Below are 288,358 nucleotides of genomic sequence, written 5' to 3'. Positions count from 1 at the left end.
ATTCAATTGGATTTTCAATATTGAAAATTAGTTTAAAAAAATTATATTTTAATTATGGGTGCCAATCAGACTACTTGTTTGTTGGGGCTTAAAAGTTTATTTATTGGAATAATTATTTACTTCAATAAGTCAGCCTGATTTGATGAAATGTCACTCAAGTTAAAAAAAAAATATTTTTACTAAATTTCAACATTTTCTGGTGAACTGATTTTTGAGATATGATACAAAAACTATTTAGAATATCCCACATCTCTAAATCTGAGTGACTTCAAATTTTGGAACTTTAAATAACTTAAATACTTTCATTGTATAAAGACTCAATTTTCTATGGTCACTATACAAAAAGTAAAAAATTAAAAATGGCAAAAACCACCACTCCTACTTGTTTTTTAATTTTGTCCAAAATATGGGGTTATTGATGCCCCACATATAGGAATTTTTTAAGCCATTTCCAAAGTATTTATATTCAGTTAGACAAAGATTTTATAAAAATTTAAACCTTACTTCATCTTCCAGAAATTTCTTAAAATTTTTTGTTTTTTTGACAAAGGTGATCTTGAAATATCAATATTTGCAAAACCTTGATATCTAAAATTTTGGCCAATTGACTTTCCCTTTATAACTACACTTCTGCAGCAGCAATAGAGTTTTGGCTGGGAAATTAAAACCATTTTATTTTGTGGTATAAAACTGTATAATATTCATTTAAAATGTTAATCATTAGATGTAAGAGGTAGAAAGATAACAATTTACTCAATCTACTCCTCTAAAGATCTCTCTTTTATTACTAATACTCTTAATTGCTATACAGTGCAGTCCAACATTTTGTCAGAGCAATATTTTTAAAAAAATGTTCAAGCAAAAATTGTTATTATTAAAATAGGATTTTACAGCTGTTGCAGCCATTACCTTCCTGAAAATCTCAAAACCTTTCTGTTTTAAGTCATTTCATCTTCAAACCATGCACCTCCAGCGTACAAAAGATAAATGCTTAGTGGCAATTGACAAACCTACACTGCATTCATCACAGTTAATATCTTTATAGTACACATTATTCTCACAGAAAGAAACTCTAGCTTGTGCATACCTCAGTCGCTTTATAAGTTTTCTGTAGCTATTAAGAGATTTAGATTGTGATGGAAATAGGAGGCTTGGCTTAATCCAATAGGCATCTCATCACTCAGGCTCTTTTTGCAACCACTGAATGCTACAGAACATCTAGTCATACACAAACTACCACACTAAGGTTCATTCAGGAGCTTGGTGTACTGGTGAATGTACATAATTTTTAATAGTACAAATGAAATCTAAAAGCTTGTCAATACTATAGTTTGCTTTGATACTATAAAAGCTTTGATACTACTTTTATATAAAAGCTTTGATATTATACACTACTCAGTCACACAAATAAGGTGCTAGTTTATAATTATGAAACCAGTTAGGATTGAAACCGTAGAATCTATACTTGTTGATCAAAGGATCATATTATCCTGACATTCAAACCGATCAGAAACCAAGTGAATGGATCCAGAGTAAGATAGTGCAATAACAAGATTGAATCACCACCAAAAAAATTAAACAAGAAAAAATCTTATAAATTTTATATTATTATATTTAGGCAAAAATAAAGTAAAACTAACAGATCTACACTCAACATTAAATCCAGAAACCAATTCAGACTCGCCCTCAGAAAAATCAAAAGAAGAACGATTAGTTTCGTATAAACACAAGAAAGAAAAATTAAAAATAAAGGAAAAGAAAAAATCAAATATCTAACTGAAAAAAATAAAAATCAACCAAATTAAAAGATTCACAATACAAAATAAAACAAAAATTAATAAGGAAAAAACAATCTCATAAGGAATTCTACATGTACAACCTAATAAAGAATAAATAGAATTAAATGACCAACCAGCAATTATATTAAAATAAACCTCAAACCCAGAAAAAAAACCTAAATAAACCCAACATAATTTAAACTAAAGGGAAACAACAACCAAAATAATAAAGAAATAACTAATCCCAAAACAGAAACTATAAAATAAATTAAATAATTACCAAAAGAAAGAAAATAAAATTCCTTTCTAAACAACTTTAAAGGTTGTTTAACCTTTAACTAAATCTCAAAACCACATGCGTGACATCCACTCTTATCAGTGATGATAGTTAAACTAGTCTGTTTAACTGGAAATTTATATTGTATATGCTGAACTGAAACATATCACAAGGTATGTAATAACACTACATACCCTGACAAATATTGTAATTATATTAATACATACATTAATATAGCTGTGTAATTCAAAATTTAAGCTGAAAAAGGAATAAGATATCTTTACAAAAAAGATCATTTGTCCAAAGAGAATAACATTTACCATCTCTTCTATCTCATGTGCTTTTCATTATAGATATAAATAAGACCTAAAACTACGAATATAAGATACAAATTAATGTGGATGAATCTGAGAATTATGAGTACTCATTAATTTGTCCCAGTAAAGATATAAAACAAGGTGTATTTGCAAACACAATTTTTATTTTAAAAAAAGAATCATAAATGTAAACATAAATAATAATCTTAACAACCTATATACTAGGCCTAGCTAATGTACGGATCTGTGATGTCACAAGCTGACTGTATATTTTCATCCAAATAAACAATTGTAGCATTGCTTTGCCAGTACTTAGCCACTGCCTGCAAATATTCAATTCTCTTTCATTTGATATCAGATTTCTCAGTCAAAAATTTTCTTTTATTTTCAGTTATATGCTGTTTAAAACCTAACTCTTTCAAAATAACATCTAAAGTTGATTCATTGCCTTTAAAATCAATAGATGACTTAAGTTCTTGACTTATTTTCTTTAAAGTAAAGTAAATCCATTCTTCTTTGAATGAAATTCATTAACTGTTCTTTTAACTACACCTAAATCAAAACCGTCCAGTCCCACTTACAGATTTCGAATGTCATTTATACTTTTTCAGCATGCTGAAAGAACACAATTGGGACGTTGATTGAAGAATCGTGTATTTTTTTCTCTTCTGAGTTTTTGAGCCTGTGTTTTTGATATCCCACAAGCAACAGCAGTTTTTTCTTCGCATTTTTGAATGCCAATTATAAGTTTGTAGTTAGTTAATTTACCTACTTTTAGAGCTTCTTTTTTCATAAAATCATAAACATAATTGATAATTTCATGTGCTTGACTCCTAAGTTTTTTTTTTCTTAACTAGGTAGACTTAAATTCTGCAATAACAAACCACACTAACACACGAATAAAAATTTAAAAAAATATTTTATATTATAAAAAATTTGCGAAAAACAATTAGAAATTATAAAATAATATGACCGCACAAAAATACTACCCAAATACCTTCCACTAAGTTATGTGAATGAATTATACAGAGCAATCAATCAAGAAAGAAAATATTTCAAGTGACGATTCTAGAAACTAAAAACAAGAAAAAATCAGTTAACATAGGTTCACAGATGCTTTGGTTTTCAGTTATGGCTGCTGAAAAATTTCACCTTTATTTTTACTTATATTGTGATTACAAAAATTTTTGGAAGCTAATTATGTTAAAAAACTAATGTGTTTTTATGTTACTTGGTCTGAAAATTATCTAAAAAATAGTCTAGACACTGTATCTCAAATAATCTTCAAGTAAAATCGAGTAAAGCTCAAAACATTTAAGTGAAAAAACATAATTTTTTACTTTTGGCTAAAATAGCTTGGCTGAATTAAGAATTAAAACGAACAAATATTTGTAACAAATTTAATTTAAAAAAAAATTGTATAAATAAAGTCAATAAAAAATTAACACTAGATTAAAAATTTTGACCAGTTCTACGCAAGAACGATTTTTCATTTTCGATACTTTATTTAGTATAATTTTTTTGCACAAGAAATTGAACATAAATTAAATGCGTATTAGCCCGTCGACCAATAAATTGCAAACTTTTGGGTTATTGTTAATATCACCCGATATATCCATTATATTACCATTTATATTTATTTATTTTATAAATATAATTTAACCAAACTTAACATATGCTCGCTAACTTTGACTAATTAACAGAGTAATGTTTTAAATATTTAAATGATAAATTCAGTAATTATTGCGAAATAATCAAAACATTACTGTTAATTAGCCGACGTTAGCGAGCGAAGCGAGCGTAGGTTAAATTTGGTTATATCATAATTTATAATTATAAGCAATAATGTTTATATTTTTAATATGTAAAATATGTTAATGATCCCGTAACTATGAAAATACTTCAAAGCTACGGGATCTTATGATTATGGTCGACGGGTTAATCCGTAAGTATCGGGAAAACTAAAAGAGGTATATTTTATATTTTAAAACTAAAAGAGGTATATTTTATTTTTATAAAAAATATTTTCTGTTTATAAGAAAATTAAATGATTATAACGGTAATTTTATGAAATAATTAAATATAACGAGTAGACCCTACACAAAAGCAGCAAGTTTGAACTCATTCACCACCATGAATCACTGCATAAGCGCGTATGAAAAATACACCAACGTAAAGTCAACATAACCTCAAATTGAGGTACGTTGTCTGTTGTCGACCTTAAATTAAAGAACAACTCGAACAATCTTTATCAAATTTTCACATGCACAACTTCAGATACATTTCTACAGCATATCCAAATTTCAGTGAAATTTATCGACTAGTTTTGAAGATTTTCAAGCCACAATTTTTCATACATGAATGGTATTTTCGTAATCCTCATACGGCATTACTTTTGGCTATTTCAACCAAAAGTAAAAGAAGATTCATTTTCACCCCCCAATCCAACCATGTGACCATGAAAAGACCTTGAAAAAGGCTTCAAATTGAGGTTATGTTGTCTATTGTCGATGAACTACGACCGTTCAGCGATTAGTGATTCTGGGGGGGAGGAAGATAGAGCGTCTTCTTACGCCCTATCCTCCCTATGAGTGAGTTTAAACTTGATGCTTGTGTGTAGAGCTACTGGTTGTTTTTAATTATTTCATCAAATTACGATTAAAATAATTTAATTTTCTTATAAACAGAAATTGTATTTTACTACAAAAAAAAAATTATACCTCTTTTAGTTTTCTCATTTGGTTAATGTTTGATTTCTTGTGCAAAACATTATACGAAATAATAACGAAAAGTAGGCCTTACGCAGAACTGGTCAAATTTTTTAAACTAATCTTAGTTTTTCAATGACTTAATACAGATTTTCTTTGAATTAAATTTTGTAAAAAAATTTATTACAAAGTTGTTTAGTTCTCCTAAACAGGTGGCAATCCAGATCGGATGAATCTGACAAGGGAAGATGGGCATACAAACTAATTAAACGTGTCGCGCCGAGGATTAGAGGATGTCTCGCCGAGGATTTAGAGAGGTAGACCATTTACTTACTCAGTTCCTGTCGGGTCATGGCTGCTTCAGGTCGTATCTGTACACCAGGAAGCGCAGCGAGAACGACTTGTGCCCATATTGTGATGCTCTTGATTACATCGAGTATATGAACTTCGTGTAGGATAGGGGACGAATCAAAGAGAACAATGTATAGCGGTAACGGGTCCGCTAGACTCGAACAACATAATCGATGTCGTGCTTCGTGAAGCGAAGAGGGGAATGCGGTCTTCGAGATGAAGAGGAGCATCATTGCTGGGAAGGGGACTGGGGAATAGAATGAGAGTTAGCCTGTAGTGGTGCGGGGCGTCCAACTGCATCAGTTAGATTAGATTAGGTTAACAAACAACCGGATTGGTCTACTGGTTAAAGACGTCATCGCAAATCAGCTGATCTCGAAGTCCAGAGTTCTAAGGTTCAAATCCTAGTAAAGGCAACTTCCTTTACTTTTATACGGATACGTTAGTTTTATAAGGATTTGAATACTTGTTCATGGACATCGGTGTTCTTTGGTGGTTGGGTTTCAATTAACCACACATCTCAGGGAATGTCGACCTAAGACTGTACAAGACTACACTTCATTTACCATTTATACATATCATCCTCATTCATACTCTGAAGTAATACCTTACGGTGGTTCTAGACGCTAAAAAGAAAAAGAAATTAGGTTAAACTAGGCTGAGTGAGGTCCGGACGCGGATGCAGTGTCCCGTCAGTGCCTGGGCTCCGCTGTGTTCCTTGCCGACCCCTTTCTGACATTTGATCCTGCGAATCCCACCGTAGACTGTGTTGTGCGTATGGCGGTCCGGTCTTCGCGTGTTGTTGTGGGCGAGAGGTTTTAGTCTGTGAGAGTCCGACATTACCATCTGTACGGACGGATGATGTCTTACAAATTCCCCTCCTCCGATGTAAAAAAAATCTCCGGACCGACTCAACCAATCTTCATCAAGTTTTCACTTGCTCAACTTCAAATACACTACTTCAGTATATTTAAACTTCAACGAAACTCATCTAATAGTTCTGAAAATTTTTGAGATATGACTGAAATTGTTTAAGTTGATCGCAAAAATTATTCGTGAAAAGGGATAGAATATTCAGACTGTATAATTTCCAATTTTCACCTTAAAAATAACCGGGTAATGGCGGTACCCGATTTAACATTTTATTAATTTTTTATTTTCAAAAAACATTAAACAAATTTTATATTAAAAAACGAAATTTAGTTATATAATACGTTTTCTCATAAGGAGTTACATAACAAGTAAAGGTTTACAACCTTACACGGTGTAAACTCTAGGAATACTCTATAAAAAATGATTTATAACACTTTTTATTAAATTTGTTATCTAAAATCCATTTTAAAAATCTTTTCAATATGTTGTTCATAACTTATTTAATCGAGTCGGTAAAAATAATGAAGTCATTAATATTTAAAAACTCAATGGTGTATAAGAAAAAAAATCGATCAAGCGCGAAGCCGGAAAAGTTATGCGATCTTTTCCCAGATCTTTACTAAAATAAAATTGAAAATCAAAATAACATGGTTTAATTGCGTATAAGACCTTTTTTTCTAGAAAGTGATTCGTAAGATAATAAATCTTCAAAAGTCGATTTTTCTTTTGTAACGAATAGTGCAAAAATAAAGGTGTTCAAAAAGTGACGCAATCTTATGGGAAAATGAATAAGTTACAAGAGTTGTTGAAAGCAGCCTCCAATATGTGATTCAAATAATTGAATACGATGTTTCATACTCTTAAGCACATATTGTAATATTTTTTGAGGAATTACAGTGACGCATCGCTCAATTTCGCTCTGTAATTCGGGAACGGTGTGAGGATGAGTTTTGTAAGCGGCATCCTTAAGGTATCCCCACAAGATGAAGTCAAGAGGGGGTAAATCATGAAAACACTGATCCAAGAAAGTCATAGTGCTGTCAGCTGTATGAGCCATAGCATCGGCCTGCTAAACTCACGCGTACTCTAGCCGGTCTGCAAGTATAGTGTTACAAATTGATACATCTCTACGTACCGCTCACTGTTCGCTGTACCGTGAAAGAATGTCATGAAGATTCGCCTACGAGAAATTGCACACCAAACACCCACTTTTTGTCCGTGCAGAGGAAACTCGTGCGGCTGATGTAGATTTTCGGTATACCAAATGCGTGAATTCTGTGCATTCACGTATCCATCGGTGTGCCTCGTCAGACCGAAACCGATCATCGAGTTCTTCCCCATCTGGCGTTATAGATGACACGAACCGCTAACAGAAAGCTACACGTTTTCCAGTGTTAGCAGGTAACAACTCGTGAAAGAAACGAATTCTGTACGGATGCATCTTTAAACACTTGCGCGATGCCGTGCGGGCACTACCAACGGAGAGACCAGACCGGCTAGATAGGCGTTTCACAGACTTCTTGGGAATATCAAATTGCCAGTCTGCACATCGATCAGCTCGTGTTAGCGATTTCGATCCACCACTTTTGGCTGTACGACAACTTGTCGTACAGCTGCTTGATGAAGGACTTGTTTGGTGCATCCACACCATAATTATCTGTGAAAGCATTTTGGTCCAGGTATAACTGGTACATCTAATGTATTGGGAGACAATGAATATTTTCTGCTCCATTGTGTAACCCTTCTGTTCTTCTTTTTCCTGTTTAGCCTCTGGTAACTACCGTTTAGATAATTCTTCAGAGGATGAATGAGGATGATATATGTATGAGTGTAAATGAAGTGTTAGTCTTGTACATTCTCAGTTCGACCATTCCTGACATGTGTGGTTAATTGAAACCCAACCACCAAAGAACACCGATATCCACGATCTAGTATTCAAATCCATTGTGTAACCCGGTTTTCCTCAATTAAACTTGCAACAAAAGAAAGAAACATTCACCATTAATTAGGTTGCGTCACTTTTTGAACACTGCGTATAAGACAGCCGCAAATATTTTTTCCATTCTTACGAATATTTATTAAAAAATTTGATGTGGACACCACTTGACTTCCTTGTACGTCTATTAAATTACATATACACATTTTTAAAAGTACATAAAATTGTATTCCACTAATAACTTTTGATATTTACTCATTTCTTTTTTATTGTTATTATTGAATATTATTTATCGTACAATCAGAGGTTAATAATTATTAATAAATCAATATATTTAAATTAAAAAAAGGAGATGAAGTCTGATTCGAACCGATGTGCAACCCCCTTGTAAGATCTGAAGAAAATATTTCATTAATTAAAATTTAATTTATATATAACTCGGGAACCAATGAAAATAAGTACCACTTAAGATATATCGTTGAAAAGCTTTTACTGAGGGCTTACTACTGCAGTTAAGAAAAGGTTCAAAATCCAAATTATTTTGAATTTTGGGCTTTTCTGGACAATTTTGGCCCGGTCGATTGCAATAAAAAGAGGAGGTGCACAACTAACCGTTATAACGTCCTAAATTCAAAACTTCAACATCCTACAGATAATTTTTTTTTGGTTATGCTACATATATATGTACAGACGTCACACCGAAACTAGTCAAAATGAATTGCGAAATGGTAAAAATTGATATTTCCGTTGAAATCTGAAAACCGAAATTTTTCACTATCACAATACTTCGTTTACTTCGTACAAGGAAGTAAAAAAAGAATACTACCTGTAAAAAAAATATGCTACGTACTCTTATTGTAGCATAAACAACAGATACGGAAAATATCTTGTTAAATGTTTATTAAAATAGCTTTATAAAAAAATCTCAAGGATAATAGAGTAACAATCATTGTTTATAAATTGACGATAGATTTAAAAAAATCTAACAAGAAACAAATAAAAAGTTAAACTGATTTCGAAATTTATAGAATTTTATTTCAACTATTTAACAGCTATTAAAAAAATTTCAAGGTATAAATACAGGCAGTGTGATCAAGTATCTATATGAACAACGTCACTAGAAAATTAAATTAAACATTCATAATGAAAAAGGATTTATAAATATATATGTATATATATATATATATATATGAACACATACACACACAAACACATGACAAACACGGTAACAACTTTAAATCATAATTAATGCAGAATGCAGACCGATTTAATCAGCATCTAAACAAAAGCAACCACTAAAAAGTTAGTTATTTCAAAAATTAATAATAAATTAACATAAAACACGATAAACGATCAACATTTTTTTAAATTTAAAACTTGTTTATTATATAAATTTACCAAACAGCCTCATAATAATATTCTGTAGCCTACGTTAACATAAAAATTACGTTAGTCGACGGGTTGCAGATTTACATCCTGCTCGGATTAGAAATAACCATTTATAATAAAGTAAAATAGATTTATAACAATAATAATGAAACATAAGTGTAAGGAATTAATCTTTTTACAAATCAAAATATATTCGAAAACTAGGAAAATGCTTGAAAACTATTCAAAAATCTAAAACGGATAACGCTATTTTCATTTTTAAACGATCATACAAGACATCGAGGTATCTGCACACACACACGCGCGCGCGCACACACACACACACACACAAGGAACAAATCGTTTATAAACTACCGCAACCCTTAAGTAACCTTCGACCGTTAAAAATAAAAATAAAAAGCAAAATCTAGTAAATACTCCGGTGTGGCGGTTAATACTACTGTATGAACCACGCCACAAGAACCTGTAGGAACAACTCAAAAATCTTAAATGAGATTTGAAATTTTTAAATGGAAATGACACGTCATTATAAAGGGCGTTAAAAAAGGAAAACTTTTTTGATGTAAAACTTGCAAGTACTGGCCTTCTAATGTTTTTCACAGTTAGTTTACAGTACCTCCCTAAAAACTGCTGAACAGTGAAACCCTAACAATAATTAACTGAAATTTTTTCAAAGTAAAAAAATCAAATTACGAATCTGATTTTTTAAATTTAATTTCGTTAATTTAATTAACGAATTTGATTAATTAATTTAATTAACAAACTACGAATGCATGATTACCGGTCGGTTGGCGTGCGCAACTGATTGGTACATATCGGTATCAAACGGGTATATGCATTATGTAGATCGCGTCAAGAATGGGTAGATGTGCTACTCCGTGGGATTAAAAAAAATAGGACTGCTCCAGCATTTGCCTAGATGAAAACCGTTATAAAACCCCGATCAGAACGGCGTAAAAAAAAATATACAATTAATTAAAAAAGAATTAGATGTGACTGAAGTCCAAAGTAAACGATTTAAAATACAAACACGTGAAATAATGTTAAGGTAAAATATATTTAAATACTAAATATAAAATTAACTACAAAATATTTCACGATTCAAAAGGAGTTAATTAAAATGACATTGATAAACATGATTTTTGTTTCCTAACATGCGATACATGATTCTAATCTATTTTTTGATGAATTTATTGCAAATGATGAACATATGTTATAATGATTTTAAGCTGGAGATTTTTTAAATTTTATTTATTATTTTTTTTGCTTGATGATTTGAAAGTTATAGCTACTTTGTTAGGCATGCAGATAGGCTGTACTAAGTACATGTGTTTTCTTTGCGAATGGGAACAGCCAAGCTAGGGATAAACATTACGTTACCAAAGAGTGGAAGAAACGAGACAACTTAACTCCAAATGGAAAAAATATTATTCATGAGCCCTAAGTTGAAGCCAAAAAAAATATTTTTACCACCTCACCATATCAAGCTAGGACTATTGAAAACTTTTGTAAAAGCAACGAAGAAGGATAGTCCCGGATTTTGTACATCAGGCAGAAATTTCCGAATGTAAGTGAAGGAAAAATTAAAGAAGGAATATTTGCTGGTCCTCAAATAATAGAGTTGATCAAAGATGATGTATTTAACTCAATGTTAAATAATGTAAAAAGTGCTGTTTGGGCTTCATTTAAAGACGTTTGCAAGGATTTTCCCGGCAAATGAAAAATCCAACAATTACCACGATATTGTTAATCAACTTCTTACATCATACAGAAGTATGGAATGTAATATGTGTTTAAAAATAAATTTCGTCCACTCACATCTGGATTTTTTCCCAGACAACCTCGGAGACGTAAGTGACCGTTTCCACAAAGACATTTCGGTGATGGAAAGCCGCTATAAAGGGAAATTGAATACTAACATGCTAGCCAATTACTGTTGGACATTAATTCGGGATGTGCCTGAGGCTATTTATAAAAGAAAAGCATCAGCAAAATCATTCTAACAGAAGTGTGGCCATGCAAAATTATAAATTTTATAGATTTGAACTATATTTTCCCTTAATTTTTTTTGAAGCGTAATTTATTTAAAACTAAGGGTGATAGAAAAATTGTATTTACAGATCTGTAATGTACGCAAAAAGCAATTCAAGAAATGGTATCACACTTAGAGAAACATTAAAATTTTTTTTGTCTATTAGTGTTACTTAAACACATATTTAATAAACACTGAACGGGATGCAGAACTTTTTAGGTTTTTCTTATATTTGTATTATTTAAAATTCATCACAGGTAATTTAGTTTTTAGAAAAGAAAATCGTTTAATTGTATTTTAAATAAATTGGTGGAAGGACTTTTTTAAAAAGTTCGGTAATTTACTAAGTACGGCAAACGAGGCGAATAAAGTCCTTTCTCGTAAGTCAAATGCAAAAAAAAAACCTACAATAAAATTGTAAACCGTACGGTAAGAGTCTCGCAGATAAAATGATACTGATATCAAAGAAGGTGATTTCATTTATTAAACAAACTTATGTAATTAGCAGGAATAGTAAGTATAAAGTCTACCACAATTTTGCTTAAATTTAACAATTATAAATTTGCTGTCATAAATTTATCATCTGTTAGCGTTGATATTGCAAGATGACTTTTTTCTTTTTTTTAACCATACAAGGCCAACCGGTAACCGCCTAGAAGACGTTGCGTCGGTTGACCTTATATGACGCGGCGATGTCTAGCCACCACCCCTCTGCATTTCCACTCATTGGACCTTCCCAACAGGGTCCCTCCTGGTTCATTGAAGCAACACGACCTCCGCTTCTGGATGCCGTGATGCCTCTCTCCAAGAGGGCTACCCTCCCCGTCCATACTCATAGTCGGGGTCCGAGTATGCCCATGCATACCTCCCCCCCGACCCTCGCGCGCCTACCCTTCAAACCTTGAGGGTTCTTAATCCTTTATCAGAGCGTCCCGACCCAGTCACTCTTGCGTGTGACCGGGCCAAGACGTCCTCAGCAAAAGGTCCTCTCTGGCCCTTCACGGTTCCGCACGTGGACCCTACTGGCTACATTATTTTTTTAGCCATCTCCAGTTATTATTTTTATTTTGTTTTTTTCTTATATATATATATATATATATATATATATATATATCACAAAATAAAAGGACCAGCATCAGCCTCGCCTATGAGGCATACAGCAGCCCCCCTAAACACCTCTTACGAGAAGTGATTATAGGGTTGCACCTTTAGATGACAAATATAAGGAAAGCAACATATGTGGTAAGAAAACGCAATTATAATAAGGAGAAACATATAAAAAGACAATAAATAAACAAAAAGGAGAGCAAAAAAAAAACATAATATAAGACAGTATAAAATAATAAAAATCGGTAACATACATGAAACAAACCAAGCCAGCGTGAAGTGAAAATAACTTATATCCTAAATTTGGCACGTTCTGAATCCATCCTGGGTTGTGGACGGCACCAATTGCTTCAAGAAGGGCAGTCAGTCCGAGCATGATGACTTATAGTAATTCAAAATTTTTTCTTCAATTATTGTTTTGAAAGTAATTTTCACCTTATCTTTCAGTATGACTCGTATTGTCTTTAAATATTCAACATTATTTAAAGTTTTTAACGTTTCAACGTGAAGAAAATTCGGTTTTTTCATTGAATGTTTGTTTTAACGCAATATTTTTACTAAAGGATATAAATAGAATCAAGTAAATGTGTTTTGCATTACTTCCATATTCTGATCTTTTTTTTAGCAACAGAGATGTATTGATAATTTATTTACCTAGTTTTACTTCGTTAATTACGTATTTTTTATATATAAAAATACAATATAGCGTAGTTTCTTTGACATACTGAATGTGTTATGATAAAAAAAGATGATACGTAATAAATATCACATTTATAGAAATAATACAATTCTTATTATTATTCGTTGCTTAATAAATGAAATCGGGCCAGTAAGAGTTTTGTAACAATTTTTTTATCTTTTGCTTGTTATATGGAACGCTTAAACATTTTTTATTGTTTTTTATTGCATATCTATTGTCTATATATTTAACATGTATGTTTTTATAAAGAAAATTCTAAATTAATAACAGATTTTGATAACTGAAATGTAGAAATATAGACTCTCTGTTTTTGATATTAGTATCATTTTGTTATTTATCATCTTCTTTTTCCTGTTTATCCTCCGGGATTTACCGTTCAGGTATTACTTCAGAGGATGATATGTATGAGTGAAAATAAAGTGTAATCTTGTACAGTATCAGTTCGACCATTCCTGAGATGTGTGGTAATTGAAACCCAATCACCAAAGAACACCGATATCCACGATCTAGCATTCAAATCCTTATAAAAGTAACCGTCTATACTAGGACTTGAACACTGGAAATCTCGACTTCCAAATCAGCTGATTTGGGAAGACGCGTTCACCACTAGAACAACCCGGTGGATTATCATTTTGTTATCTGTGAGACTCTTACTTTACGGATTACAATTTCATTGTATTTTTTTTGGATATCACTGCGTTTTGTTAGATTATTCTTTTACTTTTTTATGAATTACTGATTGTTATGGATTTATTATTAAACTTTATTGTCTTTTTAGAACAAAAAAATATACATTTTTTTTAATTTCTCGGCCAATTCTTTTTTTTTTTTTTTGTCGTATCATTCACTTCAAACCATATTTTTCCTTTTTTAATGAAACTAGTATAATGGCCTTTACAAATCAAAGATCCGTGACGTAATATTGGACTGCAAATGTAATTCTTGATTTTTATCGTATCCGTGGACACAATTTTTATATTGTATTAACTTTTTTTTATTTCTCCATCAATTAGTTCAAATAGTTCTAATTGTAGAATAAAAATTTTACCAATCGAATTTATTTCTGTTTTATATAACAAATCTTTGTTGCCAAATTTGCAACACTTTCCTACCGTTCATGTTTTTTTTTGTTTTATTAGCAGCTATACTCTCTTGTAAATTAATACTTTTATTTTTTGTTAATGAAGTGATGGGAATTAAAAAAATTGTTTCTTCAGTACCTTTATTTACATAAGAATATTTACTATCAAAATAATATAATTTATTTTAAATTTTATTATTTCAAGTACATTATCAAGTTTTTGTTCGCTCCCTAATACTATCAAGTACTGCTACCTAGCGGCGCGATTATTAAATCCACCTTTTTGAAGAAAAAGTGACATTCGAGTCCCACGGCTCATCAAATGGAAGGAAAAAACGTTGTCTAACAAAATTCGAGGTATTTTTTGAAAGTATTCTTTATTACAAATTTAACTGAACTGAAATATAATGTTTTAATGCATATTTTTTTATTTTTTACCCCATTTTCATTTCAATTTTAGGTTAGGACATGTTTAAAATGTAAAAATAGTTCGTTGACTTCCCCGTGCCGTCCAGTTCTGCGGACTCTTACCGGCGAAGTTCGAACGAACTTCTTTATATTCTATTGAATTACGGAACTCAAAACAGTCCTTTCTTCCGGTTTTCTAGAGATATTATGTTTTAAGTATAAATAATCGTTCTTTTTATTAAAGATTACACATTTATAAATATAAACACAAAGGACTTAACACTTATTAAATGTATTAAAATAACGATCTATACAACTGGTTTATTCGGGTGCCAAAAAACGCTCTGACTGTCCATTTTTGCACTCGTCCATTTTTGAAAACTCGTTTTAACTTTTAGAGTGAGCCCCAAGAAAATAAAAAAACAATGAAAATCACGTTTATAAAAATTAATTTCTTAGACTTTTATTGTTATTTCAATCTAATTATACATAATTATTAATTTAAAATTTACGAAACGATGATAATAATACTGCCATTGTATTACGACACAACAGGTCTGCCAAAGTAGTCGGTGAATCTTTCATACTGTATACCCTGAAATCATAAATTTCACTTACAACTTAAAATGTGTTGAGATCGCTTGCGGTTCATGTGTAAATAAGTAAATAGTGTTAGGGGGCACGTTGTTTGTAGAATTTTGTATTGTTGTGTTGCAGGATAAAATTGGAAGTCGATGGGCAACTATAAATAGTAACAAAAAAGGAACGTACAGATATACTAAGATTATACCAAAGCACACCTGGCTGGTCTAGTGGTTAACTCATCATCGCAAATCAGCTGATTTCCAAGTCGAGATTTCTAAGTTCAAATCCTAGTAAAGGCAGTTACTGTTATACGGATTTTAATACAAGATCGTAGATACCGGTGTTCTTTGGTGGTTGGGTTTCAATTAACCACACATCTCAGGAACGGTCGACCTGAGACTGTACAAGACTACACTTCATTTACATTCATACACGTCATCCTCATTCATCCTCTGAAGTAATACCTTATGGTGGTTCCGCAGGCTAAACAGAAAAAAGAAAAAAAAAGGGTTATACCAAAAATAATGTACAGTTCACCAGGATTCAAAGAAAATTTAACTTTTTATTCCAACGCTATACGGTGCTGTGATCTACAGTGCCATCACCACACACTTTTCGTAACGATCGACAAATTATTGGCACAGTATCGCCTCTTAAAGTTTAGATTTTGATATATGTGCGTTGCCCGAATTCTGCTATTTGAACGGAATTCATTTCTGCCTCGTCTTCGATCTGCACCGATTTCATTAAGCACTTAATAAACCCCCGAACAACTTTTACGATTTGTTTGTGACATTTCAGGCTACACACTGCCGGCGAGTCGTTTCACGACTTCATTTTTGCGCGAATGAGCACATTGTACTTTACTATAGGATGTAACAGGTATGTTGAACGCCAGAGATTGGTACTGACAAGTAAACAGATGGGAGTTTTAGAAATCAAATGAACGGGAAAAGGCGTTTTATTTTTTATTTGTTTTAATTAAAAGAACTGATGCAAATATAACAAATATTTACTTTATTTTTCTCATGGTAACCGAATTTTACGGTGGAGAAATCGCGAAATTAATCTCTCTCTATCATATATATATATATATATATATATATAAGCGCGCTCCCGCGCACACACACACACACACACACACACACACAATGTGTGTGTGGACGCGTGCATTTAAGCTATAATTTAGCAGATGCTCTTACTTGAAAATGATGTATCTTTCGGGATGGGATGATCACACCTCAACTACCCAGAAGACTCCAAAGGGAACAACTCAAATTTGTAACTGAAATGGTAAGGGTTTTGACAGGTTATTTTATATGCTAATGAAAAACAAACCTTTTGACGTAAAAAACATCAGGCTACAATAATCTTAACAAAAAAAAAAACAGCCGTTTAATACTTTTACAGCTAGTTTAAAAAGTGGCTTGAAGTACAGTCCAAGTAGTGGTCTCATCGAAAAATAGATCGTTTTGAGGTAGGAGCATTTAGTAGATTTCATTTTTTATTGTTCAAATGTTGAGCAGTTATTTAAGAGTTACTACAGACCGCTTTCAAAACTACCTCTGAAAAAGATTAAATGACCGCTACCTTGGTTAGATACTCCGATGTTTATTAAGTCAGAACTTTTATTTTTCAATGACCTTTAAACGTTATCTCGCTATTTCTTCTTTTCCATTTAAAATTTTCTCGTTTCCCCCCTGAGGGATTAGGGATACAATGGCCTTATACTGAAAAAAATGAACGTCTGAAAGTAGGAATGCTTGCTAAATTTCAGTTTTCAAGGTTTAAATTGAAGAGTTGCTTAAGATTTCCCGTAATTTTATTAAAACCTACAAATCTTCGAATGAGAAATATACATTTTTTAAATATTTGGGCGGTTTATAAATTTAAATAGTGAAATATGGATATAGAAGAGAGAAAAAAAGGAAAAAACACAGCACTTGTGAAATTGAGAGTTTTCAGGGTCCAACGAATAACATTTCAAATTATGAGGGTGATAATATACGGGATGAAAAGGTATAAGATATGATTTGTGGCAGTAAAATGTAGATAAAATAGGTTAATGAGCCATATATATTGAGACATTCAGGTATAATTAATTTAATCAATTAAACAAACAACACAGGAACGGTCGACCTGAGATTGTACAAGACTACATCTTATTTACATTCATACATATCATCCTCTGAAGTAATACCTTACGGTGGTTCCGGCGGCTAAACAGAAAAAAAAAGTTTTAATTAATTTAGCGATAATGGAATCCGAATAAAAAAATAACTATGCTGAGGTCGATAAAAGTATTCTGATATTAATTATGTTAAGGTTAAAAAAATTAGCATTTAACAGAAAAAAATGGAGAATAGCATCAAACCAGTCAAACGATTGATCATAGAAAATGAAAAAAAAAAGTGTATTCGAAGCTAGTATTATATTTTTCTACAACTAAGTAAATAAAAAGTTACTCGTATGTCAGTGCTGTTAATGTGAATGAAACTTGATTTAGAACAAGAGATAAATCTTAATAAACTGTTCTTTGTACTTGAACATATTTTTTATATAACTTTACGCGCGAAAATAAGTACGATAAGATATTTTTACGATAGTACGCTGCGAGTCACGACGGGGAGTTAATAATTAAATAAAAAAATTGTTTATGTATCTTTTGTTGTTTTTTTTTTTGCGTTCAAGGATACAACCTAGTGAATTTAAAACTTTATTTCGTTTCTTTCTCTGCAAGCTCTTCTTTCTATTTTACTCCCTATTGTTTGTATTATTAATTAATTTTTTATAGAAAAAGAAATCTATATGCATTCATAAACACGAAATGAAACTTTTAATTAAAAAATAAATAAAAATACAATACCTTTATCGATCGGTAAAGTAAAAAAAATTATACAAAATTAAAGAATTCGTTCCACAATTCAAAATTTGAAGATGTTTACTAAAAAAAATCACTTAAAATAGTTATAAACAGCGTAAGTTGGAATGTTATCATAGTATTTTGTTTTGCGGTCAAATAGTATCCTGGTTACTTGCATATTTCATCACGATGTTACAGAAACACACAGATAAATACATCCTAATGATTTTTTCTTAATTAAAATATCTGTATCTTATTCAGTTAGCTTTTTTTTTCTGTTTAGCCTCCGGAACCAGTTACTTCGGAAGATAACTTACTAACCACTTATTTTAGAATTAATGACTACTTATTTAAGTAATTACCAATTACTTCAGATGATGAATGAGGATGATATGTATGAGTGTAAATGAAGTGTAAGCTTGTACAGTCTCAGATCGGCCATTTCCGAGATGTGTGGTTAATTGAAACCCAACCACCAAAGAACACCGGTATCCATGATCTAGTATTCAAATAAAAAAGTAACCTTTACTAGGATTTCCTAGTGTCTTTAGATTACTTAGACTAGTGCCTAGATTTACTAGTGCCTTTACTAGGATTTGAACCTTAGAACTCTCGACTTCGACATCAGCTGATTTGCGAAGACGCATTCACCGCTAGACCAAGCCAGTTTATTCAGTTAGCTTATACGCGTAGAAGCGTTCAAGTTACAGACAGCGGATACGAGTGTTCAGGCGACCGATTCACAAGCCTTTCCTGTAAATCCTGATGCGCATAAAAAAATTACGCGACGAAATTAGTAACCACGCGCTATTATATATTTTATATTGTTATATATTTTTTAAATTTAAATAAATTAAGACACTTTATTTATAGAGTTTTTTAAGAGTTATGAAATCGTCAATTGTCCACAAACAGTAAAAGTTCACCAATGTCTTTTAAATTAAATTTTTATAATAATAAACGAATAATAAATTCAATTCAGTTTTCGTCATCTGATTGCGAGAAATCCGTAGTACTGTCAGTATTAAGAGACACAACGGGAGGCTCAATTTTGTTTTTATTATATTATCCGATTCTTAATAAGTTGGTTTAATAGTAACCGTTACTTGATTTATACAGTTTTTTTGATCCTGTTGGCCCGTTCTATCGATGGCTTTTAAACATATATTTTTAACATCAGTAATTTCTGATACTACGTAACTTCTTATTTGTCTCCAAATTAACTCAATCCGTTGAGTTCACAAAGATACGAAAGTAGTCGAAGCACGGTTTTGCCACTAGATCTTGCTAACTCATCAATTTTATACACATCCCAACCCCGTAGAAGAAAGACACCTTGTGACGTTACCGGTCGCCAAACCACCCCTCTTTTCCAAGCCCATATCAAATAAAACGAGAAACCAATAATTTATTCCAAAAAAAAGAAAAAAATTAAATGAATAATATAAATGGTAAGATTAAACATAAGGAATGAATAAAATTAAAATAATTAATACTGATTAACAAAATGTTTTATCGTGATAAACCGATAATCAAATAAGTAAAAGTTGAAAAAAAGAAGAAGCGTAAATTTATATTTAATTAAAAATTTGCGTAATGTATTTTTACCGATAAATTTCAGATTTAATGACGGTAAAAAATCGATTTTTATCTTATTTTAATATTTGATAATTTTTTTCTTAAACTTATTATACGATTTAATTTTTAAACTACTTTTGCGATTACCCTATTAACATAACTGGAATTTACAATGTATAAATAAATTTAAAAAATGTGTTGCGGACACCATATAACTTCCTTATACACCTATAAAATTAATTATACACATTTTTTTCTGCACTTCATTTAAACTTATTTCATTTGAAAGTGAGATACGATCCTCCAATTCTTTAATAAAGCGGACAGTTACGCAATTGCTAAAATATTAGTTATTAACATCATATATTTATACAATCATTTATTCAACAATCTTCCCTGAAATATTAGGATAGAGTAAAAGTCCTTTATTATTACTCTTTAAATAAATGTATGTCTTATATCTACCTAATAATATGTTTTTTTAAAATTATTATGATGTAACCACCAACAAAATGAAAACAAAAACGAATAATCACATGTTTCACAAAATTTGATGTGGACACCAAATGACTTACTTGTACGCCTATTAAATTACATAAAAACATTTTTTTTTTTTAATGAAATATATTTAAAATTTTACTTCATTAATAATTTCTCATATTTGTTTTTCTTTTATTGTTATTATTGAATTATTATTTATCGTAATTTTTTTTACAATCAGAGATTAATAATTATTAATAAATCAATATATTTAAATTTAAAAAAAAAAATTAAAAAAAAAGAGATGAAATCTGATTCAAACCGATGTGCCTTCCCCTAATAAGATCCAAATATTTCATTAATTAAAATTCATTTGGCTATAACTCTGGAACCAATGAAAATAAGTACCCCTTATGATATATCGTTGAAAATCTCTCAATGAAAGCTTATTACTGGAGTTAAGAAAAAGTACAAAATCCAAATTTTTTATTTTTATTTTGTGCTTTTTTGGAGACTTTTGGTCCAGTCGATTGCAGTCAAAAGGTGAGGTACACAACTAGATGTTACAACAATCCTAAATCCAAAATTTCAACATCCAACGGTTAATCGTTCTTGAGTTATTATACATACGTACATACGTCACGCTGAATCTAGTCAAAATGGATTCAAGAATGGTCAAAATGGATATTTCCGTTGAAATCTGAAAACCGAAATTTTTTGCGATCAAAATACTTCCTTTATTTCGTACAAGGAAGTAAAAAAACTTCTTAAAAATGTTCGTTTAATTAATTAAAAATACAAACTTTTGAAAAGACAAACGGAATCAGATTTTTATAATAAATATTTTTTTTTAATAATTTCCAATCATATTCGGTAGCCTTTAGCACTATTTTTAGCGATTAGTGCTGCTTTTCTCACACAAGAAATCAGCTAGTGGTTATTTTTATTTATTTTTAAATTAAGAAGACAACATTTATCGAGATCGAAAATTATATAAGATTTGATTCGTGCTCATTCGGCGTATTACTTTATATGTATTTATGCATTTTATAATATTTGATTGTAGCAAAATGCGGTCCTTTTTTTGTACAGGTTATCGTTGATGACAACTTATGTGTGATGTCTATCGGACGATCAAAAAATTCTGTCTCCATATTGCCGCCTAGGACTTAGTGTACTCATTTTATATATATATTTTTTTGAACTGCGTCCCGTTTGGTCGATGTAGAACATCGTGTTTTTACGGTGATAATGTTCTACCTATAATAAATTTTATGTGATGGTCTTTCTTAGGGATAAATCCCGGTCAGGCATGGAATTTTCACACGCTACTTGTCATTCATCTCATCCTCTGAAGCAATACCTAACGGTGTTCCTGGAGGTTAAAAAAAAACGAAAAAAACTGATTTTTAACCAAACGTTTAATAGTTTTTTTTAATTTAAAAATATAATAGAAGCAAAACTAAATTACCGAGTCTGAACCAATTTCTACTTAAAATTGGTTAAAAATATATAGAATATAAAAAAAGTTGAAATGTAAATTTTTGATTTACATTTCTAAAAATTCGATAGAAAGGAAATAATTCCTTCTAAATTAAATTAAATAGCTCTATAGGTAATTAATTTAGCTTTAATATAGGCTAAATCAATTCAAGGAAGAGGTTTTAAAATCTAATTTTACAGCAGCTTTATTTTACTTGAAAGTTGCCTACGAAATAAATATTATAAAATAATTCATACTGAATGTTCGATATGTCACTAAGGAAAAACAGAATTTTTTAAAAACTAAATGAAGATATTTACTTAAAAATTTTTTGTTCACATAAAAATCCTCCTACCTCCTGTCATCGCGATTTACGTTACCGGTCGGCCCCCTTGAATTCAAGTCCAACTTGATTCATAGATACGGCCCTGATCTCACAAAGCTGAACTTCTTCCCCGCGCAGGGTGACACTATGAAAACAGCCACTTTTTTGTTAATATTTGTAAAATATTAACAAAATAATTTAATAAATTAAAGAATAATTTAAAATTCCATTTTTTTAATGAAAAATATCGCACACATTATGACATTAAACAATTATTTATTGATTTTTTTTTATTAAATCGTTAAGGTGTTTTCCATCAAACAAACAACACTAGTCTTTTTTGGAAATTTTGCGAAACACGACGAACATCAACAAAATTGTTAGCTATTTTCTCTTCAATTTGCATTCTAAATTCAGCAATGATTGCGATACAGTAGGCTCTTCAGATGTTCCCATAAAAAAATATCACAAGTTATCAGGGGACCTTGAAGGCCATGCGATAACACCTTGTCTTGAAATTATTCAATCTCCATAAAGCTGGATCGATTGACGGCCTCCGTATCGACATAGCTTCGTCCTGTTGTAACCAAGTATTTCAACTTAAAGGAAACTACACATTCTGCGTCCTAAAACATTTTCCATCATAATTTAACTTACGACAAACGGACATCTTCACATCCAACCTAACATGATTCCCTCAAACTACTGACCGAAACTGCAGAAGCGCGAACCCTGCGCCTAGTCCAGATTTGACAGCACCGTTTGTGACTGTGAATGCCTCAGAAAACGAACGAGTTTAAAGTTAAATCAGTGCTACACCCATACCAATCAAAATTATATCTTACGCAACATAGAAATTCAGACCTACACCCAAATAAGTCGACCAATTTAGGTCACCTAACAAGGGAAACGTAACTCACTCCGTTCCGCGTAGGAGCCGGGGATAAACCCCGCACCCCCACCAGATCCGTCAGAGAGACAACGGCAGTCAAGTGAATGGCGTCATCCTCAATCACCAACCAGACCAACAAAGGTCAAGCCATAGCCATTTGGTCCCAAACTGATGGCCACAGTCTTTTGGGATCGGTTTGGCAAACTGCTGATTGATTTGATGCCACATGGAACGATTATAAATACAGAAGCCTACTGCGAAACTCTACGTGAGTTACGGCGCGCCATTAAAAATCGGCGACGTGGGCGACTGACCGACGACGTCATCCTGTTGCACGAAAATGCACGTCCACATGTTGTGGGTCCGACACGTGATTTACTGAGAACATTTGGATAGGAATTTTACGATCACCACCATATAGTCCCGACTTGTTCTTATGATCTCCGTCTGATTACCATTTGTTTGGGAAATTGAAAGAAGTTTTGAGTGGTAAGCAATTCCCGGATGACAATGAACTTAAAAATTCTGTTAATCAGTAGCTAAATTGACTGGCGGTAGAAGAATAAGACGAGGGTAAATTGAAGCTGGTGTTTCGCTACGATAAATGTCTTAATTCATGTGGCGATTATATAGACAAGTAGTATAAGGTATGTAGTTTAAGAGAAATAAAAAATATTTATAAAATTTTGAGACTAAATATTTTTACAATGAAACGATTTTTATCTCTCGTATTTAATAAATTATAAAATATTATTAAAAATGAAAATTCACCTTACCAACAAATTAAGAATGTCTCAAGAAGATCTGTCGGTTTATTTCAAAATTAAAACAAAGTCACAGGTTAAAATAGTTACACTGTCATGACTGCATACATTCCAACAGCATACTGAAAGAATATAAAGCTACTCTGGTGGACTGAAATGTAATTAAAAGAAAAAACATGTTATCAGAAATTATATTTTATTTGATTAAATTATTATGTCAATATATTTATATTTAGTACGTGTTTCAACAATTTATTATGTTTAAACAAATGTTATTCATTAATTAAATTTTTATTATTACTGCAAATGTAATATTTTTCTAAATTGGATGTATTATAATAATTGAAAGAAATGTCTAAGATTTTCATAAAAGTATTAGGATTGTATGTATAACCATTATATAATATATGTTTACCAAAGTTTGAATTTTCTGATTTAGTGTCTTTTTATACTATCCATGCGTTCTTTTGCACGTATAGGGAATTTACGATTGGTCATACCGGCATATATATCGCAATCCTCACAACCTGGATAGTATATCCCTTGTTTATCAAACTTATCATCATTATTAGGTGATATTTTATTATAATTATTATTAATATATTTAATTAATTTATTATTTGTAATATACGCGGGTGGTTACGTTAATTTCTTTTATACATTTTTTGACTAGAGGGAGTCCATTCATTTTTAAGTATATTTTATTCTATTTATCCGGCAATAATTTTATATTTTAGACATATTAATTTTATCATATATTCAATTATATAATCTATTTGTAGTATTAAAGTTATAACCATTAGTAATAACAATGTTTTTAATTATTTCTATTTCTTTGTTTAAAGAAAAGGGTCTCGTAGGTTATACAACTACCACTATAACTATCCAATAAAATATCTGTCCATGTTCGGTTATGAGATAACCAGATAAATATATATAAGACTCACCAAACTTAACCTACGCGTTTGGTTACATTATATTTATACTTTTCGATTTATTTATTATATAAATTTATAATATATATTATACTAGCTCTACCCGCCTCGCTTCGCTGTGGCACATTGTGGTTGCATGGATGAGAAATGAGAAACAAAACAAAGCATACATTTCATAGAAGTTTAATTTTGCAATACTTGTGGATATACAATATTTTTTGTTTTTTCCACTGTCTGCGTAGATATAAAGGCTATCTGGTTTGCCGACTCGGGAACACGCACGTACAGTTGTCCATGTGAGAAGCAATCCGCATCTAAATCTAAACCACACAATTCTAAAGATTGACCTTGAGCTTTATCGATTGTAAATGCCAATCGAATTGGGAATTGCAATCTTTTAAATTGAAATGGTGTATCGGTCGGGATCATGGGTATTCGAGGAATGAGGACATCTTCACCTTTGAAAGGCCCTGTTAAAATCGTTGCTTCGACTACGTTATTCATCAATTTCTTAACTACAAGTCGTGTGCCGTTGCTGAGTTTTGGCTGATTAATATTCCGCAACAGGATAATTGGCACATCTTTTTTTCAATTTTAATGTGTGGTGGCGTTCCTGGCAGATCAAGTGAGTTTAAAAATTCCGTTGGATAATTAACTACTTCATCTGCTTCCACAACGGTGTCTATCGACTTATATGTAATTTTCTCACTTTGAATGCTGGATTGAATAACATTATTAAGTTGATAGACATCTTTATTCTTTGCGGCAAGGATAGCTCGTTCACCGAGCCAATCGCAATTTCTATGATTAATTTGAATATCAGGAAATACTTTTTCGATCAGTTCTTCTTTAAATGTTACTAAATTACAAAAATTATCAGGAATTGATATTCGTCTAGACGTCTCATCGACTGGCAACTGTGAGAATACCTCAGCTGATGGATCATTCTGCAACTGGACACGCATATTCGTAGTCAACTGCAACGTACGTACATGTCGCCACAGTGTTGAATATGTCAGGCAAGCATTTATTTCGTCTGCTGGTGTCGATCGAGAAATTACAGGCAATGTTTGCCTAAAATCTCCTGCGAGTAATATCAAAGCATTCCCGAATGGTTGAACGTTTCCACGCAAATCTCGTAACGATCGATCAAGAGCTTTAAGCGATTTTTTTGTGCCATCGTACATTCATCCCAAACAATGAGTTTACATTTTTGTAATACTTTTCCCATACAGGATGCTTTGGAAATATTGCACATGGGAGTCTCGATGATTTGCATGTTTAGTGGCAACTTCAGAGCTGAATGCGCAGTCCTTCCCCCTGGTAACAATGTCGCAGCTATTCCAGACGAAGCAAGAGCTAAGGCTATGTCATTTTTGGTCGAACCGTTGCTAGAATCAATCTAATGAGGAATGTTTTCCCAGTTCCTCCTGGCGCATCCAAGAAGAAGGTCCCCCCAACTCCGTCATTTATCATTTGCATTATGCGATCATAAATGCCTTTCTGTTTACGCGTTAATTTGGGAATGTTAGATTGGACATATGACTGAAGATCACCAATGTTGTAACTCTGTTCACGGCGTAAATCCACATCAAATGAAGCAATCGCAGCTCAGGTGGGTGCTGGCATTCCCAATTGACTAAGAACTTTATTTGCATTAGTCTTCAAGCACTTGTCTTCAATATTTATCAATGCTTCGTTGTAAATGCCTTCTGTAAATTCAGACAAAAGTGAATATTTAACCTAACAAAGGTTTTTTGGTCATTATGTAGGGATATTATTTTCTGTGTATTTGGTTATTTCGACTTTTTTTTGTTTGCATAGCCTTAAGTCTATCTGGGCTATAAGAAAGTTGGGTGTTTTAATTTATTTACTGTAAGTCATCCTTCTTGGTGGCTTTTCTTTTTGTTTTGGTTTTTTTTTTATTAATAAATACAGATGATTTAGCTGTTAAATATAATTCAAATAAATTTGTTACTTAATCAGTTGTGATTTTGTTTACATTGGCAACGGCCATACGGGCTCTTTGTGATTGGTCGTTGCGTTTGATAGCGGCCATCTTGCATTGATCTGATTGGTTTTCCTTTGTTTACATTTCCAAATTAAAAATAGATAGATAGATTTATTAAAAATAGATGAAAACAATCTTTGTTGCGGGTTATATATCGTGCTAAAATTTGAGCTCAATCGGTGCAGAACATTTTGAGTTTTTGTAGCGTACACAAACGAACTTAACATTTTTATATATATAGCTATCATGTTGGGTTAGGATTCTTTTAACATAAGTATCTTCTAAAAATTGTAAGTATATTTGTGCCATAATTGCCGATAATGGTCGCTAAACCGAATCGTTGTTTATAACACTGGTTATTAAAAGTAAAATAAATACATTCACAACATAATTTAATCGTGTCAATTAATTCGTTTATATAATGTACGTTTAAATTTTTATATATAAATATAACATTAAATCAGATAAAATATATAACGAAATAAACTATGTAATCGACACAGAAGATAACATGTATAAGATTCATGATAATGACAAGAGATAATATAATGAATAATATAACCAATTTGATAAATAATACTAATTATAATATTATGAAAAACAAATCCACATATAATGATACAATAAACAATCTGAATTCAAAAGAAAAACAAAAAATTATTAAAATCAAATTAATCAAAAATACAACACACATATTCAAAGCTGATAAAACAGGTACTCCTGTCATTATGTATTTAGACGTATATGTAAATAGAAAAAATTAATTTATAAATGAGAATACAAAACCAAAAATCCTATATATATAATTAAAAGTTTAATCAATAAATCTGAATATGTTAAACCGGATGGTAATACAAAAAGTAAATTAAAAAAAAAAAGAAAAAAAAATTGAAACATATGCACCATACATGAAAGCTTTACCAAAAATACATAAAATTAATAAACCAATAACACCATTTAATTGATTTTACCCATTCACCAAAATACTTTTTAAGCAAATTTTTAGCTAATATATTAAAAAATTAAATAAAAATTAAACAATACATACACTTTAAAATATGTTGATAATATTATATAAGTCTTACATAATACCAACATAAATAATAATACAAAATATATATCTTTAGATATTTCTAATACGTATTCTAACAGAGACATAAATAAAAGCTTAACAATCAATAAAAAAAATTGAAAAACAATAAAATTTTAAATATACATTATATAAACGAATTAATTGACATGATTAAATTATGTTGTGAATGTAGTTTTTTTTTACGTTTAATAACCATTGTTATAAACAACCATTCGGTTCAGCGATGGGTGAACCATTATCGGCAATTATGGCACAAATATACTGACAAGTTTTAGAAAATAATTATATTAAAAAAATCCTAACCCAACATGATATTATGTTATACAAACGTTACTTTGAAGATACCGTAATCATATATAATGAAAATATTCAAAATGAATCACATACAATATTAAATAAATTTAATAAAATTGATAAATACATAAAATCTACCATAAAAATATAAAATGATAATTGTTTAATTTTTTAGATATAGAAATATATAACAATAAAATAAATAATGAAATAATATTAGAAATATATCGTAAACCTTCTTCAAGTGATACAATAATTAATTACATACAATTCATTTCATCTTTGGACCCAAAATATAGCTGTTTATATGCGCTTTTATATAGTCATGCATTACCTCAAACATGATAAAGTTTCTTTAAACAAATAGAAATAATTAAAACATTGCTATTAGTAATGGTTATAACTTTAATACTACATATAGATTATATAATAGAATAAATAATAAAATTGATATGACTAACATATAAAATTATAACCGGATAAAAAGAAAAAAATATACATAAAATTGAATAAACTCCGTCTAGTCAAAAATTTGAAAAACATATAAAAAAATTAACATAACCACTAGCGTAAACTACAAATAATAAATTAATTAAATATATTAATAATAATTATAATAAAATATCACCTAATAATGATGCTAAGTTTGAAAATCAAGGGGTGATATACAGTTTGGCTTGTGAGGATTGCGGTTTGATATATGTCGGTATGACCAATCGTAAATTCTCTATTCGTGCAAAAGAACACATGGCCAGTATTAAAAACAATAAACCAGAAAATTCAAACTTTGCTAAACATATATTAGATAATGGTTAAACATACAATCTAAAACTTCTTTAAAAATCTTAGACGTTTCTTACAATTATTATAATACATCCAATTTAGAAAAATATCACATTTACAGTAATAATAAAAATTTAATTAATGAACAAAATTTTTTTAAAGATGATAAATTGTATAAGCATGCCATAAATATAAATATATTGACATAATAATTTAATCAAATAAAATATTTCTGATAACATGGTTTTCCTTTTAATTACATATCAATCCACCAGAGTAGTTTTATATACTTTCAGTATACTGTTGGAATGCATGCAGTCATGACAGTGTAACAATTTTTTTAATTTTTGAACTTATTATTATAGTATTTTTAACTCCTGACGATGGTTGTGAAATAAACCGAAACATCTTCAGACACTCTTAATTTGTTGGTAAGGTGGATTTTCATTTTTTAATAATTGTTTATAATTCTTGTTAACTTATAGAGATGTAAGTTCAACCAGTGCGGTATTCTTTTTAGGTTCCGACGGTTTAGCTGTAGAGACGATATCGGACTGAACGACGAAGGCTTTTGATAATAACCGGCTCGCTATTTTCTCGTGTATGAGAAGTTCGTATATCTCCGAATGATTAATTTTTAAGAGCCGATGCGATTTCATCACAATTAAAATCCCACGTTTTAACTGCATGAAAAAATGGGTTACCTCATCATGGGGTCCTAATGGATAACGACGCCGAAATTACTTTTGTGAAACGATCAAATTCTCAACGTTCTTATAAAAATATTTAACTATAAGAACATGTTCAACCCCATTTCGATGCAAATAATTACAAACGGTAAAGAGGTTCTAAATGAGTTCATATCTGTACCACAGAGCTGCGAACATTAGGCGCAAAATTTCACGTTTCCCTGTGCCATTCTATACGTACATGAGCCATTTCTAGGTAAGTGAATGTAAGTAACATGGAAGCATCCTTTTTATTTCGAATCGAAATTAATCGCTTTCCAATTTCTAAGAATTGTTCAAATTCCATTAGCTGTTTCAAAATATAAAACGTTTTACACAACTTATCCATTTCTATGTCCAAGTCGTATAATAAGGTAGTAATTACTGCAATTTTAGAAATACTATTTGCAATTACACTGCCACAAAAAAATTTTTTTTTGACTGTTTCTTTCACTTTATGAGTCAAATCTTACTAATTTTGGTGTGAGAAAAATGAATATGACAAAGAAAAATTTTATTAGCTCTAGTTTCTGTGATATGCAATAGGTGGAGGTATTTTATTTTAACGAATTAAAAGAAAACGATACATTTTAATTACATATACCAACAATATACAAAGTCCATTTGACATTTTTTTAATAACAGTTACATTCTAAGAGTTCTTAATTGGTGGAAGAATACCTGGCAGTTGGTTACAAGCCATTAACGTCACAGCAAACAAGAAGATTGTTTTTTTCCTAAAAAAAAGAAAGCAGATCCCTATGACGATATCTGTACTGTGAGACCCTGACATCACGTTGGACAAGATTCCATTGCTGTAGCCTTCACCCTAAAAGTTCTGCCTTCTCCTTCGACAAATCAAGTTCTCGAATGAGATCACTCAATTCCCATTGACTCAGTCTAAGCGGTTTGTCATCCTTTTCGTCAAAATCAGAGTCATGGAATGTGGAAGGCTTCTTAGGTTCTTCTTCTTCCACACTGTCTTCATTTTCTACTTCAAGCTCATAATTTCGAGGTGGAGTAGGAACTGGTAAACTTTGTGAACGTGGAATAGGTCGAATAGCCCATGGAAGATTAGGGTATGAACTGTTCTTCTTTTCTTCATTGACAATCCTGCCTTTATAGGTGGAGTCAAGCAGTAATAGCAGTAATCTGTATAGTTTGCAGGCACCCGCCAAACCATAGGCACAACAAAAGCCATAGATCGTTTTTTATTTTTCAGCCGTTTTCGTAGTATAACTGAACAAGAGTTGCAACATATATGTGGACGGCTCATGACTTATCCTGGTACCGTACCTTCATACCAAAATAATGCTGATAGGCAGTCTTCACAAGAGACATGAGATTGCGTTTCTGTGATGAAAATTTTATTTCCCAACAAACGTAACAAAATTTATTCACTGAATTTATACATTTTAGTGGCATTTTGATTTAAAAAATTTTTCACCTCAAAAGCACTCGAAAAACAGAAATTCTGCACTAATTATAACACAAACAATATGAAACTCACAGTTATAGCAACAGTAATAATGTTTATAACCTACAAACAACTGGAGGACGTTGTTTTGTCATTTAACAGGTGTGAAAATTCTAGAAATAAATTATCCCTAAACGAAAAATGTAGATCGGGTAAAAAATAACATGTATCTCCAAAAAAAGAGCTAATAGGTCACTTTTATGGTGATTTTTTTAATTTAGCAGATGGAAATACATAAAAATAAGCTATTTTTGAGCCCGAAACATTTTCATTAATGGGCAGTGTTATTGCTTCGTGAAGTTACAAAGGACATGTATACAAAGTGTATCACGAAGTTCTCCTAGGACTTTCTTAACCTATTCTACTCGTGATAATAATGGAAAAACTTCATATAAACAAACATATGTCCTAAAATTCTTCGTTTGCGAGTTAAGGCTAGTGAAAAATTTCGCTCGGATTTCAGAAATGAGGTCGTACTGAAATTATTAGGACGTTAATCAAGGGATAGGATTAGAGATTTTTTATGGTTTTTGACTTAAAAAATCGAATAAAATAGGCCCCAGAACAGTATCTGCAGTAGCTTTTGAGAAAACCAATAAACTCATTGGTTTTCTGAATCAGTGTCCAAAACTGATTACCTCTTGTATAATTTTTTTTTTGAATGATGAAAATTGATATAACGAAACTTAAATTAGAAATTTAACTCTAGAAATTGATTGATAGTAATTGGAGTGGTGACAGGAGAACTGCCAAGCAAAACAATCAATACTTATTTTATGATTTTTATCGTATTCATGAGCTCTTAGTTGAACCCAAAAAAATATTTTTACCCCCTCTCCATATCAAGCTAGGACTAATGAAATTCTATAAAAGCAATGAAGAAGAATAGTCCTGGATTTTTGTACATCAGGCAGAAATTTCCGAATGTAAGTGAAGGAAAAATTAAAGAAGGAATATTTGTTGGTTCTCAAAAAAGAGAGTTGGTCAAAGATTATGTATTTAACTCGATGTTAAGTAATGTATAAAGTGTAGCATGGACTTCATTTAAAGACTTTGCAAAACCTTTCTCGGCAAACAAAAATCCGACAATTACCACAATATTGTTAATCAACTTTTTACTTCACACAGAGCTACGGAATGTAATAGCAATGTATATAGCATGTATTTGAAAATCCATTTCCTCCATTCACATCTGGTTTTTTTCCGGGACAATCTCGGAGACGTAAATGACGAACACGGTGAATGTTTCCAAGAAGACATTTCGGTGACAGAAAGCCGCTATAAAGGGATATGGAATACTAACATGCTAGCCGATTACTGTTGGACATTAATTAGGGATGTGCCTGAGGCTATTTATAAATGAAAAGCATCAGCGAAATCATTCTAATACAGGTATGGCAATATAAGATTATACATTTTACAGATTTTACCTATATTTTCCGTTCATTTTTTTTGAAGCGTAATTTATTTAAAACTAAGGGTGATAGAAAATTTGTATTTACAGATCTGTAATGTACGCAAAAAAGCAATTCAAGAAATAGTATCCCACTTAGAGAAACATAAAAATCTTTTTTAGTCTATCAGTGTAATATATTTCCACTTCTAATAATTTTTTTTTATTTTATTTTTTTATTATATTAAAAAAAGAAAAGAAGTGGAAATATACTGAGTGAGCAACATAAAACTGAACCCGTAATGAAACCGCTACCCAACACTATTTATGAAATACTCTCACACAACTAGCGCGACTAATGGATGTATATGCTACTAGTGACTGTCGCCGTTTGTCAGGTGGATACTTGTCAGTGCAGTATACGTTCTATTACAGTGCAATATTGTGAATGCAGTTGTGTTTGTGTTAAATGCCTTATTCAATCCAGGAGAGGAAAGCTAAGCGTATATTTGTTCTGGATCGTTTGACGAATCACTTCAAGTATTCGTAGAAAAATTTCCGAATGCCGGTATCCCAGCGAAGAGTAGCATACACGGTTTAGTTAAATAAAATGGCGTAATGGTGTTTTTTCAAATGGAAAAATAGGACAACCTTCCGTTAGGACTCCACAGCCCATTGCCGATACTGAAAGGAGAATTACTGCCAGTCCAAAAAAATCACTACGCAAGTTATCCCAAAAATCTGGTATTAAATACACATCTTGTCGTAAAATGTTTCATGAATTAAAATTGAAACCATATCCCTTTACAACTGAAGGAGACAGACAAACCGAATTGACTTGATTATTGCAAATGACTTCTCGAAAACATTGTTAGTAGGCAGATAGAGTTGTCTATTTGCAATTTTTTCCATTGGATCTACTTAAACTGTCTAGTTTATGCATCTAATCCCCACAATACTGAACTGAAGATGAAAATTCTACGAGAAATCAACGCAATTGACAAAAAAATTCTGCGTCAGACGACTCTCGATATGATCAGTCGAGCACAGAAGTACATCGATGCCCAGGGTGGTCATTTTAAACATCTTTTGTAACAATAACGTGAATAAATGTAACATTTAAATTACGTTTTATGTTTTTCTTATTTAATTTATCCGTATCATTCATAAAATTTCATTCCAACATAACCTACCGATTCTGCAGCGGCTAAGTTATGGGTTCGGTTTTATGTCGCTCACCCTGTACTGTATATATAAACAACATTTCTCTGTACAAAACTAGAGAACACAATATAAGTATACCGATAATTTTGTTAATAACACTAAATCAAAATTAAAAAAAAAAAAATCTGAATTTTCTACATTCCATTTAATGTGTACATAAATATATACTCAAACCGGTGTTCTTTGGTGGTTAGATTTCAATTCACCACGTATTTCAAAAACAGTCGACCTGAGACCGTACAAGACTTAACACTTCATTTATATTCATACACACCATCCTCATTCATCCTCTGAAATAATAAATTACGGTGGTTCCGTAGGCTAAATAGTAAACAGAATAAAATAATTTTCATTTACATCTTCTGAATTAGAAATTATTATATATATATATTTTTTTTTAATATCTTCATGAATCTTCCTCGTAAAATTATTTCATATTAAATCTGCTTATATTTTTAAAGATTAATACAGATGTTATGATTAACATCTGAATTAATCTTCGTAATATATATATATATATATATATATATATATATAATCCTGTTTAGCCTCCGGAAATTACCGTTCAAGTATTACTTCAGAGGATGAATGAGGATGATATGTATGTGTGTAAATGAAGTGTAGTCTTGTACAGTCTCAGTTCAACCATTCCTGAGATGTGTGGTTAATTGAAACCCAACCATCAAAAAACGCCGGTATCCACGATCTAGTATTGAAATCCGTATAAAAGTAATTGCCTTTACTAGGACTTAAACGCTGGAACTCTCGACTTCCAAATCAGTTGATTTTGGAAGACGCGTTCACCAGTAGACCAACCCGGTAGGTTTTATATATATATATATATGCACCAATCGGAAAATTCATTTATTTAAATTCAGCTACACTTCGATCTACCACAAATTGGCCGACTGCTGGCCAAGTTTATATCGACATCAAATCGGCAGAATCTCATAATAATGATTAAAAACAAATATTTTGGAAAATAAGGTGTTAATTAGATACGGAATCAAAAAAACATTTTTTGAATAATTTAGTGGTCGACTCTATTTATAACTCGGTAACACTTAAAAATACGTTTTCATATAAGTAGTGCGACAGTGTTTAAATAAAGAACCTCGCGGGAGAATTAGTTATAATTAACCCACGCAATTAGTTTTATTAATGCACCGTCATTTTAAACAAATTACAGAGTCCGCTAATACGACGTCACAATAGCGGCATTGGTTAAACTACCACGAGTTAAAAAGCTTCAAGATGTAACTCAAACCGTAATAAGTCGTTTTTTATCCGTTAATTATATACTCATTTATTTTTTCTGCATCTTTATCATCATTTAAAACGATTAACAGCTTTAGAAAGTCAAGATAGCTCCGTCGTCCCTTAGAGTACCTAGAATTAAAATCTATTTGAAATTAGGTATTTTTTCCGTTAATGTAGGGTACGTTAGGTTTTTGTATCACTTTGTCACATTATGATTTTGACAGATGTAAAGCATTTGAGACACACGGTACTAGTCAGATTTGCTTTCTCTAAGAGTAATGATGTTCATTATACATTTAGTTTTTTTTATTAAACGAGTGTGAATGAGAATTCACACGAATTCATGACGTCCATGAATTCTGTGAATTCATGGACTGAATAACAGCTGCGTTTTAGTGAACTCAGCAGACTGATATTATTACTGTACATTCGGTTCGGTAAAGAGGATTGCAGAAAATACTTCTTTTCTGTACGTATTCAATTATATATATATCTACACACATATATAAGATGAGTCCTTGAGAAGAAGTGGTTACTGTAAAGAGTAAGGTAGAGAAGACATATTGTCTTGGTTCAACCCGGCGTATCTTGGACCAAAGAAATTTATATAATTAATTTTTTTATGGTAAAAAAAAATTCTTGTGGGGTTTTTACAATATATATAAATTTAATCATAATAGGAAATTTAATCATAATCATAATAGGAACGCGTTTCAACGTCAGCATCATTAATTATCAATGTAGAATTTTTATATCTTTAAAACCTATTTCAAAAAATTAAAAATATACTAAAGTATAATAAACGGATTATTCTTATCGCCCCAGTATAGCACGAGGCTCGGCTGATAAAGTTCGCATATATATGCGTAGCATGGAAATGAAAAGAAATATTGGAATGAAATAAAAAATTAATAAAAGTACAATACCTTAGCTACAAAATGTAGTATTTATTTATCAATATAATCCTCGTTTACACTGATACATTTTCCCAACGTGTGATAAGTTTTTGCATTCCGTCACTGAAATATTCTGGCGGTCTTTCTCGGATCCAAGTGGGAACATCTTACTTCACCTCATCATCGGTGGTGTAATGATTACCTTTGAGATCCCTCTTGAGTTGAGGAAAAAAGTGAAAATCGCATAGAACCAAATACGGCGAGTATGGCAGATGCGGAATTAGCTCAAACTTCAGCTTGCGGAGAGCCATCAGAGAGTTTGCGCGGTACCCATCGTGCACAGATTTTACGATAACCCGATTGCTCGATAATATGACCTACTCGTTCTTTAGATATGCATAACTGAATAACGATGCGTTGCTGGGTGATTCGCCGGTCACTTTGAAGCAAATCGTCCACCTCCTTTCCATGCTTCACGTCAGTCACAAAAACTGGTCGTCCACTCTGAGGTGCTCCTCAATTGTCGCTTTACCACCCTCACATTCGCGAAATTTCAACGCTTACCTATTCACAGTACACCTGTCAACAGTTTCACTACTGTAAACCGCTTTTAAACGATGAAAAATATTCGTAGGATTCACTTTTACTGCTGTTAAAAATTGGATCACTGCGCCCTGTTTTAACCGTTTTGACATATTGGCCGTACTCGACTCCATTTTAACTGGTACTGAAAACAAACCGATAAACGGATTTCAACGCATTATCGCAAGTTTATAGAGGGGGATTTTAGTTATCATATGCTGCCACGCCCAACTCGATAGTACCTTTTGTCTCCGTGTAGCACGCTAGTGTGTAAAATTTATCAGCCCAGCCTGGTACAATATAAACGAGTCTCGTCAGGAACGGGTAGATAAACAAAGGAACTGCATCAACGTTTGTCTGGATGAACCTATGGAAACCGTGATAAAATCTTTATCAGAACTGTATAAACAAAAATACATACTTAATTATAAAACGAAAGATCTATGCGATTAACCTTCGTAAAAAATTTTTCAAAATATCATATAATATTTAAAGCAAACACGAGACTAATAAAAAACGTAACTACAAATACGTCATGATTCAGAAGGCATTAATGAAAATTACTTTATTTGAGAACACGCTGAGCAGAGATGCAGAAAATCTAGATTTTTTAAAAGTTGTGTTCCAATAAATTTTAATCTTTAAAAAGAATTTTTTTAAATTTTAAGTAAAGGGAAAATCGATTAATTTATTAAGAAATGGCAACGGAAGAGTATCAAGGTTCTTTCTTTGTAAGACCAATTATAATGCGTAACACGAAATTCAATTCTGTTTTTGTCCAGTTTAATACAAGCGTAAATTATAATTTTTAAGAACAATTAATTTTACTCTTTTTACCCGATATTGCAAATTCATTAATATAAACGCAAAGATAATTTTTTTTTTTAATTTTCTAAATATCGGTCTACACGATTCGTAATTATGGGGACCAAGTAACGGACCGACTGCCTTCATTTATCTTTTAAAAACTCGTTCTGACTTTCTGAGAGCTTCATGAGATGAGATTAGGCGTGTTTTTTTTAAATACAAGACGTTTTGAATTTGCCGCCATGAGGCGGTGATAATTGATGGTGCTAGTATAGCGTGTTTATTTATATCAACGATCATCTGTTTGCAACAATAAGTTAACGTTATTCGATACAGATCATTCATCTCATTCTCTAAAGCAATACCCAACGTTCGCCCCAGAGGTTAAAAATAAAAAAAGCCGCTGTGTAAAGCTCTCTCTCTCACTCACTCTCTCTCTCTCTCTTCTCCTGTTTTTAGCCCCCGGGAATTACCGTTACCTTGAATTACCGTAGTCTTGTACAGTGTCAGTTCGACCATTCCTGAAATGTGTGGTTAATTGAAGCCCAACCACCAAAGAACACCGGTATCCACGATCTAGTATTCAAATCCATATCAAATAACTTTACAAGGGTTTGAACGCTGGAACTCTCGACTTCCAAACCAGCTGATTTGGGAAGACGCGTTTACCATTAAACCAACCCGGTGAGTTCGCTGTATATAGCCTGGTTGAAACGAGCGCTACAATAAATAATCTCGAGAGTCGTGAAGTGCGATCAGTAATTCGTTATCTATCGGTGAAAAAAAAAATCTGCTGCTGATATTCCTAGAGAAATCGTAGATGTTTACGGACCCGGTGTTACATGCGAAGGTAAAGTTAACCGACGGTGTCGTTTGTTTCGTGGAAGAAGAAAGAACGTTCACGACGAAGAACGTAGCGTCATCGCAGATGAATCTACTGAAAATGTGAACGCAAAAATCCGTGAAAACAGAAGCTTACTGTTTTTCAATTATCGATCGAATTTTCCTTTGTTTCGCGATCGGAAATTTACAAAATTTTCTGAAAAACTGGGTTATAGAAAGTGGTGTTCCAGACGGATACCAAAAACGTTAACATAACCGCACCAATAAAAACGTCTTGCGACAGCTCAAACGTTTTTGAGTAGCTACGAAAATGAAGATGATGATTTATGGAAACGCGTTTTGACCGGTGATGAACCGCGGATATCTTATTCAAATGTAAAGACAAAGCAGTAATCGATGCGATATCGGCATTCATCTTTCCCAAAGCCCAAAACGTTTAAGCGAGAAAGTTAAGTGAAAAAGCTTACAGGTAAAGTTTTTTGGGACGCCGAAGGGATGTTGCCGATTGAATTTCTCGAACGCGGAAGAACTGTTAATGCTGCTACGTACTGTGAAAGGGTTACAAAATTTAGACGTTCGATTCAAACGGAAAGGCGTGGAAAACTTACCTACGGGATTTTGTTTCTCCATGATAGCAGACGACCTCGAACGGCAAACAAAACCGCTGAACAATTGCGACGATTTCGTCGGGACATCCGCCTTGCAGTCCGGATCTTGCACCGAGTAATTATTACCTTTTTCTCCATTTAAAGCAACGACTTGCATCGCACAAGTTTGAAGACGATAAGGAATCGCAAAACAAAAATTATCTGTTTAAATCACAGGCGGGAGAATTCTTCAGTAACGGAATAATGAAGCTGATAAACCACATCAAAAATGTATGGCAGTGAATACCGAATGTGTAGAAAAATAAAATATATATATATGTTAGTTTATTTTGTTATAATAATTTTTTTCTATTTTGCTTATTTCAATTTCTATATCAAATCAGCCCTTCGTTAAAAAACATATCTTGTACTTGAGACCTGAATATAGATTTAATCATAACAATGCGGTGTAAGTTAAGCGTTTCATTAAGATGTTTCAATCTAAAACAGGATTAATTTTAAAGGAGACCGATTTGATCATCCCAACAGAATTTATATTCTAATAAAAACACCCAGAAATTTCACAACAGTGGCAACAGTAAATACTACTACAGATACAGATACAGTAATACTACTGTATACTACAGTAATCTGTGATACTACAGATACAGTAATACTATTGTATCATTAACGAGAATTCTATTCGAGCGATTAGCAATGTTACGTATAACTGAGAAGCATAATCCAACGGTTTTATCTATTTTTAAAGTTAGATAGTTATAATCAAAAGGATTTTTTTACTTCCTTAAACGAAGTAAAGAAAGTATTGTAATCGCGAAAAATTTCGGTTTTCAGATTTCAACAGAAATATCTATTTTGATTAGTTCCAGTGTGACGTCTGTACGTACGTATCTCGCATAACTAAAAAAAGGATTAGCCGTAGGAAGCTGAAATTTTGGATTAGGACTGTTATAACATCTAGTTGTGCACCTCCCATTTTGACTGCAATCGACTGAACCAAAAGTGTTCAAAAAAGCCCAAAATCCAAAATAATTTGATTTTGGACTTTTTCTTAACTACAATAAATAATAAGCTCTCCTTGAGAGCTTTTCAACGATATATCATAAGTGATACTTACTTTCATTGGTTCCAGAGTTATAGTTTCCCCTCCTGAAGTAATGCTTTATTAGCGGTCCAGGAGGTGGGGTCGCCAGGGGTGAAGGTTTAATCGGTAGTGCGCAGGAATACATACGCATTTTCTGTAATAGCTTGCGGAACCTGTTAGCGAGTCTGACACTGCTTCGGCGACCGTAAATGGGGTTCCTTCACCTCAAAAAAAAAAAAAGGTTATAGCCAAATAAAAGTTTAATTAACGAAATATTTGGATCTTACAAGGGGAAGGCACATCGGTTCAAATCAGACTTAATCTTCCATTTTATTTAACTTTTTTTTTAATTTACACTTATTGATTTATTCAATTAACCCGTAATTTAAAAAAAAAATTACAATAAATAAATAAAAAATGCGAAAAATCAGAAGGTATTAGCGAAATAAAAGAAGCGAAATAAAATTTTTAGTAGTTTTAAAAATGCGTACATGTAATTTATTAGGCATTATTACATAAGTGTATAGTTATAGATTTGGTGAAACATCTAATTTATTTAATATTAATTGAAAATTATAATTTAGAATCATATTACTTTCGAATTTTCTTTTTAATTTTATTTAATTATGATGGAATTTCTGTTTAATTTTATCTACATAAAAGTTAACTACAGGCCCTCACAAGAAAGATGTATACACTGAGGCATAGATGCCAGATCTTAATAAATTGCAAAAAATTCTAATCTTTTAGTTCATTACTCCTGTGATATTGTTGGACAATATTCTCCCTAAATCGGAGTTATTAATCATTTCGTTGATTTGTTTTTTGTTGCCAATCATTTAAGCACTCTTTGGTTTCATATAAATTCTTCTGAACTTAATTTGTATATACGTTCTCTAGTTCAAATTTTCTCTCCCTTTATATTCATCATCCTCTCTTAATCTTTTTATTCTTTCCTTAGTCTTAACGTTTTCTTCCTCTTTATATTAATCTTCTTATCGTTTTTTTCAGATATATTTCTTCATGTTATCTTTCTCTTTTCTGAATGATTGTTTTTGTGTTTTTTTTTTCATTTTTGATTATTCACCAAATATTCCAATAATAAAAACTAAATATTTTACATCGTAAGGTCGAAATTAACATTGTAGTATTATGCAGGAGTTAAACGGAAAAGTTCAATTATTATTTACTTTTATTTATACGACACACCAAAAATCTGAAAATTTTGTTAATCAGCAACTCATAAAGATGTGAATAATACTGATCTAATAATACGATTAATAAACGGGCTTCTACTCTACCCTATTATTTTATGTAAGATTGTTGAATTAATCTTTATATATAAAAATGTTAAGTTCGTTTGTGTACACTTCAAAAACTCAACATGTTCGGCACCGATTGAGCTCAAATTTTAGCACGATATATAACCCGCATCAAAGATTGTTTTTATCTATTTTTCGCATCAGTCAAATACCCACGACCGCGAGAAAACTTTTTTTTAACGGTCAGCTGTGTACCAGTGACCGCAGTATCTGCCGGAAGCGAGGGGAACACTCGCCATACTAGCTAACGACAACCGCAGTCACATGTGAAACAATACCTGTTCCCAATTACATTGTTTATTAACAAAAAAAAAAAAAAAAAACTTATCCACTTGCATCTGATTCAGATTATTATACAATCTGAATTAAATATTCACTTTAATCGAGGTACTTTTGTGAGATTGAGCTGCGCCTTTCACCAAATCGTAAGTAGTTATGTTTTATATGAGAGATGGTCAGAAAAAATATTAATTTATTATAATTATTATTTAACTATTTCATTTAACTAATATTTTACTTATTTATTTAAATTCATGTATTTAGTTAATATTATTAATTTTTAGCCACTTTTCAATACTGTCTGTCCTGTGTCTCATTGTTGTCGAGCTGCAGCTACGAGAACCATGAGAGATAAGTGAAAAAAGTATAAATAATTTTTTTTGGCCTTTTTAAAATGAAAATTTTTCGTTATTAAACTTTTTGTCCTTTCTGTCATGGTTTTCAACCTAAAGCTGTGAGAGCCAGTGAAACCCGAAATAATGCCACGCAGAAAATCGAATTTGGGCCGTCGCTGTACCCTGCCATTTATAATTGTATAAATATTTGATGTTAATAAAAACTAATATTTCAGCAAATGTGTAACTGTCCACTTTATTAAAGAATTGGAGGATCGTACCTCACTTTCAATGAAATAAGTTTAAATGAAGTGCAACAAAAAATGTGTTTATGTAATTTAATAGGCATTTAATAGGAAGTCATGTATATGGTGTCCACATCAGCCTTTTATTTAACTGCTAACAGAAATATAAACACTTAAATTTTAAACTGATAAACCCCGTTTTAACAGTCGGCACAAATTTAAAATATTGTACTAACGTTTTATAAAGCGTAGTTTAAAACTGGTCGAAAATTTTGGTTCCGTTGAATTTAAAAAAATCCTCTCACCGTTTATACTAAGATAAAGGATGAAAACGTTTAAGTCTCCATAAAGGATCTTATTAAGCAAAACCTCTTAAAAAAAATTGAAATTTGTACGTTAAGTGTGAAAACTTAACAAAAATGTCAATGACATCATTAATTGAAACGACGTAATCGTTTCATTTAAAATAAAGTAATCGGTGATAAGTAGCGAAAATGACATTTTGCATCGCATATAATCCTTGAACCCAATTGAAGAACGTTTAAAATTTATTCTTCTCGTGATACAATAATATATATCGTATTAGCCGGCTAGTTAAAAGCGTGTGATATATATATATATATATAAGATAAACAATTCAATTTTTTCCGAGTATAAAATTAAATTGTTACGACGCAATAGTACTAAATTATTATTAATATTGAAGCTCAGATGACATGCTACATTAAGTTCAATTGCATTACTTTTTTTTCAACTAAAATAAATTTTAAAATATTAATTCCCTACCAACAAATATCAAAACAAGAAATAAATCGTTAACTGGAAAGTATTTTATGACTATCTACACAATATATTAAATGACTGTGTTACCCTATCGATGACCTTCACGACTAAAATTTATCCTTAATATATGCACATTGCTTTGATTTGAAATATTATTAAAAGATTAACGACAAATTATCATAATTACCAGACGGTTATCTGAAACAGGTCCTTCACACCACGTCCCTCTCTATTTTCTTCTAAGAGATCAAATTTACTTTTAAATCGTCCTTAATTTTTACTCTTTTCCCATCTCTGTCTTATAGCACTGTTTTAATCGATTCTTTTCCTCTCGCTATACTTTGTAACTGATTAACTTTCCTAATAGGTTACTTTATGAGTCATTCATATTAAATTTCTATTCTCATTCACATTTCTTATTATTTCTACATTTTTCACTTTACCTGTCCTATTTATCCAATCTTTTCCGCATCCACATTTCAAAATAACTTTAGAGTCTCCCTCCCCTTTTTTCTTACCGACTATATTTCATATTAAGTACACTCCAAACATAAAACTTCAGCTCTCTATCTTGCTAAATAATAATAACCGTTCTCTGTTAAACAAAAGATTCCTTAATCATTATTAATCCAATTTTTATTTCATTTTCACTTTTACCAGGGTTATTCAGAAAGTTCCCGGTCTGACACAGAGATGGCACAAGTATGATCGAACGACTATAATATTTTCAAGTATCCTTTAGATGGCGTACTGTGAAGTTCAGACGCTTGCGTTTAGTTGTTTGTTTTTGGTGATCGAGTAAAGCAAACAAGCCAAAATATTTACGTAAAAAATGGATAAAATTGAAGTTCAAACTGTTATAAAGTACTTTCTGTTACAAGATTTAACCCCGAAAGACGTACGAAAAGATTTATCCTATTTTAAATGATTCTTCTCCTCATTTTCGACGTAAAAACGTGATCGTAAAACTATGATGAACGGGACGGCTGAAAACTGCTACGACTAACGAAATCATCATAAAAATCCAGAATGCCGTAATAAATGATCGTCGATCGAAGGTAGTTTGCTTACATAGCAAACACCTCGAAAACCGAGTTCGCTATATTTTACACGATGTTTCGGGTAAAAAAAGCCTTTTGCCCAACGGGTGCCGCGTTTGTTAACTGTCTACCGAAATCGATTTTCGTTTAACACTTTTCAAGGGTCTTTAGACTTATTTAAACGCGTTTTCGTTGAGTTTCTTTGACGTTCATAACAGTAGATGAAACGCGGATTCACCGTTGCATACAGGTGAAAACGGTGGATGAGAGCAGATTAACAGCTGTAATTTTCACATGCTCATAACCGACGAAGGAAAGTTACTCTGCTCAACGGTTTACCTTTTTAGAATTGTATTTAAATTGACTTTTACAACCGTGAAAATTTTAATTTATTAGAATTATATTTATATATATGTAGTATGATTTCAATTCAACCGGTGATCTCAATGCACCGGTTCTAAATTTCGAACAGTTGCCCATCTCCCGCCTGCAGAGGAGGCTTTATAGCCTCGCGATGTAAGCATGGCAGTAAGAATGGCACGACTAAGAGAAGGTACTTGTATAGATTTATACAGGATCGGTTACAGGATGGTTTGCCTCTCCTTCGTTTTTAAGGGCTATGGAAGCCCGAGTGCTCTCCAACCATGTAAATATAAACGAACATTTGTTTCGGTTCCGCCTGGCAGCTAATGAGCTGTGCATCTGCGGGGAGGTCCAATCGAACGAACACATGATGTTAGATTTCCCAGCTCTTAGGGGGGAGGGGGGAGGCAGAAGAACTCAGACCACGCTGGAACTTAGAGGTCAAGGGGAAAATTGGCCACTCACAAGCGGCGAGTCAATGTGGCGAGAGCCGCATTGTCAGACCGTGTGGGTGTTCTTTGATGCGGTTGCTTTGTTCAACCGACATCAGTAGTTTACGTAAGGGAAAAGATTCCTACCGCGCTGCTGTAGGAAGGTAACCGAGAGATATGGCTGGCTGCCAGCCAGATTAAGGCTCCAAGCGTTTTAATGGTGGACAGGTACTTTCTGGCATTCAGCGGCCTAGGCGTGGCAGCGAATTGCTGTCTTTGACAAGATAAATTAATTATTGATAGTCATATATGTTTTAGTAGTCGATAGGGTGCACCTACCCATTTTAGTCATATATGACAAGTGGGCGGTGGGACACGCACGCGAGTGGTGTATGGTATCTTGTTTAGTCCGCTCACACTTTTAGGTTAGCTCTAAGAGCTAGTTAAGACACTGATCGCTAAAATGTTTCGTGGCTCAGTAGCCGTTTGTGGCACAGACATTCGGTCTTATGCTTTAGGATGACCGGATGGGGTAGTGGCGGGAGAAATGCCAAGCAAACCAATGCAGTATGATTAATGGATTTTCATTAAAAAATAATTAACATACATCATTGGATAAATAAAACATCATAAAATAAAACAATCCTTGTTTGATTCTAACATCGATTGACTTCCAAATTTTACCTTTTTTTTTAAAAAAAAAACCATACAACTAGTAATTATAAAAAATAAAGTAATTTAATTAAACTAAAAACGTTTAAAAAGTAAACATATCCTTATTCGAAGTATCAGTAGAGGAAACTGACAAACTAAAATACCTTAGATGTCACAAGGTTGCTGGAATTTGATTAACATACTTGATTTATTAAAAAGGTGTCGTAAATACTCTAGCGGCTACCTCGATAAATGACTTCAACTTTAATAACGTTTTTCCTAGACAAAATTAACTTCCCGATAGTAGTTTTAAAAGAATTCAACGCCTATAAAATCATAAAAATAGTTTCTTTTATATGCAATTATATAAAAATATTCCGTTAAAATTCTATATTTATAAATATAAGAATAATTTAACTTATTAAAAGAAAATCGGATGCGATAATACTAATTTATCGTGCGTTTAATTTATGAACGTGCAATCTTTACTAAAACGTACGTACGGTCACTAATTCTTAAAACATAAATAATCATCTCTATAGAACCGGACAATAGAGCTGTTTTTGCGTAAACTCAACAGAATATAATACTTTGGCTTGTGTAAAAAGAACCTTATGCTTAAGTTGCAATTTTTAAGAGATTACACCGAACGGTTTAAAAAAACTACCCACAAATTTATTTAAAAATCAATTAAACGATTTTATAACAATATTACTCCGTGATAAGTTTTTAAATAATATTAATTAAAAGAAACCTCATATTTTCTGCATCCCATTAAGCGTACAAATATGAGCTCAATTAACTTTTTTAAGGACGATTTAATTTGTAATTATTTTTGATATAGAGGTGCGTGAGAAAAGTAATGAGATTGGTAACACTGTGAGCGATCTGGCAACGCTGTGTCTACCGGGCTGTGCTAGACCGGTTTGTTCATCCCTTCCACATGCTCAGTACGAGTTTCAACTCCGTTCAGCCAACACATTATTTTTGACAGCGCAATCAGTGAAGTAGTGTTATTGTTGTGTGTTACAAAAATGAAGCATCGCAATTAAGAGCGACGTTGTGCAATCAAGTTTTGGGTGAAACTTAGGGAATCCGCGATTGTGACCTTTGAAAAGTTGAAACAGGCCTATGGGGAACATTGCTTATCAAGAGCACAAGTTTTCCGCTGGCATAAATCATTTTTGGAAGGCCGAGAACACGTTGAAGATCAACCTCGTTCAGGGAGACGAAAACGTTGAGCGTGTGAGGGTTCTTGTGAGATCAGACCGTCGTTTAACAATAAGAATGATGAGTGAACAGTTAAATTTAAACACATTCACCGTACATCAAATTTTGACAGACGATTTGTACATGCGAAAGGTTTGTGCGAAATTGGTGCCGAAAAACCTCACAACGTAACAGAAGGACAATCGAAGAAACGTGTGCGTTGATCTTCTTGAGAGGATTGACAGTGACCAAGAATTCTTCAATGGTGTGATCACAGGTGATGAATCCTGGATATTTGAGTACGATCCTGAAAAAAAGCGGCAAGGCGAAGAGTGAGTGGCACACTCCGTCATCTCGACCGAAAAAATGTTGAATGAGCAAATCAAAGCTCAAAACCATGTTGATTTGCTTTTTTGACAGTAGGGGTATCGTCCATAAAGAATTTGTTCCTCCTGGACAAACTGTCAACCAAGTGTTTTACAAAGGTGTCCTTGAAAGGCTCAGGAAAAGAGTGATTCGCGTGAGACCAGACATGGCAGACAAGTGGATGCTTAATAATGACAATTCCCTGTGTCACACGGCCATTTCCATCAGGGAATGTTTGACCTCAAAACGCATTCCTACGGTTCCTCAACCCCTCTATTCACCTGATTTGAGTCCTTGTGACTTTATCCTTTTCCCGAAATTGAAACATGTCTTAAAAGGTCGTCATTTTGGAACTCTGGAGAACATACAAAAGACTGTGACCGACCAGTTAAAAGTCCTACCAGTTCAAGCCTTCCAGCGCTGCTACCAGGAGTGGGAAAAACGATTCCGCCGGTGTATAGCTGCCCAAGGGAACTACTTTGAAGGGGATAATATTTTTGTTTGAAAAAAATAAAAACTTTGGTAAGTAAAAAGTCAGTCTCATTACTTTTCTCACACAACTCGTATAGTATCTTCACGTGCTTTATCTTAGCATTATTTCCTGTATTTAAATTTTAAATTATTAACAAGGAGTTTAAATAATAAGTAATTTTTTTATAATTAATTCTGTATTCTGTAAAGCTGATACGATCAAGATTTGATTATAGTTTTCATCCAGGAAAAGACCTCAGCAGGTCCCGTTTTTTTTTTGTTTTTTTTTAATCCCACGAATTAGCATATCTACCCATTCCTGACGCGATAATGTTTTGTTATATACCGATCGGAATAAAATATTTATTTATTAGTTACGGGTGCCAAGCGACCGGCAATCGTAAACTCGTAGTTAGTTAACTCGGTATATAAATATTTACATGTTTTTTTTCTTCAAAGATAACTGCGTATGATATAGCCACTGTTTTATAACATGCGATTGAATACAAAAAAATTACTCTTCTCCAAACCCGTCCATCACTTAATGACAAAAATGAAATGATCGATTCGTGCTGTTTGGCAAATCGACTCGCCGACTACAATAACGTAACGGTTTATCATATGACTAACGGTCTCTTATCATATAACGTAACGATCTCTTATATGGCAATATTATCTGACATTCGTCAGATAATATTGTCATTAACGCTTATAAAACGTCCATTGTACGTTCGGGTTTATTGAAGATATATTTCATCTTTTTTCTTCGAATGAAATCATGTACAGCTATTGCAAAAAACCCAGCGATGAATCGCATAACTTCATCGATCATTTGACCGGCTATACCGGTCAAGTTATGCGATTGAAATTTCCAGCCGTCCCAGAAATTTTTTTCATTTGGATTTAAAATACATAATTACACTAAAAGTACGATCCTACTGTAGGGAATAATACGATCATTAAAAGTAATTAAAAGGCTAAAAATCTGAAGAAAATCGTTTTAACCGTTTTTAATCTTCATCGTTGTTTGAATCTTTTTCTTTTTCAGAAGGGACGTGATGCCTTTGTCGATCAAAACGGCAAAATATTATATGCAGCGTTGTTTGAAGCCCCTTCAAAACCAGATCGTTTGGAATAAGGTCCTACGCAGATAAGATCTATTCACATATTAAAGTGATATTAAGCTTTTTCAATTTTCATCTTGAAAGGCGTTTTACGGATTGTAATCAACATCCGCTCCGAATAAATTTAATTACACTTTCAAAGCTAATTTAAAAAGTTTTTTTAATTCTACATAGAGTACTATTTACCTTTGAAGTTTCATTCTTTTATTGTATGGTAACGCGTTTCGGAACCGTTCCATCGTCGATTTGTACTGAGTACAAATCCGAAACGCGTCAAATGTAATAAAATAATGAAATTAAGAAAGGTAAGCAGTACTCAACAAATAAACTATAGTGATCTTAGCAGAAATGATAATAGGAACTATTTATTTTAATAACAATAATTTTAACGTTATTTAGAATAAGCTTTGAAAGACCGATTATTTCAATTATCGAGGGGATGAAGTAAAGATGTGGTTCCACACCGGGAGTGCAAACTTCCTTTGTTTTACGTTCTCGAACCTTTTCCTACATAACATAATCTTTGACATGTTTTACATTTTAAAAGAATAACGGGACGACACTCCCACACACATTTTACCCGGATCTAATAATAAAACTTTATCCATCAAAGTTTTAAGGTTTTCTTAACACCAAACGATTACACTGGCGAGTGATTTCTTACCTTTTGGAAGGATTTTTTTTGTTCGTGAACATAATAATCGGCAAAATTTTTTTGCCACCTTTAACTACTGCCGGATATCACTGTTTCTCATAACCGGAAGTTCTTAATCAAATATTTTTATCTTTGACTCCGTCAACTGTTAAACCAGATGACATATCGAAGAAAATCGGTGCTTGATTGTCATTTCGTGTTGGCGCCGTTAAAAATTATTTTTTTTCTTGTTAACTGAATCGCGTGTTTCTGAAAGGCCAATAATCTTTTCTCACAGGCATCCGGAAAACGATTTACGTTTTCTTATATACAGTCCGTGCCGATACTTAAAACGATTTTTCCGGATTCTTAAACGCGGTATATAATATTCACGGAACGATTCACGACTACTAATTTTCTCAGTTTCTCGAATATCTTTTAATTTTTTGAAGTTTTACAGAATTAACTCGCTAAAGGTGTATATCGAACACGCGTCTGATATTTACTAAAAAAAAAATAAATAACACTTTGTTCCGCCGAGACTACAAATGCAGGAATAAAAATATGAATCGTCGTCAAAGTTATCTCACCGGTTGGCAGAGCGAACAGGATAATACAGAATAACGAATGACACATAATTTTGTCGCGGATTTAAAACCCAAACAAATCGCCTAGGCGTCAAGACGGTTTGTTTAATCAAATCCATTGTTTTTTTCCATCAAGAATTATTTATTCTTCTAGGACGTCCTTTAATTTCTAAATTTTAAATTGTCCTTTAATTTATTCTAGGGATATTTTCCCTAGTCATTTAAAACCTCTTCAAAAAAGATAGGTAAAATCTACGGGAGACACTTAATCAGTAAACGAATTACACAAATAAAAAAATGGGCTCAGATGTTTTTAAAATAAAATTTGTTAACAAAGCAATTACGTCATAATATTATTTTATTGTAATATTTTATTTTCTGTCTTGTAATCGAACACGACTGCTATTTGAAATAAATAATAATACCGTTCACAGCGCGATGGACGCTTAAAATTTTTAAATCGAACCTGGTACATAGGAGAATAATAAATACAAGTTAAATGAACATGTTGGAATATCAAATTTTTATCGCCGGCAATTATTCTTTTATAATTGTCTAAATTTTCCATTTCCGAAAAACTCCTTAAAATACGTTATATTTCTATTCTCACGCCGATAAAATAAAGCGATAACAGAGCAAAAGAATTGTTTTATACATTTAAAGGGGGAAAAAATTGATTATTAAAACGATATAATTACATTTTTTCTTCGGTTTATTTTTTTAGCGACACAATAACCCGGCAAAGTCACCCGTTAAGTTATCTTATCCTACTAAAGGGCTTTTGTATGTGTGTCCGTCCCCCTAACCTTAGGTCCGAAATTTAAACCGATCAGTAACGGAAAAACCCGATTCGTTAGTACATGTCTCGTGGTGGTAGGTGTATAATTCTTATATTATTATATATCGATATATATGCGAAATATATATTAATAATATACGTTTTTATTTATGTGACTGCTTTTCTTCATAAAATAATGAACTGTAACCAAAATGTAGGCACCGGAATGTACCGATCACTAGCGGAAAATTCCGATTCGTTAGTATCAATTTGTAGTTTAAATTTCTAATTTAACTTCCGTTATATCAATTTTCATTATTAAAAAAACAATTTTTTACACAAGAGGTAATCAATTTTGGACACCTAATAATCCCATTCCGAGATGCCGCCCGCCAGGGCAACCCGCCCGGAGGGCGTGCCGTAGGCACCCCTTTGCAGCTAGTATTGTACTAGGTGTACTATGCTAACCCACCCGGCCGGCCCAATGGTTAACTCATCGTAAATCAGTTGATTTCGAAGTCGACAGTTCTAAGGTTCAACTCCTAGTAAAGGCAGTTACTTTTAAACGGATTTGAATAAAACCCACCAAGGTTGGGCTCCAATTAACCATACATCTCAGGAACTGTAAAAGACTTATACTTCATTTACATTCATACATACACCTTCCGAAGTAATACCTTACGGTGGTTCCGGAGGCTAAATAGAAAAAGAAAGGAAAGTGTAAAATGCTGTGTACACGTAAATAAAAATGAATATTTACACTAATTATCATAGCTCCATTACCTTCTTCCTTTTTACTGGACTAATGATAGAATATTTTAAATTTCAATAGGTTAAATTAGGTAAAGATTAAAACACGAATCTTAGATAAGAGAGAAGGAAATAAGAACAAATAAACGGTTCGTTTGATCGTTTGAATAGATAAAATGATTTTTATTACTATTTTAAAAAAATATAAAAGTAATTCTTTACGCTTGTCGATCGTTTAGTTTTATTTATAATTTGCAACAATTATACACCGGTGAAAAGTAAAATTATAGGGTAATTTTTATACAGTAAAGAAAAATTTTTAATTAAATGAATTCAAAGTGTTAATAATATTATAAAAATGCGATATCAAAATATCTAGGTAGTGGTAGGGCGGTATTATAATGTAAAAAAATAAAAACAAACTGCGACCGTAACATTATTATTATCGCAAAAGAAACTCTTAAGAGTCTATCGATGTACACAATAATAAAAAAGATGCGTTTATAATGAACAATGGATAAACATCTGGATCTAAAAATAAAAATATATTTATTTAAAATATATTTCATAATAAAAACATACATAAATATATTCTATAAATATACAAGCCAATTGACCGAAGAACTTTAAAATTTTAAGCGTTAAGAAACGCGTTACGAGTTAGATTTGCCCTCGTTGTAAGATGTTATCCTTGAGTCAAAGGGCTAAAAGAAACGTTGTGATTTAGTCTAATAAAATTAATTTTGCAAGAAAAAACACACAGAATCCAGAGAAAAAAAAACCAGAAAATAATAATAAAAAAAATTGTCAGAACTAGTCGCGATTTTAATATAATATAAATTTTGAATAAATAATATACGAAGTAAATATTCACCGATAAATTAAGAAAAAAATTTATTTTACCAACAAAATAGAAACACGAATAAGTTAGAACTTTTCAAGAGTAATTGGTGGGGACTACCGGCCGCCAGTGATTAATGGAATCCGGGAAATCCTCTACTAAAGAGTGCGGGGATATGCTGATACAGCGATACACCTTCTATAGGTTCAATTTTTGATGATTATCTTATTCTTTAGATTATTATTAAGAAAACTACGTTTCCATTAAAACAACAAATGACCCGAATTCTTATATTTAGACAGATGTTTTATAATTTTAACGAGTACAATTCTTATTAATTTGAATTTAAAATAACCATGACTTTTGCGACGATCTAATAAATTAATCTAGAAGGGCAAGAAATAATAATTATTTCTGTCACTGCAATTTATTGTTTGAATTTGTCTCTTTAACAACAAAGAATGCGTATTATGTCGACTTATTTACATCAAACTGCTGCATCTATATCAGTCGGACTGTGTCTCTTTACCGATAAGATAAAATACGTTATACGATCGTATTTTAATCATCTGTTTCATAGTAACCGTAAAATTGGCTTATTTTATTCCTCGAAACTTATGATTTACGTTAACTTATGATATTTATTTTAATTATTGAAAATTTTCTTAAGAAAATAGGATGAAAGTAACATTTTTATCAGTGAGAATTATTATTACTATTGTCGACTTGACAATCCAAGACATCCACGTCTAAGGATGTTTAAAAGATAGCCACGGACTATTCAGGGTGCAGGAAATAGACCGTGAACAATTCAATCGTTGTATATGGAATATGAACCTGCCGAAGTATTTTTGTCTGTACACCGGAGGGAAATTTGGAAAAAAATGCGAATCGATTTACTAATTACAGTAATCTTGCGGTTAGAGAGGATTCAAAAGTGCGGTGTAATCTCGTAGATGAAATATTGTATCGAGAACATTACTGATATATCTAGTCGTTCTTCAGAATTCTTCAGGTCTACTGTTATCCAGAATATCCGATCGGATAGACGGATTTTCAATGATCGTCGGGAACTAATGGATTCGCGTTCCGTTTTTATCGTTACAGATACCAAAGAGAGAATCCGTTGACGCCCGTATTCGATACGGGCGCTAAAAAACCTGTCGTTCCTGATTTGCGGTAACGAAATTCAGTTGTGAAATTAGGCCGGAATATTAACGTGTAACCGGTCTAAACGGTTATAAGTAGATAGTACATCATATGCCGTAAAGATTTCCAAGAAGCACGACAACTCCCATTACAGCCAAAGCGATAGATACAGTCGGGAAGATCGTGTTAAGGGTTATATAAATATACATCTTTTTGAGCTTCTTTTTAACCGAACTCGACTTTACGTAAGTATAAAATGAGCCAAAATATTCAAAAATTATACTTTAACCGAGTATTAAATAACTTTTTTTTTTCATATTTCTCTTCCAATTTCAGGGTTCTTTAACCAACGGTTTACAAGTTCCCAAAATTTTTTTTTCAATTATGGTTATATATACATGTATAAAATTAATATGATGAATAATAAACCGAATAACGAAAAGTCTATATTATTAAATAAATAGTCCACTCGTAAATAAATCAGTAATTTAACAACTGATTTTCGAAGTCAAAGGTTCTGACATTCGAATCTTTTTTTTCCTGTTTAGCCTCCGGACGTTCAGTTATTACTTCAGAGAATGAATGAGGATGATATATATATATATATGAGTGTAAATGAAGTTTATGTAGTCTTGTACCGTTTCAATTCGACCATTCCTGAGATGTGTGGTTAATTGAAACCCAACCACCAAAGAACACCGATATCCACGACCTAGTATTCAAATCTGTATAAAACTAACTGCTTTTATTAGGACTTGAACACTGTAACTCTCGACTTCCAAATCAGCTGATTTGGGAAGACGCGTTTACCACTAGACCAACCCGGTGGGTTGACGTTCGAATCTTAGTAAAAGTTAATAGCTTTTATTCGGATTTAAATATCAGGCAGTGGATACGGTTGTACTTTGGCGGTCGGGATTAAATTAACCACACGTCTCAGGAATTGTTGGCCTGAATTTGTATAAGAGTACACCTCATTTATATGTCATACGTATCATCCTAACCTCATTGGGTCGTGGGGGGAGGGGTTGCTTATTGTTCACTACTAGAACAGATTGCAACTACACATTACAAAAATAAAATGAAGATTACTGCTCCGAAAACAAAAGTACCGTAACAACAACCTAACACATACGACCGCTACTGAGGTTTGTTTCTCGAAATACACTTTCATGTGAAAGTTGTAGCCCGTACTGACGCGAAATACTTAATTTTATTTCATTTTTAAAGCGGAATTGCCGAGTTGTACCTTCTAAGAAAATATAAAAAATAAAGTTGAATCTAGTTGCACTGACTATATTATATTATTCCCAATAGCTCCCTTTTTTTTATTTATTTTTCCTGTTTAGCCTCCGATAATTACCGTTCAGATAATACTTCAGAAGATGATATGTATGAGTGTAAATGAGGAGTAGTCTCGTACAGTTTCAGTTCGACCATTCCTGAGATACGTGGTTAATTGAAACCCAACCACCAAAGAACACCGGTATCCACGATCTAGTATAAAAAAGGTACTAACATTCTGTTAATCTCCGAGGCGAAGTGGTAGCGTATAGGCCTTCCATCCGGAGGTGCCGGATTGTCAGACAAATGTCACTTAATAGGATCAGGGAAATGTCAGGCGTGACATTTTTATACGCTAAAAAATTTCCATTTCGTATTCTCATGTCATAAGCTTTGAGCTTACCTGGTGAATTAACCGTAAGAAAAATAATTTAAAAAAACTTTTTTTGTCTTCCGTCTACCGTTATTGAAATAATTGAAGGAAAAATGTTTCACTTATATTATAAAAATGACTGATGTAACACTTAAGATTTAAAACCATCCTAGTTAATATTTAATGCGGTTTTACAGTGATCATATTTCCGTTAATAATTATTATTTTCATATCTTAACACATTAAATAAACGTATTTTTCTTTTATGTATATATATATATGCAAGACAAAAGTACAACACAATTTTCCACCAATAGTACAGAATGCCTCTTACCATATGCTTATTATTACTATTTTTTTTTTAAATTTAATATCGCTTTCGAGGGTTTCCCTCATCATCAGTTAATAAAAACATTTTTTTAAGAATTACACATCAAATTCAAAACATGAAATTGTCAACATAATATAAAAATATGTAGTCAAAAATAAAATATTCCATACACACACACACACACATTTTTATTTTATTGTTGAGTTTTATTTAAATTCACAACTACCATTGCTTAAGTGCGTCTATAAAATAGGATACCGATCGTATACACTGAAATCCATTTTTACTTCCTAATAACGTTTGTGTTCTTGACTGTAATCTTTAAGTTACTGAATTATTAAAAGTACTAATAATACTTTTAGGAAGTATATGTAAAAAGTTAAAAAGTATAGAAAAGTTTATCTTTTTCTATATTTTGTGATTCTATATCTTTGATTTTTCATATATTTTTTCTGATTTCTCAGACATACAAATATATCTTTATATTCAGAGTGAAATAATTGTGTGGATATTATATACCCACACAATTATAAGATAAATTAAGATTATCAAATAATAATTACGATTATTATTTTATAATCTTATACAAGATAGATTCCATTTCTTAAAGATATATTTTGAATTCAGTTTTGTTGGCATGTACTACTTAGTATCAGTTTTAGTTCATTTTTTGTCAATTCATAATGTGAAAAATATCTGGATGTAATTATTAAAATAGTTGCGAAATTTTAAGCGAAACGATTTCAAGAATTTGTTGTCCTCACCGACAATTCTTATGATGACGTTCATAAATATCGTGAAATTTCCGTTTTCACTTTTGTAATTACCTACCGAATAATATAATCAGCGAATAAGTCATGTTTTAAACTATAAAAATTATTCCATTAAATATGTTACTTTCCTTGTTAAAAAGTAACTAGAAAAAAATGACTAACTATTTAATAATTATAATGAAAACTTAATTTAAAAAAAAAGAAATCTATGTTCTAATAATTTCTATTTTTAACCGACTTCAAAAAAGGAGGAGGTTATCAATTCGACTATATTTTGTTTTTGTTTTTTGTATGTTATAATATCTAGACGTTAGTAAACTGATTTTGGTAAAAAATGTTTTTTAATCGAAACAGTATACTTTCGCAGTGTCCATAAAATTAACCACACCCAATGATAATCTTGGGAAAAATACCAAAAAAAAAAAAAAAAAAAAAAAAAAAAAAAAAAAAAAAAAAAAATTGAACGGCTTGACACCCTTAGACGCTGACCATTTGCACCAGTAGGGTGTTGCTCTCTTGTTCCTTGTCTGACTAGGATATTAATAACAGTCTATATTATCGTTGTTTAGTCTCTCCTGAAATATCAATGGCATTTCTTTTTCTATTTTTCTTCCGTAAAAGAATCATTCTTTTTTTTGGTTACATTCCTTTAAACTCCAAATAAATATTAAACCTACATTTAATATTTATATAAAATGGTGAAAAAGCGTATTATCCCTAATTGGAAAATTATATTATAATTATTTATATTTATATTATCTATATATATAAAAATGAATGTTTGTCTGTCTGTATGTCTCTTATGTCTTCCTAAATCGTACATCCGATAACGATGAAACTTTGGGGAATGGTTGGACGCACGCCAGGGAAGGTTTGTGAACTAGTTTGGACCCGTTAGGTGGCGCTGGCGTCGAAATACTTCGAAAAATTGTATTTATGGTCCGATTTACCTCATATTCAGAATACGTGTTACTTACATGGAAAGAATTATATCTGCAAAAAATGAACCCGTTAGATGGCGCTGCGGTTGAAATATTTAGAAAAATTATATTTACGGACCGATTTGGTTCATATTCAGAATATGAATATTAGTTACGTGAAAAGAAATATTTTTGCAAAAACTATACCCGCTAGGTGGGGCCGATGTCGAGATATTTACGAAACAAACAAACAAATATACAAACAGACTTTATTATTCTATATATATAAAAGGCATGTTCGTATGTGTGTCCGCTAAAGACCAACAAACTAATGGACCGATTTACGCGCGGGCAAAAGGGAAAAAGGAGAAAATGGAAAACGGGGAAAAGGTGGAAAGAGAAAAGGGAAAAAGGAAAAAGGAAACTGGGAGAGGGCTGAGAGAGAAGGGAGAAAGGGAGGAGTTGGAAAGGGAAAAGGGGAAGGAGAATAAGTGAAAGGTAAAATTTGTGAAGTTCAGTTTTTTAATTTTTTTATCAAATTTTCAATTGTGTTCATTTAAACTCTCTCTCTCTCTCTCTCTCTCTATATATATATATATATATATATATATATATATATATATAGAGCAATAGCGAAGCATTGCCGGGTCTGCTAGTGCAAAATAAATTTGAATTTTGCAATATTAAATAAACAGTCATACACCAAGCTCCCAAAAGATATAACCCTGAATGATGCGAGTAAAATATTATAATTTTGTAAAAAATATTATTCTATAGTTATTAGAAACACTTTTTTAACCGGGTAGTCGCAAACCTTCTCAAAATGTCATTCGTAATAATGAAACCTATAGATTGGATAGATTAGGCAATCTTATCATTTATATCATAGCTTTTTCATCATGCGGTCTATTTAATTGCTTCTTTGGGTCCAAATCAGAAAAGGCGATTCCTTCAAAACTTTTAACTCGACTAAGAGTGACATAAATCTCCCCTTGGCAAAATTATTCTTGCCGAGGTCTATCACTGCCCTGTTAAGAGGTGTACGCTGCAATTTGTGAACGGTTACAGCTCGGCTTAAATTGGAGATCTCGATAGCATTCTGAACTCGACATCTCCGTATTCCTTTGTCACTTGGAATGTTGTACGAACTGGTGAAATGGCTACGCAACCATCAACGTCTTTCTTTCTAAGACCAATAGTCTCGTCATCAAATTTTATGAGTACAGCTTCCGGTAACTCTCCTTCCTCGTATATCGTGCCGAAGCGGCGAGAACGCTGCTCTTGCGTTTCGTTTCGCAAACGTTTGTATATTAAAGTGACACGATGAGCACGACTCTCTAGACTCTTTCATTACGTAAGAATCGACTACTGTATGTTCTCACTTGTGAGAGTCTATATTCTCGTTGTTGAAAAGTCTCAGCGGAAATATTCACTGCATTTCTTTCTCTATTTTTCCTTAAACGATCATTCCTTTTTTAGCAACTTTGCTTTTTGAACGCGCTGTCTCATTTGAGCCGCGCATTTAGTAGGCCCACCCGTATTTTAAATACATATTATTATAGTTATAATATATATATATATATATATATATATATATATATATATATATATATATATATATACAGGGTACTAGATACCACTAAAAATTGTGAAATAAAATAATTTAAAAAGTAAAAATACTTCAAACAATGCAAAATTAGCAATAGAAGTTTTACTACAATAAAATGAAATCTACAAAACTATAATATAACAAGAAAATGAAATATACAAACATATGATATAACAATACTTTGTACACGCTTAAGTACATATATTATCACCAAGTACATGTACCTTAGTGAACTCAAGATGATATATGACCGTGAGACGCTCTCTCATACGTGCACTTGAGATCTCACTTTACATGTGGGAATACCGTTTCTAACAGTCGGCTGAGGTAGTAAGCTTTCGTAACTTTACGTTTAACTTGTGGTGGCTGGCACCGACTTCAGAAATTGTTATTTATTGTAAATACTTTAGTTAATAAATAAAAATATTACTATTAATTGGTACTATTATTTTTGAATTTGGTTTTTATTTTTATTTTTTAAATTATTTTGTTATAAGATACTTACGTAAAGATTTAATCAATTAAAAATACATGTTGATCGAATCGCATTCTACTCATTTACTTAACCGGCCCGACCAACAATTGAACTCAATACAACCTATTTCTTACTTACAAAATAAAAGTTTATTTTTCTTCTCTGATAATTGTTGCAAGTCGGTATCGACCTTTTAAATGCCAGTGCGACTGAAACGTAACATTGTACGAAATGCCACGTACAAAAATTTTACTTTTTACTATTTATTATATTATTTCATTTTTTATTTATTATTATTGGTTTTTTTCAGCATATCAAAAAAATTGTACAAGTTTTTTTTTTTTCAAAAATAACGTTTAAAACAAGTATATTTTTGGAAAAATGGCCGATAACATGAAAATGTTAATATAAAACTCCAAATCAGCAGTTTTTGTAAGAAAAAGGAATATGATTTAGAAGAGAGTAATATAAAAAGAATATCTTAAACTCCTTACTTAATTTTTGGTATTTTCACAGAAAAATGATTACAGATAAAGTAAGAAAACTAGTTTTATCTATAAATAGAATAATAAATTTTTAAATATTCAAAAATTAATGATTTCACTAAAAATATATTCAAATGAGTAATACTAACACAAAAAAAAAACTTAAATAAAAGAACAGCCTTTTTTTATATAATGATAAAGATTTTCGTGGCGGAGTAGTAAAATCTCTTGCTTTTTATCTGAAGGTCCTGGATTCTTCTAGTCGTAATCAGGTTTTTCATACGCTAAAATAATCAATTTCATTATCATCCACCGGCAACTTTTACAGCGTGCCAACCAGAACGAACAGAGTTAATCGGTGCCGAGCTTTCTCTCTTTTAAGTCAATTGTAGACAGTCAACATATCTATTCATTGATCCGAGAAAAAAGAATGTAAAATTTGTGTAAAAAAAATACACTTTTCAATCTTAGGAAAATTACACTGATAAATCGAGTAACACAAATACAATACTTAGATGTTTCTTCTCTATGAAAAAAATCTAAAAATTGGGAATAAGAAAAGTGTCGAGAAGATTGTAAAAATGTAATATATTAAAATCCAGAAACTCGTTGTAGTGCTCTGAACTCGAGTACAACGCATACAACTTTTGTAATAAAAGGACCCCGTTATTTATTTATTTATTGATTTCATTTAATTTCTATTTATTTTTTAGCAATTATAGGTAAGGTTGTCGTAAACATAAGTAATTATTTTATTTTATTTCATTAAATGTGTAAGAATGATGCGCATCATTACAATAATGACAATTTTATATGCATTAAGAGACACGCCCAAGAAAACATTAATGTACGTAATATTAAAATCAATAACAAAAAAACTAATTTAATACGAAGATTTTCCACTGCTGAGTCGAAAACATTCTTAGTGACAAGAGGGGCCGGTGAACAGTTGCTTTCTGATAGTGTAATTACGTTGTATATACGGAGAGCTCCGCGATGAATAGAATGAAGTCATTAGTCGAGTGACACTAGCGGGTCAAATATCAAATAAATTTCTTTAGATTTGGCGTCCTCATATGAAACGTATGCTTTTTGAGTAAAAAAGGCAAAGGGAAACCGCTTTACTCCTCGCTTTCGAAAGCGAGGAAGCCCGATACGGGAACACTTGTTATTCTTAATGATGGCAATTAAATATTTGTTAGCGAATTGCAACTCGTGTCAAATCACGAAAACCGTAACGGTTAAAATAATATAAGAAAATTATGTTTCATAAAAATGTATTTATAAATAAGAATAAAACACATCAAAAGTTAAACAAACAAAAATTATAAACATGTTGCCATTGTAAACCGGATGAATGAAAAATGAAAATGAAAGCATCCTTGAAATTTATTAATTCAATTAAATGGAAATTAACCGGTTGAAAAAAGCAATCATTTTTTACCTTTTGTATTCGTTCATATATACTATACGAACTGAGAACAATAAACAGGGATAAGAGGTGAAATATATGTACACAGTAAGGAAAATAAATATGACTTTTTTTTTTTTTATATTCGACGTTCTTGTTAAGTGCAGGATGGCGTCAGTCTCGTAGAGATTAGGCTTACGTGTCAAATGCAACAACAAAAAACTGTAAACTTTAATGTTCAAAAGTAACATTCCGGCATCAGGTATCAACTAAAACGGAATTTATAGTAGTATTTTTGTTTTGGATAGGTAAAATAATAGGAAAAAAATTGATAAAAATCAAATGGGATTTTTGAAACGGATAGATTTTCAGTCGTTTTATTCAATCATATAAATGTTTTAGTCCGCAAGGCCGAAAAAAAATTCCATTTACAGAATACTGATAGAATTTGATCTACTGATAACAACTGTTGTCTTAAGAAAAAAATAATACGCATTACAAATAAATCGAGAGCTTAGCAGTAACATCCAGAACGACTAGAATTAATTACTATAATGTTCATTAAATCGTGCGACCGGTGCGTAAATTGGTTAACTGGCATTTCTCCCGCCACTACCCCATTCGGTCGCCCTAGAGCATAGACCAAATGTCCGTGCCAAGAAACGGCTACTGTACCTCTAAAACGGTTTTGCGACCTCGTCCTATAAGCTCCTAGTGAGCTACCTATCAGCGTGAGCGGATTAAGCAGGGTGCTATACACCACCCGCTTATGTGTCCCAACCGCTCACTTGTCAAATATAAAACTAGATCGGGGAGACGCACCCCTTGTTACTAATAAAACTAATGTAGTAAATAAAAATTTAAAAAAACAGCAATTTTGGCTGTCACGCCTCGGTCGCTGTATGCCAGCTAGTACCTGTCCACCATTTAAAGCGCTTGGAGCTTCAAATCTGGCTGGTGGCCAGCCATTACCTCAGGAAACACTTCCCACAGCAGCGCTATAGGAATCAGTACAACTATAAATAAATAAAAACTCTAACGATGACGGTTGAACATCGCAACCTCATCGAGGAACTCCCACACGGTCCGACAATGCGGCTCTCGCCACACTGACTCGCCGTTTATGAGCGGCCAGTTTTCCCCCTGACCTCTAAGTTCCAGGGTGGCTCGGTCTCTAGCCCCCCAAGAGCAGGGCAGTCGAACATCATATGTTTGTTCGACTGGACCTTTCCGCAGACACACAACTCAACAGCCGCTAGACGAAACCGAAACAGATATTGCTTCAGATCCACATGGTTGGTGAGCACCTGGGCACCCGCTGCCCTTAAAAATAAATTCGAGGCGTAACATCCCCCCAGATCCTGCATAAACCTATACAAGGATCTTCCCTTAGTCGTGGTGTCCCATTCAAGCTGCCATGCCTCCATCGCGAGGCTCCATAGCCACTTATACAGACGGGAAATGGGCAACTGAACGAAATTTAGATCCGGTGCATTGAGATCGCCGTTCCGCTCCGGTAGTGGCCCGGCTCGAAACCGCATCCCAAATGACTCGGCTTCTCAACCTCTTAACCGGTAGCATAAAACTAATTATGTTTATTTAATAGCAAAAGTAATTTAGTTATACATGCAGGAAACAAAGCAAAATATAAGTTTTAATTTTTTATCCTCGCATATAAAAATAAATGTTCAAAATGTCCTTAAACGTTGATGCACTCGACGGTTTTTCATGTTCTGTGCAACTTTCCATAAAAGTTGCTGGACTCATATTACGTAAAATGTATTCGATATATCCAAAACGTGCAGGTTGTTCTTAAAAACAATACCTATCAGATGACCTCAAAAATAGAAATCTGGTGAAGAGCTGTCCGGGTGCCAGGAGTACGCGAGAAATTAGACGGCTATTGAAAAATTCAAGTAAAAACAAACTCGATGGTCGAATCGGCAGCACGGCAATTAAGCGGTTTCGCTTTTTAGTTTCAAGCTACGGTACTACATTTGCAATTAGTTTTGAATAATATTCAGCAGTTAATATTTCTGTGAAAAAACCCGGGTCCAACCACTCTTGTTGCGAATAGCCACCGAACGCTAACTTTTTGAGTGTGCGATATAAAGATTCTTCCTAAAAGAATGATGGGGTTTTGAACACGGATTAAATGAAAACAAAAACCCTTTCGGCACGCCGGAAGGCGGAGGTAGATTTCACCGGTGCTAAGTAGGGGATAAAAAAGATTTCTACCTTAAAGTTAAAAAATACTTCAAATTTACTCGGTACGACAAAAAACTGAAAACACTGAAAACTGAAAAAACTGTGAAACTTTTTTTCATGTGAAAAAAAGTTTCACATGTTTAGCATACGATAAGCCCCATCTTCTTACAATTCCAGCAACATTTTGTTCATCCTTTACCGTAAGGGTTGGTCATATCAAAAATTGTTTCAGACAAAAGTTTTAGGTAATGTTTAGAGGACTAACGACCACTTCAAACAGATTCGATAATGTGCTTATTAAGGGAGGTATGATTCTTTTTGTCTTCGAAACCCCATTTTCTCCACCCCTTGACCAGTGGTTAGTGATATCAAAAAACCTTACTTGGATAAGTTTTAGGTCCTATCCAAAGAATAGTAGGAACTTTAAACGAATTCGATATTTTATTAAGTAAGAAAATTAAAGCGACATTTTGTTTTCTTTCGAAAAAGCCCCCATTTCCGATTTTCCCATTAACGAACAAGACCAAGATTTTACGTCGTTATATTTTATGTATCAATTTGAAAGTGATTGGCGCAAAATTACAGCAGTTATCGTGTCCACAAGAATGTGATATATATATATATCAGTTAAAAAAGAAATTGAAAAGACGACCTCTGTTAAACCCCATCAGGGCTAGGAGCGGGGAGGTGGTGTGACGACCAGAAACGTCACAAAGCGGGTGTCTTCTCCTACGGGGATTGGAATGTCCTGCACAAATAAGGAAGTCTGTCCTCGGCTCCCTGGCGGACCAGACCGGAGTCCATAGTAGTTGCAATAAACTAACGAGATAAACTGATCAACTATGACGGGCACGCTCCCCTTGAAGAGGTTGTTAGTCGTAACGGCGACTGTATTCGAAACGCAACTGACAAAATGTCAGTTTAGTTTCGAACACGAAGCGTGCGTCTGGTGCCTTTATTTAATTTTTTAAAAACTTAATTTCATTGAAAATAATAATTTTGGTTTTTTAGTGTACAGTCAAACTGTGTAACTGTGTTTTTTTTTCAGTTAGATTCTTATGCAAAATGGATAAGTTTGTGAAAAAACGAAACAAATCCATTTAGCGAGAACGTTGTTGTAGCTGCTAAGTTACCGATTGAAATTCACAGCCAGCTCATCGAAATGTCTGTCGATAAAACGTTTCAACTAGAATTCACATCTAAAAATTTAGGTACTTTCTGGCTTGCTCGTCGAAGTAAATATGGAGATTTAATCGCAGAAGCAATGAAAATATTAATCCCTATCGCAACGTTTTACCTCTGCGAAAAGGGTTTTTCGTCTACGGTTCCGTTAAAAATGAAATATACAGGAATCGTATTTTATCACGTGAAAACAATTTGCTTTTGTGCGTTTCTATCATAGATCCACGTACGGAGAAACTTTTAAACGGAAAACAAACGTAACCGTTTCATTAATTTATTTCCTCTACTTGTGTACTTATAATTGTAAGTAAAATGTTTATAATAAATTATCGTTTTCCTCATAAAATGATTTCATTATTGTTTACGTGTAAAGCTGTAGGTTGATTTCGCAACCCCCAGTTTGAGAAACATTGCATAAGACGAACTGCCCCTACAATAGTGTGTTTCGATGACGTTCAAGTTTTTAATAAAATGTTTCATAGCTAACTTTTTTCTTTAAATTTATTTATCGGACTTACAATCTTCCCCTCGGTTTTCTTTTGAAGCCCCACCATCTAGTAAGTGTTGTTTGCATACTCTGTCTTTGAAAAAATTTAAGAATAAAAAAAATGTATCTGCATACAAAAATAACAGTTTGATTGTTTCTTACCTGCTATAGACAAAGTATTTTATTGAACAACCTTTTTTGGCTGTATTTCCAAGTACCATTGTTGATCTAGGCCTTGAAGGAGGTTGAGCTGCTGTATATTTCAAAATCAGTATTTTTTGGGAACAGCATAAAATACCTTATTTATGTTGTTTACGTCTCGTTTTGTTAACGTAGCACATTGAAATCTGCTATATTATGACTGTAAACAGGTAGTCTTAGAGGAACTGTACCCGAATGTCTGAAAGAGAAGAAGTAGAAATAATTAATTAAGTAAATATTTAACACACGACAAACTATTAATTTGTGACAAAGTATAAAGGGCAAAACAAATTAATAATTTGCTGGGTCTTAAGCACTCTAGTACATTTTTAAACTATCTATCAAAAATGACATAGTAAGATAAGATTATGTTTCTCACCTCATTCTTCTCTTTGTGTTGGCTTTCCAATTTTCAACGTCTCTCGATTTCTTTCTTATTCCTGGTCTTGGAACTATAACAGAACTATCAGTTCTCCTAAAACAATAATAGCAAAACTCTAAAAAATTATTTTTGAGCTAAAACGTCTACTTTCAAATAACAAACCTCAACAAAATGAAATATTTTTCAATTTTAAAGAGATCTTAGCAATCAAATGGTTCTGGTGTTACCCGTGTAACCAAATTTGTAAATACATAATATTAGGATAAATAAATAACATATTAGGATATAACAGACAAACTTTAACAATATTTTATTTATCATTGGAAAAACACCACTATTATAAACATAAAAGTATTATATCCAGGGCAAGACAACTTTTGAAAATTATTATGAGGCAGCCATTAATAATTAAGAAGGGCGTAGCTGGTTTTGTTTCTAACTTCTACTTCTAATAAGCAGCAAGTTTTGAAACATAATAGTCAAATACGTTTGTTCAGACATACAAAATTAACTAAAATGGAACATAATCTCAATTTTTTTTTAAAATTGGGTATAGCCAGTTATGATTCTAGCCCCCTTATATATATATATATATACACGAGGTTATTTTTTTTTCAACGTCCGATCGATTACGAAATTAAAACCACACGAAAATAAAAAATTTTTTATTTGTAACAAGTACTTACATAATTACGCTATTTCTCTACATAGTCGCCACTCCGATTTAGACATTTGACGTAGCGTGGTACCAACTTTCCAATACCCTCATCATAGAACGGAGGAGCCGCCTGTGTTTTCAGCCATGTTTCTACGCTGGTCTGCAGCTCAATGTCTGTGCCAAAATGTTGTCCTCCTAGCCAGCGTTTCATGTGACCAAAGAGATGAAAATCGGATGGAGCCAAGTCCGGGCTGTATGGTGGGTGATCAAACACTTCCCAACGAAAACACTGCAGGAGCTTCTTTGTTACAGCTGTAGTGTGGGGCCGAGCATTGTCATGGAGAAAGAGAATGCCTGATGACAACATTCCTCTCCGCTTATTCTGAATTGCCCTTCGTAGACGTTGAAGAGTAACGCAGTATGAGGCTGCAGTGATGGTCGTGCCACGTTCCATGAATTCCACTAAGAGAACTCCATTTGATCCCAGAACACAGTAACCATACACTTTCTGTTGGAGAAGGTTCGCTTGAACTTCTTTGGTTTACTGGGAGAATGAGAATGCATACACTGTTTGGATTGTTCTTTTGTTTCTTCAGATTCGAAATGGACCCGTGTCTCTTCCCCTGTAACAATTTTGTTCAAAAACTCTTCTCCTTCATTGTGGTAGCGCTGGAGAAACGTTAGGGAGGCGTCCATTCTCATTATTTTGTGATGGTCGGACAGCATCTTGGGAACCCATCTCGCACACAGTTTGCGGTACTGAAGTCTCTCACTCACAATGGTGTAGAGAGATGACCTTGAAATTTCAGGAAACGAATCACTCAATACAGAAATTGTGAACCGACGATTTTCTCGAATTTCCGCATCCACTCCCTCAACGAGATCATCGCTTGACACTCGCTTCCTTCCCTGACCGCCTGCATCATGAACATCTGTACGTCCTGCTTTAAAGTTCGTGCACCATTGTCGCACTTTGCTGTCACTAATTGAAGTTTCACCGTACACATTACTTATTCGTCGATCAATTTCAGCCGCATTACACCCCTCAGCCTGAAAAAATCGAATTACCACACACACTTCACACTTGGCGGGAGATGCTATTGTTGTAGACATGTTTACGTGCTAGCTGCGTGTTCAGAATTAAACGAAGTGACGCGGCGTGATTGAAGGCCGTACTAGAGACGCTGCGCAACACATATGCGCAAAGGTTCATCCGATTTTTGCACGGGTTTTTATTTCGCGACCGATCGGACCTTGAAAAAAAATAACCCTCCTATATAAGAAAAAAAGGTATACTACATACAAAATTGTCACACGCACGCTCTTTAATTATCCTATGTTAGTAATTATCCTGTATTAAAGAGCAATGTTTGAAACGCAAACGCCAACTGATTGCAAATGATGAGAATTATGAGAATGAATTCGACGATTACTAGATAATATGCATGATGGTGAAATTATTACCGCTAGTATAATGCTTATTGACACAGATATATAATATTATACCAAATATGAGCTCTATTTTTACCTAATGTTACCGACGAACGTCCGATACCTATTTATCGGTTGAAGCGTAAAATAGCTCCTTCCATTTGCGTTACGACAGAACAAAGGGCAGAGGAATCAACACGGATCAGTTTACAAACGGTAGGAATGGTTTCAGAGAATACCTATCAGTGCCCACTTCACTGCTTCCAATCAAAAGTGTAACGAGTAACGAAAGGAGATTACAATCCGACTAATATCTTTTTTTACGCTCTACCAATTGTAGAGTTGCATAAAGCTCAGCGAAATATTTGTTTGCGGTCGCTTACGCCAAAATAGAGTCGAGTCTAATAACATTGTTCAAAACGTTCACCTTGCGATGTGTAATATTCGAGGGACTCGGTCTATTGGCATAAAGCCTTCACGGATCTAACGGCAACGATCCAAAATTTAGGGACTCCGCACTTCTATATTACACTGTCGTGTAATGTTGGCCGGACATTCTACTTTTTTTTTTAGATTTTTTGGTGTTTTTTAATATTTATTTTTATCATACATATTAATCATTTTTTATTTATTATTTTATTTGCGTAATTGTATTTTAGGTAAAAACTATTACTCTTCATCTTTGTGTTACTTTTCTGCTGTTTATCATTATAAACAGTAGAATTATTTATTTTAGTGTAATTATCGTGATATTTTTTATTTTATTTTTATGAATTATTTAACAAATCACATTCGAAGATGATGATTTAATCAAAAGCATAATAAAAATACAATCTACCGGTTGATAATAATGACAATAGAACAAAGAAAAATACTACGTCTTAAAAATGAAATCGTCCAGTATTGGACAGAAAAATTTATATATACATTCATAATAAATTTCCAAATTTTTAAAACTGAGAAAGATTTCGATAAATTGAAAAATTATAAAACAGATATGTTTTAATGTAGTTTTAGAATTTAATACCTACTGAGGATGCGGGATCCCGCGAAAATCGATTAATGGAAATTAATATGGTAAATTTAACTTTTCTAATTACTGTGCTTCGGTTGTATAAATTTCATTAAAATTAAATTTTATTAACACAATACGGTCAATATGTTAATGAATTATTTAAATTTAAAAAAAAAACATGTGTGTTCATGTACCGTAACAAGACCAGTATAGTGGACCTGAGTAACGGATTCCTACAACAAGAAGAACCTGGTAAGAAAATATAATAATGGGAGGAATCCAGAAAGGGGCTAAAAGAAATCCTTTTAGTAAAGATAACAGGTCCGTTTAATAGTGATCCTTTGTAATATACCCACTGACACAACATTAAACAAATGTTTGTAACGTGAGAAAAGTTACCGGACCAAGGTTTGGAATTTTATGGGAAAATGTGAGGGCTCGATCGATCATTCTCACACTTCAAGTTGGGTTCGGTCGGGTAGGTAAAGAGGCTAGGAGTATACGTAGAGTACTCCGGAGAAGACCACTTAAAAATCAGTTCCACTAGGAGAGTTCAGCGAGGTGAGTCTGCGAGACGTTAATCAACGAGAACATTCTGCGAAGAGGATAGTGAATGAGAAAATTTCCAGTGTGAATTAAGTTCGATACGATTGTGACGCCACGAGTAATTCCAGTAAACATTCAAATACTATCGTTGAGTTACGGTAACATTATAAGAGAAAGAGATAATGTACTAAATTTCATTCATAAAATTTATTCTAACAATTTATGAATGAAATTTATTTATGAACAGCAAAGGTATTTGCAATAAAAGAACTTTACACTTGTCTTATCTACTGTAATATTGTTATTAATACAAGACTAGTGATTAAAAATGTTAAGACTAGCGGCCATGCTATATCTTTTGTCAATGGGACTGAATTTTTGTTTTCATTATTTATTTATCTACCTGTAAATAAATCCTGACGAATATTTTAAATTCTGTTTTGTATGTAATCTCTGTTTGCTGATATTTATGATTATTTGTTTGTTACTATTATTATTATTATTTACTGTTGCCATTATTGTCATTATTCTAATTATGATTACGAGATGTTTTATTATTGTCGCTTATTATTATTATTACCATTGTAATTATTATTGATTTGTCTTGTTTTAATTGTATTTTAAACCAATAAACTGTAATTATATAAACATTCTAATTGCCAATCTCTCAATATCCTGATCGAGCCGCGAACACGCGACAATATATATATATATATATATATATATGTAATTATATACATAAATAAATACATATTTTTTCCATAAAAACTAGTACATTTATGTTACATAAATAATAGTAAAACTTATTTTATAATACACATTATATAAAAAAAAAAAAGAATAAATAGATCTATCGAAAATAAACACTTGTATGTATTACAAGGTAAATAAAATAATAAGAAATAAAACGTAAAATTTAATAATTTTAGAGATAAACTAACGACAACATATAAAAATTATTACGGTTAATAAATTTATTTAATATTTGAATACAGTTTCATTTAATTTATATATATAAATACTAGACATAGATAATAAATGACCAAGATAAAAAACTAATGCAAAATTAATAAATTAAATAGAAAAATATGATATAATAATGAATTAAAGTAAGGAGATAACAAAAGATGAAAGAAGGAAAGGATATATATATATATATATATATATATATATATATACATATACACACACACACACACACACACACAAAACAGATAGAAAGGGTGTGTGAACGCGGATTGGAGGAGGCTGTGCTCCCTAACTCCCCCTAACAACTACGAGAGTGCGAGACAAGTTCGAAGTCAGAACTTGCGCCGGCATTCACCGTCAGTCTCGCCTGGTCATCGGTAAAAGAAAGGTCGGGCACGATACGTTCTCTAGTTGGTATTGCAGTAGTGTAGTGAAAGTTTAAATATTACAAGTTCTCCACTCCAAAGAGTTCGTCGACTGCCAATTAAACTTTACTTTTACTAGTATTATTATTACTATCACCGTCCTTCCTTGTTACTCCTCATGGAATCTACGATTTAAATTATAATATTTTCAGAGCGTACACCTATAATCAACTGATAACAAGAGGTAAATGTTTATTTTATTTATTTAAGTAGGAATTGTTTACATGAAACATAATTTCAACATTATATTAATTTATTTTGAAATATTTCATTAATATATATGTCTATGTGTGTGCGCGCGCGCGCGCGCGTGTTTATAAAATTAAGTACGTGTAGTTTATATAAAACATAATTTCTATATTACTTAATTTATTTTTTAATATCAGTAAAAAAAGAAAGTTAATTTTATAAAACAGTAAGGAAAACAAATAATCAACCGAACTATGTAATTTAAAGTTTAAATCTCCAATATACTAGATTAATAAATTAATTACATTGTATTAACATATAAAAAATTCTTTCTAAGTGCTAAGTAAGCGCTACTACTTGCTAATTAAGTACTAAGTGCTACTAAATATTAAGTAAATAATTCACCATTTGATGAGCCGTTCAAAGGGTTGGTTTTCTATACTCTCTCTTTTGTTCAACTTGTACCGCATTTCTCCCCGGGTAGCATTTAATTAATTAACGTTCCTACGATCGTTAAAAATATCTACTGTTAAAAAATAATTGTGTAATTGAACTCGCATTAAAGGAAGTATCAAAATAAATTAAAATGTAAGAAGAGCTTAAATCGCTTAGGTTTAGTTAATTGCTAAATTATATTTAGCTCCCGGAATCGCAAATCCTATGAATACTTACGGGAATTAAATTCCACCGATCAAAATTTAAAAATAGATATATGGAAGATATATGTAAAGAGGTCACCAAATTAAAAAACATTCGACATAAAAAATTAATTAATTAAATTTGAAGACGAATTTTATATCTGGTATTATATATATATATATATTACGCGGCTAAGGGAAAGTTTACAATAAAAAAAAGCTTTCCCCGCAATTAAAAAATTATTTTGAAATTAATTTTATGATTCGTTTATTATTGTCACGCAGTTTTTTAAACCATACAATTTTCACTAGTTTTTTGAGAGGGATTAACTAAACTTTTTACGACTGGATACAATCTTTGATGCGTCCTATTAAAAAAAAATACAAGATAAACATTTTTAATAAATAAAAAATATAAAGTTTAACCGGAATTCGAACCAGAAACTTTCCGTACGATAGGGGGAAATGCTATTATTCCGTCCCAAACATTTAATTCGTGTTAAAAAATTGAATACTTTTTTAAATAAAGATATTTGGTAACGTGATAATAAATTCCTACATAACAGATTTCTATTGTTCTATTTTAATTAATTTAGTTTGTTTACTGGTAACTCGTGATACGAATAATATTATGATTACAAAATCCTTAATATCGTTTAAACATCGCATCAATTTGTTTGTTAATAACAATTTTGGCAAGGGAAAAAAACCGAAGTAAACATTAATTTAGCGAATATTGCCAAAATCCCTTCGAGGTAGACGACCAAAAATTACTATTCAATTACCTACCGTATACGTGGTCTCATATATTCTCGTTTTTTGATAACCAGAGCAACTTTACGCTAAAGCGCTTTTGTAATAATAATTATTTTATTAAAACCAAGTTCATTATACAAAGAAAAACACTAAATACGTTTTTACTTCCTTGCACAAAGTAAAGAAAGTATTGTGATCGCGAAAAATTTCGGTTTACAGATTTCAACAGAAATATTCATTTTGACCATCCCTAAATCCATTTTGACTAGTCTCGGCATGACTTGTACGGCGTGTACGTACATATCTCGCGTAACTCGAAAACGATTAGCCGTAGGATGTTAAAATTTTGGATTTAGGACTGTTGTAACATCTAGTTGTGGTTTTAGGGGTTTCATTGCAATCAACTGAACCAAAAGTGTCCATAAAAAGGCCACCATTAAAAAAAATTGGATTTTGGACTTTTTCTTAACTACAGTAATAAGCCCTCATTGAGAGATTTTCAATAATATATCATAAGTTGTACTTATTTTCATTGGTTCCAGAGTTATAGCCAAATCAAATTTTAATTAATGAAATATTTGGATCTTACAAGGGAAGGCACATCGGTTCGAATCAGACTTCATCTCCGTTTTTTTTTAATTTATTTTTTTTATTTAAATATATTGACTTATTAATAATTATTAACCCGTGATTGTAAAAAAATTACAATAGATAATAACAATAAAAAAAAAACAAAATATGAAAAAAATGAAGTTATTAGCGAAATAAAAATTTTATCTACTTTTAAAAATGTGCATATGTTATTTAATAGGCATTATTACATATCTGTATATGTAATAGATTTGGTGAAACATTTGATTATTTAATATTAATTGAAAATTGTAATTTATAATCGTATTATTTATGGATTTTCTAGTATTCTTTCTGTTTAATTTTATTTAATTATTCTGGAATTTCTGTTTAATTTTATCTACATTAAAGTTAACTAGAGAGTGACTGAGAAATAGACCCATTACAATACAATACATAGGCATATATGCCCGATCTTTAATAAATTGCAAATAATCCTAATCGTTTAGTTCATTAATTCTCTGATATTGTCGGACAATATTTTCCGTAAGTCGGAGTTGATCATCATTTCGTTTATTTTTTTTTTTTGTTGCCAATCATTTAATTGCTCTTTGTTTTGATGTAATTCTTCTGATCTTAATTTGTGTACACGTTCTTTAGTTTTCAAATTTTCTCTTCCTTTACGTTAATTATCCTCTCTTAATCTTTTTTTAACATTTTCTTCCTCTTATGTATATATATATCATTTTGTATATATATATCATTTTGTATATATATATTTTGTATATATATATCATTTTCTCTTAATGTTTTTATTCTTTCTTTGTTTGCAACATTTTCTTCCTTTTTTTTAAATTTTAAATATATTGATTTATTAATAATTATTAACCTCCGATTGCAAAAAAAATTACAATAAATAATAATTCAATAATAACAATAAAAAAAGAAAAAAATCAGAAGTTATTAGTGAAATAACAATTCATGTACTTCTACAAGTGTTTATATGTAATTTAATAGGCGTACAAGAAAGTCATGTGGTGTCCACATCAGATAATTAAATTTTTTAATTAAAAGATAAATAAAATTCTAATCTTTAATATTATTCCTAATATTATTAATTATTCTTTAATAATATAATATAAACGGGACAATGTTTTTCATATCCAACAAACTAAATGGTCTATCACGAGGTATAATTAAACATACGTATTATACTCCATGAGCAGAAATTAAGAGTCAAATTAAGTGAATGAAATTATACGCGTAACATTATTATATTATCTCCCGTTGAAGTGGTAACACCCAAGTTATTCATCCGCGTGTTCTCGGTTCTTCGACATAAAATACACGGCATTTTTTGTCACATTACTAAACTTCTACTGATCTATTGTCACGTTACGTCCATCGGCAGCCATTATGGGGAAAAATATTGTTGTAAAAGTAAATAAATAAATGTTTTTTTTACGAATGTGGATGTAAGAAAAGACATAAAAACTCCGAGAAAAGGTCGGTAAAAAAAAATTTAAGTTGACCTTGTATAACGATATCTATTTTCATACTAATATAAAAATAATTATGTTTAATCTAAATAAAAGAAATACAAAGATAGTAATAGGATTTATTTTTAAATTAAACATTATTTTTCTTTCTTATTAAATTTAGTCGATAAGCTAAATCAATCCCTCTTATGAACCTACTGCGATACGAGACCAAATAGAGATTTAGCGTAGACTTTAATTTTTTTGTCTTATAGCGAAACGTTAACATTAATGTTTATTTATTTATTCTTCATCAACAGGCTTACGCCCGATTACAGTTTTGCATTATAATGAATACATTTTTTAGCGTATACGAAATGAAAAGCCTGACCGGGATTCGAACCCAGAACCTTCAGGATGAAAGTAAAAAAAAACCGCTTCCACTCCACTACCACTCTTTTTCTGTTTAACCTCCGTAACCACCGTAAGGTATTACTTCAGAAGATGATATTTAAGAATGTAAATGAAGTATAGTATTGTACAGTCTCAGGTCGACCATTCCTTAGATGTGTGAGATATATAGAAACCCGACCGCTAAAGAACACTGGTATCCACGATCTAGTATTCAAATCCGTTTAAAAGTAAACTGCCTTTACTAAGATTTGAACGTTAGAACTCTCGACTTCGAGAACTCTCGAAGTCGAGAGTTCTCGTCATCGTAAATCAACAGATTTACGATGACGAGTTCACCACTTGGCCAACCCGGTGGGTTGCTTCCGCTCCACCAAGGAGATCTATAACATATAATAATATATATTATCGATATATATAATAATAATAATAACAAAGGTATTATCGATAATATGTAATAATGTTATATACTATAATAATATATTATTATTATTATTAACGGCTTATTTTACTGCAGAATAAAGTAATTCAATTTTTTAACTTCCTATTTTCATTAGAAATTAATTTACATAAAAAAAACGATCTAAATTAAAATACTCTGTTCCCATAACATAATAAAGTTTAAAAATTATTATAACGTTTTCGTGCTAATAACAAAATAAAAACCGGTTATATTACCTCACGTTGTGTTTATTTTGATTACTTTTTTTTTATATAATCCTTACGATTACGAAAAGCGGTAATGAAAACGAAAGGAAAAACTGACGGTAAAAAAAATATGATAAAATAAAAAGAATAATTTTAATTAAAACTATACCATACTTTCTTAACAAAATTTAAATACCTATCTGTTATTTAATTGTTGAAACTGTTATAAATTAACGATATAATTACGCAAAAAAAAAAAGATAAAGAGATAAATTTTTTTAAAATTTACGTCTTTTATTATATACACATATTTATGTCTTAATAAATTTATATTTATACAAATAGATAAATGTCTTATTTCTTTTTACATAACTTTATTACGAAATCATTTAGGCGATAAAACACGTCAGATTTATACAGTACTTCAACAAAAGTACAGAATATTACGTACGAGGTGTTTGTCCTTTTTAGATATATGGCCAAACCTCCCTTAAAAAAAAAAAAAAAAAGTCGCTCGATTTCACGTTCGTTCATTATCGCGACGAGCTCCTTTTTAAAAGAAAACTTAATTTTTCGTCCCGAAATATCGAATGAAAACTAATTTTTTTCCGTTCGATAAACGGTTTCACTTTATTAAAAACGTAATTTTATTTAATTCATTAATCCGATATAAATTATTAAGAATCGTAAACATATTAAATAATAAGGTCACTTCACAAAGATTTACGATGAATCTATCATACGGTAGAAGAATTTTTAAGACTTTTTTACTTACGCGACAAAATTTAAAAGTTCATAAAGTCGAGGTTATATAAAGACTTCCGGTAAAACAACTGAAAAGAGAAATATTTTTTCAACTCCAACGGACTTATTTTTCCTTCTTCCACCTCATTTGCTGTAATATGCATTTATATCAATTTAAAAAAAAAATGATAATGTTAATAATTAAATTATAGTCTAACTTCGAGTTTTTAAAAATATAATTAAGAAGATTAACGCTGTCGATCTTAATGCTTCTTTTAATTTTCTTTTTTCATGTTATTGCCTTTCATTCGTATTGATGCAGTTCGGTTATCGTACTTAACCGTACAACAAAAATATACTTTACAGTCCTCGATAAAAAAATACTTGGAAAATAAAGAATATTAATTAATTTGATTTCCGTTCCGATTGTAGATACGTGTATTTAGTATATATTTTCCTACAATGAGTACGTTCATTTTTTCCTTTACACTAACTGTTCTGATCATTCTTAAGGCGACAAAGCGCGTAAGAATTTAATGTAAATAAGGTTTTTAATATTAGAACTATTTAATAATATAATATAATAAATAATATAATAACTTTAATAATAGAACTATTTTTCTCTAAGACTTATATTTATTAATTCTAATACCTTGCTAAACATGTAACTTTTACACCTGAATTTCTCCCGTGTTTTTGAGATCTTGACTTATCAAACGTATTATATTTTGTTCATCGTTGTGAAGCAATGAGGAAATTATTTCACTTCTATTTTTCTGGGTAAGCATCAATTAGCACGCTTGTTATTTTTTAAAACGAATATTACCCTGGTTTTAGTTATGTTTGCTGTTACCTGTTAGTCGTAGATATCCTTTCGGTTACAGCAACTGATAAATATAAATATGTATATATACATAAAATATAAATGTGAAATGTTTACATACTAGATAAAGGCTTTGAAACACACACACCACACAAATAACAATGAAAAAGTGAACGGATATCTAATCACCAAAATCAACAGACTGTTTTTTTTTTCGGAGATAAACGTTGAAGCTTTATATTCTATTGTTTTTTATAGAGAATTTTAACGGTAAAAATTTATTATTTTAAGAAAGTAATCTTTTTATGTACATCTGATACATTCTCAAAGCGCTTTTGCGCTTTAATCTTCTTAAAATAGCATTCTTTTAAAATATATATTTAGATAAGTTAAACTCAATAATCTATAAGCTTATGACATAGATGAAACAAAAGCAAAGGAGGTCGTCGGGGACCGAATTCGTTTCAGGTATAATAGTAAAGATCCTTTGCATCTATAACAACAGACTAAACAGCCAGGTAAAAACGGGAAAAGACAACGTTAGGCCCCTTCTCCGACCACGTACACAGCTGTTAAAACTTTACCTCAACATCGTTTCACTTTAACCAGACATAGTGTATCCCGTACCTCTAAGAATTTTGTAGTCGCAAAGATACCGATTCGTTCAATACCTTAAAAAATGAAAAATACAGAACTTAAAATTTTCAAGTTTGGTAGATACGTTCAAAACCCTAACATAATGATGTAAATTTGAAACGATCTCGTTATTGATTTCACGGGTCGTAATCGGCTAAAATACGATTTTTTGATAATAGTTCTAAAATAGATTCTTATTTTGTACACCGACTGATTCATCAGCGCGTAGCTTAAATCGCTTAACCTAGGTAGATGCATTTTTGTATAAAAGGGTTTTGTATAAATCCTATCTATAAGAAGATGAAAAGGGAGACGCAAATATTTTTCCTTAAAGATAAATTGACCCGTGTTTCACCATTTTTCAAAAAATCAATTTGGAGATGGCAATTAGGGAAGCAAAGCTTTTCATTAAACTATATGAGGCCGAATATGTTACGGTCTGAAAATTAGTATTTAGAAACAAAAAAGCTAGTATCATCATTTTTAAAAAATCCGATTTGTGGGGTAAGGGAGCTGACTAAAATTTTATATGAAAGTCTAAATCCCAACAATACGTAATGAAAATCGATCGTATTCTAGTAAACTCCTGTACGCTTTCTCCATCGTTTCATCTTTCAAATTCGATTTTTTTTTTATTTTGTCACTCAACTTATTTTTATGCACACGCGAGTTTTAGTTTATCGATTCGATGTTTTTCCGTTTAGTAATGTTTTTCAATATCAATATAATTCCTAGGTGGAATTAAAGTCAAAAGTTTTTATGCGTACCTACGAAAACAAATTATTCGATATGTTACATGCCGTGCCATATATTGACGAATTCAAAAACTATAAAATCGTACTGTAAAATATAATTTATAGTAAACTTAAATCTGTATATACGATTAAATTTATGTGCGGTCGTTCTCACACCTTAAGGGAAATCGGCTGATTTAGTTTTCAAAGTGCTAAAATAGGTTTTTTTGTAGTTTTCTAATCGCCTAAAAGAACGTATCGTAAATGAAAGATAAACACTGCCGATTAAAAAAAAAAAAAAAAAAAAAAAAAAAAAAAAAACACTACTGATTGACAAAGTCTGCGACGTATAACATTCCCAGTATAGGATAAAGGCAATCGCTAGAAGAAACGAATCCGGTAAGACCAAAATTCTCGCCGAAGTAAACGCACCGGTCATCCGATATGTCCTACTAAAACATCAACCTTTAAATTACGGTAGAATTTTAACAAAAATCTAAATTCGTTTGAAAAATTATTCTAGGTACGGATAAAAAATTCACGCGAAAGACGTCGAAGGCAACAGCTAGATTTTATATTGTATATACGAGACTCGGCTGATAAATTTTGCACACTAGCATGCTACACGGAGACAAAAGGTACTATCGAGTTTGGCGTGGCAGCATATGATAGCTAAAATCCCATTCTACAAACTTGCGATAATGCATTCACCGGTTTGTTTTCAGTAGCAGTTAAAATGGAGTTGAGTACGGCCAACGCGGTTAAAACAGCGCGCAGTAATATAATTTTTAACAGCAGAAAATGTGAATCATACGAATATTTTTCATCGTTTAAAAGCGGTACGGTAGTGAAACTGTTGACAGTAGTATTTGAATAGGTGGGCGTTGAAATTTCGCGAATGTGAAGGTGGTAAAGCGAAAATTCAGGATGCACCTCGCAGCGGTCGATCAGTTTTTGTGACTGACAAGAAACATCGAAAAGAGGTGAACGATTTGCTTCGACCGGCGAATCACCCAGCAATGCATCGTTATTCAGGTAGGCATATCTAAATAACAAGTAGGCCATATTATCGAGCAATCAGGTTATCGTAAAATCTGTGCACGATGGGTACCGCGCAAAAACTGATGAAGTTTGAGCCTATGCCGCATCCGCCATACTCGCCGGATTTGGCTCTGTGCGACTTCCACTTCTTCTCTCACCTCAGAAGGGATCTCAAAGGTAATGATTACACTACCGACGATGAGGTGAAGGAAGCTTTGGCCACTTGAATCCGAGAAAGATCAACAGAAGTTTTCAGTGACGGAATGCAAAAACTTGTCACACGTTGGGAAAAGTGTATCAGTGTAAACGGGGATTATATTAAAAAATAAATACTGCATTTTGTAGTAAGGTATTGTACTTTTATTCATTTTTTATTTCATTCCAGTAACTCTTTTCATTCCCATGCTACACATGTATGTGAAAAATCTATCGGCCGAGCCTCGTATATTTAGGAAAAAAGGTTTCACGGGATAATAATTTAAATTACTTTTACGTTCATTACTGAATTTCATGGAAGGACAGATCGTACTTTACATTGAAATACGGTCACAAAAGTTTATATGTTTTATAGATGGTCATTAACGTTTTATGTGTAAAATTATGAAATAAAAATTATTAGACTGATAAGATTTAAAGAACGATAGCTGTGATTTTAACATATAACATGCAAGATAAAATAGAATAAATAATACAGACAACGTATTCCGTGTAATTGATTTAAAGTGGTAAGCCGGGTAAACATGGTTTTTTTTTTTAATTATCAATAACTTGAAAACAACAAGAAAAATAGTTTTGACCCAGTTAACGGGAATATTTTCTCGCACGTTTCACCGAGATAAAGTCGAGCGAGTTATGTTAAAAATTAGATAAAAAATGGTACTTTTACAAAATTTTCTTCATATAATATTGCTGAGATAAACATAAAATTAATTGGAGCATAAAAAGAGACCAATGTCTTATTGTGAAGCGCGTTAACCTTAACCTTAACTCAAACTCATTATGTAAGATATGTGCTACAAGTATAGTTATCTTCGATCATCCAAAAATAGATACATTTATTAAATATTAAATGATAATTAAATATGTTGTATAGGTTTTTTCTTCAAAAATTAATAATATTTATGAAGCTAATTAATGATAAAAATAATTTTTTATTATTATTTTAGTGGAAATTTTACCATTAAAGAAATTAATTAAACGATATTTTATTATTTTATATACATGTATAAATTAAATTTGTGAAATAAATCAATTTTAATCAACTTAAAAACAATAAGTAAATTGTCAATCTTTTTTTAATAGGAAAATGTGTAATTTAAGTAATTTCATTCTTTGATGACAGTAAAAACCGATACTGTTTAAGAATAATTTTAAAATGAAATTTATTAATCGATTACCAATGAAAACTTGTCAATTATTTATCACTTTATTGATAATTTCACTCATTATGAATTAATTATTTGGCGTCTGTTTCCTGCCAGTACTTTTTAACTTTCTCACTTGCCTTTTTTCTGCATTCTATTGTTACTTCTTTTTTCTTGGAACTTTCTGTTTACCCTATTTTGATATTTCTTTTGTTTTGTTGAATAATTCCCGATTTATTGAGTCCGGAATTTTTATTTGTGCTTTAAGTCTTTCTCAACTTTGTAATTAACACTTTCAGCATTTCTTTCTGGGTAAAAGTAGAGAATTTTTTTTGTATACCTTCAAAAATTTCAGCTACGAAAGCCGGTCTCGTTTCGCGCATTATTTCTTTTAATTTCTAGTATAGTATTTTTTGAGGGCGGAATATTTATCTATATATATAAAAATCAATGTTTGTTAGTTTGATTGTCTGTCTGTTCCAACTTAACTGGAGATCTACCGGATAGATTTGTCTAAAATTTTGCATACCTACACTTTGAAGTCCTGCGGTGAACGTAGGCTAACTTTTTTGGACCTCCGACATAACGAAATTTTACAACGAAATTTAAAACACTTTATTTCTTCCTTAAAGCTTATTTAATTTTCAAAATGACTTTGATTTTCAAGAAAAAATTAATTTTTAGCTAAAAGTTTTTTGAATTGATTAATTTTGAAAAGGGCTGAGGTTTTAACGTACAGTTATTCCTAAGTTTCAATTGATTTAGCGCACATGCATATGTAATTTTTACGATTCATTCATTTACAATTTTTTACAGCCGTTTAAAAACATAAATAAATAGCGGCTTTTGTTTATCTTGTGTGTGTTACTAATTTAAAGTGTGTAAAGTATTTAACTGCAATCTTTCAAATTCTGTGATCTTTTTTCAAAACATTATACCATGCCTAAAAGACATTCTTCAATTGGAAAAAATACAAAAAAAGCACGTATGATGAAAACTGTTCGTGCGGCAGAGACTGAAGACGAAAGACAGTCAAGATTGGAAAGCGACCGAATACACACAGCCCAATCCCGTTCGACTGAAACAACTGAGCAACGGGAAATACGTTTAGAAAGCGACCGAATACGCACAGATCAATCCCGCTCGACTGAAACAACTGAGCAACGGGAAGTGCGATATGCCACCGTTACTGTATGTGTGACTGACTGCACCTGCCTCTGGGACTTGACTAATAAATATAAAATAAAGAGATTCACCACCACGGGAAACGCAAGTAACCATATAGCGCGAGCGAAGCTGCGCCTGGGAGCTAGTATATATATATTTTAAACGCGTCGTTCTAAATATTTTCCTTAAAAATTTATTTATTTTATAAGGCCCCTGTTGATCCTCGTCATAAATATTACGGCATAGCATACTTTTGAACGTATTACTACAATCGAACGACTTAATTTTGCAGTTATAGAGATAGTTATTTGGTTGTACATGTTTTGTACAAGTTTATCGAAAAACGTTACATCAATTTAAAAAAGTCGTGTTTCATAAACTACTAGAGATAATCAAATGAGTATTGTTTTTTTTTTTAATTCACCAACTCAGAAAGTTTTTTACGTACTTTAGAATGTTTCAATATGAGTTCCGTCGATCGCTCTGCAAACATCCAGCCGATATCGATTTCTGCCCAAGTCAGCTGGATCATGGCAGGCGTAATCGTAGCGATAGCAGCGGTGATCCGTTGTCTTAAATGTCATATATCTTTGATTTTTTTTTTCACCGTAGACAAAATTTTTAACGTATCCCCGGTAGAAAAAGGTCTACAGGTGTGAAATCTGGGGTTCTCGGAGACCAAAGAACAGGATCGGTACTATCGATCCAACGATTAACGAATCTTTCACTGAGAGCGCGTCAAACGTCTAGGTTAAGTACGGGGGCGCACCATCTTGTTGAAACAATACAGCGACCTTACTATCTTGTTCGATTTGGTCGACTAGTGGAAAAACGCACACGTGTAGCACGTCTAAATAAACATTCCTTGTGATGAAAAAAGAACGAGCCAATCACACGATCGGATTTCAAACCGGTGACATATTTATTTATTTATTTTTTTTGGAGAACCCCTGATATACTCAATAGTTTTATCGGGTTGCTGAGATCCCCGTATCCTATAATTATGGCGGTTGACACAACCAATGACATGGAAAGTCGCTTTCCCAGGTCCGCTGGCAGAAGCGGACCTGCGCAAAAGTCGATTATCGGCTGGATAATATTTGCAGAGCGACCGGAGTTCATATTGAAATATTCTAATGTATGTAAAAAAAAAAAAAAAACGTTTTGAGCTGGTGAATTTTCAAACATAATACTCGTTTGATTATCTCTAGTAGTTTCTGAGATACGATTTTCTTAAATTGCTGTAACCTTTTCGATGACCTGCATTACACGAAAACCAATTCCATTTTCTTCGTTCGACTTCCTAGGAATATGTTTTCTGTCACACATTCAATAGTTTCTCTGAAGTACCTAAATCGTTATATTCCTTTATTTTTCCAATCCCTGTTTTTAAAACAGTCAGGACATTCTTGAAATGTATTGTCATATATTACTGTTTTTTCAAAGATATTTTTTATAAGCTTTTTCTTTCTTGTAATATATTTATTTATTCTGTTATTTTGGAATTGTCCAACAAGATAATTAAATCCTTTATGAAGGCGAGACAGTCGACAATTGTGCGGCGTCTTCCTACGCAATTATAAAGCAAATAAGTACTGCTTTGTTTTTCGCATTTATTTCTCAACTAGTGGATTACGTTTTCTAAAACATAATTGAAAAGTTGAGATTCCATCAACTTTTCAAAAAGTTGAGATTTCATCGTCTTACTCATGTTTTTTAAGGTAAGTATTACAAATTACGCCTAAAAATTTAACTTTAGAAGTTTATTTTTTAGTATTTCTCCAATTAAATTTCTGATTTTATCAACCACGCCTAGTTATTTTAGTATTTCAAAAACCCTATATTTCTTAACGTCATCAAAAACCGTCACGTAACTCGTTGGTTTTCGTATACGATTCGCGAATAAGATCAGAATTGTTTCGGACAAGATCAGGATTTTCTAAATCCAGTTTGATATTCTAATTCTTTCTCTATCTGGGATTCAATTAGGTAACGTTTCAGATATTTTTTACTAAACAGGTAACAAGGATACTCTTCGATAGCTGTTTACATCTATTTTGAGGCTTTTTTTTGTGGAGAGGATGAATCAAAGCTGATCTTTATTCGTAAGAATTTTTTTCGTTTACCATATTAAAATTAATTAAGAATGTTTCTGATTATTTTTTTTTTATCTTTTATCCCCATCGAGTACATTTCATATTGAAGTAACCAGAACCGGGATAGAAAGTATACATTTAAAAAGCGCTAAAGAATGGGATACATTTTAATAGTGCGTTTTATTTAATAGTGGTGTTTAAACATTTATTTTTATATACTTTTTATTTCATCTAATATAAAAGTGGTTTTAAAAAGCTTTTTTAACATATTTTTTTATTTTCTACATTTTAGTCTTCATAAGTTTATACTTTACAGCTGTGCTAGCGCACAGGTTTGAGTGTATTTAGCGGAAGATCGGATCGGTATGTTTTACCGGTGGGTGGGGGGGTACAATCAATATATAGGGCTAAACGATCTAATTTCCGAATAACCATATTTCGGTCAATCGATAGTGTACCCGATGCGTTAAACAGTTAGTGCTCGACCTCCTGTTACATACGCCGTTTGAATTGCAAAAATCGGATAAGCGGTTGCCGAGATATTACCGTGACATCCCATCGCACCCCCTCACCAATTTCTAAACGGCGCCCCGGGGGCACTTGAAAATATTATCATCCGACGGGTACCACTGGGAGCGGATGGAATTGCCAACCGGGGTGTAGAACAAATTTTTCAGAGCGCTAGGATCGACCATTTTCTAGATATTTCTGATTTTCGTCTGAAAATTCGGATTCGGTTAAAAAGTATAAAATTTTCCCAAAAACTGTGATATATATAATAATAATATAACAAGTATACCCCTGACCACCACAAGACATGTACTAACGAATCGGGATTTTCCGCTAGTGATCGTTATATTCTGGTGCTAAGCTGTGAGGGGACGCACACACAAACACACATGCAAATGCCGTTAAAAGAGTAGAATTACGAAAAGATGATTTCAAACTAATCGGCGAAGATGACTACGCGACATGAAATCCCTAAAAAATTTTAAGAAATTTAAAGACAACGGAGAAGAATCGATCATTTGTCGATCTACATTTCAGCCTTCATCCTCATCCGGGAGTCCAGGATTCGAATCCCGGTTAGGCATGACATTTTTCATCCGCTAAAAAGTTCTTATATAACCACGTTCAAGCTTCAAAGCTTTGTGATGAATTAATTCATCGAGAAAAAAAATGTATTTGAGAGGAAGGTTACGCAATTCGTAACATCTCAGAATTAATAACTAGACTTTAATGTATACGATGTTTTATTTTATCGATAAATAAATTCATTTGCAATAAAATAATTTTATATACGAGTAAATCATTATAAAATGTACATAACGATGACTTATTTGAGTCCTTAAAATTTATTTATTTATTTTTTAAAGTTATACAACTTTTTATCGAGCGATTCTAAATATGCTTTATGATAATTTATAATAAAGAATATAAAAACTTTCACTTTTACGCCGGCTAAACGTAAATTTTTAATTCGTCGAACATTTTAATTTAATTTTATTATCAACAATCTACAAAGTACTACATCTTTTACAATCTGTTATTTTTATTTAATTAACATGACGTCAGTTCCGTATTTTAATAGATATTTTAAGATTTACCAGTAACATAAACTATATAATGAATCAAGACAATATGTTAATCGATGCCATGATTGTATCGACCGGTAAAATTGTTGACCGGTCAATATTAATCTCGTATATCGATAAAATTAATGGAAAATTTGGAAGATAATCTTTTAAGTAAAATTTTTTCTATTATTATTATTATTTTGTAATCACTGGTAAAAATTCATAATAGATATTTCTCAAAAAAAAAATTGTGTGAAAATTTATTTTTATTATAGAGATGCTTCAACAGATATTTTAACGAGGAAAATAAAATGTATAGTGAAAAAATTGGCATACCCTTGACAACAATCGAATGGACACCACCCGATAGATCTAGAAGTGGACGTTGTGACCGTTACACAAATTATCCGAAAAGCCGTACAAAAATATTTTCTTTAATTCTAATTCTTAAAAAAACTACGTATGATAAAAATGCAAAAACGAAAATATATAATTAACGAAAGATTAACGTTTGAATGTGATATTGAATTTTGTAAAATTAAATTTAAATTCCCAAATTTAGAATTAAACATGTATTCAAATTATAATAGTTCTGTTATCTGCGTCTGATTGTAATATCAGCAGAATAACAATTTATATCAGCATATTACGATGTTAAACGTACCTCTCTACATTTTAATTATTCGTGGTATTTTTATAATATTCTTTACGGGGAAACTTAAACGACTTTTCATCGTTAAACAAATAAAAAATAATTTAAGCGAACGATCCAACCTCGAATCGATCTATTTTTTGATATGACATCAGACCCTGAAATTTAGATTTAAATCCTTAAATCTAATTTATCCTGTATTTAGTCGATTCAAGGGATATCAGAACAAGTTATGTACATTCAATTTTAGACGGTACGATATTATTTTCATTGAATATTCAACTATATGAAACAGTATTTGACTGAGATTTATAAAGACTCACGAAAAGGATTCCAAAAAAATTTGCTGTGGACACCACATGACTTCCTTGTACGCTATTAAATTACATATCACATTTTTAAAAAAATGAAAAGTACAAAACATTTTATTACATTAATAACTTCTGATATTTTTTCATTTTATTGTTATTACTGAATTATTATTTATCTTTTTTTTACAAGGTTAATAATTATTAATAAATCAATACATTTAAATTAAAAAATAAAAACTTAAAAAAAAAGGAGATGAAGTCTGTTCATCTGTTCGATCGATGTGCATTCCCCTAATAAGAGCCACCCAAATATTTCAATAATTAAAATTTCATTTGGCTATAACTCTGGAACCAATGAGAATAGTACCATTGATACGTCGTTGAAAAGCTCTCAATGAGGACTTATTACTGTAGTTAAGAAAAAATCCAAAACTTTTGGATTTTTTTGGACTGGACACATTTGGTCCAGTCGATTGCAATCAAAAGGAGAGATGCACAACTAGATGTTATAACAGTCCTAAATCCAAAATTTCAACATCCTATGACTAATTGTTTTTGAGTAATACGTATATACGTACGTACGTACAGACGTCACGCCGAAACTAGTCAAAATAGATTCAGGAATGGTCAAAATGGATATTTCCGTTGAGATCTGAAAACCGAAATTTTTCGTGATCACAATACTTACTTTACTTCGTACAAGGAAGTAAAAGGTTTTTATATACCGTTCATTTTTTTAAGGTACGTTCTCCTAAAGTAGACTTCATTTAGTTCCAATATATATATGTGTCATTCATTATACATAAAAAGAACGAAAAACTACTTTTAAAAAATTATTATTATTTTTTTATAAATAAGTTTAAAATGGTAAATAAAAATGTTTTTTTTTTTTAATATTCAAACTATTGGTTACACGAATAAAATATATATAAAATAAAACATTATTAGATTAATATGCGTGCGACCACAAATAAAATTTCTTTTATATTTTTTCTAAAAAAAAAAACATACCAATAGAAAAAGGTGATGAATTAAGCTATTTGGTTAAACTGACCACAACTAAGCGATTTCACATTCACATCTGACCGCATCTCTATGTACTGCTGGCAACTGTGAGTAATTGGAATTAAGTAAGAATTTCTTGGAATAATTCGACTAATCTGTAAAATGATTGCCGATTAATGTTTTTTCTTATTTGGATTTTCCGATTACAAAATAAACTGAATTATATAACAAAAAAAATAACATTAAAAACAACGTTAACGTAATTTCCTAGAAGTATATTATTAAGTTTAATTAAAAATCCTCTTACCGCTAAGATATAATAAAACGCCATTCTCAAGCGCTTTCGTATACTCACCCCCTCATTAGAAATATAAGATATAATTAAAATTTAACGGGAAAAATATTCCTTTTATCTTATTTATGTTCATGTTTTATTTACAAAGCTATTTAAAAAAATACATATTTTTTAAAAGGTGCAGGAAAATAAACCGGGAGGAGAATACAGCTACACGATGGGGGAGATGCTCGTGTCGCTCTTCCATCATTCGTTTTAATTGAGCGTGTGAATAACCTTTCGGTTCATTCATACATAAAAATAACAAACAGTAAACTAAACAAAAATATTTTCCAAATTTAATTCTATGAAAATCTGATAATTTTTAAAGAATTTTTGTTTTTTTAACGCAAAATAAAAGTAATTTTTTTAAATAGATAAAGATAAAAATTATAAATATTGTTCCAAAGATTCAACGATTTCAGTTAATAAAAACGAATGAAGATATATCCGGTTCACACCGGCTAAGCAAATGCTACGGTGCTAAGCAAGACATCCCAACCCCCGCAGGTTAAGATACCAGTCATGTGACGATTCCGGTTGCCATACCCCTCTCCTTTCCTAACCCTGATGGCCTTTAACGGAGATCGTCTTTTGACCCGCTAACGTTATACATCTCACAGTAATAAGCCAGGCCTCGTTGGGATGCCACCGACGTAAATACCTCGGTAGACATTTACATCGGTGAATTATGACTCAGCCTTTGCCTTCGCTGTAAGCTTCTTTCGGACATCTTGACTGTCCTACTTCATTTCCCTCTGAACTGTGCTATGCAAGACATCTCGATTCCCCCCCGAGGGGAGAAGGTCCCACCTCGTAGGGTGTTCGGTCGCTACACCACCCCCTCCGTTCCTAGCCAGTAGTGGCTTTAACGGTACTGCTATACAAGACAGCTAAGCTTTGTCTTACAAAGCACTGTGTACAAGTATTTTCACAATGTTTGATGGGCTATTTTTTCATCTTTCATTCTTCAGCCGTATTAACATAAGGTTAAGGCCACCCGATAGATTTTCTATCGAGGATATAGTATGTGTTACTTTGTGGTCCTTCGAAAACTATCGAATTCTATTTCTGAGGGATTTTTAATCAGTTACACCGTAGACCTTAAGTTTCTTCAGACAAGATCGTTTTTCTCTTTTTCTTTTTCTGTTTAGCTTCCGGAAAAGTAAGGTATTACTTCAGAGGATGATATGTATGAATGTAAAGTGTAGTCCTGTAAAACTTCAGGCCGACCATTCCTGAGATGTGTGGTTAATTGAAACCCAACCACCAAAGAACACCGGTATCCACGATCAAGTATTCAAATCCTTATAAATGTAACTACCATTACTAGGATTTGAACCTTAGAACTTTCGGCTTCGAATCAGCTGATTTGCGATGACGAGTTAACCACTAGACTAGAAGAAGAGTCTACAAAACCCTAATCCACCGACCATTCTTCTTTCCTTTATCTTATCTTACAATTTAGACCCATCGAAAGGACATGCGACTCTTTCCGGTGAAAGGAGTGCATCGCATTCTCCAACAACTAGGGTCCCGTTAGACGAATTCCTACTGTATGAAACAATAGGCAACAACAGACCTTCGGTGGACAGAATGGAGGGAAATCGTGCTGACAGAAAGATGTAAACACATCGCTAGTCTCCCAAGTACAGTCCAAGTAACGATTTTCAATTTGATCTCTAAGGATCGGAACCCAATCTACAATTCTTTCCGAAAAACAAAACTAATATATATTCGACATTAAGTAACAAATATCCGCCCGACGATAAGAAACCGAAAGGAAAGAGGACACAGGATGTCCATTCTTTCCATGATTACAAAAAAAACTATTACATCTGTGCGGTTTGTGGCAAAAGAAAGAAAAAAATATCTAGTTTTTTTTACTATGTCAATAAACTTCAACATGTGCGCCTTTTGTCGCTCGTAGAATGTCCAACCGATAACCAATTTTATGCCATGTGTTAGTCAACATTTCTTCGGTAACACTAGCAACAGCCTCAGTTATTCTCCGCCTCATTGTGTCCAGAACAAGTACGGTGTTGCAAAGACTCTGTTCTTAACATAACTCCAAAGGAAAAAGTCTAAGGGAGTTGTCTGGTGATCGTGGTAGCCAGGGAGTGGAACCGTCGCGCCCAATACATCTTCCATGAAATGATTTATTAAGAAAATCTCGAACTAGTAATCCCTAATTTGGTGGTGCCCCATCCTGCTGGAAAACCACCCTAGATTGCAAATCATTTAACTGAAGTATAGCAAAGTGTTGCAGCATATCCAGGTAAATGTTAGCAGTTATTGATCGCCCGATGAAAAAGAAGGAACCAATGATTCTGTTGTGCATCAAACCACACTACACATTCACTTTAGGGGAATCTCTTAATTTTTTCCTATGGTAAAGTACAGATTTTCACATTATGCAATCCAAAATGGATTTGACAACAAGCTTTGCTGGCAAAGTAATGGGCATGGCCATTATTCCCGCATAAGAAAAAATTGGCAAAAACATCAAATTTTTAATTTGAAGGTACGACTTTCACATAATTTTACATATCACTATGAAAGCATGTTTTCAGATCCATTCTGATACCGTCGTAAAACTTTTTTTTTACCTTTTTGTGAGTTTAATTTAAGAGTGGTGTTTTAAACATTTTTTTTACGTATTTTTTTATTTATTTATACGATTGTTTTTCTTCATAAAATAATGAACTATAACCAAAATGTAGGCACCGGAACGTACCGATCACTAGCGGTAAAATACCGATTCGTTAGTATCAATTTCTAGAATTAAATTTCTAATCTAACTTTCCTTATATCAATTTTCATCATTCAAAAACAAATATTTTTACACAAGAGTTAATCAATTTTGGATACCTAATAATCCCATTTCGAGACGCCGCTCGCCAGGGCCTAACTACGAAGGCGTACCGTAGGCACGCCCTGCATGTAGTTTGATTATAATATAAATTAATAAATTAGTTTCATAAAATATATTTACAGAACTTTTTTTTTTCAATATCTGCACTCGAAACGTAACACGGTCACTCGCCTTTATAGACGATGAAATTCCATTGTATTTGTCATTATATGAGCCCGCTGATTACGCATATAACATTTATTTACGGACCGCAACACCACTCGTATTATTCTGCTTGTTCAGTGTTTTGCAAAACTTATAAGGTCCGTTAGGTTTATCATCGATTTAATGATACGATTAATTGAAATTTTTTTTGGGAATAACAGGTTTTTATTCGACAGGATACAATAGATTTTAGCAATTAATCACTTGAGAAAATTAAAATTTACAGTATGCTACAAGGTGTGAGCACGCGCCCTTATCGGAATGCGTCATCCTCTTTGTGCCGCTATCTGCAGTACATTTCCTGTAATATTAAAATAGATTATTAAAACATAATGTGCCAGTAATAGTGCTTTACTACAAGTGCACGGGTTTACTACTACGTACAATACATAAAAACTTAATATTTTTACTGTTCGGCCATTATAATAAAATTAACTTTTGTTTTATTCAATTTTTTAAGGAAAATTTAACAACGGAAAATTTTATTTTAAATTTAGAAATTACTTCATTTTATTCATTTATCTTTTTCCTTTATCGACTCAGGGATTTTACTGTACACTGTATTACTTGTATCGTAATATATATAAAAGCCGTAACGTTTATTCTAAAATGTTAAAATAATGTATACGACAAAATAATCTTTGAAAGATAAAGAATCATCATATGTATTTCCTCACACATGTCATTCGTACAATTGGAATTACGTAACTTTAAAATATATAGAAATTTAATTTCGCAGTCGTTTTATATCGGTGGGCGTTTGCTGTACTTGTATACGTTTGGTCGTCGGTATAAAAACTCATCGACCGAAAACCCTCGATAAAAAACGGGAAATAATTTACTTTCTGTTTAAAAGTGTTACTCTAGCTTGGATAGTTGCGAAACTGTAACTCTCGATTAGACTGTCTGTCGATTAGACCCAAATTTTTTTTTAATATCGGTGACAGGAATACGTCAACGAAATAACTTTTTATAACTAGTTACAATACATACTCTTTACGTATTTAGAAAAAAAAATTAATCGTCAAGATATAACATTACTATCAATTAATCCAGATAAATGATCATTTATTTATACGATAAAGTTTTGTTAATTAATCTTATAATCTTTCAAAAATTACCGAAGATAGATTTCATCGGTGCTAATTGGGTATAAAAAAGATTTCCACCTTAAAGTTAAGAAAAACTTCAAAATTAATCAATACGACAATGGTTGCATGTGAAAAGATTTTCACATGTTTAGCATACGACACGCCCCATCTTTTTACAATCCCTTGCCACATCATCCCTTGCCTTAAGGGTTGGTCATACCAAAAATTGTTTCAGACAAAAGTTTTAGGTAATGTTAAGAGGACTAACGACCACTTTAAACCGATACGATGCTGTATTTATTAAGGGAAGTATGATTTTTTTGTCTTCGAAACCCCAATTTTTCCATCACCTGGGCTAATGGTTGGTGACATGGGCAATGGTTGGTGACAATGGGTTGCATGTGAAAAGATTTTCACATGTTTAGCATACGACACGCCCCATCTTTTTACAATCCCTTGCCACATCATCCCTTGCCTTAAGGGTTGGTCATACCAAAAATTGTTTCAGACAAAAGTTTTAGGTAATGTTAAGAGGACTAACGACCACTTTAAACCGATACGATGCTGTATTTATTAAGGGAAGTATGATTTTTTGTCTTCGAAACCCCAATTTTTCCATCACCTGGGCTAATGGTTGGTGACATCAAAATCTTTACTTAAATAACTTTTAGGCTCTAATCCAAAGAATAGTGGTAACTATAAACGAATTCGATATTTTACTTAATAAGAAAGTTATAGCGATATTTTGTTTTGTCGAAAAACTTCTCCCATTTCGACCCCTATGGTCTGGTTTTTCCCATTAACGAACTCGACAGCGATTTTGGATCTTTATATTTTATGTATCAATTTGAAAGTGATTGGCGCAAAATTATGGCAGTTATCTTGCCCACAAGAAAAAAAAAAATATATATATATATATACATATATATAAAATTTGAACTGGCGGTGGTTTTGGGGATGTGAAACCACCGCCAAAACCAAGAGGGGATCTGAAACGCAAAGAAATATCGAAATTTTCCGGAAGTCGAATCATGTGGTACCCTTTCTTTTTCCTGTTTAGCCTCCGGTAACTACCGTTTAGATAATACTTCAGAGGATGAATGAGGATGATATGTATGATTATAAATGAAGTATAGTCTTGTACATTCTCAGTTCGACCATTACTGAAATGTGTGGTTAATTGAAACCCAAACACCAAAGAACACCGGTATCCACGAATCTAGTATTCAAATCCGTGTAAAAATAACTTTACCAGGACTTGAACGCTGGAACTCTCGACTTCCAAATCACCTGATTTGGGAAGACGGGTTCACCACTAGACCAACCCGGTGAGTTCGAATCATGGTACCCATAATAATAATAGCTTACTTAAGAAATCCACCTAAAAACAGGCAAACGGTTTGCATAATTTTCTCGATTTTGCCCTTGACAGATTCTATTTCAAATACGCAAAAGGGTTTTTAAATATTAACGATATAAATACGCAATATTTAGAGTACGACTGCGAAAAAATATCAAAATGTTCGGTAAATAAAATTTGGATCCAATTTGCCTTCGCAGATAAAATGACGTTTTTACCTTAAAAATCACGCAGTATTAAAAGTAACCGATAAAATAAAACAATGTTTGGGTTCCGGTCGATCCCCTCGACCGAATGAAGTTTTATCGATAAAATTATGTTTAGAGGATAATTGCTAAAGAAAAAAAACAATTTTTACTAAAAAAAAATCTGATTTTTATTTCTATTAGATCCGTTTGCTTGGCAGCTGCCTTATATAACATTTATAACAGTCAATACATCAAAAACAGATAAATTATCAGAAATTATGAAATATTCAAAAACTCTTTTTTTATTCTTCAAACTATTTTTAAATCGTAAATAGATTAAAGATGAGTATAATATGTTAGTGTTAACATAAATGAGAATGATAGTAATAAATTTACTGTTAATATTTAAAATAGTATTAACATCATTAGTACTATTTTTACTATCCAGATGTTATCGGATGACATTCGTCTGAACATCGAACAAACAAACATTTTCATAATTAAATACGATTAAATATTTCAAAACATACCTGTTTAAGAAACACTATTACTACTTAATTTATAAAAATTGAACGTTTTTGTTATATCTTTGCCGATGAGCTCGAAGCTTTGAAACTTGTTTCATAATAACTGTAAATAATAGCGGATGAATCATCTTATTTTATTTCCCAGACACTTACTGTTAAATTATTTTAAAGCTACGCAGAAATACTTACGCTCGATTATATTTAACTATATAAAAACAACGATAAATCTGATAAACACCGAACCAGACATCGAAAATAAACAAAATTTATGGTTTTGTTGTTATTATTTCGAACAATCCAAATGCACAGTTTAAAATAATATGTAATATTAATTATTTTATGAAGCTATTGTTTCTAAAACTGACACATGATGTCATCCATTATAATAATCTTCAGCGAGTAACAGTGCATTTGTGAAAACGTGTTAGTTATATTTTATAGTAAGTAATAGTTGCTTTTAACAAGTGTAGTAAGTGTCGCGTCTTCGCAAATCAGTTGATTTCGAAGTCGAGAGTTCTAAGGTTCAAATCCTAGTAAAGTCAGTTACTTTTATATGTATCTGAATTGTACGTCGTGGATACCGGTGTTCTCTGTGGTTGGGTTTCAATTAGTCACACATCTCAGGTATACTCGACCTTTCTTTCTTTTTCCTGTTTAGCCTCCGGTAACTACCTTTTAGATATTACTTCAGAGGATGGATGGGGATGATATGTATGAGTGTAAATGAAGTCTAGTCTTATACAGTCTCAGTTCAACCATTCCTGAGATGTGTGGTTAATTGAAAAACCGAACCACTAAAGAACACCGGTATCCACGAACTAATATTCAAATCCGTGTAAAAATAACTGATTTTACTACGATTTCAACGCTGGAACTCTCGACTTCCAAATCAGCTGATTTGGGAAGACGCCTCTAGACCAACCTGGTGGGTTAGGAATAGTTGACCTGAGGCTGTACAAGACTACACTTCACTTACACTCATAAATATCATCGTCATTCATCCTTTCAAGTTAAAACTTGACGGTGATTCCCGGAGGCTAAACAGGAAAAAAAGTATTGCAAGCGTAATTAACCTCACCCCACCTGTTGAACAACGCCATCGACCGACCAGATTCACGGAGTTGATTGTCAGTCGTTATATTACAGTTTTTGCCTGAAATATATTTATTTAGTCGTCGCTCTTCAATCGTTGTCGAAGGAACATCTTAAACTTCATTAAACATCATCACTAATGAGTTTGAAGTTTAATAGTTTGCTTCATAATAACGACAAAAATCTCTAAGGTGGTATTACTTTACTCCGATTAAGTTTCTGAAAAATTATAGGATTTTATTACCTTATTGATACAAGTAATTTTTACAAAATTTGAAATAAAACTAAAGAAAAGTACCTTTTGGACTGTTTTTTAAAAGCTTATATTTTTAAAGCTTTAATTTTTCTTATAGTTAATTTGTGACAACTTTGGACTATTTTTTTCCTAAAAAAATGATTCGGTCATTTTTTATTTAATTGTTCAATTTCAGTCACGATTAGTTACTGTCACACCTGAAATTTCACAACTAATTTTGGGGAATTAAACTTTCTATTAATTTATTATAATTAGAATACATAGCGTAAATCGAAAAAAAATTAATACTGGCGAAACATTTTATCGTTGTTTATAATTAACACTTAAGTCCGTTTAGTTTTTTCACATTTAATTCTCTTTGAATAAGAATTTACTTTGAAATTATTATGCAACAAACATACAATAACCAAAAAAAATTAAAATAACCAAAATTATATTAACACAGGTAAAATATCGCTAAAAACGTACTTACAACTAATATCACAGTAGGAACCTTAACAATAAAATAAATTTATTTAAAAAGAAACACAAAATATTAAAAATATAAAATTTAAATAAACATAAATAAAATTTAACAAAGTCCGAGGGGAGTGTAAAGGCGCCCCCAACACTATATAAGATCTAATTAAACCTTTGAAATTTTAAGAAACTTATAAGTACTTTCATCGTACTAAAACCCAATTAAACTGCCCAAAACCCGTCTTTAATTCTGTAGAAATATAATGCTATCAATGACCGCATATATGTGCCATGTTTTTGAGCCGCTTATGAATTTATGTAGAGCCAATCTGAAATTAAAGTAAGTACAGACCGATACACGTGCCCACCGGGTTGGTCTAGTGGTTAACGCGTCTTCCCAAATCAGCTGATTTGGAAGTCGAGAGTTACAGCGTTCAAGTCCTAGTAAAGCCAGCTATTTTTACACGGACTTGAATACTAGATCGTGGATACCGGTGTTCTTTGGTGGTTGGGTTTCAATTAACCATACATCTCAGGAATGGTCGAACTGAGAATGAACAAGACTCTACACTTCATTTACACTCATACATAACATCCTCATTCATCCTCTGAAGAATTATCTAAACGGTAGTTGCTGGAGGCTAAACAGGAAAAAGAAAGACCGAACACGTACGTATATCTACGGAAAAATTTTCATACACTTTTTTTGTGTTTTTGCAACTGAGAGTGTTTTTAAAATATTTTTCTATCTAAGGGTATTCGATATCTACGCAAAACAAAAAATTCCAGCAATAAAAGAATTTTAACAGTAAAGTACAAACTAACACTTTTATAAAAAATTATAAAACAAAATAAAATAAAAAAATAATCGATCCAGATATCTAGAATTCCATCTAAACAGATTCTTATTATTAAATAATTAAATAAATATGTAATTTAAATAATTAGACACGTAACCGTAAGGGTATTATCATATTAATCGCCGCAGTACACGATTTTCATTTAAATAATACAGTTTCAATTCTCTATAAATTAGTATCTTTACAATTATAAACTTATTATATTTTGCAAACAGCAATAAAATTTAAATACAGCGACAGTTAACACGTAATTCAAGGAGAAATGACACTAATCTTTTATTGTAATTCCAAACCAGTTGTTCCTTAAATAAATTATACAATTAAAAAACAGTTTTTATTTGATAAATAACAGTTATTTTAAAATAATAACAAAAGTATTAAGAATTTTAAACACATATAAATAAATAAAACCGTTTCATTGTGAATGGTACACATCAATACATTACGTAGTTAATTATTCCCAAACGTTTTTCCATTTGGTGTCCCGTTGGCAAACGAATTTCTTCAACACCACTCACGTCACTAATAAAGGTTGTATAAATAAGAACAAATATATTAATTGAACGTTTATTTAATTAATATATAATTAAATAAAAGGAATAAAAACTTATTTTAATGCAACTATGCGATTACTTATTTTTAACTCTAAAAATGTCAGTAATATTTCATATTACAGAAAAGATTATTTTTATAATTACTAAAAAAATATTTATTTAACTTTTGCAAATTAATATTTATTAATATATATTTATATATTTAATAACCTCCCGTCTCTGTCTTTCATCCGATAGTGAATCCCAGTTAGGGTTTTCACACGCTATAAAAATTTCTTTCTCATCACCTGCTATAATTTGGGCGGTATAGCGTATAGCTTTTAAAATGGAAGTAAACAATTAAATATTTATTTTTAATACAAAAAAGGGCAATGTCTTTAGAATAGAAAACACAGTCAATATGTTTTTTTTTTGTAATTAGGACTTACAAATTTAAAAAAAATTATAAAAATAAAATACAATAAATTTATTATTTTCATAACTTATGTATTCGGCTGTCAATAGTACAGTAACGGGGAAAACCTTTATTTTTCTTCTTTTTTCTAATACGGTCGGTTTGAAATGAACAAACATGAATAAACTAATGTACATTAATGAAAGAAATTCATTTACTGCTTTTTTTTAAATCGTTTATAAATGAATTTTTAAAATAAAATTATTAGAAAATTATAGAAACACACAGAAATGACTTTTCTAAAAGTGTGACACTGAAGAACGTATTGTTAGCTTTAAATAAAAATATAATTTATTGTATCAACAGCAGAATAGTTTGTGAATCGTAACATTTAATAATTCACGCATTATTTTAATCGTAGAACAATTAACATGAAGGATAGAATGAGACTAATTTTGCCTACTGACCTTCATATTGGTAAGCCATAACCTCAAATCATCAGCTCACCTACTTACAGTCTTTTTTTTAATTTTAATTAAAAGATCTTTGATGCACCAGAAAAAAACATTTTCAGAGATCTGACGGACGTTTTTTAATAAATTTGATTACGTTGGAATCGTTCAAATTCGACTGTAAGAATTTAAATCGAAATAAAATGATAGAAACGCGCGATGAACGAGTAGATTTGAAATTATTTTACAGATTAATATGACGCGCGTAGATCGCTGGATATCTCGTTCAAGTAAAATCTGGATGCAAAAGTATTTCACAGCTGAAATTTGTTATTATTAACTTTTTTACAAATTTATCACGACGGTTTAACTGCAACTGTGTTTAACCGTGTACCTATAAGAGTCCTGAACGGGCTTATTTAGCGATCGAACAAGTAAAGAAAATATCAAATATTATATTAATATTTGAAATATCAAATTTTCATCGCCGACACCTTACTTTTTTGTAGTCTAAATTTTACTTTTTCTAAGAATCTTCTAAAAAGCCGTGCGTTTTAACACGGCAATTATTGAACACGAAGAACGGTACGCAATTTTTATATTTTAGGCAAAAAATGTATATGTTTATAATCGTCCAATTACATTTTTTTCTACGGTCTTTTTTTTGAGAGCTGAATAAATAATACGGCAAAGTCACCCATAAAGTTAAATAAACGCTTATAATAGAAAGGGAATCATAATGCAATAGTTTTCTACATTTAAAATTACACAAATAACTGGCGACTACCGGACAGATAACTATTACTAGACAGGATACAATTATCATGTTTAGTCCATCCGCGTAATGATTTTTAGAATTGAAATTCCTTCCTCTTTCGCACAAAGTTACGATATAATTTTTAATTTAAAAAAAAATCATTAAAATGAAATCATATTCGGTAATCAACGAATTATTTAATGATACTAACATAAGAGTACTGTAAAATTACCTTTAATTTTCAATGCTCTAATATCGAAAAAATTGTCAAGAGGGTAAGAAAATAGTTTTGGCAGAAAAAAGATTAAACTTCAGCATTACCGATGGTTAAAAAACAATCAGACAACAAATTTTATTATAGTATAGAGTATTTTAATTGAGATTTTCACTACATCAAACCTATAATTGTAAAATCGTTTCATTCTCCATACAAAAGTATGGTGCACGAGTTTGTTTGTTTGTTCTATACGCTCACATTTTTATTTTAGTTGCTACTGGAGCATAGCTGACCACATGGTGCGCCGACGGCTGCGCGCAGCGCACTAACGATTCCCTCATTGAACGATTTATCTATAATTATATTTGCGTTTTGGGGATAGAAAGGAAAAACATCAAGGTTAGAGTTGCGTTAAAAAACAGCAACAAAAAACGGCTAAAAAATATTCAGGATTTTCAAGCTTTTGTCGTAAAAATTTTGTTGCTGTTAGTACGCTACGTGATTTAGTTATAATCGGCAAAAACATTTAACAAAATCATGTGTAATGAAACATAAACCGTGTAACATTTTCGCCCGCCTTTTTTTCTAATTAATGATTAGTGATCGATTGATGTATACATAAAAAAAAATACATACAAATCAAGATAATCGGATAATTTGATTAGATTTTGTACAAACAAAAATATATAATAAAAAAGTAAATAAATAAATACTGGCGGTTTAATTTAACTAAGAGGTTTAGTACGTTATCTAATGTCTACCTTAAAATTCAATACGGATGATAAATAAATTACAGCCAATTAGCTTATAAACAACTTTTCTCTATTATATTTATCGAGCACTTAAATAAAGTTCCTAATTATATTTTATATTAGAGTTCACATCATTACACGCTACCTTTGAATGGAATAAATAATTTCTTTTATGTAACCAAATAGAAGTCGAAATAATAATTTTTTTTTAAATGTCATTTTTATATTCATTACTTATAAATTGAACGGAATAAAGTTAAATAAATAAATGAAAAACTACCTTCGCTATTCAAATAGCATTTTACTATATTTTTTATCAATAGGATATTTTACACGTGCAACTTTCTACAATAAAATTAAATAATAAAAACGTAATTATTTTGCTAAAGAAGTCACTAAAAATAGATTGTAATTTAATAACGTGATACATAATAAAAATAAAAATTGAAAGATGCCTTAGTTTACCCAGCGATTAATAATCTGTTAGTTTAGGACCCTCATGGTCCCATTCTGCCCATTAACGAACTAGACCGAGATTTTGGGACGATTTATTTTTAAAGAACAATTTGAAAGTAATTAGCGCAAATTACGGCAGTTATCGTGTCCAGAAGAAAGTGAAATATATATATATATATAAACTTTTGTGCTGATGGTGGTTTTGGGGTCTGGGGGATGTGAAACGCGAAGATATATCAAACTTGAATTCGAATCCAATTACAATAGGAAATGGTACCCATTACAATAGGTAGCTTTCTTGTGAAGTCTACCAAAAACATCTTAAATTGTTACTCGCCGTGGTAGCACATAATTAAAAAATTCTGATGCTTATAAAACTATTCGTTCGGCAAAGCCGATGAGAAAAGTTTATATTTAAGGTCTGTATATATTACACATTATATTACACCCGATTCGGTCATAACAATTAAGGTAATCATCAGATCAAATTTTATTTTGTGTGCTGATTTGTTGTATAACCGAAACGGTTGTCTCTGTAAAGGTTGCAATAGATAGGAACAAATCAATCAACTTTAAGATTACTCCGCGGCTTCCCTATTGTTGGGGTGATATTAGTAGCGTTGTCGGGCCGATCGGCCGACCTCAAGTCATTCGTAAAAATTTTTTTTATAATTTTTTAATTTAAAAGACTAAATTTTAGTTTATTTTAGGTGCCTATAGCTTAAAATATTCATTGACATCGGATAATGGTGAAATGAATCAGTTAACGACATTATTTTGCAATATTTGGACATTTATAATTTATATGGTATGTGGAATACATTTTCATCTCGGTACAGCGATAAAAATGTAAGGAAAGCAGATTATCAAGATTTATAACAAAAATTAATAAACATATGAGGCTACACACATCCTTAAGAAGGAACTTACAATTCCAAATAGCAATACATGTTTCTGGCACGACGCACCTACATTTTCAATCCTCATATTTTCTTCCTGCGGTAAGAAAAATTAGGGTGATAATTTATCGTTTTTCAACAGATACATATTCTCTTAATTTTGTATTTTGTTTTTCAATAAAAGGTCACACCGTGCTAAGTAATTCGCTGAAACACTCGTTTTCCATTCTTAGAAATGTTCTAAAATCGCTCGCATCTAACTAGGACAATAGATTTTCGAGATCGATTAACCAAACTTTTTCCCTCAAAAGCTTCGTTTCTGGGTTGAGATCGAAGTGAAGTTTAAAGTCATTAATGCGATTCAAATCTTTTGGCATTTGGACAGAATTGGAGGCATGGAGAACGCTCATTCACAGGACTCAATAAAAACTGAGAAATTTTATCGCAAGTTATACAGAAATTAAATCTGAAGTATTGTGGTGTGTAGACTCGTCTGTAATCTGTCGGAAGCGATAGATCGATTCGTTGCACCGATCAAGTCGAGTATTGTTCAGCGGCCTTAAACTGTTAGTATGGGATATATTTCGAATTTTTTTACGTATTCCACACAAAAATTGAGTCAATTTATTTGAAAAAAACAATATAAAAATGTTTCAATAGTTTTTCATTCTTTAATTTTTTTGAACATATTTCAATAATGAAGTAAACTTTTGTGTAACTTAACAGAAAAGAGCTTAAGGAATTAAAAAAACAGTACTGGATATTCAATTTTTATCTTTATTACGAAGCGAGTTATTGAATTTCAAACTCATCCCTAAAGAAGTATTTAAAAGGTTTACAATAGTCTGTTTATAAATGAACAAAACTTGTCTTCGAGAGGCATGCTCTTTTGCAGCACTGTATAGGATAAAATTAAGTTTTAAATCTATTAAATTGTTATTCTTAAAAAATTAATTTACTTTAAGAAAACCTCTATACATTAGAGATGACTAAGTTATAAATGATTACTCACAAAAAGAGTAATCCGGTTTTCAACTGTTTTTAGTATTGTAATCGCGAAAAATGTCGGTTTCCGGATTTCAACGGAAATATCCAGTTTGACCATCTCTGAATCCATTTTGACCAGTTTCGGCGTGACGTTTGTATGTATGTATGTATCTCGCATAACTCAAAAACGATTAGCCGTACAATGTTGAAATTTTGGATTTGGGACTGTCGTAACATCTAGTGGTGCACCGAGTTGAGCACGTTTTTCGACAGGACAAAAGATGTTCAAAAAACCCAAAATCTAAAAAATTTGGATTTTGGAATTTTTTGGAAAGCCCTCATTGAGAGCTTTTCAACGATATATCATAAGTGGTACTTATTTCATTGATCCCAGAGTTATAGCCAAATAAAAAATTTTAATGAATGAAATATTTGGATCTTACAAGGGGAAGACGACTTGATTCCCTTATTTTTATCTTTTTTTTTAATTTAAATATATTGATTTACTGATAATTATTAACCTGTGACTGTAAAAAAAATTACAATAAATAATAATTCAAAACACGTTTTTATTACGTTTTTCGTAACAAAAAAAAACGTAATAAAAAAATATAAATATATAAAAAAGAATATATGTAATTTTAATAGGCGTACAAGAAAGTTCTGTGGTGTCTATATCGGATTTTTTTTGGGGGTAGTACAATTTGAACCTTCCACAATTTCACCAAGAGATTATGTTAAAAAAATAAAGTGTTTATATTTAAGAAGACAGTTTTATCCGGCTTTTAAAAATGAAAAAAAAAATCCTATACAAAGAAGTTTCCGGTTTCAACAAAACGGTCATTTAAATAAAAATAAAAAATGTTACTCCGGTCCAAAGTAATGATAAATTTTTTTTTGCACTGAATTATATATTATTACAACATTATGAACACAAAATTTCAGAATTTCAATTAACGAGACTGAAAAAGAATTGTAAAAATAAAACAATTTCTATTAAAACGGGCGGGAACTTCCATTGTCAGGAGGCATTATTCACATTTACGTGAAGTTATACTTCACGTAAAAGTAAAACACAAATATTACGTCACTATTTCATAAATATTAATCTGATAACACGGAAAAACATAAAAATTTACAAATTCTCTTACTATCGCTGTAATCGGATTAACACATTTAAAAATATTTTAACCGGTCATAACCTTCACTTGCATTATAATCTGGCGAGATGAATACTATCTCCGCTAACTAAACGTAAAAGTCACGTGCAATAATAAACTTACAGTTATTACAGCCTTCAGCGGGTTTAAAATTATAAATAATAATTTGTGTGTGATTACATAAAACCGCATAGCAAAAGATTTTGCAACAAGATCTGGCCTACTTTTAAATAACGAGCATCAGAATTACGAAAAAAGTAACATTTTTACCCGTTCGTTTAAAATAGGATATAAATGCTAAATAATTATTAAATAGACGTTATACTCTTATAACAAAAATTAGATTAAAAAACCTTTCTGTTTGCTTTTGCCTATCGATAAAGAAATTATGTAATATAATTTAAGGAGAAATCTTTACGGTGATGTATTATTCAGAAATCGTCCTTGAAAATTATAAAATTTATCGGCAGCCGATATAAATAGTTACCGATTAACATAACGTAACCGTGCGTACGATTTTAATATAAAAAACCGAAAAAGTATTATTAACAGTAAAAAATTTTAATAAATGTGTTATTTATTAAACACATCCTTGCATCAAGAAATTCATCGTACATAACACTTGGTGGCTGTACCTTTGCCGATCGGTTTGAAGTTTTACGTTAAAGAATAATTTCTCTTTTTAAAAAAATCTGATGTGAGCACTACATAACTTCCTTGTACGCCTATTACATTACATATACACATTTTTTAAATTATAAGTACATAAAATTTTATTTCATTAATAACTTCTGATAGTTTTTCATTTTTTTTGTTATTATTTATCGTAAATTTTTTTCAATCAGAGGTTAATAATTATTAATAAATTTAAATTGTTAAAAAAAAGATGAAGTCTAACTCAAACCGATGGGGCTTTCCCCCTTCTAAGATACAAATATTTCATTTGGCTATAACTCTGAAACCAATGAAAGTGAGTACCACTTATGATATATTGTTGAAAAGCTCTCAATGAGGGCTTATTACTGTACTTAAGAAAAAGTCTAAAATCTAAATTGTTTTGGATTTAATCGTTTTTGAATTATGCAAGATACATACGTACAGACGTCACGCCGAACTAGTCAAAATGGATTCAGGGATGATCAAAATAGATATTTCAGTTGAAATCTGAAAATCGAAATTTTTCGCGATCACAATACTTCCCTTATTTTGTACAAGGAAGTAAACATCTGAAGAAAAATACACTTTTGGGAAAATTTTAATTCGATTTTACGCTTGTGTGAAACGGTTAAAAAAAGTCTAAACTCTTATTTCTTCTTAATTACGAAACAACCAATCGTTTTTCATTGACCGCGCTCAGTTTGGGCCTTAATGGACCGATATTTTTCCTGTTAATGGCTATTTAAAAAAAACAAAAAACAAACGGTGTATTTTCTCCGCTATCAATAAATCCATTTATTTCATTTAGAAGTTTTTTAAATCCATTTTTTGATTTCTGCGTAAATAACAATATCATCTAACAATTTTGACGTTTATATATTTTTTCTTTTTCCAAGAAATAGTTACTTCGCTCTCAAATTAATCCTTAACTTCCTGGATATTTCACCTAGATAAAGTTCAAATGAAACGGGAACAGATTAAAAGTTTATTTATACTCGCCTTACATCATTTATATGTTTATCATTATTACCTTTTCCTTTCGTTCTCCTGTTTAGTCTTAAGTAACTCCCGTTTAGATAATTTTTCAGAGGATGAATGAGGATGTTATGTATGAGTGTAAATTAAGTGTAGTCTTGTACATTCTCAGTTCGACCATTCCTGAGATGAGTGGTTAATTGAAACCCAACCACCAAAGAACACCGGTATCCACGATCTAGTATTCAAATCCGTGTAAAAATAACTGGCTTTACTAGGACTTGAACGCTGCAACTCTCGACTTCCAAATCAGCTGATTTGTTATCACTATTAGCTAAACAGAATTTACTTTTCCGTTAAATATCAACCGGGGATATTCTTGTACTTCATGTTTACCCTCTTACCTTTTGCTGATAAACAAGGCTGTTTATTTTTTATTTTTTGTTGTTCTATTGTCGGTTTTTTTTGCGTAAATTTCAAGAGGATAACTACTAAATAATTTAAAGTTTGGAAAATAACAACGCTAAGTGCAATGATATTTATTTAACAAATGTTTTCCCTTAAAAAAAAAATGAATCTAAATTTATTCACAGACACTGTTGAGCACAGCCGAGATTAATCAATCTATGCATTTTTAAAAGATGCGACCTTTAGTTATCGGGAACAAATATGTTTTTACAAAAATATATTTTACAAAATAAGCATTAAGAAAATCATAAAAATAATTAATTAAAAAAATATACGAAAGATTTTATTAAATTTAGAAAATAATTCATACGATTAAATCAAAACAAAATTAAAATTTCCTTAGCCTTTTTTTGAGGATGTTAAAAGACAACGTAATGTTAAAGAGATTTAACTACCTATGTCGTGTTGCTTCGATTCTATTATCTCTTATTTAGCTTTACTAGAAGTACTGGCCATTACCCGCTCCAGCAAACAAAACTAATCTCGCACCCGGTATTCGATTCGAAGGTATATATTATATTTGTTATAGACACACAGCTGTCTATAACTATTCCTTCGAATTTAATACCGGATGAGAAATTCAACTTCAATTTAATTTTATTTATCAAAGCGAGTAAATGGTGTATGACAAATAATTTTAAAATTAATATCATAATAGTCGGAAAACTAAATAACAGATATTATCATAAAAATAGGAGTCATAAAAAACTAATTTTCAATTAAAATTAGTACCACCTGAAGTCTTACCTTTGTATTGCCGAAATTAAGTGTGTAGATCGCAGCCATAATCAAGTTGGATCACACTCAAAGGTAAATAAATCCCGCAATAACTAGAGTTCCGTATAAAAAATCTTTTCCGGAGTATTTAAAATATATTAACGATTCATATGCGATTTCAACCGTTTTTAGAATATTTTTCCTTTTTTTCTTCTATTTTGGCTCAAAGCCCGAAAATGGAATTTTAAAGAAAAATTCAGATCGTTTTTGTTCGATCGGTTTAAAATAATTTACTATTCTAAAAGCTTTGCCGAGGAGTATGTTTCTCCAGGTAAAATATTACTTTTTACAACATATATTTTTATTTTATGTAGTTTAATCAAACAACATAAAAATATACCGATCTTCATGGCGGAGTGAGAATGTCTCTGTCTTTTATTTGGAGGTTGCGGGTTCGAATCCCAGTTAAGTACGACATTTTTCACACGGTACACGAAAACATATTATTTTATTATTATCTACCAATAGACTGCCAAACGGAACATAGAGGAATCAATCGTCGTCGAGTTTTCTCTCTTTCCCCGAATCAATTCTACGCGTTCAACAAATCTATTCGATGTTCCGAGGGGACAGATCAGATGGATATTTAATCCTGTCAAAAAAAAAGAAACTTTAAACGAATAAAAATCAAACACCGTAAAATTAGATTCGATATTTTTTATCGTAGAAAATTTTCATCGAATATTACGAATAACGTTTATATTAATGCGACTCACGGTCGCTAGAGGCAAGGATGTCAGCCGCATTAGGTGACTAAGGCGATCGAACTTGAGTAGCATACAAATTAAAGCTCAGTAATAATAATAAAAAATACACATTTTATTTTACGTATTCCTTATCCTTATTTACACCGTACTTCATGTAACTCAAGCAGCTACATCTAAGCGAAGTAAAGAATAAATGTGCTTATTATAAGATGGTTATTTCGTTAATAAATTTTCCTAATATTTAATTAATAAAATAAATATTATTATAACCACATTTTTTTTAGTTTCATAATATTTCAACCTGAAAACATGATTTTATTTTCAAAAATATTCTGCTGGTACAAACTATAAAAAAAATCCCTTTCGGCACACCGGAAGGCGTAGGTAGATTTCACCGGTGCTAAGTAGAGACAAAGAAAAGAGAGGAGGAGAAAAGATTATGGAGGTAGAAGAATTTTGTTATTTGGGAAGTAGAATTACTAAAGATGGACGAAGCAGGAGCGATATAAAATGCCGAATAGCACAAGCTAAACGAGCCTTCAGTAAGAAATATAATTTGTTTACATCAAAAATTAATTTAAATGTCAGGAAAAGATTTTTGAAAGTGTATGTTTGGAGTGTCGCTTTATATGGAAGTGAAACTTGGACAATCGGAGTATCTGAGAAGAAAAGATTAGAAGCTTTTGAAATGTGGTGCTATAGGAGAATGTTAAAAATCAGATGGGTGGATAAAGTGACAAATGAAGAGGTATTGCGGCAAATAGATGAAGAAAGAAGCATTTGGAAAAATATAGTTAAAAGAAGAGACAGACTTATAGGTAGAAGGGAAAAATTGTGTAGGCAGGCCACGTTTGGAAAATGTAAAACAAATTGTTAGGGATGTAAGATGTAGAGGGTATACTGAAATGAAACGACTAGCACTAGATAGGGAATCTTGGAGAGCTCCATCAAACCAGTCAAATGACTGAAGACAAAAAAAAAGAGATAAAAAAGATTTCCACCTTAAAGTTAAGAAAATTTTCAAATTTACTAAATATGACAATGGAAAAAAAGATTTCACATGTTTAGCATACAAGTCCCATTTTCTTACAATTCCAGTAATATTTTGGTCATCCCTTGCGGTAAGGGTTGATCATATAAAAAATTGTTTCAAACAAAAGTTTTAGGTAATGTTTAGAAAAATAAAGATTACTTTAAACCGATTCGATACTATGCCTATTATGAGAGGTATTATAAGTTTTAGGTCCTTATCCAAAGAATAGTAGGAACTTTAAACAAATCTGATATTTTATTTAATAAGAAAGTTATAGCGATATTTTGTTTTTTCGTAAAAGCCCATCCATATGGTCCGATTTTGTCCATTAAAAAACTCAACAGAGATTTTGGGTCGTTATATTTTATGTATCAATTTGAAAGTGAATGGCTCAAAATTACGGCAGTTATCGTGCAAGAAAGTAAAAAAAAAATAATATATATATACATTTTTGAACTGACGGTGGTTTTGGGGTCTGGGAGATGTGAAATACGAAGATATGTCGAAATTTTCCGGAAATTGAATCGTGGCAACCAATACAATAGGTAGCTTTCTTATGAAATCCACCTAGAAAGGAATGCATTACAAAATACCTTTGTCTTCAATGGAGTAAGCATTAGTATGTAGAAATTATTTAATGCAAATAATTTTGCATCGTTGCAAACAACGACATCAGTCGTTGTTTGTCTGAACTACCTTTTTCATCGTTCTCAGGGTCAGATTCAAGCTCAACATGTTGTTATTACCTACATTAAAAGTATTAAACATAAGTTGTCCTCGGTGTTATCTAGATTGACACCAAACCGCTTTGATCTTTAGGTAATAGAGTTTTTCCAAGATACGGTACAAAAATATTTTCATCGATCGACACAAATTTAAGCGATTTGTGTCGCTTCGGTTTTTCTTGGTAAGAGTAAAGCCTAATTTTTAATTGCTATCCGATTTATTTATAAAGGATTCTTCTTTGAATTCACCTTGAAAACTCTATACTCTCTCTATACGCACATCCGATGATCGTAAAATGGATGTTAAAATTCCAAACATCATAGCTTTATGACTTTTGCCGTTATTTAAAAAAATAAATTTTCACTTAATCTGTTCGACCGTCGCTAAAATATTTTGATACCGATGCACGCATATGTGCGTTTAATGCGTCAGAAAAACGAATGTCGAATGAGATCCGTACTCTCTTTGCTCGATATTTAAATTAAGTTATGTTTTATTCACCCCTTTCATTGTGACGCTATAGTTACGTCAGGAGCACTTATTTAGTGTTTGTGTTCTGCTTAAAAGCATTATAAAATTGCGATTTTTTTGGATCATACTGTACCTACCGATACTTTCTCACTTTTCTGTCAGATATGCTTTCAAAATAGTTGCGGGTCGATCGGTGCTATCGATTTACGATAACGAAAAATATTTTTTCTCGTATTTAAATTTTACCTTCATATTCTACAAATCGAACTTTATTGGAACTAATGGGTTTCAATCTTGATGTAAGGTGATGACGAAATGCGCCAATTGTAATTAATCAGTTTTCTAAGAATACCTAATCGGTGACCCCCGCACCCAGCATTTACTAAGTAGATGATGAGGTCATCGTCCATCCCTTTTCTTTAGTAAGAAATATAATCTCTGTTCCTTCTTACGCACGTTTTACGTGTAGAAATGCAATACCTTACAAATGAATCTGAACACAGGAAATGTTTTGTTTATTTCTATGTTGTTGTTACGCTGCTTGACCGCACATTCATTTTTCAAGTTATCTGTGTAATGTGAGATTACTGATGTTTATCTATTTAGTCATATTATAAATAGTGTTTTGTGAAAGTTTATTTCAAGTTATCTGTGTAATGTGAGATTACTGTTGTTTATCTATTTAGACATATTATAAATAGTGTTTTGTGAAAGTTTATTTCATTTTTTTCTGACAAAATCATACTTTCGTATTTTTTGTTCCGTGCGTCTTGAATGCATAATAGATTAAACTCCAAGAAAGCGTTTGAAAATTGTTTATCTTTTCGGGCACACCAATCTGTCACAACGACAAATAGCTTCTGAGTGCGGTATTGGACTACGAACAATGAATACTATTTTAAAACAATGCAAAGAAAGCAGTTTCTTTTCATCAAGGAAATGATCGAAAATTTCATCAAGGAAAAATCGAAATGATCGGTTATTGGTGAATAAAAGTAAACTTCATCCGAATTTATCTGCTGCGGACTTAAATCAAAAATTAACCAGTGAAACAGATTTACACGTGACAACTTCAGATGCCGACTTCTTGGAGCTGGACGGAATGCTCGTCGGCCAGTTAAAAAGCAGCTTTTTAACGCCAACAACATGCAAAAAAAAAAACTCTTGTGGGCCGAAAAACATGCTAAATGGACCAAAGAAGCTTGGAAAAATGTTATGTTTTCTGACGAGCCACATTTTTATGTTCGTAGTTACGTTAGAAAAGCATTAGATGAAAATACATCACCAGCTCGTATCCAACAATCGGTTAAACATCCTCAGGAATAATGTTTGGAGTCGTTTAACATTTGAAGGCCCTCGATCATTAATTCTAGTAGATGGTATGTTGAAAAATGATGGATATATCAATATTCTGAAGGAAACAGTTGTGACACGATTTCAAAATACATTTCCACAAGGCAACGGAGTGTTCAAACAAGATTTGGCGCCATGCCTACTGCCAAAAAAGTCGAAAGATTTTTCGAAGAAGTTCAGAACATTAAGGTGCTCCTGTAACCAGCCAATTCCCCAGACTTAAACCCAATTGAAAATTTTTGGGCAGTCGTCAAAAAACGGTTCTCAAAAATGAACTGTACCATAAAAATTGACCTCATTAAAGCGATATCGGTACGGTTTCACGATGAAAAAAAAGCAGTACATTTATCGAATCGATGCCAAATCGTGTACGTAAAGTTATTAAGAATAAAATATTATATATTAATTAATAGATTATTTTTTTTCTACTTATTTTTTATTAAATAACATATTCGTTCTGATTAATTTGCACGCTACTGTATTTTATTGCCTCTTCATCGGTGAAAGATAATAAAATAGTTATTCTTTGTTACCTGTCGTATTTATTAAGATATTACGACCAGTTTCGTAAAAAAAAAGAACTTAATTTGCATTTACGACAGGTCGCATTTCGTAATAAGAAATTTTCCTGCAAATCGGATGTAACGTGGCGTTCGAAACGCGACTAACTTTTATTCAAATCGCGTACTAAATTTATTTTAGCCGATGACGTACTTCGTTACAAAGCAATATCCCGCCGTTTCATCATTGTGTTTCACCACCTTCGAATATTTCTTTACTGATATTTAATTTTTTGACTTCTTTCATAACTTTCAATCTTATGATACATTACAATAAAGCTACGTAATGTTTTTAATGAAAAAAAAATTATAATTGTTAACAACGTATAACGGAAATACTTAAATAAACTTTTTAAGTGTTAAAAATAGATAAATTAAATACACCTACCACAAAAAAATCTATTTTTGTACAGTGTATAGCTTCGGGTGTACAAAAATATATTGATTGCTTTTGCAACTAGATATGAAAAATATTAAATGGCCTCCAGTTTGGTTAGGATTGTCTTAACCTGAAGTTACTTACGTCAAATGATCAATTCACGGAAGATGTTAAAAATACAACTGTGTGGGGTGATTTCCCTAAAGAAAGTAAGTGATTTGATCAAATCCCTTAACTGTTTTAGTGAAAAGATGAAATAATATTGTTTAGATATTAAAATTATTTATTTAGTACATATAGAGTAGGTAATACAACTATAGTCATTGAAACACAAATTATTTTAAACTAATTAACATAAGAAATAGGTACTTAAGCCGATATTTTTAAAAACAAAAATGATATTTTTAGTGAAATTTTAAACATTTTTAGTGAATGTAATTAATAAATAATACTGTTCGTTCATTCATTTTTATTAAACCACGTTGATTTGTGGCATCTCGAGTTACAAAGTACGTTACTTTTTTTACAGTCACATCTTTTTGCTTTACATTGTATTTTGGATTGTTCACAGGAACACTTCTTAAATCCTGGACCTAAAAATAAGGATAATTTTCCTGCAATCTCACGCAGACTTAGGTTAGTCCGTGGAACTGAAAATGTAAAACCTAATAATTTATCCTTAACCTAACTAAACTTAACCTTTTTTTTTTACCTTTTTAAGCACCTCTATGGTAACCGGTCCCCGCCGTTAAGCAAAATCAGTTCCCATCGGCATGCCGTGGTAGCAGACTAAAAATTAATCTAGCGCGTTCGTCACATCGGCGCGCGGGTCACAGCTCATGCTACTGAATCGCACGAGGAGTACTGACAGAGCGAAATGGCTAATACGCAGCTGATTCGAAGAACGCGCTAGGATTAATTAATTTTTTTCATATAGTAATAATTATTTCCCCATCGATAAAAAAGCGTTTTCGAAAGGAAATTTGACAGAGAACACGATAGAAATATTAAAAACTTTATACGGCGGGGGGGGGGGGGTCAATTGTTAAAAATCGATTTAAACATTTTAATTGCTTATAACAATTTCAATTTGTAAATAATTTTTTTTCAAGTACTTTTTTATTAAAGCTCGTTCTTTTACCTTTAAAATGAAAAAAAAAATCTGTAGCTCAAATAGAACCAGACTTATGAATTTTTTAAAAATATACTACAAGCCAAAAATCACCAAATTCTTAAATTTTCAATCCTTTCTATTTTCCAAAAAAATGAAAAGAAAAAATCCTTGAATAGGTATATCTTTTTTTGACGTATAGAACAGGTAAAAAAAGTTTTAGCTAAATCAAAAATGTGTCGGTTTGTAAAAGAATGTCCCATATACACGGGTTGAATTAAGGATCTCCTACCTTTTGAAGTCGGTTAAAAACGAATTTCTATTTTTTTAAAAATAACAGGAACGCAGACAGTAGGAAAATAAATAACAGGAAAAAAATAACAGGAACGCAGACAGTAGGAAAAGAGGAAAACGAGTCGTTAAAGTTGCGTATACATTTAATTATACCCTAAGAAATCAAATCACGTGCCAAGGTTATAATTTACAACAGCAAGAAGAATAATAGATATGTACGTAAAAACGTGACTTATTTCTGACAAGATGGACATTTACATTTAATAAATTTTATTTTCTTTTTTAATCCAATTAATTTGCACATATAAAAACTAATGCAAATGTTGCACATACGATAAAACAAGTTAAATAAATAAATTCACGATGTCATAACAAGTCAATATACAACAATAATAAAGCCACCAAATTATTCGTGTTTTATAACAGATAGAAGGTGGTATTTAAAAAAATTATTACTATTAATCGTAGAATATTTCATTAATCTTTTAAATAACAATGCGATATAAAAATAATAATAACATACATACTTGAAATATCAATTAAATTTATTTTTCAATGACAGACAGATTTCTATACCGATTTCGTGAATACGAAAATAAAATCAAAGAACAAGACAAAATCAGCCTAAAAATAAAAAAATAATGGAATATTTTAATAAATAATATAATTAAAAATTAATACTCAACAAGAATTAGTAAAGAAAAAAATAATAATACTATCAAACTTAAAAAATCGGGTGTTGAATGTTGAAATAAAAAAATCGTTTAAATTGCGTAAAACCTAATACATACAGCATAGATTTTTTTTAAATTTTCAACAAAGAATAATTTTGACTTTCGGGGCATGCATTTCACATCGTTAAAGGGATTAGATACTAAGCCGCCTTAGGGATGAGAGTAACTCATATATTTTAAACGGGAACTATCGTTCGTTCGTATCAAGAAGCACGGTTTGTTTCCTGTATGTGCTCACATTTTTATTTTAAATTAAGCGTTTCGAACATACGTATAACTACCATCTAGCGAAAAAAAATGAACTAACAACTGTATAATAAATTGTATTGTGTACTATTAACAGTACGTTGTTTACATTAACATTTATTATACAGTACTTATTATTTTTTTACATTTTGTTAAAAAGACATAAGTTTTTTGAAATTTTGTAAAAATAAATAAATAAGAATAAATGATAATCTATAAACGTACTGTTTATAGTGCACAATAAATTTATTATACTCTTTTTTGCTATTGTCATGTTTTTATTATTTAATTTTTGTTTATAAATATTTATCTAAAATTATAATTGTGTTTTGGAGATAAAAAGGAAAACATCGGGGTTAAAGCTGTTAAAAAAATCACAACTCAATAAACGACGAAAAATGTTCAATATTTTGAAGATTATCGCCGTTAAAGTTTTTGTTGTTTTAGTACGCTAAATTCATGAACGTTATTTAGTTACAATCGGCAAAAAAATTAAAAAAAATCATATTTTACGAAACAAACCTTTTTCCTTCATTTTTCCTGTTTACACTTCGGAATTACCGTTCAGATAATCAGAGGATGAATGAGGATGATATGTATGAGTATAGATGAAGCGTAGTCTTCAGTTCGACCATTCCTGAGTTGTGTGGTTAATTGAAACCCCCATCAAAGAACACCGGTATCCACGATCTCGTATTCAAATCCGTGTAAAAATTACTGACTTTACTAGGAATTGAACGCTGAAGTTCTCAACTTCCAAATCAAGCTGATTTGAGTAGACGCGTTCACCGCTAGACCAACCCGGAGGATTAACGGAACGTAAACCGTGTATCATTTTTGCGCCTTTTTCCAAGTATTCTAGTTAAAATCAATTAATTCATAGTGACGAAAGAAAAATAGGGTATATAAAAAAATGTTACGATAATTCTAACGAAAACTGATGGTTTGTTAAATTTAAACGTTTTCAGTTCTTATGTAACTTCAGGTATCAATTATTCTCAATAAAATTAATATAAACATCAAAAACTTTTATTTTAATATTTTAAGAATAAAAAAAATAAGGGAATGTGAACGTGCCAGTGAATTCTACGCTTTAAGTATTCAACGAGGAAAATTTATACGGAATCGGTAAAAAAACTATGTATAATGCGTTCTAGAAAGATGATGTAATCGACAGCGTGTATCTTATTTACCGACCGGTTTAACTGAAATTTTGCATAGATTTAAAACAAGTAATAGAAAATGTGCTAATAAATGTCAGGTATACTTTTTTGCAAATGAACAAATAACTTTCTAAATAAAACTTTTTACAAACGACTCGGTCTACGGTACCGCTTTGTGGCATCGTCTCTTTTTTTAGCAGTTTATTTTGCCGATATACAGACACACAACACACGTATTTAGATTCAAAACATATTTCTAGGTATAATAAAAAATATCGGTAAAATGGAAATAAATTAAAAAGGAAAGTTACGTACCTGTATTCAATTAACCTTTTTAACAATTCATTTGTTAAAAAAAAACATAATAAATAATGTCAGTTGAAAGCAGATTCCAAGCACGTTTTTAGTTTTAACGATGCAAAATTTACTTCTTTTTTATTCTTAATTTATATTTCAATTTATTCTTAAAATAAAAAAAAAAGTAGAACAATAAGAAGCGCCCGCTCTAGTGGCGGGCAACACGGACATTTGTCCGGGACGCCAAAATTTGGAGGCGGCATTTTTATTGAGAAAAATATTGATGTGTTAAAAACCCAATTAATAGAAAATTTCACATATCAATTTTTTCATCTGCTAAGAATTTCAGTGCGTGGCGTATTTAAATTGTTTGTGCCTAAAAGCTAAAAATATTTATACTATTAACGAAAAATTAACGCAGAATTTGTAAAGGACGCTGCATGAACTTGTTTGAACATGCATATACTTCTCTGAACAGAATAGCATTAGCAGGCGAGCAGAGCGTGAAATAAAGAAAAAGAATTGATTCTATTAACATAAATGGGGTAGAATTAGCAGAGGAAATTTCACCAGTATCTGCGCTTTTGGGCAAAAAAGAAAGTTAAATTCTGCCCCAAACCTTACTATTGCTTTAAGAATATTGCTAACGATACCAATAACTATAGCAAGTGGCGAAAGGAGTTTCTCTAAGTTAAAATTAATTAAGAACTTTTTACGCTCGACTATTACACAAAATCGTTTTAATGGTTTGACCATTTTGGGCAATTGAGCATGAAATTTGCTGATTAAGGAAATTTAAAAGATTTAATAAAAACTTTTGCAGACCTGAAACTGAGAAAAAAAGGATTTTTGTGATTTTGCGTAGTTGATGTTACCTTTTTTTAGTTTCAAAATAATGGCATTTTGATTCTTTGTGCAATAATACACATTTTTAATAGCATTTAAAAACGTAAAAAATTATAAGTTTAACCATTTGTGATACTAATATTTCTTAATTTATTTTTACTGTTTTGTACTACTTGATAATTAATATTATATTATATTACATGTTTCTTTCTCAATATATGCTTTTATTAGAATATAAATAAAATGATTTGATTTTTATTGAAAATAAAAAATATATGTACCTTTATTTAAAAAATATATATATTCTTAAGGCGCGGCAATTTGTCTTTTCGTCCGGGGCGACGTAACCGCTAAAGCGGGCACTGCAATAAGTAACCAGGTTCAACAGACTTCTTTTTTTTTTTAAATCCCTACATCCCTGGGCCGGACATCCAATTAAGTATACTCGGCCCAGGGAGGTGTCCTTCCGACTCTAACTAAGGTGGTCTCCCCATCCACCGGCTTAACATCCGGCACGATAGGTCAACCCCTCCGGTTCTGGATCTTTTCTGCCTGCCTCTAATCCCCGACGGGGGAAACAGGGCCCGGCTATGCCGTTCCCGGCCTTCCCAAGGAACCGGGTCCCGGTCATTATGCCTTGCCTCAAACCAAAGGTGCCAGCACCAAGGGCGCAAGCACCCCCAGAAAACCAACACCCTCGGCCTGGTCTCGGTCTTAACTTAACCCCTCGCGAAGGCTTCCCCATGGAGTCCCCGTCCCCTCACAGGTACCCGTACACCTAAGCATACGGGTCCTCCGAGACGGGGCTGTCCATCCTTCCCTACACTTAGCACTCTAGTAACCCCGGCGTCGATATTCCTCCACCTTCGTACGGAGAACTGTTCTCGCAAAGTTTGCGAACCATTTCCAGTTATTTTCAGAGGCCAACATCCACTCCACAAGATTTCCCGTCACAATGTGTTCATCTACTAATCGTTGGCAGTGTTGCGCCCATCTATGGCACTCGAACAGCATATATTCGGCGTCATCTACGCCCTAACAATATTCACAAACAGGCGACTCCTTCTTACCAGTTCTATTCAGGTAGGTGCTGAAACAGCCATGGCCAGACATTAATTGGGTAATGTGGTACAAAAGACGTTACAAAATGAAAACATTACTCCGACCCGATGAGCAAAGTACAGTGAACAATGAAATGAGAGCTTCAAATTTAGGTAATTTTTTTAAATCTTTCAGGTATAAACAATGAGTGATTCTTTTACTGCTGCATTTATTGAAATCTCAGAAAGGATATTTTACAGATATTAAAGATGTTAAGATATTTTAAGGATATTTTTACAGACGATTCCATTATTATTTGAAAAATAAAGTTTAAATGGCAAGCGTTTTATGTAATAGTAGAAAAAAGGCGGGCCGCCGCGAAAATGTTACACGGTTTATGTTTCATTACACATGATTTTGTTAAATGTTTTTGCCAGTTGTAAGTAAATAACGTTCATGAATTTAGCGTACTGACAAATACCATGTTAAAATACGCGTACGATCCTCTTCACTCGAAACGGTACCAGAAGATAGGAAGTATCTCTCACTCTCTCTCTCTATTGACAATCGGCGTAAAAAAAAAAAATTAATCCTGTTCCGTCTTTAATTTGACCCGTGATTTTTTTTGTTTTTTTTACGATGATTATTCACTACAAAATTTTAAGTAATGAAAATTTTACAAACGTATAAATTTTAACTAACTCTTCCAAGCGTAAAAAAAAAATCTTTAATAATTTCAAACACAGGTTTATCAGTTACACTCCGAGAAAGTTGTTTGTATTAGTTGTTAAGGATAAATTGTAATAAAAATTTCAAGGACAACAGGATATTAGAATAAACAAAATTTAAAACGATTTTCGTAAAGAATGTTTTTTTTTTTAATAAACTAAGGGCTAATTTGAGTAATAAATACCAACAAGCATTCGGGAAAATATCTAAAAAGAGGATTACTACTACTATCTGACAAAAAATGACTCTCCCACCAGTCGAATTTTTGTTTCTTATCGTTTTAGGTTTACATATCAAATAAAAAAAAAAAAATGATTAGAAAATTCTGAAAGGTTGGGTATAAACGCGTCCGTGTGGATGAATAAACCGTTTTACATTAAGGGGAGTAATATGTTTATATTTATTATTTCTTTTAATAATTTGTTTAAGTAACTCCTACCCTACTAAACGGCATTTGTATGTGTGTCTGTGTGTGCGTCCCCCTTCGCTTAGCACCGGAACGTACCGATCACTAGCGGAAAATCCCGATCGTTAGTAAATGTCTCGTGGTGGTCACGTGTATACTTGTTATATTAGCATACATCGATATACCGTATATATATATATATATAAATAAAAACATCGATATACCGTATATATATATCGAGGTTTTGGGAAAATTTAGTATTTTTTAACCGGATCCGAATTTTCGAACGAAAATCGCAAATATCTCGAAAACGGTCGGTCCTAGCGTGAAAAAATCTTTACGACTCCCGTAAACGATAAATCAATCGGCTCCCAGTGGTACCCGTCGTATGATAATATCCTCAAGTGTCCCCCGGGCCCCGTTCGGAAATGCGGGAGGGGTTGCCACCGTAATATCTCGGCAACCGCATACCTGATTTTCGCGATTCAAACGGTGTACGTATCAGCAGGTCGAGCGCTAACTGTTTAACGGACCGGGTACACTTCTTGATCATCCCGGTCTTCGTTATCGAAAAATTATATTATCGTTAACGAGCATTAACTTCAAACTCTATGCAAACTCCAGAAAAATAGCGATAAAATTGTAATGGTTTTTTTTTTTATAACCGGTCGATTAAAATTTATTTGACATCCGATTTTTCTTTAAGCAACTTAATTTAATCGCATATAAAACCTGCTTATACATAAAACTTATAAATACATTTTTAAGTCCTTAGTTTAATGACTTAAATTACGTATATGACATCGAATTTTTTTTTAAATTTTAAATCACAGTAATTAAAATTTGATTAGAATTTGTCGACCAAGCAGTTTATTTACTCGTACAAATATAACAGTATGAAGGCGGGTCCATTGGAATCGGTCTGCCCGGTTCGACCGGCGTCCTTCGATCGATAAAGCTGCAGTTTAATATTGTTCTTCCTGTACTTAAGCTTTATCCAGCCTCGGTCAACCTCTTCAACTGTTCCCATTTATTTTTTGACTAGACGTTATCGATACCGTTTTTTTCTTCCCTAACCTTCTACAGGACATATGACACGACCGTCTCCCTGACCCGTCTACCGTATCTTGTTTCACGATAAACCTTCTGAATTTATCTCGATTACGTCGTATCTCAAATCGTTTCTCCTTCATTTACCGGTCATCTGAATAATGTTATTCCGTAGCGTTTCGTTATCTTTTTTCCCCGTCATGTTTTAAATAGGAAACGGGTAGCCCTGCAGCTTATAACCTCAATCAAAGGGATCTATTTATAACGGCGCTGTAAAATTTTCCTACTAAGAAAAAAATACATATGTATCGACCTACGGTAAAAGTCAAAGAAAATAATTCAAATTATACATCGTTCATACCTTATTATAAATTATTTTATTAAACGGTAATGTTACTGAATGAACAATTATACTAATAACAAATACAACAGTGCATACGTCTAACTGTTTATTTATGATAACTGTGCATGGGAAAAGTTTATAAAAATGACTTTAAATTTACATTAGATCTCACTGGTTTTGAATAATGATAGATTCTAAATTTATAGATTAGTTCTAAAATTAATAGAAAATGCTATATTTACTAAAGCAATAAAAAAAAATGAAAAGAAAAATTGGGAATGCGGTTGATTTAGAAACTAGAAAACTCAAACCGTTAACTTACAATTCTTGAGTACAATCGTAGGACATTTAATTTAACGAAAATTAATATGTAGAAAGAAAACTGACATAAAAATGGTTAATTTTAAATTACGTTGAGTGAAGGAAGTTTTTTTTTTTACTCTCGTTTAAAGCTTTCAACTAAACACTGATGGCTTTTATTAGTAACCAGCACAATATACGGTTAATACATAATGATTCCAACTGACGTAATTATTATTGGAATTACCTTTTTTTTCTATACTAAGCGTCTTATAATTTTTATCGATTGACCCGTCATGCTACATGGTACTTAAAATAATTGGGAAGACATATATTTAGAATGTAGAAAAAATAAATAAAATAAAAATATATTATAAATATAATTTATAATTTCACCAACTCACGCTTATTTTTTACTATTCACAAACGAAAAATAATAAAGCAAACAACATTCAGTTTAATGTTATTACTACGGTCGTCCAGAAAATAAGAACCGTTTGAGCATCGCATGCCCGCAGCTTCACCCACAACAATGGGTCAAGACCAGCCGGTCTCAGTTGTTCTGCTACGTACAAAATTCCGTAGCTGTATTGTGAAACGGAGTGATTTAACGCATGTGATTTTATAATAAATAAAAAAATTGGAAATTCCACCGACGGCGAGGTACGATTGGTCGTACGTTTTGAACGGACAAGGTGTTTGCGGAGAGACGATTAATGCCGATTCTTATTCAAAAATTTTTATGAGACTTCGTCACGCAGTTCAAAATCGGCGTAGTCTTTTGACGCGTGGATCTTTATCTCGATAACACACGTCCACGTGCCGCAAAAAACTTGTTAACTTCTCAAAGGTTTCGGACGGGATGTTTTTGATCACCGCCGTACACTTCAGATATTGCTTCGAGCGATTTCCACCTTTTACAAGGTTGAAGGACTGTCTTAGCGGGAACCGCTATGAAAGCGAAGAAGTCAAGACTAGCTAGCTGTTCGTTACCGGTTTAATGGACTGCCGCCAGATTTTTTTAACGGTAGCATACAAAATTAGTGCCTGATTTGACAAATTCTTGATCTTAGAAAGTGTTTTTAAGAAAAAATAGCTTAAAAAAGTGCCTGATTTGACAAATTCTCGATCTTAGAAAGTGTTTTTAAGAAAAAATAGCTTAAAAAAGTATAGATTTTGGTGCATATATTAAAGTTAAAATAAATACAATAAATTTTTTATAAAACAAAAATGGTTTTTACTTTCTCGACGACCGTCGTATTTAAATAGTTTTTTTTTTAATAAAAAAGTACACTAATAAAAAACAGACATGTTTCATTACTTTATTACCAGTTAAATGTTATTGGACCAATTTAATTTTAATAATATTTTTTTATTGGATCATACTGTAGAAGCTGAACTATCTGAAGGGAAACCTCAGTTAAAATTCTAAAAAAGAGGATTTCACACAAACATTTTTCAAATCTTATTAGTTTAATTTTCATTTCTTAAATTTCTTTCCTAAAATTAATTAACAAAGATTGTCGCCCCAAAAAACATTTTCCTTGAAAGATAATGAGAGAAGCCTGTGTTCAAAATTTCAAAAAAATTCTGTGAATGTTGTTTTCTATTCGCTTTTATTTTTAATCGTTTGAAATTTTTTGCTGATATGTGTGTTTAAGTTATAAGAAACATTTTACAAAAAGAGAAAGAGAATAATGTTAATTTAATATCTCTTTTATACAGAGCACCCTAAGAGAGAAAAAATCAAAAATATCTTTTACGATAATAGTAAATGATAAATATGTACATCCGAAAATTATTTGCAAAGAACAATTAATTTATAAACTTCATTTAATTACGAATACACTTCCTAAATAGGGCCTACTACGAAAAATTAAGTCGATCTCTTATCTACAAAAAAATTTTAGAATGCAGTTTTTTTTTTTATCGAGAACAGTTTGTCCGATTTTCATCAACGAAATATTAAAATATATACGGTGGTTTTAGTTTAAATTTAAGTCGCGGAAATCATACAGTTATCTCAGACAGGACACGATTCAATAAATAGCTCTAAACAGCGGTAAGGTACACGAAAATTTTGCCAATAAATACGATACGCTCTACGGTTTAATTTCTTGCTCGCCTAATAATTGAATCTTTTTGAGAAAACACAAAGCGTGTTTTGCAAAGCAAAACACAAAGCACAGTTAAAGCAACTGTGCTGAAATTTAAATGAAACTGATTACAGAATCGTTCAGATGAAGTGAAGAACCAGAGGTTCTTCAGTTTAAAAGGGAATCGGTATAAAAAAAATAAACACACGGAAATTCTGATACGATGGTTTTATTTTATTACACCTATAATCCTAAGAAAAATATACACAGGTATCGTATCCAGCAGATAGATTCGTTTTAACAACAGAACCTGCCGGGCTTATATACCACATATTCACGCTTTCCAACACTGGTTGACATTTCGTTGCAAGACAGCAGTAGCGGTTGTTTTATATATCTACATTATAGAGGTATACTATATTATAGTCGACGGTATTACATAACTAGTTCAGAGAGTAATGTACAACTGCTAAGGTTATTATAAAACACGTTTAACGCAACGGAAATGTAACAAAACATTTATCATTTATAAAACAAATTATAAAAAGTTATTAATTTGCAATAAAAAATTCCAAATTTCTTCTTTCAAATTCAAGGATTAAAAGTGAAGCACCCAATTTATCCTTAATCGGTCGGATAAAATTAAAATTTCTTTTCCATATCCAAGAATATTTTTCTACATATAATAAAACTAAAAACACTATATACTAATATTTTATTTATTTTTTTTTTTTTTTGAACGAAAATAATCACATAAAATCTGTACAAAAATCAGTAATATATGCGAGTATATACATATAAGATAAAAGTAAATGTGATTACAACACCAGAACTGTTAGTAGACAAATAAATTTTGTTTTTTTACCTCCGAGGCCATCCGGATCTACCCGGTTAGATATTGCTTCAGAGGATGAGGTGGACGATTTGTAGCGTATGAAAATGCCATGTCTGACCGGGATTCGAATCCGAGACCGGATGAAAGGCCGAGACGCTACTACTCGGAGACCGGCAGACAAATAAATTATGTAAGAAAAACACCACTGAATTTAGATTTGTTCATGGGAAAATCAATGAAGAAACAAAACGAAATGTTTATGGCAATTAACATTCAAAGGATATATATCTCAAAAATGTTAAGTTTCGGCGATATTGTAATTATTCTGGTTACTATAGGGCACCCGGTACACTATTTTTTTAAATTCAATTTTTTTTTTGCAATGGTTACTTCAAATGTTATTTTATGCGTATAAAACAATAAGATAAGAAAAAAAATTTAGTTTGTCAAGAATTATTCACCGAAAAATCCGAAATTTGAATTTTTTGTTTAGATTTGTTTTTTTTTGTTGGCGCCGTTTAATTATTTGAAAGGGAAATTTAGCGATTACATAGGGAAATTACGTAATCTATCACTGGATTTTACACGAAACTGGATTTTAGTTATTTCGATTCAACGGGTTCACGGTTGCGAATCTCCGCGGAGACTTGAAAAATTTTGTGTTAGAAGACGGTAAAAAAATTCCATTAACAGGTCAGATAAACTTAGCGATGAAATTCAGGGCTATAATGGTGTTGCTGTAATAAAAAATACACGAAGTTTAAAAGACAATACGACTATTTATTTTCATAAAATCTCGACTCATGAAAACCCTTCACACGGGCTTTGTATATGTGGTGTAAATACAAGTTAGCTAATATAAATCGTCCAGCGTTCAAGTCCTAGTAAAGGCAGTTACTTTTATACGGATTTGAATACTAGATTGTGGTGGATACCGGTGTTCTTTGGTGTTTGGGTTTCAATTAACCACACATCTCAGAAATGGTCGAACTGAGACTGTACAAGGCTAGACTTCATTTATATTCATATATATCATCCCGGAGGCTAAAATATAGAGAGTGACCGAGCAGACTACACATTTAAATTCCCTGATTTAAGAAAAAACATGTAGTACTAGTACGCATTTTTTCTTCATTTTTTCCTATTTAGCATACGGAACTACCATAAGGTATTACTTCAGAGGATATAATATAGTCTTGTACAGTCTCAGGTCAACCATTTTTGAGATGTGTGATTAATTGAAACCCAACCATCAAAGATCATCGGAATCCACGATCTAGTATTCAAATAGAATTTTATACGACATAGTAAAGGCCTTTGCTAGGATTTGAACCTTAGAACTCTCGACTTTGAATCACCTGATTGCAATGATGAGTTAACCACTAGACCAACCCAGTGGGTTAGTACTCGTATGCAATAAACTCGCTGAACGATCCAGCGAATTTACTTGAAGTTCGTTCTAAAATAAACTAGAATTAAATTTATTTAATCGATTATAAATAATTATACAAAGATGTTGTTATAACAAATAATTTAAGATTAAATATAAATTTACTGATAATTTAATATTAATCTTAGTATGTTTTTCAACACTGTGAATCATCTGCTAACTGACGACATAGAGTATTGATTATTACTACTATCGGTTTCGTCTAAAAAAATTAATGACGTCACCGATTACACGATCTTGCAATAGCTATTCTTTTTCAACCGTAACGATGTAATCAGATTTCATAATCCACGTTTCGGGTCCGGCCGGCTTAAGAAAATTTCTTTTTACAAAACTTTATCCGATTCTCAGTCTTAAATTTATTAAAAAAAACATTGTGATCGGTTACAAAATTATTTACTTGTTCTCACATTAATTCTATCCAATTTAAATCTAAACGTCACATCGGCAAATTTCTGCGATTTAATCGTAGGAATAAGGAATTTATACTACTCGTATGAATTTATAAAAAATATAAATTAATTGATGCCATTTGTTTTTCCGGTTAATTTTTTTCTACTTTAATATTTCTATTTTCTATTTTAAACGATATTTAGCCAGTTGCATTAAATAAACCGATAATTTACAGTATCAAAAAAAAATCGTATAAGTTTCAAATGTTTTGAAAGAAAAAATTATGCTTTTGACATACACATACACACATGTCATGTACTTTATATATATATATATGACATGTGACATGATATATGACATCTTATATAATGATATATGATATATTATATAAATTATATAAGATAAATTTATATATGATATATGATATATGACATCTTATATAAATTATATAAGATAAATTTATATATATAAATTTATTTTATTTGCCTCTATACATATAACATATATAAAGATGCTGAAAATTTGTTTGTTCTCGCAATCATGCAAGAACCAACCAATATTGGTTTCAAATTTTCAGGATAAATTCGTTTTATCCCAGGGACGATTATAAGCTACAGACAGAGGCCCTAGTCCCCTTGGGAATGAAATTGTGAATTAAAAATACTCAAAGATTAATCCTTTTATTTCACTATTACATTTTTGTCACCGTAGCATCGAAAATAAGTTATGAATCTTTCGTCGTCAAACGTCTGTGCACTTTAGTTATCATAAATACTACTATTCTGTCTCTTGTAATTTAGTTTCTTTTTCAGGTTTCTATAAAGTCTGAATACTTTAATTGTTATTTATCAGTATTATTCTCACAAGCGAATTCTGCGGTCCTGTGGTAGTCTCCGTGGCCCCGGGGTGCTCTAAATCGGCGCCGGGATTCGCATGGACTGACGTGGGCTCCGATCCAGATTATGTGGCACCACCGGCTTATATGTAGTGTTTCTAAAATGGTGGGCTGATAGTTTTACAAGTTAGAATCCGAAAATGTATTAACAAAACATATCCTTAGGAAAAATGGCAATTCTCCTTCGTTCTCCCCCGTACGCCATTTCTTTATTTTTATATAGAAATTTATATCTAAGGTTTGATAAATGAAACAAGTAAAAAACACTAAAAAAATTTATTACAAATTCCAAATACGTACCACATTTCCAAATTTTGTATATAGTTTCCAGTTATTTTAAATATATATATATATAAATAAAACATTTATTAATATTACACTTTTCTTAAATGCAGTACATTTCTTGAAAAAATCTATTCACACTTTAATTTTTTAAATAATTCTAAAGTTTAAAAAATCTGGGTCAGGGTCAAGTTTGCTCTTCTGCCTTACATATTCTGATCAAATCTGAATTAATGTATCTCCTTCAAGACGGGTATTGCAATATTGGTCGTGTAAGGTAAGTGTTTGTTTTGCTCTTCTGCCTTACATATTCTGATCAAATCTGAATTAATGTACCTCCTTCAAGACTGGTATTGCGATATTGGGTCGTGTAAGGTAAGAGTTTGTTTTGCTCTTCTGCCTTACATATTCTGATCAAATCTGAATTAATGTACCTCCTTCAAGACGGGTATTGCGATATTAGGTCGTGTAAGATAAGTGTTTGTTTTGCTCTTCTGCCTTACATATTCTGATCAAATCTGAATTAATGTACCTCCTTCAAGACTGGTATTGCGATATTGGGTCGTGTAAGGTAAGTGTTTGTTTTGCTCTTCTGCCTTACATATTCTGATCAAATCTGAATTAATGTACCTCCTTCAAGACTGGTATTGCGATATTGGGTCGTGTAAGGTAAGAGTTTGTTTTGCTCTTCTGCCTTACATATTCTGATCAAATCTGAATTAATGTACCTCCTTCAAGACGGGTATTGCGATATTAGGTCGTGTAAGATAAGTGTTTGTTTTGCTCTTCTGCCTTACATATTCTGATCAAATCTGAATTAATGTACCTCCTTCAAGACTGGTATTGCGATATTGGGTCGTGTAAGGTAAGTGTTTGTTTTGCTCTTCTGCCTTACATATTCTGATCAAATCTGAATTAATGTACCTCCTTCAAGACTGGTATTGCGATATTGGGTCGTGTAAGGTAAGTGTTTGTTTTGCTCTTCTGCCTTACATATTCTGATCAAATCTGAATTAATGTACCTCCTTCAAGACTGGTATTGCGATATTGGGTCGTGTGGTAAGTGTTTGTTTTGCTCTTCTGCCTTACATATTCTGATCAAATCTGAATTAATGTACCTCCTTCAAGACTGGTATTGCGATATTGGGTCGTGTGGTAAGTGTTTGTTTTGCTCTTCTGCCTTACATATTCTGATCAAATCTGAATTAATGTACCTCCTTCAAGACGGGTATTGCGATATTAGGTCGTGTAAGGTAAGTGTTTGTTTTGCTCTTCTGCCTTACATATTCTGATCAAATCTGAATTAATGTACCTCCTTCAAGACTGGTATTGCGATATTGGGTCGTGTGGTAAGTGTTTGTTTTGCTCTTCTGCCTTACATATTCTGATCAAATCTGAATTAATGTACCTCCTTCAAGACGGGTATTGCGATATTAGGTCGTGTAAGGTAAGTGTTTGTTTTGCTCTTCTGCCTTACATATTCTGATCAAATCTGAATTAATGTACCTCCTTCAAGACTGGTATTGCGATATTGGGTCGTGTGGTAAGTGTTTGTTTTGCTCTTCTGCCTTACATATTCTGATCAAATCTGAATTAATGTACCTCCTTCAAGACGGGTATTGCGATATTAGGTCGTGTAAGGTAAGTGTTTGTTTTGCTCTTCTGCCTTACATATTCTGATCAAATCTGAATTAATGTACCTCCTTCAAGACGGGTATTGCGATATTAGGTCGTGTAAGATAAGTGTTTGTTTTGCTCTTCTGCCTTACATATTCTGATCAAATCTGAATTAATGTACCTCCTTCAAGACTGGTATTGCGATATTGGGTCGTGTAAGGTAAGTGTTTGTTTTGCTCTTCTGCCTTACATATTCTGATCAAATCTGAATTAATGTACCTCCTTCAAGACGGGTATTGCGATATTAGGTCGTGTAAGATAAGTGTTTGTTTTGCTCTTCTGCCTTACATATTCTGATCAAATCTGAATTAATGTACCTACTTCAAGACTGGTATTGCGATATTGGGTCGTGTAAGGTAAGAGTTTGTTTTGCTCTTCTGCCTTACATATTCTGATCAAATCTGAATTAATGTACCTCCTTCAAGACGGGTATTGCGATATTAGGTCGTGTAAGATAAGTGTTTGTTTTGCTCTTCTGCCTTACATATTCTGATCAAATCTGAATTAATGTACCTCCTTCAAGACGGGTATTGCGATATTAGGTCGTGTAAGATAAGTGTTTGTTTTGCTCTTCTGCCTTACATATTCTGATCAAATCTGAATTAATGTACCTCCTTCAAGACTGGTATTGCGATATTGGGTCGTGTAAGGTAAGTGTTTGTTTTGCTCTTCTGCCTTACATATTCTGATCAAATCTGAATTAATGTACCTCCTTCAAGACTGGTATTGCGATATTGGGTCGTGTAAGGTAAGTGTTTGTTTTGCTCTTCTGCCTTACATATTCTGATCAAATCTGAATTAATGTACCTCCTTCAAGACTGGTATTGCGATATTGGGTCGTGTAAGGTAAGAGTTTGTTTTGCTCTTCTGCCTTACATATTCTGATCAAATCTGAATTAATGTACCTGCTTCAAGACGGGTATTGCGATATTAGGTCGTGTAAGATAAGTGTTTGTTTTGCTCTTCTGCCTTACATATTCTGATCAAATCTGAATTAATGTACCTCCTTCAAGACGGGTATTGCGATATTAGGTCGTGTAAGATAAGTGTTTGTTTTGCTCTTCTGCCTTACATATTCTGATCAAATCTGAATTAATGTACCTCCTTCAAGACTGGTATTGCGATATTGGGTCGTGTAAGGTAAGTGTTTGTTTTGCTCTTCTGCCTTACATATTCTGATCAAATCTGAATTAATGTACCTCCTTCAAGACTGGTATTGCGATATTGGGTCGTGTAAGGTAAGTGTTTGTTTTGCTCTTCTGCCTTACATATTCTGATCAAATCTGAATTAATGTACCTCCTTCAAGACTGGTATTGCGATATTGGGTCGTGTAAGGTAAGAGTTTGTTTTGCTCTTCTGCCTTACATATTCTGATCAAATCTGAATTAATGTACCTCCTTCAAGACGGGTATTGCGATATTAGGTCGTGTAAGATAAGTGTTTGTTTTGCTCTTCTGCCTTACATATTCTGATCAAATCTGAATTAATGTACCTCCTTCAAGACGGGTATTGCGATATTAGGTCGTGTAAGATAAGTGTTTGTTTTGCTCTTCTGCCTTACATATTCTGATCAAATCTGAATTAATGTACCTACTTCAAGACTGGTATTGCGATATTGGGTCGTGTAAGGTAAGTGTTTGTTTTGCTCTTCTGCCTTACATATTCTGATCAAATCTGAATTAATGTACCTCCTTCAAGACTGGTATTGCGATATTGGGTCGTGTAAGGTAAGTGTTTGTTTTGCTCTTCTGCCTTACATATTCTGATCAAATCTGAATTAATGTACCTCCTTCAAGACGGGTATTGCGATATTAGGTCGTGTAAGGTAAGTGTTTGTTTTGCTCTTCTGCCTTACATATTCTGATCAAATCTGAATTAATGTACCTCCTTCAAGACTGGTATTGCGATATTGGGTCGTGTAAGGTAAGTGTTTGTTTTGCTCTTCTGCCTTACATATTCTGATCAAATCTGAATTAATGTACCTCCTTCAAGACGGGTATTGCGATATTGGGTCGTGTAAGGTAAGTGTTTGTTTTGCTCTTCTGCCTTACATATTCTGATCAAATCTGAATTAATGTACCTCCTTCAAGACGGGTATTGCGATATTGGGTCGTGTAAGGTAAGTGTTTGTTTTGCTCTTCTGCCTTACATATTCTGATCAAATCTGAATTAATGTACCTCCTTCAAGACTGGTATTGCGATATTGGGTCGTGTAAGGTAAGTGTTTGTTTTGCTCTTCTGCCTTACATATTCTGATCAAATCTGAATTAATGTACCTCCTTCAAGACTGGTATTGCGATATTGGGTCGTGTAAACACACTGATCGTAACGGTGACACCTAATCAAAATCTGACAGCTCAACATACAGGACGTATGTTGAAGTTTGTATTTGTAGATGAACTTAAAACATGGAAAGCCGACCCGAAACACTCACCTTTGACCGTGGCCCTGACCCGACCCTGAACTTTAAAAAGTGATTAAACATTTTTTTAAATTGTTTTTTGGTTTTTTATTGTTTTTGGTTTTATTGGGTTTTTATATTTTTTATTGGGTTTTTATATGTTTTATTGTTTTTTTTTAATATTTTTTATTGCTTTTTATATTTTTTATTGGGTTTTTATGTTTTATTGTTTTTTTTATATGTTTTATTGTTTTTATATTTTTTATTGTTTTTTTACATTTTTTATTAGCTTCATTTTTTTTTTAGTATTTGATCCATTCTTTTCTTTGGATTGTTTTATTTTTTATTTCTAGTTTTCTGAACAAGGATGTTTTCTTCAGTGGTTCTAATTTCTAATGTTATTCTGTAGTTTTCACTCTTGGCATTTGCTTGTAGTTTAATATTATTTTCATATTTTGCATTATATCGTGTTCTTGAAACTTGATGCGCAATCTGGTACAAAAATTGTTAAAACATTGTTGTACATATACATATATACACACACACACACGCGCGCGCGCGCGCGTAAATCAATAAATTTATATTAATTTAACATTAACGATTTTCTAAAAAAAAAGCCGTGTTGGTTAAGGTTTATTTTATGTTTGCTAATGGAGGGAGAAGAACATTCGTCAGGCACATCACCTCCTTCTGACCATTTTTTAAGAAATTAGAGGGTTGTTTCTACACTACCTGTATACAGTTTTTGTCTCAAGAATATTCTAGATTCAAAAAATTCAATTTTACATTATATACAGGAAAAAACAGTTAATGCAATACATTTGCAATGATTTGAATCGACTGCAAGCCGATGCAAATCATAATCATCATCATCATAATTGTCCTCCCTTGCATTTGCAAGGGAGGATAATTATGATGAGTTATGTACCAACATAGTACGTAATATACTGAAAATGCAAGATTTACTTTGGTGTAAGAACAAAGAAAGTACAAAATAAAGATATCAAAAGTAGATCTGCACAAACCGAGAGAGCTAATATACGGATAACAAAAGTGCTGATATAAAACTATTAGAAATCAGCAAAATTCTTAAATTGAATTTTTTTGGAATGTATAACAATTTGGACAATGATCTGACGAGAGTGGGTTACCTTATATAATAGATAATTCATTTTTGTCATTATAAAAATATAATAGTGTTAATTTAAATTGTAAAAATGGCATTTATAATAAGAAAAATTACACATTTTGCTGGTATCTAAAAAAAAAAAAGCAAAAAAAATTTTATTGTTAAACACTAAATCCTCCTCTATGAATCATGAGACCTTGCCGATGGTGAGGGGGCTTGAGTGCTCAGGGATACAGAGTAGCTGGACCGAAGGTGCAACCATATCGGAGAGGTATCTGTTGAGAGCCAGACTAAGGAATGATTCCTAAAAGAGGGCAGCAGCTCTTTCAGTAGTTGTTAGGGGCGTGAGTCAGGACGACTTAAACGGCCGTATCAACATCACTCAGTCCTCTGAGTACTGCGCAGCTGAAAGCAATGGAAAACTACAGCTGCTTTTTTTCCAAGAAAATGAGGCTCTCTGCATTTTCACATAGCAATAATGGAGGCGCCTTCCTTGGTAAAATATTCCGGAGGTAAAATAGTCCCCCGTTCGGATCTCCGGGTGGGGACTACTAAGGAAGGGGTCACCAGAAAATTAAAAAATAACATTCTACGAGTTGGAGCGTGGAATGTTAGAAGCTTGAAAAAGGTTGGTAGGCTAGAAAATTTAAAAAGGGAAATGGGTAGGACAAATGTGGATATAGTAGGAATTAGTGAGGTTCGGTGGGAAGAGGAAGGCGACTTTTGGTCAGGTGATTTTAGAGTAATTAACTCAGCGTCAAATAATGGGCAGGCAGGAGTAGGTTTCGTGATGAACAAGAAGATAGGGAGGAGAGTGGAGTATTTCAAAATGCATAGCGATAGAATCATTGTAATAAGGATAAAATCAAAACCTAAACCGACAACGATTGTTAACGTCTATATGCCTACAAGCGCCCATGATGATGATGAGGTAGAGTGTATATACGAAGAGATTGATGAAGCAATTAAACACGTAAAAGGAGATGAAAATTTAATAATAGTTGGAGATTGGAATGCAAGCATTGGAAAAGGCAAGGAAGGAAATATAGTGGGTGAATACGGGCTGGGCAAAAGGAATGAAAGAGGGGACCGACTTATAGAATTTTGCACGAAGTATAATTTAGTAATTGCCAACACCCAATTTAAAAATCATAATAGAAGAATATACACTTGGAAAAAGCCAGGCGATACTGGAAGGTATCAGATAGATTATATCATGGTTAAGCAAAGATTTAGAAATCAACTCGTTGACTGCAAAACTTACCCTGGAGCAGACATTGATAGCGATCATAATTTGGTGATAATGAAATGTAGATTGGGGTTTAAAAACCTGAAGAAAAGGTGTCAGATGAATCGGTGGAATTTAGAGAAGCTTGAGGAAGAGGAGGTAAAGAAGATTTTTGAGGAGGACATCGCAAGAGGTCTGAGTAAAAAAGATAAGGTAAAAAATGTAGAAGAAGAATGGGAGAATGTTAAAAAGGAAATTCTTAAATCAGCAGAAGCAAACTTAGGCGGAATAAAGAGAACCGGTAGAAAACCTTGGGTTTCAGACGATATATTGCAGCTGATGGATGAATGTAGAAAATATAAGAATGCTAGTGATGAAGAAAGTAAAAGGAACTATCGGAAATTAAGAAATGCTATAAACAGGAAGTGCAAACTGGTGAAAGAAGAGTGGATTAAAGAAAAGTGTTCAGAAGTGGAAAGAGAAATGAACATTGGTAAAATAGATGGAGCATACAGGAAAGTTAAGGAAAATTTTGGGGTACATAAATTAAAATCTAATGTGTTAAACAAAGATGGTACACCAATATATAATACGAAAGGTAAAGTCGATAGATGGGTGGAATATATTGAAGAGTTATACGGAGGAAATGAATTAGAAAATGGTGTTATAGAGGAAGAAGAGGAAGTTGGAGGAGGATGAAATGGGAGAAACAATACTGAGATCTGAATTTAAGAGAGCATTAAAAGATTTAAATGGCAGAAAGGCTTCTGGAATAGACGGAATACCTGTAGAATTACTGCGCAGTGCAGGTGAGGAAGCGATTGATAGATTATACAAACTGGTGTGTAATATTTATGAAAATGGGGAATTTCCATCAGACTTCAAAAAAAGTGTTATAGTTATGATACCAAAGAAAGCAGGGGCAGATAAATGTGAAGAATACAGAACAATTAGTTTTACTAGTCATGCATCAAAAATCTTAACTAGAATTTTATACAGAAGAATTGAGAGGAGAGTGGAAGAAGTGTTAGGAGAAGACAAATTTGGTTTCAGGAAAAGTATAGGGACAAGGGAAGCAATTTTAGGCCTCAGATTAATAGTAGAAGGAAGATTAAAGAAAAACAAACCAACATACTTGGCGTTTATAGACCTAGAAAAGGCTTTCGATAACGTAGACTGGAATAAAATGTTCAGCATTTAAAAAAAAATTAGGGTTCAAATACAGAGATAGAAGAACAATTGCTAACATGTACAGGAACCAAACAGCAACAATAACAATTGAAGAACATAAGAAAGAAGCCCTAATAAGAAAGGGAGTCCGACAAGGATGTTCCCTATCTCCGTTACTTTTTAATCTTTACATGGAACTAGCAGTTAATGATGTTAAAGAACAATTTAGATTCGGAGTAACAGTACAAGGTGAAAAGATAAAGATGCTACGATTTGCTGATGATATAGTAATTCTAGCCGAGAGTAAAAAGGATTTAGAAGAAACAATGAACGGCATAGATGAAGTCCTACGCAAGAACTATCGCATGAAAATAAACAAGAACAAAACAAAAGTAATGAAATGTAGTAGAAATAACAAAGATGGACCGCTGAATGTGAAAATAGGAGGAGAAAAGATTATGGAGGTAGAAGAATTTTGTTATTTGGGAAGTAAAATTACTAAAGATGGACGAAGCAGGAGCGATATAAAATGCCGAATAGCACAAGCTAAACGAGCCTTCAGTAAGAAATATAATTTGTTTACATCAAAAATTAATTTAAATGTCAGGAAAAGATTTTTGAAAGTGTATGTTTGGAATGTCGCTTTATATGGAAGTGAAACTTGGACAATCGGAGTATCTGAGAAGATTAGAAGCTTTTGAAATGTGGTGCTATAGGAGAATGTTAAAAATCAGATGGGTGGATAAAGTGACGAAGAGGTATTGCGGCAAATAGATGAAGAAAGAAGCATTTGGAAAAATATAGTTAAAAGAAGAGACAGACTTATAGGCCACATACTAAGGCATCCTGGAATAGTCGCTTTAATATTGGAAGGACAGGTAGAAGGGAATAATTGTGTAGGCAGGCCACGTTTGGAGTATGTAAAACAAATTGTTGGGGATGTAGGATGTAGAGGGTATACTGAAATGAAACGACTAGCACTAGATAGGGAATCTTGGAGAGCTGCATCAAACCAGTCAAATGATTGAAGACAAAAAAAAAAAAAAAAACACTAAATTGAAAATAAATAAATTAAATAGAAAGGTTTGTTTGAAAAGTAACATATCTTTATAACTAAAATGAAATATGGATCACAAAAGAAATTCATTTATGACTTTCACTCAAACTGACTTGAAATTCAAGTCAACTCTTGACTGGAGTTAGTTGATTATGTACTAAAAGTAAACGCAGATTGTAAAAATAAAAGAAGGGTAATCCACAAATTAACTTTACGCTCACATCCTTTCTCGGATGCAGCTTTTTATGATGTGAAATGTCTGTGTAAATACAGTTCAGGTTAAGAAGGATTTCGCTTAGCCAGTCAGGCATCATGTGCGAGTAGCACTTTTGTTAAGTTTTGACAAACGCTCCTTCGATGACAACTGAAAATAACACAGTTGTTACCGCTTGTTTATAATTTTTTTTTAAATTCTAATGTGGTTAAATTATTATACCGCGTATTAATCGGTCTATTAGCTGATATAGATGTATCACTAAAAATCCATAAATCACATGCCTTAAATCTTATTACCTGCAATAATCTAACACCACGATGGAATATAAGGAACACTTACAAATTTTTATGATTTAATTGCAGGTTTTATTCGTTTATGAAAGTCATGCTTTTTGAAAGCGGGCCTAAAAATATATAAAACTGTGACAGGTGGCAAATTTTTTCTATAAAAATATTTTCTAAAGTTTTTTTCTTACATATACCAAACCTCACAATAAAAAAGAAAAATGTCTATTTTCAGACGGACCACAAAATTTGTGTGAGAAATGAACGTTCAATAAATTAAGATTCTGAAAGGAAAGATTGAGTGACAGCTATAAATGTACATTTTTTCACTAGCATATGTCGGTTGGTTGACACAAAAGAATGCGAATGTTTTGTAATAAATTTTAGTCGTGGAGTGATTACTCCTATTTTCCTATTATGGGGATAAAATTGATAATCATCAACATATTGTAAACTGCTTAAGATTAGCCGAACGTTCAAATGATCAGTCATTAAAATAAAAGATACAATTTAAATTCAAATATAGAAATTAATTATAAATTAAAAGCTTACTTCTTCACTTTTTGATGTTTTGATTAAACGTGACTTTATTGGTATTGGTATACCACTAGTGAAACCTCTATTATCTTTTAACTGAAAAAAGAAGTTTAAATTATTATAATTTTGCTATTTATACATTTCATCTATGAATACATAAATATAACCAATACTGATTTAAAAGTATATTTTATTTTTCTAAGTAAATTTAGTTAAGCAAATCTGCAGATAGAAATTGAGAATTTTAAAAATAACTTCATTGTAAACCCGCAATGGGTGTAATAGAGGGATTTTAGATGTGTATCCTCAAAGCTAACCACGAAAAAACATTCTCATATAAATAAAGGAAATCCGTATTTTTTTGTTTTCCAATGCTTCATTTTCAGTCAGTTTCTTCCATAAGTAAATCGAATACCGAATAAAATTATATAAATGAGGATCATTCAGGTATTCTTCAAAGGAACATGCATTACAAAGGAACAAGCATTAATACGCATTACATATCTCGGAAGTGTAATAGAACAAAATATAGATAAATAAATTACAATAAGGTAATTGGAAAATATATTCTGTCTCTTGTAGACGAAGATAACCGCTTTGTGACGATCCCGGTTGTCGCCACACACCCCCTCTCCATTCTTAGCCATGATGGGCTTTACCAGAGGTCTTTTTTAGACATTAAACCTGATACCCCATCACAATCAATTTTGCCCCTGTCAGGATGTCATGGTTGCAAAAAGGCTCGTCTATTTCCTTCAGTGTATTTACACAACTTACTATCGATTTACAAATAAGTATATTTGGTAATAGTAACCATCAGATACTGTAAACGCATTTGAGATTATCAAAACTTTCGTTCTTCGGCAACCGATCTCTAAGGGAGAGAGTTTGATCATTATCCATGCCGGAGGAGAAAGAGGACTTGACCTAACGTTCTCATTATGTGGCAGGCTAGTCACTGTTCAGGAGATTACCACAAACCAAATGAACATGAGTAATTATATGAAATGGATCGGTGAAATATTATCTAACCTTCCTAAAGAACCAAAAAGTGTTCTTGTAATTGATAATGCCTCTTACTTTAACGTTTTAACTGAAAAGGTACTGACATCTAACAGCATCAAAAATTAAATATCTTGGCTTAATCAAAAAGGAATACGATTTTTTGAGAGCTTCCTTAAACTGCAATTATATGGAATAAAATCAAACAGACTCGCGCGCTACCTTTTGGATGACATGTCAGAAGAAGACCGTAATGTATTATGTCTGTCTCCATATCATCCAAATTTAAACCCGATAGAAATTATATGGATAGAAGTAAAACAATTCATTGCAATCGAAGTACGTTATTTATTTAATATTGAAAGAATGAAAAATCTGAGGAACAAACCAATTTAATGGGACCAGAAAACGGATACTGAAATGAGATTACGAGATAGACATACAAAACATACATCGATCTCGAGAACCTTTAATAGACAATGCTTTAAAATCCTATGTAATTAGAGACAGCGATAGTGGCATTTATACGTATAGCAGGTCTCATACATCCAGGAAATTAGATTAAAGTAACGGTAATAAGCTATTTATGTTAATTATAATTAATAATAATTTGCTAAAACTGTTGTTTGAATTAAAAAAACAGCATTATGTTGTTTCAAAAACAGCGATTAAGTTAGTTTGATATTTTCAAGATAGTTAATAGTGCAGTAATCCAGCCGTCAGCCTATGTGTACAGCAACAGGCCGCCCGCTATACCAACACGCCTATCTTGGCGACGTAAGCAATCAGGCGGACCGCTAACCACCCGTTTTGCTATTTCATCAACACATGCATAGCATCATCAGGCCCCCCAATCATCCTCCACACTGATCATAATTTCAGGAAGCCAGCACCTATATTCCATTCTTTTTCGGCTTTCAATTGGAGAATGCAATGAAAACTGGAAAATGCAATCAGAAAAATAAACAAAAGATAAAAAAATAATAAATAATAACATTGAACATTTAGCTTAGTTATATATTTTGGTTTAATCATTTAATCTTCCCACGAGCTTCTTACTTGTACAAAACCTCAATAAAGAGGGAAAATTTATATTCGCAAACGGACAATGAAACTTAAGAGAAATGAAGACTCTATAATTAAGATTCTGGAAGTAAAGATTGAGTGACAGCTATAAAAGTACATTTTTTCACTAGCATATGTCGGTTGGCACGAAAGAATGCGGATGTAATTTTGTAACAAATTTTAATCGTGGAGTGATTACTGCTATTTTCCTGTTATGGGAATAAAATTGATAATCATCAGTATTTTGTAAACTGCTTGAGATTATCCCAACGTTCAAATGATAAATCATTAAAATAAAAGATACAACTTAAATTCAAATATAGAAATTAATTATAAATTAAAAGCTTACTTGGTCACTTTTTGATGTCTTGATTAAACGTGACTCTTTTATTGGTATTGGGTTAACTTTGCAAAAACCTCCATTTATTAACTGAAAAAACAAATTTATATTATTACAATTTTGCTATTTATACATTTCATCTATGAATACATAAATAACGAAAGAATTCGGATGTATTTTCATAACAAATTTTAATCGTGGAGTGATTACTCCTATTTTTCTATTATGGGGATAAAATTGATAATCATCAATATTTTGTAAACTGCTTGAGATTAGCCGAACGATCAAATGATCAGTCATTAAAATAAAAGATACAATTTAAATTCAAATATAGAAATTAATTATAAATTAAAAGCTTACTTGGTCACTTTTTGATGGCTTGATTAAATGTGACTTTATTGGTATTGGTATGCCACTACCACTAGTGAAACCTCGATTATTTATTAACTGAAAAAAGAAGATTATATTATTACAATTTTGCTATTTATACATTTCATCTATGAATACATAAATAATGAAAGAATTCTGATGTATTTTTATAACAAATTTTAATCGTGGAGTGATTACTCCTATTTTACTATTATGGGGATAAAATTGATAATCATCAATATTTTGTAAACTGCTTGAGATTATCCCAACGTTCAAATGATCAGTCATTAAAATAAAAGATACAATTTAAATTCAAATATAGAAATTAATTATAAATTAAAAGCTTACTTGGTCACTTTTTGATGTCTTGATTAAACGTGACTTTATTGGAATTTGTATGCCATTGGTGAAACCTCTATTATTTCTTAACTGAAAAAAGAAGTTTATCTTATTTCATTTTTGCTATTTATACATTTCATCTATGAATACATAAATAATGAAAGAATTCTGATGTATTTTTATAACAAATTTTAATCGTGGAGTGATTACTCCTATTTTACTATTATGGGGATAAAATTGATAATCATAAATATTTTGTGAACTGCCTGAGATTATCCCAACGTTCAAATGATCAGTCATTAAAATAAAAGATACAATTTAAATTCAAATATAGAAATTAATTATAAATTAAAAGCTTACTTGGTCACTTTTTGATGTCTTGATTAAACGTGACTTTATTGGTATCGGTATGCCATTATTTATTAACTGAAAAAAGAAGTTTATATTAATACAATTTTGCTATTTATACATTTCATCTATGAATACATAAATAATGAAAGAATTCAGATGTATTTTTATAACAAATTTTAATCGTGGAATGATTACTCCTATTTTACTATTATGGGGATAAAATTGATAATCATCAATATTTTGTAAACTTTTTTTTTTTTCTTTCCCTACTCTCCCCGACCGGATATCCATTTAAGTATACTCAGTCGGGGAGAGTGTCCTTTTACTCTAAGGGAGTGTCCCCCGCCCACCGGTTGTACACCCGGCACGGCAGGTTTGCTCCCCCGGTCTCGGATCTTTAATTTTATTTTATTCGCCCGCCTCTAATCCCCCGCCTCGGAGACGGGGTATGGCTACGCCACCTCCCATCCCCTCAGCAGGGAACCGGGTCTCGGTCATTATGTCTTTGCCTCTAATCAGCGGTACCGCCCCCACTAAGCACCGAGGCACCGGCAGGAGCGGCACCGCCAACCGGGACTCGATCTTTTATTTGTCCCACACTCCCCAGGAGTTCCCCCCCTTCTCAGGAACCCGCACACCACTGCGTACGGGCCCTCCACGGAGGGACTGTCCTAATTTCACAAACCCCTTCTTCTGTCCTCTTCTTCCTTGGTGCGTAAGATTTCCCCGGCAAACCTACGGAACCAATCCCAGTTATCGTCACTATAGACCATCCAATTTAAGAGGTTTTCAGGTGTAAGTCTGTTGTCCGAAATTTCTCTTCTATTTGGAGCCCATCTTGGGCATACAAACACAGTGTGTTCCGCATCATCAGTCTCTGGGCAGTACACACATTGTGGGGTAGGTCTTTTTCCAATTCTAAACAGATAATGGCCGAACGAGCCATGCCCCGTCAACAGTTGTGTCGTATAAAAATCTACATTACCTATTCTATTACTAGTCCACATATTTATGTTGGGGATTAGTCGCCTGGTCCAATCCCCAACTCTAGAGTGTGTCCATGTATCCTGCCACTCTTGATCAATTAGCCGTTCAATCTCATCGTTGGACATACCCCTATATCTAAATGTTCTTTGTTTAATTTGTAAATCAATGGGTAGAACCTTCGTTAGTATACACAGCGCGTCGTATGACACTGTTCTGTGTCCCGCGGCTACACGCAGTAAAGCAAGCCTGTGTACTCTTTTTAATTTTGTTTTGTTTCTCTGAATATTCATTGTATCTCCCCATATCGGGGCCGCATATAAAATTGCTGACGTGGTAGCCGCAGTTATCAGTCTCCTTATTACCATTTTCGGTGTACCATGGTTCTGGAAAAGAGTCCTTAATGCCTTAATCAAAGGGGTGACCTTGTTACAAATCATCTCTACGTGTTTGCTAAATCTTAGGCTTTTATCCAAAAGAACCCCTAAATACTTTGCTTCTTTGACCTCCTTAATTCTCTCTCCTCTAATGTTTATATTGAGGTTTCTAATAGGTCTTCTACCTGAAAACACCAAACAACAGGATTTGTTAGGGGATATCTGTAGCATGCTTCCTACCAGCCATTCATCAATTATTCGTAACGCCTGATTTGCTTTATCCTCTAGGTTATTAACTTCTCTGTCTTCTACTAGGATAGCAATGTCATCAGCATATCCAACAACAACAACCCCCTCGGGATAATCTAATCTAAAAATTTTGTCATAAAAAATATTCCACAGTATAGGCCCAAGGACTGATTCTGTGGAACTCCTCCAAATATCTCAAATGTGGATTTTCCTTCTAACGTTTTAACCTCAATGAATCTATGGTAAAGGTATTGATTAATCTGGTTGACTAGATAATCACTTATATTCATGGCTTGTAATGCTGCGATAATGGCTCTCCAAGGAACAGATCCAAAAGCATTTTTTATATCCAACATTATAATAAGTGGGATTTTCCTAGTTCTCCACGTGCCGTTTCTACTATTTAATGCCCAGGTCTTAACTTTGTCGATCGCGTTTATCGTAGACCGGCCTTTTCTAAAACCATATTGCTCCGCATGTAAACAACCTTTTTCCTCGATTTCTTCTCTGAGTCGGGTTTCTAGTAATCTTTCGACTACCTTACCCATGCTATTTATTAGTGTGATTGGTCTGTATCCTACTTGTTCTTGATTTGGTCCTATTTTAGGAATGAAAACAGTTCTGGCTTCTTTCCAACTATTGGGGAAGTTACGGTTTTGTAAGCCATAACTTGCAACATCCACTAATTCCCAGGGTATGATCCTGGCAAGGTCTTTAATGATGGCGGCAGGTATGCCATCCGGTCCTGGACTTTTTTTATTTTTTAATTTCATGATGGCTTCCAAAACCTCCTTTTGAGTAAACCTGCCAGCCTGACACTCAATTACCTCTCTATTGAGATCTTCTATTCTGGGAAATAGCAATTTAACCTGTCGTGCCGACATTTCAGCACTCAATGTCGGCACGTATCTTCCCAGGCATTTGGTCACTATCCTAAATGCCTTTCCCCAGGGATCTTCGTTAAGCTCTTCACACAACTCCAGCCATTTCTTTTTTTTAGCTTGTTTGATAAGGAAGTTAAGTATTTTCCTAGCTTGTCTGTATTGCTCTATCGCAAGACGCCCTTCTTCTTCCATTCTATTTCTAGCGCGTAATCTCTGAGCTGCTCTTTTGTATCGTTGCATGATTCTTCTCTGCTCTTCTATCTCTGCAGACCACCAATAAACCGGGTGATATTTATTGTTACTCGGCGGTATTTTAGCTATCTCCTCTTTAATTATATCCTGGAACGCCTCAGGAGTTATTTGTGGACAATTTTTGATTCTGTTTGCTGTGTTGTTGGTAACGCGGTGAATCTGTTGTTCTGTCATTCTACTGAAGATGTTTAACTGTCTTCTTCCTGGTGGGTACTCTCTAAGGGTGACTAAAATAGCCCTATGGTCACTAGCAGTTTCTTCGTTAAGGACCTCGAAGTCGATTGAGTCATTACGGATCCTACTGTCGATTATAACCAAATCAATTATCGAATTATGTCCTCTTGCGCTATAAGTGGCGGTCCCGTCGTTAACACAATTCGCGCCATTAGCCTCAAGCAGTTCCTCTAGTATTCTTCCTCTAACATTAGTGTAGGCCGCACCAGCTAGCGCTGTCTTACAATTGAAGTCGCCTAGGACAAGCGTTCTCTTACAGGAGCGCGTCATGACTTGCTGTAAGTCAAAAAGTCTATTTTTAAAGTCTTCCGTAGTACAATTAGGACTAATGTAAATTCCTATTATTATTATATTGCTTAACTCTACGGCTACCATACCACCACCCCTATGATACAGGTTGTAGTCCACATTGCCAGCAATCCTTCTGATGGCCACATCCCCATTCCTGTCAGTCACCCAATGTCCCCTGGCCGCCAAGTACACATTTGGTTCCGTGGCCACCAAGAAGTCGGCATCGTACCTTGTTGCAATCTCCTCAGACAGATCACAAGACAAGCGACTTCTATTATTATTAATTAGTATTACTTTAGTCATGACCTTTGTTACAGCACGGGTTCCCGGTCCTATGTGAAGTGGCTCCACAGTCCAGGCATATGGTTGCCTCCTTGCAATCTAATTACATGGCCGGGTTTACCACAGTTGAAGCAGAGGTTTGAACGGTCCTGGCCTCTGCACTCTCTTCTGCTGTGACCGACATCCCAACATCGATGACATTTCTCTATATCCGTCCGGATGTAGGCCCTGCAACTCACCCACCCTACTCTCAGCCTTGCTGCAATTAATTTCGTTGCATTCCTTTGACTTGTGACCACCGTGGCATTTTTTGTGTTTCCAAATGCCTCCCTTAGTGATGTGACCTGACCTAGTACCTTCTCCTCGTCCTAGTACCTTCTCTACCGCTTCCCTGATCTCTCGCTCAGTAGTGTCGCCTAGCATGTCTTTTACATGAACAACTGTTCTACGGTCTCCTCTTGTTCTTATATCCACCTGGAGATCCTCTGCTCTGTTCTTCAGCAGGGAGGAAAACTCCCCCGCCTTCTGCGCCCCACTAATTCGGACCTCTAGTTGTTGATCCCTTCCCTGTTTAATTGACAGTATTTCGCCGGCCTCCACAACCTTAACCTTTTCTTTCATGGTTTTCAACAGATCGGCATAAGATTTACCGGGGGCCCTTACTACAACCGTTTTACTTTCAACGACCGGGGGGGTTCCCCTTCTTGTTGATACCGACCTCGACCTTGCCCTCCCTTGTTCGCTCAGGCTGGGGAGTAACATCCTCGGCAAGGTCTTACCCTTCCTCATCATGTATATTACTATTTTCCTCACTATGATGCCCGCTGGACCACTGGGAACCACAAAGACAACTGACTCCAGCTTACCTACAGCTCTTCGTAAGGCCTTTATAATATGAGAGGCCATTATCTTATCTCCTTCTCTAGAATCATAGATTACCGTGTACCTAGTTCCGGTATTTGTGATCTTTCCATCTTCGAGGATGGTGGAGTCTTGTAAGATCATTGCCCCAGGTGCCGTCCCAACATACCGGCTGGATGGCTTTAATCCATTTAAATCGATGAAAAAACAGCTGTCATCTCCTGGTCTTAGATCTTTCTCCTGGGTCAGCCTGTTCATTACCCAGGTTGACCATCATGTGGGTAATCTGTCTATCAGTTGTTCATCTGTCAGCTCTACATCTAGAATATCTGACATCTCGTTCCTGCCATGACTTTCGGTTTGCGTACTTTGGTCAACTGTGTCTGGAGTCTCATCATTTATTCGTTGTAAATCTTTATAAATTTCTGTCAGCTCCCTCTCATGAGCCTTGATTGCCGTTACACTGGCCTTGCCAGTTAGTTGCCTAAGCTGTAATAGTGCATTACCCAGCCTGTACGTAACCTCCTTCAAATTAAGGGGGGCCTCCTCTTCTTCTGATGAGCCTGCTCTCGGCCGCTTGGCGGTTCTCCCCTCTACTGTCTTTCACTTTGCTTTTCCTTGATTTAATCCTGCAATGTCCATGTCTTCTGAAACTTCAGAAACACCATCCCTCTTTCCGGCAGTTCCCCTCGAGGGCCCAGCCTCTGGAGAGGCCTTATCTTCTATTGGAAGCGAGCTTCGTCTTCTCATGACTCGGATTCAAAATCAGGGGTTGAGTCCGAGTCCTATGATACCCACTGCGACCACTATGACACTAACCACTGCGACCAGCAGTCAACTATGAACCTTATTGCCAATAGCTATAAGGCTACTCAGTTAAAAAATTCAATAAAAAGGTCAGTCCGCAACCAAAAATCACCAAATTATATTAAAACACTTCCGAAAATTTTCCACCGTCAATTCCCAATTCCAAAAATCAGATATAAAACCGTTGATCCGAAAAAAAAAACAGTATTAGACAGAGCGCACAACAATACGTCCGACCGCAACACAAGCTTCCACTCGACTAATATTTTGTAAACTGCTTGAGATTATCCCAACGTTCAAATGATTAATCATTAAAATAAAAGATACAACTTAAATTCAAATATAGAAATTAATTATAAATTAAAAGCTTACTTGGTCACTTTTTGATGTCTTGATTAAACGTGACTTTATTGGTATTGGTATGCCATTATTTATTAACTGAAAAAAGAAGTTTATATTATTACAATTTTGCTATTTATACATTTCATCTATGAATACATAAATAATGAAAGAATTCGGATGTATTTTTATAACAAATTTTAATCGTCGTGTGATTACTCCTATTTTCCTATTATGGGGATAAAATTGATAATCATCAATATTTTGTAAACTGCTTGAGATTATCCCAACGTTCAAATGATTAATCATTAAGATAAAAGATACAATTTAAATTCAAATATAGAAATTAATTAAAAATTAAAAGCTTACTTGGTCACTTTTTGATGTCTTGATTAAACGTGACTTTATTGGTATTGGTATGCCATTATTTATTAACTGAAAAAAGAAGTTTATATTATTATAATTTTGCTATTTATACATTTCATCTATGAATACATAAATATAACCACTACCGATTTAAAAGTAATATTGTGTTTTTCTAAGTAAATTTCCTTAAGCAAATCTGCAGAAGGAAATGGAGAATTTTAAAAATGACTTCATTGTAAAGCAGCAATGGGTGTAAAAGAGGGGTTTTAGATGTGTATCCTCAAAGCTAATCACGAAAAAACATTCTCATATAAATAAAGGGTATCCGTATTTTTTTTCTTGCAATGCTTTATTTACAGTCAGTTTCTTCTATATGAATCCATTAGTAAATCGAATAACGAATAAAAGTATAATATAAATGATGTTCATCCAGGTATTCATCAAAGGAACATACTGCATTACATATCTCGGAAATGTAATAGAACAAAATAAAGATAAATAAATTACAACAAAGTAATTGGCAGATATATGCTGTCTCTTGTAGAGGAAGATAACGGGCTTTGTAACAACCCCGGTTGCCACACTTCTCCCTCCATTCTTAGCCATGATGGGCTTTATTAGAGGTCGTCTTTTAGACACTCTAAACCTGATACCATATCACAATCAGTTTTGTCCCTGCCAGAATGCCACCGCTGCAGAAATCCTGGTGTGATAATTCCATCAGTGTATTTACACAACTTATTATTATCTATTTACACAACAGGTAGGTATATTTGGTAATAGAAAACCATCAAATATTGTAAATGCATTTCAGATTATGAAAACGTTCAAATGATTAATCATTAAAATAAAAGATACAATTTAAATTCAAATATAGAAATTAATTATAAATTAAAAGCTTACTTGGTCACTTTTTGATGTCTTGATTAAACGTGACTTTTGAATTGGTACCGGAATACCGCTGCAGAAATTGTTATTATCTCTTAACTAAAAAAAAGAAGTTTATATTATTACAATTTTGTTATTTATACATTTCATCTATGAATACATAAATATAAATAATACCAATTTAAAAATAATATTGTGTTTTTCTAAGCAACTTAGTTAAGCAAATCTGCAGAATGAAATGGAGAATTTTAAAAATAACTTTAATGTAAAGCAGGATTGGGTGTAAAAGAGGGATTTTAGATGATGCGTATATTCAAAGCCTACCATGAAAAAACGTTATCATATAAATAAATTAAATCCATATTATTTTTAATATGCATTATATCTCGAAAGTGTTCTAAAGAATTAATGTATTAATAAATAAAATACAATAAGATAATTGGAAAATACATTCCGACCCCTGTATGGGAAGAATCTGCATTTGTAACTTCCTCCAACGCCGAAGATTTCACACAGAAATTCTTCTGTTATTTACTTTCAGTTAGACTATGCATTCAGGTCGTTACTTAATTTAGTATTTTAAACACCAAAAAAATATTCTTGTTCGAAGCAAACAATTCTTGATTGCAATAACAATTTTGTCCTACTATTCCATTAATTCGAAGACCTCTTGATTTATTCAAAGATCAAGAAACAAATTCACAATTTTAATAAGTTTATAAAGCAAACATATCCTATCACTCTCACTCTCTGCTGTGGTCCAATTTCAGAAGCGAGGTCAGTGCCCACAACCTTCCACACCGCAGTTCCATCACAGATCTCAACATATATATTTAATCCTAACAGCGAATATCTCAGCTAACCTTGGCTTGATACCAAAACGCTTATCTTGGCAATTAAAGGAATCAAGCGGGCCCCCTTGCCACCCTAAACTATAAACTATACTATGTATAGTTAACTATACTATCTATAGTTTGCTATACTATCTATAAATTCATATCAGATCCCCCAGCAATCCTCCGCAGGTCTATGAATCTCAGAAAACTAGCAACTGTATTCAATTTCCTTTTCAGTTAACAATTGGAAAATGCAATACTAATAAAATGGTTTGAATGAGCAAATGCTTACTTACACATTACGCGTTAAGTCTTTTATCTCCTCATGAGCTTATGGAATCACCAGATAGTCGTCGATTTCATTATTCATCACGAACCACAGTGGTTGCATTGTGGTCCGAAATTTTTTGTTCTGAACTGCTAGATGTCCTCGATGTTGCTGTTACATGTTGTACCCTGCCATAGATCCATATCGGTTTCAAGAATACCTTACATAACAATACTCTGAGAGAAACAACTGAGACCCCCTGTCCAGTAACCAGTACATCTGCTTAATCCTAATGTTTAGTTGCTTTCTTCTTTCTCTAACCAAATATCTCTATCTCATACGAAGATTCAGGTGCAAATCTAGTGCCCAACACTGTTTGTATTTGGAATATCGTGAGCAATCTCCACTTCTCATCGATGGGACGTCCTACTGCGGCGAATACACCCAAGTTTGACGGGAGTACATCTTGGTCTGTCTTCAAGCGGAAGTTCAAGGCAGCATCAATTCGTAATAGTTGGACGGCTCTGGAGAAGACCTCGTTCCTGATCACCGCACTTCAGGGCCAGGTAGCGGAAGTTCTTCAGACTATGATGACGTCATTGTAGCTCTAGAGACGCCCTTACTCAGTCTCTGCGACTGGAGGCAGCCGACAAGCTGTTTCGTCATACTTCTCGCCTTCGATGAATGGGTTCGACTGCAACGACAAATCGGGAGACGACATGAAGACTTCCTTGAAGGCGCCAGTTCCCAGAACGATTACAACAAGAGACCGCAAATAATGCCTGCTGCAGCATCGAAAATCAAGGGTAGGCCAGTCTACTGGAACTCTGGCGGACCAGGCCAATTAAAACTAGATGAAGAAGAAGTCTACGACTTCCGCTTAGCCTCAGAGAACGCGCCGGTCAATTTAGTTTTAATGTACACATTCTGCAATAGGTAGGAGTTGCTTTAGAATAATGAGCCTGTGCTTCAGTACCATTGTGTCGCCGCAAGCCAAATCACCAGGTAGCAGTAAACAAGTGCCGAAAACACGAAGATACCAGCTGCTGTCTTTCCAGAACATTAAGTTCAATTTGTAGTTCTAGACTAAAAGCAATGTCAATGATGTTCTCAACCGATAGAATCTTGGAGCTTATAAATTGCAACTACTTCATGAAATTAAACCTAACGATAAGCCACAAATAGTTTAGTCCCTAACAAGCATGCTAGACTTCATTTCAGATGAAAACTACCTGATGCGTATTTTATTTGCCGATGAAGCAACATTTCATGTCCGTGGAGTCGTAATTCACGAGTATACGACTCAGACTACATTATCGTCCGCAACTATCTAAGAGAATATCCGGTGTGTATCCTGCGTAATCGAATTTTTGGGTCTTTTTTTCACGAGTGGACTATTAAGCGCGTAGTGTTCTTGGACGGTTAGAGAACTTTTTGTTTACGCAAACTGAAAATAGAGGGCATAAATTTCGAACACGATGAAGGTAAATGATGCGTAACAACTTTGTCAGAATGTAAGAATTAGTTGTCCGGTAGCTAGAGTAGCACCGAGGAAACAAAAGTTAAAAGTTTTGTATTATATTAGTATGTATATTTCTTTATGATAATATTAATAGTAAATATCGACTATTAAAAGCCTAATAAACAAGTAAAAAAAATCTAAGTAGATCTTTAATATATAAATTTATCTTTTACCTTTCCTGTATAAGGGTTGAATAACCTTTCTATACGTAATTTCATGCTGTATTGAGGTTTAACTTTATCAGGCATCCGTTCATCTGTTATTCCCATAAAAAAAACAATGTTTTAGATTAGTTCAAAAAAATAAAAATAAAACTAACATTTAGTTTACCTAAACTAAACTTTGTTATATTAACACCTAATATAAATTTTATTAACTAATTAGAAATATGTGAAATATTTCATTTAAATTAATAAAGCATCGGTAAAATTAAAAAAAAATAAAAATACATTTTTATACCCTATTTTATAAAAAATGAGTATGATTTTTTTAATATAATTTTTAACAATATGTTTTAAATAAAAATAAAAAGTTATTTTAATAAAGATCAGTAGGAGGAGAAATAGTTTGTAGTAATTTTACTTTCTAACAAGTCATAATTGCGATATTAATCGTCTGACTTTAGGAGGAGAAAAAGTGACTGAAAGAGAGAGAATGACAGGCAGTTAGGCGGGAGAACGAGAAAGAGATAAATAAGATCGAGAGAAATAGGGAATGCGGGAAGGAAAATTAAACTACAATTTCAACAACATCCATGACGCCGGTGAAGAGGATATTTTGGATTTATTAGAGAGTTGGATTCCGATTAAGCCTTTCTCACCTAGGGAGGAATCATCCCACTGTAGAACAGGATCAATTGTGATCCTACCTCAACCGTTCTATTTAATATGGCATAGTTACTTGAACGGAAGCTTTTCCCAGATTAATATAAAGAGAAATTATAAGAATTCTTTGACACTTGCTTGAGTGCTCTTCAAGGCTTAGTGTTGAGGTTTATCCTCTACTCCGGCTTCATTGCGGACTTTCCGGTTACAGAGAGTACCATTACTGCATCGTTTGCCGACGGCACTCCGACTCAAGCCTTAGCCAAGTTGCAGTCAGGGTGAAACTTTAAGTCGAGGGGTTAAGAAAATGGTAGATATTGGCTCATATGGCATTCACGATGAGAACAAGTGACTTCCCCGGAATCGATTTGACGGAGATTACAACCCGCGAGCTGACTGTGCACGGTATTTAAGTATTTACCCAGATCGTCGTCTGACGTGGAAGGTTCATATCGAAGAAAAAAGTAAGCAGCTAGGTATCAAATTTAAAGAGCTATATTGGTTATTCAGAAAACCGCAATTATCAGTATATTACAAGCTGCTATTGTATAAAGTGAATATAAAACCGACTTGGATATACAGAATTCCACTCTAGGGTAAGGTAACCAGCAATATATAGAGATTACTCAGAACTTCCAAAGTTCTGAGTTCTGCACCTCGTAAACATTTGCGAGGAGCTTAAATTAGGCGTCATAGTTCGCACGGTATAGTAAAATCCATGCGCACTTAAGTTTACCGTGTGTTCGGGAAGAAGTCAGTCGACTCGAAACAAAGTACAAAATTAGACTAGATGTTCACATCAACCATCTAGGTCTTAACCATTTGGACAATGGCGAAGATGTTAGGGGGCTACATACGAGTATACTAGAACTAAGAACGCGATTGTGATACTCAGGAAGAGGCTTTTCTTCTTGAGTCGTGCATCATCTAAATATTTATGTTTGTGATGTTATTTGTTTTTATGTTATTTAGTTGTTTTACCGTGTGGTTTTAATCGTATTAATTGACTTTTTTATGATTTCTAAAACCTTGTTGACTGGACTGTTAACACTTACTGGCCGGACTGCTATCTTTGATTTTCGATTGATATTTTTATAATGCATTTACGGTGTTTCAAGGAAACTCCATCATACTTTCTTATTGTGATGAAATTAATTTACGGTTTCTAATTTCGAGACAAATTATAAATATAATTTAATATACAAAAAAATTTCTACAATGTTTAATTTCTTTTATTTTTGGAATTTTTTTGCGGTGTTCTTAACTGTACCGAGGAGCTACTTCAATGAACGTATATTAAACTCTGATTTTTTTGGATGGCGGGTAGTGGGGCGCAATTCAAAAATTTTAAAAAGCTCGATCAAACGAAAACTGTAATACAATCAAAACTAAATTGTAATCGCTCAATCTAAAATGGCGACCGACAATGTTTTTGTTTCAGATCGCTAGAAAACTACGGTTGAATCCTACTATTTAATTTTTTGTTATTTGAGGTATCTCGATTCTTCTTTTGTTAAAAGTATAACTCAGTCGCTCCGATTACTGATAGCCCCGATTAGAGTATTCGACTCTCAGGACAGAGGTGGTTCAAAACTTTTGAATGGGGCGTACAGTCATGTGATGCTTTGTTTTAAAAGTCTTTGCAAGACAAGTAAAACGGTATCAAAAAAAAGTTATAACTTTTTAACCCAATATGGCGACAACGAATGTCATGTACGTTAGTTAAAAATTGAAAAAAAATTTAACATTTTTAAAATATTTAATTTAATTAAACATATATATTCTTGAATTTAGAAATAATTAATTTACTGATTTTTTAATTTTAAATTTTTATTTCATAAAAATACTTTTAAGAAAGTAAAATAAAATTAAAATCTAATAGAAAGCTTAATTTAGATTAAAAAATGTAGAACCGACTTAGAAACCAGGTTTTATTTTTAGCTTATTTAAAAAAAACTCTAACCTTTTGGTAAAAAACAATGTTTGTAGAAATAGTATTTATATTTGGAGAAATAAACCATACAAAGCAACAGAGCTAACGCATTTAGCTGTTTTTAGGTGTTTTAGCTAAACGCAAGATTTTACGATTTGCTGAACGAATAGATAACTCCAGCTGAGATAGCTCGTTGACCAATCGGACAAACTTTATTCGTGAGATAAAATGTGTTTTCCGTTTAAGAAAGTGCTCCGCGTCGCTATACTCGCAACGCGACAAATGCGTTGATTTAACGCATTTTAAAGGTCGATTTGGAAGTATTGAATGGCCAGTCAGATCACCTGACCTGAATACCGTTGATTTCTTCCTATGGGGCATTTAAAATCAACCGTTTATAGCTCACAACCGACTTCTATCGAAGAATTAAGAAACGCATCGAGATAGAATGTAGGAAGATTTCATCAGACTTTTCACAATGCGAGAGAAGCTTTGGAGCAGCGTCATTACGGCATGAAGGAACAGGGAGGGCAGTTTGAACATTAATACGAGGTGAGAAGCAATAACACTTTTTAACTGAAATAAGTGCAAGCAGTATTTTTAATTCTTGATTAAAGAATTTTTTTTAAATAATAGAATTAGTTACACATGAAAAACTAATTAAACTGCAAACCTTATTTATTTATATTAAATAAAATTCTTTACTATCTGAAAAATTTTAATAATTTTTTCAATCTTTAATTAACGTTATGATATATATTTTCGCTATTTTGGTTTAAAAAGTCGGAATTTAATTTTTTTGTTACTGTTTTACTTGGCTCACAAAGATCGTTAAAACATGGTACCACATAATCATATGTCTTATTTAAAACTTTAAATAAGAGAACGAACCCTTTAAAGTGACATCAAATGATCATCGATACCATTTGAAATTCTAGAGTTACCCCCCTCTTCCCGCCGCCCAAAAATAAAAGTGTGAAATGCACGTTCATTGAACTATCTAATTTTGCAAAAAGAAATTAGTTGTACGTACTTCATATTTTTAGATTGATAATATACATTGAAAATTACAATTAATAATTGTTAGATTCGTACACATTTCCTTATCTTTATCTTAACACGGTTCATAGATGGGCCTAAATAAAAAAAATTGATTTTTTTCTAGATATTTTCCAATATAGAAATGATATAACCGTAAAAAAGTAAAGCAATTGGAAAAACGAAGCTTTCCCGGTTTTTATATAAATCTTTTTTTTATTTCCATTTTTAGTAAATTCTCTGAAATTCTTTCTGTGTGAATAATCACACACACACACACGCGCGCGCGCACGGAAGGAAGAGAAACAGAGTATAAATTTGCTTACCCTTAGTTATCACATATAATTTCGAATTTTTACGAACGAGAGTTTTTTTAATCCTTGGCATATTTGATACTCTCATCATTTTCGCATATTCTTCTTTAGTCACAAAAACATTAATTTCTGGAACTGAAAAAACATCTTCTATCCAGTCTTTAAAGATAAGATAACATAGGATGATATAATAACTTGTTTCAAAATAATAACTTGTTATGATAAAGATTGCAAACAAGCTAATTATTGCTGCAGGATGAATAAAAATATCTAAAACAAATAAAAATAAATGAAACTTAAACCTTATTATATAAAAACGTTAAAAAATGCTTAAAAATTAATTTACGTGCAATGAAATCTAAATTAAAATTCTCGTATATTACTCGCATCTTTTCTGGCAGAAGAGAACAGAAATTCTGTTTTTTTGTTACCTGATATACTATCAGTTAACTTTCTGCCACGGGTTACTTACGAGTTGCCACAAGCCATTAATAAATTTTAACGTTTTTAAACAAACAGTTTTTTCCCAACTTAATTTTTACATCATATTCTACGACAAAACCTTAATTTAAATGTCATACCTATTTTAAAATATCGCGCTTTCTCTTTGAATTCAAAGATATGCCCGATATCAAAATTATCCCTTTATAATCGATTAGATTTTTGATTGATCAGTCCATTTCCCGTGGAATAGAAGTTTTTGAATTTACCAATAACGCTTCAAAGTTTAAGCAAAAACAATTTCAATTTAAAAAGTCCTTTACCGCTAAATCTTGTTAAGGCAACTCGTAAATGGATCTAATAAACAAAGATTTTGCTTCGAAATTCTGAAAGAACAGTATATACTTAAAATTACAAAAATACTAGTTACAAAATATGTTACTGCAAAAAGGAAATTTTATAGTAAGAAGAAGGGAGTTGGATTTTCGATAGGTTGACATTTTGAACGGTTGAAAATTAACCGCATTCCTAAACTTTTATGAACATCTATTAAAAAATGTTATTTTCTAAGAAAATTATATCGACTATAGAGGGATTATCAAAGTTGTACTTTATGGATTTTCACTTCAAAAAATACATTAAGATTTATAAAAATAATTATCGGTTATGTATCTTTGTAAAATATAACATCGGCGTTTGATAAAATATTCATTTTAAATCACAATATTAAATATAAAGAAATATCCAGATTGAGATGAAAAGATAAAGAAATTGTAATGAATATGAACTTCATTAAACGTACTGTATGATTCATTTTTACATAAAAACTGGAGCGCGCTTTACGGTTTCAGAATGTGGCAATAAAAATCTAAATATCAAAGCTTATAAGAAATTCAGATATTCTTCTATAACCTCAGTAAAAATGACCTTTTTAATAATACATCTGTGCATCATGTAAAAAATGAAGATAAATTACTATAGTAAATTTTTAAAATATTTTATAAAATACAATTAAATTCAATAAATTTGATAAAAACAATAAACAAAAGGTTTTTTTGGAAATTCTGAATAATGCTTTCCTTGCGAAACCCATCCTATAGTTTATAAAATAAAGACATAAGTTAAAAAAAAGAAGATATTTATAGACTTAGGAAGGAAAATAGCTACTAACATTTAAAAAAACTTCTTTTAATTTGAACTTTTATGTTGTGAACATAAAGGATCGATTTTATCAAAGAATAGATATAATAAATCTATATTAATAAAGAATAAAATTTTAATAACTGACGTTGAAAAAAAAATCAGCAATTATCAATTATATTCGCTTTCCTTACATACGGAAAATTTATTTCCTTATGATTATGATGATGATTAAAATCAAAATAATAATAATAATATTGAATGGAGGAATATCAATATAAATAGACGTAATTAGTTAGGAAGCAAAATAACAAAAATAAATAAGGGAGAAATAATAACAGTTGAATGATAAGTAAAGATATAAAGATATTAGTAATACTAAAAACATATATTTGGTGCTTTTTCTGAGTAGATGTGAACCCTGGATTACAGAAACACAAAAGAGAAGGATTACTCGAATAATGGTTCTGTAAAAGAATGTGGAGGATTTGACAAGATACTTTTATCAAAACTTAAAAATAACATTAATAAAATTTATGTATATTACTTGCAGCTGTTTGCAGAACTTGTTTCGGAACAAAAATAACACACAAAATTAGAAAAAAGACCAATGAAACTTGCACAATTATTTTGTTTTTCATGTTTACCAAAGACTGAAGAACGGAATTAAATAAAAATTATTATGGAAAAATAATATATATAAATAATATCCTTATCCATAGCAACTATATTTTGGTAAATAATTTTTTTTTGTTGATAAAAAAGAATAAATTCAATGAATTCTTTTCTGAACTGAAATATTACGGAAATACTTAATTATAAAAATAATTAAATTTAAAATTATATACATACTTATTTACTTAAAATACTTCATAAAAATGTTTATCATGGAGTGCAATAAAACAGAGCGCGCGCGCGCACACACACACACATACACACAACTTAACAAATCTTGAAGTTCAATAAAATAATACCAAAAGTTGTTCTGTATAAAAATTTTCTAAATTGATGGCATTACTTATGAAACAATCTTTATAATATCTGTATGATAAAACCACTACCACAACTAAAGAACACAGCAATACAAGTCATACCAAGAACTAAATTCATAATGAAGAAAATTATACCTCTCTGGCTTGACATGAAATGACATTATCGACTGTTATGTATCAAATATAGGTCTGCAGCACGCATCACAATACAAATCATGTGAATAAGCAATCATACAGACGTACTAGCTTATTTGTATTGTTTGTTTTCCACGAATGATGGAACAAATAAATTTAAGGAGTTGTAACCTAAGAATGTTACATGATGGGTTGTTTCGGAATACACATTCAGACTGAGCATATAAAATACTATTCCTACCTTTTCAGTTTTAAATTTTGTTAACTTTTCAATTCTGGATTAGTACAACTCATATTGAAAACTTAAAATAAAAACATCTTGCATGATTTTAGAAAAACATTGTCTAATGAAACACTATTTCGAGAGTTTTTAGAAAATTGTTTAAATTTCATACATAAGAAAAAGATTCCATTTTTAATTTTGCGATCTCAATAAAGTATTCGACTTAATTCGATATTTTTTACTGATGCAGAAACTTAGACCTGAAATGAATATTTTACTGGTTAAAGAGGTGACGTGGTTTGTACAATGTGTTACTATGCATCTACCTCAGGAATCGTCGGAGGTACTTTTACAATACCTCTTTTCTATATTATGCTTCACAACCACAAACTGCACAGGATAAGATAATTAAAAGGAACAAATTAGTGTAATTGCACCCTTTTCTTTTGTGATCAAATTCGGTAGGTACGCTAAGAAAGGTTTGAAAAATTATTATTACTGACAGTATTTAATCAATACGTGTCTCAGTAGAGAAAAAAGTTGGCAATAAATTGCATTACTTTAGTAAATACACCGATCAAGTTATGGAATTCATATTTGAAAGAATGTTTTGGCTTTAATTCAATAATTAAAAGCTGTATTTGTATCTTTATGATAAAATAATTCCTTTTTATCGACAAAAAATTACCAAAATTTTGAATTTTTTTTACAGCATGCGAATGTGTTACAAACGATAATCCAAAAATGTTTATTTAGTCATATTCAGTTATATCTTCATCTTCCTTTTCGTGGATACCGGTATTCGTTCGTAACTGGGTTTCAGTTAACCACACATCTCAAGGATGGTCGACCTGAGGCTGCACAAAACTGCACTTCATTTACATTCTTACATATCATCCTGTGAAGTAATACCTTAGGTGGTTCCGGAGGCTAAACAAAAAGAGAGAGAGAGATTTATAAATATCTTCATCGATATATTAAAAAAAATCATGTATCGTAATAAATTGTAATGTTACTGATTTTTTTTTATTAAATATAAAATTACTTATGTAAGTAATACTTATTTGTATTACTTTTAGTATTTAAATCTTTTAATTTTAATTTTTGAAATCAAGATTCTTAACAAAATAAGGCAATAACCAAGATATTTAATATTAATATCAAAATTTTGAAAAACACGATTTCGATTTTTTGAAAATATGGAGCCAAATTTATAAGGAGGCTATTTATAAGCGATTAAAATATTCAGTAAAATTGATTTTAAATTAATTAAAAATTAAAAAAAATATTTTTTCGATTTTTTAAAAACATTGGGAGCTCCTTCAACAGTGGAGGGGATATTAAGTTTTTTTTTTGTTAGTGACTTCATTGTTTAACAAAATACGTTTAGAGTATTAAAAATGTCAAATGGCGATAATTTTTATTTCTCATTTTGGGGCCTCCTAAAAATTAATTTTTAGGAAAATAATCCCTAATTGGAGGATAATATATTTAAAAAGAAAAACTTTTTAAAATCGTTGGAAAATTCTAAGATACTTTTTTAGAAAGGGGGTGAAAAGTTTTAGCTAATCATTTTTTTAAGAATTACCAAAGAGTAAGGGTTACCAAAAAATTAAGATTCTTACATTTAAATGCGATGGGTAATTTGCTACATGTACTGAAATTTCTTATTTCCTTATCTTTTTAGAATTAAAGAGATATTATTTGTTACCACAGACCGTTGGATGGGACGGTAAAAAATTGTTATAGTGGTTTGAAGGTTTATTGATGTAGAAAATTTAAATTTAAAAAAATCCCATGAACTTCTTTTCTGAAGCGTATACAAATAAAAAAATAAAAATATATAAAATTATTTTTTTAGGAGAGATGGGAATATTAAATAAAAATTTCAATGGTAATTTGTGATCTTGGTGAAAACTTCAGACCACAAAAAACTACACAGGGGGGCAAGTGGCCCCCGTCCAGGGGCGGTGACTGGTGCGCGATTCCCGTGTCGGGGGTTGGCCACGTTTCCGCCTCTCAATCGGCGCCGACCCATGTCCGTCGTCGTCTGCGACTACGGTGGTCTCCGATTCGGAGGCCGGAAGCTACACGGGCAACGACGTCCTCCGCGAACACGATAATAATAATAATTCATAGGCACATAGTATTAATATATTGACAAGTGTGAATGCGAATTATTTTTTAATATCATACATATAAAATTTAAAAAAATATATGCTAATAGTAATAGCAATAAAATGGAATATTATTTAGAAACATCTGTTACTAATCAAATTGAAGGTTTTACTTGCATTAATGTAAAAGAAAATAACATTTAAAAAATGCGAAAAAATATAGTATACAAAGTATACTTACTATATACAAGAGAATAGGTGTTCTTTTTATCACTTTCTGAAAAAATAGGAGAAATAAAGTGTAAAATATATAATATTAAAAAAACAATCCATGAACAATTGAACAACAAACAAGGCATATTATTTTTATTACTCTTTTTATTTTAAAAAATTTCCACGGTTAAAATAAATTTAATGGAAAAAATTGATTTCAATTATATAAAAATAATAGATTATGATAGATTTAGCTGTACTTTATCTCTTAAAGCAGTAAAAAATTAACGCAAAATAATTTTTATAAAACGAATTACATTTTTTTTAAAAAACCGCTTAAAATGCTGCAAGAAATTACCCGTTGTTTTCATAATTTAACTCATCCTCTCAAAAATATGTTATTTATGTTACAATAAAAAACCATTTTACTCTATTTCTGCGAAAAATATAAAAATCTGATAACGTCTCATTTATGGGGAAAATCTTACCCGTTAACACTTTAGTGTTTTATGTCATAGCTTTTTACTTTTGTTTCCATGTAATAGGTCTTGATCGTTAATTTTATTTCAATATTATTTCTATATTTTTTTATTTTATTATATTATATTTAGTATATTAATTTTTATTATATTATATTTATTATATTATTTTTTATATTTTTTATTATATATTTTTTATTTTATTTTTTATTTCAATATTAAATTTTTTATTTATTTCTTATTATTTCTTATTTAGTTTTTATCCCCATTATAATAAGTATTGGTGACGTTAACCTAGTTTTATTTATTTTAGAAGCACTGCGTTGGGCGCAAATAACGAATCTTCGTTGTGCACCCCAAAATGCACAAAGAAAATAACGGGCGACAACAATACCTTAAGTAATACCTGACTTTGATTCCCGGAGGCTGGACAGGAAAATAAAAGACCCGTTACAGATACAAATGAGAACTGAAAATCAACCGAATAGAAACTATAATAATTTAAATCTGAACGCTGATTTTTAGGCTATCATGTAAAAAAAAATCGTTTAAAACAGAAAGGGGTACGTTAATTTGTTGTTTTACACAACTGCTCCCGGTATTTGTTATCTATTTGTAGCCGGTTATCGTATAGGTAAAGCGACCGGGAAGTACACTAGGCGCCTACAATGACGTTCACTACACAGCCTGTCTCTGCGATGAACAAAATGAAGATGTAATTTATATATTACCAACGATTTGATCGAAGTAAATTCAGCTCGGTAAAACAACGACGAGAATCCCCTTCGATGTTAATTCAGTTAAGTATACTTCTTAAGGCGTGATCGTTATTTTTGAAAACGATTATGTCACCTCTAGGGCTTATTTGTGACTCGGATCGGATCGCGCGACATAATTTAAAGATTACAGAACGTAATATAAAACACTAATACTTTATACTCCATTACAACAGCGGGGTATCTTAGATATAAATTTATCGATACACTCCGATTATCAATTCTGTGGGAAAAACTAAGAATACAAAAACCATATAAATGAGGACAAAATAAAACTAACAGATTCACACAAAAAAAAATCCTGTATTCTAAGTTTCATTTCCACAAAATTAAACAAGTGTAATTTCATTAAAAAAAATTACTCAAAAAAGGAAAATAAGATAAGACCAGTTCTAATAAAGATTTTCACATTTCAAATTGTAAAATTCATTATTATCATCTTTTTATTAATAAAATATCCGTAACTTCCTAAAACCGTGATAACGTAAATTTAATTTCCGTAACAAATACAAAATATTATTTATAGTATATAGTCGTATTCAATTAATCTAATGAATATTTAATTACAAGGAGGAAGCACAGTTAATATAATATTAATAACAAATTTTGATGATGATAATAATAATAATAAATTTAGACCTTAAAATTTTATCTCCTTATTATAACATAGTTACTTTATGTTCAGTACTTCCTGATAAAATGATAATCAGAAATTCTTTTTTTTTCTACGCCAGAATAGTCATTTCTGCCATTTTATTCCTGACAGCCCAATATATAACCGCCATATTAACAAGGCTCTTGTCAGTTACCATAGGTAAAGTTGCCAGATATATATATATATATATATATGATTGGCTGTCATTTCTTCTTCGTTGCATAGGACGCACTGTGGAGTCTAGACTACTCCTATTCTGTTTAGATGGTGTCGTAAATAATCGTATCCAATGGCTAGCCTAAACATGCCACTGTTACTGCTCTGGGTAAAGTCAGTGGAAGTCGTTTTTTAGGGTCGAGCATTAGCGCCCAGCGTTGGTCACCACAATCTCTAAAATTTGCTGCTCTTGCTCTTTCCACGATAGCACTGCAAACCATTCGTTTCGCACTACGCAATGAAACAGGCAGGATGGAATGTGGTTGGCATGCACCCACCTGCGCTAGGCGATCCGCTTGTTCCATAGATATCGCAAATGGCACGAATTCATTGCATCACTAATCCATCTACGATTTTACTGAGGATGAGCATGTTTTTTGGGCACTCGAGGATTCCATAAGTAGACAGGGGTTGACTAGAGGCAATCGCAAGCAGTGCCTTCGAATCCGACAGCAGAACTATCTTTTTCCGGTAGCATCTGTCATTTTTTCCAAGGTCAGTGTTATAGCAGAAACCTCTCCGTCAAAATTTGTGGCTTTCTTACCAACAGCTACTGAATGTTTAAACAAGCTGGTATACACACCTGCGCCTGCATCAATATTTGCTCCAGTAGCTGGAGCAAATACTCCAGCAATTAGAGAGATTCTATACTTTCAAAAAACACAAAATTTAATCGAAGATTGGATAATAGCTGAAACAAAATACTTGAGTTTAAATTGAATTCGTTAAAGAAAATTCATTTTAATCACACGTACTTGTTTTATTTATAAGTACACTGTTCTGTACATTTTAACTAGACTGTACTTCTACTAAATCCGTCTTTAGTAATAAAGAATACAAATAGTGGAATATTATTTACGGCAATTCGTAACGGCCGTATCTCTTATGATTTTAGATCTGCAATATTATACAATTTAAATCATAACAGAAGTTTTCCAGGCGCTACATCGGTACGGTTTTGTCATTCAATATACGATCGAAATAAATATATTATATACAGATGTCCCGGGAGTATCTCATTAAATAAAACAATGAAAAAAGTTCATATAGACGCGGAACCAAAAACGCTTCGTTAGCGAGTTACGGCTAGTGAAATATTTCCCTCCGATTTCTGCTCCTCCGCTACGATTTCCGGTTACAAGATTATTTTTATTATTTTTTTTTAAAACGTGCAATGAATTTTTCTTTTCAAAGAAGAAAGGAAGAAGTTTATAGTTATAATATATACATGTCTAATAAAAAGAAAACTAATAATAATAATAATAATAACAGACGAGAAGACTGCATAAACTTATTTTAATAAATATGTACTATTAATTACGATGTAAAAATAATTGAACTGTTTAAAAGAAATAATTTTTTTGCACTAAAAAAACTAACGATGCTCGATCTCAAGTTATATTTAGTAAACGTAGATTATTCTTCTTCCTTACGGAATGATTAAAAAATTATACTCAAGTTTCACTTTAGTCGTTTAATTTTATGATTTAAAAATTAATTTAAAATACCCTTTTCTTTATTAATTAATAACAGATTGTGAAAAAAAAAGGGTAATAAAAGGAGAAAATCAGGTTAAGGATAAAAAGGGAAAACAAACTATTGTTTCCCTCATTTTTTGAAAGAGAAAAGGGTAATTTTGTTATTTCCTAGACCCCGGAAGGAGTGGTTCGTAGATTTTTCACTTATATGGTTTATAATTATTTGCCAAATTGCGTGAAAGATTGTCTAGGTTTAAATTCGTTCAGAATTTCTTTTGAGCGTTGGCTCGTTCAGTAAGAAAATGTTGAGTTCTTTTATGATTTGATTGCTACTAAAGTTGAAAAGTTACGACTTTTGGGAATCATCTTTTGATTTCTAATGACAAACTGAAAGATTTTCCCTCTCTTTGATATTGCTATAATTTATAGTAATTGTTAAATTTATACTCGGTCGCTTCTGTCCTCATTTATATATCTTTAATAATCTTCGATGTTTTAATAGTAAAACGATTGTAACTCCTAAAACAAGACTCTTGTCCTCAAGTAGTACCTAATTTTCTAAACTATTATTTAATCACAGAAATTATTTCATCATAAATTATTGCATCACAGTTTTAAATTACAACTCTTGTGAGTCAGATCAGTTATAAGCTATGGATACTCACTGTTGTAGGTCGATAGAAGTATTTATATAATTCACAATCTGTATAATTTGTAACACTGTTGTATATTGTATTGTTTGTCTTAAAAAGTGTATTCCTAGTTTGAAAAATAGATTATTATTTTCGGATAAAATTCATGGTAAATTTTCAAATTTTTCTTATTGAGAATTTTTCAGTGATAAAAGCATCCCTTATCGCTTATCGGAAAATATAAAACACTAAGTGTTTCTCTCACTAAGTGCTTAGTGTACTCTTTCATCCCCTAGGTATCCGAGAGTTAGATTTTCAATTGTTTTTTTTTTTATAACTATGTCTTTCTAATCAAAAGCAACGAAACATAAAAAAAATTTAAAGCTGTATTTTATTTTTAAAGTAAAGAAAATTTTCATTTCCTTTAAGTAGTTAACGACAAAAAACATGTCTGGATTTTTTATAATTACAAAAAACCTGATGTAAACGCCACATAACTTCCTTGTACGCCTATTAAATTACATATATATTTTTTATATATTTATATTCTTCATTACAATTTTTTATTTTTTTTTTCTTATTGAATTGTTACTTATTGTAAATTTTTTTTTACAATCGCAGGTTAATAATTATTAATAAATCAATATATTTAAATTTAAAAAAAAAAGTTAAAATAAAAAGGAGATGAAGTCGGTTTCGAACCGATGTGCCTTCCCCTTACAAGATCCAAATATTTCATTAATTAAATTTCATTTGGCTATAACGCTGAACCAATGAAAATAAGTACCACTTATGATATATCACAGAAAAGCTCTCAACGAAGGCTTATTATTGCAGTTAAGAAAAAGTCCAACATACAATTTTTTTTTGTTGATTTTGGGCTTTTTTGGACACTTTTGGTCCAATTGATTTCAATCAAACGAGAAGGTGCACAACTAGATGTTACAACTGTCCTAAATCCATAATTTCAACATCCTATGGCTAATCCATTTCTGTTTCTGAGTAATGCGAAATATATACGTTCGTACAGACAGCGCCGAAATGAGTCAAAATGGATTCAGGAATGGTCAAAATGGATATTTCCGTTGAAATCTGAAAATCGAAATCAAAAATACTTCGATACCTAGATTTCGATACAAAAAAATAAAAGTTATTCACCAATTCGTTGCTGAAATAATATTTTTCTAAATTATAAATTTGTCGATAGTTTACTATTTTATTCATTTATTTTTTTTACAAAGAAAGTTTGATTCGTATTTAATCTCACAAACTGTCAAAACATAAATAAAATAAATAATTAAACCGATATTATGATGATTACATCATACAAATTATTACTAACATGTTGGTAATAAAATAGTCGTCGTATTTCTTTCGTTAAATAAATTCCTCGCTACAATCATTACAGTTATTAGAATAATTTGATAGATGTCGATTAATTTCATGGAAAACAAATAGTTTTCTCAAAGCTGTCCGTTTTGTTACTTTACGTTCTCTGAGATACAGAAATGACGATTTTTTATTCCCTTGTACGAAGTAAAAGAAGTATTGGGATCGCGAAAAATTTCGGTTTTCAGATTTCAACGGAAATATCCATTTTGACTAGTTTCGGCGTGACGTCTGTACGTATGTATGTATCTCGCATAACTCAAAAACGATTATCTGTAGGATGTTGAAATTTTGGATTTAGGACTGTTGTAATATCTAGTTGTGCACCTCCCCTTTTGACAGCAATCTCCTAGACCAAAAGTGTCCAAAAAAAACCCAAAATAATTTCTATTTTTTACTTTTTCTTAAATACAGTAATAAGCCCTCATTGAGAGCTTTGCAACGATATATCATAAGCTCATAAGCTTATAAGTGGTAACATATTTTCATTGGTTCCAGAGTTATAGCCAAATAAAATGTTAATTAATGAAATATTTAAATCTCACAAGGGGTAGGCACAACGGTTTGAATCCTACTTTACCTCTTTTTTTTAACTATTTTTATTTTAAATTTACTGATTTATTAATAATTATTAACCTCCGACTGTAAAAAGATTTTTACGATAAATAATAATTAAATAATAACAATAAAATTAAAAAAATATCAGAAGTTATTAATGAAATAAAATTTTATGTACAAAATGATGTGTTTATGTAATTTAATAGGCGTACAAGGAAGTCATGTGGTGTACACATCAGATTTTTTTTTATAAGTTAACTCTAAACTGTTCCAGTCGTATTCTCACTATTTCTATTACAACCAAAGTTGCCTTTAATTTTTTCAGAGCTGTGCGCACAAAAATTAGTTGTGACCGTTGTAATCGTTCATTTTCGACCCCGTTTCGGTATTCTGTTTTTTTTGGAATTCATAAGAGAAAATCCAAGTTCGCAGCCTGGGCCGGATGCTCGAAAAGTTCCTGAAATGTTACGAAAAGGAAAGTTTAGAAAATTCAGGGTTAGTTTTGACAAAGGTTAATGTATCGCTAAAAGTCTTAAGCAATTTTAGTTTGCTTTTCTCTAGAATTGTAAATCTCAATTCTGAATATTCGTTCCTTATTTTAACTGTATAGACGTTTTTACTTGCCATAAATCCTGAATATTTTTTGGAAAGCTGTATTATATTTTGCTTTCCGAAATTAAAATCGTTTCCTGAATTTATAATAATTTCATCATCAAATGCTCGCCAATCCTTTAATTCTTCATCAGGAAATTTGCTCTCTAAGCGCAAACACGTTCAATAAATTGAGTAATAATTTTCAATCAAATAATAATCGCTCAATATAATTTTCACGTACCGATAATATTCTTTTTACAGTGTCACTCCAAAAGATTTCGTGTCTCAAATATTGATTTTTTAGTCTGTTAATTTTAACCTTTACAAACCGATGACCACCAATAATTGTTAAATAACTATTTTGTAGATATTTCCACGAGGAAGTAAGCCTGCTCAATACATATTTCAAAGCAAATATTGTTACCCGATATTGTGAATCGGTCCAAATTTTTTCACAATATTTACAAACGGTGGTCATCGCATTCAGCTATCTAACTTACACAATACTCAATTAACCGTATCGTAATTTTTGACTTAAGCACGGACTGCGAAATACCTGAATAACCATCTAACTTCGTTTAACGGTTTAAACGATATAACATCGTGCTCTGACAGTTGAGCTAATTCTTCAAAACCTTTCTTTCTGATGCCTGATCTGTGAAACATTGTGTACACATTTCTAATCACATTTTCTATATCCTGCATAAGATACATTTTTCCAAGCGTCATCGAATCCTAAATATACCCTAAGAAAATCTCCCATAAGAAAGTCACGGGGTATGCTACTCCGTAGTCTCAACTAAACGTGTCATCGAGTATACCTTGCGTTGGTTTGCTTGGCATTTCTCCCGCCACCGCCCCATTCGGTCGCCTTAAAGCATAAGACCGAATGTCTGTGCCACATACGGCTACTGAGCCTCGAAACAGTTTAACGACCATTGTCCTAAATAGCTCCTAGAGCTTATCTAACAGCGTGAGCGGACTAAGTGCGGTGCCATACACCACCGGCTTACGTGTCCCAACCGCTCACTTGTCATATATAACTAAAATGGGCGCACCCCGTCAACTACTAAAAATACATATGACTTCAATAAATTTATAGCGTCAAAACAGCAATTTGCTGCCACGCCTAGGTCGCTGAATGCCAGCAAGTACCTGTCCACCATTTTATAGCGCTTGGAGCCATAATAATTGGTGTTCAGCAATATTCAGGGTTAGCCGTTATCCTTAAAAACGAGCTTGAGGCATACCATCCCCACAAATCCTGTATAAACTTACACAAGGATCTTCCCTTAGTCGTGGTGTCCCATTCCAGCTGCCATTGGATCATACATTCGCATTACTGCGCCCAGCAACCGATGTTTCTATAAATATATTACTTCCTAAATTTGACTTCAGATCGTTTTTTTATTAATTTAACAACTTACATGGAAAAACAGCAATCGACAGAAACAGCAAACCGGTTGACAACAAGCCGTACAGGTGGTGCAAGAGAAATTAATGATCATTATGTTAATGATACGCCCTTCTAATCTATGTATTACAAATAATACTGTAAAAAAAATAATATCGGTAGCCGTCCTTCAACTATGGAAAAAATGTTAATTATTATTTTTTTTTTACTGCTGTCTCAAGGTAAACAGAAATAATTAAGAAATGTATCCTTTGATATCGATGTATACAAAAAACTAGATAATTATAAATAAGGCATAAAGTCTACATCTATACGAGACGCAGTACCCGGAACGTACTTGAAGACGTACCGGTTGAATATTGTTCTTGCTATTTAGACCGTCCATAACTAGTCAATATTACTCTTCACCAAAGAAATTTCTCAAAACGTCCATTCTCTTGCCTTGTGACATGTGGCTCCGTCTTTTTGAAACTACGAATTTCTCTCATTTAATTTTAAATTTGAAATAAATTGCGTTAAAATTTCTCGGTAGGAGTCTGCATTAAGGGTGTTTTCAAAGAATACACAAATTATTTTTCGCTTGGAAATTGCACACCACACACCAATTCTTTGTGAGTATAGAGGTCGTGAACGGATGACATGACTATTGGAGCTCCAGTAGCGATCGGTCATTCAGACGATTAACGTAACCGCTCAAATGAAACCGAGCCTCATTTATAAAAAGTACAAATCCAACACTTTAACCCGTTACAGCATCGACAGTAGAGAAGCCCCGTAGCGTAATCAACCGGGTATAATTCATGCCATACATGAATTCAGTTAGGTTTTAAGTTAAGTAGCCGGGTAGCTTTAAAGGCATTATACAAAGATATTCCTTTTTGTAATAATTTTTCGTAACGATTTGACAAGCGAGTTTAAGAAGCTTACCCTAACAATTTCAATTGTTTCATTACTAGTACTGAAAGTTTCCGGCTACGTCTCTGATCGCAAACAGAACAATCTATATTTCTTTATCAAACGACGAATTGAAGATTTATTCGGTACACTCATACTTGAGAACTGCGATCCAAAAGCTTTTTGCCGCAAAACAAAAGATTTAGTAGTTAAATAATTTTCCACAAAAAATATCCTTTCTTCCGCGTTCAAAAATCGTTTCTTCTAAACAAAAAAAACACAGAAAACAAAAAATAACTCTTTTTTTCTGTTTAGCCTCCTGATTCACAGTAAGGTATTACTACAGAGGATGAAATGTATGAATGTAAATGAAGTGTAGCCTTGTACAGTTTCAGATCGACCACTTCTAAACCCACCGGGTTGATCTAATGGTGAATGCGTCTTCGCAAACCAGCTGATTTCGAAGTCGACAGTTCCAACTTTGAAATCCTAGTAAAGGCTACTTTTATACGGGATTAGAATACTTGATCGTGTATACCGGTGTTCTTTGGTGGTTGGGTTTCAATTAATCATACATCTCAGAAATGATCGACCTGAGACTGTACAAGACTACACTTCACTTACACTTATATACATCATCCTCTAAAGTAATAACTGATTGTGATTCCCGGAGGCTAAGCAGGAAAACAAAAAGGTCGACCACTCCTGAGAAGTGTGGTTACTTGAAAATCAACCACCAAAGAACACCGGTATCAACGAAAAATAACAAAAAATAAGTAATCGTTCACAAAAAAGTAATGGAAAATTATAAAGAACAACAATAGGTAGTGATGATGACCTCTTCATTCTAAATTATGGTATTAACTTTTCTAAAAAGTATTTTATTCGAGTTGCGTTTTAAAAGAAACACCCTTTAAGAGATTAATTATTTTTTAATTAAACATAATTTTACAATAAATTATGTGTAATAGACTAATTTAAAATTAACTGCACAATAATTATATTATACATAAAAAGGAATGTATATAATAAAATATAATATATAAGAAACCAGTACAATCTCTAATTACAGAGAAAGAAAAAAAAGAGAAAAGAAGGATGGCGTATGCATTATATCAGAATGTCATGTGACATTACTTCTAAGAAATAATATACATTATTGTAGAAACAAGACTGGGACAAACGTAAAAAAAAAGAGAGAGAGTGAGTCATTTAGACGATATCACAATTTCCCTTTTATGAGCGGAAACGAAATATGTGGGACAAACATAACTAAATAAAAATAACTAGCAGCGACCTATAGTGCTTTGTTGTTCTTAATAATCGTTTATGTAATACTCCGACAATCTTGTAACATTCCTTTTTTTATTAACTAAGATTTCCTCATCGATTTCCAATCCGTCTTTTATAGAACTTTTATTATTTTACTTAAAACTATATAGGTTTTTATGCGATATATTTTCAAGGACTATTAAATAAATAAGTAATAATTATAATAATAATAATATAAATACGTTCCTTTTACCGCTCCTGATTATTCATGTTGAAAATGCTATTTTAATAATATTAATAAAATAATAAACGCCACATAAAATTACTAAAGAAAATAAATTAAACAAAATTAAACATTTAATAGTAATTATTCTTGAAATACAAGTTAATAAAACAATTTATTTCAGTCAACATACGCCATTTAATAATTAAAAAACTAGACTACTAATTGTAGATATTTACCTAGAATATTTTTAAAAAATAAACAAGATTTTCTTTTTTTTTTTTAATTGGCATTAGATTTCATAAGAAAGCTACCTACTGTAATGGGTACCGTGGTTCGACTTCCGGAAAATTTCGACTTCACATCCCCCAGACCCCAATACCACCGTCAGTTCAAAAGTTTATAAATATATATATATATATATATATATATATATATATATATTGTTTCTACTAATTATGTTGTGTTTCGTATGCCTTTTAGTCTTTAAAAAAGTGAAGGCCATTAAAGTAACCGGCTTGTATATCCTACACGGGCACCAGACTACAATAGTAGATTTACTGTTATTAAATTTAACATCGCTAATTAACTTATTGTTTACTGATAGAATGTCTATAAAAAAAGAAAAAAAAATCTTGTTTAACTATTTTTTGTCGGTTTTTCATAATTATTCTAGGTAGATGTGTACAATTAGTAGTAGTTATTGGTATTTTTATAATTATTTTATTTAACACTTTTTTTATTTCCATAAATTTACATGCAATTCAATATACTAGTCATCTAGAGGCGATTCCATTATAATTTGTTTTTTACTAACGTTCAGATTATTAAAAATTTTTATAAAATGAAAATCCACCTTACCAGCAAATTAAGTGTGACTCACAATCTTTCGGTTTATTTAAAAACCATCATCAGGAGATAAAATATTATAAATAATTAAAAATATTAATAAACTATCACAGGTTAAAATACTTAAACAATAATGACTACATTCTAACAGTATACGTTTTCTTTCTTCTTTTTCTGTTTAGCCTCCGGAACCACCGCAACGTATTACTTCAGAGGATGATATGTATGAATGTAAATGAAGTGAATTCTTGTACAATCTCAGATCGACCATTCCAATTTAACGCTTACAAAAAAATGTTGTACGCATATCTATATGAAATACAATACTTGTAAAGAAGTATTCTGTTCGCAGGTACCCGTTTAATGCACATTTAATTAATATGTAAACGGTAATATTGTACGGAAATTCTAGCATAACTATATCTAGCATAACTATATAATGCTAAGTGTAACATTAAACAAATAATTTAAACGATCTGCCACACTTTTGTGCCAAAAAAGTATATATCATTAATGTCGGTATATAAACCATTTTCCCATACTTTTGATCGATGTTTTATTAGCATGATTATAGATGAACCGTTGGAAAATGAAATTAATCAATTTACGCGATCTGTACAAAATTTGTCTTCTGCGACATTTAAATTTATTTTGGGCGATTCAAAATCACCATTCAACGGTTGCAGATTATATATTTTTTACGAGGGTTAACCAAAGTTTTATTTTTATTAACATATAATAAACTTTTGATGTAGATGCGCTTAATCGTTTAAATTTCAAATCTCTCGAATAAATCCTTACTTGAGTAAAGATTAGGTCTGCCTGGTATCGCCTTTATCAAATATTTTTGGATTACATACATTTTTATTCATATATGCATTTACGGCACTATCCAAGACGCGAAAAACTTAAGGATATTTTTCGTTATTCTTCTACAAATTAATAAATCCTTTTCGATAAAAATATACAAAAGGAGTTAAACATTTATACAATAACTTAGTAAATTTTTATAAGACTTTTTTTAATTCTTTTGCACGGTTCGCAATTTTGCGTTGACAGAGTCCCTAACGTCACTCGCTCCGGCAAATATAAACCGGTATTCGATTTGAATTGAAATTTTCGCAGCTGTAAAAATATAACCGATATAGAATACACATCGAATCGGGTACCGTAAGTAATATTCATCGAAGTTTTTTTTACGCTGAAGCGAGCGGATTTTTCAACAATATATTCCGACAATACATTTTAGTGAACCTACTAACATATTCGTGACCCATTAATTAAATCTTTAAGGATAGCGCATAAAATTTAATAACCGGTGAATAAACTTTCCACGGTAATATAATTTATTAGCTGGTGGGGGGGGGGAAGGGAAACACAAATAGACACGAATTTGAAGCTTAATACGTCGTATCATGATAACGATAAAACGTCGAGAGCGGTCTTATATTAGCGGCTGTTAATAAAGCGTGGGAATCCTTGAATAACTTTTCAAAATAAACGTAAAAAAAAAGGTAAACGTTCCTTCCTGAAAAGATTTATTTTTCGTTCTGTGACCGCTGCTTGGGATTTACCTTTACCGTAGGACACGTCTGGTACTAGCTGTGAAAAATAATATAAATAAAAATATAATATAATAACAATAATATTATAATAATAATAATATAAATAATAAAAATAAAATAATAAATGACCGCTGTTTTCAACAGGGTTGTAGTAGGTCGAAGATTTTTACGTCAATTTTCTTTTTTCAAGGTCCTTTAAGATGATTTAGGTACATAATGATACACTGTCACGTTAGGAATGGGCAGATATGCTAATCTACGAATAAAAAAAGGAAATATCCCAACACTTGCCTGGTTAGATCAAGGGAAATCGTGGTAAAAACAGTTATCAGGACAACCTAAAAAACAAAAAAAAAAATTATAAAATAAAAAATAAACATGATTAAATTCCATATTAATGATTTAAAATATAAACACCAGAAATACTGTTAAGGTAAATATTAAATAAAAAAACTACAAAATAACTCACAATTCAGAAGGCGTTATTAAAAATTATTTGAGCACATACTTATGTAAAGTTCAATGGAATGCAGGTAAATGATGGATGTAAAAAACGTTTAATTAGTATTATTTAAAAATTATTCCACAAAAATATTCACTTTCCGTAAAAGAAAATTTTTCAATGGTATTTTAAATAAATTGGTGGAAAAGGTTTCTACTAAATGGTTCTGTAATAAATAAAAACAGCTGACAACAAAGTTCCCGTCACGCGGCTAAAGCCGCGTTCCGGAAAGTCCTACAACTGTGGGTTTTCTCTGATGCACTGCTTACATACACAACTTAATTTAAAATATTTATCATTTTATTTAAATATAATATTTTTTGGTTTATTTAATTCAATGATTCTTACTTGGCGCGCGCTCATATCGTATTGCATTCCTGCGGGTTTGGCGGTCGTCACTAACTAAACTAATGTAATTTCACAACTTAATGCAACAAATTTCGCTTGTACGGTCGGCAGACAGGTGTAACCGTGTGGCTTAACACACCAGGTACCGCGTCGACCGGTCGATCAAGTTCGAGACCCAGCCAGACCGAGTTATCTTTTTTTACACTTTAAATATTATTCATTTATTTAATTCTACCGCTCACCAGTGACGTCACAACATAGCAGGCTACTGCAACAGCATATTTTTGGGTGGGGGGTGCGATTTTCAAACCTTTTTTTTTTGCAAATATTGTTATTTTTTAATCGTTAAAAAATGTGCCTAAGAAAAATATGACCTTAATTAGGCGAAATCTCGTGATAATGAGGAGAACCTTGGTCTACAGTCTCACCCCCTTGACCTTATATGTTGATAATTTACTGACATAGACGCCCCATATACAGAAGTAATCTGATGGATATTGGTCAAAATCGGCCCAGTAGTTCTGGAAATATAAGGGGATTTAGAGGCCGACACCGAAAACAACGCAAACATTCATACGAACATTAACATCCGCAAAATTTCCATTCGATATTTTGGGATCCTTAGGTGTCAAAATGTAAAGATCCAGTGAAAACCGCATATAGCCAAACTGGACCGATTACAATACTTTCCCTTCTAGAGCTATAGCGCTCTCTAGACGGAAAATAAAAATGGCAACGGAAGCGTAATAAGGAACTGCTCATAAGCCGAAGTACAGTATGCTAAAATATACAGTAGTACTGGAGCTGTTATTCTGTATTATTTTTATTGTCCAACCTGACTTCGGTACGGAAATCCAACTATGTCTTTAAACAATCGCCGAAGCGACATATTCCTGATATTCAATTTCAAAGATGTTCGTCGAAGACTTCGTTTGGGTGACTCCAAAACCTGATCGAGGACACGTCCTTAATTCTCATTTGTGGACACAGTTATCAGATCTTCCCTACCGTTGAGACAATACATGACGAAATTTCGTAACGATAGTCGCATAACTGTGCGATCGTGCCGCCTTATTAAATTATTCGTGATATTGTTCCGCCACTAACTTCAAACTCGGGCTGTCTTGATTACCATTTCCGTACGAGCGAAAATAATACTCCACAATGAAAACTTTTCCTACGTCGTGAGAACCACTTTCAACTCCAACCTTACACCACAACGTTCTTTGCACTACTAACAACACATAATGACTTGTGTCTCGAGATACGACGGTGAGGAGCCACGAACTCGCCCGAAATGAGCCGATAAATCCTCGAGTTCTCCTCACAGTCGAGCCACGCGCGTATTTCAAATTCAACTTCTAATAAAGAAATGACGACTTGAACGTGAATTGGTACAAATTTTCGTCGAAAATGGACTATCAGAAAAATGTATTGGGTGAAAGGGTTAATGAAATAGTAAAAAAAGTAAGATAAAAATAATTGAAATAGTACATTTATAATTAACAAATATTTAATTTTTATTCAAAAATAATTGTAAATAATTTGTCCATAAATTAATATAACTAAAAGTTATGAATAATTAATAATTATTTAAATGTTAAATTTATAAACAAAAAGCCGTCAATTTAATTCATGTTCAAGTTGTCATTTCTTTATTAGAAGTTGAATTTGAAATACGCGCGTGGCTCGACTGTGAGGAGAACTCGAGCAAGCGATCGGCTCATTTCGGGTGAGTTCGTGGCTCCTCACCGTCCTGTCACGAGACACAAGTCACATAATGCTGATGCAATAATTCCGATGAACGGACATGCGCATGAAAACTGCGCGAAATCCAGTATTATATATTTTGGTGCATACAGTATTTTGTTGAGTTATATAAAAATCCTGTTCTCCGATTTTTTAGAGATAGATACTGTTATTATTTAAGAAAAATTATTATATAAATATTTTTTTAACAAACATTCATAAATAAATCATAAGGATAATTAAAATTTTTGAAATTTTCTAAATATCGGTCTGCATGATACGTATTTATGTGAGGTCAACATATGACAGCCCATTTCTGTCTTGAAAATTAGTTCTGTGTTTTAAAAAGAATCCCAAGAGATGACAGCCCATTTCTGTCTTGAAAATTAGTTCTGTGTTTTAAAAAGAATCCCAAGAGATGATAATTTACACAATAGTTTTCACAAGGAAATGGTAAGCTGTTTGTTAGCTCGCCTGATGAGTAACAATTTAATTAACAAATTCACTCAGTCAGGAGAGGCAGATTATTATCATTTATTATTATTATTATTATTATTATTATTATTATACACAGACAGATTATTATTACCATTTCCGATAATTGTAAACTTGTACTAAGAGAGTAACGCGTAAATTTTCCTCCTCCTGTGGTTCTTTTTACAATGTATCGAATTTACAACACGGACATTTTAAACTCTAGGATATTTATTTTACTGTTTAGCCTCCGGAACCATCGTAAGGTATTACTTCAGAGGATGATACGTATGAATATGAATGAAGTGTAGTCTTGTAGAGGGTCAGATCGACCGTTCCTGAGATGTGTGGTTAATTGAAACCTGACCGCTAAAGAACACCGGTATCAACGATCTAGTATTCAAACTCGTATAAAAATAACTGCCTTTACTAGTATTTGAATCTTAGAACTCTCGACTTCGAAATCTGTAGATTTGGGATTGCTAGTTCACCACTAGACCGACCAGGTCGGTACTCAAGAATATTGCGGCAGACTACGGAGAAGTAAAATATCAGAAACAGAATCGAAATTAATTTTTCACTTTAAAATAGTGAAACGGTTTTGTTCACGCCTTAAAAAATTCATAAAACTGAAGTTTCGAACGAACTAACATAAATAGTGCAAACAGATAATTAAAAGTAGAATTATAAAAATAATCGCACAATTAGTTTTAATCATTTAAATACTAAATACATTTATTTGATTTTTTTTCTTTTATAAGAAAGAATCAAGAAACTGAAACAAAAGGAAACGGTTTCACTTTTTATTGCAGTTATTTATTTTGACAATAAAATGCAACATCAGACTTCTATTGCAGAATTCGCTGAACAACGACCTGTGACCGTCACAATCATAAAAAAAAGTGTTTTAATAAAAAGAAGTCGATAATTGAGAACTTTCATTACGTTATAAATGCTTTTATCTAGTACAGGAAAGTATCCTTTATTCATTACAGGGAAATACTACTGTCGTATACATTTTTTTAATTATTCGGGGATGGAGATAAACAGAATTTCTCTCTAGGCACCGTAAATTGTCTTTCATGATTGTAATTTTTACGAAGGGTTTCGCTGTCGACAGACTTGAGAAAAATTAAGTGTGACATTAAAATAAATGTGGGAGTAAAGAATTACGTAAAAAAAATTATTGTAATCCGAGTAAAATTTTGAAATAGAGAACCTACGGTAACTCGTATCTCTCCTCTATCTTGATCGCTCGAAACCGAAATTAAATGGTACCAACGACTCATTGATACAGTCCACAAGTACGCTGCATCCTTGTGGACAGTGTCGTTATGCGGGATCTAGTCGGAATCTTAAATTAGGGGCTTACTACCGAAATATTTCAGGGAACAATACGACGAAACGTTTTAGTATTTCTTAAGACCGTGCGTCTGTATTCTGATATTTTATTATTACTATAATAATCTGTTTCGTATATTTTAGGCCGTTTGCAAATGCCAGACAGTAATTTTGTTGTATTAAATTAATTTTTTAATATTTTTAATTGTTGATTTTATTTTTTATACGACTTAATTTTTAAATTTGATGTTGTGAACTATTTCCTAAAGTAATATATTGTATATATTTTACTGTATAAGTATAAGTATATAAGAATAAGTATTGTATATAAGTATTGTATATTATTGTAAGTATATACTTATAGGCGCTGATAATGACACTTCGTTGGGCGCCTAGAAAAAAAATATTAATGACTCGTATTTACAATTTCATAAAATTCGGTTAATACACTAGTTTTTTGTCATCATCTCTACGGGGGAGGGGAAAGTTGAATAATATCAAATACCATAAGAAGGTATCTTAGGTATCTGAGAAGCTACGTAAAAAAAATTAACTTTTTGAATTTTGAATCAGAGTTAAAATTTGGTTTGGGGTCCAAATGGTTCGTATTACCCTTCCCTCTTGGCTAATCGTGACCAAAATTAAGCGGGATCGATGCCCTTATATTCAGAAAACGTCCTTCCAAATTTCATCCAAATCGGTTTATCCTGTTTGATATACCAATCAAAAAATAGGTTACATTCATATATTCGTAATAATGTATGTTAGTATAAACGTACGTCCCACATCTTTACGGGATTTTTTCAATACTAAAATATTATATTTATTATTTATTTCAATTTTTTTTATGCATAGGATTATGGATACTTCAAGATCTGGAAAATCCCGGCATGTAAAATTTGTCCCGAATATCGCACTTTCCATTGTCTACACTAGTATATTATATAACTGCATAACCGCTAAAGTAAAACCTTAATAAAAAAACAAAAAGAATTAAAAGAAAAAAAAACGATAAAGAAACAACTAAAAATAATTGGCGGAACATGAAATATTTAAATTGTAATAATATATAATACGGTAAACGTAAAACCAATCGAATGACCTTTCGATTACTTAACCACCAAATAGTAATAGAAATGAAATGATGTAACAAAAAAAAATCCCTTTCTTTAAAAGCTTATTTCCCCTAGTGAATTTATAAACGCGCTATAATGACAATTATAGGAGGGTAATGGCTAATTATATCTGATGCTGGATGTATTAAAACAGAGACAATAATATACCGTACTCATTCGATTATTACATCGTGGAAGAAACAGAGATAGACGGCCTTTCACCGGTTTCTTGTTCGAGCTGGGTTTATTTAACATCAACAATAATAACATTTCCTAGTTACAGCGTAACACTTCCACGTTACGTAATTTCCCACGATCATCATATTCTCCATATAAAATAAATTGTATTACGTACGGATTTATTAAAAAACATACTTAAAATAAAATAAATATATGAAAAATAATTAAAATAAACGTATAAAAAATTAGTTCGACGGTTTTAATTAGTTTATTTTAAAAAATAAATTATTAAATAATATTTAATTAATAAAATTACTCGGTAATGATAACTGTACATAAGAAAGATGTATATAAATTTTACGATATAAATATCGCAAAAGAATAACAACGAAACACAAGACAAATTAAATAAATAAACAGACTGAATCTAAAAAATAAATACCAATAATCTAGTTCATCGGTGAACGGCGTAATAAAAATTTAATATACAGAATGTATAAAAAAGGATATCCAGATTTTAAAGCTATTCAACAACTCTTAACTTCGACTTTCAGTAACGAATCGCAAATAAAATAAAAGAGTAGTTCTTACAGTTTTTTCCGTCAAATGTTAGGTGCGAGAACTTTTCATCACGCGAGACATATCCGACCGTTAGGATAGTTGGTCCCGTACTTTCGGCATGTCAGGAGTGTAATGGAAGCGACAGCTGCTTCAATCCTGTACATCAAATCGGGTACATCACCGTAAGCAGCGGAAGCACATACACCAGATGTTTTAAAAAACCCTAAAGGAAAACATAACACGAGGTCAGGTCGGGTTGACCCAGCAAGGCCACGACAAACAAGCTCTGTCATCGATTCCAAACCGACCGTCCAGCGGTCTAGGAAAACAACATTCAACCGAACCGGTAACAGGTAACTGGAGAGGAAACGCACCGTCTTATCGCCGAATAAAATTCTCTGGTCCATCTTGTAACCGAGGAAAGAGCCGTATAGGCACCGTAATAAAAAGAAACAACTTCTGTTTGTTACTCTCGCTTAAGGAAAAAGAGCTGCCCGTCGTAAATTTATCATCAGGAGATCGCACGCAAATCATTTAATTTTGGGAATTCCCTTCACCATCGTAAGAATACATGGGATTTTATGATCCTCAGGTACAGTCATTACGTGCGTTAAATTTTCCACGAAGATGAAATCTCAACCCACCAGGTTGGTCTAGTGGTGAACGCGTCTTCCCAAATCAGCTGATTTGCAAGTCGAGAATTCCAGCGTTCAAGTTCTAGTAAAGTCAATTATTTTTACACGGATTTGAATACTAAATCGTGGATACCGGTGTTCTTTGGTGGTTGGGTTTCAATTAACCACACATCTAAGGAATGGTCGAACTGAGACTGTACAAGTCTACACTTCATTTACACTCATACATATATCATCCTCATTCATCCTCTGAAGAATTATCTGAAAGGTAGTTATCGGAGGCTAAAACAGGAAAATGAGAGATGAAATCTCGAGTCAACACAGTGCGAGCTAGAAAGTCATCGTTTTCAAGCTATATCATTTCGATCGCGAATCGGCACGCACAGCGTAGTTGGTAGATTTTTAAGCTTGTAACGGCTGTTAACGGACGCATACGTAAATGTTTCCGTAACATTCCACACTCTCATCAACGGCATTGCTAGTTCACAGTTGGTTTTCGTAGCATATTCTTTAGGGTGCATGCCGTAATGAATTTAACTTGAACTGTAAATCCACAGGGCAGATCCAAATATTTTTCCACAACCTTCGTGGATGTGACGCTCATCATATCGTCCAGGCTCTAGGAAAACACAGGGGTGACAAAAATTTTAAAACAGACTATCGCAAATACATCTGAGCGATTCCAATCGTTGACAATCGGTCCTTTACGGTTCGCGTTTCAGATTTTGGCATCATGCTTAGAAAAACTTGTCGACAATCTTGCAAAAGACTGTACCAACAAGGACAGCGTATTTAAACGAATGACTACAGTTTACAACGACCGAAACAAACGAGACCAGCTCATACGAGTACATAACGGACGAGCGTAAATTTGACGAAACCGTTCTACCTCCTATAGATGCATTCTTTAGCAAATTATCAAGAGACACCATATCCCAAGAAGACTACAACTACGCCCAAATAGTATGGAATACCTTTGGCTTTCGTACATTAGTGAGTATGACGATTCTACCTTCTGTGTGATATCCTACTTATAGCCGATGTCCTTGAGAGTTTTCGTGATACATCTATGAATTTCTATGGGTCAGACCCGTGTCACTTCTTCTCAATACCTCACTTTACTTGGGACGCAATATTAAAATACACAAAACAAAGACTAGAACTTTTGACAGACAATAACAATGTACCTTTTCATCGAGAAAGGTACACGTGGGGGTCGTTATAATAACAAACAGATATGCCAAGATCAACAACCCCATGATTCCGGAAGAGTACGACAGCACCTGTCCTACCAACTCGATACGATACTTGGATTGCAATATTCTTTAAGACAACGAAGGAAAGACTCCGTGACAAGTTCAACATTTTCTTCAGACACCCTCAACGGTCCCATACTCTTCCCATTACACAGACATTCGGTCGTTTCAAACTGATCATGCCATCGACGAATGTTATCATCACTCGAAGGAATACAATTCAACTTTCCACAGAACACACGTTGATCTGACGCTATAGATTCAAGATGCTAGATTTTAACATACTGAAAACACATTAGGCTTTCTGTTCAGAAATCGGTATCTTTGCTAGTGGCGCTGTCAAGCGGAAAGACAGGAAATCAATCTAAGATCATAAGCCCAACTAAAATTGTCATTTTTGCTCTTCGATTCTAATCTTAAATTAACATTGATGATTTAAGGCTAGACATATTAAAACAGATTAAAATGCCGATATTCTTTTTGTGTACTCTCCGTAAAATAATTACTTAATAGGTCATTACAAGTAAACTATAAACGTAACGCTCACTAGTTTTTTAATACAGAATTCAAACAAAACAACATCGATTATGAAAAGCAGTAAAACCTCCACCGTAAATAAACTCGGTCCCAAATTTATATAAAAGCATTGCGTTCCGGATGGTTGACTCATATTCTTAAATCTACAAACTTGATTTGAAGTTAGGTCATTTCTTCGAAATTTCATTACAATTTTAAAAAAAATTACGTTCTCTTTTTGTAGAATACCCTCTGAAGTAATATATTCTACATTAAGAAAAACAGCAGTTACATCTTTCTTGTAAAAAAATAAGTTCATTAATCACGGAAAAGAACAAGCTCCAGACGTAAATTCGTTAACTCTACTCAAAACGACTAAATACCGGACGCGCTCAAATTAAATTCGGGTATTGGAATTAAGTTTGACATAATCGAAATTGCGCAAATCTTGTTTCGGTATAAACTATACTTCTTGTGTTCGATGTTAGTTAATTTGAAATCTAATCCCATGTTTTATTTAGTTTAAATCTTAAACCGAACATTAGCCGGAATTTTTGTGGAGGTAAAATTTTTGACGAGCCGAGCCGTGTTCGGGGACGGATATTTAACCGGGTCCACGGTGTAAGGAAATGATAATTAAAGGAAATTCCAAAACTTATTTTGATTTTTGTTTCATTACCATCATTCCATCAGGAGATACACTAAACTGAAACCGTCCACCGGTTCTTTACATTTGCTTCTCACCCTTTTTTCAGAACCTTTTCCCGTTCGGTCCCCTAGGAGTATTTTTGAGGATTTTCGAGCTTTTAGGGTTCTTAAGATTATTAACTTTGTTTGAAGTTTCTAGGCTGCTTAAAAGACCCAGTAAAGTTTAAAAAAACATTGTGTGTCAGTTTCGAGACAGCTTTTCATTACAATACTTACTCAATAACGTAATATGCTTAAAAAAACTAATACTCAAACCTGCCGCTCAATTTCAGTATTTTTAACAACTCTTTGAAACCAGGGTTAAACATTAACGACGTTTACATCAGTTTTTAATCATATTAATTAAAAAAAGAAAAAATTAACTAAATCGGGTGATTATCTACACGGATGATTTAAACCGATGGTGAACAATTAATCGGTTATAACAATCCGAAAATCTCCGTATATCTAGAGAAACTTTCTTGAATTTGGATTCGGCCAGACAGTCGCGTTCCTTATTTGTGTTATCAAGGTTCACGTACCTCAGTTATATCTTGGGACATCTACGCCAGGGCCTGTTGTTATTAGAAATCGTTGACAGATATGAAAAGCTTAACCCACCGAGTCGGTCTAGCGGTGAACTTGTCATCGCAAAAATCAGCTGATTTCGAAGTCGAGAGTTCTATGGTTAAAATCCTAGTAGACTGTTACTTTTATACGGATTTGAATATTAGATCGTGGATACCGGTGTTCTTTGGTGGGCTGGATTTCAATTAACCACATATCTCAGGAACTCCTGAGACTGCACAAGACTACACTTCATTTATATTCATATATATCATCCTCTAAACTAATACCTTACGATGCTTCCGGAAGCTAAACAGAGAAAAAAAAGGAGGTACGAAAAGCTTCTTTCTTTTTTCCTGTTTAGCCTCCGGCAATTACCTATCAGATAATTCTTCAGACGATGAATGAGGTTTATATGTATGAGTGTAAATGAAATGTAGTCTTCTACAGTCTCAGTTCGACCATTCCTGAGATGTGTGGTTAATTTAAATCCAACCACCAAAGAACGCCGGTATCCACGATCTAATATTCAAATCCGTGTAAAAATAACTGACTTTACTAGCACTAGAACGCTGGAACTCTCGAATTCCAAATCAGCTGATTTGGGAAGACGCGTTCACCACTAGACCAACCCGGTGGATTAGGTACGAAAAGCTTATAATGTCAAAATATAACGGATTCGACCGGTCCTCGAACTACCTACCACCCGCATGAGATAGATAGAGCCTAGCCATTTGCTAATGAAACTATAAAATCTAATCGGGAAAAAAAGCAAAAAGTAATACTCATTCTGAAATAAATAAATAAATTTCAATATACATAACGGATGTCTCTTTTTATGAGTATTCTGTAATGTTGAGTATTGAGTAAAGCATACAAACAGAGAATAATGGCTAACAGTAGAAAGTTTGCTCCTATGCCGCAACTCAAGGATGTGGTGACATCGTCGGTGGCTTCAAGAAGAAATAAGTTGATCAATAAGATATAAAAAAAGTAATTTTAAGATCGTAACGGTAGATAAATAATAACAAAATACGTAGTTAAATAAAACATTATTTCAATATCATCTGTATATATTTATTATAATGTACACGTTAATTACAGGTAATCTCTAGAAAAAAAAACGAAAGTAAAATTTATACAGAGGGAAATGATTGATTATCAACGAGGCCTTTAGTATAAAAGAATCAATACATAAGTAGACGTGCCACAAATTAATAATTTAATTCATTTGAGAATAATGAACTTAAAAGTAAGTAATCTGAGCTAAAAAACTTCATAATACTTTCCAAATTTTTTAAATTTGGAATCATTAAAGTTAAAGATTACAAATATTTTTTCTAAAAAAAAAAAAGAAGTAAAGATTTTTTATAAAAAAAAAAAAAAGTTAATCTCATTGACCCCAACCCTCGACAGCTACATCGTATACATTTTAAATATTAACCGCAACGTAAAAGGATAAAATATCAGAACTTACAAAAAATTCAAAAATATTTAAAATTTTTAAGTTGGGTCCGGTGAGACCTTTATAAAAAAAACCCATGTCTAAATTAATATTAGATACAGGAAAAAATTGATATTCTACATGCGAGTTCTATTCAAGCCCATTGTTTTTTGGATCTTTAAAGTTTATTTATTGGAATATTTACTTCAATAAGTCGCCCTAATTTGGTACAATGTTATTTTAATAACGTTAAAAGTAATTATAATACTAAATTAAAATATATATATATGGGTACCGTGAGCCCCTTCTCCGACGGGATTTAAAATCAGTTCAGAGCACGGTTATATTAGAATATGGCCATATATTTGTGATACATTTCAACGGTTTTTGTCAATGGGTTTTCAAAATACGAGGTAAAATCTTTTTATAAATAATGTTGAATATCTTCCCACTCCTAAACTCGATTGACTTAAAAACTTTGGAATTTAAAAAAATTTAACGCGTATTTAGTTAACGCATCGTAGTAAAGCTCATTTTTGTACTATCAGCTTAAAATAACGAAATATGAAAATGGTGAAAACTGCCCCTTCACATTTTCTAATTTTTCCAAATTTTGAGTTATTTTAGTCAAAATGCAAGTACGTTTATATATCTTCTGGAAACTTCGATATTTTTTTTTGTTTTTGGACTAAGGGGTTCTTGAAATGTCGACTTTTGCAACATCTCCTATTGCCAAAATTTAAGGCCGATTGCTAAATTTAGCGAGAAAAGTAAAATTACTACTTTATTAGTTTTTAGATTTAATATTTTTCTTTTAGATTTATTTTCATTTCAAATACATAGGCCAACAAAAAATGCTGCTAAAAAGACAAAAAAATTAAGTCTTAGTAAATGAATGTTATATTAGTTATTATTTATTTATTTATTCCACACAACAGAGCCTGACGTCCAATGTATAATTTTATCTATGTTTGATACATTTTTAGCGTATAAAATATGCCAAGCCTGTCTCAGAGATTCAAACCTGAAACTTTCTGTATGAAAAGTACAGACGTTACCATAGCGGAGGTCGATTTTAATTATTTTTCAGTTTTTTTCTGAAATTACTTTCCATATATCAATAAGATTTAGATACGCATCGTAATGAACAAAAAAATTGGTTTGTGTAGAACTACGTTTCGCACGAGATTTGAGCGTGCGATATTCGTCGACCTTTGATTGTAATGTCGCAAAAAAAAAACTTGTTATCCTTATGAAGTAAACACATGTTTTTTTGAGAAACTGGCGTTGGGGTAGATGAAAATACCAATTAATTAAATTCATCCATGATTTGGATGTTTTAAAAAATTACTTGTTTAAACAAACAAATTGAATCGAAAAAGTGATTGTTTAATTAGCTAATGAAACACGTTAATATTCCATTTTTCATTTCATTTAATAATTATAAATATTAATAATTTTTGCAAGTTTAAATTGAATGATTTGTTCAAAAATAATTATGAACAATTTGTTATAGAAATAAACTTTAATCAAATCAATGTTGATAAAGTGTCAATTTAAAACGATGAAATTGAAATCATAAATCAAATTCATGAAATTGCTGTTTTTGAAAAGCCCGCCAAAACCTGCTTGACATGATAGTATATTCCATTACGCGACGGTTAGGCGGTTCAACTTGTCATTAAAACTTCTAAATATTTTTCAAACTCGTGTTAAGTAAATCGAAATTCTGGTTAAAAAACATTAATATTCAATTTTTAAATATTATTTATAGTTTTTGCAAGTTTAACTTAAATAATTTATTTAAATATAATCATGAATAATTAATTATAGAAATAAACTGAAATCAAATCAATGACAATAAATCAAGTGGAAGAGAGATAGATGCGGCACAAACCGAACGCTTAGGCCGATTGTGCCTCTCTCTTGCTCGTGCCGCGCTCTCGCTCGTATGCTCGGCTCAGGCGGAACGGGACAATGAGTCATGCTTTTTCGTGCGTGCTGCCGGCGTTCATCAATTTATAAGACGTTGTCACGTCAAAAACGAAAAGAAAAATGAAAAAAAATCTTCCATATAAAAGATGTTATTCTTCGTTGAAAGAAATTTTCCCACGAAAATATGCAGAAAACATAGCAGAAATATTCTCTATAAAATAAATAAATAATAAAAAAAAGAAAAAAAAAATTAAAAAAAAATCATCGAAAATAAGTCAGTTTAGTAAAACAGTAATGTCTGATCATAAATAAAATAAAATAAATTTTTTTTTTTTTTAAATGCATACGAAAGCAAGTGAAGTCTCTTTTTATTGAACATTGTTAAAAAAAATAGGACTTCCTTTTAAATAACCTAAAAATCGTACACCAACTGGCCCATCTGTTAAAGAACTACATACAAAAATACCAACATAATGATGCACACATAGTCGAGCCCTCGGGCGTAAAAAAAAATAAACTAAAAATTGCCTGCTGGTGTTAAATAATAATTTTTTTTTACTTTCCCTGCTATACAGATATAATGTTTAATTATTATGTAAAATAATTAAAAGTAGTTAATAAGGGATATATCCACCTTAACAGCAAATAAGTGTTAACTCCTCGAGATCTTTCGGTTTTTTTCAAACCATCTCATGAGCAGTCAAAATATTATGATTAAAGCAAAAGTTAAAATACGCATACAGTCATGACTGTTTGCATATTAACAGTATACTGAAGTGGATTGAAATTTTATTAAAGGGAAAACTATGTTATCAGAAATATTTTAGTTATGATTTTTATTTCTTTATGTTTGTGTTTAGAACTTGTTTAAATAATTTATCTTCTTTTAAAAAATCTCTGTTCATTAACTGGATTTTTTTGGTCATTATATATGTGGAATTTATCTGAATTATGCGTATTAAATGATTGTAAGAAATATCTAAAATTTTTATAATTTTATTTGGATGTAAGTATGACCATTATCTAACATTTTAATTTCCGTTTTATTGTTTTTAATATCATCAATGTGTTCTTTTGCACGTATAGAAAATTTATGATAGGTCATATATCGGCATATATCATATATATCGTATATATATGTCATATATATCATATATACGGCATATATCATATAACAATCCTCATAACCCAGACTATACTACCGTTGTTTGTTAAGGTTATAATCATTACTGTTTATTTTCTTATTATAATTACATTTAATTAATTTATTATTTGTAGTGTAAGCAGGTACTATATTAATTTTTTTATGAAGTTTTTCAATTTTTTGACTACACGGAGTGTATTTATTTTTTATGTATATTTTTTCACTTTTATCAGAAATTTTATCATGTTTTAAATAATGTACGACTCTATATAAAAATACAATAAAAACAGCCATCTTTTGTGACCATAGATGAAATGAATTATAACTAATTATTGTATTATTAGAGGAAGTTTAAGGTATACTTCTAATTTTATTTTATTATTTATTTTATTGAAGTATATAGAGCCATACATTATTTAAAACACTATAAAATTTCTTTAAACAATGAGATAGAAATAATTAAAAATACTGCTGTTACAAACGGTTAATACTATAAATAAATTGTACAGTAGAATAAATAATAAAATTAATAAGATAAACAATATAAAATTATTACCAGATAAAACTGAAAAAATATACATAAAATTGAAAACTTTTCAATTTTTTTACTATATGGAGATACAGTAAAAAAATTGAAAAATTTTATAAAAAAAATAATATAACACCTGCTTATACTACAAATAATAAATTAATTAAATATAATTATAATAAAACAATAAACAGTAATGATTGTAACCTTAACAAACAGGAGATATATAGTCTGGGTTTTGAGGACTGCGATATGACATATGTCTGTATGACCAATCATAAATTTGCTATACGTGGAAAAGAATACATTGATAATATTAAAAAACAATAAACCCGGATATTCTAATTTTGTTAAACATATTTTAGATAATGGTCATACTTACAATCCAAATAAATTTATAAAAATTTTAGATATTTCTTACAATCATTTAATGGACATAATTTATATAAATTCCACATATGTAGTAACAAGAAAAATCTAATTGATGAACAGGAATTTTTTAAAGAAGATATATTATTTAAACAAGTACTAAATATAAACATAAAGAAATAATAATCAAAACAACTAAAATATCATTTCTGATAACATGGCTTTTCTTTTAATTACTTTTTAATCCACTAGAGTACGTTTATATTCTCTTCAGTATACTGTTAACATGGAAACAGTCATGACTGTATACGTATTTTAACTTTTGACTTAATTTAACTCCTGATGATGGTTTGAAAAACCGAAAGATCTCGAAGACTTAACACTTATTTACTGGTAAGGTGGATATATCGCTTATTAATTACTTTTAATTATTTTATTAAAATATATCAGCAGAACCACGTTCCAGAAATTAATTATTATGTAATATTACTCTATAGTATATAAAAGTATGTTAATCGGGTCAAATTTTAATATCTGGATTTTCCAGATATTCACGTATCCATAATCCTCTCTAACTAAAAAAAATAACTATTTTAGCCTTGAAAAAAAATTTCGGGAAGATGTAAATATGTACGTAGCCTAATTTTTGTTCGATATATCTAGACAAGATGGACCCGTTTGGATGAAATTTGGAACGATTATTTCTGATTACGGGGACACTGATTTCACTTAATTTAGGTCACAACTGACGAAGAAGGAAGAGAAATACGAACCCCAATTATCGAAATTTTACTCAAAGGATAGGAGAATTAAATTACGTAAAAGTTATTTTTTCATGTAATTTAATGTCTCTTAATTAGTTAAAATACCATCTGATGATGTTTAGTCTTATTCAAACGTACATAGAGATGACAGCCAAAAACAGTTTATATTCTTTTTGTCATTTCTGACCCCAAAATTGCATTTTTGTACCGATAAGGTGATTTCATTAAATTAATACGTCGCTTTAGTTATGTATTTGGGCGATTTTATTCAGGAATGGGGAAGGATAATAAACCTATTTTTGCCGTCATTTATAGTTTAGTTTAACGTATTCAGACTACATTAACAATTACGTGAAATTTTGTTCGATGAATTCTGAATGTAAGTCGTTAAATGGCGTTTGGATTCGGTTGCGATCGGTCAAGAGGGTGGAGGAGATACGGGTTACCGTGGGTTCTGTACATAACATTTTTGTCGGAGTAGAATCATTTTTTTTTTACATAATTCTTTACTCGCTAACTTATTTTAATTTCATACAATTATCCTCTTAAATAATAGTCTGTTGAGAGCGAAACCTTCCGTAAAACTGTTACGATCACGAAAGACAATTTACGTTGACCGTCGGCCTCTGTGACGCGAATGGTAGCCTCTCGGCCTTTCATCCGGATGTCCCGAATTCGAATCCCGGTCAGACATACACGCTACAAATCGTTCATCTCATCCTCTAAAGCAATGCCTAAGGGTGGTTCCGGAAGTTAAACAGGAAAAAAATACGTTGACTAGAGAGATATATAACGTAATAAAAGCTAATGATAATCCACTACACAGGAGATTATTTCATTACATTAGCATGTCACTTCGGTGACGTATTCGGTCGATTTCATTCAAGGGGTAGGAAATAATATGCATAATTATTTGCTTTTTTTGTCTGAGTTGACTCCTTTTTTCTGTTTAGCCTCCGGTACCACTGTAAGATATTACTTCAGAGGACGAATGTAAATGAAGTATAATCTTGTACAGTCTCAGGGACACTGGTATCCACGATCTAGTATTCAAATTCGTATTTTTTTTTGTGAGTTATTTTTTTTGTTTCCGCATGCATAAAACCAACCGATTTTTATCAAATTTTGTAGAATGACTTCTGATTAAGCGACAATAGTTTCGTTTAATTTCGTTACAATTGGCGATGTGAAGATACGGCCACCGTTTCAAAATTTTATTTAATAAGATATTTTTTTTACATAGCTCAATATCTTTTAGGAGGTTTATACGGTATCGTTTCGTGCTTTATCCTGTCGGAGCCTTAATCAAAAAGTGTGGACAAAAAATATTTACGAGAATTACAATTTACGTACGCCGTTAACTATTTATTTAAGGTGTACATACAACTAACCGTAATCGAGATACATAATTACTCCTGTAAATAAATTACCGGGCAAAATAACTTTCCCGACTTCGTCACTAATGTTCGCGACTCTTTGCCGGTTTTTCAATAATTGTCCCAAAATTATCAAATACGAAATGATAAACCGATTTAAAATTTTATTAGCTTTTTTTTTTGTTTTAAGTGGAAAAGTTTAGTTTTGAAATTTTTATAAAAGCACGGTTGTGTTTAAAAGAAAATATAATAATTAAATAATATTAACAACTATTAAAATCCACTTTACCAGCAAATTGAAATATCCTCTAGACATATCTAGATAATTAAAATATTAGCGGTACCATGGTCGAGAAAATATAATAGTCTTTTCGTACTTTTTAAATGTCAATACGAAATCGATTAGTGTAATAAATTTTAACGCTAGAATATTAAAGAATAATTTACTAAGAATTCGGCAACGTTGGTATTAATAAAATCGGGTAAATTAAATTTTCACTTGCCAAAAATTTACCAAGTGTAAATCCTATTTACTTTCGGAGTTGTTACTCCATCTTCAGGAATTTTCTAAAAAAATGTTAATTTAAATTCAAATCAATAATCGTTTTTAAATTGAAAGTTCATAATAGTCGGTCGTCAAGAATAAAATTAATTCGTACGTCAATAAGACAGTAACGTCATGTTTGTAAGATGTTTGCGACTACTATCTTATTAAAGAATAACTTTTATTATTAAATAATAATTTAACATACCGGTAGGTGATTTGATTTAACGTGACAGTCGGTAATTGAAATTAAAAACTCATAGTGGTAATTTATTGTGAATTCCCGTATTAATATAATGAAGTAAATGAAAACAGATTAACCCGAAATAAAATTACGATATAACTTATTCCTGTACGTAAAAGTACAGGAATAAGATGAAAGAATGGAATAAAGAAAAATAAAGAATTTAAAAGTAGAAATAAATAAATAAATTAAACGCAGAAATAAAATATAAAGATGAAGGACCTTCATCTTCATACAGTAAAGTAGCTTTGTTAAATTTAAGATTACAGCAAACCTGACGGCCTCGATAGTACATTAACATCGGCTTTCATAAGAGTATCTATCTGATCGCCTATATTGTCACGTGTTTATTGACGCTACTGCAAGTAAAACGGTTAAATTATTCTGATTTTGTTTCGGTAAAATTTACAAAATTATTGCGTAATATTGTAATTTTTTTTGCGTAACAAATTTTTTAATTATTAATAATAATATTTTTTTTAAAGAAAATGTAGAAAAGTTAATTAGAATTAAATCGTAATATATTTTTATATTCTACACGTATTTTATGATTTTCTACAATAGATGAAAAACATCGGGGCAAACTAAATAAGTACGATACTGAAACAACACGCATAATATATGGTTCGGTATTAACATACCAAAAATAGGTGAAAAAAATTTGTAATTTTTTATTAACAAGTTTTGGCGCACACTTTTTTTTTTCTTTTCGCCTCAACTGTATTATTACTGTTGTAGCAGCGACCCAAATAAAGGAAAAATATAACGATCAAGAAAAATTTTGGATAAAGAGATTTTTCCAAATGTCAATGTTTCAAGAAATCCTTAATTAAAGAAAAAAAAGTTATGGAAATTTCTGGAATACGTATGTATGAACGTACGAAACTGTTTAGAAATATTGTTTTTAAACTGTTTAGATATAATGTTGAATATCTCTCACCCACCCTAAATCCGATCTATTTAAAACTATAGAGTGGTAAATAAATTCAGTGCTTTCATTGTAGTACTAAACCATAGTTTTCTACGAAAACTATATTGAAGAAAAATACTCTAGCGCTTTCTTAATTTTGTTCAAATTTTAATACCATTTAAATACGAAGTACGTACATCTTCCGGGTATTTTTATAGCTTCTTACTTATTTGTACGAAGTAAAGGAAGTAAATCTCGAAAAACTTCGGTCTTCAGATTTCAATGGAAATATCCATTTTGATCATCCCTGAATCCATTTTGACTAGTTTCAGTGTGACGTCTGTACGTACGTATCTCGTATAACTCAAAAACGATTAGCCATAGGATGTTAGATTTACGACTGCTGTAACAACTAATTGTGCACCTCCCCTTTTGACTGCAATCGACTGGACCAAAGTGTCCAAAAAAGCCCAAAATCCAAAAGATTTGGATTTGGACATTTTCTTAACTGCAGTAATAATTGATTGAGAGCTTTTCAATACCGTAAATGGTACTTATTTTAATTGGTTCCAGATTTATAGCGAAATAAAATTTTAATTTATGAAATATTTGGATCTTACAAGGGGAAGGCACATCGGTTCGAATTCGTCTTTATTTCCTTTTTGTTATCCTTTTAAATATATTTATTTATTAATAATTATCCGTATTTCACTTTCAAATAAATAAGTTTAAATGAAGTGCATAAAAAAATGTGTATATGAAATTTAATAGGCGTACAAGGACGTCATGTGGTGTCCACATCAGATTTATTTTCCTTTTCATTAAGAGGGTCTTGGTATGTCGAAGTTTGCAAGTACCATGGTAACCAAAATTTTGGCCGATCGCTATACTTTTCCTTTATAGCATGCTTGTGCAGTACCAATAGAGCTGACCGGGAAATTAAAAATCATACTGTTTTCTTCCCGTTAAGATAATATTTTCTAAACTAAGTATAATTTACTTACTCTGTTCGCACGTGCTTGCACGAGTGGGCGGTAGCGATGAGACACGGGGACTCTCGCACCTCCAAGCGAAAAAGACCGAGTCTCGGCGGGGACGCTCCCGTTAGAGGCATTGGCATAAAGACCGAGTCCCGGCTCCCGGAGTGGGTACCCAGGGACGGCATAGCCGGGCCTGGTGGATCCTACTCTGGGGGTTTGAAGCGGGCGCAAAGTGAGATCCGACCGGCAGGCCGAGATGGAGGCGGTCCGTTAGAGTAAAGGTCAATCCCCTGGGTTGTGTAATACTTAACTGCAGGATCCAGCCCGGAGAAGAAAAAAAAAATTAAGTAAAACTAAGCGATCAATGTTCCGTTGTGCCATCACCTGACACAAACTTCCAGGAGGACCCGGGTTCGAATCCCGGTTGGACCCGGAGGTAAAAAAAAACCTACGTATAATGGAGGTGGCCGGCGGGGGCTCCTCGGAGTCGTCGCTCGTCGATTGCCCCCTGGGGACGCCTTCCAGTGATCTAAATTCGGATATTAGAGGGCCTGGGGATCATTCAGCAGGGGCTGTACATACCATATGGTTTAGATTCGGCTTCTGCATGATATAAGGGGTAGGTTTTATAGTGGGTGGGAGCCCCGCACTGCTGTCAGAGCTTTTTCCTCCCCCTACGAAAAACAAAAAACTAAGTATAAATAATAATAATAATTAATTACTATAATAACTTTTAATATAAAAAACTAATTAGCAAAAAAATAAAAATAATTTAAACGATTAAAAAATAATCATTGATATGTGTTTATTTCATCAAAAACTTTCATTTCAAATCTAAATAATATATTTGATAACGACCCTGCTTAGTAAATTATACTTCATAAAATGATCCACAAAATTAATTCTGGACAATATTTATAAAATACATGTTCGGTAAATTAATTACTAATTTATTAAAGTTAATATCTGTACAAGGTCTAAAACATAAAAATAGAAACTTAAGTGTTTATTCGTCTCTTACTATGCAAGTCGATTTATATATATGCAGTATATACTTCTCACGTATCTGTTTATTCCATGTAATATCTTCCCTGTAAAAATATTAGAACGTAAAGGCACGTCCAAAGTCGTAATAATAAAATAAATATATAAATATTAATCCGTATAATAGCTTTCGCTTCAACACTCATTTGATTTTTTCGTAAAGGCACGTTATCTATACAATGATAATAAAATGGTACGATGACCATGGGACTTTTTTAAACGTAACAAATTATAATAAGTATATAATTTATAATCGATAAAACGTACTAAAGGAATACGGCATTTTAACCTTAAGGTTACATAAAAACTAAAGAGCTTAATAAAAAAATATAAAATTAAACGTTATTTAAAAATAATCAATCAATGACACACGTTTTTTAAACGAACAGTATCATACCACGTAAAGAAATGGCAGTTTCCCGATTGATCGCGTCATTTATAACCAGTATGAGGTGATCAAACCTTAATCTAGCGTTGCAGAACCGGCTTTTTGTTCGGACGATCGGTATTCTTCTGACCGAATGCCAGATTATATTCTAAAATTACTTTTACAAACACTTCTACCAAGTAAAAAACTCTTAATTTAATTCTACCCGAACGGTTTAGGTCAATAAATAAAGTAATGAAACCGGTTCAGAAAAACTTTTTTATTTATAATCCAATTTTACATGGACTCTTATCACATTCGAAATAGTTCCCTTGGGAAGCCACGTAACGCTTCAAACGGTTTTCCTACTCTTCATAGCAGTGTTGAAACTCAGAAACTGGAATATCCTTCAGATGGTCGGTTCCTTTTTTTTTTTTTTAATGGTTTCTATAATGTTTCAAAATGGTGTCCTTTAAGGTGTTTTTTTTAAAGTCGGGAACAGGAAAAAGTCAGGTGAATAAGGTGGTTGAGGAATTACAGGAATGTTTTTCTTTGCAAAAAACCTCATTAATTGAGACTGTAGTGTGACAAGGTGCATTGTCATGATGCAGCAATCAGTTGTCTTTGATAACTGGTCTCACGCAGGCTATTCCGTAGTCCTTCAAGAATTTCTCGGTAAACATACTGATTTATAGTCTGTCCTGTAGGCAAAAACTCCTATGTACAATGCCATTACTATCGACGAAATAAATTAGCATGGTTTTGATCTTTAGTTTGCTCATTTTTGCTTTTTTGGGACGTAGAGAGTTTGACGTGTGCCACTCTTTGCTCAGACGTTTTGTTTCTGGGTCGTATTCAAACATCCAATATTCATCACCAGTGATAACATTTTTTTAGATTATCAGGATCAGTTTCAATTCGCCTTAGAAGATAGCGGCACACTTCTACCCTGTTGTTTTTTGTATTTAACAGTAAAGTTTTTTAGGATCAATTTTGCACAAATTTTTCATGTCCATTTCGTTTGTCAAAACTTGATGGACTGTGATACGGTTCAAATTCAATTGTTCTGCAATCATTCTGACAATTAATTGTCGGTTGTACCGTATCAAGTCTCTGATTCTTTCAACATTTTCGTCACTTTTTGACGTTAACGGTCTTCCAGAGCGTGGATCGTTCGCAACTGATTTCTGGCAATCTGAAAATACTTTAAACTACCTAAAAACTTGGGCTCGTGACAGAGCGAAATCCCCATACGCTCTTTTCAATTTTCAAAAAGTTTCAGTATCATTCTCACAGAGTTTAACACAAAACTTGATTGCACAGCGTTGCTCATAGTTAGATCACTCATTTTTGTAACGCACAACAAAAACTCGTTTCACGAAAAGTTTGTTTATGTCTCACATGGCCACAATAGACAAAACTATTAATACCTAATATAAATCAGCAGTTCATATAACCATATGTTTAATAGTATCTTTACAGTGTTGCCACTTTGGCTGCCAAAAAAACAAACTAGTCTCATTACTTTATTTACAGACCTCGTATGTGCAGCTCGCAGGGAGATTTTTACGTCACAAAATTTCCAAAATGTTCTTTGTAGAATACCGCGAACTGTTCTCATATAGATCTTCAGTACCCGGAGGTAACTCGATATCGTTTTTGCGTATATTTTAACCGTGCTATTTTCATCTTGAGAAATAAAACTTAATTGACCGAAGGGAATTTAAATGAGATTTTCGTTCACCTTTAAAGGAAATCTCAAGATTATCCCCTGAGGAGGTTGTTTGCTTCATTACAAACGATTCTGAATATATTTCTCCCACCGGTTTTCCAGCTGCTGCCGGGTCTGGGTGTATGCGTATAGGCAAATGCGATTACCGCTACCGGTCGCATATTTGCAGACGAAGTGCAAATGTAGGTATAAATGTACCGGTAACATGTAGTCTAGAACAGACTCGGGTGAGATGTGTGATTAATTGAAACCCGACCGCCGAAGAACACCAGTATTCACAGTCTAGCACACAAATCCATAGAAAAGCATCTACCTTTACAAGGATTTGAACCTTAGAACTCTCGACTTCTAAAATCAGCTTCTAAAATCAAATTTTTGGAAGTATATTTAAGTCGATCAGTAATAAGATACATTTACTTGTAGTAGACACACCGATCTACACTGAAAGATTGTGTTTGAGATGGATTCCTACCTTGAAAGAAATCTCAATTTATAATCCTTCTGCGGAGTAGTTCGTTCGATTATCGATTATCATCATCATTCCTTTATCGTCATCTAGGGAATATTTACTAGACGCTCATCGGATCTATATTAATGATACAGAAAGCTCTTTGAGTTACTGCGTCTTTGGTGTTTGTGCGGTTAACTCTGGTTTTAAACCTGTCCTACAAGTCTGTTTCTTATGCGGTATTTGTACGAAAGTTCAGAGAAGAGGAGATGATCAAGTAAATTTAAACTTCTTAATCCTTCCAGAGCGATACAAATATTTGGGAGAAGTAGTGAGCCGGTGATGGACAGGTACTTGTGGAACCGATCTGGAATTCTGCTTCTCGTCTATCGATTTAAATACAAGCTTGATGATTTACACAGTTAAAAGTAAACGCGGGTCAACTTCATCTAACTAAAGTACAAAATATTTATTCAAACCCTCTGAAACGGAGCTTACCGCCCCCATAGTTATGTATGTATGTATGTAGTGTGTTCGCTTGTATTTTGATTAATATCTCGGGACTATCTCAACATTCTTCGAAAATGGTTTTAAAAGTTTCTATATATAGGAGGAGGATTAAATTTTGGACAACATTAAAAAAGGAGGCATTTTGAAGATTTGACTTTTTATAACAATCGTAGAAAATTAATTAATAAAGGAATTAAAAATTCCAATGTTTTAATTCGATCGAGTTTAGAGATGGAATAAAATACTCAACGTGATTTCTGAACAGTTTTTGCTCATATTTTGAAAACCTATTGATAAAATGTTGAAATTTTGCAGAAATATTTGGTTCCATATATATAATTTTTTTTTCCAACCTCGGCGGCCTAATTTTCGATCCTATCGGACGTAACCATTTTTTTTTTTAAGAAAACAACTTTCTTATTTCGCCTTGTTCAATAAAATTGGATACGAAATCGAGCAATTTCTTGAAATAAAAATTACTCAAAAAAAAATGAAATTATAAGCTTTAAATACCCGTAGAAATGGGCTGAATGGAACCCATAGTTAAAATATCAATTTTCTGTGCGATAGAAAATCCAGTTGTATCTCGTATTTGACTAAATGGGAACTTTCAAAAAAAAAAGAAAGTCACGTGGGGGACCCGACCTTGGAGCTTTTAAAAGTTTTTTGCATGTTTTACAATCTCTAATACTTAATCTACTGTAAAAGTTGTGGCTGTTATTAAAAGTGTTATATTATATAGCTATCGAGCGAGAGAGTCAACTGGGACCCACATTTTTCTACTAAATATTTTGACTTTTTTCCAGCATTTATAGTCTAAATACAGAAATAATATAGAAATTATAATGATAAATACCTTATTTGGTCAAGCGAGGTACAACGGAACCCAAAATATTTTAATACGAATTTGTGTTTTTTCCAATTGTACTTTTAATACTAGATAATCTTTAAGGTAAAAACTTCATTTGTTCATGGGACTTAAATTTTTTTTACAGAACATTTTTATCTTTTTCGCGATCGATTTAAAATTCTGCATAAATATATTATTAATATTTGAAAACCAGATGGCGTATTTGAAATAAAAATCTCTCAAGAACAAAGCCGGGAAAGTTATGCAACCCTTTGCTGGTTTTTTATATAACATAAAATTTGCATATACATTTCTTATTAAGCGCATTAAGTAAAAATTAGCTGCCAAACTTATAATAATTATAATTTTCTTAAAAGAAAAAACGATTATGGTATTCCATAGACAAAAATTATACACGTATTTAATACTCAAATAAATATACTAATCTAATTATTATATAATAAAAACAAAATTTGTTAAATTTTTTTATATAATAAAATTACAAAATATTATTATTAGATAAGATGATTAATATTACAAGTAAGTTATATCATTTAATGTGTTCTTACGCAAACTTCATTAATAATTACTTCCTACAGACCGGAAATACACTACAAGCACGTATTCGCAAAGACCTGTAATTCTGAATAATATTGTAAAAGACTGTTACGAAAATCGTTTCCTTTTATAAAAATGAAGCAATAAATATAAAAAATAAAGAATTAAGAATTGTAGAACGTTCCTGTTATTTGTATAACGTTTAAAATTTAATCCCTTTTCTAATAAAAAGAAGAAAAAAATTGAAAATTGTTTCTATCCTTGGGACCTTATAAAAGAAATATCAGTACCTTGTTTACAAAAAAAAAATAAATAAATAAATAAATAAATAAAAGATGTTAAAGCTATATAACGAAATTAAAAAAAAACTACGCTTCAAACTTATTTTAAGATAATATGTAATTAAAAATTATCTAATACAACATTTTGGGCTATTTAAAAAATTAATTTCCAGTAAAAATTTTAAAAAAGGAATTGTCTATATCTATGTCGGAATATAGTTTGCATAAAGTTAAGTTTTATAATTAACTAATTTTAACAAATTAATTGAATGGTTCTATACATATATATAAAAAACAAAAACAAAAACAAGGTTTTGAAAGAATTGAAGGAAAAACTTAAATCCTTTTTGTTAGCCAGATTATTGTGTGTTGCTTATAATTTGAACATAGTACTGTGGTCCGAGTCGAAACTAGTAGAGCGGGCGGCAAATAGCTGGGCACACAACATGCGAGATAGTTTGATAGGACGGGTGGAACAGTTAGATAGTAATTACTTTACGAAAACATCTCTTATAGTTCCTTATGCTTACATATTATAGAGTACATTAAGATATTTTCAGGATAGTTAATAGCACCCGTCGGGTTGGTCTAGTGGTGAACGCGACTTTCCAAATCAGCTGATTTGAAAGTCGAGAGTTCCAGCGTTCAAATCCTTGGAAAATCAGTTATTTTTACACGGATTAAAATACTAGATCTTCGATACCGGTGTTCTTTGGTGGATGGGTTTCAATTACCACACGTCTCAGAAATGGTCGAACAGAGACTGTACAAGACTACACTTCATTTACTCAAACATAACACCCTCATTCATCCTCTGAAGTATTATCCGGTAATAACCGGAGAGGCTAAACAGGAAAAAGAAAGGATAGTTAATAGCGCGGTAAGCCCCCGTCAGCCTGTATACACAGCAAGACGCCGCTCGCTACACGTGTAATTTTTTTAACAAAGCTATGCATTGTTTTAAACATTTTTAAATAAAGGGTAATCGTAAAAAGAACGGTAAGGTTTCAGTAGGTCATATCAAGGCGTTAAACCCACCGGGTTGATCTACTGGTAAACGCATCTTCGCAAATCAGCTGATTTCGAAGCAGAGAGTTAAAACATTCAAATCCTAGTAAAGGCAGATCCTAGTAAGGCGAACTTTTATAAGGATTTGAATACTAGATCGTGGATACCGGTTTTCTTTGGTGGTTAGGTTTCAATTAACCATTCTTCTCAGAAATGATCAACCTGAGACGTACAAGAATACAATTACACTCATACATATCATCCTCATTTATCCTTTGAAATAATACCTGAACGGTAATTCCCGAAAGCTAAACAGGAAAAAAAGATCGAACAAACAAATCTTTGATAAAATTTGGAAATACAAAAACCATCAGGGTTACGACAAACAAATAAAAACGAAAATATATGAAACATTTTCAAAACTTTTCAGAAGAGTTTCTTCGAAAGCGCTTATACAATGTGAACGTAACAATTGAACAGAAAAAGCCCGATTATAGGAAACGGAACGAAGAAGATAAACGGATTAAATGAGAACGGACGAAAAAATTGTGGATAAAAAGAAAGAAAGATTAAAAGTTATATTTGCGTAATCCTTTAACGGTCAACCCACATAAAAAAATAAACAAGCAAGTGGAAAAAAAAATAATATAATTAAAAATATAAATATAGATAATTTTTTATTTACCTCGCACGACAACATTATCTACATCTGTTTTATTCTGTCAAGAAAACTAATTAATTTAAAAAAACCCTCGGCTATGTAACACTTTATATCCGATATCTTCAATGTTAAGAAAGAGTAATTCTTACGTATTAACTGTGGAAATAAAAATAAAATAAACAAAGAATACGTAACGTCTATTGCGTCGGAATCTCTAATTATTATTGACAATGATGACTATACGACTACCGTGAATACGTTTTCCTACCTCTATTATGTATCCGTGTTTACAATTAGTAAATTGAATATATTTACTACAAGCAGACGTTAAAATACCAAAGTAAAAATTTTATTAAATTTCTATAAATAAATAAAAATTGAAGGAGACATTCTTAATTTATGTCGCTTAAAAATCCATTAAAATATTTTAACATAATAAACAAACCGAAAAACGTAAAAATAGACGCATAAAACTATGCAGATAATAAGGCAGATGACTCGTTAAGTAAATTCATAATAATTTTTAACAACAAAATTTTATTAAAAAAAAAAGTTTCAAATTATAATTTAATTTACTAAAAAGCCGACTTAAAATTTACGACCGGAACGGATGTTTTTTTTCTTTTTACTCTTCTTTGTTTTAGCAAGTTAATAACAAAACAGCTTTTTAATTTATTTAAAAGGAAATTAATTTCAAGCTTTGATCGACGGATGTTGATAAAAACGACGATATATTTTACCCGATGTTAAATAATATCATTTTATTAGAGACCGTATTTTATGCATTTGCATATTTGTATATGCACTTGCATATTAAGCCCACTCTCACCGGTTATTGCATTTTTCCTTAAAATCTAGTGATGATGCATATATTTACAATATTTTTCGGTACGGTACCTAGTTAATAAATGAAATCTTACGTTGTAGCCGGCCAAACCTATTAGCTGCACGGCTCTTAGAGCGCACTAAGCAGCCGCGGAACAGTATCTCTGATTGTTTATGTTTATAAAAGTAACAAAATGTTAAATAATTGTTAATTATAAAATTTATCGATGTTATTCAACTACTTACTAATTTTATGCTGATTTTGAAATAAAAAAACTAAAAATTAATATTTTTTTATTATTTAAAGTTGAATATTTTGACACTTTTCATGCATATTTTAAACATTTTTCATGCATATTTCAAGCTTTTTATGTTGCATATAATTCGGTCTGTAATCATTATAAACATTTTTCTACACTTTCTTTTCCGAAGAATTTTTCCCTGAAGTTTAACCGATCGTATTTAGAACTGTGCTCTACACAAAGAAAAGAGTAACATTTTTTAATACTTCCGTTGAATAAAATACTTCATTTTTTCAAACTTATGCAACAAATGTACTTATATTAGAACAAATATTGGCTCAGGAAATGTCAATAAAGTGACCGATATTTAGTAAACTACAAATTTTTCTCTAAGTATTTGTAACGGGTCGAGGAAAACGTTTCTTCGTATTTTAATGCAAAAGTAAGTCGAGGGGTTTTTTTTAATACTTCAAATGACGTTTATTAAAGTAAAAATATGTACGGCTTTGATCGACCATTTTTTTGCCATTTTTGAGCTCCCATTATAATCCCATCGCAGTTGAACCTGTGTTTTCCCCGGGCGAAAAACTGTATAAGTGATTTTCAAGGCCTCTTACAAAGCCGAATTTATACGTTAAATTCTGCAGAGACCACGGTAGTCCGACGATGCGAGGTCAGACTATATGGTAACTCATTAAAACTTCCCGGCCAAGCTATCTCGATTCGCCACGGGTCAACGAAAACGTGCGAGGTCCGGCGTTCCCTAATGGAAGACATTTTTCTTATCGATCTATTTTGGTCGTTTTATTTCGATCGCCTGACGTAACCTTTCCGACTGTTGACGACAGAGAATTGATCGTTTGATCGGGCGACAGGAATCATCGTAAACGATCTTTCCTATCCCACCACAGACACAGTGGCGCTATTTTTGGGATCGATTTTGGCTTATCTACCGTATTCGGAGCTTCACCTTCTTTCGATCACGATCTTTTCCGTATATTATCGTCAAACGTGATCCGTTACTCATCGCCATTTCAAAAACGATTCATCGACGATTCGCAAATGTTATTTCAAGATATGAAATTCTTAGCTGTTAAATCGTTTGGCATCCAAACGTAGAACTTTTTTCTATCAGATCTTCTAACGGTTTAAAAGTTTTCGTGTTCGATGTTTAATTCGTCACTGATATGACTATTAATGTGGCGGTCTTACACACATTTTTCCACGATTTCATCGATTTTTTTCAGTAACCGGCCGAACGGAGAGAGATGCGTCTTTGACATCAAAACTTCCAGATTGAAAACTTTGAACCGGTTTCGTGCCGCTTGTATCGGTACTGAATCGTGTTAAAAAATCACAAACTTTTTTACCACCCGATTCTTATTTTTATATAAAATATCAAAATGTATCGAATTTCTTCTTAAACTCCATTTTTAAGAATTAATATCTTTTAAATAAATAAACTAATACAATTATGACTTTTCTAAAAAAAATACTCAGCGATACGTTACCTTCCAAAAGCACGCCGGATTCAATTAATATTGCCAGAGTTATGCGATTATAAAGCCATCTACCGGGAGGATACGAAGAAAGTTTTCACCGACCTCAATATTTATGAATGCGAATAAATTTATCTATTAAAAAAAAGCCGGGAAAGGATCGCACAGCTTTCCGCTTTCCAGACATTGTTCTCGATACAATTTTATCTTAAATACGTCGTAGGGTTTTAAATATTAATGACGTAATTATGGAATATTTAGAATACAATTGCGAAAAAGATTAAAGCGGTCAGTAAAAAGATTTGGATCAGATTTGACCCACTTGATCAAATGACTTTTTAACTTAAAAGTTGTGCAATATAAAAAGTATAACGTAATTGAGAAAACGTTAAAAAAATTCTTGGGTTCTAGTAAAAATTCTTAATCGAATAACGTTTTAACATAATTATACTGTGTTAAGAATATAATTGCAAGAAGAAAATGGGCTCCTCATCTGACCTACTTGCTCAACACCTACCTCATATAAGGTTTTTAATAACACCCCCGATTAGAAAAATATATAGTGTCGGAAATTATAAAAATATTTAAAAGTTCTTCAGTCAGATCCTATGGAACCTTCCTTTTTAAAAAGTTCCCATGATGTCTGCATTAATATTACGTAAATACAGTTGAATTATCGATCTACAAAATTGAAGTTTAAGAAAAATGAATATTTTAAGTACGGGACCTACTAGCCCCTTTGTTTTGGCGAGCTTCATTTATCGAATTTTTGCCCTGTCTGTCGTCACAACAGTTTATATTTTTAAATTAATATCACAGCCGACCACTATGAACAAAAATATAGCAAAAATAATAGTAATTTCGATCTTTCCAGAGCTTTTCAACTACAAAACTTCCTATAATTTCAGTAAAATATATATATATATATATACGAGAATATTTATTTTTCTGAATATTTAATATTAAACGCATCTAAATATTGTTTTATAGTTTGCGTTTTGTTTTTAAGATACAAAAAAAAACGTATTTATATCGGTCCTATTTGAATAATTTAATTACGAACCAGAAAATATGTTTTTAAATAAATTTTCTCCTATTAGAAAAATTAAAAATTATTTTGCGATTTACATAAAATACGAAATATATATTTAAGTCATCTTATATTTTATTCATTCGTAATAAAAAAGAATATATATTTAGTCGAGTTATATGTAAAATAAATGTTTAGATAACATATTTAGATAACTGCGGTCTAATATTGATTTGACCCGACTCAATAAATTACAATCTCTTGTCTGGATTTTATTAATAAAGAATCTTCTTGCGGGGTCAAATATATTAAAAAAGGTTTATGTTTTTTTTTCATTTATCTTATTACTATTTCAATAAAAGATAAAAATATTCTCTGTGTAATGACATATATAATTATTATCGTATTTCTAGAGCACAAGCACACGCATATGAGCGTAATGCTGCTACTCGCCCATCTAAACCGTGTAAATTATCGCTCGGTTGAATATTTTTAAGGACGAACCATTCGGTTGAATTTTTTGTTTTAGAGGCAAACACCCACAGAGTTATGGCTCGAGAAATTATAAATTGAATACTATAATGGCGCACAGCTTCAAACAATAAGAAAACAACTGTAAAAGCATTATGAAAAAAATGCTACGAAAGACATAAAAACTAAAATAAAAGAATATACTAAACAAATAACGCAATCTTCAAACATATAACTAAGTAATGAATCTAATACACGCGTGTGACACCGACTATAATACAAGAAAAGAGTTATAAAGCGAACCCCGTTCGTCAGAATACTGTTGAAAGCTAAACGAACGAGAAAATCCATTTCTTAAAGAATTACGAAGGATAGGCCTAGTCAAAAAAAAAAAGAAATAATGAATAAAATAAATAAATAAATTACATATATGAATCAAAATTAATTAAAAGTAAAAAATATAAACGAGACCGGTAAAAATAAAAAGGAATTGAGAAAAAAAATAAAACGCAGATAAAGTCCGATTTCAAAAATTTGAAATCTTTAGGTTCAAACCACCATCCAAAATATCACCGACTCTGTACATAAATTTAATTCTGCGACACAACACCGCAAATTATTTACAATCGAGTAAAATGTAACGCACAATTAGCTACGTAACGCAGTCAAATGGAAGAACCATCTTCCGTTCTCCGTAAGCGGATAAATGATGTTCTTACCTGAGTCGACCAAGAGACCGGCCCATAGAAGGGCTACGGTTAGCCTTACCGTCTCCTCGTCATGTAATTCCTTTAAATCGGTTGTACCTTATATTATAGTTCGGATAGCCTAACGATTGATCGTTAATCGGTGAGATGTGCGTCATTCATATATCACGAATGCGAATGTTGACGCCGGATCGTTAATCGTGGAGATCAGAACGAGAGACGAAAATTTGTTAGCTCGAAAGGATTACAAACATCGTTATTTTAGAACTGGGGCTCGGCAAAAAATACGTGAAAAACTTATTCTGAACTTCAATGAAACGGACAGAGAAAAAAAAATGTATTAAGTAATAAAGTCATTTATTTTATTTTTTAATTACGAATAGGGACTGTGAAATATTATCCGATATCAATTCGTATACTACTCAAAGTAAATGTTTAAGTGTGTTATATATAAAGATAATACAATACGATGCTGCTGGTTATAAAAACCCGTGAGTGGATAATTTATTATTAATGTTAAAAAAATAATCACCGAACATAAATTACTTAATTTGAAGTATTTCAAAGGTACACAACACTATTAACAATTTTAACAAAAATGTTAAAGTTCAATAGATTCTTGTTTGTATTTAGTTACTGTAGACTTTCCTCATACTTAGAATTAAAATTTAAAGTTTTGTTAAAACGTTTACGTGTTTATTACCCGTTTAACGATGTTACTTTACGCCACACATAAAGTAATGTGTTTTTCGACCCCAATCTTTTGTCTTTTACCACAAATTTCTCGAAAACTATAAGAAATACAGTTCTAGGACATTTTTTTTCAGTTGTTCAGGTCACATTTACTCCATTTAGGAATTATAGTCTGGCTTAATTTTACCAACGGCTGACTTCTACCTGGCTTAATCTTTTAAGGCGCACCCTGGGTGAATCATTTGTATAATTAGTTCGAATGAGAAACTAACTGTGTGTATATATATTTATTTTATGTTTACATTTTTTTCAAAGCTAATTATTCTAAAAATGGTATTCAGTACTTATTAAATAATTGCTCAACAATAAAACATTAAAAAAATTAAAATAATTAAAATTTGGCGAACATCAAAACGATATGTTTTAGGTAATTTCATAAGAAAGATACCTATTGCAATGGGTAACCATGATTTGACTTCCAAAAAATTTCGACAAATTTTCGCATTTCTAATCCCCCAGACACCAAAACCACCGTCAGCTCTAAAGTTTATATAAATATATATATTTCAGTTTCTTGTGGGCACGGTAACTTCCGTAATTTTGCGCCAATCACTTTCAAATTGATACATAAAATGTAACGACCCAAAATCTCGACTGAGTTCGTTAATGGGAAAAAATCGGGCCATAGGGGTGGAAATGGAGGGGCTTTTTCGAAAAAACAAAATATCGCTATAACTTTCTTACGAATTAAAATATTGAATTCGTTTAAAGTTCCTACAATTCTTTGGATAAGGGCCTAAAACTTATGTAAGTAAAGATTTTGATATCACCAACCATTGGCTCAGAGGGTGAAAAAATGGTGTTTCGAAGAGAAAAACTTATACCTCCCTTAATAGACACAATATCTAATCGGTTTAAAGTGATCGTTAGTCCTCTAAACATTACCTAAAACATTTATCTGAAACAATTTTTGATATGACCAACTCTTACGGCCAGGGATCACCAAAATATTACTGGAATTGTAAAATAAATGGGGCTTGTATGCTAAACATGTGAAACTTTTTTTCATTATAGTATTGAGTAAATTTGAAGTTTTTTCTTAACTTTAAGGTGAAAATCATTTTTATCATCTATTTAGCACCGGTGAAATCTACCTCCGCCTTCCGGCGTGCCGAAACGGATTTCTGTAATTACAACCAAAACTAGATGAAAAGGATCTTGTGTTTACGTATCTTAACTTCAAGCGATGAATTCGTTGTGTAAACTCAAAGAAAATCGAAACACCTGAACAATATGGTCTGACTACTCTTTCTTCTTTTTTTTAATATGAAATCATTACTTACGGTGTGCTATAGGCCACTTTCGAAACTAGTAGTGAAAATATTAAATGGCCGTAATTTTGATTAGGGTTATTATAGAACCAAGTTTTTTACGTCAAAATTTTAGTTTTTCAACAGCCTTTAAAACGATGCGTCACAAATCTACCCTTTGCGTTTAAAATTTTTGAGTTGTCTCCTAGGGTGTTAGGGTTGTAGTGGTTTCATACTGAAAATAAATCATTTCCGCGTCGGAATAAACGTTATTTAAAGGGTTACCACACTTTTTAAAGCTCTCTATTTCTCTCTCTTTATATATATACACACACAAATACATATATGCGAGGTCTATTCAGAAAATAACCTAAATTTATTGTTTTAATCTTTATTATTATTTTTACAAATTATTGGCCCTTTTCCCCTTCAAAGTACTCCCCTCCCCTATTCACACATTTTTCCTAGCAATGTTTCCCCTCCCCGATGCAGTCCTGGATAGCTTCATTTGAAATGGCTTATAAAGTCCATGACAGATTTGTTCTAATGTCATTTTAGTCTCCAAACGGCGTCCTTTCATCACCGATTTTAATTTCGGAAATAAGAAAAAGTCGCAAGGAACTAGGTCACGCGAGTAGGGTGGCTGAGGAAGGACAGTCATCTGAAGTTTAGCACAAAACTGACAAATTGACAAAGCTGAGTAGCGGGAGTACTGTCGTGGTGAAGGAACAATAATTCTTGTTGTCTCGCCACAACTCTGAACTCTTTTTGCGGATTTTTTCACGTAACCGTTGTAAAAAGATAGTACGCATGGTTCCACGGTTAAGGCAAGAATTCAAAATGCACAGTTCCATTAAAATAAAAAAAAAAACAGTGAGTATCACTCTGACATTGGATCGAGACTGACCTGTTTTTTAGGGGCGTGGAGATCCTTTGTTAAGATTGAACTTTTGTTTCGATGTCGTAGCCGTTAGACTAGTTTAAAAACTACACTGGCGGGTTATTAATTTCAATATTATGTGTATATTGCTTCAAATAATACACTTTTAAAGTATTAATATTCAAACTTTTTATCTGTTTTTAATTATTAATTTTACAGAAAGTGATAGGCAATTAGAAATATCATCGATTCTACTCGCTTAGATCATAAATTTCCTTACTACTTTAGTAATTTCATATTTGCTTAATCGTGCAGGAAGTATGTTAAATTAATAAACTGATTCGTAATTCTTTCTAAAATTAAGAGAGGGCTCTATTTTCTTTTAAAAATACTAAAAGTAAAATATTTATGGATCTGTAGCGTAAGTAATTGTAAAATATTCTATGACTGAATGCATCTTTCTTCAAAGAAATTATTATTATCACCAGTTATTTTTTTTATTAACTCACTAAACGTTGTCATGACAACATTTAAAGGTATCTATTTTCTGTCCAATTATTACCCACGTGTAGCAATGAATGTACGTTTTGAGCACATCCAAGTAAAAAAAAAAATCAAACCGCTGATCTAGAAAATTACAGAGATATTTAAATTAAAATTTTTTAATTAAATTTTATTTTATTAATACAAAATAAGAACTAAAAAAGTTTTTAAATATCTATAATAAAATGAAATTTATATCTGTAGATATCGGTCCACGAACGTGAGTATAACTGTAAGGAGTCTAATTAAACTTCTAACGTTTTGGATATACGGACACAGCAATAGGGAAGTTACATGTTTGTATACCGTAAATATACTGTACCAACAAACGCTTACAGTCAATGATTTCCACTAGATTATATAATATATTCTATATATTAATTGTGATTTGCTTTAATTTTGAATTTTCTGTTATGCTATATAAACACTGATGAGTGTTTTCGTAATCAAAATGTTATTCCTCCGTGTAAAACTTAACACTCTGATCGTATGAATGCCTAAAAATACTCGTATGAATTCCTAAAAATACTATTATTACGCGCGCGCGTACACACACATGCACATACTCTCTCTCTCTACCTTATTTCCCATCTACTCTGAGGATGCTTGGAGTGCGTACCAGGATCGTTCGAAAAGTTCTCGACCTGAAAAAGAAACACAAGATTTTTTGAGAATTTTTAATCGCAAGGTAACGCAGTCACCTTGCATTCGACATCGTTAGATCGAAGACTCTAAAATTTTTAATAAACTTAGTACGATGCGATTTGTCCTCCTCTGCAAAATAAGCGGTTTTCTGTTTTGACTACTCGTTTGAAATGGATATTCGTTCGGCGAACCATTTCTTCACGTTTGGAAAGAGGGCGGAAATAGAGGAAGGCCAATCCGGTGAATACGAGGCAATGGATCATAGGTCTTGGAGTTTTTGCTGCAACAATCTGAGACGTGTTTACAGGCTCATTATCATAATGAAAAACATTTCTTTCACCACGATAACACCGCATCTTTTTGATCAGATGTGATCGTTTAAGCCTGAATTACATCCTTTAATTACAAACCTAATCCGTGAGCATCACACCTCGAGAATCCCAAAAACCTTGCGATGACTTTTTCTGCAGATGGAAGCGTATTCGCTTTCTTTTGCGCACATTCACCTGCTAACACCAGCTGTTTGATCTCTGGCTTGTAATGGTATATCCGTTATTCTACATCTACTGTTACAAAATTTCAACGAAATCGCTTTTAAATAAATACGAAAACTTTGAGAAGTGTTCAGTCGAACGTGTTTTCGGACGAGTGTTAATAAACTCAGTACCCATCGGGCGGAAAGCTTTTTCGTACCGAAAACATCATGTAAAAAGTAGTGGACACAGTCTATCGAGACGTTTGGGATAGCAGTAAATTCGTGCGTCTTCCCAGCGTTCGTTTAATACGACATTGTGAATTTTTGTGGCAGGGTCGTCGATGGTAGCTATTTTTGGGATTCCGAGCATTCATTATCTTGAGAATGTCTGTGACGACTATAACCAAATGGCAGACCATTTAATATTTCCTAAAAAATATTTTTTCTTTAAAAAAAAAAAAGAAGAAATTCTCAACTTAAAATGATTTATTTTTCGTTATCAGACCACCACAATGGAAGTCCCGATGGGAAGGAGCAACTCAAATATTTTAAATAGCGACTGAAAAATTAAACGATCGCTATTTTGAAGAGGGTTTTCATAGCCCGAAATGTTTTATGTCAAAACTTTTCTTTTTCCTAAAATTTTTGAGTTGCTTCCCGTGGGGGCTTTTTTATATTTATTAAGCACCCACACGGCAACTAGCTCCTCGCCGTTAAGCAAAACCTTAGTGTACCGTGACAGTAGTCTCTGCCCCCCCTTATTTGCCTCTATCCTAGAGGATCGCCCATCGGGGTCCCAGTAGCTCTATCGGATCCCACCGACTACCACTTCTTGATAGCTGATGTGATCCTCCACTACTGGGCTACCCTTCCCGGCCCTAACTTCCATAGTTCGGGAATGCCTGTCACTCCCTCCCGCGGTGTCACATACCTTGAGGATCTCCTATGCCATCATCGGGGAGCCCCGCCCCTCCGAAGGTAAGCCAAGACACCCTAGGCATAGAGGCTACCTCCCTGGCCCTAATCGTCGCCACATTTCAACCCCAGGCTTCCACGATTTTTTGAAACCTTCTTTTAACCCCATTGGGGATTGCAGTACGGTAATTTCAAACTATAAATAGTTTTGAGGTAGGAGGTTTTACTAAATTTCATTTTTCTTACGTTTAACTCTTTATACGTATTTAGGTGTTCCCATACTTTATTAACATTGTTTATAGTTAAAAGTACTATGTACTCGTAAATCCACGATTTATGTAAACCAAACACCGTGATTATTAGTTGCGAAAAGGATTTTAAGACAAAATCATTAAATATTGAAACAAATTTCATTTAAAACGATTTTTAAATTTATTTTTATTCCGATCGAGGGTAATATTTAACACGATATTAGATAAACTATATTTAAAATACGAAAATAAGAATTTAAATATATGTTACTAAATATTATTGTATAGAATATTAATAACTACACACACCGAATAAATAATAGATGAATATTTACTCAAGTTAAATGAATAGTAATTATAATAAAGTAGAGTTTAAATAAATAAACAGATGATGTTTTTAAAAATGAAGAGTGAAGGATACCAAGATCTCCCTTCTCTCTTTCTAGCAGTCATTTCATTTACTATTAAGCAACGCACAAAAAAACCTGTTAGACTAAAAAATATTAAGAACGAATAACAAAAATTATAAAATAACAAAAAAAAAATTAAGTTTAAGAGAAATATAACAGACGATATCGTAATTCCTTCTTTTTTCAATTTCACCAACAGTTTTCAATATCTACTAACACTTTCTTAAACGATTATGAAAGGTATGTAAAGTTAACTATTTTTTATTATTCTTTTATAGATGACAACATTTCAATTTCTATTTCATTTGAATTAAATCGGTTCAAGGTTATTATTACTATTATGATTATTACCGGTAACGGATTTATAATTCATACTCTACATAGGGTTAAATTCAATAGATTTTCATTATATTTTACATTATAATCGAATAAAATTTCTTTTCTTTCCTTAGAAAATGTATAAAAAGCTATAAAGAACATAAATTTCTAGATATCTATAGAAAAAAAAATTGTTAAAATTTGTCAACATTACATACAGGCTTACAACACAATTTTTCGTAATTGATAAAATTTAAAATTATTATTGTTGTTTTCAAGTTACTCATTTTCTTATAGAAAGAGAAATAAATACATTTAAAAGATTCTACAAAATTCTTTAAATTAGAGAAACGTTTAAACATTAGTACAAATTTAATAATAATATAATCAGGTTTTAAAGTATACCAAACGTACTTAAAAACTATCTTCAAAGGACAAAATATTTAGGGATTTCACCAAAAAAATAATTTTTACTTTTCTAGGTATAGCGATATATCCAGATTATGGTTACGCTACTGCTGCTACAGTGGCGTAGCCATAAGAGGAAAATATAGTGATCCGCCGACATATTGGTCGTCAGGGTTTGTAAACGTCGAAGTTTCAAGACCTCGTTAAAAGTTAGTTAAGAAAACACAAAGAAAGTTACAGAAATTTCCGGAAGATGTATGAGTCGGCTATATATTTTAATTAATATTTCTCGTTTGGCTCGACATGAATTCTTCGAAAATCGATCAAAAATCTTCTTTAAATAACGAACTGATGAATCTTGTATTAAAGTTTGGGCAAAATTAAATAAAAAAGAGGAAGCATAGTTTTCCCCATTTTTTAATTTTTTACTTTTTTCTGTAAGTGGTCGCGAAAAACCGAGGTTTAATAAGATGAAAGTACTTACTAGGCTATTTAAAATTCCATTGTTGTAAGTAGATGAAATTTTAGATCTGATAACTTTGGATTTAATTTTGGATTGGGAAGGAAGGTGGCTTCAGTATAATTTCTAAACGGTTTTTACCTCGTACCTTGGAAACGCGTTGACCACAACACCTGAAATTCGGGATAAATATTTGGTTGTATATATCCCAGCTTCGGGCTGACTTAATTAACGAAAATAATTTACGATAAATCGACTTTTATGCCTCAAATAACAAGGGACTGAATGAGACCCGTGCTTCTAAAATAAACTCATTTTTAATTTAATCTTCTAGCTTGTAAAATCCAACTACCTAATGTAAATGTAGACGACATGGAAGTTTTTTAAAAAAGGGACTTCCATAGAACACGAATTATGAATTTTCCAAATTCTTTAATTTCTGATATTTATCTGTTTTCCAAGTTGTGATTTTTATTAAAAATGTTATATGAGGTGTAATTAAATTTGTTTTTAAGTCCACCGGGCTGGTCCAGTGATTAACTCGTCATCGCAAATCAGCTGATTTCGAAGTCGAGAGTTCTAAGTTTCAAATCCTAGTAAAGGCAGTAATAAGGATTTGAATACTAGATCGTGGATACCAGTATTCATTGGTGGTTGGGTTTCAATTAACCACACTTCTCAGGAGTGGTCGACCTGAGACTTGTACAAGACTGCACTTCATTCACATTCATACATAACATTCTCATTCACCCTCTGTAGTAATATCTTACGGTGATTCCGGAAGCTAAGCAGAAAAAAAGAGATATTTTTATGAGGGACAGCAACGCAACAAAGTCGCCGCCAAGTTATATAGCGGGTAATATATCTAAATAATGTTTCGACTAATTTTATTTAAAATTAAATTTAAATAGCTTCAAATAATAGTAATTAATAAATGTAAAATACTTCTACACCTTTGCCTATACTAACTGTCCTGAAATAATAAATACTTACTTTTTTTTTCAATTAACGCCTTGGAAAATTGCTATTTTCATCTGTAGTGATTGCATAGTATATTAACTTTGGTTGCTGTTTTTTCGTACGCTAATAATTTTATTTTTTATACTACGGAAAAAGTGCGAAAGATATAATTAGACCGATAAATTTGCAAGCGAAAATAAATTAACTTCAATTACTTTGATAGTGGTTATTTAACATAATTATTATTATTCGTAAATATATATATATATATATATTAATTAATTCCATATTTTAATTTTGCACTAAGATTTCCCAACGTATATCAATATTTTTAATAGCAAAAAACGTAATTTTATAACGGCATAATTTATAATTATACGATAAGAAACACTCCGCATCTACCCTTCGTAAAGAAAACTATATGATGTATTATAAATAATATTTTTATACTTGCAAATTTTTAAACATCGTAATCATTTAATAACATTAAAAGATAGCTACTTACAGAGGTAGATGGTAGTCGTACGGTATTGTAAGTTAATTTTTTTTAATATTGTTCTGAATATAACGTGATATTAATTGTAAAAAAAAAAAAATAACCCGCCGGTCTAGCGTAGCTGATTTCGAAGTCGACAGTTTTAAGTTTCGAATTCTAATAAAAGGAGTCGCTTTTATACAGATTAGAATACTCTTCCTTTCTTTTTCTGTTTAGTCTCCGGAACCACCGTAGAGGATGAATAAGGATGATATATATGAACGTAAATGAAGTGTAGTCTTGTAAGGTCTCAGATTGACCGTTCCTGAGACGTGTGGTTATTGAAACCCGACCGCCAAAGAACATCGGTATCCGCTATCCAGCATTCAAATCCGTAAAACAGTAACTGCCTTTACTATTATTTGAATCTTAAAATTCTCAACTTCGAAATCAGCTGATTTGCGATGACAAGTTCACCGCTAGACCGACCCGGTGAATTACGGATTCGGATACTAGATCGTGAATACTGGAGTTCTTTGGTGGTCGGGTTTCAATAAACTGTACGTCTCAGGAACGGTTAGCCTGAGTCCGTTCAACAGGATGGAAGAATGGGGTTTCGAAGACAAAATAATCATACCGCCCTTAACAGGGAAATATCGAATCGGTTTAAAGTGGTCATTAATCCTCTAAATATTACCTAAAAATTTTGTTTGAAACAATTTTTGATATGAGCAACCCTTATGCCAAGGGATGACCAAAATGTTGCTGGAATTGTAAGAAGACGGGGCTTGTCGTATGCTAACATGTGAAACGTTTTTTCACAAGCAACCATTGTCGTGTTGAGTAAATTTGAAGTTTTTCTTAACTTTAAGGTGGAAATCTTTTTTATCCCCTATTTAGCACCGCTGAAATCTACCTCCGCCTTCCGACACGCCGAAATGGATTTTTTTAGGATACAGTAGTCGGCAATACAAAATTTATTATTATTTCTACATGTTGTGTTATATTTCGGATGCCTTTTTTAGTCTTAACAAGGTGGAGGCCGTTAAAGTCACTGGTTCGTATATCCTACACAGGCACTTGACTGCAATATAAAACGTACTCGTATTTACCATTATTAAATTTCACATCGTAATTAACCAATTTGTTTTTGGAAGAATGTATGTAAGAAAAGAAAGAAAAAATTGTTTAACTATTTTTTGTTGGTCTTTCATAATTATTCTAGATAGCTGTGTACAATTAGTAGTATAGTTTTTAGTTTTTTAATAATTATTTTATTTATCGCTTTTGTTGTTTCGTTTAATCCTCTAAATTCGTATAAAAGTAACTTGCCTTTATTAAGATTTGAACGTTGGAACTCTCGACTTCGAAATCAGCTGATTTGCGAAGACGCATTCATCACTAGACCAACCCGGTGGGTATAAATATAATCTAACCAAAGTTAATATACGCTTGCTAATCAAGGTTAGCGAGCGAAGATTAAGTTTGGTTAGATTATATTTATAATTTTATTTATTTATTTTCTTATTTCAATATAGAGTTTCAGTGGTGCCATGTAAGAACTAACTACATGGTCGATGGGCTATTAAGCGTTATGGACATATAACGGATTTTGACCAACAATACTTATACAGCAGATCGTAATATGAGGTAATAATTTCTTAATATTACGAAAAACTAATATGCGGCAATAGTTGGGTACTTACATAGAGATTTTGATGTTTCGAAATTCCGCTACGCAGAAAACACTATTTGATGCGAAAAACATTAACAGTATAACAACATCAATTTTGTGCAAGTTACTGCTGTTGGTTTTTGCGAACCCTGTTTCCATTACAAAGATTTGTTGTAGTTGTCGTACTATTACAGAAAATCGTATAACATGCGAAAAAATGTGTTTTAGAGCACAAAATTAACAAATCACATAGAATAAAAAATCTGACGTTTTGCAAGACATGACGTCATGCGCTCTGATTGGTGTTTTATGTAACGTGACCAACGGGCTTTATTTTTACTTGCATATTTCTTGAAAATATTAAATAATTTTAAATAAATTAACAAATTAGATTCATTTTCAATATTTTTAGATTAAGACCAACTGTAGAAAACAAAATTTTATCAGGTTTTTCCTTATTGTCATTAGCCTATTGATACAAATTTTTATACTAGATAAACAAAAGAAAAATAGGATTTTTTTTCAATTATTTCATACGCGTACTATAAACTAAAAATTATAAGGAGATACCAAAAATCGAATCGTTTATAAAACTATCAGAGAAATTTTTTTTTAATCGGTTACGAATTCAAGAATCTTACAACTGCTGTTAATTCAATGGTTGTCGGGAGAAATTGTTATAATACCCTTTTTACGCAGCCCCATCACAAGACTTATTACAGAGATGTCATTACGTACACACATATTCGCGTATCCGATTTGTCGTAATCGTACTATACTAGTTTGTTATAAGATAAAACGACATCTTTTTTCCTTGAGAAATTTAACCGAATTAAGAATCGACAGAAAAAAACTGAGATATAATCGTAGTTATGCAATTATAAAGTACTAAAAACTCATAACTGTACTCAATTTATCGACTGTATTGATACAGTTGAACCACGATATTAAACCTGAAATATTAGACCATAAAAGCGATTACTTTCTCTTAAGGTAAATAACTGGAATGATACAGCTTCACCAAACAGCCGACGGTACATAAGACGGAGATCGATGGAGTGACCCGAAGCCGACGGCTTATCCGACTACTCGCATCATGCAATTTGTTAACCTACAACTGAAGCAATGAATTATATTATTCGACCGGTTTGAGTTCGATTCTAAGTTGCAACTTTCAATTAAAAAGTTTAATATTCATCGAACCGTCTTGATCTAGGAGATTATGAAAAATTTATATATACCGGGCGACTGATAAATAACTACATCCGCTCTAAGTTTTTTTATGATTGAGATAACCAGATGCGGTCTGCAGCATGTACCGAAGGGATACTTCAATAAACGTATATTTTAACCACCGTCGATCGGATACGGTACCCACTCGTATCTTTTTTTAATAAACCAAATTTTGTTTGCTTTCTTGAATAACAATACACCAAATAGGATCAATTTATTGAAGTAAACAGTTATTCCGAAAATAAACTTTTAAGTCTCGTAAAAGGAGGCTAAACGGAACCTGTACCTAAAATAACAATAGTTCTAAGCTTTAATTTTCAAAATTGACAATCCGAATGTATCAAGCATTAACGTAGACGAAGTGGGAACTTTTTTAAAAACAGACGGTCCCGTGGGATCTGACAAGATTTTTTGAATGTTTTACAATTTCTGATACTATATCTGTTTTTCAAGTTATTTGATATTAAAAAAAATCGTTTGAAGTAGCTACCTCACGTAACAATTTTGTTCGATGTCATCGAACAAGAGAGTCATAAGGGACCAACATATTTTTTACTAAAAATTTTGATTTTTTTTTAACTATTATACTCTAAATATATAGGATACTTTTCAAAATAAAACCGTTATTCGGTCAATGGGGTACACTGAGACCAAAAATATTTTAATAAGGATGATTTTTTTTTCAATTGTGCTTTTATCTAATTTTTAAGGTAAAAATGTCATGAAAGAGATTAAATCGGATCCAAATTTTTTACTAAAAATTTGAATTTTTTCATTATTGAACTTGCAATACTTCATAATTAAGTCATTAATATCTAAAAACCCTACTACGTCCTATTTTATATAAAAATATGTCAAGGACAAAGCTGGAAAAGTTACGCAACCTATACCGGATTTTTTGTTATATAAGTAAACTTGCACAAAATTTATTTTAAGTAAATTATTATTATAAAATACTATTCAAAGAGTGATTTAAATAAACTATTAATATTAATATAATATTATTTAACCATTAATTAATTTAATTTATTAATATTAATCTAATATTATATAACGAGAATAAACAGAGCGTATGGAGTAAGAGTTCTCATAACTAAATTAAAGCGTGACTGAACAATTTTGAACATATGCGACGAACAACGAATTAACTTTTTTTCTTTTTCTTTTACTTCACCAATTTTCGATTCAATGGAACCAAATAGCAATAACTATATCTGAATCTAGAACTAACAAGGTGATGAAATTGAATGAACCTAGTTGCCACGGTAACGCCTGAGTATCAAACGTCCTTCAGCTTTCTACGTGTATCCCTTCAATAAATAAAATAATATGTTTAATATATCATATTAAAAAATAAAAAACATAAAATTTGTGTTTACCTTTTTATTATACCAATTAAACACAAACCTCAACTGTACCGGAAAAAATAAAATTTCCCGCAAAACAATTGTCATACGGTCGTGTACCCTACCACTATTGTGAACAAAACCCTAACTTTTTTATAAAATATACGAACTCCTGCATTATACACAGAGGTCCTCAACAATTAAAAAATTAATTATAGTGGAAACTGAAAAATACATTTTACTATCACCTGAGAAACAAAGTGATACCGGATGAGCGACTTAAAACCGAACCGCTATAAGCTAAACGCAGTCGCGACATGAAATATTTTATGAACGGAATGAAAAGGTAAATTTAATTAATTGTACATTTACATTAGCAAATGTTTACATATTTACCATACGCTCAAGCGATCATATTTAAAGTCACCTGACGCAAAACGTCGTCAATGCCGTCGAATTCTAGTCGGATGTTCGCCTTTACTTCATCGATACCGTCTGGATTTGATTTATCGATTCTATTCTTCAAAATGCCCCGAAGGAAAAAATCCCGACTAGCCAAATTTTCTTTTCTGTTTAGCCTCCGGGAATCACCGTTCAGGTATTACTTCAGAAGATGAATGAGGTTGATATGTATGAGTGTAACTGAAGTGTAGTTAATTGAAACCTAACCACCAAAGAACAACGGTATCCGCGATCTAGTATTCAAATCCGTAAAAAAAGGTATTTTTTGATGATTTAAGCAACAGTTTAAATAATTACCCTACTAGGAAGCAAGACTGTACTAGTGGTTACATTAAGATAAAATAAACACATTGTACCAAGGATATCTCTAAAGTACTAAAGTAAAGACTGTTGGGAGATTTCTCTCCGTAAGGTTGGCGAACCTATGTCGTTCATGCTAGTAATCTATACACTGCATTGTTCTCTATAAGTTGTCGCGTTGTATTATCTTTGATTACGTGCAAGTTATTACGTAATAAAATGAATAGGAAAATCGATGTTGCCGCCGACTGTGAAATACGTGGAGTCATACTTTTTTAAACCATCAAATCCGGCTTAAATTCATAGGCAGTTGGTTGCTGTGTACGGTGATAATGAAATTAATGAAAGAAACGTCCGAAAACGGTGTCATCTTCAATCACTAACCAGACCAACAAAGGTCAAGCCATAGCCATTTGGATGCAAACTGATGGCCACAGTCTTTTGGGATCGGTTTGGCATACTGCTGATTGATTTCATGCCACGTAGAACGACTATAAATGCAGAAGCCTGAGCCTACTGCGAAACTCTGCGTAAATTACGGCGCGCCATTCAAAATCGGCGACGTGGGCGGGTGACCGACGGCGTCGTCCTGCTGCACAAAAATGCACGTCGACATGTTGCGGGTCCGACACGTGATTTACTGAGAACATTTGGATGGGAAATTTATGATTACCCGCTATATAGTCCGGAGTTAGCTTCTTCTGATTACCATTTGTTTGGGAAATTGAAATAATAATTTTTGAATGGTAAGCAATTCGCGGGTGACTATGATCTTAAAAATGCTGTTAATCATTGGCTAAATGAATTGGTGGCAGAAGAATACGACGAAGGTAAAGCTGGTTTATCTCTACGATAAATATCTTAATTCATGGGGCGATTATATAGAGAAGCAGTATAAAGTATGTAGTTTAAGAGAAATAAAAAAAAATTTATAAAGTTTTCAGAATAAATTTTTTTACAATGAAACGGTCTTTACTTACTTCGATAAGAGAGGGATAACCTCTCGTATATAAAATAATACGTTTAAAAAATAATTCTTTATTTCCTATTTTTTGTATAGCTCAAATCATATTTACAATCGGTTTCATAGATTATAGCTACAAATTTTATCGTTAATATTTAAAATATAAATAAATAAATTAAAAAAAAGTAAGAGCAGAACAGCCTCGACACAAACAAAAGAATTTAAAACTAGACCAATAATGGAACTGGTTTTCTGTGATTTTACAACTTTGTACACAACGATACAAGACCAACAACATTTCTTAATTCTAGAATACAATCTATAATACAACATATAATTGGGATTTTTTTTTATTAAATAAATGAAACCAATTAAGAAACCAGTTTTTTATATAATCCTTTCATTAAAAAAAAAAACCAATAAAAAAACAATACGTAGTGTTCTTTACAATTTTTCAAACATTCCAAAACTTGTAATAATTTTTTATTATAATGTTTTTTTTTTTTTTTTAATTAAATACATAACAATGATAAGTCGAATATAAATTTAATCAGGTTATTTTTTTTTTTTAGCAATTACGTTTTTTTTTTTTTTATTATGTTACTTCTCCGGTTTACCACAATTCAGACAAACAGCAACAGAAATATTTTTGGTACTCAATGTTAAAAAAAATACGTTTCTCCAACGGGAAATACAGATTCTTCTGTTTTAAAAAAATCATCGATAAGAATTTTGGGAGAATCTGCAATAACTTAAAGGGAAGTAAAAGATTTGGTAAATTTAAACTTTTCACTTGTCCGAAATCTAAAAGAAAATTGTAAATAATCGAACAGAGAATTGTAATTTTAATTATTTAAGATTATATTAACATATATAACTTTTATAAGCTGTAGATAATAATACTGAACTGGTTTTTTTTTGGTTTTTTTTAATAAGAAATAAAAAAACACAATAGGAGTAGTCCAACATTTTAGTTGAAATTCAAACTCTACCATAGCGATAAAGGTAATAGGTACCATTACAAATATGAAAAACGTATGATCAGTATTTATCATTACAAACACTAAAATAAGACACTGAATTGTTTATTATTCAATATAACAATAAAATGAATTTAAAAAGTCGTCCTACTTAGTAATAACGTATCGTTCAATTTTTTTAGAATACCGTTTGAAAGACACTTCAAACGAATATTGCAACCTTTTAAAAATGTTATTATAAAGTAAAAAATTAATAGGTGAAAAAATAAAATGAAATGAATGAAAAAAGTGAAATATGTGCTTTTGAAATGTGGTGGTATAGGAGAATGTTAAAAATCAGATGCGTGGATAAAGTGATAAATGAAGAGGTGTTGCGGCAAATAGATGAAGAAAGAAGGAAATCTTCTTTGGAAAAATATAGCTAAAAGAAGAGACATACTTATAGGCCGCATACTAAGGCATCCTGGAATAGTCAGTCGCTTTAATATTGGAGGGACAGTAGAAGGAAAAAATTGTATAGGCAGGCAACGTTTGGAATATGTAAAACAAATTGTTAGGGCTGTAGGCTGTAGGGGGTATACCGAAATGAAACGACTAGCACTAGACGTTGGGAATCTTGGAGAGCTGCATCAAACCAGTCAAATGAATGAATAAAAAAATAAAAAATAAAGTACAATATGACCGAGTTCAACCTCCACACTAATCACTAGAGACCGGATTATATGCAACATAAAAAGTTTTAAATAAACATGAAAAATGCTTAAAATATGCATGAAAAGTGTCAAAATATGCAACTTTAAACAATAAAAAAATTGTAATTTTTAGTTTTTTATTTTATTTCAAAATCAGCATAAAATTAGTAATTAGTTGAATAAAATATCGATAAATTCGATAATTAACAATTATTTAACATTTCGTTACTTTTGTAAACATAAAAAATCAGAGGTACTGTTCCGCGACTGCTAAGTGCATTGTAAGAGCCCTGCAGCTAACAGGTTTGGCCAGTTACAACGTAAGATTTTATTTATTAACAAGGTACCCTACCGAAAAATATTGTAAATATAGAAAAAATATGAATCTTCACTAGATTTTAAGGAAAACATGCGATAACTGGTGAGAAATGGCTTAATATGCAAATGCATATAATCCGGTCTCTACCAATCACGTAACTTATCTGAAAGTTAGCCGAGCGTTGGACTGGTTTCATAATAGCGGTAAAAACTCGACCTCAAAATCGGTCCTATTTTACTCTTCAAACAGTTTTCTGTTTACTTATACAATTTAATTTCAGTACTGAAATTTATCTTCAAAAACTGAAGAAAAATTAAAATTAAGGTAGCCTTTTCTACTACATTTCGATCGGAACTCAATTTTACGCCAAAGTGAAATACGCGAAAAAATTCTACTAACTGTTCCGATTATTTTAACCAGATTCGGTTGACCGAGGGTTATCCATTTACTGCCGAGCTATTTAACAGCTAGTTCATTTTTTATTTTTTACTTTCCCAGCTATAGATCTATTGCTGTTGCAGCAGCATAACTATAAAAAAAACGTATAGCGATCGGACAAAATTTTGAGTATCGACGTTTCAAGAATCTCTTCCAAAAAACAAAAACGTTACAGAACTTTCAGGAAGTTGTACCTAAGTACGTGTGTTGGCCTGTATTTTAATTTATATCTCCGGACTGGCTAACATAAATTCTTCGAAGGTAGTTAAAATTTTACATATATGGAACACTGATGGCATTAAATTTTGAATAAAAAAAAAGTAGAGGTGTTTATACCGTTCTGAATTTTTTTACTTTTTGATAGAGGTCGTAGAAAACTGAGTACGATGAAAGTGCTTAAAGCTATTTAAAATTTCAAAGTTTTAAGTCGACCGGATTTACAGGTGGGAGATATTAACGTAATTTCTAAATAATTTTTTCTTCATATCTCGAAAACCCGTGGACCAAAATTAGTTGAAATTTGGCGCAAATGGTAGGCTACATATGTTAGTCGTGGCCTGATTTCTAAGGTAGAATTACGGTACTCATATTTTTTCCTTTTTAGTTAACGATAATTCTTTTTTGCCTTTTTGTATAACATTTTACCAAATCCTGCTCGGTTGAAGTAAACAATTACACCATGAAATATACTTTTAAGCCACAAAAACGAAGAGGCTAAATGGGACTAGTACTTAAAATATCGATTTTTACTTTCCGCCTACATATCGCTATAACAGACCTATAGCTCTAGAAGGGAAAGTATTGTAATCGGCCCGATTTGGGCATATACGGTTTTCACCAAATCTTTACGTTTTGACACGTAAGGAACCCAAAAACACCAGATGAAAATTTTCCGGATGTTAATGTTCGCATATACGTGTGCGTTGTGTTCGGTGTCAGCCTATAAACCACCTTATCTCCAGAATTACTGGACCGATTTTGACCAAACTCGATCAGATTACTTCTATATATGGGACACTGATGCCATTAAATTTTCAACTTAAAAGGGCAGTAGAGCAAGGTCACTCTCAGTATCTCCAGCTTTAGGTGGCCTAATTAAGGTCTTCTTCTTAGCCACATTTGTTAACCATTAAAAAATAAAAATTATTTGCAAAAAAATTTTGTAAAATTCCATCGCCACCCCCAAAAAATGTGTCGTCTTCTGCTAAGTTTTGACGTCACAGGTGAGGGGTAGAAACCCACCGGGTTGGTCTAGTGGTCAACGCGTCTTCCCAAATCAGCTGATTTGGAAGTCGCGAGTTCCAGCGTTCAAGTCCTAGTAAAGCCAGTTATTTTAACACGGATTTGAATACTAGATCGTGGATACTGGCGTTCTTTGGTGGTTGGGTTTCAATTAACCACACATCTCAGGAATGGTCGAACTGAGAATGTACAAGACTACACTTCATTTACACTCATACATATCATCCTCATTCATCCTCTGAAGTATTATCTAAACGGTAGTTACCAGAGGCTAAACAGGAAAAAGAAAAGAGTAAGGGGTAGAATTAAATAAATGAATAATCTTTAAAGTGTAAAAGATTAACTTGATCTAGCCGGGTCTCGAACTCGATCGCCTGGTCGACTCGGTACCTGGTGCGCTAAGCCTCGCGGCTACGCCAGTCTACCGACGGTATAAGCAAAATTTGTTCTATGTAAATGGTGAAAATACATAAGTTTAGTTAGTCCCAACCGTCGCCGCTAGTACTGTCACACCCGCGCGAATTAAATACGGTATGCGAGCGCGCTTTATTTAGAATCATTGAATTAAATCAGCGAAAAAAATATTGTAATTAAATAAAATGATAAATATTTTTAATTAAGTTCTATGTGTATGTGTGCGTAAACCATGCATCAGGAACAACTGTGTTGTCAGCTTTTTTAAATTTTTATTTTGAAGAGTGAAAATTCAACTGTAAATAATAATTATGCAGACGACATGAACTGTTTACAAAGAGACGTCCTATGGAACCTGCCATAAGTATTGATATTTTTCTCAATTGTAGGCCAAATATGGTTCTTGTACACCGTCAACTACACGAATAAAAATACTATTTTCACTATTATTAATAATGATCACTAATAGCTTATGTTAAATAGTAACATTCGCAATTTTTACGCTCATTTATTTTATTATATAAAATTATTAACTTCATGGTTTTTTTTTTAATTTTGTGTTTTTCTTGAATGATAATATATCAAAAATCTTTAGTTAAATTAAATAAATTTTCGTGAACAACTTTTATCTTTTTCTGCTTAGCCTACGAAATCACCGTAAGTTATTACTTCAGACGATGAATGAGGAAGATATGTATGAGTGTAAATGAAGTGTAGTCTTGTACATTCTCAGTTCGACCATTCCTGAGATGTGTGGTTAATTGAAACCCAACCACCAAAGAACACCAGTATCCACGATCTAGTATTCAAATCCGTGTTAAAATAACTGGCTTTACTAGGACTTGAACGCTGGAACTCGCGACTTCCAAATCAGCTGATTTGTGATGACAAGTTTACCATTAGACCGACCCGGTGGTATTTTATTCTTATAAAAATAACTTATTTTTATCGTATTATTTTTATTTCAAAATTGTGCTGAAGGTAAGGGACAACGCTGGTAAAGTTTTGCAATCCTTTGCCGGCTTTTTTTAAGCCAATAAAAGATAAACAGAATATGTAATCTCGATGGCCGGATAGGTATTTTTTACAACATAATTAAGCCTAAATCTTCTTCGTTGAAATAAGTTTGAACTTTTTTTATAGCATATAAGTTAAAATAGTTTATATAAGTTTATATCATTTAAAATAAAATACGCCTGACCGGGATTCGAACCCGGAACCTTCCAGAACTCCGCGACTAATTAACCAGCGATTTAGCGAATACAAAAACTATTGTATTCTTATTTGACATAAACCATTGACATAAACCAGAAATTTCAGTTTTACATTAAATACTTGTTTTATTAATAAATAATTGTGTAATGACAAATAACAATGACAAATAAAAGAAATAGAATATGTTTTATACATTATAATTAAAAAAAAAAATTTTTTAAAAATACGAATTCAAAGTACTTAACTAAAATATTTATAACAAATAACACGTTAAAACGAAAAACTCGTTTAAAAAGAATTAAGATAATTAGGTCAAATTAATATTTTGCAAATCATTTTATAATTATAATCTACGTTGAAAAAATTTCATAAATAAAAATATAATTATTAATTGTTAGAAACGAAAAAAAAAGTTTTAAATCAAACAGGCATTTTCCATTACAGGTTTTATTACGCCAGCTTAATTCGTTTTTAATAACACGTTTATTAAAAATGTTATTACGGAAATTTAACTGAGTTACAACATACAGGAAAACTTAAACCTAAGTAACAGATATTTAAGTAACATATATATATATATATGAACGTGAAAGACAAAGAAAACTCTGACGATCTTTCACTTTAAAATCCGAAGAAAATTTAGAAAAGATTAGCCAGATTTTTTGGCGAATTTGAATGATAACTGCAGCTGTGAACATTGACAAGAGATACTGAGTGGAATATTTTACGTGAAAACATGAAGAATATTTGCGCCAAGATGATTCCTAGGATTCAAATAAAAAACTCCGCAAAGGAAATTTGTGCCGATCCCAATTTGATGCCGACCTCCCGCCTTTTTCAAAAGAATACGAAGATAATTTCATCTTCGATATGTGAACCGCGTTATTAAGCGTTAAACTCTTACACAAAGAAAATGTAACGCGACTAACGTTATGAAACTGAAACTATATTCGATTCCGTGACTAGTTTTATCGTAAAATAAATTGAAAATTAATCTAACCGGTTTAGTAAACTACAACCGATAAAAACTGAAGAATAGCGACTGATAACGAGAATGCAATCGTGCAGTTATCTCTAATATTACGATGCGAGCTACGGTCCTTCCTTGAGGATAAAATAAAGCCGCAAGTTAACGTTTCCCAACGTCTACCATGACATTAACATAAAGGATACTGAATTTTATTGTATGAAAAAAACATCCCTTACCGAAAAAAGACGAATCTTTTTTACACGTAAAAAGGATAACATAGAAAAGAAACCAAATTACAGTAATAAAAGCATTGTTTTTAAAACTTACTTCAGAACGTTTGCCGGCTGCTCTGCTCTTATCATCTTCAGTGAAGGGTACTGCTTTTCTCACGACGGTGTCAACTAATATCACCAAATATCTGCTTTTACAAGTGTGATCGGCGCATTCGTAATCATCGAAAGATGATTACGCGGATGAAATCCACGTTATAAAATACAGATTGACGGATAATACATCACACACTTCGACACCTTCTGCAAAGAATAAAATATAACAAAAATAATTTAGGTTCATATTTTTGAAGACAGAATGAAAAAATATATCCGAAATCTAGATATAATTTGGCATTCAGACCATAAAAAACAAAACACAACCACCAAACAAACCAGACTGGCCCTGGAATACACAAACTGAACCGCTCCGACCGCATAAGTTCTATATCGGTCAAACAGGACCGTTTAAAAAAAAAATAATTGTTTTTTTAAAATATAATGAATAACAACAGCACCTTTCTTTAACAACCATCTCATAAATATATTCCACAAATCAGACAAAACGTTTTATTAATAAACGCATAACATATAAAAAATACCAAATCTTAACAAATCTGACCGTTATAAATTGTATAATTTTATTTTATTTTCCTAATGTGTACATTGCAACCACAACTAGTAAACAATAAGCAACCCCCCCCCCCCCCAACCACGCCAACCAACAACCACCTGATGAGATGATAATTGTTATGTATGACACGTAAATGAGGTATATTCTTATACAGACTCGGGTAGATCATTCCTAAGATGTGTGGTTGATTGAACCCCAACCACCACAGTACCCCGGTACCCACTGTATAGTATCCAAATCCGTATAAAAGCAACTAACGTTTACTAGGATTTGAACCTAGATACAGATAATTAATAATATAGGATAATTAAAGAGCTTGCGGGTGACAATTCTCTATATAGTATAACCTTTTTTCAATTTTTTTAAAATTTAGATTGGTTGCGGAGAAATAACATTTTCGAATAACCATGATGTCTTAGATCGAGAGTGTACCTGACGCGTGAAAAACAAATACCCCGTTTCACTTTTGAAAATCGGACGATGTTTGCAAAAATATTATATGAGCACTCTATTGCAACTCCCAAAACAGAGCCCCAAAGGGACCCGTTTGTTACCGGTTGATTGTGAGGATCGGTCTAGCCTCGCACGAGGTGCTCGCATTGCCTCACCACTCTAGCCTCACAAGCAGTCCCCACGGGTAGCCCATTATTATTAAACAGAATTTTTTTATTATTATTCTATTTTATTTAATCTAAATCTAATTCTGTTATTTTTGTAATATTATTCATTCATTGATTCGAATCATTCAATTCATACACAGCTCACACAGTAATAGAGACTCACAGTTCATAGTTCATTAATTCAATTCATTAAAGTTTGTGGCTTAAACCGACAAATCTTCAATACTCGTGTATATATATATATATATATATATATATATATTTATTTATGTAGTCTGTGATATTCCCGGTAACGTAAGGATTCAACACTGAGTCATAATCTAAATCGGTTTAGCGGTTGAGCTGCTATGGTGGAATAGATACATACATACACCCTAAATACATTATACTCCTTTTTTGGCAATCGTAAAATATTTATAAACCTCATGGAGATTAAAAAAATTTAATGGCCGCCATTTTGAAATTTTAAAACTTAATTTACTTGAAAATTATTAGTACATATCGGGTAGATATACATCCCAACCCAAGGGGGAAGACCTTGTGACGTTACCGGTCGCCACACTACGCCCTCCGTTCCGAGCACTGAGGGGCTTTACCGGAGGTCGTCTTTAGACCCTCTAACTGATTACATCTTTCAGTCATCAGCCAGGCCTCGGTCGGGATGCCACCGATGTAAATGCCTCGGCAGACATTTGCAACAGTAAAATACAAATCAAATTTTGCCTTCACGCAGACCTCAAACGGACATCTTCACATCCAATGGGTAGCTGTACACCAGAGTTCATTAAAATATCTCGATCCGTTATTGTGGTATAAATTTTTGTTAATGTAATATAAACGGCGGACAAGGAAAAAAGCGAAAAGTGTCGTTTGTCTTTATGAATGTTTTTGTTTATTTTCATGTCCTGAATCAGTCACTTAAGTTTTGCCAACACCTCTTTGTATAATATACAATTTACTTACCGAGCTGAACTAAAAATTTATCTATTTATTTAAAAATACATAATAAGTCAGTACATAGAAACAAATGATAAATCGCAAACCAGTCACACTATTATAGAATGATGTGAAAAAATGTTTTTGTTGTACGTAAATAATACTTAACATTTTAAGAAAATTTACACCACTAAACTTAAAAGGTTAAAATAAAGTGATAATTGAAAGAAAATTACATTAAGAATAGCTTGTTACATTTAGATAGCATTAATTTCTGTATTTTCCTAAAAATAGACTGGGAAAAAAAAGATCGAACGAGTTAAAACAGGCAAATAATTAACAATAATATAATTAATAATTAGGAAAAAAAACTTTAAGCAGTCATCCAAATTAAATATGTTATTTGCAATTAAATTTAGCAACGAATTGGTTTTAAGACTGCGAACTATAAAACCATGTTTTAAAATAGATGAAAACTATTTAGCATTAATGTGTGAAAATGGATTAAAAATAAACATTTAATAGAGTCACGTGTTTTAACAGCCTGTAATATTTTTTAAATGATTAGATCTTATGTAATAGTTAAATAATAAATATATTTTAAAATAAATTATAAAGCAAAATGAGATTAAATTACTAATTACTTTTGAGGTCAAATAATAAATTTATTTCATTACATATAAAAAAAATGTAGAGAGTTATCGATCAATAACATTACGGTTTTTAAATAACAGATATATTATCGATTGAAAAATCGATTAATTTAAACACGGTATTATAGATAAAAAAAAGCTGACAACACAGTCGTAGGACTTTCCCGTCATGCAGGTTTTTCTGCGATCGATTCGAATCATTCAGTTCATACATAGCTCAACAGTAATAGAGGCTCACAGTTCATAGTTCATTAATTCAATTCATTAAAGTTTGTGACTTTAACCGACAAATCTTCAATACTACATATATACTCTCGTTTCCGTGTGTGTGTATGTGTGCGTGTGTGTGTAGTCTGTGATATTCCCGGTAACGTAAGGATTCCAACATGGGGTCATACATCTAAATTTGTTCGGCGGTTGAGCTGCTTTGGTGGAACAGACATACAAACAACACCCTAAATACATTATACTCCTTTTTGGCCAATCGTGTAAAATATTTATAAATCTAAAGACGATTAAAAAAATTTAATGGCCGCCATTACCATACAGAACCGCTTACACACAGAACTTAATTTAAAATATTTATCATTTTATTTAAATTAATAATAATTATTTTTTATTTAATTCAATAATTTTAACAAAAGCTAATTCGAGCGGGTATGGCGGTACCTAGTGGTCACTTAAATACTTTTTTATATCTGTGACATTTACAATGTACGGTTGTGTTTTGGGATGCTCTGACCTTTTGTTTTTTTTCTATTTTTTGTTATTTATGGTTTTAGTTTCGTTCTTGTTAGTTAGGGGTTTTTTTCTGTCAGTGTTTTGCATTAGTATTGTTTTTAGTTATTTTATTTATTTTTTGTTAGTTACTTTATTTTTTGTTAGTTTGGTCTAATTGGCCTTATCTGAGTTAATTTGAGGGTGATAGTTACCGTTAATTTTATATTTTTTTTTTTCTTTTGAAATTTTGTTGTTTATACTTTTGTTTGTTTGATTTGTTTCCGAGTTTTTGTTTAAGTTAATTTTTATGCATTAATATCATTTTTTATGTTGGTTACAGCATAACAAAGATAGCCATCTTTGATAATTTAATTGGTTTATTTATTTTGTTTATATTTAGGTTTGTTTCGATTGGTTGTTTGGATATGTTTATACTAGTGGTTGTTTATTTGTTATTTGGAAATTAGTAACGATTCCGAGTCGGAGGAGGGACCACGCTCGCCAGGATATCTGTGGCGAAAAGCAACGCAGACAGTTAAAACTCAAAAGGCTCGTGAATCTAAAGTTCAAGCGGAACACAATAGACAATGTAGAAGACTGGAGCGAAAGATGCGCCGGAAGGAAAGTAACAACTAATTTCTTTCTGGATCCATACAACTACCTTTATTCAGAATGTTTTTAAAGCGTGCCACAAATTGATTTTCATAAACAAGAGAAGCAAAGAAGAACCTTAAATGAGAAAAACTTTTACTTGATTTTTGAGCGCGTTAAAAATATATTATCGGATTATTCTGGTATTTCTAATATTCTCAGAAATCGAGGAAAAATTCCCCATTTAAAACTTTTGGTAGCTTTCTGGTTTACGAGTCCTCGGTTTTGGCATACTTCAATTAAACAATCTGCCGAATGCGACTTAGTTCACGACTTAAATATCATATTTAAATATCACAAATTATCTTCTATTCGTAAAATTAATAAAATACAGTTTTTTTTTTTAAATTCCATCTGCGTAAACAATATAGATTATAGGAACGTGATTTTGTCAGACTCAAAATGTTACAAAACGAAAAATTACGCAGTAAAAAACATCAGGTATTACCACTAACTGTTAAAAAAAAATCTTTGCTAATACTTTAAGCTTGGATTTAGATGAAATACAGAATCATTTATGGGTTTCCTTCAAAAAAAATTACAAAAAGAATTTTCAGTATATAAAATTAGGTTTCGGATTACGGTTTGGTGCTAATAAAAACATGTAGACCGATATGTTGTAAATAAAAAATAGTTACTTTTCCACGCACTTATCACCTTTTTGCCAAGTGAATTATAAACAATTTATCTCCTGAAGGTATTTATTTGTATTACATTTCTTCATTTATCTTACGTGTCTGATGTAGAAGTTAATTATATTGCACCAGAAACAAGAAAAAAAAATGCAGCGATTCAAAATTGAAGGTTATGCGACACAAGGTATTAAATTAAACGATGAACAATGAGAACGGATATTAAGAGAAAGGTTTCTATGAAATTAATATGGAATAAATAATTAATCATCGCTTATACGCGTCAATGTCCCAATGTCGCAACTATTCACACGACTTACGACCTACTTTTAATTCTAACGCAAACTCACCTGCGTACTTTTTATTCATACAAAAAATTAGTACAGAAATAATAAGCGGAAAGAAAACGGGCCGAAGGACAATATGACATCTGTTATCGTTTTTGTTTTCCTTGCTATGTACTTGTACACTATTACGTAAGGGAAAGTATGCTAATCGGGTCGAATTTTGCAAGTCTGGGACATTTTCACGTCTAACAAAAAAACACAAATTTAATACTGAAAACTTCCGGAAGTATATATGTTAGAAACACCGATTTGGATGAAATTTGGCACGATAATTTCTGTATATAAGTAACTGACACCGTTTAATTTTGGTCACAGCCAGTCAAGCGAGCAGGGAAATATAGGTCTCACGGGTTACATATCTGATTCATTTACAGTCATACATATCATCCTCATTTATCCTCTATAGCACTATCTGGACGGTATTACCGGAAGCTAAACAAGAAAAAAAAAAGGAAAGAGTTACATATCTGAAAATTTTAATCAAAGGTAATATTTTTATATAATTTAAAAATATTTTCTTGGTTTTAGTCTAATTGAATGCCATAAAGGGGTGAAGAAAAAAAGGCATTTTTTTCTTATTTTGTTATTTCTGGATTCAAATTCATATATTTGAATTAATTAGAATTGGATATAAAATTCAAATATATAAAATATATATTGGATATCAAATTAGACTGGATATATTGTTTTTTATTATTTTTTTTTTACAATTACTTCCAATGGGTCCCGTACTTCAAATTTTTACACAAAAATGAGAATAATCTTTTCATAATTCAATACCTTTCTTAGGTTTATAGATTTTTGGCTCATAATATGTCCCATCGAAATCTAAATTAAACGGGTGAGACAATATATTATAATGCAATGAGCTTAAAATGATAGCCATTGATGCACGAGTACGAAGTAAGTTACGACTCGAGCCTTGGCGAGTGTCTTAAACATAGCAAGAGTGCATTAATGACCATTATAGAGAGTTGCATACCGTATTTTTTCTACACCAGAGAAAATATTGTGACTATTGATTTGAATCAACGATGGAATACATTGCTTACGGAATATTTTTCTTAAATTTTTCAGAAAATATATTTCTGTGGCGAAATATATAAATATATAATCTAAATTAAACGGGTGAGACAATATATTATAATGCAATGAACTTACAATGATAGCCATTGATGCATGAGTACGAAGTAAGTTACGACTCGAGCCTTGGCGAGTGTCTTAAACATAGCAAGAGTGCATTAATGACCATTATAGAGAGTTGCATACCGTATTCTTTCTACACCAGAGAAAATATTGTGACTATTGATTTGAATCAACGATGGAATACATTGCTTACGGAATATTTTTCTTAAATTTTTCAGAAAATATATTTCTGTGGCGAAATATATAAATATATAATCTAAATTAAACGGGTGAGACAATATATTATAATGCAATGAGCTTACAATGATAGCCATTGATGCATGAGTACGAAGTAAGTTACGACTCGAGCCTTGGCGAGTGTCTTAAACTTAGCAAGAGTGCATTAATGACCATTATAGAGAGTTGCATACCGTATTTTTTCTACACCAGAGAAAATATTGTGACTATTGATTTAAATCAACGATGGAATACACTGCTTACGGAATATTTTTCTTAAATTTTTCAGAAAATACATTTCTGTGGCGATAGGTTACCGATCGTAAGTTCTGCCTGTTTTTTTTAATATCGATCGGTGTTGTACATTTCTTCCACAGAATAGGACATAATTAACAAACGGATAAACAGTGTAATAGAGAAACTTAGTTACATATCGGTGTACTTCCAAATTAACCTCTACTTGTTAATTACTTAATCGGATTAAAATCAAAGTAAAATACAACTGATACATTAAACAATACCCGCTTCTTATCAGTCAATGGTTGAAAAGAGTAGGATTTTAATTAATTGAAACACCTGTATCGTAACGATCCTAATTATGTATGATACAGATTCCAGCTGGGGGTAATTCAAACGTTATTAATACAGCCGTAGAAAAATACTTTTTACAACTTCATTCGTGTAACATGAAAATTTAATTATTTACTAGCTACATTAATTTTTTTTTTTTTAAATTTACGTGATTTTATTTTGAAGTCAATCGATTAAGGATGGATCAAGGATCAAGGATTAAGGATTAAGTCATCGATTAGGGATGGGGTAGTCAATTAGTTTTTTGTAATCTCCTGGATCACTGTTAGGTACTAACGGTGGCTATCTTCAGATGATATGAATGATTTGTAGGGTGTATGAAAATGCCATGTCTGACCAAGATTCGAATCCAGGAATTCCGGATGAAAGGCCGAGACGCTACCACTCGCGCCATGGTGGCCAGCGGGGTAGTCTATACTTAGGAATAATTAAATATCTTGATTTGACAACGGTTTGTCATAAAAGTTTAAAATTTCATACCGATTTGTGAAACCCGGTACAATAAACGGGTTACAAAAATATAACAGTTGTAAACCAAAGGGCGATTAAAATACAGGACTATGATAACCGATTTTGGCTATCTTCAGATGATATGAAATCATTCATAGGGTGTATGAAAATGCCATGTCTGACCAAGATTCGAATCCAGGAATTCTGGATGAAAGGCCGAGACGCTACCACTCGCGCCATGGGGGCCAGCGGGGTAGTCTATACTTAGGAATAATTAAATATCTTGATTTGACAACGGTTTGTCATAAAAGTTTAAAATTTCATACCAATTTGTGAAACCCGGTACAATAAACGGGTTACAAAAATATAACAGTTGTAAACCAAAGGGCGATTAAAATACAGGACTATGATAACCGATTTTGTGTAAATTTCTCCTTAAAGGGAAATTTAAAAAACAATTTTACAACATTTTTTATCGATTTCGATTAAATATAAAAATTGTCTCTTAACACTTAAAAAAAAAAGTTTTTCTAACGAAACGTAATTCTATGTTTATAAAACCCCAAAGCTTTGAGGGGAATCAAACTTGGTAACACAACTATATCATTATAATAAATTAAGAAAGTGTTTAATAAAATAATCTTTAATTTTTTGTATTTTTTTTTCATAGGGAGTGAAAATGGAAGCTGCCTCTTTAGTGTATAACGCTTCGATAATGGACAGCACTAACGGAATAGATGTTAGGGAATCCGATATAACAGTTAAAACTGAACATATATCTAACGTATCCGTATGCCTATCCAGATCGCTACCGTCAATTGATGAATATTTTACAGGTCAGTTTTAATATTAATTTCATATATAAAAAACTAATTTTTATAAATAACATTAATACCTATACTTTGTAATTTCTATTTATAAGCGCAAAATAACAAAGTAGCTGTTTTCGGGATTTGCTCAGATCGACCGTTAAGTAAGAATTTCGTACTGTTTTTTTTTAAAACAGTTTTTTCTAATTAAATTTACCCGAATCATCGACTGCAAAACAAGGTAAAGCATTCTGAAATTTTTTTAAATGCGCACAGGTTACGTAAATGAATTAGTGACACCTCAGAAAAAACTGTCGGACTTGCCAGAAAGAAAGCCTAGTCGGATAAAACAGACATCCAACATTTCATTCATTATTTTACAAGTTTTATAGAAATAGGTTAGTAATTAATTAATTTTTTTTTTTTTTACAAACCGAAACAAATTAGCAGATGGAAGGCATCAAAACTAACTGAAAAGAAGATTTAAATTTATTATTTCTTTGTTTTTTACTTTAAAACTTTGAAAGAATGTGTAAATGAAAGTTTACATATAAGATAATTATCCAGGCTATCATTTAGTAAAGGCTATCATTTCTAAGGTTCAAATTCTAGTTACTTTTTAGTTACATCTCAGGAATGGTCGACCTGAGACTGTACAAGATCTTAATTAACCACACATCTCACAAATGGTCGACATGAGACTGTACAAGACTGCACTTCATTTACATTCACACACATCCTCTGACTACTCCCTCTGACCTCTTTACTAGGACTTGAACGCTGGAACTTTCGACTTTCAAATCAGCTGATTTGGGAAGACACGTTCACCACTAGACCAATCTGGTGCGTAAAAATGAGAGAGATTATCATTTAGTGGAAATAATCACGAAAATAAATTAAAGAATCTTAATAGTAATTTGAAAAATTGTTACGAGAATATTTCTATAAAGCGGTACGAATAAAAAACAAATTTTTTTTTTTGTATTCAGTCATTTGACTGGTTTGATGCAGCTCTTAAAGATTCCCTATCTGGTGCTAGTCGTTTCATTTCAGTATACCCTCTACATTCTACATCCCTAACAATTTGTTTTACATATTCCAAACGTGGCCTGCCTACACAATTTTTTCCTTCTACCTGTCCTTCCAATATTAAAGCGACTATTCCAGGATGCCTTAGTATGTGGCCTATAAGTCTGTCTCTTCTTTTAACTATATTTTTCCAAATGCTTCTTTCTTCATCTATTTGCCGCAATACCTCTTCATTTGTCACTTTATCCACCCATCTGATTTTTAACATTCGCCTATAGCACCACATTTCAAAAGCTTCTAATCTTTTCTTCTCAGATACTTCGATTGACCAAGTTTCACTTCCATATAAAGCAACACTCCAAACATACACTTTCAAAAATCTTTTCCTTATATTTAAATTAATTTTTGATGTAAACAAATTATATTTCTTACTGAAGGCTCGTTTAGCTTGTGCTATTCGGCATTTTATATCGCTCCTGCTTCGTCCATCTTTAGTAATTCTACTTCCCAAATAACAAAATTCTTCTACCTCCACAATCTTTTCTCCTCCTATTTTCACATTCAGGGGTCCATCTTTGTTATTTCTACTACATTTCATTACTTTTGTTTTGTTCTTGTTTATTTTCATGCGATAGTTCTTGCGGAGGACTTCATCTATGCCGTTCATTGTTTCTTATAAATCCTTTTTACTCTCGGCTGGAATTACTATACCATCAGCAAATCGTAGCATCTTTATCTTTTCACCTTGTACTGTTACTCCGAATCTAAATTGTTTTTTAACATCATTAACTGCTAGTTCCATGTAAAGATTAAAAAGTAACGGAGATAGGGAACATCCTTGTCGGACTCCCTTTCTTATTACGGCTTCTTTCTTATGTTCTTCAATTGTTACTGTTGCTATTTGGTTCCTGTAAATGTTAGCAATCGTTCTTCTATCTCTGTGTTTGAACCCTAATGTTTTTTAAATGCTGAACATTTTATTCCAGTCTACGTTATCCAATGCCTTTTCTAGGTCTATAAACGCCAAGTATGTTGGTTTGTTTTTCTTTAATCTTCCTTCTACTATTAATCTGAGGCCTAAAATTGCTTCCCTTGTCCCTATACTTTTCCTGAAACCAAATTGGTCTTCTCCTAACACTTCCTCCACTCTCCTCTCAATTCTTCTGTATAGAATTCTAGTTAAGATTTTTGATGCATGACTAGTTAAACTAATTGTTCTGTATTCTTCACATTTATCTGCCCCTGCTTTCTTTGGTATCATTACTATAACACTTTTTTTGAAGTCTGACGGAAATTACCCTTTTTCATAAATATTACACACCAGTTTGTATAATCTATCAATCGCTTCCTCACCTGCACTGCGCAGTAATTCTACAGGTATTCCGTCTATTCCAGGAGTCTTTCTGCCATTTAAATCTTTTAATGCTCTCTTAAATTCAGATCTCAGTATTGTTTCTCCCATTTCATCCTCCTCAACTTCCTCTTCTTCCTCTATAACACATTTTTCTAATTCATTTCCTCCGTATAACTCTTCAATATATTCCACCCATCTATCGACTTTACCTTTCGTATTATATATTGGTGTACCATCTTTGTTTAACACATTATTAGATTTTAATTTATGTACCCCAAAAATTTCCTTAACTTTCCTGTATGCTCCGTCTATTTTACCAATGTTCATTTCTCTTTCCACTTCTGAACACTTTTCTTTAATCCACTAATAATATTAATAAATATAGTTTTATAAGATTAATGATAATAAAATTTTTTTTAACCTAAAGAATTGCACTACTTTTCTGGCTTTCCCCTTGAAAGATTTTTATTTCAAAAACTCCGTACGATTTGTAAATATTGAATTAATAATGAAATATTTGAAGTAAAATTGATAAAAAAAAAAAAAAAACAGGATATTTAAAAAAATACAACTTTAGATACGGTTTGATTCTCTTGATCGACTGATTTTTTTAACTTTTAAAGAAACGTTAAAAGTACAACTTAAAAAATAATTGTTAAGAAAAAATGTTAGATCTCACTCGACTCCTTATCAAATGATATTTTTATCATCATATTTATAATGTACTAGTAGACCCGGTAATGCTTCGCTATTGCTAGATTTGAGTATACATATAGATTAAATGAACACAACTGAAAGTTCGATAAAACATTTTAAAAACTGAACATTACGGAACTTTACAAAATTTAACCTTTCATTTTTCCCTATTTCCTCTTTTCACATTTCCCTTTCTCTCTTTTCCTCCATTTCCCCCGCAAATCGGTGCAGCAGGTTTTAGTCTACAGCGGACAAACATACCAACACTGCCTTTTATATATATATATATATATATATATATAGAAGAAGAAAGTCTGTATGTGTATTTATTTGTTTGTTTCGTAAATATCTCGATACCGGCACCACCTAGCGGGTATAGTTTTTGCAAAAATATTTCTTTTCACGTAACTAATACATATTCTGAATATGAGCCAAATCGGACCAAAATTCAATTTTTTTTTTTAATATCTCGAACCCAGCGCCACCTAGGGGGTACAAAATAATTCAGAAACCTTCGCGTGTGTGCGCACAACTCACCAAAGTTTCATCGTAATCGTATGAATGGTATAGGACGCATACGAGACAAACAAACAAACGAACAAACATTCGTTTACATATAAACATTATATATACATATATAATGTAATATATATTATTACATATATAATTTACATATAACATATATATATATATATATATATATATATATATATATATATATATATAATTAATAAATAATTTTTGTCCCACTTGAACCTCTTCCTCGACAATTTTTTCATGTAACTTATTTAATAACAGCCACAAATTGAAAAAGAGATAAGTATCAACAAATATTAAAAAATCAAAAACATTTTTTAAATTATCGGGGGTCCCATGGGACTTTCTTTTTTTAAAAAGAATTCCTATGCCATTTAGAATAATGTTACATATTATTGGATATTCTACCTTGAAAGTTAAAGCTAAGAAAAATGGATATTTTAAAACACCCCCTCCTCATTTAGCTCCCTTTTTTAGAATTTAAAATTTTATTTATTTTCATAATTATTTATTTCAATAAGTAAAAATAATGTAGTAAAAGTAAAAATAAGCACTCTCAGCACAATTTGTGCTGAGAGTGCTTATTTATACATTCGAGTATAAATCAAGTCGGCGAAAGTAGGACTTAAACACGCATGCGTGATATGTGAGCTAAACGCAACATCAGCGCCCAATTCTCACCATTACGAATTTCAGGCGTACACGAATTCGCGCGTGCGTACGATATATAAGCAGGATTGATTCGAGACATTGATTTTTCCTATTCACCCTCTCCGTTATCCCATTATCACACTACTCTTGTGTGGTTTCTATGTTTAGTACTGTTTACCTTTCTTAGCTTCATTTTTTATCACTTTTTGACGCGTTTCGGAAACACTCCGTTGTTAAAACTTATTGTACTGGTACTTTTTATTTTTGTTAATCTTTATATAGCGTTCAGTCAACGCCCCTCCCTATAATTGACGTCAAGCCTTCTTCTTGTTTATTTTTTATTAATGATTATACTTATCTTTTCATTTTATTTATCTATTTCCTGTTTTCAATAAATTGAGGTTCTTTTTATCGTTAGGTCTAAAAAATTAATAGTTTCGTCTTTCTCTTTTTCCATCGTGTATTTAATGTTACGGTGAATTTTTTTTCAGTTTTTTCCAGAATCTTTTCTTCATTATTATTTATTTCCTTTTTAAATACTAATAGAGTGCCATCCACGTACCTAATATATTCACGAACATAAAAACAAATAATAATCTAGATTTTGAAATATACAAAAAAGAAACCTTTACAGATAACATCATAGCTTACGATTTGAATCACCGGACAGAGTATAAATTAGCGGCTTTTAGATACGTTACAGATATTCTACATCAATTACCATTAAAAAAACACCATATAAAAAAAGAATTAAACACTATTTTTCCATTAGTAGAAAATAACGAATAGTAAAATAAAAGAAAAAGATATATACAACAGTAATGGTATATACAAAATAAAATGTAAATGCTATGCAACATACATCGGACAAACGGGAAGAAAATTAAAATTAAGATGTAAAGAACATATGTGATCTTTCAAAAATCAAAAGAATTATTCAAATTATGCGACGCATTTAATAAAAGAACACACCTCAATTAAAATGGAAAAATCAACGAAATTAATTCGCAATCGTATTAAAGAATGAAGAACGAATATTTTAGCTAATTTACAAATCTTTAAATTAAAAAGTAACAATAAAACGATCATAAATGAACATTTCAACAGTCAAGCCGATGTCCTTTTCAAGAACCTCAATTATTTGAAAACAGGAAATAGATAAATAAAATTAAAAGATAAGTATTAATAACAAATAAGCAAGAAGATGGCCAGATGAGGCATGACGTCAAATTTAGGGCGTTGACTAAACGCTGTATAAAGATTAACAGAAATTAAAAAGTACTAGTACAATAAGTTTTGACAACGTAGTGTTTCCGAAACGCGTAAACAAGTGATCAAAGAATGAAGCTAAGAAAGGTAAGCAGTAATAAACATAGAAATTAAAGTGATCATAGTACAAAATATAATAGTAATTATAATCTTAACAAGAAGTTTTACTCTTGCCAACATCACGCCTCGATATAATTCGTTCTCAAGGACTGAACATTTACAGAAAATTCAACCGATGATATAAACAAGTATTCGTACAACAAAATAAAGATACAATCTCTCTCTATTAGCGCTAAAAAGATAAAACACTACAGTCATATTTTATCCTATATCTAAAAATTCTGGGGATAAAACAGAAATCCAATAATTTCTTCCTTACTACGAATATAATAAACCGATTTTAGTCGCTTACTCTGACAGTTACGATGCTAATTTTACAATTACTCCCTTCTGTAAACAAAGTGACGGTGTCATATCTAACTCAACACCTGAAAATCATCTACATTTATGGTGGATTTGACATGCTTATGTGGAAAAGTATAATAGGCTAAGCGAATCCATTTAATTCCTTCTGTTTTAACCCACCGGGTTGATCAAGTGATGAACGCGTCTTCCCAAATCAGCTGATTTGGAAGTCGAGAGTTCCAGCGTTCAAGTCCTAGTAAAGTCAGTTATTTTTACACGAATTTAAATACTAGATCTAGGACGGTGTTTTTTGTGGTTGGATTTCAATTAACTACATATCTCAGGATGGTCGAACTGAGACTGTACAAGACTACACTTCATTTACACTCATACATATCATCCTCTGAAGTATTATCTGAACGGTAATTACCGGAAGCTAAACAGGAAAAAGAAAATTCCTACTGTTTTCCTTCATAAGCCTGGCATGAAATGTTTGTTATTCTTAAAAATAGTTATCCCGTTTACAGGAGCGATTCGCGACTCTTAAATCACCTACAATAGTTACGTTTTACGACACTAAGCAAACATAATATTATTGTTTAACGTGTAAACAGAACGAAAACAACAACAAAAATAATATACGAAAGAAAAAAGTAGACCGCATAAAAAAATAGAAATGAAAGAAAGGATGTTAAGTAACAAAGCAACAGCGCTAATGAAAAGTAAAAACGATGAAAAGAAAGCGATAAAGTAGGTCAAAATATTTTTAAAAATAATACTTTTACTAGATATTGTAATTTTAAGTATAATATACTTTGAAACCGAAAGTTAATAAAACGTATAATCAAAATGAATAAAAAACCAAGCATTATAATACGTCTGCATTCGGTACAGGTAGGCCTATATGGAGGTCAACCGGTTATTCTACGTATGTCATACATACATACATACATACATACATACATACAGTAACGCATCGATTAGTAAATAAAGAATCCAACCAAGCCATGCTACACGTAGTTATACGTATATAAAGTCAGATTAAACAGTTACGTCAAATCAGGCAAGACGACTGAGTAAGGTTCAAGTTTTTATTATTATTCTTCGCGTCGTTAAAGTGAAAGTGAACCAAAGGTTTGGATTATAAAACAACCGTACCTCTACTTACTCATTTTAGTCTATCTAGCTACTAAGCTAGCTAGTCAGCCGATCGTCTGGGCCATCTACTGGTTGCAGGTTTTAGTATACATAATGTTATGATGTAATATTATCACGGACATACTGACAATCTACCGTCCCCTCCATTATATTAACCAAAGTAATGGAAGCGAACAAAAAGTATCTAATTTTATATTTTCAAGAAATTTACATCTATAAAAATAACCTTACATTTTTCTAGAGATTCTTATCGATTCGTTAATCTGAATATAAGGATATATATTTGTAATGCGGCGTGATAGTGAATTCTACTCGACAATATTACACATCACTTTCTGATTAATATCAAATCATATATGTTAATTATTGACAAAAAAATATATTTCTGTCAAACATTAAGCTATTTTATTAACAAAACTTCAACTAAAGACGTATTGCATTTTTCTACATACGATGCGCCATCTTTCATTTTAAGATTTACTATATAAACTAGAAGCTAGTGCACGGAAATATTTTTTAGTACAAAAAATGCCGTCTGACCGGAATCTTCCAAATGAATGGTCGATACGAGATCAGCAGAGCGACTTCCTTTTTACAAAAGGACTTTTTTTCAAAAATAAAGTTTTATTCTTTCATAAAAAATTATTACATCATTTACGTAGTCTATCTGAAAAAAAAATCGTTTCATCATGCTTGTAAAGCAAACATATCGATTGCCAACATTAACAGCACTTTCATCGAAATAATGCTTTCGGTTACGTCCCGTTTCGATCGATAATTTATAATCGAATACTTCTTTTAAAAGCTACTTTTTTTTTTTTTTTTTTATAAACTCGGGCAGTTACGGTTACTATAGAGTCTATCGTATCGAGCGTTATCTCACACGATATCTGTCATATGCATTTACGTTACGTATCGTAACGTGACATTTTTGGCGTCCTGACATGACATACGATTAATCCGAAAATAACATAGCCGTTTCAAAAAAAAAGCGTCCCGTGACAGCCTACTAAATAAAATAAGTAGTAAAGTGTTTTTCCGGTGCCTTTTGCATCGAGCCTATGTACAAAATATCTCCAGATTACTTCCGTAAACCCATCGGGTTGGTCTAGTGGTGAAAGCGTCTTCCCAAATCAGCTGATTTGGAAATCAAGAGTTTCAGCGTTCAAGTCCTAGTAAAGTCAGTTATTTTTACACGGATTTGAATACTAGATCGTGGATACCGTGTTCTTTGGTGGTTGGGTTTTTAATTAACTACACATCTCAGGAATGGTCGAACTGCGACTGTACAGGACTACACTTCATTTACACTCATACATATCATCATCATTCATCCTCTGAAGTATTACCTGAAAGGTAATTACCGGAGGATAAACAGGAAAAAGAAAAGAAAGATTAATTCCGTATACCAGGTTCATGAAATTCACCGTAGGAACTGGATTTACAATAAACATCATTACTTTAAGAGAAATCTAACTCCTCTTCTCTATTCCGTTCTTATATATTCGGGAGAGCGTGACATTTTAATCCAGATCGTAACAGCACATTACTGATGGACGACACAACATTGTACGAAATTTTTTAAAGAAACAACCACAGAACTGTCTGACGTAGACTGAACTGTAAACTAATCAACCGGACCTCTATTGGAAATGTAAGTCTTGAATGAAAATACTTCCCTTTTGTTCGCTGCAACAATCGATTTATTGTCTAAATATATTTTAAAATACGCGCTAGAAATCAGTCTCAATTAAAATAGCTCTCTTAAGAAATCAAATAATAATATTAATAATAATAAATATATATACACATAGTAAAAATTTGGGAAAAAATAAAAACTTCAAAATTAAGATAAATTTTAAGAAATTTCCCTTTAGAAATATTATTTTAGAATTTGAAGCCGTTTAAACAACGTAAAATTGTACAATAATTAATTTAACCCTTTACTAAATAACGTGATTTTTATGAATGAACATCCATCATATCGATGATTGTAAAACGATCGGTAGAAAGTAGTTTTACGAAATCCAATTGTAAAGGAAAGAGCTCTTAAAATGAAGTAATTTTTAACTGACTTCGTAATATATTAGCTATACACATTTTGCAGGTTTCCCAAGAATATTTAGCAATCGATTTTTTTAAACTAGAATTAGAAAATTATCTTCTTATTGGTTTACACCAACGTTAAGGTAACTAAAACATGAGATTTTTTTTTTCATTTTCACATGACTGCCCAAAAATGAGTGTAGTGTATTTAGGGTGTATGTATGTATATACAGGTGTGTTTGTTCAACCTTAGTAGCTCAACGGCTGAACCGATTTAGATGTATGACCCACCATTGGAATCCTTACGTTACCGTGTCACAGGCTATATATATATATATATATATATATATGGACGTGATTCAAAAGAAAAGGGAAATAATATGGAAACTTATTCTAAAGTTTGAAATAAGGAAAAAAGATCAAATACTTGTGCGAAAACGCTTTGTATGGAAAATTAAACAAAAAAGTTTCTAACATCAATTACAATTGTGTATTTTTTTAAAAATTATGATGTTTATTTTTTAAATGTGATACCACGAGGATTTCCTACACATTTATGCAACGAAGAGCTTCAAATGGGAAACTTTTCATCGATTTTTCAGTCCATTAAAAATAACCAATTAGTATCTTTGAAATCTCCGCCATTTTTCAGGCAGAGATCAGAGCGAAATTTTACCGTCTAAAAACTCGAAAATTAAGCATTTCAGGATTCATGTTTACAAGATTTTTTTTGGTTTATTTTTGTTCATAGATTATGTTTTAAAATTGTATTTCATGTCCTAGACACCTTTATTATAATTTCTACATCCACAATATTAAATTTAAGTTTTTAATTATCCCCTTTCTAACAGAAAGATACAATTATTAATAATTTTTCAAGATTTAATAAAATCTTATGTTACATCAAATGAAAAAATATATATATTTATATATGGTAAGAAAAAAGTGACTATCTATACAGGATTAAATCACTTTATATATCCAGTACAAATTAAACTATCCGCACGCAGACACACCATTACTCAAAACTTTTAAAATGGAATAAATTAGCATAGAAAAACTACAATCATTTCAGTTAATTTTGTTTTTTTTTCCGTAACATGAACTAATCACGTATTGCTAATATATTTTTAAGTTTTCCTTAAATTGTTTTTTATGAGAATTAGTTGTAAAAATTAATTAATTAATTAGTTTTAAAAATTTTTAATTATTTTCGTGCAAGTAATAAAATGAAAAATATTTACGTTTTATAATATCTTAACATTATTCAATATATGTTTTTGAAAATGAATAAAACTGTACGATACATAAAATAAACTTAAGATTTAACGATAAAGAACCTGACACCAGTCTGGATTGAGTTCCTATTCCACCTTATAAATTTCTCTGCATTAAACACAAATAATGAACTAAAACAGGAGAAAAATATTAAAAATTAAAAAACACGACTGCCAAAAAAAACACTGCTAATGTTAATTAAAGAGTATTAATTAACTGCTAAGGATAATTAAAAAGCGTGCGAGTGACAATTTTGTATATAGTATAATTTATCTTCAAACTTTTTAAATTTATTTAAATATATATATATATATATATAATGTCCGTAGCAGTGACATATCCGTAGCAGTGTCATATACATATATATATATATATATATATAAATCCCTTTCAGCACGCCGGAAGGCGGAGGTAGATTTCACTGGTCTAAATAGTGGGTAAAAAAGATTTTCACCTTAAAGTTAAGAAAAACTTCAAATTTACTCAATAAGACAACAGTTGCATGCGAAAAAAATTTCACATGTTTAGCAAACGACAAGCCCCATTTTCTTACAATTCCAGCAAAGTTTTGGTCACCCCTTGCCGTAAGGATTGGTCATATCAAAGATTTTTTAGACAAAGGTTTTAGGTAATGTTTAGAGGACTAAAGATCACTTTAAACCGATTCTATACTGTGCCTATTAAGGGAAATGTGATTTTTTGTTTGTTTTCGAAACCCCATTTTTCCACCCCCTGGGCCAATGGTTGGGATATCAAAAAACTTTACTTATATAACCTTTAGGTCCTTATGCAAATAATAGCAAGAAATTTAAACGAATTCGATATTTTACTTAATAAGAAAGTTATAGTGATAATTTGTTTTTTCGAAAAAGCTTCACAATTTTCACCCTCATGGTCCGATTCTGACCATTAACAAACTCGACCGAGATTTTGGGTCGGTATATTTTATGTATCAATTTGAAAGTGATTGGCGCAAAATTACGGCAGTTACCGTGCTCACAAGAAACTGAAATATATATATAATATGGTTTTGGAGTCTGGGGGATGTGAAACGCGAAGATATGTCGAAATTTTCCGGAAGTCGAATCATGGTATCCATTACAATAGGTATCTTTTTTATGAAATCTACCTAATCTAGATCTACCAAATCTACCACGGAAATAAAATCAACACCGTAATTAATTCATTCAATATCGTAGCAGATCTTAAAATAACAATTTTCGTTACAAATAAATCGATACTGAAAATACTATCGATTATCGATTTAGAATCGTATGTAGATTTTATGGCCTTTTAGTTACAAGTGAACACATATAAATATATATTTATGTAGCCCATGACAGTCCCGGTAACGTAAGGATTCCAACGCGGGGTCATACATCTAAATCGGTACAGCCGTTGAACTGCTACGGTGGAACCCACATACATACACCCTAAATACTTTACACTTCTTTTTGGGCAGTCGCTTAAAACAAAAACGCATACTGAAAAGGTTCGTTTACAGTAAAATTAAATTCAAAAACCAGATGTGGATTGCAGTTGTTTTATTACGGTCAATAAAACAGCAGACCTAAATCTATTAAATAATAATTTTTTTTTAAAGAGCATTTGTTTTAGAAATATGTACAAAATTATTTGATTTTTTTTCTTCAGCTTAACAGAAAATGACATCTGTTGAGTAAAACCTCTAGGCGTGTTGTTTAAGAATATGAGTAAAATAAATAAATATTAAAACGCATAAGGAATTTGTAGATATAAATAAGAAACATAAAGTAATCACAGTTTCCTGGAGAAAGTTGTAAAACTTTTTTCCACTAAGAAACGTATATGTTAAATTAATGAAGGCCATTTAGCAAATTTAATATTGTCTTTAATAACCTGTTAAAAATAATAATAATAATAAATTTCATTCGACTGCATAAGAACACTCCGTAGAGATTAATTATAAAAAAAAAATAAAATATGTTAATTTTAATTTAATCTATAGTTATATTAAAAAAATGTGGTAAACAAATTAAAAACGTTTGGTTTTTCGGCAATTATTCGGTAACTAATTTAGTTACAGACTTTGTTGTGGTTTTAAAACCCTCATTACATTAAGCCACAAATAACCAACAAGCATCGACTACGTTCACTTAATTATGATAGAAGTTTTAAGGGAATATATAGCTTTTATCAACTCAACAGCATTTAAATAAAGCTATCTCAGCAACTAAATAAGATATAGCATTCCTTTGGTCTTAAAATACGTCAAGCGCCATCAAATAAGCGTATACCAACTTCGATCGTTCAATTTACAGGAGATAAGAACCTAACCGACGCACAGCTAATTTTGATCTGAAAGGAAGTCTTACGTACCACAAAGTAAGTTTTACATTATAATTTAATTTATTTACTGACGTTGCGGAGCAGCACAGGTTTGCCTAATAGTTGTAAATGTATACTACAAAATACTAGAACGATTAAAATATGTTCCCAAAGTCTTCAAAGTATGATCCAGTTTTAAGTGTTACACATTATCTTTTATTTTTTTTACACATATACTTACATAAATAAAAATTTTATTGATCGCCATAAAATAACCCATTGACAAGGATTAAGTCAAAAACGGGAAGGTATGCGATTCCTAGGATAAAAAAAATCACCTGCCAAACATTTACTGAGATGGTTCAAGGGGAAACCGTGGTAAAATTTCGATCGGGGAAACAACACCGAATATAAAATTAAGTAATAAAATTGAAGTAACTTAAGTCCATATTAATAATTTAAAATACTTGTATATAAATACGTGAAATAATAATATTAAGATAAATGCGTAAAGATTCTACGTAAATATAAAAAAAATGTGATGTGGACACCATATGACTTCCTTGTACGAATATTAGATTACATATACACAATTTTTAAACAAATAAACAAAATGATGATAAACTCCGACTTCGGGAGAATATTGTCCAACAATATCAGAGGACTACCCACCGGGTTGGTCTAGTGGTGAACGCGTCTTCGCAAATCAGCTGATTTCGAAGTCGAGAGTTCCAACATTCAAATCCTAATAAAGGCAGCTTCTTTTAAACGGATTTGAATACTAGATGTTAGATACCGGTGTTCTTTGGTGGTTGGGTTTCAATTTATCACACATCTCAAAAAATGGTCGACATGAGACTGTACAAGATTACACTTCACTTACACTTAAACATATCATCCTCTGAAGTAACAACAGACGGTGATTCCCGATGGCTGAACACGAAAAAAAATTTCAGAGTAATGAACTATAAGATAAAAATTTTTTGCAATTTATTAAACACCGGCCATGTACGCCTCAGTGTGTATGTCGTTCTTGTGAGGTCTGTTATTCAGTCAATCTGTAGTTAACATTAATGTAGATAAAATTAAACTAGAATATCAAAAAATAATACCATTCTAAATTATAATTTTCAATATTAAATAATTAGATGTTTCATCAACTCTACTACATACACACATATGTAATATTGCCTATTAAATTACATGTATACATTTTTAAAAGTATATAAAATTTTATTTCACTAATAACTTCTGATTTTTTTTATTGTTATTGAATAATTATTTATTTTAATTTTTTTTTATGCGGGTTAGTAATTATTAATAAATCAATATAATTAATTTAAAAAATATATATATTAAAAAATTTTTTTTTAAATAAAAAAGGGAGATGAAGTCTGATTCGAAACAATGTGCCTTCCCCTTATAGATCTAAATATTTCATTAATTAAAATTTCATTCGGCTATAATTCTGGAACCAATGAAAATAAGTACCACTTACGATATATCGTTGAAAAGCTCTCGATGAGGGCTTATTACTAGAGTTAAGAAAATGTCCAAAATCAAAATTTTTTGGTTTTCAAGCTTTTTTGGACACGTTTAGTTCAGTCTATTGTAATCAAAACGGGAAGTGCACAACTAGATGTTTACAACAGTCCTAAATCCAAAATTCTTCGCATAATTCAAAAACGATACGTATATACGTACGTACGTAAGTAAAGACGTCACGCCGAAACTACTCAAAATGGGTATTTCCGTTGAAATCTAAAAACCGAAATTTTTCGCAATCACAATATTTCCTTGAACGAAGTAAAGGAAGTATTGTGATCGAAAAGGAATACTTCCTTTAATTCGTTCAAGGAAGTAAAAATGAGCAGCCCATCATTTACTCGGATGAATCAAGGGAAACCGTGATAAAATTGATGAAACCGTGTTAAGCTACAAAACTGATGAAATTTAAAACCATATTTTTTTTTTGTCTTCAGTCATTTGACTGGTTTGATGCAGCTCTCCAAGATTCCTTATCTAGTGCTAGTCGTTTCATTTCGGTATACCCCGCCACATCTTGCATCTCTAACAATTTGTTTTGCATATTCCAAACGTTGTCTGCTTGCACAATTTTTTCCTACTATCTGTACCTCCAATACTGAAGCGACTATTCCAGGATGCCTTAATATGTGGCCTATAAGACTGTCTCTTCTTTTAACTATATTTTTCCAAATGCTTCTTTCTTCATCGATTTGCTGCAACACCTCTTCATTTGTCACTTTATCCACCCATCTGATTTTTAACATTCTGCTACAGCTCCACATTTCAAAAGTTTCTAATCTTTTCTTCTCAGGTACTCCGATCGTCCAAATTTCACTTCCATATAAAGCTAGGCTCCACACATAAACTTTCAAAAATCTTTTCCTGACGTTTGATTAACTGTTGATGTAAAAAAATTATATATCTGACTGAAGGCTCGTTTCGCCTGTGTTATTCGGAATTTTATATCGCTCCTGCATCGCCCATCTTTAGTAATTCTACTTCCCAAATAACAAAATTCTTCTACCTCCATAATCATTTCCAATTTTTACATTCAGTGGTCCATCTTCGTTATTTCTACTACATTTCATTACTTTCGTTTTGTTGTTATTTATTTTCATGCCGTAATTCTTGCGTAGGACTTCATCTATGCCGTTTATTGTTCCTTCTAAATCCTTTTTACTCTCTGCTAGAATTTCTATATCGTCAGCAAATCGTAGCATCTTTATCTTTTCACCTTGTATTGTTACTCCGGATCTAAATTATACTTTAACATCATTAACTGCTAGTTCTATGTAAAGATTAAAAAATAACGGGGATAGGGAATATCCTTGTTGGACTCTCTTTCTTATTACGGCTTCTTTATTATGTTCTTCAATTATCACTGTTGCTATTTGGTTCCTGTAAATGTTAGCAATCGTTCTTCTATCTCTGTGTTTGAACCCTAATGTTTTTTAAATGCTGAACATTTTATTCCAGTCTACGTTATCCAATGCCTTTTCTAGGTCTATAAACGCCAAGTATGTTGGTTTGTTTTTCTTTAATCTTCCTTCTACTATTAATCTGAGCCCTAAAATTGCTTCCCTTGTCCCTATACTTTTGCTGAAAGTTCCATATTAATAATTTAAGATATTCGAATATAAAAATGTGAAATAATATTAACATGAATACGTAAAGATACTAAATAAAAAAAATAACTACAAAATAATATATTATTACGAAGCCATTAACGAAAACTATTCTAGTATATATTTATGTACAAGTTGAATGGGAAACTGAAAATTCCGGGTATTTAAACACTCATTGACTGAATAATGTTGTTTGTGTAAAAGAAACACTTTTAATTGTATCTTTAAATATATTAGCGAGAAGACTTGTTTTAAATGGTTCGGTACTTTACTAAAAACGGCAACGGAAGCGTAATAAGACGTCGTGTTATGTTGAGTTACGCAAAAACAGTTCCGTTATCTCGTTTGACAGAGTTGGATACGGCTGTTTTTTTTTTTGTTTTTTTTAATCAAGAATAAATGACTATTTTTTGTCTTAGCGATGATTGCAGATTCATAAATATAAACCACAAGAATAAAAAACACATTTAATTTTCTAAATACTGGTCTGCACGATTCATATTTATTTGCGTAACAATGATCTGACAACCTATTATTATGTACCTTGAAAAATTGTTTTTAATTAATCGCGCATTTGCCATCCAAGTAAATGTTTATATATACATTATATATTTCACTTTCTTGTGGACACGATAACTGCCGTAATTTTGCACCAATCACTTTCAAATTGTTCCTTAAAAACAACTCGTCCCAATATCTCGGTCGAGTTCGTTAACGGCCGAAATCGGACCATGGGGGTGGAAATGGGGCAGCTTTATCGAAAAAACAAAACATCGCTATAACTTTCTTATTAAGTAAAATATTGGATTCGTTTAAAGTTCCTACTATTTTTTAGATAAGGACCTAAAACTTATATAAGTAAAATGTTTTAATATCATCGACCATTGATAGGCCCAGGGGATGGAAAAAAAAGGGTTTCGAAGGAAAAAAGAAATCATACCTCCCTTAATAGGCATAGTATTGAATCTGTTTAAGTGGTCGTTAGTCCTCTAAACATTACCTAAAAACATTACCTTTTGTCTGAAACAATTTTTGATATGACCAACCCTTACGGCAAGGGATGATCAAAATGTTGCTGAAAATGTAAGAAGATTGTGGTATGCTAAACGTGTGAATCTTTTTTCTCATGCAACCATTATCGTATTGAGTAAATTTGTAGGTTTTCTTAACTTTAAGGTAGAAGAAGTCTTGTAACCCCTACTTAGCAGCGGTAAAATCTACCTCTGCCTTCCAGCGTCCAGAAAGAGATTTTTTATCCCAGGAATTGCATACCTACCCATTTTTGAGGTAATCCACGCCTGAGTTATTCTGTGCCGATCAGAATAAAATATTTATTTATTTGATATTATTATCCTAAGTACATATTTGTAAAAAAAAGAAAAGATAATGCGTAACACTGAAAACTCTATCGCATTCTGAAAACTGTGGGAACATGTTTTGATCGTAATTGTATTTTTTAATACACATTTACAACCATTAGGCAAACCGAGTTGCTCCGCAACATCAGTAATAAGTTATAATATAAAACTTAGTTAGTGGTACAAAAGACTTCCATTTAGATCAAAATTAGCTGTGTGACGATTAGGTTCCAATTTCCACTGAATTGAGCGATCGAAGTCGGTATGGGCTCATTTGATTTTGCTTGACGTGGTGAATGTTTTAAGACCAAAACGAATTCTGTATCTTAATTAGTTGCTGAGATATCTCGATTTGAATGCCGTTGAGTATGAGGAAAGTTATGTTCCCTTTAAACTCTTCTCGTATTTGAGTGAGCATATTCGGTGCATGTGGTTGAAGTAATGAGCGGTGTTTTAAGACCCCAGCGGAGTTTGTAACTAAATAATTACGAATAATTGCAGAAAAACTGAATGTTTTTAGTTCACATTATTTTAATACACGGACGACAACGATGATGGATGATATTCGGCATCCCTGGAGACGGTGCTTATATCGAAAAGTTTAGTATCGTTGTTGGCAAACGCCAAATCGTAAATTTTCACTGGTCTAGTGGTGAATGCACTGGAGTGGTGACTCCCAAATCAACTGATTTGGAAGTCGAAAGTTGCAGTGTTCAAGTCCTAGTAAAATCAGTTATTTTTACACGAAATTGAATACTACATCGTGGATACCGGTGTTCTTTGGTGGTTGGGTTTCAATTGACCACACATCTCAGGAATGGTCGAACTGAGACAGTACAAGACTACACTTCATTTACACTCATATATATCATCCTCTGAACCATTATCGAAAGTAATTACCGGAGGCTAAACAGGAAATGAAAGGGGGAAGAATGCGAGACTTAAATCGGGAGAAACACATTCGTGGCAAGGATTTCTACATAATCAAAACGCAGAAAAGCTATAATAAGACGCTCATCTCTTCTTTTCAAATATTAAATGCATTTATACGGTATATTAGAATGTTATTTAAATAGTTTACATTTAATTTCAGAAAAAAAACTTAAGTGTTAAATTTTCAAAATACATTTCAAGAAATGTGCATACAAAAATAGTTGTCGCATAATAAAATTTAACGCATATTTTTTTTACGGAAAATTACATCATATGTATGACGTGAGTGGAAAGAATAATATAATCGAATAACTGATTAACGATATACGACCTCCTTTTTACGATACCGTAATTACTCCCTCACGCTTTAAACATCTGTAGCTGTAATACAGCGTGCCTTCTTCCATTTTAGCTAATACGATGACCAAATTTTATAAAATATTTCATAAATGAAATATGATTCAATAGGCGACGTAAAAGTTATTTCATTGTGGACATTAACGCAATAATTTATAGTTATTACTAAATAATACGCATTTAAAATTTACACTCCACTAAATAAGTGCGATTAAAAAATTAAAATAAAAAACTAATAATAATAATAATAGCGATAGATTTCATCGCAAATGCATTTTAAGTATTTAATCAATCGTTTTACTTTACCGAGTACGTCCTGACCCCCGCAGGGGAAGACACCTTCCGCCACCCCCTCCGTTCAAAGCCCTTATGGGTTTTACCGGAGGTCATCTTAATATGTATCGTAATATGTAAATGTAATAAAACCAACAAATTTTATCATAACGATCGACGAATCTAGCAGACGATTTGGACAGGTCAGCAAGAGCGCTTAAGGAACCGCATAATAGTTTGAAAAGTGAAGTTATTTCAATAAATCTAAAAAAAATGATTCCACATTTCGTCAAACTTAACAACAATCAAATAAATCATAAATAAAAGTAAAAACAAAAATTTATATTGGAACGTACAACTTATAACAATTAATTAACAGATGAAAAGGAGAGTTAACATAACCTAAGTTTCTATCGTAGTAAGGTGCGTGCGCGCGCGCGTGTGTGTGTTTCTACACGCGCTCACTCGCATCTAAAACAGTAATTACATTGATGCAGAACGCCATTCATTCACCTTTTCAATAATAACTCGGTTACAGTTCAGTCTCATTAGAAAGTTTTCCTTCCTGACCACTACTACTACAACACTTGTATTCGTAGAACTGACCTCTTGTTTTACATATTAACAACTCGTTCTGTATTACTGCAATAACTTTTCACTCGTAATATTTTACGCGAGATAATATGTTAAAGCTGATATTTGCTTTCGATTTGTTTGTTTTTGTATACTAATAATATCGTGCTGTCTTATTTTTGTTTATCAAATATTTCTCTACAAGCATCTATAACAATTATTATCGGCCTTAAAGAGTTTAAAACCACCTTTTCAAATCGTGTACAATATATTATATCTTCTTACTAAAACGAATAAAATCATATACTTTTATGAAAATATACAAAAATAAGCAATAAAATGAACATATTTATATACAGAGAGTTGATAAAGTACGGCGACCGTTAAATACAACGCAGAAACACGAAGTTTAGCAAATATTAATACCTGGAAAGGGTCTATTTTTCGGCATGAGACCACCATACCGCGACCGAGGGAGGAGAATCAAAAATTTTAAATAAAAAGGGTAGGATTGTAAAACATTTTGACATGCATTATTAAAAACAAAAATTTTAATATTAAAAACATCGGACTGTAACGACTTGACGAATATTCTAACCGAACTGGCGGACACTTAATGTTTTTCAAGCATGCCGGCCACCGTGGCGCGAGTGGTAGCGTCTAGGCTTTTCAACCGGATGTCCCGGGTTCGAATCCCGGTCAAGCTTGGCATTTTCACACACGCTACAAATCATTTACCTCATCCTCTGAAGCAATGCCTAACGGTGGTTCCGGAGATTAAGAAAAAAAGCGTGGTCTGCAGTACATCTTAAATAACACTGCTCGACACTGAAAGGCTAAAAAAAGCTGACTTTACCGTCACGTCCTAAAAGCCGCGTTCTGGGAAAGTCCTACAACTTGTGGGTTGTTTTTGAAGCACGGCTTACACGCATAACTTAATTTAAAATATTTATCATTTTATTTAAATATAATATTTTTTCGTTTAATTCAATATTCTAACTAAAGCGCACGCGCATACCGTATTTAATTCGCGAGGGTGTGGCGGTACTAGCGGCGACGGTCGCACTAACTAATGTAATTTCACAACTTACATAGAATAAATTTCGCTTGTACGTCGGCAAACCGGTGTAGCCGCAAGACTTAACGCGCAAAATACTGAGTTAACCGGACGATTGAGTTCGAGACCCAGCCAGACCGAGTTAACCCACCGGGTTGGTCTAGTGTTGAACGCGTCTTTCCAAATCAGTTGATTTGGAAGTCGAGAATTCTAGCGTTCAAGTCCTAGTAAAGTCACTTATTTTTACACGGATTTGAATACTAGATCATGGATACCGATGTTCTTTGGTGTTTGGGTTGCAATTAACCACACATCTCAGGAATGGTCGAACTGAGACTGTACAAGACTTCATTTACACTCATACATATCATCCTCTGAAGTATTATCTGAAAGGTAATTACCGGAGGCTAAACAGGAAAAAGAAAAAAGCCAGACCGAGTTACTTTTTATACTTTAAATATTATTCATTCATATAATTCTATCGCTCACCTGCAACGATAGGTCACACCACATCTCCCCTCACTGGACAAAGTCTTTAGATCCACAGGCTATCACTTCTAATTTCTAAGAACAGAAGAAATGTAAATAAAAATAACGTTTCTGTTATTCCAAATACCTTTTTAGAAAACGCTTTTAATAAAGAACTTTCTTTTTCCTGTTTAGCCTCTGGTAATTACCTTTCAGGTAATACTTCAAAGGATGAATGAGGATGATATGTATGAGTGTAAATGAAGTGTAGTCTTGTACATTCTCAGTTCAACCATTCCACGTAGTATTCAACCAGTTCAACCACGATCTAGTATTCAAATCCGTGTAAAAATAACTGATTTTACTAGGACTTGAACACTGCAACTTTCGACTTCCAAATCAGCTGATTTGGGAAGATGCATTCACCACTAGACCAAGCCGGTGGGTATTTTTAATAAAGAATTAACAAGAGAATGCAACACACTAAAAAGACTGCCTCTCGTATAGTATTTAAATTTTACACCTATGAAGATACACAGTTTCTACAAATAAATATTTAATTTGAATGAATTAAAATGATAAATAAGTAAACTATATTCTTATCGATAATCAGACCCTGCATTGTCTTCCAGGTCTGTAGATTGATATGCTGATACTATTTCATAAATTTAACCTCGGAAAAGAAAGCTTTACTTGAGAATTAATAGATTTTTTTTTTATTAATCTGGCTGTATGTGGACATGAAGATTGAAGAAAACATTAAACAGGTGGAAAAGATTAAAAATGGAGAGTGAATAAGGACAAAAACTTAAACTGAATAATTTAAAATAGAATACTAACTGGCTAGAACAAATCATCTAAGGAGAGGAATTGATTTTAACTGCTCTAAAAGATGCAAAAAAAGATAGGCTGGTGAACAATAAAAATTATAAATATAAAAGGAATTTGGAACTATCAGAACTCAAATTTTTAAATAAGAATACAAGGGAATGGGCTTGCTTTGCCTACAAATTACTGTATGGTGGTGATAAATTCAGCTGCAACTTAGAACCAAACTCAGAATGGAATAAAATAACATAAGATTTCATGTAAAATATTTAACAACCTTAGAAAGCAATTTTTTTCTTCTTTCTTTTAGTGTTTAGCCTCCGGGAATTACCGTTCAGGTATTACTTCAGAGGATGAATGAGGATGATATGTATGAGTGTAAATGAAGTGTAGTCTTGTACAATCTCAGTTTGACCATTCCTGGGATGTGTGGTTAATTGAAACCCAACCACCAAAGAACACCGGTATCCACTATCTAGTATTCAAATCCGTATAAAAGTAACTACCTTTACTAGGACTTGAATGCTGGAACTCTCGACTTCCAAATCAGCTGTAGAAAGCAATCTGAAAAATAAAAATACCTGTACAAGTGTAGATTATGAAAAGGAATTTGATAACAGATGGTGGAATGAAATATTTCAATTGTTGAGGAACGTGCAATATTGAAATTCAGAAAAATTATCGCATGCAATCAATCTGTTCAAGAATCAGGTTGCTTGTGATGTAAGAGTAATGTGTGAAAAAAGATCCAATACAGAAAGGAGTGAGAGAATGATTTTTGATGTTCTTCACTTTTCAACTTGTTTATAGAAATACTAAAAAAAATTGAAGGAAAAAATAGGGAGAAACATAATAATCCAAAGAAAGAAAATGAAGACGTTAAGATTTGTTGGTGACACCTTTTTTTTTTTTAATAGTAATCAAAAATGGTTTATGAGAGAAATAATGAATTATGAGAGAAAGGATTCACAGCTTAAATAGAAATTAAGTTTGAAAATAAATAAGATTAAAACAAAGGTAATGAAGAATATCATGCAAAGTAGTATGTTGAGGAACTGAAGATACTGAAAACAAAAATTTCAGAATAGTGTAATAAAATTATAAAGGATGCGTTAAGTAAAGAAAACAACGAAGGCAGAAGTTCATCCAGAAATAGATTCCACTACTACCAAATAAATACCTAGTATTTATTTTATTTATTTACAGAGTAACAAAAGGCTTGCTCCCTTTTTAGAGTTACTAAAGGATTGAATTTTGTAGTGCGTGAAAAATGTCATGCCTGACTGGGGTTCGAACCCAGGACCACTGGAAATTATTATAATTTCTATAAATTAAAAGAAAATTTATAAAAATTTGATGCGTAATGAAGCATTTTTTGGGTCAAAGCTTCATTGCTTTGACCCACCGGGTTGGTCTAGTGGTGAACACATCTTTCCAAATCAGCTGATTTGGAAGTTGAGAGTTCCAGTTTTCAAATCCTAGTAAAGGCAGTTACTTTTATATGGATCTGAATACTAGATCGTGGATACCAGTGTTCTTTGGTGGTTAGATTTCAAATTAACCACACACCTTGGGAATGGTCAAACTGAGACTTTACAAGACTACATTTCATTTACACTCATATATATCATCCTCATTCATCCTCTGGAGGAATACCTGAACAGTAACTCCCAGAAACTAAAAAGGAAAAAGAAACAAGCTTCATTGCTAAACACAATATAATGCATCCAGGTATAATTAAATTGATAGCAGAATGAATAAACTGTAGAAAACAAAAACAATAACAAATAAAATAGGGAAAATCTAATAATTATGTAGAGGTTAAAGAACAGCACAGAACAGGGAATCGTGCCAACTGATGACAAAAGACATATTTAGCTTTAAGACCACTAATGTACAAGATAACATTACTGATTTACTTTCAGTGCACCATACAATATGTTCATCTGATTAAGTTTTTACAGAATAACATTGAATAACATTTTTAATGTTTTTTTGGTTAAAAGTGTACTGTTCTTAAAGATAGGATGCACCGATTACATGTCTGCAATATAAAAAATTAATATTAATGATGGAGGAAAATAAGTGTTTGATAGTCCTAAAGACAACTGTTTAATTAAATACTCTCTTAATTGCTACACAATTGTTCACATTTAAATTACAAGATATTTGATTATATAATATTTACATATAAACATTTCAAACTTGTTTATCTATAATCTGATCTAACGAGAACAAGCAACTGGCAATATCAATCATGAGCACTTCTTTGGCAAAACATAAACCTCTAGCTTTAATATATTCTAATTAAATTAAGATAGTCTATAATTGAAAAATAAGAGACGAGTCTTTTTACTAACAACTAACTAATTCTTTATACAATATAAAAATAATTACTGTTAATGACTTCAACTTTTATTTATTAATAAATTAATTTAAATACACAAGATTATAGAAAGAAATGATCAGATAAAAATCAAACCATTCATATAAAAGTGAATTTAAATAGAATTGACAGCATTACTTGATTAACAAAACAATTAACTGGTTTGTTCATTACAAGAAGCACTGATTTTTTTACTCACAGTTTATAATTTAATTAAACAAAGGTTAATCATTTAGTTAATTTTTTAAATTATCAAAATTTTTCCTAAGTACAGTAATTATACTTTTAATTAAATTTCTTGTTGTTTCTCAAGTACAAAATTTCAATTAGATAAATCAGATCTAATTTTGAGAAAACATTACTGTAAAATTGTACAAAGATAGCACACAATGTTAATGAAAATTACATTGCCTGAAACTATTATAATAAAGAACAAAGGAGAAACTAAAGACCAATCGGAACCGGCAAAAAATTACTTATTTAAAATACTTAGCATACACTAGCCGTGGAAGGAGAGAACTGGAAACGACGGGTTTTGCTATTTGTAATCCGTTATAACGGAGGCAATAGGTGGTAAATATAAACTGCAAATTTGTAAGAAGTAGTCGAACACAATATATTGCAAAACCAATCTTAACCTATTCTGTGTGTATATCAGTGAGGTTAAATTGGACTGTCATACAGCGTTTAATTTATGAAGTAATTAACGAGAATATTCTGTACTTTTCGAATAAATAAATTTTAAAAAAGCCATGGGATGTTAATAACCGGTAATAACAAAAGCAAAGCATATATTCAAAAGAGCAGACTTCACCCACAGATAATTTAAATGCAATTAAAAAACAAACAAATGTCTAAAACGAATGAAAATAATAAGCTACATCGATTATTATTCATAAAACGGAGTAATTTTACCAAAATTAAAAAAGAGTTTTTTACGGAAATCAACTATAAAACCCAAATTTTAACGGAATGAATGTAACAAATCTATTTCAAACAGGTTATAACAGGCTTATCATAACCTATTCACTGTAAACAGATAGGAACCTTTCGAATAATTTATTAAGTAAAAATTACGCTAGGTCATTTTTTTATGAATAGGCATTTACATTACTTACCGTGAAAACGAAAATATTGAATCACTAATTCCAGCGAAATCAGAAAAATTACGTTAACGCGTACCTCACATTCCGCAAATAAGTTAACCACCAGCTCACGTGTCCCTTGCGCAGACGCATCGATACGAAAGTACGCATACGGATCTTTGCAGAGCACGTTTATCCGCTGGTGAACTGCACGTCGAGCTGGTGAGTCTTGTCACATCAGCACCAGATTTTTCAATATTGTCAAAAAACGTCGTTACTAGTTTGTAGAAATTTATTCTGCAGACAATTTGACTCATTTAGTATTCCTATAAGTGTTATGCTATTTTTTTTCTATTATTACTATAATATAAACTGAAATTATTCATGTTTATAAAGAAATTGTAAATTAATTACCTAAAAATATGAAAAGTTAAATAGACTAATTACAGGCTTAATAGAATATAAAATAAAGAGTTCCGAAGACACTACCCAGAAAAGAAGGATTAAAAGAAAAGCTATTGGCAATCAACCCAGAGAGCTTCTACCTCTGATGTAGGTAGTTTACCACTCTGCCTAGGATCATCGTTGTTTTTGTGAAACATAGTGTCACTAAATTTCATATCATTGAAATGTGTCAAACTAGTTTATACAACATACTCAATACATCTGAACATGTTATCCATAAAATTAGTATGTTAAAAATTACATTTTATCATGTTAATATGCTATTAAAATAACATAAGACTTATTTTCTAAAACTACATTTAAAGTAAAATATTTTCACATTTCTCACCCAATCTCAGAAAATTATAAGTAATCATATATTGATGAATAATAAAAATAATTATATATGATATTAATCAATTTTCTTTTTCAGCATTCAATATTTGGGGTGTAATACTATTTACCATGGGTGGATTAGCAGTAATTATTCTATTTTTATCATATATAGACACAGTACGGCATATTATGAAAAATGCACCGCCGATGGTTAAAGCACATTCGTCTTTTGTACTCAGCGTTTATCCAGTAAGTAATAATAAATCTTAATGCTTTAAATTTCCTTGTATGTACTTAAATTACAGATTATTTAGATTTTTAATAAATCCAGAACTAAATTTTGCATTACAGAATAAAGGGCAATAGCAAATGTTCTGTTTTTGAAAACCATTTTTAGAAATGAAGAATTCAAATAGTGATAAGGATTTCTTTAATCTTTAAAGAACTCTTTTTTTTAAAAATAATCCTGCTCTTGATAAAGTTAAAAATCCCTTTAAACAACAGTAGATGTTTTATTGTTTAATTACTCAATTTTTGTCATACAGAGAGTGTGAAACATGTGTGCTTAGATAAGAATAGAATGAAACATAAAGTCATATCTTGTTTTCATGTCAATTTAAACAGAATATCTACAAATCTTTTATTGTTATTTTAGATTTTTTGTGAATCATAGACTAATATTGGCAACGGTCTAATCCACCCACCATATAACAAATTTTGATTTTATAAGGTTAATAAAAATAAAGCTGTCAGTTTAATGTGCAATATATTAGACATCTGTAATGCACTAATTTCATGCATATGAAATATCCTCTTGCTGCCTAAACAGATAAATCAATGAATGACACCCAAATCAGAAATTTCCAATTATTATTGATTCTAAACATAAAAAAATATGTTTACAACAATATTTTACATTATACAAAAATATTATGTAATTAAATATACTATTCACCACCAAGATGCAGTAGAAAAGATAAGAAAATTACTTTTCTACAGAGCTCTTCTGCGGGATACATTCACATTGATGAGATATATAAATTATTAAAATAAAATATGTATGTGTACACAAGCACACTGTTAAAACACTGAAACCACAGTCCTAATTTCATATACTTTCTTCCAAAACAGTATATACATTTTTTAATCAATTCATATGATATTTCAGTCTCAATTTATCTAATACAGATTTTTTTATTCAGAGCCAGTAGGCAGTTGCATCCCTTGTTTTTGTAATGTAATGAGTCTACCAGAATATTATTACATCCTGAATGTCATACCAGAATATGCTATTAATTAGAATCCAAGAGCAGTATGATGGCTGAGGACAGTATCAAGAAGCCATTCGCACAAAAATATAGTTTTTTTTTCCAGCCAGGTCTTGAACTTATAAATCTTCTATATGGAAAGATTTCTGCTTTTTTCTTTTTCCTGTTTAAACTCTGGTAATTACCTTTCAAATAAAACTTCAGAGGATGATACGTATGAGTGTAAATGCAGTATAGTCTTGTACTGTCTCAGTTAGACCATTCCTAAGATGTGTGGTTAATTGAAATCCAACCACCAAAGAACACCGGTATCCACGATCTAGTATTCAAATCCGTGTGAAAGTATCTGACTTTACTACGACTTGAACACTGGAACTCTCGACTTCCAAATCAGCTGGTTTGGAATATGCATTTACCACTAAACCAACACGGTGGGTTCCAGATGGAAAGACTAATTCTATTCATCTATACCATAACATACTACTTATCACACACACACACACACACACACACACACACACATGAGAGAGAGAGAGAGAGAGTACATGAATGTTATGATTCTTACCTTTCAATAGTGCTTTTGCTGTTTACAAGAACATATCAACCTTTTCATTCAAAGCACATAAAATTAGTAAATTGGTAAGATTTTTGTAATAGATTTTTATGTTGTTAATGATTAACATCAGTTTTATTATTAACATTTACTTATACGATGGTATTGTAATATGGTAGTGCTGATGTAAACTGTAAGAATACTGCTAACAACAATGCTTTATTTATCTCTCTCAAGATAATTTACAGAATATAAGTTACAGCTGCATTTATCATGTTTGGTCCTAAAAAGACCAAGATCAGCTACGGTTGGTAGTATCAAATCAATTTAAACTAATCCGTACACATTTATCATAATCAATAATTAACATCAGTATTTAGCAACAATCACACTATAATATAATAAAACATGATTAGGATGTATATATAAAACTCAGATCAAACAATGACAAAGTAAACAGAAAATGTGATTTTACAATTTTTTTCTTCTTTATTCATGGCAATTTGATAATATTAAAAATTTATTTAAAAAACAATTAAGAATCCACACACACACACACACCGCAACATAAACAGCTAATTTTACATAATATTTTAAGTAAGGATTCAATATCTGAAAGATTGTAAATCAAATAGTTTAATTATTAAATTCTGATATCAGTATAAATCTGAATTGCTATTCGTCATTGCAATATCCTGCCAGGCTTTGCTGAATTCTACTGTTCATTTACTTTACTAAAACAGGCCTTGTCAATGCATTATGACCAAAGCACTTATAATAGCTGTAATAATATACCAGACCCACAGCAACAAAAGGGGTACATATCTTCATTCTCCCTGCTACATAATGAATATCTCATATCCCTGTAACCTATTATCTATAATTAAATCTATTAGCTCACTGCTAACTTTGAAAATTCACTTCACCTTAGGACATTTTCAGTTCCTCCCTGATACATCTCTAACTAACTACTCAATCCCAGTTTAATTCCTTATACAATAAATATTATTCAGTCAAATTAATGATTTATTAATACATTTTTCTTTTCCCATTACTTAAAATTAATTAATTTTTCTAATTCACTTACCCGATTATTTTCATTGCAGAATTCTGTTTACAGACTGTTCATTCCCATCAGCTATTCTACCCTGATGCTTACACCACCAATATATGTTTTTATCATTAACTTCCAGAGCTAATAATTTCAGTAATCTGGCACACTTAATTAATACTTCCATTGTATACTTAAAATGTACCCTTAATGTATTTTCATGGTTTATAGATCACCCTGCCTCCAATGGAATAATATAATTATTTAACTAATAAAGCAGCCCAAACAGGTTTTAATAAAAAAAAAGTTTTATAATCTTTTAACATCTAGTAGCCCTATACTTTAGCAGTGTAAAAAACCAACAGATTTGACAAAGCATTAAATAAATTTATTTTGGCTGACAACAGCATTGTATCATATTCTATAACACTGTGTAATACAGCGTTAAGGCTTGTCTTTGCTACTGACAATTTCTCAGCAAATTGCCTCCTAAATTTAAAATGATAAATTAACTCTCACACATTTATATGATTTTATGCATTTAATCTCAGGGTTTTATAAAATTTCCATTGGTAATTTTTTGACAAATTATCCCACTTTAAAAAAACATATTTTTTACTTTTTAAATTTAATGTAAGAATCTTTAATGTGCAATAGTTTTCAAAATTTCTTATATATCTTGTAGGATTATCAGATTTGATGCCACCCCACAATCCAGAACCCTGATAACTTGACACTAGCGCCAATGTAAATTTCTACCTCATAGAGGTCATCAAAAAATAATGATGGGAATAGAACAGAGTTTAAAAGATACCTGAGCCAAACGCCTGTTGTAAATTCAAAGCTGTCAGTTACATTTCTGTGTACCACGCAGCAGCTCTTGTGGCATTATTTAAAATGATAATTGTATTAATAAACTTTGCTGAACAAGATAATTTATAAAATAATGTTCTCCTACTAACACAATGCAGAAGAAAATCTACAAAAAAGATATAAACTTTACTTCATTATGAAAAAAAAATTAATTTAATATTTATGAACACTACTATAAAGTGTGTATCATCACTTTATTTATTTTCATAGATCGATAGATATTAGTATAAATAATGTAAACAACATTCCTTTATTTTAAGGTATGTATGAGTATATTATGAACTGATTTTATCTCATTTTCTAATAATTCAACAGAGAATAGTACTATGGTACGATAATCTTCCAAGGAAGTTTGAAATATAAATCTACATAAGATCTGATAGTTAACATTCATCAACATGTTTACAGGAAAAGATAGCGATTTAAAAAAAATAACTAACAGTTAAAATGTGTTGTATAAATATAAAATATAAATTAATAATTAAGCTCATTGGAACCACACGCATGTTATATTAATTATTCTTAAAACACAAATTAGTCAAGCTACCATACCTTTTTAATAAATAAGATTATGTATACTAATTAAAATATAATAATACTTCAGTTCATGCTAAAATTATTGGAATTTCAGTTACAGTACCTTAAACATCTACTTCACTATATTTTGTAACAGGCAAATATTAAAGTATTACAACATACTCTATTTACACATAGTAGTCTTTTATCGATTATTACTGTATCAGCTATATTATATATTAAGTCAAGGTGGACCTTTGAATTAGAAGTTTCAGAGATTGAGACTGTTTTTAACTTTCCACTCTTGACTAGGGTTGCCTAAACCAATACTGCACAGTTTTTTATCAATATTCTAATTTTATAAACACATAAAAACTAATCCATTTTAGGTGCTTTGTAAATATTTAAATTTTAATTATTATTTTATCGTTGTCACTTCTTTTGACATTTGTAATAAGTGTCAGTTTTGAAACTATTAATTTTTGATAGTAGATACAAGTAAATACTTTACTTAAAAACTGTTTAAAAATTGAAATCGTTAAATTTTAGATTTTAATTAATTATTTTTTAAATCATTTTTTTGAATTTTTTATTTATGAATGTTCTGTTAAAAAGCCAACAATGAGTTACGTAAATTCTTTGCCGGCACAACTTTCCCGGCTTCACCAGTAAAGTTATGTGACTATGAGGATTTTGCCCTCAGCAAACTATTACTAGGAAGTAAAATTAAGTGGAAAAAATAAGATGTTTAAGTATACAAATAAAGAATTACATAAAAAAAAATTATTCTACTCTTTGAGTAAATTTTGAGATGCGGGGGACCGGTGGTGACTATATCTCTGCATCTTCTAGATCAATTATAACCGAAAGTAAAAGCTATCAGTAACCTGTAACGAGAAATTATTGCACAAAATTTATTAATGTAATATAATGACATCAATTAAAATAATAACTGATGAAAAAAGCAAAGAAAATTAAGCATACTTTTCACCACCTGAATGTAATCTAAATTAGATACATAACCAAAGTAACATACTAATGTAATGGAATCATCTAATTAGAAAAGAATGTGACTATCACAGAACAACAAAAAATGAAAGCATTTTTTTCCCCCACTCCTTTATGTGAGTTTTGTACAACACCAATCATTAGAAAGTATTTTAGCTATCTAACGAGCATTAAATTTTATATGAAAACAGGTCATTTACCTATCCTTTGAGATATGGGACCTGTAATTAAAATAAAATGTCATTAATGCCTCATTTACAAAAATCATCATGCCAAATTTTATCAAAATTGGTACATTCGATCTGGAAATATGAAGAAAATAACAGAGCAACATACATACATTATTTTGGTGCTTTTAAATACTAAAATCTTGTTTTTTTATTAAGGAAAATCATGAAAGTCAAAATCTGCAAAAACCTTTGAGATACAAAATTTTACCTGATTTTCATACTTAACTTATACTGTACTGCATATTTATTTAGTGCATAACTATATAGACAGGAAAAAAAAATATATAAATAAAATAATAAATATGTAATCTGTGTTTATATTAATTAAAAGGTACTTTATTTCACTGTGAATTTAGTCTAACTAATGATTTATGAAATTCAGATAAAACTTAGTGGAATTTTGGGTGGAAGCCCTGAACAGATTTAAGATAATATTTATTGTACGCGTTGTTTATGAATAGAATAAACAGCTCTGTATTTGAGCTCATGAAACAGTTAATAATGTTCACAATTTTATGAAGAAAGAAGTAGAAGATTAGGAAAATTGGAAGATGACAAACATTTAATATGCATTCAAAAATGTGAAGAACTGCAGCTGCAGCTTATGGCATTTCAAGATCACAAGTTCAAAAATCCGAAAAAGAATAGGAGCTTCTTAAATCTAAATCGTGCTCATTCAGCATACCAAAATAGTATTCAAAATCAGTTAAATAGAAGTTTAAATATTAGTCAAAACCAGTTAGTGGATTAGACAGTTTTGATCAAGGTGTTGTAAGATGAACAGTTAATGAGTTTCACGCAAAACATAATGAACTGCTTGCATTAAATAAATTATGGAAGAACTTCAAAGAATATTTAATTTAAAGGTTCTAGAACTACACTAGCACCTATCTTGAAAGAGTTACGGTTTAAATAGTGTAAAACTGATAATAATAGGAAACTTTTGACTGAGAAAGAAGACATATGGTGGAAGAGAATAGAATATTTAAGAAAAATTACAGATTGCAGAAAAGAAAATTCTTCAATTGTTTATTTGGGTGAATCGCATATTTTAACATCTCATTCAACAACACAATTGTGGTCAGATGACAGTGGTGCAGGAGTAAAATTGCCGATTAATAAAGGTGATCGGTTAAACATAATCAACACTGGAGGAGAAATTGGGTTCAGTTTGAACACAATGTTAACTTGGAAAACAAGTTCAAAAAGCAGAAATTATCTATCACAACAGGGTCAATAACAACAATTTCATGAAGTGACACCTGAAAAATTAATTCCTGGTCTTTCCCACTAGTCAGTGGTTGTATCGATAATGCACCATACCACAATTCACTTCTAGTGAAACCTCTGAATTCAAATGATAGGAAAAGTGAAGGAATTAATTGGTTAGAAAAGGACAATGTTCCATTTAATAAAGCAATTTTAAAAACACAATTGTATTACATAATTAATTAAATCATATATTAATTCATAAATAAATTACCATTTTGACGAACTATTAAAAAAATACGGGCATCAGGTTCTGTAACGTCCATCTTACCATCCCAATTTAAATCCGACCGAGATGATATGGTCAGCTCTGAAAAAATATGTTGATAGTAATAACAGAACATTTTTAATGTCAGACATTAAAAAATTAGCTGAGGAAAAATGAATGAAATGACTAAGGATGATTGAAAATCAAATTGCGAACGTGTAAAAATGCTGAAACCATATAAGATGGAACCTCTAATTGACAAACTGACAGATAGATTTATCAAACATCTAGATAGTGGTAATGAAAGTGACTTTTGATGAAGACAGAGAAGATAGTGAACTTGCATAGGAACTGGACATATAATGCAAATTTCATGTAAGTGTTAATAATTATAACAGTATAACCAACAATGAAAAAGATTGTACAAAAAAATTTTGAAAATTCTAAATATTGTACAATAATAATTGTACATCTAATTTAGTATGATTGCGGATTGCAATATACATTCATGCTCTATTTAAGACCTTTTTAGTTTAAAAGTAAACCTAAATTAAAATTCTTGTTTCTGCAATCTTTATTTATTGAATTATTAATACTAATTAAGTAATAATGAATTATATCAATAAAATGTGAAAACAGTAATAAATTAAACGTGCATAAATAAAAGTACAATGATTATTATTGTTTTATTAGATACGTGTAAATGTTTTCAGGTTAGGTAGTAATGCAGTCTTGACCTTCTCCAACATAAGCTTTTATTTTCATTGTACAAACTATATCTTGTTTTGTTTAACAGGTTGTCGGCTTAGCAACTTACTGTGCAACAATTGTACCAAGATCACAGCTACTTGCTGAAGCAGTAACACAAGGGATATTCACAGCAGCCATGTATCAATTATTTTGCTTATTTGTAGCATATTGTGGTGGAGAAGCTGAACTAATTAGGAAAGCAAAACCTGATTCTCTTAATACACGTGTAGGCCCGTGTTGTTGTTGGCCCTGTTGCTGCTGTTTACCATTATTAGCAGTCAATAAGTAAGTATTTCTGTAATTTAATCACACTTATAGAAAATAGTCAAAATAAACACTTGAAAAGCAGTTACTTCCTGTATTCAGTTTGCTTATTATTATTATTTTGTTTATTTAGGACCATTTTATTATTATTATTATAATAACTAATTATACAAATCTAAATATATTTAAAACACAAAGTCGAATATTTTTTAAAATTATATTTGTATATATAATTAATTCCTACATATAAGAAAAATACAAATAAACCTTGATAATCATGTTAAGAGTTATTAAGAACTAATTACCACTTAAGGAAGAGCAGCAAGAGAAAAAAGATATGGCCAATATGGCCTTAGCCAATTGCTATCATAAAAGTTGAAGAGTAATTAATTAGTAATTAGATTTTTTTAGCTTTATTAAGATCACTATTTAATCAGCAAAATTAAATGGCTATTTTCACTATGTTTTTTAATTTATGTGAGATAATAAACAGCAACTTTATAACAGTTACTTGATGGTTTCACATAACCAAATTATATCAGAATCCAGAAATCTGAAGATAAAATGATGAAAAATAATAATTAAATACGAGGTGTGAGAATTTAATTCTATGAATTTACATGTAAAAGAGCATTCATGAAACTGTATATTAGTGATTACTATCATATTCAAAGTAATCCCCCTTGTACATCTATGCACTGTTTAGATGGTGTTCCCATTTCTGAAACCAAGTCAAGGACCTTTTTTCCTGGATATTCTTGGGTTCTTTTACAATAATATTTTTATTACACAAATAAAACAAATATTTTCTAGCCAATTTTCTTGATTAAAAAATTGATGACTTCTATTTTGGATAGCGAAAATGATTTACTTCAGATCCATTATATCAGTTCTGGATCACAAATCAACCAATTACAACATAAATAAACAATGTATATTTGGGAAGGATTAGTAAACTCAGATTTATTTGATAAATAATTCAGCAACTGCTGCGTTAAGATAAAACTACAGGACAGATCTTAAGGCAGTCATCTTGACCAGATCACACAACTACCTACAATAATACAGTAATTTAAACAGTTCCTTATATTTTTAACACAAATCCAATTATGTCAAGCCAAAATTCTGAAAATCCCAAGGGGGGAGGGATAGAGGATAAGACAGGAGGCAGGTGAAGTTACAGACAGGGCTGGATGACCTGACCACAGAAAAGCTACAAAACAAATACAAACTCATCTGGAGTGCTTCAAGGTCACTGCAGGTAGCAATGGCAAAGTCAGGTTAAATTTATGCTCAAATAAATTTTTGTAGTCCTCTTAATGAAGAGCCAGATGATTGAGAACCATTGTTTCCTAACTCCATAATAATGTGAGTCCAACTAAAATATCAACTGCTCAACCAGATCCCTATTGACAAATTAAATAAAGAAAAACTAATCAAAATTTAAATAAGAATATTGGCATACTACTGAAGGAAATAATTAGTTTTACTTATTTTTAATGTTACTGCTGTATCTTGTGCATACCACTAGCCATCTTTAATGAGTCACCAATTACAGTACATTACAAATAATCAATAGTTCTTTGGAGTAATAGGGTTTAATAAATTGCAAACATTCATGAAGTCAACCAGAAACTGAAAGATGTGTTTAAAAATTTAGAAAAAAGCTAAAAAAATTACACTTTAACATTTTTTAGTTAATTATAAATCATACATGGTTTCTTTTTTTTCAGAACTCATGTTCGATTTTTACGAGTGCTGGTACTACAATTACCTTTAGTACAAGGACTAATTTACATGGTATTGCTGGTCATGTGGGCAGAAGAAGAGGTAACTTTTAGATTCAGTAATAATAAAATTAAAAAAGTTTGTTTTCCTATGTACTATAAGAATCATATGTACATATGAATAAAATATATTGAAGTACATTTACAATAGTACTCATAAATCTTAAGATGCAGTAACATACATAGAGTAATGATGTCCACCATAAAGTCCACAGACTGAAGGTGTCACCTATAGGCTAAATATTAACTGAATTATGGTAAGCTTTGCAGGCTAATTTATAACAATACACTTGGTTCAGTGAAGAAGCCAGTGGGATATCACTTTGCTTCTCACTTTCCCTAGTAAGCTTAACATGAGATACATATTATTCTTGGTTTATAGGAATGTCTCATTTTTTTAAATTCAGTTTTTATGTTTTTCTAATTCTCTAAGAATTTTCTAAAATTCAAATTAAAAATAGGAATATTTTCAAAAATATTAATCGAAAGTAAATAATATTAAATGAAATACAGTGTAATTTTAAACAAAATTTATTAATATGAGAAAATGCTTACAACCAACATCAACATGTAAATACAGGGTATATTTATTCATTAAATAGTGGGTGTGTGCATCGTATAAAAGTTTGTATTTCATTAAGCTTGTTAATAATTTTAAATTAGTAATTCCAGTAACAGATATGAATTTAATGAAATATACCATCACTGTTAATTAATAAAACAGACAATAGTTTTAATTAATCGAAACCTTCATTTAAATTAAAGCAACCATCAAAACGAAAAAATTACTGAAAAAAATAATCATTTAAAATTTTTTTTTAGTGTTCCATATCTGGTCTTATGAATGCACAAATTATAACTGACTGTGATCATAAAAAAAAAAAAATCTTAAAGTATTTTTGATCACACCACATTTATAGTTTTTGATCAAATAAGTTTTTTCTTTCTTGTAAACAATATTCATCTAACTTAATCACAGTTTCTAAATTAATCATTAAATCTACCAGTTAAATGGTCAGAACTATTATTATGTCATAAGTATAATTTTTAAAAAAAGTTATAGAAAGCAAAGCACATTTAAAAATAATATACTTTAACTAAAAAAAAAAAAAAAACAAATTGTGTTTAGTTAATTTAAATTTCTTTTTAGTTTAATTTTTTTAACTCTTTTAATATATATATTTTTCAAGTATAAAAATTATTTCATTAGTAGAAATAATTTTAAATATTTATTTTAACTCACCACTACTAGTACAAAGAGCCTAATGTAGGTATATGTCATGTTACTTATTTTATGTAGGATAAGATTTAAAAAAATTTTTTTATTCGTTACTCATTTGATTGGTTCAAAGCTATGCTCCATTTCTTTCTGTTCTATGCTAATTTTTTATCTTAACATAATTTCTACATCCTATATTCTCAGTTATCAGCTTTATAAATTCCATCTTTCGTCTTCCTCTACAAATTTCTCTATTATCTGTTAACTAAATTTAAACGTCTTAATTCATCGCCTACCTACTTAGTTCTCTTTTTACAAGTCTTCCCCAAACTTCTATCCTGTCCAGTAGCGAGGGTCTTCTGATGAATGCATCGAAGAACTCTTAATCTCATATTTTATAACCAATATTCAACATTAACTTCAAAGGCCTCTATTTTTTTTTGCTTTCTGCTTTTCTTATCATTCATTCATATTTCACATATGTAATGCTTAATTTCAGGACATACTGATCTTCACACAAATTTTATTTAAGATATTTTTCTATTTCTTAGATCTATATTTGATATTAGCAGATTTTTACTTCATATAAAAGCACTCCTTGCTTGTGCTGGTGTGCATTGTTCTCTACTTTATTTCATCCACTCTATAATTTTAGTCTCCAAACAATAAAATTCTAAGAATTTTAATACTTTATATTCCCTTAACGTAATATATAGTTCCACATTATCCTCTTTTCTTCTTTGTTTACATACACTTATTTATTTTCAAACTGAATTTCATTCGTATCAATAAATCCACACCATTACGATTTTCTTACGACTCATTTTTGGATTCTGCTCAAGGGAAACATTGACAAATTTTGAAAGTTTTAATTTTTTCCCCTACTATCAGAGTTGTTCAATTCCTGTAATGGTTCTTTTATATAAAAATTGGAAAGCAACATAAGCAGGTACAGACATCTTCTCTTATTTCTTTTTGAATCGATCTCATATTTCCTCTGAATTATCAGTGCTACATGAATCTTATAAATTTTATTTAAGTTTGCTTTCCCTACATCCACATCTGCAAGATATAGGTGGCTTTAATTTTCCTCAGTTTATGTTCTAAGATTGGTAACGTAACGTAATGTCTATATAAGGGAAAGAAAACTTCTAAGTTATAACACTCTGCTGGTAGTAATCAAATCATTCAAATAGCAGAAAAGGTATATTGAAAAAAAAATCATTATTAATAAAATTCTTTCATAAAGATTAATAACAAAAAAACCAATGAACTAAAGTGATTTTTTTCTTTTTATTTCAGAGTTTATATCAAGTCAATTATATTTATATGCAACCTGTAGTTGTAATCTCAATATTGTGTTGTATATGGGGAATGATTATGACAATGAAAATGCTTACAGAAGTATTGAAAGAGCATCAAATGCAAGGAAAATTCATTGTTTTACAATTAGTATTACTATTAGCTAAATTACAAGGTGTAATCGCTAAAGCTGTAGTCAATATGAATATGATGCCTTGTAAACCACCTATAACACCTACTTTATATGCAAATTGTAAGTACATTAGTTTTAAAAGATTAATTACAGTTATATTAAGAAAATATTACAGAGAGAGAGAGAGAGAGAGAGAGAGAGAGAGAAAATGTGTGTGTGTGAGTTTTGAAGATTTTCTCTATAAATTGTTAAATTATTTATTCTTCAACTAATCTAGTTAACTTAAGTAGTAACATATATTCAATTTCCAATTTTATAATTATATTTTAATTCAAGTAAGGAAATATCAGTAACTAAATGGCCAGCAGTGGTGGTACCGATAAAAATATTTAGGAACAGTAAAGTTTTCTTAATTAACATTACTGCAAGAGATATTGCCACTCTTTGAAAATTGATATCTGTCATTATTGAGTTGTGTTCACTGGTAAAGTGCACGACTTGTGCATGGATGATCATAGATTTAGAACACAAGTATTTTCAAAAAAAGTATGAGAACATGGAACAAAAGAAGTGGCTGATATCTAATGTGAAATTATCCAGCTGCAACTGAAAAGTCTGTTCTTAATATGCCACTATCAAATCACTAATATTTTGCTACCACGAACACCCTTCATCATGTATTATTACATTTTCACATAGAAAACCGACATAGAAGTATACCAATATTCTATAATACAGAAAGACTTTTACCGAGTACATTGTGAAGATAATTTCAAACTATCTATATTTAGAGGGTTAAATAAAGTGAGGTGTTCCACCGATACTTTTTTTAATGAAATCTTTATGAATTTCTTCAAACAAAATCTAACCTTACATAGGCATCCATTTTAAATTTACTTTGTCAAAATTGTGCTCAAATTAGACATACACAGACTAGCTAGCTGCTTCTTAGTGCTGCTAAACATTTATAATATTAGCATTACAAATCCTGCAGAAACAAAAAAAAGATCTGACAACTTTTGAAATAGTTTCCTGTTTTAAAAATAATTTTTAAAAGTTAAAAAAATCAGAACTCTTTATTTTTCCTGCTCCCCCACCTCCAAAATCACTTACCAAGAAATTTTTTTGATTTTTCTATGTTTACTGTATTAAATGGATGAAACTAGAAAAAGTACAACGAATAAAAAGTAACCTATAATTTCTTTTTTGGGGGTGGGGATGAATTATGATGAAATTTTATTGTAATATTATTTATTATTAAAAGTTTATTATTTAAACTTTTAACTTTATTAAAATTTTAAATAAATCCATAACTTTGAACAATTAAAAATATTGATATTTTTAAACTTTGATCAGCTCCTCCAGCCACAGTGTTGTCGCCAATCTATTTTTTTTTTTTTTTGGTTGTTTGCACTACTACGCCTAGGAAGACATTAAAAAAAATTTGATTGAGAAATATGTAGTAAATAAAATGATAGATTTTTCAATTTTTGGGGAAGGGGAATTTTAAAAAAAATGGTAAGTTAAATAAGCATGCATATATTTACTGAGCAATATAAGGTGAGCCGGCCTCCGTGGCGCGAGTGGTAGCGTCTCGGCCTTTCACCCGGAGGTCCCGGGTTCGAATCCCGGTCAGGCATGGCATTTTTCACACACGCTACAAATCATTCATCTCATCCTCTGTACAGTAATGCTTAACTGCGGCCCCGGAGGTTAAACAAAAAAAAAAATATATATATATATAAAGTGAGGTTATGTTAGCAAAATTTTGCTGGAGATATTGACTCCAAAATTACAACATATACATGAGTCTGCACAAAATTTCATCAAACTTGGTTTATACAGTCAAGCATTATTAAGCTTCAAGCATGCCAGTGCACATACATACATCACCCCCTCTTTTTTCTTTTTTTTGGGGTCTCTGAGTCATGAAATGTTAAGAAATGCAAAAAATATTCATACCCCATTTTTTAAATGATTACCATACTTCTTTCTTGCTACATGACTTTACGGCTATGATTCTATGAAAGTAAAAAAAAAAATGTTAAGATTTGCCGATGAAACTAAGAATAAATTTTCTTTTGGCTGAAACTAAGAATAAATTAACAAAAGAAATGAATGTGGTATGAATTCACTGATGGTAGAAAAATTCAGTTTCAAAATAAACAAGAGTAAATCAAATATAACAAAATGTGACAGAAAGAAAGATACTGATGAGTTTAAGATAGGAAAAAAATAGTTTATTATATGTAGCAAAACTTTACTATTTAGGTAATAAAATAACAAAAGATGTATTTAGTAAATTATGTCAAGGAAATGTAATGATGTTTTCTAAACATTTTTGTATAGAATGTTCACTGTTTTACAACAGCAAAATATGTAGTACAGGGATCATCAGAAAATCTTTCAAGGTGTGGTGTTACAGATTATACAGGTTGATAGTGATAAAATATGAATGAACAAGTTTAAAGATGAATTGGAACAAAATAACATTTAGCTAATATAATGTTAAAAAGTATGTTACACTGATATTGGGTAATGGATTGTATACCAGTGTTCAGCTAGTATTACAGTTACACTATTAAGCTTTTAACTGTTAACTTTGTTTAACTTCAAGTTAAATAAAATTAACAGTTGTTATATGATTCTACATTAAATGTTTTCAAATTCAAGAAAACATAATTAATCTTCAATTAACTGGAGTTGAGCAGTTATGTTATGCAGTCCATTTTAGTTGGCAGTCACAGTGAGCACAAACAGGTGCATCATCAGATACCTATGATTGAGCCTAGTGGGTCCTATTCACAAATGATAAATGATCTCTTTCCGATGGTTATTTCTGTATGAGGAGCCCACAGTGATACAGTGTTCTTAATTCAATGAAGTTTATTGTTAATAGAAGCATCCCATTAACTTTACCACTCACCTTGAACCACCCTCTTCAGTAAACATACAAGATCATTTAAGACAATGCGATTGGTCAAAGGAGGCTGGAAACAAGCCTCTTTGCTGCACTATCAGCATGCTCATTGCCTGAAATTTCAATATGGCTCGGGATGCAGCAGAAGCTCACAGTTGTATTACATCTAGTCATTTGCAAAATAACACTCTGAATCTCACAGACAATAAAGCGTCTGAAGTATATGTCACTAATTGCCTGTAAGGCACTCACAGAATCTGAGCAAACAAGTATAGGTCAAAATGTTGGGCTAATTATACCCAAGGCCTTACTAATAGCATACAGTTCTGCAATGAAAACACTGGTAATGATATATGTTCTGTTGCCAATCACAACCCACAGAATTAACATTTTAGAACTGTCCATATAAACTGTAGCTTCAAGATTCACGCTAGTTATATTATAAAATCTGTTTCGCAAAATAACCGGATTTGTGTTCTTTTTATTGTACTGACGAAGGTCAAAGCAGTAATTACCGCCAAGGTGGGTAACAACATGGAGTAACACTAAGGACTGGAAGTAACTGTACATTTAGAACTGAGCTCTGATGCCTAGTGGAGCAGTACATCTCGGTTGTTCCTGATATTAACGTGCTGGTTGGAGAATACCACATCAAAGGTTGGATAAGTTGATTGTGTTTTAATCCAAGCCACACAGGAGCATATCATTTGCTTCATCTGTTGTATTTTATCTATCTTGTACACCCCATTCATGAAGTGCATTAAGGAATCCTCTCCTCCATGCCATGTTGTACTCCTTTTGCAAATCCAAAAATACAGCAACCAGCCCTTCGGTAAATAAAAAGGCTTTTGAATAGAAGCTTCCAGGTCAACTACATGATCAATAAATGATCTACCCTGGTGGAAACCAATGTTCTAGGGAAATTAGGGTGTTTCTCTCAAAGTACCATACTACACGGGAGTTTACAATCTGTTCCATCACCTTGCACAAGGTACTGGTCAAGGAGATAGAATGATAACTTGTAAATCATGATTTATCTTTACCAGATTTCACTACGGTTCAAGTCCTAGTAAAGACAGATATTTTTACACGGATTTGAATACTAGATCGTGGATACCGGTGTTCTTTGGTGGTTGGGTTTCAATTAACCACACATCTCAGAAATGGTCCACTTGAGACTGTACAAGACTACACTTCATTTACACTCATACACATCATCGTCATTTATCCTCTGAAGTATTATCTGAAAGGTAGTTACCGGAGGCTAAACAGGAAAAAGAAAGGTTTCACTACGGTGATCACCAGTGCCTCTGACCATGAATCTGGTAACACTTGGTCAGGGAATATTCTATTATAAATACACAAAAGATGTCATTGTGTACTATCTCGGAGATGTGATGACATATTGAACCTGATATTATCATTTCCGGGGAGGGGGGGGTGTCATGAGGATTATTCAAGGCATACCTTAACTCATTATAAGAAAAGGGTATGTGTAAATCATTTTGTAATATCCCAATCGCCAATGGGATATTTTACACCTACAACTTATATCTCATAAACTCAGGATGTAAGTACATATAGTTCCCATGAGTACTGGCAATTTAACGGTCCACTCCAGCAGAGCGCATACATACTGGATCTAGAGCTAAATACAACCAGAGGACATCATTCAAGATTCACTATGTGGAGCCATCCACCCATCGATACAATAATTTCCACTTTAGTTACAGTTGTGTTTTGTAAGGTCTCGCTACACCAATGAGTGTAAGTGTATTAAAAAAGAGTGTAGGATGTTGTTGTGTAGTTGTGCAAGGGTATTTGTTGTAATTTGTGTAGTGTTCTGCAGCTCTGTGTGTACTGGGAAGAAAAGCTGCATTGGCTAGGGCTGTGTGGACGCCAACTCCCAAAGTCTTAAAGAATAAGACTCCCCGTCGGGATCAGGGGTAACAGAGGAATAATTTCCATGAGCTTCAAAGGCTGGAAATGACGAATGGAGAAGGGCATTACAGCTTAGGGAGAGTACTTTGAAAGGTGCAATGTGTAATTAAATTACGTTTTTCAATAAATGATTTTTAAAGCCTTAGTTCCCGAACTTTACTGTCATACTCATATACTTTACTGTCATATACTTATAGTACATATAAAGTCCTTACTATAAAAAATACATCAATCACCTTCCTACAAAAAAGCATAATACAAAGAAATTTTTTATGTTATATCCTACTTTGTATATCTAGAAGAGCTAACCCATATTTTAATAAAAGGATATCCAATTGAAATTCAATCTCTTTGTTGTCAAAATTGCCAACCTCATCTTTCGCAGAATGGCAGCATCTTAATTTTTCATCTGGAAGCTCCTATGTTCAAATTCAAGTCAGGCATGGCATTTTTCATATGCTACAAAATTTCCATTTCATATTCCCATGCATAAGCTTGTTATTATTAAGAAAAAAAATTCCATCATGGAAACCAGTCAGTTACTTCTGACAGAAAATTATTTCCAGTCAATTGGAATTAAACTGAAATTTCATTAAAAACATTAAAGGGAATTATTCAGATTGGTCCAATATCCAAGAGTTTTAAGCAAGCATCAGTAAATACATGCATACATACATTCTGATTTAAGTATTAAATTAGATAATTTCTGAATAACTAAACCTAAAAACTGATTTTAACTATTATGCAGATGTCATACAGCTCATGCCTGTTTACTGTGAACTCCCTAAAATTGATTTATATAAAAAAATGATCAATTCATAACATACTCCAATTCATAACTTCATGTAAATGATAATCATAATATCAGTTCAAACAATTTAGTTAACTACATAATGAGACTATTTTATAATCTAAATGTATAATATATGTGTGTGAAGAAAAATGATTAAAGAACTAATATTATTTTTCAGTGTTGTACAACTCGGGTATGATTTGGGAAATGGTGTTACTAAGTTTAATAGCAAGAGTTATATACAAGAAAACAGTTCCAGATCCATCAGTACCAGGAGAACTACCACAACAAATATGTACTATCGGTATGAAACTACCACAAATTATCGATAAAAAGCCAGTGGAAAGTAATAACAACTCTCATATATCTGTAAGATTTTAAAATAAAATTTTTTAAAAGAAGACAAATATTTTTACCCTTCTTAACCATTTTATTAAATATTTTTTGAAAATATTTATGAATGTAATAAATTTTAATGAAATAAAATTTTAAATTAAAAACAAAGAAAGATAAACAAAAAACGGTAAAGATAAACAGAAAGACAAAGAAAATAGTATGGCAAAAATATGTGTGAATTTCTTAAAATATTAATTGTTTTAACTGATAAAAATTTTAATACTAAATTAGAAACTTGAAAGAGTAACAAAATATTTGTAAATATATTTCTAATAATTTATAACAAAAATAACAGATATCAAGTTTCTGAAGATTGTGATATTAGTTAAGTTTAATAAAATAAACCGTGACTGCAGAACTCAATTTATTATAAATAATGGAATTAAGTTTGTTTTATAATTTTGATCATAACTGGATTCATTCTGTAAAGCAGATCTATACATCATTTATCAAAATCTACAACTTTCCTGATGGGTGCAGGTCAACAAAAAAGAATTCTACAGATGAAATATAATTTTATGAGTACAATGCAATAAAAACATAATCTTTTTATATTGTAAAACATCTATAAGAGTTAGTCTGTTAAATTGTGGGTTAATACTCTTAACCCACCGGGTTGGTCTAGTGGTTAACGCCTCTTCCCAAATCAGCTGATTTGGAAGTCGAGAGTTACAGCGTTCAAGTCCTAGTAAAGCCAGTTATTTTTACACGGATTTGAATACTAGATTATGGATACCGGGGTTCTTTGGTGGTTGGGTTTCAATTAACCACACGTCTCAGGAATGGTCGAACTGAGAATGTACAAGACTACACTTCATTTACACTCATACATATCATCCTCATTCATCCTCTGAAGAATTATCTAATGGTAGTTAGCGGAGGCTAAACAGTAAAAAGAAAGGGTTAATACTCTTATTATAAATTACATAATATATTTGATCTTGTATAAGAAATATATGTTTTGGACTAGAAGTTGATTTCTGGATCAAAATAATTATCAATCTTTTAAAAAATTAAAAAAACAGCAAATGTCAGTGAAAATACAAATATTATTCTCACAATTTTGTTTTAGTAAAACTATTTGATACAGCATTTAGAAGCTTGATATTATACATTGATTCAAATAAACATCATTGTAACATATAGTTCAGTATTTTACTTATTACAATCACGCTATGATTTATGTTAGATCAGATTCAATTAACCAGAAAACAAAAGAAAAATAGCGACAGATTTGAAAATATTAAACAAGCCCATATTAGTGAGCGAGATTGCTTTGTTAGAACTAACTTCCACTTGCAGAGGTTGTAATCATAAATTTCAAGGAAATTACAATAATAAATCTTGTTCTATCTTTAAAATCAGCATTCTTATCTATGTCAATACAACAATAATTCTCATAAAAATAAAGAACAATTAATAAATGACTGTTTATTTAATTAAGCCTTTTGGTAGGTTAGTATCAGGGCAAGCATGTGGAACTAAAAAAAAACTTGCTAAGTCCTACCTGCCTAAACTTCACCCATAAAAGAAAAATATAAGTACATAAACATTAAGAAAAACATGATTCCATTAAGAATAATATTATAAGTTTGATTTTTTAATTGTCAATAAAAATTTTGTTTATTAACAATAAGAAAAAATCAATATTTAAAAAATAATTTTATAGTATGTTAGTTTGAAATAATTTTGATAAAACTGTTATTTTTAACTTACAAAAATGGAATGATTATCAAATAACAGCCAGATAAAATAAACAAAACTTATTATAATAAACAAGAAAGTTAAAATAATTATCATGGTAGCTTCAAAACGTTCCTGAAATATATCTATTTTAAATTATACTTAATTTTAAGTAGTTTTGTTTAGAAGCTGTACACATTTGTAACGTAAAATTTTTAGTAAACACTAGGATAATTCTTTCAACTTGTGTTACACCAATGATTATATAATCATCAACTTTAATTGCCTTCCTCCTGGACTCAATTTCAAGTAGTACTGATTTTGATTTGTGCACAAGTCAAAAATCAGTTTGATTGCCACACTACAGCAGATGTGCCAGATATATTTAACCATGCAAAGTACTTCTTATTCAGTATTGTTTGACATATTGGCACAATTGTACATCGATATGATGCAATATTTAATAATTATGGAAAATTTTGTGACTTCCCCCTTTCACTCCAACTCCTAAAGCTAATCTTTCAACAAATTTCCTTTTATCACTTTGAATATATTACTTGATATGATGCGATATTAACGGAACACAGTCCTCACAGAATTGCTTGTTGTGGCTCATAATCTTTTTTTTCTTACTGTAATTCACCAGATGTATTTTCAAACAATGAATATAATACTTCTAACTAAACACTACATTTGTACTCATTTTAATAACAAAAATTATATCATATAACCGCAATTATATCATATCATGGTGAAAAAATGTTTCTACTGGTGATCTAAAGAATAAAACAGTGTTATGCTAACCATACTGTGGTATTATAAATTCCATGATCTATTTAAAGCAGGAATTACAGTGATACCAGTCTTATTAAACTTACCTTGCATCAAAGGATTTTTTAAATTTACATTATACCATATTCATTTATGAATAATCACCAAAATAAAAGTACATTTAATACAATTATGCAAAACAAACAATTACAACAGAAGAGAAATAAAAACCACATTGACAACTTCATGTATTACTGTGATAGTAAAATAATGCCAAAATTATTGTTAAATAATTAACTTTCTAAGAACTAAAACTAAAGTTAATAGATAAACATTGAAAAATAAATAAGTTAAAAACATGTAACATTTACCAATATTAATTACAATAGTGCTTTTTTTGTAATAAAAAAAAAACTGTATTAAGATTACTGTACGCTTTTTCATACGAATGAAATAATAATCAAAATAAATTGCTCTCTGAAAATTACAACTTACGATTGTAAGTTAATGGAAGTATTCCTAAAGTTAATTATCTTTGCATTATTTTATGGACATGCATTTAATTAAAAATAAAACAAAAGTGGTTAAATCTCTCATAAAAATTGCTGTTATACAATTTCATTAATCTATCCCAAGATTGGTTATGTAGGTCTTAACTTCAAAAGTCTGTAGTGTGATTTCTTCTAAAATATTTTTTTACTCACTTCCCTAGTTTTAAAAATATCCATCAAGATTTTTTTAAATTATACAATGAAATAACTTTTACAAAATTTCTAATTTTGTTAAGTTTCATATTTATATCTGTTTAATTTTTTATATATTACACTAATAAAAATTGATCTGATCTTTTAAGTAATATAAAGTACTGAATAGATTTTGAACCCTTTTAATCAAAGAAGCTATACTTTGCTATAGACTGAAAAAACTAATTTACATGTTAAAAATTAAGGTTTTAGATTTCTATATAATTTGTTTTCCCTGGTGTTATAAAATGGGAATCCTATAGAAAAAATAAAAGATAAAACTTGATACTATAAATTTATTAATTGCTACATTCCCGTATTGCCTTTTACATTTTGAACATGCTTGTACAATATGTATTTAATAAGTTTATCATTATTATTTATGTATTTACACAAATTTAAACAAACATTTATTTCATTTTTAGAATTCATTCTACTTTATGATTTTATTTATTATGTAGTACATACAAAATAAAGGAAGTACAATTCTCCACAAATTATTGTGCATAACTAAGGTATGCACAGCAATAGTAAGACATAGGCTGAACTATAACTGTACACTCTCAATTTCATAATCATTTGCAGCGATTACAACAAAATAAACTGTAAACAATTCTTTCATAACTGAGAACTAATTATAATTAAAAATACTTTATGTTATGAATTTATCATGACAGTAATGAAACAACACATGAAACCAATTTAAAAAAATATGGAGTAACTTTTAACCTAACAGTTTTTGATTGAATACGTTTTATCAACACACTAAATCATGCGCATAAAAAAACGTTAAGCAACCGCACCGACTAGCAAGTTATTGGATGCCGGCAATGGTACCGGAAGATTACAGCATGTTCTTTTTTCTTATATACAGGGCCTAATTTTAATAAAATCATATGACTATGGACCTAAGTTTATTAAGGCATTTAAGGGAAAAATTTACATCATTCAATTTGTGAACAAAAATATACGAATAATATTTCTATTATAATTAAATTAAGTGGAATATACTGCATCATATGTAAAAAAATAAAGATAATTTTTTATCTCAAAAATGTATTCCAAATAAAATGAAATAATTTTAATAAATAAATAAAGTATTATTCTTAATTTTAATATATAAAATCTTAAGAATACAATCTTTTGTGTTATAAAATAATCAATCTTAAATCATCCGCTATGACATTTTTTAATTGGGCCATAATTTTGATCTCAAGGAACTTCTATTTAGTAATCTCAATAAAATTCCTTTTTAAGAATTTTTATGTAAGGGAAACTGTTCTGTCCACGACTGTTATTGGTGGATATAACATAAAATGATCATTTTAAAGATAAACTGAACAAATTCAAACACAAAGGAACATTTTTACTTATCTCAAAATGTATTCAGATTTTAAGAAATGGCTTCTATCATTGTAGCTGTTTAATTTATTTTCTCAGTGAAGTTCTTTCTTTTATTTTTTTGTTCTACAATTACTGTTTTTTTTTTGTTTTTTATTTTATAGTTACAAATCATTTTGTAACTCAAACTGATTTGAGAAAGTTTTTAATTTTTGTTCAACAAAGGTTTTTAGAATAGATTAGATAATCTGACTTAAAAATTACAAAGTTTTATGAGAGGAAGTCAATTTACCAAATAATATTCAATTTGTAGGTAAACAATGACAACTGTGATGAATTTTATGATAATTATTATTTTGTTAAGAATAACTTAATACATAATTTTTAAAAAATACAGTATTTAATGTAATATTATAGTAGTATTTAATTTTTGTTGTTTGTACGGGTGTAAATATTATAATACATTTTTATTTTTAATTTAGTTTTTAGTTAATTTTGATATGTATGTTTATATTTAGTGTAAACAAAAGAATAGAAAAAAAAATGTACTTGTTTATTACTGGACGGTAACTTCAAGTGGTTTTCTATATAAAAGTACTGGAATTATGTTAGTTTAATATTTTTATAACTTTTTACATTTAGTAATTCTATGTTGTATAACTAAGTTCACTTCTTTCTAAGCCTAAAATAATATCACTTGCCAAAAAATATAGGTTACTGATGGGTTTTTTTTTTTTTTTTTTACCAATATAATTAAATACAATAGTTATAATTATATCTGTGATTTGTGACATTTTCAAAATAAAAATTATATAATAAGAAAAAAAAATTCATACCAATAAAACTTGAAATATAACTTCTGCAATTTAAGATTTTACACTATCTCAGGATACATATATATTCAAAATACATTTTTAAATTATTTTAATTTCTAATATGTATGTTGCAATCTGTTCAACTAGTGAACAATAAGCAATCCCAAGGCCTAAATTAGATGAGGATGACATGCAAATAAGTTACAAACCTAGGCCAACCATTCCTGAAATGTGTGATTAATTGAAGCTCAACCACCAAAATACATGAGTATCTTTGGTCTATTATTGGGTATCCTTGGGTCTTACCTTTACTAGCTTTTTTGAAACTCAGAACCTTAGACTTGAAAAATCAGCTGTTTTGTGACAATGATTTTATCACTAGACCAAATTGGTGGGTTAAAAATAAATAAATAAAAAATTGTTTTCATTGTCAAATATTTTAGTCTGTCTTCCCAAAATATTTTCTAAATGACAACATACATGTGTTCAATTAATATTTTTATCACAACTGTTGATAGTGAAAAAGCTGAAAACACATAAATTGTAGTTGGGTTTTATTTTATTATATCAGTTCCATCTACTAATTATAACTATGATAAAATGTCTTAAATAATGACACTTTACTAAATGTAGAAAAAAGCCAAATGAGGCAGAATCGACTTTCTTAAACTTATCCTTCTTAAACATATTTCAAATTTACCCTTCATAATCATGATTTAAAACAGCTTTATTAGCGTTCTTCAATATAATACAGATCCGGGATTTGGTTTACACTAAAGAAATTATAATGTACATAAAAAAAACTGATATAATTTCAAAAGATATGTGCTATTATTTTACACAAAATGTTATTAGATAGTTAAAACTATATAATAATTTTAAGATGTTTGTTATCTCATCTCATTCTATTTTTCAAGATTTCTTTCTATTTCTATTCTAAAATATACTTTCACTTCTATATGCTATAACTTTCAATAGGGTTTAAACCTGTAACCTTTCAAATGTGAGACCCCAACTCTACCCTCTATACTAACAAAGCCTGTAGGGTGTAGTAACATACATATTTGCATAGTGATAGTCTTCATAAAAACCTTTTTTTCTGGAACTTATGAATACACAACTGCAGTCTTCAAGTAGAAAGTTCAGCAATAGCTGCAACACCTCAACTATTGTTAATCCATTAACAATGGATTTAACAAACAAGGCAGTGTTCAGAATCTTTGATGCGACAGGTGTGATACACTTTATCAAAACTTGTCCCTGGGCAGTTGCTATATTATTTTTTCCCTGTAGCCAGATTTAATGTTGCTTGTTGTTATATTTCTCTAGCGATATGTTTTTCAGTTTCGGAAATGAATAATGGTTGACAGGCAAAGCAACTTGAAAAGCTTGAGGTAGATTCTCCTCCTTTCCACTGAAGTTTATTATGGTGTCTGGATCTTAACTTGAATTGCAGAGCTCTTCTATTATTTTATAATATTCTTTCACTTTAAGTAGAATTAAACAAAACATTTTTGGTTTTTTTTCTTGTGAGACTAGTGTTATGGTTTTTTAATTAATTTGGTGACTAAAGACATTGGAATATAACTTTTATAAAAAAAAAAAAATAACCACCACAGTTTATATGATGTAAGTTGAAACTAGTCATATGGATTTATCACAAATTTATGATTGAATACTTTTTTAAATCAGCTTGTGAATATCATCACCGTCCTTCTCACAAATTCCTGTTGCTATAAGTGCCAACAGCAAACATAATGACAAAAAAAAAGTATTTGTTCTGAATTTTCTTCATGCAATGCCATTAAATTCAATTCATAAGATTTGCAATAAATAATACATATAAATAAAAAATATCTGAAATGATGCCTGTAAAATAAACAAGTACAAAAAAAAATTTCCTATTTTATTTTGCTCATGTGCTCTACCATTAATTTTAATTTATTTTATTATGCAAATTTTTGTATTAATTTATCAACAAATGATAAATAGGTATTATAATAATTAAAATCAAGGGGATGTACTCATGATTAATAAGTAAATTAATTTGTAAAGGTATAGTTTAGTAATTTAAGCCAAAATTTCAAATGTAAAAATTTTAAGATATAAAAAAGATTTTATGATGCAGTTTAAAAATTATGTTATTTATTTAACAAGAAATAAAAATTCTATAGTTAAAAAAAAATCTTCTTAACGCATACAAAATTCCAGTAGGTCTAGGGTTTAACTGCAAAACTCTTCTTAACTGATGCAAAACCTAGAAAATTTCAAGGATTACAAAATCTGGAAACTGAAGAGTGTAAATTAACAATAAAATGCCAACAGACAAATCCATACTTAATAAATTAATTCTTGTAGATAACTAAAAAACCAACAGTGAGTACAGATTCAAAGGGCACACTGTTGGCAATTTATTAATGGCTAATGACCAAAATTATGTTTAATACAGCATTCTTATTCTTATCTAATTTTTTATTATAATTATATATATAAAACAAACATAATTTTTGGTTTACCATTTAATTTTACAAGGTTATATATAATATAATCACTGATAATTGAGAGTACAATTGTTATGTAATATAGACATTAATGTAATGTGAAATTAGTTAAGCAATGAATAAAATATAATATAATGTAAAACAGATACTCTGTATAATAACATACATGTGTACATTATAAAAAAAATTTACAAATATCAGTATGTTAGACTACCTTTTAATAAAATCAGTTGTTCTTCATTTGTATTAAAAATAAGGAAAACAATTAAAAAATAGTTATTGTTATTTTTAGTCATACTTTTAGAGTATTATTAAATAGTTAGTGTTACTTTTAGAGTATTATTAAATAATAATTAAAGTGTAGTGTTGGAATATTTATATAAATCTTAATATACATATCTGATGAAAAAAGTAATAAAACTGTGAAATTAAAAAATACATTTTTATTATTTTTAATTTCCCTTTCTTAATATACAAATTTGCTCTTCTATTTAATTTTTAGACATCTTCATCTCGGCAGCTCTACGAGAATAGATATTTAAGTAAAATCATCATTTATTTTCCTCGATAAACAAAATGTGATTTAAGGCTATTTTTTAACTTTAATGACACATTTCAAATCGCAAATTAAAATTACAAGATAATATGTTCTTTGGAAACATCATTTAGAGAAGAAAAATCACTAAAAAATAAAAATGAGTCATATCTGAAATATGCAATATCACACTAAATAGCAAAAGAGCAGATTGATGGTTCATATATTAATATTGTTATAATGAAAAAAAATGATACAGCTACGCTAAACCATTAAAGAATAATAATAATAAATGATCGGGATACTATCAGAAGTATTAGTAAAAGTAAATACACAAATGATAAAAAAATTAAAATAAAAGCGTATTGAAAATAATAAAACAAAAAACTATAAATAATCAATACTTACAAAAAAACTGAAAATAGAGTACATCGATAGACTTGAATTTATGTTTCTAGAATGAAAAAATATATATAATTTTATTGAACTTGTTCTCTATTGTGTTGTTAATTAATAAAAACAATCTATGAACATGTAGTATAAAAACATCTATCTGTAAAGTAAGCTTTTGGAATCCATATATTCAACAAGAATAATAAAGTACTATATCAGGTAATGCATTACTATCTTCACTACATTTAAAATTTAAGATTGATGACTACTTAATTCACCCAGTCATAACAAGTAAAAAATTTTATATGTAAAATAGTAATGCACTGGAAATCTTATAATCTTTTATAACTGATAAGAAATCCATTGATTTGAAAATATTACAGTGACAGACAAAACGATTTTTTAATGTTTTTTTTAAGTGTGATACCATTTCATGAATAGCTTTTTTGCGTACATTACAGATCTGCAAATACAATTTTTCTATCACCCTTAGTTTTAAATAAATTATGCTTCAAAAAAAATTAACGGAAAATGTAGTTAAAATTTATCATTTTGCATGGCCATACCTGTGTTAGAATGATTTCACTGATGCTTTTCTTTTATAAATAGCCTCAGGCACATCCCAAATTAATGTCCAACAGTAATTGGCTAGCATGTTAATATTCCATTTCCCTTTACAGTGGTTTTCCATCACTGATGTGTCTTGGTGGAAACGTTCACCTTGTTCATCACTTATGTCTCCGAGGTTGTCCAGGAAAAAATCCAGATGCGAGTGGAGGAAATGTATTTTCAAAGACATATTACACCCCATAGCTCTCTGCATGAAATAAGAAGTTGATTAAGAATATCATGGTAATGTCAGATTTTTGTTTGTCGAGAAAAGTCTTGCAAATGTCATTAAATTAAGCCCAAGTAGCACTTTCTACATTATTTAACAAGGAGTTAAACACATCTTTGACAAACTCTCTTATTTGAGGACCAACAAACATTCCTTCTTTAATTTTTCCTTTACAGAAATTTCTGCCTGATGTTCAAAAATCCAGGACTATCCTTCTTCACTGCTTTTACAAAATTTTTCATTAGTCCAGTTAGCTTGGTATGGAGGAGTAAAAATATTTTTTTGGGTCCAACTAAGTACTCATGAATAATATTTTTCTCATTTGGAGTTAAGTTGTCTCATTTCTTCCACTCTTTGGTAACAAAATGTTTATTCCTAGCTCAGCTGTCCCATTTACAAAGAAATCACATGTACTTAGTATAGCCTAACAAATTAGCTAAACTTTCAAATCACCACATATGTTCCAGCTATGATTTTTATAATCTATTTTTTCAAGAACTTCTTTCATCACATCGTATGTCTCTTTCAAATTAATACCATAAACAATTGGTATCGAAGGATATTTGTTACCATTGTGTAGTAGAACCACTTTTAAACTATACTTTGACAAATCTATGAAAAGGTGCCAGTTCTCAGGTTTATAAACTTGTCCTAAGTGCAACATAAGCTCATCAATATTTGTGCAATAAACCAAATTATTTTCATTAATAAAATACTGAGTAAGTTCTTTTTGTTGGCTTTGAAAGCCTGAAAGTTTGTACTTTTTTGAAGTAAATTCCAACCTTACAGTCTTGATCCTAACAGTTCAGCTTGATTTTTTGATAAATTTAAATCCTTAAACAAGGCTTTTAATTTACCTTGTGAAATAAGATGTGGCTTCTTGGAAGAAAAATCAAAATAATTGTTGTCTTCTTCAGTACTACCTGATTCTTCATCGCTGCTTTTGAAACGTACATTCACAGGTGGCTCAGGAACTGGAATAATTTCACTGTGAGATGCAGGCCTGATTGCAGATTTCAGTGAAAGATATTTTACAGTATGTTCAGATTTTTTAGAAATTTCAGACACACTTGTTAATGTAACAATCAGTTACATGTTACTTTGGTTCATGCCAAACCATAGGTACACCAAATGGCAAAGCCTTCCATGTACCTTTCAGCCATCCTATACAGAACAATTATTGCATACTATATGAGGAGCCCATGTCATATCCTGATCATAAATTTTACACTGAAAGTACAAATGATATGCTTTTTTAATTAAAGGTGTAATGTTTTTTTTTATATGATTTTGTGGTAAACTCACCACATAAATAACAAAAGGCATCCACATCGTTTACACAATTTTGAGGCATTATGACACTGTCTTAAGTTAACAAACTTAAGACTGAATAAAATTAATTCATTCCTAAATCCAGTGCTTAATACAAACACA

At 31.6% G+C, this 288,358-nt stretch overlaps 2 protein-coding genes and 2 long non-coding RNA genes across 8 annotated transcripts; 1 reads left to right on the top strand and 3 right to left on the bottom strand.

Annotated features, from left to right (window-relative positions):
- The first annotated feature begins 70,392 nt into the window (after positions 1-70,392).
- On the top strand, positions 70,393-277,539 carry LOC142331707 (organic solute transporter alpha-like protein). 3 transcript variants are annotated; one of them, XM_075377744.1, is made up of 7 exons: positions 70,393-70,655; positions 232,705-232,870; positions 258,921-259,072; positions 266,596-266,834; positions 268,547-268,643; positions 271,122-271,374; positions 277,087-277,539. In XM_075377744.1, exons 2-7 carry the CDS (start codon positions 232,714-232,716, stop codon positions 277,287-277,289), a joined length of 1,101 nt encoding a protein of 366 aa, XP_075233859.1. In that variant the 5' UTR covers positions 70,393-70,655; positions 232,705-232,713; the 3' UTR covers positions 277,290-277,539. The 3 variants fall into 3 exon arrangements, with proteins under 3 accessions (XP_075233859.1, XP_075233860.1, XP_075233861.1); XM_075377745.1 differs by lacking the exon at positions 70,393-70,655 and adding an exon at positions 187,876-187,959; XM_075377746.1 differs by lacking the exons at positions 70,393-70,655; positions 232,705-232,870 and adding an exon at positions 258,224-258,265.
- On the bottom strand, positions 125,783-126,585 carry LOC142331752 (uncharacterized). Its single transcript, XR_012758080.1, has 2 exons — positions 126,531-126,585; positions 125,783-126,334 (listed from the first exon to the last, which is right to left on the bottom strand). It is a non-coding gene; the product is annotated as an uncharacterized LOC142331752 (long non-coding RNA).
- On the bottom strand, positions 129,704-152,761 carry LOC142331709 (uncharacterized). 3 transcript variants are annotated; one of them, XM_075377747.1, is made up of 10 exons: positions 152,531-152,761; positions 148,583-148,665; positions 145,799-145,882; positions 144,563-144,628; positions 138,979-139,044; positions 138,628-138,708; positions 138,271-138,357; positions 137,920-138,000; positions 135,519-135,599; positions 129,704-130,373 (listed from the first exon to the last, which is right to left on the bottom strand). In XM_075377747.1, the coding sequence occupies exons 1-10, from the start codon at positions 152,607-152,609 to the stop codon at positions 130,218-130,220; spliced, it is 864 nt and encodes a 287-aa protein (XP_075233862.1). In that variant the 5' UTR covers positions 152,610-152,761; the 3' UTR covers positions 129,704-130,217. The 3 variants fall into 3 exon arrangements, with proteins under 3 accessions (XP_075233862.1, XP_075233865.1, XP_075233863.1); XM_075377750.1 differs by lacking the exon at positions 138,979-139,044; XM_075377748.1 differs by lacking the exon at positions 144,563-144,628.
- On the bottom strand, positions 170,950-258,164 carry LOC142331710 (uncharacterized). The gene is made up of 4 exons (XR_012758066.1): positions 258,077-258,164; positions 253,766-253,840; positions 224,497-224,702; positions 170,950-171,111 (listed from the first exon to the last, which is right to left on the bottom strand). It is a non-coding gene; the product is annotated as an uncharacterized LOC142331710 (long non-coding RNA).
- Positions 277,540-288,358: the final 10,819 nt, after the last annotated feature.

The sequence above is a fragment of the Lycorma delicatula genome, chromosome 10 (genome assembly GCF_047948215.1).
Source record: "Lycorma delicatula isolate Av1 chromosome 10, ASM4794821v1, whole genome shotgun sequence".
NCBI lineage: Eukaryota > Metazoa > Arthropoda > Insecta > Hemiptera > Fulgoridae > Lycorma > Lycorma delicatula.
The sequence above is the reverse complement of the archived record's forward strand: the minus strand, read 5'-3'. Positions and strand labels throughout refer to the sequence as shown.

Excerpts from the sequence above, each read along its gene's own strand:
- LOC142331709 (XM_075377747.1), bottom strand. The coding sequence starts at position 152,609 with ATGATGAGAGTATCAAATATGCCAAGGATTAAAAAAACTCTCGTTCGT. Across the intron at positions 135,600-137,919 it reads AGACATCAAAAAGTGACCAA|TTAAAAGATAATAGAGGTTT; the intron begins GTAAGCTTTTAA and ends TTCTTTTTTCAG. Across the intron at positions 130,374-135,518 it reads AAACATCAAAAAGTGAAGAA|ATTGCGCATCAAGTTTCAAG; the intron begins GTAAGCTTTTAA and ends TTTTTGTACCAG.
- LOC142331707 (XM_075377744.1), top strand. The coding sequence starts at position 232,714 with ATGGAAGCTGCCTCTTTAGTGTATAACGCTTCGATAATGGACAGCACT. Across the intron at positions 232,871-258,920 it reads AATTGATGAATATTTTACAG|CATTCAATATTTGGGGTGTA; the intron begins GTCAGTTTTAAT and ends TTTCTTTTTCAG. Across the intron at positions 259,073-266,595 it reads TTGTACTCAGCGTTTATCCA|GTTGTCGGCTTAGCAACTTA; the intron begins GTAAGTAATAAT and ends TTTGTTTAACAG.